A 217,858-nucleotide genomic window follows, 5' to 3' on the forward strand; every position below is an offset into this window, starting at 1 on the left:
AATTTGAGCTTTTGTCATTCTTTCATCGACTATTCTCCTTTGACTGGGGTCTCAGATGTTCCTTACAGAGCATATTTCAGCAGACCTTATGACAAAAGGGGGTTTGCAGGGATCAGAGTGTATTCCCACAATCTCTATACAAGCCTGGGCCACACTCACTGTGGACATTAGCATTTCAAGGAGTCTCCATTAGCAATGGCAAGAAAAGCTTCTCTCTGTGGGGGAGATTCATTTTGTCCTCTTTTCCAACATCTGTTCTAACCTTCAGAGCCAGAAGGGGAGCTAGATAATGCCAAAGAGGCTTTTGATTTACAGTAATGACACCACTGACCAAGTTTCTGCTAAAAGGAGGGGGCTCAACAAAACAGCAGACAAAAACAATTTTGTGCTATCTATAATGGGACAATTTTCAGTTCTCTCAGGAAAGCATCAGCAGTGCATTTCCCACCAAACCAACAAATATACAGACCACAAAAAAGTATTTAGACACTTAAGCCATACTTAAACATTTATGAATGTCTTTGCATTATAAAGACATATCAAAGCAAGCAGTATTTATTTTAAAGAAATATAGAAGGGAAGTTTGTTAGGTTTCAAATACTAAAACGATTAATATATTGTTAATACAAAATGTGTTTGGACACTTTCTGGTTGTCAAACGAAACTGGAGCATATCCATAGTTAATGTGCTGGACCTGTGGGTACAATTACAAATTAGCCTATTTTTAGGATTAACGTATTTTCATTTAATAAAAAATAAATCGAATTGAACTGTGTAATGTTTTATTTTAATAAAGATTATTTGATGGAGTTTTGTTATGAAATTGAAATGGTTTATCTTAAAAAAAAAGGCTAGAATAATTGTTTTTTTTAGCCTAGTGTAATACAATAAAATGTATTTGTTTTAAGTGTAACTTAAGTGTCCAAATATGTTATAGAGCTACTTCCCATATTCTGTGGTAAAAGACCTTTTTAAACTGTTTTTTTTATTATTATTTTTTGTTTGTTTTCATATTTGGACAGACAAAGCAGTCAACGTTAGAAATGCCAAGGCCAATACATTTGCAGCACCCTCAAGAACATTTAATGCCCGTTGCAATACATGTCCTGCATATTTGCTTTTTGAAGAGTAAATAAAAGATCAACTAGTTAGAATAGCCTATGCATCACATTGGATGCTCAAATAGATGTACAGTAAGGAAAGAGGCGAGACAATTGACAAGAGTGCAGGGCTTGATCCCCGTCCCATCTGCCTTCTCCTTGCAGTCTGCCTCTCAGGCTGGACTGAACTGTATGGCAGGAGGTCTGCTACCCTCACAGAAGCTTTGTGGAGCTAAACTCCTCATGCACATGGCTCAGGAGCTGAGCCATTATACACAGCCTGAACGGACCACTGTCAAAGCTCCACGTGCCACTGACCGGACTCTGAGAAAACAGGTGACAATTCAATCTGTGACAGTAGTGTAGTGGAGTGAGACATGCTAAACTCTCTCTCTCTCTCTCTCTCTCTCTCTCTCTCTCTCTCTCTCTCTCTCTCTCTCTCTCTCTCTCTCTCTCTTCACTCTCTTTATAGACATACATACACACATATATATATATATATATATATATATATATATATATATATATATATATATATATACAGTGCATCCGGAAAGTATTCACAGCGCTTCACTTTTTCCACATTTTGTTATGTTACAGCCTTATTCCAAAATGGATTAAATTCATTATTTTCCTCAAAATTCTACAAACAATATCTCATAATGACAACATGAAAGAAGTATCTTTGAAATATTTGCAAATTTATTAAAAATAAATAAAAAATCACATGTACATAAGTAGGCCATGGTTCTCAGCAGGAAACCGATGGAGTGCGTACTCCATGTAGGGAAGGAGGTATTGCCCCAAGTGAAGGAGTTCAAGTACCTCGGGGTCTTGTTCACGAGTGAGGGGACAATGGAGCGGGAGGTTGGCTGGAGAATCGGGGCAAAAAAGGCCGAAAGGCAAAGCTCTCGATCTACCGGTCAATTTTTGTCCCTACCCTCACCTATGGTCATGAAGGCTGGGTCATGACCGAAAGAACTAGGTCGCGAGTACAAGCGGCCGAAATGGGCTTCCTCAGAAGGGTGGCGGGCTTCTCCCTTAGAGATAGGGTGAGGAGCTCAGTCATCCGTGAGGAGCTCGGAGTAGAGCCGCTGCTCCTTTGCGTCGAAAGGAGTCAGTTGAGGTGGTTTGGGCATCTGGTAAGGATGCCCCCTGGCTGCCTCCCTAGGGAGGTGTTTCAGGCACGTCCAGCTGGGAGGAGGCCTCGGGGAAGACCCAGGATTAGGTGGAGAGATTACATCTCCAAACTGGCCTGGGAACGCCTCGGGGTCCCCCAGTCAGAGCTGGTTAATGTGGCTCGGGATAGGAAAATTTGGGGCCCCCTGCTGGAGCAGCTGCCCCCGCGACCCGACTTCGGATAAGCGGTTGAAGATGGATGGATGGATGGATGGATGTACATAAGCACTCACAGCCTTTGCTCAATACTTTGTTGAAGCACCTTTGGCACCAATTACAGCCTCAAAACTTTTAGTCTATAATGCAACAAGCTTGGCACACCTATTTTTGGGCAGTTTCTCCCATTCTTTTTTGCAGGACCTCTCAAGCTCCAGCAGGTTGGATGGGGAGTGTCTGTGCACAGCCATTTTCAGATCTCTCCAGAGATGTTCAATCGGGTTCAAGTCTGGGCTCTGGCTGGGCCACTCAAGGACATTCACTGAGTTGTCCCTTTGTTATCTTCAAGTCAAGTGTTTTTTATTGTCGTTCAACCATATACAGTTAGTACAATGTACACAGTGAAATGAGACAACGTTCCTCCAGGACCATGGTGCTATATAAATCAATATTTGCAAAAATTACGGGACAGTACAGTAAATTACTAAAAAATAACAGGACAATAGGCACACTGAGAGACAGTGCAGCGCCGACCAGTACACAGTAGTGCAAAAAGATGACAGTTTCTAAAAATGCCAAATGTAAAAATAACATACTATGAGATAGTGTTCTATGCACATAGCAGTTATTGAAGTAGCAGCCAGGTATAAAGTGATATCTTGGCTGTGTGCTTAGGGTTGTTGTCCTGTTGGAAGATTAACCTTCGCCCCAGTCTGAGGTCCAGAGCGCTCTGGAGCAGGTTTGCATCAAGGATGTTTCTGTACATTGCTGCATTCATCTTTCCGTCAATCCTGACTAGTCTCCCAATTCTTGCCACTGAAAAACATCCCCACAGCATGATGCTGCCACCACCATGCTTCACTGTAGGGATGGTATTGGCAAGGTGATGAGCGGTGCCTGGTTTCCTCCAGACATGACACTTGCCATTCAGGCCATCTTTGTTTCATCAGACCAGAGAATTTTGTTTCTCATGGTCTGAGAGTCCTTCAGGTGCCTTTTGGCAAACTCCAGGCAGGCTGTCATGTGCCTTTTACTGAGGAGTGGCTTCCGTCTGGCCACTCTACCATACAAGCCTGATTGGTGGAGTGCTGCATAGATGGTTGTTCTTCTGGAAGGTTCCCCTCTCTCCACAGAGAAATGCTGGAGCTCTGTCAAAGAGACCATCGGGTTCTTGGTCACCTCCCTGACTAAGGCCCTTCTCCCCCAATCACTCAGTTTGGCCGGGTGGCCAGCTCTAGGAAGAGTCCTGGTGGTTCCAAACTTCTTACTTTTACGGATGATGGAGGCCACTGTGCTCATTGGGACCTTCAATGCTGCAGATTCTTTCTGTACCCTTCCCCAGATCTGGGCATCGATACAACCCTGTCTCAGAGGTCTACAGACAATTCCTTGGACTTCATGGCTTGGTTTGTGCACTGACATGCACTATTAACTGTGGGACCTTATATAGACAGGTGTGTGCCTTTCCAAATCATGTCCAATGAACTGAATTTACTACAGGTGGACTCCAATCAAGTTGTAGAAACATCTCAAGGATGATCAGTACATCTCAAGATGCACCTGAGCTCAATTTTGAGTGTCATGGCAAAGGCTGTGAATACTTATGTACATGTGATTTCTTAGTTTTTTATTTTTAATAAATTTGCAAAGATTTCAAAGAAACTTGACATTATCGGGTATTATTTGTCGAATTTTTAGGAAAATAATGAATTTAATCAGTTTTGGAATAAGGCTGTAACATAACAAAATGTGGAAAAAGTGAAGCACTGTGAATACTTTCTGATACTTCTGGGTGTAATTATATATATAAATATAAAATTCTTGTATAACTGAGTACAGATTTTATGCCTTGAGTTTACAGACTACATTGATTATTTGTAATGTTACACTGCTCGACAAAAGTAAACTTTTATAAAGCTTAAAGTTGAAAAAGTGATCAGTCACAGAACCTACAGTAGGCTGTAAATTTTTTCAAATACAGAGGAGAGACTGGGACAAGTTGTCACAATTTTAACAAAATGCTAGCGATTCAATATAAGTGAAGCTCAACTGACAGCATTTGTAGCATAATGTTGATTACAACAAATATATATATATATATATATATATATATATATATATATATATATATATATATATATATATATATATATATATATATGACAGAATAACTTACTAACCATTTCTGTGTAAAGTTATATCCAAGATTATAACTGAGTTGTAATGATGACATACACTGGTAAACCATTCAATATGGTAAATGCTGTAAAGTAGTTAAATCAATTCTAGTGTAAAAGCCTTACTGTAAACCGTGATTTTTTTATTTTATTTTTTTTATTTTTTATATATAAACAAGGGACGACATAATCAACATTATGCCAAAATGCTTTCAAATGTGATTCACTTGTATTGGACAATTTAACTCTGAACATTTTGCAGGGAAGCTTTATTTTGAAAGTCCATTGATTCAAAAAACTACTTAAAGGGGTCATGACATGATGAATCAAATTTTCCTTCATCTTTTAACATATAAGATGTCATTGTGCTTTAAAAACTTACTGTATGTTTCAAAACTCAAAATGTGACATTGTGATGTCACAGTTCCAATTTACTGTCAGGTCATAATGGAGAAGCAGCACAAAAACCAAACGTTTCTGACAGAGGGTCAGAATGAGGTGTGGAAAATTATCATGTTTTACAAATATATGACTGTTTTAGGTGCAAAAAATCCTTACTAATATTGTAAGTGAACCTCAAGGAACATATTAAAATAATCATGACCCCTTTAACATTTCTGGCATTATTACCTAGGAAAAAAGGTAAAGTTCAATTCCGGTATGTTGGTTGTCACAGTGCGTCAAAATCAAACCTGTCATTAACGCACCTACTAAAACCTTAAAACCACTGAGCTGATACATTTTTTTTCCATGTGACAACTAGCCCTAAGTTTCCCCAAATTAAATTTTAACCTAAACTCTTGTTGCATAAAAAAGGTTTGTGTCCATATACTATTAGTCCTCTGCCCAGTAACACGCATTAGTGAAATTCAGAGCTGACAAAAGGTACTGTAAGATCAGAGCCTCTTCCCATTAGAATATATTGAATGGGCAATGGCTTAACAGCATGTCCTCTATTGTGGTTTTCCAGTACTGTCTTTATTTTAAATGTTTAATTTGTCACAATCTTCAACAGATTTTCACAAATGGCTTCAGTGTATCAGTGTAACTATTCTTAAGATTTTGAAATGACTTAATTAGAATAAAATTATTATTAAACATAAAACGATTTCTAGTATGAATATCTATTTCTAATGAATTATCATGTTCCATGGCTTTACCAAACAAGTTTTACAATGTGATGTAATCAAACTAAGCCTATTGAGTTAAAGGTTTGGGCCACCTGCACTGACCACCTGGCTGCTTTGTTTAGGGATTTCATTGTTGTGGGCTGTGGGCGTACAATTCATGCTCTCTTTTTTAGACAATGAACTCACTCTCTCACTCACTTGCATTTTTCATCTCTTGTGATTCTCAGAAAAACACATGTGACACGTCTATGCCAGGCCAGGTGCCATCTTATCTAACAGTGGCGCGGCACTGCGGCCAGACAGTTGGTGCAATTATGTTTCCCTGTGTGGTCCACACGCGGACCATCCTGATCTCCTGCAGTCTAGTGTTTACAGCTGGGCTCCAGAGAAAAACAGTACTTGGAATGACTATCTTAGGTACTATTCTGCAACCAGAACACATGTATGAGATTAAATTGAAAGATCAGAGCTAGGGAGTCTCAGTAGTGCCAAGCAGATAAGGGGGAAGAGTACTTCACAGCACCCATAGTCTACAACTCAAAAATGCTCATTCGCAATGGAACATGAGAACTTTAGTTTTAAAACAAACTATGTAAACTGCCTACTACACACACATATTTTAAATACGGCTGTCAAAATTTTCTTCAACACTATTAGCACATTTGCTAATTTTTACATTAGATTTAGACATTTTATTCATCTCTGGTTGTTGATTTCTGAACACTGGTTGGAATAGGGTGGAACATTTGTGATGTATCCGGGGTCAAATACACTGAATTATGCACTTAGCCATTGCAAAGTGAATAGCCACAGCCTGCCGAAAGATTAATATTGTGAAAGATGAGGGTTAAAGTTTTTAATAATATGTAACCTATAGGGATGAGTTCTTTCAATTAGTCAACCTCCCTCTTAGACTTTGGGAAATGTTAAATGTTACTTGAAATGGTGCTACTCCGTGATTCATTACACGTATCGGCACAGTTCCAAGGTGAAATGTCCACTGTGAGGCATTAAAAGTAAGTAAAATGTTCTCCCAAAAGATAAGGTTTTTAAGGTGAATGCTCTATGGAGTTTAAAAATCAACAAACCCTGCCTCCCTACCCTAAATGTAAACGACTGTGTCAGAAAAGCAAATGTGAGGTGAAATACGCAATTGCTGAAGCGACCACGTCATTTCATTGTGACTGATGACACTTTTAGATCATGTGTCCACTTGTGTGCTCTTCAGGACTTGTACCCCTCTCCTTTGCATCGCAAGTGCAACACTCTTGTCAGTTGAGCTATTGTGCAATTTGTTTTAGTAATTTTTTCCACATGCAAAATGCTAAAGTTTTACTACTAAATAAATGAACTGTAATTTTGAAACATGTATAAAATCATGACCACACACATGAGATGAGGACTCTAGTCATATCAGTAACCTTATTACCACATTGTTATTGGACACTTTCACTCTTGGATTAAATTAATCATGGTTGATTGTGAATTGTGAATTTCTACATTAGCATCTGTAACTGAAAACTATTGTTTTTTAATTATGCTGCATCCACACCACTAGGTGTCACTGTAAGTCCAAGATGACACAACAAAATGAGTGCACATTTAAGCAAGCTTGTAACTATAGTTGGTTGTTTATGTAAAGCAAATGTTAAATGTGTCGCCTAAAGTCATGCAGTATACTGCCCTACAAATCAAAAAGGCAGTAACTACGCAGAGTGCAGAATGGATGTTACTGTACTCATGCTTTGTTTCACTAGGGCTTTTTGCAGTTACTGTACAAACGACTACCATTTTTCTCCAAAACAACACACATTTGAGATAAGATGTTTCGTCACATAACAAAGGATGCCTTGAATGTCATGAAAATGATAATAACTCATTTTTGACCAAAAATGCAGTTACTGCCTTTTTGTTTTGTAAGGCAGTATAGTAAAAGTGTTTTTATATGTCATAAAAAAGCATTTTGTGATGAACACAGCAAAATATGTTTATGAACTGGTAATCTTTTGTTTTTGCTGTGAAAAATCATTGTGCAAACAAATATTTTGTTATAGCAATATGATTCTTTGAGACCAGGTTGGAAGGGCAGGTCATCCAGGTATCACACAATATTTGCATAATGTGCACAGTATATATAATATATGGTATGTTTATGTGCTATTATGAACATAGTCATGCATGTCTTGTCTAACATACAAACAGTCACAGCATGCAAACACGCACAGTCAAAGGCACATGCTTCAGTGTGCGCATACACCCAGACACACGCGCATACGCATGGCCAGATGGGCTTCAATACTAAGGCTTAGTTTAATGACAAAGAACCCTCAATCTGGACAACATGGGTGGATTTAGCTATCATTTTAAAGTCCATCTGTGAGATGTTTGAATTCCGATCACAATGCTTCCTTGTTAAACAGCCCAAGGATGTTCCCCTTCTAGTCTTGTTCATCTAGGGTCCTAGATGCATTTGCATCTAGTAATGAAAGTTTGATTAAAAAGATGTGCCTTTAGCCATGCAGCCGCATCGTAATATGTGATATGTCACCACGAACGCTGTACTTATTGAGTCTGATGCAGTCTGGGCCATCCAGGGAGCAGAGAAAGAGCGAAAGATAGACAGATTGACAGCGAGGAGATAGACTAGCTACCTATTTATAGCCCTGGCCATCTGCAAAAGCTCCCTCTTGTCTTTGGTCATCCTGTTCACAAAGGCTGGGAGGCAGATTCCAGCAGCAGCCGCTCCATTCACTATTCATTCCAGGACCCGGCAGCTCCATATGGATCCGGCCCACTGCTGGGCCCAGGCAGGCTCTGTTTTTTCCCTGGGATTGACATGGTAATGGAGCTGTGGAGGAACGAGCTGTTCTGAGATCAGGCAAGAGCACCAGCCCACTACCCTTCTGCTAACGCATGGCTTCTTCCTCCACAGCTCCCAGGTCAGGCTTTTCACCCCTTCTGGCCACCCAGCAGATCTGGGAGCACTATGGGCATCTGTGAAAGGCTAATGACAGGCTTTTATGTTTGGCCTGCTTTATTATAGCCCCACTAACCCTGGCCGTCCATCCAAGCAGTGTGCTTCACAGTGCAGCCGGGCGTCTGGAGCGTCCCTAAGAAATAATCTCATAGGCCCAGTGAATGTTTTATGTGCCATATAGAAAGAGAGAGGGGATCCGCTTTTACAAACAGAACAAGCATTCTGTACTCTAACAAATGTATGTAACTTCATACTACAGTACAACCAAAATATTTTCGTTGTGTTAAATATTTCCTCTTTTCCCAGTTTAATGTGTAGAGACAACAAGTAAGCCATTCATAGGTTGACTAATGAAGAGTGTAAACATTATGGCTCTATGGTGCTTTCAACATTGCTATGTTTTTTGAGCCGCCCAACTCAGCAACATAGACCTTTCTCGCAGGCTGTGATGATACTTTTCTGCCTTAAACTTTTTTATATTTTACTTTTTGTATTATTTAGTGTTAATTTATAAAGATCTATTAAACCACTGGTGTGATTTTGAGGTGGGACGATATATTTTGTTCAACCAATGGAAGCCGAATGGAAATCTGTTATAAACAGTAACACTGGAATATATGCAGTACACTCAAACATTACTTAATGTATTGATTAATATACTACTTTGGGGTTTTAGGTATTTTTAACTATTAATATAATCAGTGTATCACCATTAAACCACAGCTCCATATATACAGTATACAGGTGAAACTCGAAAAATTAGAATATCGTGCAAAAGTTCATTAATTTCAGTAATTCAACTTAAAAGGTGAAACTAATATATTATATAGACTCATTACAAGCAAAGTAAGATATTTCAAGCCTTTATTTGATATAATTATGATGATTATGGCTTACAGCTTATGAAAACCCCAAATTCAGAATCTCAGAAAACTAGAATATTACATGAAATCAATAAAAAAAAAGGATTTTAAATACAGAAATGTCGGCCCTCTGAAAAGTATAATCATGCATATGTACTCAGTACTTGGTTTGGGCCCTTTTGCATTAATTACTGCCTCAATGCGGCGTGGCATGGATGCTATCAGCCTGTGGCACTGCTGAGGTGTTATGGAAGACCAAGATGCTTCAATAGCGGCCTTCAGCTCTTCTGCATTGTTTGGTCTCATGTCTCTCATCTTTCTCTTGGCAATGCCCCATAGATTCTCTATGGGGTTCAGGTCAGGCGAGTTTGCTGGACAATAAAGCACAGTAATACCATGGTCATTGAACCAGGTTTTGGTACTTTTGGCAGTGTGGGCAGGTGCCAAGTCCTGCTGGAAAATGAAGTCAGCATCTCCATAAAGCTTGTCTGCTGAAGGAAGCATGAAGTGCTCTAAAATGTCCCGGTAGACGGCTGCGTTGACTCTGGACTTAATAAAGCACAGTGGACCAACACCAGCCGATGACATGGCTCCCCAAACCAACACAGACTGTGTAAACTTCACACTGGACTTCAAGCATCTTGGATTGTGTGCCTCTCCATTCTTCCTCCAGACTCTGGGACCTTGGTTTCCAAATGAGATGCAAAATTTGCTCTCATCAGAAAAGAGGACTTTGGACCACTGAGCAACAGACCAGTTCTTTTTTTCTTTAGCCCAGGTAAGACGTTTGACATTTGAAGCCCATGTCCAGGACCCGTCTGTGTGTGGTGGCTCTTGATGCAGTAACTCCAGCCTCAGTCCACTCCTTGTGAAGCTCCCCACACATTTGAATGGCCTTTTCCTGACAATCCTCTCCAGGCTACGGTCATCCCTGCTGCTTGTGATCCTTTTTCTTCCACACTTTTCCCTTCCACTTAACTTTCTATTAATGTGCTTTGATACAGCACTTTGAGAACATCCAACTTCTTTTGCAATTACCTTTTGAGGCTTTCCCTCCTTGTGGAGGGTGTCAATGATGGTTTTCTGCACAACTGTCAGGTCAGCAGTCTTCCCCATGCTTGTGAATTCAACTGAACCAGACTGAGAGACCATTTAAAGGCTCAGGAACCCTTTGCAGGTGTTTAGCTGATTAGAGTGTGACACTTTGAGCCTACAATACTGAACCTTTTCACAATATTCTAATTTTCTGAGATTCTGAATTTGGGGTTTTCATAAGCTGTAAGCCATAATCATCAAAATAATATCAAATAAAGGCTTGAAATATCTTACTTTGCTTGTAATGAGTCTATATAATATATTAGTTTCACCTTTTAAGTTGAATTAGTGAAATTAATGAACTTTTGCACGATATTCTAATTTTTCGAGTTTCACCTGTAGATAGATAGACAGACAGACAGACAGATAGATTGATATGGGGCTTTTCCACTGCACGGTACAACTCGACTCTGCTCGCTTTTTTGGGGTTTTCCACTGTGGATAGTACCTGATACCTGACACTTTTTTTAGTACCACCTCGGTCGAGGTTCCAAGCGAGCCGATCCGATACCCAATGTGACGTCAAAATCATGCAGATCACTGATTGGTCAGGAAGAATCGTCACTACCAGCGTCACTGGATTTCCGACACGCAACATCAACCCGCTAGTTTTAAAGTTAGCAACAGCTATAACAGTATAATTTGTTCACGCAACTTTCGAATTGTGAAAAAAGAAATGGCCGTGGTCAATAAACGAGGTGCAGGCGGTCCACTCGTTAGCAATGAACAAAACGATAAAGTCTCTCAGGAATTGTCTCAGCTGTTGTCCGCACACGGCTACCACTGGACCTACCAACAGTGTAGGACAAAGTAAAAAATTAAAAACACAAAAGTGACTATAGAACCATCAAGGAAAAGTGGAAGTGGTTCGACCAAATGGACGCTATCTAAACCGGCGAGCAATGGGAGGGAGAGTACCCTGGACTGGTGTTGATCCACGATGGAGGATGGTAAGTTTTGTTATGTTAACTTTATACTCTGCTTGAAAGCTTCACTTTATTTAGTTGACCAGCTGCTGGAAGCTTGCTTCTAAAACAACCAGGCCAATTTAACTGTTACACTGCACCATTCAACAACTGCTTGATGCAGCACAATGAGCTAGTAGCTAACAGCTAGCGGTCGTGTTATTGTTTATTGTTTTGTGACGTGTTTAAGATGATGTCATGGCAGTATAGGCAGTGCAACTATGACGATTAGCCTATAATCCCCCCCACATTTAGGTGGCACTCAACTGCAGTGGAAATGCAAGCTCAGAAAAGTAAACCGAGTAGAGTTGAGGCAAGTCGAATCATAACGTGCAGTGGAAAAGTGCCTATAGATAGATAGATAGATAGATAGATAGATAGATAGATAGATAGATAGATCGATCTGAGATATAACAATCCTTTTACTGTGTCAAAGTCACAGGCTTGGAGTGGCATGGAGCAACACATGTGTGACAGGTTTACATCCCCTTCTCTTTCTCAGATCCCCTTTCACACACTCACAAGTCAGAGTGGCAGAGCAGTATGGATCAGCTCACCAGACAGCCTTCGGGGAAGCGGCGTATCAGGGGCCCCATGCTAAGCACAGACTCAGCCAAGATCATTTCTGTCAGCTTGCTTTTGTCTCCTGATCTGGCCCCACTGCTACAACTGGACATTGAACAGCTATTAAGAGGCCCTTGAAATTCCTTAGAGGCTCATTAGCATTGCATGAATAATTCATAGGGACATTGGGTGGGTGGCGTGGGGGCTGGGGAAGGTGTTCAACCAATGATGAAGAACACCACCTCCATCAGTGTGTGCACAGCCCAGCTTATTCCCAAGAGTTGGCCCCTTGATAAAGCACACTGCAGAGGAATCAAAACACTGTGACATTAGCCTGCATTGATGCACTCCTGACCCCATATGTTATTTGTCGCAAATGTGGCAAGGATGAGTTGAGGCAGAGAATCTGCAGCCTGAAAATAATGTGTCAGAGTAAAGTCTAGTTAGTCAATATGAATTAATTGTCCTTGCCACTTTGGTGTTAGATTCCTAGTAAGATATTATTGTCATGTGGTAAAATGATTTTATTACACCAATTATTTGGTCTGCATTGCAAAAGTAATGCATAACAAAACAAACCATAAAACACAATAAATAAATAAAACATTGATATTGTGAAACATATAACCTATGATGTAAGTTTTATTTGAACAAAACAGTACAGTACAGTACAGTACAGTAAAAAGAAGGGGAAATAACATTGCTAATATGATGCATACAACTTATGGTGTAAGTTGTATTTTAACCAAAACATTGTGAATGTGATGCATATATCCTATGGTACAGCATAAGTTTTATTTGAACAAAACAAAACAAAAATATTGCTAATATGATGCATTATTAATGTATCATAAATTATTTTCATATTCAATTAAGAATTCAAAATCGGAAAACGACTTGTTATTTGATCATTTACAAAACCAATATTAAAAAAACTGATAATGGCTTGTTTTTCATACTTTGGATTTTCTGCTCAATTTAAAAATATGAAATTGGATAAATGGACACAGGACACTGTGCATTCTGCTGAGGAAAAGACAAACACACACACATATGACAGACATGTCCGTAAACAATCTCTCTCTCCCGCACGATCCTCTGCAGTCGACCTTTATCCCTCTCGCTTGATTAGCTTAATACGGGACCGGATGTGTAGAATCACGACCCGGCCCCGCCCTCCGCCCTGCCACATTCCTCCCTCGTTCTCTCAGGCTGGGGAGCCCCCAGCATGACGTACACCCCCCCCCCCTTTTCCTGGAGGAGGGCGTGCCCTAAGCCCCATCTGCTGGCAGGTCATCCCATCTACCTGGACGAGGGAGGGGACAAGGGGAGGGAAACAGAAATAATTAAAATGGGGGGTACTTCCTGTAACAGTGTAGTACCCCCCCAAAAAACACTATAAAATTTAAAAGAGAGGGAAAAGGCCAATGCAGAGTGGCAGTGAGAGAGAGAGAGGAGAGAGAGATAAAAAAAAACTCTTACTCGCCAGTTCTCCGATACGCCACAGCTTGTTCCACGGCCACTCCTCCACCCTCTATCGGATGACAGCTCCGGTGGATCAGAGGCAGTCCTCCAGCCCCTGGCGGACGGAACGCCCCGCTGCGTTCTCAGGGAATAGAAGGGGTCTCCCCCGCCCCTGGCAGCGGTTCTCCTGCTCCAGGCGAGCAGCAGCGAGCCCCTCCCCTCTCGCGGTCGGCGGTCTCAAACCCCGCCGCATTTCAGTGGCTGGTGGGGGACTCCTCCGCCCCTGGCAGCGGCCCTGACCGCTCCAGGCAGTCGGTTAGGAGCCCCTTCTCCCCTCGCGGTCGGCGGCCGTCGTCCGCTTCCAGGCGGCTGGGTTCCTCATCCCCCGGCAGATGGCCGCGGCTGCTCCACTGGGGTGGACGGTAGTGGCGAGAACTCTACTACGGCGTATCCCTCCTCCTTCCCAGATTTCGGCACCAGTGGAACGTAGTTCAAGGGAAAGGAGGAGGCGAGAACCGGCTTGTCAATATAAATAATATTTTAATTAACAACTTAAACAAAAGACAAACACACACATATGACGGACATGTCCGTAAACGATCTCTCTCTCCCACACGATCCTCTGCAGTCGACCTTTATCCCTCTTGGAGGCTTGATTAGCCTAATACGGGACAGGGTGTGTAGGATCACGACCCGGCCATGCCCTCCGCCCTGCAACAGTTACTCTCTACTGGCTTCTCATGTCAGAAAAATCATGATTCTGAGAAGCCAATTTAAAATGCTTACTTAAAGCAATCAAACTAGCAAAGAATAATTATCAGGACAAAAGGTGTCCTAACTTTAAGTCCATTGGGACGCAGTACATGGCTTGTAAAATTGGGACTGTTCCAATTTATCGGAATGTCTGGCCACCCTAATTGTGAATGCCATACCCAACTGCAGCCGATTCTCCAGAACTGATCATCTGCGATGCGTGGAACAACTTATTAATTTATAGAACATTTTTTGTGCCACCAGGAATGATACATGTAAAAAGACATTTGGCATAAAACGCGAGGGACTAATTTATAAACGTCTAAAAAATATATATAGGCCTAAATAGAGCATAGATATTCATCTCCCTCGATATTATCACTTGCTTCCCATGCCAATGATTGTCCTAATGCTGAGTCACATGCTTGAGCATGCTGGTGTTAGGGGTATAACAGTTATGACTCCGACCAGATATGGAGAAAGAAGACCAGGAGTCGAGAAGTTCAATTAAAGAATCAAAAATTTACTGAAGTATAGTCTGCAGTGAAATTGGTAGAGCCAGCGGCAAAGTCTCACGCGGAGATCGAAAGCCAACTCGTACCTTACACAAAATCTTACATCAATTATACCATTTGCAAGGACGTACATTCCATTATTTTACTCCTGACTGGCTAAAAGACCATAAAGTCACAACATATAGACAGCTATGCGGCCTATCAACATTAATCAGCGCACTTGTCGTCCGAGCCCGAGATTTACATCTGAAGTGACCTCGCAGATGGTCGCGGGGCGTCTTCGAGTCGGCCTGGTGTGCATCCCTGGGTTCAAAACCTGGGTAGAAGGTCAAACGCACACACAAAACACTGACGAACGACAGTTCTTCTCTGGGCACAAGAGAGCCAGAGCACAACGTTATCAGGCCATTTAAACCAAAACAGAGAGATAAAATATTCACTCCTCGGGCAGAGGAGAGGGGTAGAAATAACATACATTTCTTCCCTAAAGAAATAATAAGAGAAAATCACACTTCTACTATTCAGGTATTATTACATAGGACTTTAAACCATATAATTAGTCATGGAAAGGTAACAATCAAACACAGAATACATCTGGAACCTATGTTTAACGCATTCTCCCTGCCCCCCTCCCCCTGAAAGGCTGGAGAGCATCACAGATAAGCTTATCCCCAAAAGACCTTCAGCCGACGTGCAGGACAGAGAGAAAGACTCTGGAATGTTCCTAAAAGAGACTAGTTAACATTCAACACACATATGATTCAAAGTATATTTCAGTTATGCATAAGGAAATAGAATTGATTATGTGATCATGCATATAGTTAATTCATCACTGTATTAAAGAAGTTAAGCAACAGAATACAGATAGATATTGATATAAAAGGATATATATATATATATATATATATATATATATATATATATATATATATATATATATATATATATATATGTATATCTGAAGAGACAAGGGATTTTGACCCTCACCCTTCACTGGCATAAAGCAAAGCCCCTTCATCAGTGTGACTAAAGCTAGCACAGTTGCAATAAACATGGTGTGTTTTGGAGAATACATGATAAAGAATTGAATATTAATTGAGACTAATTCATCTGAAGAATTTAACAGCAGTGAACCCATGTGTTTATGTTGAGTTTCGTTAACTCACGGAGACGGGGAAATGAGCTGTATCATCCTAAGTTCCTGCCGCGGTTTTCCACCGGAACTCCTCACGGGACAAATGCTGTGCTCTGCACTCAGTTAAAAAGCATTCAAATCTGATGGCCTCAATAGGACGCATTTATTTAATAATATGGCGGCAATCCTAATAAGACATGTCAGTGTTGTATCTTTTAGTCACTGTCACTATGGTTACAGCTGGAATACGGTTGTGACTTCAGTTGTTTCATACAGACAGTTTTTGAGCTACTACTGGAAGCTGTTGTATGATCGGGACATAGACTCACCCCTGTAAGTAAATACATTTGTCTATCCCAAACACTGACTTTGTGAATGTAGCCATGGTGTAAGATTTATTTTAACCAAAACAAAACATTGCTAATGTGACCTAACCTAAAGTTTTATTTGAACATTGGAGCAGGGGCACAAAACAAAACACAAATAAAAGAAAAGAAAAGAAATGAAAAGAAAAGAAAAGAAACTAAAAAGAAAAAAATAATTTTTTCCAAATATTGGTGAATCTGCGCCTACATAACAAAAGCATTTGATACAAAACTCTAATCATTTACATAGAAGTCATGATATCCTGAGGATCTATATGAACCATGATCTCTACATGAGTCTAACAATCATTAATTTGATAAAGCACTTAAATATGTAGATAGGTTACCTGTTGATTGTAATCCACTACCCTCATGTACTGGCACACAAGACACTTCAGCCTGGGCGCATGCAGAGCCACGCCATTCTCCTACTGCTACCACAACACTCCAAGGAGAACAGAACTGCATGGGACTTCACTACAAAAACCTTTACCATGCCAATAACATGACATCTAATATTCATACAAAAATATTCTTACAACCAAATGTGCGTTGTTCGAAAAAGATCTGAGAGTTCACAGTACTGCATATGTCAAGATGACCATATAGCACCTGAAAAAATAAATCTTGAGTTCAGCCTGTATTTCTATTGTTTTAACCCCAGACGCTTTCTCAGAAAAACATCATAACAACACTAAAAGCCCATGTTCTGATTTTTTTCTTCCTTGATTAAGGCTATGTTTGTTCTCCACACAAAGCAAAGCCTTTAATGACCCTGACATTTCTGTCTGAAACCCTGTACCATAATTCCATTATCTTATTACGCCAATCAGTCACAATAATCTACAATCAAGAAAAATTGTGGGTTTCTCTGCCTAAACGACAGGTATTTATTCCCCAGACATAGGGCTGGGATAAACGATTAATCGAGTGATTTATTTTTTCGATGCATCGATTAATCTAACGATTAATTTTTTTCAGTCCGATTCGATTTCGATTCGATTAATCGACTTGTGACAACACCGGTAATACCGGTTTCATCGGGGGTGGGGGTGTATAAAATGTAAAAAAAAAAACATTTGCCGGGAGTTTGATTGACTGGCGATCTGATCAATCAATCATAATACGCCATTTTTGTCCGACAAAGTAGTCAGGAGAGAGAAGATTAACGTCGGTGGATTTGAATTTGAATAATGGATTGTAGGCTACTGTACTGACGTCTTTCCGCGGTTAAAACAACAGTCCTTCTGATGTAGGCTACATTCATGTTTAGCCTATTTGATGCTATAAATTAACCAAGGAAATGATGATCGGTTCACGAGCAGCTTTAACTGAGGCAATCTGTCACGACACATTAAAGAGCCACAAAATAGTAGGCCTATTTATGGTTTAATTTTCTTTGAATGACCAAATTTGAAAGTTGAGACTTTATTAAATGTTACCTGCTTGGTCTTGTCTGTCAGCGCATTGTCAGTGTCCTCTATGTATTTTTCACGACATTCATAGCTATAAGCGCATTATTAATAGCTATAAGCGATATAAACGTATTACAGCCTACTCCAACATCGAGTGCAAAGTGGGGAGTTGAAAAAAATCCATCTCCATTTTGCAAAGAAGACATACCACGGAATTGTTTCCTTTTAAATTAAAGAATTCCCATACTTTAGAGGAACGAGTGCATGCCGCCTTGCACTTCTAATAGTCTGAGGAGCCACTCGTGTTGCTACTACGCTCCGGCGCCGCCATCTTTGTTTTGGGTCCGACGAATCGACGCGCATATTTTGCGAGTCGTTGTCCCAGCCCTACCCAGACAGGTTTCCCGAACAATCCCCCTGTCTGCTATTGATCATGCAAAAAAGTTAGATGAGCAAGTGTTGTCCTGGTCTGGATGCTCAATTAAACAGAGCAATGTTTTGAATGAGCAACAAAGCAAAATAATTTTTTAATTTTGGGGAAATAATATCAAAGATTTATTCTTCTCTCTGAATATTGAGCTGGGATATGAGAAAGTATTTTAGCTTAGAACAAATTACACACTTCAGCTTTAGGCCACTGATGAACGTGAGAGAAAAGCCTTACACAGAAAACCCCAGACCCCTCACTTGTCTATGGTCTCCAGCTATTTAATAATAGTGAGAGTAACTAATTCCCCATAGACTCTCTCTTCCCTGTGAGCTATATAAAGAGATGAGATTGAGTAAGAGTCCAGTGACTGAGAGCAGAAGCCTGTAGGGAAGTGGCTCAGACAACAAAACGACAGTCTTCACAATCCAGACTCTAGTGGAGGGAGACAAAGAATACAACCAGAGCAGTTGGAGTGGCACAAGCTACCACAAAAACCAAAAACTTGCATGTCCATATGGTATCAGATCTCCCAAATACTCTCAATTCCCTTGTCATTAGGACTGAGAAAGGAGCCTTTTAGGATTTCTCTTCCTCAATAATGCACACCCCTTCTCTATACTGGTTTCTTTACACTGTTCTCTGCCCTATTACTGTATGGAAGGACAAATTCAGCTCTATTCTATTCTCTAAACTGTTTACGTAAAGAATAATTGAAGATGAACATGTTCGCGTGAAGCGATCGTCTGTGTTCCGCAACTACTTTCGGGTCTTTGAATAACATATATCGTGCGAGTAAGGGCAGCTGGTGGACTTTCTGGTGCCCTCCTAGGGTAAGATTGTGCCCCCCTAGGGAGTTGGTGCCCTACGCAGACTGCGTAGTATGCATATAGGGAGCGGCGGTACTGGGACGGAGTCAATTATTCCACTTATACCAAGGTTGCCACACCTTAAGACATCATTCAGGGTTTTATCTCAAGACATTTTCTGGTTTTCGTCCCTAAAACGCTCTTGTGAGAGGAACTACTTTCTTTCGCAACGGATTCAGCATCTTACTCTGATACAACTCAAGCCTTCGTTGCTAGTTCAAAAATATAACTTAAGAACTAGCAACGGAGGATTGTGAGGCTTGCGCTGCTTTACTGGAGCATTTAAAGCCAGTATCAGAGCTGCAGAGAGAGAGACACATTGAAACTGTGTGTGTTTTTTCCAATATGTTTTCAGTCTAATGTGGTTTTTGGATTAAATTTCGTTGAATGTGACCGAACAGAGGTCTTTTACACGGGTGCCAAAACCAGGGAAAGGAGGAAGAGCTCGCTGTGCGGGAGAACTCACCGCTACCATCTGCCAGGGGGCAGAGGAGCTCACTGCCATCCACCAATAGACAGAAGAGCTCGTTGCCATCCGCCAGGAGAAGGAGGAGCCGCTGCCGTCCGCCAGGGTTTGGAGGTGCGGGTGAGGAACGGGTGGATAGCGTGACCGTGGGAGCCGAAAAATTATGTTTTCTGTCTCTTCTCTTCTCTCTCCCTCTCTCTCCCACTCTTTCTTCCTCTCTCTCATCCTCTCTCGTTCTCTCGCTTCCCCGCCCTCTCCTTCCCCTAGATCTGTGCCTGAGTACCAGGGAAAACCATCAAGCACTGGGTCGACTGGAAGGACCACAGTTCCTCTCCAGATAGGTCCCCGGCCTGAATCAGGCGATGGGGGAGTGTGGCAGGCCAGGCGGGGCGGAGCGAGGATGGAGAATAGTGAGGCAGAGGTGTGCAACTGGGGCGAATGATCTCGCCCAGCTGTGAGTGATGAAGGCATGAGTAGGTCGGGGATAAAGCCGGGAGCAGAGCTGCAGTCGGGAGCGAGACACCAAGAGAGAGAGACAGATTGGAACAGTGTGTGTATTCGGCATGCTTTCAGTATAATGTGGTGTTTGGATTAAGGTTTGTTGAATGTGTGTCCTTTCCCGACAGAACAGAGGTCTTTCACAGTCCATCAACCAATCAGAATCATGCATTCAACAGACCCGTGGTATAAATTGGAAATTCGGCGACACTCGCAGCTGCTGAGAAGTACTTAAACTTACATCTTGGCGATTTTGAAGCGATGTTACTTCTGACGAGAGCTGCAACAAATAAAGGTAGTCCCACAGGCGATCTCTCTGTTTCTGAGCTTCTCTCTTTCAATTCCTCAAAACCTAACTCTCACACACACGCACAAACGCACTTAATAATAATAATATAATAATACATTTTATTTGGCCGACGCCTTTCTAAATACCCAAGGACATCTTACATGTTTCGGAGGACTTAAAAATACAAATACATTTAAATTCATATTATGCTAATACATGTTACAAATATGACAAATCAGCAAAATGCTAAGAACGCCCGAAGAAAGCACTATAAAGAGTGTCAGTAGGGTAACTATGGCAATAAAGAAAAAATGTTTTAAAGATTAAAAGCTTTCTTAAAAAGATAGGTCTTTAACAATTTTTTAAATGAATTGACTGTGTCTGCCTGTCGAATGTAGGAGGGAAGGGCATTCCAGAGTCTTGGAGCAGCGCAACTGAAGGCCCTGGCCCCCATGGTGGATAGACGGAATTTGGGGGTGACAAGTAGGCCAGTTGAGGAAGAGCGAAGGGAGCGTGTAGGAACATATCCTGATAGAAGGCCATAAATATAGCTGGGTGCAAGATTATGGAGTGCTTTGTAGGTGATGACGAGGATCTTAAAGTCAATACGGTAGTGCTTGACTTACTCATTACTCTTACTTGACTTACTCATTACTCCAGTAAGTGCTCCAGTAAAGCAGCGCAAGCCTCACAATCCTACTTTGCTTGTTCTGAAGTGACGTTTTCGAACTAGCAATGAAGGCTTGAGTTGTATCAGAGTAAGATGCTGAATCCGTTGCGAAAGAAAGTAGTTCCACTCACAAGAGCGTTTTAGGGACGGAAACCAGAAAATGTTTTGATAAAACCTTGAACGATGTCTTAAGGTGTGGTTTACTTGAAAAATAATTGCACACCTTCGAACGTCCATCTACCAATCAGAATCAAGCATTCAACAGACCCATAGTCTAACAGACAAATCCATCTTAATTCTTGAAAGTTTCAGCAGCTTACAATGATATTACTGTCTCTCACAGCACTGTAACAATAACTGCAAATATATATGATTCTTAATTCTGCATTCTTAGTTTTTATCCCTGATATCAACTTCAGCTTTAAGTACATTGAAATTCAGAAAGCACCTTTTCTGGTTTATTAAAATGAAGACATCCTTGAAGTACAGTTTATTTTCTGTAATGTAGGCTAATCCATCAGTTACACAGCTAGTCAAAGATATTTTTTGAAAACTTTAGGCAAAAAAAAAAAAATACTGGAGATGGCAAGTCAATTACTCCGAGTCATTTTTGGAGTTACTTCTACTTCTAAACCTTAACTCAGGTTCAAGCTGATAGCTTAACTTTTTTAACCCTCGTTGCAAGACATTTAATATTGCTTAATTGGAAGGACCCAAAAACACTTATGTTTAGACATGTTCAGGATGTGCTTTATTTTCTAAAATTAGAAAATAATCAGATACTCTACAAGTAGCATCTCTAAGAAATTAATCAAAGCGTGGGGTCCTATTATGGGCTACGTGAGGATCACATACATTATCCTGGACCTTGACTACTGGTCCCATTGACTTTCACCTAAGTCCATGTAGGACAGATAGTACATAAGACAACACATAGCAGGACAGCTGTATTTCTTTTACCAAATGTGTAAAACAATATGCACATGTTTAGACACCCTTTTACTTATTTATATATATATATATATATATATATATATATATATATATATATATAATTTTTCATTTTGTTTTGTCTTGTTTAAAATTGTAATGTGGTATGACAGACATTTGCCACTTCTCTCTGTATTTTTGTATTACCCTTACTGAAAATCAATAAACAGATTTAAACGTGTGTATATACATATACATATATATATACAGTATATATATACATTTGAATTGTCACACTTTTTACTCAAGTGAATATTTATCTGAACATGTTTATTTTTCCAAGTCAGTACCTGTATAGACACTAAAGAAATTTTATAAAAATTTACCTTAAAGTCATGACTACAAAAGCCATTTTGAAGCTGAAAAGCTGTTAAACTCCACTTCACTCCATACACACACACACACACACACACACACACACACACACACACACACACACACACACACACACACACACACAAAGATAATATAAAAAACACACACAGTGACCTTTTGAGGCAACATGCCCCAAAATCAAGGATCCTGCCATATAGCCTTGCTATTATATGGCTTTTCAGAAAACATTTTAACAGTTTGAAGCACAAAATAATTAATGAGACATCCAAGATCTAAGAAAAATATGCATATTTATAAACTGTAACTGTGTGTCTGTGTGTGTGTGTGTGTGTGTGTGTGTGTGTGTGTGTGTGTGGCAAGTTTATGTGGTTTGTGAGGACAATTTTTTAGGTTACAAACTGGTAATTACAAGGGAATTATGCTATAAATGTGGTTTATGAGGATATTTCTAGTAATAATTTAAATAGCTTAAAAAACATTAAACAATGTTTTATTGAAAATGTAAAAAATTCAGAATTTTTTGTGAGGGTTAGGTTTAGGGGATATAATCTATAGTTTTTTTACAGTATAAAAATCATTATGTCTATGGAAAATCCTCATAATGATAGGTAGACCAACATGTACATGTGTGTGTGTGTGTGTGTGTGTGTGTGTGTGTGTGTGTGTGTGTGTGTGTGTGTGTGTGTGTGTGTGTGTGTGTGTGTGTGTAAGTAGTTGGGCTTTTGACTCAAAACCTTAACTGAGATATATAGGCTATCCCTTGTTACAACTTCCCGTTTGACATCTAGCCCTGCTCTTCCCTTCCCCTTTGAAAAATGTTTCTTAGCGGTGCCCTGACAGCTTAAAGGAGAATGTTTCAGAGTAGTCTGTAGGCGCGCATGCAAGCAGCCCAACTACATTACGCAACCAAGAAAGACGCTGTTTCTGAATAACAACATTTCTCAGGACCCTCTTTTGGGAGGCGATCAATAGCTTAAGCCAAACATTAACGCCACGCCCCTGGGGTCGATGTTGCTACAAGAGTCGCGCGCCACACATTCATGCGTGTACTGCAGCACGCGACAGGCGCGTGGGAACCCGAGCGCAGAACTCACAGCTGAAGAGAGGCGAGAGCGAATGCGTTAAACTGATACGATTATACGCGTGCGGAAATCGAAAATCTATTCAGATATGCGTCGCGAAGTATTTTGACTCGAACTGAAATGATGTTATTGGGACAGGAATATTTTGTTTTAACCCACTGTTAGGAAGAGGTTTGACTTAATGCTTAAACACCGCACATTACTAAAGATGGTTTTAAACGACGCGTCGCGTTGTTCAGAATCTAAATTATTCAATGTTGCCAAGTTGCGTTTTGAAGTATCCGTGACTTACAGATAATTCGGGGAAATGTATTATTTTCAAAGTTTTCTCTCGGTTTCAGCCGTACTTAGACTTTGCCTATTCATGTAATACTGTAATATTTTTAACATTGTCTTCAAAGATCGTATACGTCAGTGAGTGTGTGGGTAAAATGTGACTCTTTGGGAGCTGTTTTGGTGTTTGTTGAGCTGGAGACGGGAGGATTGTGCAGCTGCAGTGAGCTGGAACAGCAGTGGAGGCGGTACAGACATCCTGACTCCATCCCGTGGAGAACTCATCAACTTTCTGCCAACTTTAGACTGTTTTGCCATTATCTTTGTTATCTTTGTGACAAGAGGAAAGCAAGCATAGAAGTTGCTGTAAAGTGCTGCACTGGGGATGTAGTTAGGTTCTTATCCATTGCTCAAAAATGCATAGGTAAAGATGTTCGTAATTAAACTGCTTTGACGAACTTAAAAGCTTTTGTTTTATTCTAAAAAAAAAAAAAATGTAAAAAAAGGGGGTCACTTGCATTGTTAATTCTTAATAGAACCAAGACGATTGCTCTTTTGTCATGCATAAAAACGCATGCATGACTAACACAGGCGTTCAACCTCGTGCACATTGTGATAAAGGTCGAGGTAACTTCAGGTTACTACACTTTCCACATTCGTTTCAAAACTCTGAAAGGGCGAGGAGTTCTCCAAAGGAATGCAAATCGATGCAGGTGTGCGGGCCTCGAGCGCAGGAGAGCTGAGGTGACGAACTGAACTCCGATCCCTCTGCGCCCGGGCCCCATTGATCAGCTGAGAAGCAGCGCTAACTAACAGCCCCGTCTCCATAGCAGCCGCCTGGACGGCGCCGCGAGGACTGGCTGGAGGGCCGCAGTGAATGGGTGACGTCACAGTGCTGGCGCCAGAGAGTCTGCGAGAGCGTGAGCTCGCAGCGCTGCTCTGTAGTGCTGCTTTGCTTGGTGCCAATTCATCACCTGTCAGGGATCAGTCAGGCTGTCATGCGAAATGTACACAGCTGTGAGAACAAAAAGGGACGAGGGGGGGAAATGGAAAAAGCCAGTTGCGGCAGATGCGGACAAGACCACGATGATCTTAATCTCATGTTTTTAAATGCGCGAGACCACGACGGTCTTTCTTCCGCTCGCGGAATGTAGTTTTTTTGCAGTGCGAAAAGCGCGAAATATTTCCTTTAAATTGCAGTACTGGAAAAAACATCTTTGGTGTAGTATATCTGAATGGAGCTGACATTCACTTCATTTTCTAAGGAGTGATAATGAGATAGCTCGAGGTGCATTCCTACACATCAACACGACTGCATTCCGACGCATCTCTCCAAACATCTGTTTAGTCGGATGTGCACAAGCAACCAGGACATTTGTCTCTATTGTTGCTTAGCATGTGTAAACAATTTTTTCTTCCCTTCATAAAAATATATTTTTCACTTCTATTTTACTATTCTCACTCTAGACTGCCAAAAGTTTTTTCTTTCTTTTTTTTTTTTTATATATATATATATATAAAGGAAATCTATTCCACAAATCATATCTGTGTCAGGATAAAAAAAAGATTGTTCCCTGAACAATCACCCGTTTGTGCAATTCCAAGTAAAAACTTAACCGTATCTCCGAGTTAGTAATTTCTACATTTGTGACAATCAAAATGCCACTCACATTCCTAGGTTGCACTTGAAAGCAGGAGGTGTTGACTGAGTGGATCTCCGTTAAGCCCGACCAACTGACTGCTCACAAAATCTTCATCTTTCATGAGGAATTCAAACCAACATAAACATTAAAAGACTGCAGCCAACTGCATATCATACAAACCTGTATGATTTTGAAAAGACTGTGTTAGTGATTGCCTGTGTACGCCAAGTTATGTGATGTTGGTACATCAATATCGTCACCAAACACTATAGATAAAGAACTGCAAATAAGGTTTGACTTGCTGTGTTATATATACATAATATAATTGCGCTGTGTTATATACACCTTACATGTGGCCAGCAATAGGCCTATAACATGTGAAACAAGCGCATTGGGCCACTCATAGCTTGTTGTAATAGACAGTAAAACACATGTGATTGCAGCATTAAAAAGAAAGCGATAAAAGCGTGAAAACAACCACTATACTTGCAAGTCACTAATTCTCTTGATCGGAAACAGGTACACTGATTTAAGAAATTATCCGTGGAAGCTGAAAACAGTCAGCACCACCCCAAACAGCCGCTTTCACTGGTTAAAAACGCGGAAGAAATGGGCGGGTCTTATTCCCTCATCCCAGCGACCAATGCCGTGCCTCGAAAGCGGTGATTGACGCGTCTCTTCGCACCAATCAACGCGATCCAAACCAGCGCGTGAACAACCCACCAGCTGGGTATATATACAGCGATGACAGCTCGCTAAGCCACTGCGTTTGCTTCAACAGTCCAGTGAAAGAGGAGACCTCGAACACAAAAGCGATTCTTTCAACGATACGACTTAGCGTTGCTCACAGACGTGTCAACATGAAGGCAATAAGTCCAGTCAGGTCTTTCCGGAAAAATAACACGAACGTGACGGAGCACAGTCTGGGAATCGCACGGAGCAAGACCCCCGTGGACGATCCTCTCAGCCTGCTGTACAACATGAACGACTGCTACTCCAAACTGAAGGAACTGGTGCCCAGTATCCCGCAGAACAAGAACGTGAGCAAAATGGAAATCCTGCAGCATGTCATTGATTATATCCTGGACCTGCAGATCGCACTTGACTCGAATTCGGCGATCACCAGTCTACATCACCCGCGAGCGGGGCAGGGGACGTCCAGAACCCCCCTCACAACTCTCAACACAGACATCAGCATCCTCTCATTACAGGTAAATCAGTTAGCATGTGCCAAGTATAAAGAACAGATACGATCTACAAACCTGCCCAAAATAATTCACCACAAAGACCATTCACTTTTAACCATTCTCTTTGCATAAAGGTGGCAGTGATGCAGTTTTATCAATTTGTTGACCGCTCCAATGACGATTGTTCTTGCATTTTTCTTTTTTAGACACCAGAGTTTCAATCAGACTTGATCACAGAGGACAGCAGGACACTTTACCGTTAATCAGGTAAATGCTTTAAAGCTGTTTTTATTATATGCACGCTCTTTTAAATGCGCAAGTTTGACAGTTGCGACGTAGCCTATAAGTGAGCAGCAGTCCTTGTTGAACATGGTCTAAAAATCAAAACTCTTTTTACTATCTATTAAATCGGTTAAGAATCATTGTCACGAAATGCATGGTAAAGTTGCAGAAAGGCTGCTTAAAGCGTCAGCAGAGGTTGCATAGAAATCCGCCCATTGAGAGAAGGCAGAAGTTGTGTTCGTGTACATCTGGAGCGCAGGGGTTTTGCTCAGTCTGAGTGTTTTGGTTAAATGTTCAAACTGCGGCTTCCTCTCTGGCGCCAGACTGTCCGGATCTCTGCCCTGTTTGCACTCTCTAAATGCGCCTCTTTCTCAATCTTTTGCAGGTGTTTGGTTAAGACGCAAGAACACACAGGACCTGGGAACTGACTTTTCCTCCCATTTCTTTTCTCGGTCTGGAGTTTTTCTTTTTCTTTCCTGTAATTTGAATCAAGAGACTTTTTGCTTCTCAATGGACAATCCATGTGATGTGTAAATACGTTTGGACATTGATTATTTATCTATAAAAAAAAGAAAAAAGACTTGTATAGTCCTTCAAGAGGAAGAAGCACTATATTCCCTGAAAATAGGAGGGAAACAAATGAAAAGGCTCGCAAGGAACATCTTCTCTGCAAGTAGAAGAAATCGACCCCCTTTTTGTGTGAAGACTGTGTGGATGGGAGAAGACGTGGTTAGTTACTGTACAAAGTTTAAGCCTGTTTTTGTCAATTCGTTTGGCACATGAAGGAATGGACGTTGAAAATGACATGATGAAACCTTGTGCAAACTCTCAGAGTTTGATCTTGTATAGTTGCAGAAATTGGACTGTCAGTATCTGCAAAGTGGTATGCTGTATGCTGAGACTTTTTATAAAAGTAATATTGTAAATCGTACCTTTTTTTTATATATATATACAAAATAAATCAAATGCTTTATTTGACACTGGTCTGTTATGGTTGTGTAAAATTACAGTCTAGTAATACTTCTGTATGCAAATCCACTCCACATTGCACAGTGTGTACATTAGGACCTTTTAGGATGTCATTGGCCCTTGACCCATCTGGCACATTTGCCCATTTAATGGCCTGAAATAATGCATGCATCTTCAACATATGGCGGCGTAAAAAGTCATACATTACAGTTCTTAATATAAAGAGAAGTGCTGCTGTTGTTCTTAATGTGTAACTGATTACAGACCATTTCCAAGCAATTGTGCTATACCGATTAACCTCTTGCGAAACATTGCTTAAAGATGTCTGGAAGTAGGACATTTAATCACATTTCACGGGCTCTTGTTCGTGTATCCACGCATAGACTTTCCCACATTTTTGAATGGTAGAATGGTGTTAAAGTAGTCATCTGTAGATCTATATAATCTGCGCCATTTATGAGGTCAAAGACTTCAAATCAGACAATTTTACCACCACATTCTGCGGTTGACAGCGCGTGAACTTCTCAGACTGACTGAAATAATATTTCTAAAGTAATTCCTCAAATGGGTGATAAACCAGACCTTATGGTAATATAGTAGACATCAAATGTAGAGTTCAAAAGCAGTTGTAATTCTTTAGAAAGCAGTGCATTTTGTGACTGCGTTAAATTACATTTAACGTAGATGTAATACAGGATGGGCTACTAATTGCCAACAGAAGCACAAACCATAAAGCTAAACAGAGAATGTTCTTTCTACAAAGTGTGAATTAAAATGAGGTCTACTTTTCAATAAAACGAGACATCAACACGTGTTACTGTTCTTGATATGAAGAGTGCGCCACCTGCCGGTGACTCCGATTCTAAAATAAATACAATGAGCGTTCCTTTGTCACTTCTATTTAAATAATCCTGCAGAAAATATCGATTCACACTTATTGGAAATCTCATTCGAATAATATAAATTCAAAATGTTTTAAATAAGTGTCCTGACCACATGCCCTCTCAGTTGATGCCATCAACACTAGTACATATCTGAGTCATAAAACTCTAATTTTGTGATGAGATTTCATACACATTTGATATATTTCACTATAATGACGATCAGACTGCAGTGTATTTAGAACAGACGTTTTATCAGCCTATTGCGAAAAAATCGGACAAACAGTTTGAGGAAATGTCACTTGACTTGGCATACACACAAAACATGCCTCGCAAAACCCTGTTATTTCTTATTCTTCACTTAAGTTACACTGATTTGCACACATGGATTAAAAAAAAGTTGAGCACACACTAGAGGGAAGACATGAATGAATGGGTAAATTCAAATCACAAATACAGTAAGTAACCGCTTTCACAATACCAATAACTGCAACCCTATGTGTGGTTAAATCCCCACCCTACTAAATTATGTTAATATGAACCAATCTAGACTTCACCTTTAAATGAACCTTTTAACCAAAAATACAAAAAATTCTCTCATTTACAGCCATCTCAGATGTGTATGACTTTTTTAGAAGAATTGCTCTGCTCTTTTGGTCTAGACAATGCAAGTGAATGGTGGCCAGAACTTTGAAGCTCCAAAAAGCACATAAAGGCAGCATAAATGTATCCGTACGACTCCAGTGGTTAAATCCATGTCTTTAGAAGCCATATGATAGGCGTGGGTGAGAAACAGATCAACTTAAGTGCCTTTTTACAATAAAATGTCCTCCCTGCCCAGTAGGGCATGATATGCATGAAGAATGTAAATCACCAAAAATGAAAAAACTCCTCTTAGAAGAGAAGAGTGCTTAGGAGAGCTGTTTGAAAGTGAAAAAGGACTTAAATATTGATCTGTTTCTCACCCACACTTATATCTATTCTGAAGATATGGATTAAACCACTGGAGTAGTATGGGTTACTTTTATGCTGCCTTTATGTGCTTTTTAGGAGCTTCAATGTTCTGCCCACCATTTTTCTAAAAATCTTCATTTGTATTCAGCAGATTAAAGTCAAACACATCTGGGATGGCATGATGAGTTAATGATGAGAGAATTTTCATTTTTGGGTGAACTTTTCCTTTAATGTTGGCAAAGCAGCATGAAATAACATTTGCACTAAACAAATCAGAAACTACGAACCGCTTCACAGACTGTTATTGCATTATATTTTAACACTACTCCAACAACAGCTACAGCATGTCTATTTTTTCCTAATCCAGACAATTTAGGAGCACATTTATGGGCCTTTTGTGTTTTATTACACATGAAAATGAAGGGTGAGGAGTGAGGGAAGTGGGTTCAGAAGGTGACACAGTCAGGACTCTAATGAGCTCTAATTTCCCAAGAACACACATGCTACTTCTGCACTACTGCTCTGACTAGGAGAACTTTTAACATGACTTTGAACTGATCTGTATAATCTTTTTCACTCTGTCAAGAATCTAAACAGTGATAACTTTTCTAAGTGAAAAAGTAAAATTTACAAGTTTTGTTTCACTATTGCCAGTTGTTACAAATTGTAGTTCACCCAACAATGAAAATTCTGTCATCGTTTACATATTTTAGAATGTCAGCCTCAGTCACTATTCACTTTCATTGTAATGAAAGATGCAAACAAAGTGAATGCTGACCGAGGCTAACATTCTGCCTAATGTCTCCATTTGTATTCCATTAGTGAAGAAAAAAGAAAGTCAAATGGGTTTGATGACATGAATTTGACTGAATTTTAATTTTTGGGTGAACTATCCCTTTTAGCTTGGTTCTTACAGAACACTCTCTCTTTCCTCAGCAGCATTGATTGCAGCCCCAGTTGATGCTGCCCTCTTCAGGTGGATTCCACGCAGGTTCTGGTTGGGCAGCAGTGTGGTTTCGATGGATCCAGGCCCTATAATGAGTGAAGGGGAATCAGTGGAGCTGGGTGTCTCCTGCTGCAGGATAGACTGCTGGCTGCTGTTGTTGAGGTTGTTGTTAATTGTTGCGTTATCGGGCGAGCAATTGAGATTGCTCACTGCTGAAGCAGGCCAGCTCTCCTCAGGGCTGCTTACCAGCAGGCTGCTCTCAGATGGAGCATCAGAACAGATGGACATCCGGGCCACAGCCTCGTCCTGCAGGTTACTCAACCTATGTGGTAGGACTCGCTTCTTTACTGGGCTTTCAAGAACTAGCTCAATCAGATGGGTCTCCTCGTCTTTCTTCTCAGTAGACTTCGCCTCTTTCTCCTGAGCTGGATCGTTCTCGTCATCTTGTAGAGAGTGATCAGATGAGCTCCTGCTGGATCTCACGCCAGAGTGAGATGATTTCTTGTCCAGCATAATGTCTGAAATAAAGCTTTTCCTCTTGGTTAAGAGATCTTGCTCAGTAGACCAGGCCTTCTCCCTCAGCAGTGGGGTGGCGTCCGTCTCCTCGCCCCCAGATTCCTCTTCATCTCTTGGAATACTGTGGTAACTCGGTCCCTGGCCTTTGGTCTTGCGTCTGAGTGGGACTTTACTGGCAGATCCAGGCTCTGACTTTTCATCCTCCTCTGTAATGGGATCTAGGAGGCTGCAGTCAGGGGCAGAGGAGAGGTCCGCCACACTGTCTTCAGGTTTGGAGCCTTTTTTTGTGAAAGGTTTGTGCCCTTCACGCTCTTTCTCCTTTGACTTGTCTTCAGATTTGGGCTGGAGGAACTGGCTGGTCAGGGCTTTAGTAGGACTCCCTCGTCCAGGAGCAGAGACTTCCAGCTGGGCCATATGAGTGATGTACTCCTGGTAGGCGTCACGGTACTCAGCCTGTTGTTTATCAGTCAGCTTACAGATGTCATTGGAAGATTCCTGAGAGTTTAGGCTGGACACACTGGACGTCCTGTGATTCTTGGCCTAAAGTAGAAAATTGGGTCAATGAATAAAGACAGCATTAATAACATCTAGGCATTTAAAGGGATAGTTCACCAAAAAAAACTGTCATAATTTACTCTCTAATGTCACTACAAACCCATATAACCTCTGTGAAACACAAAATTAGTTATTTAGCAGAATGTCCAGACTGCTCTTTTTACAGCAAAATTAGATGGTGACCAAAGCACCATAAAAGTGTGCTATATTCCAAATCTTTTGAAGCTATAATATAGCTCTATGCAAGGATGAGAATTACATTTAAGAGGATAGTTCACTCAAAAATGAAAATTCTCTCATCACTTACTCACCCTCATACCATCCCAGATGTGTATAATTTTCTTTCTTCAACAGAACACAAACAAAGATTTTTAGAAGAGCATCTTGGCTCTGTAGGTCCATACAAAGCAAGAGAATGGTGATCAGACTTTTGTAGCTCCAAAAATCACAAAGGAAACAGTGAAGTAATCTATAAGATTACAGTGTTTAAATCCATATCTTCTGAAGAAATATAATAACTGTGGGTGAGAAACAGATCAAAATAATATATTCTAAATCTCCACTTTCACTTTTATAACTGAAAGTTACGTGTGGTGCCTGTATAGTTTCTCTTTCCCATCTGAAAGTGAAAGTTAAAATGGAGATTTAGGGCAATAAAGGACTTACAAATTTGTCCGTTTCTCACCGACACCTATCATATCACTTCTGAAGATCTGGATTTAAATACTGGAGACTTATGGATACATTTTATGTTTCTTTTATTAGATTTTTGGAGCTACAAAGGTCTGATCACCATTCACTTGCATTGTATGGACCGACAGAGCTGAGATATTCTTCTAAAACTCATTTGTGTTTGCTGAAGAAAGAAAGTCAACCAGATCTGGGATGGCATGAGGCTGTAAATGATGAGAGAATTTTCATTTTTGGGTGAACTATCCCTTTGGGTGATTATTCACGTATAATCTGGCAAGTTTGCATATAGCTGGAAGTGCAGCACACTAGAAAAAGTGAATAACGATAATAAATCTCGGTCAGTTCAACAAATAAATGGATTGCATGCTTTCAGAAATATGACTTGGAATATGATTTACAAGTTGCATGGACCATGACACTTTTGGTGTTTTTAAAGTCTTTAGCTACTGTTATTGTATGGAAATCAGTGATCATGACATTCTATAAAATATCTCTCTTTTATTTCTGAAAAAGAAAGTAAGTATTTGGGCTTGGAACGACAGGAGGGTGAGTAAATAATGGCTTACTGCAACAGCTATTGTTGCTTTCTTTAAATAAAGGAGGGATGATTCGATACATTTTTGGGGTTAATCAACATTATGACACAAAGGCTGTAGATTGAGCTTCACTTGTAATGAACCCAGAACATTCTTTTAAGGTGCAATATGTAAAAATGTTAATGTAATATTCAAATTTATTTTTTGCCAATGTGTGAGTGGTTTGTAACGCAACTTATAAAATTAGCCCTTCCTGAACTTCGTAGGTTGCCTATTAAAGCTTGTAGACTGATTTTCATGTGAAGAGAGCTTTTGCCGGGAAAATCCAAATGATGTGACTTTATGCGCGCTCATGAGAGCCTTCTACTGAATACCGTCTGGCTAAGCGTGATCGTGGTCAAGCAAAAACTAGAGTGAACAGCGGCAGGGCCTTTGATTTCTGGAGGGACCTTCGTTCGGTTTAGCGGTTGAAAACTGTCCCTGAATTGGCGTTCTTCTTATTGGACAGGTAAGCTTACATAACTGCTAATCATGTGCCATAAGAATTGATCTGTGTAATTTTAGCTAACTTGATCTTGCCTGCTAACGATGACGAATATGCAAGCTACCTTGCTTCATAACTTATAAATCATTTCTTGTTTTCTTGATCGCAGTACAACATATGACATGCAAAACATACAATAGTGCAACATAACAGAGCAACAGTAAAGTGTCTGGTATAGTATATATATGTGTGTATCAGTATGCTATGTTAGCTGATAAGTAGTTTTAGTTTAGTCTCAAAGTTTGTAGTAAACCAGTCATAACTGTGTATTTATGCTACCTCATCTGCCAGCATGGTATCTTTGTACGTTACGTCATTTTATTGGCCGTTGCTCGCACGCTCATGTCCCAATGGAGTGTGTGCATGAGCGTGGGCACAAGCAACATGTAGCTGTCTGCAGTTCACTTAACGGCCACAGGTGTCATTAATAACATGGGTATCTGAATCTTACATACTGCACCTATAAATGGTGTTCACAAAAAAAATGAAAATTCCCTCATTTACTCGCAGTCATGCAATTCCAGATGTGTATGTCTTTCTTTCATCTGCTGAACACAAACAAAATTTTTAGAAGAATATTTCAGCTCTGTAGGCCCATGCAATGCAAGTGAATGGGTGCCAACATTTTGAAGCTCTAAACTCCACATAAGGCAATATAAAAATACTCTAGATGACTCTGGTTGTTAAATCCATATCATCAGAAGCGATATGATAGGTGTGGGTGAGAAACAGATCAACATTTTTTTTCTCTCTGAAAAAGAAGAATCAGAATCAGAATCAGTACACAAAGAATTTCTCCTTAAATCCACTATCATCTCCACTGTTTTGAGCGTGTTCAGCTCAAGGTTGTTGTGACTGCACCAGACAGCCAACAGATCAACCTCCCATCTGTATGTAGACTCTTCACCATTGCGGATGAGTCCGCTCAACTTCACTTTCACTTTCTGATACTACTCCTGTTATTGGTGATTCACATTGTTCATGCATATCTCCCCCTACTGGTCAGGGAGGAGAATTTATAACTTAATTTAAAAGACATAAAAATGTATCTGTTTCTTACCCACACCTATCATATCATGTCTGAAGATATGGATTAAAACACAAGTCATATGGATTACTTTTATGCTCCCTTTATGTGGATGTTTGAGCTTCAAATTTTGGCACCCATTCATTTGCATTGTTTGGACCTACAAAGCTTAAATATTATTCTATAAGTCTTCATTTCTGTTCTGCAGAAGAAAGTCATAGACATCGGGATGGTATAAGGGTGAGTAAATCAATAGAGAATTTTTAATTTTGGGGTGAACTATCCCTTTCAGAGACATGAAGGTAAGTACATGAAAGTAGAACTTTTATTTTTGAGAAACTATCCCTTTTAACTGACTCTTACAGTCAACACAAAATAATCTTCACCACCAGACATTCATGATGCAAATCTAAACGATTATAAGATCTCGCTTTGTGTAGCACTGTACAGTGACACCTTGCCAAGTGTTAACAACTGAGTGCAGAAATAGCCATCTCTGTGTGATAGAGAGCCAGTGTGTGTGTGTGGTCAGCTGCTCACTTCCTCTGCCCATCCAGGTCAGAAAACATTCTGTTTCTCACCCAGTAAACCACATGCTATTTTCATTTTGACGAGAGACTACTGAAAAGCAGAAGCTAGGACCAAAAACATTTAATGGCGAATAAAATGTTTGGTTACAAATAGCACATCAAAAACAACAAATAAAATATCTAGATAATTTTCTTTGATTCCATGCATGCATATGTTTGTGTTTGCCACTATGTACATAATTATGTTCTTTGCATTGTGTGCACCTGTGTTTATCTATACACTGTACTTCAGTGTTGTTGTGTCCAGCTGAAAGAATTTGTGTGCACAGCATTGGCACGCACCAACCAGTGGGCATTGTGTTGTCTGACAGGCTCCTCCAGCCCCAAACTGCTGAGCTCTTCAAAGCTCAGGTTAAGGCTGTATGTCAAATTTTCTGGGTTGATGGTCATGTCTTGTGCTACTTTGGAAGGTCTATGAAGTTCGGATTGAGTCACCACGCTGCTGCCCTGCTCACTGCATGCTCCTGATTCATCCTGCAACAGCTGGTTCTCCATTTGACGTTGCTCTAAAACCTATAACATATCACAAATATGTCAACGGTTAAACAGAACCAATATATACACTGTGTTCTAACCAGGTGTGACAACAAAGTGATCTCTTCCATGTAAATGTGAGGTTTTATTTTCTAACCAGCCATGACTGTGACAAGCGACAAGTTGATTTAAGTGCTTAGTACAGCAATAGTTGTTTGAAGGTTTTAATGACTTTATTCAGCAAAACCGTTAGGCAAGTTCCTGTACAAATTGTCAAATGTAGGCATTTTTGCAAAGAGTTACATTGTGAGGCTGTATGATATTCTGTATTAAATGCAAGATACATTCTTTTGACAGTATATTGATGGCATGCACAGAAAATGGTTTTGTCTTTTACCTCAATCTGTAAAAAACTAAGTTGACTTTTATGCACTTACAAGTGTACAATGGATGCCCCATATACTTCCATCGTAAGTGCATAAATGATGTTCTATTGACAGCATATTGATGGCATACTGTCAATTAGCACAAAGTAATTCTCACTCGTAAATCAGTTTGTTTAAATAAATAAAACATAGTTGACTGTTGTGCACTTACAATGGAAGTCAATGAGACAAGCATACAAAGACTTAATTGTAAGCGCATTTCTGTACACATATTTCTTTGTTTTTACTGCTGATAGAGCTTCATTTGTAGTTACCCTGAAATATCTCTCTAATAACAGATTTGAATTAACCATTTTAGGATCAAAAGAATAAGAAAAAAAAGTACTATGTGAAACCTTTAAGGCATGCCGTCACAACTAGCCCTAAGTTGTTCCATTTGGACTTGTTTTCAGCCTGAAGCATGCTACTTTCTTGCAAACATCAAGCTATTCAGATCTTCAAGTGGACACCGAGCTCCCACTGACAATAAGCCTCCTTCATCCAGAAAGCTGCCATCTTGGACCAGATGGCTGCCTGCTTGCTGGCAACACAACATTCGTTTGTATAAGTACAAATGGAAATCTGACCAACAGAGCTACATGTGTTCCTTATTTCAACCCCGTCTAGCCTCCTTGGCTATAGAGCTATTAGTCAATCTTTAAACAGCACAAACCACCAATAGATGACATAAGAAAACTGAATATGTAGGGACTAAGAACAATCTATTATGTCTAGTCGGCTGATGTCTTACCATTGCATTAAAGAGATGCCAATCTCCAAAGTTCATGTTAATTTCCTTCTTGAGCTCATCGATGTTGCATTGGGACAGAACCCGACCATTCACATTGGCCTAGATTTAAGGGACACAAACATACATAATTCAAAAGTTCAGTAATAAACTTTATATCAATCTTATCTGAGCATACGTAATCTACTGCTTCAACTGGAAGAACTAACTTACATTCTGGTTTGTTTGGGCTGAAATAAAGCTTACTTTAACAACAATAGAGATATTTAAGTATGCAGGCTGCTGCTGCACAGCTGGCAGGTTGACTAATGGATTCCTAATGGAGACATCAAGAATGTCATTGCATCCTTCAGATGTTGTCCATCGGAAAGAAAGCCCTTATTGTGAAACCTCTGTATGCACCACATGGAACTGATAATGCTAGTCTATTCAAATAGATGAATGGGTAGATACAGGGATGCAGAAGTTTACCACACCCTATGTCCTCAACAGAGCATAGATCTTTGTGTATTATACGGTATTCACAAGCCAACGTTTGAACATACAGCATGCTCTTTAAAAGGACTATTTGCCCTCAGTCACTTTATGTGAATGATCAGAGTGCTATTCCATTTCATATCCACATTCCATTTACACTGGCAGATAAATGTGTCTCCGCAAAACATATAAACTTGCTAAATACTGTTGTTGTGCTAAATGCAAATAGAAAAGTGTTCAATTATGTGAGGATGCTAATGCCTGTCAGCGAAATATTTCAGTCAGCTTAAATTGCCTGAGCATTGCGATACAAAACGCAACAGCTGTTCTGTGTTTCGTATTGTATTTGTCGTCTCTGGGCTTCCAAACCTCCATATGCAGACGCAGTTCCATTTTGTGAAGTGCAAATATTCCATAGAGTATGTGGCCTGAACAACCATATACATTTTCACTTGTTTGCGTCTTTTGAGGGTATTGAGTTGATCGCATGGTTATCCACCTCGAATGCATCTTGGAGGGTATTTACTTTTTTTTGTTCATGGTTAGATAACCGTAACTAAGAAACCAAGTGTAAATACCCTCCAATACACATTTTAGTACACTTCAAATACATACCTTTCTGATTGTGTTGATATACTGATCCAGCATGCTAGAGTCTAGGCCTTGGATCTGTTTGAGTTTCTCGCACACACCCTCAATGCTCAATGAACTGAGGAGGGCCTGAGGCCCACTAAAAACCCCAGGACCAGTGACCTATGAACACAAACAATAACTAGTTACTCATTCCATTAAAACATAATGTATTTTGGAATAGCAAGACATCAGCGCAGTAAAAGCCATGCCAAGGAAAAGCAGTGCAACTCAAGAAACTCCTCAACCAGCATGCTCTTAATGCAACCTAAATTCGACTTTGTCACAGAGTGAGCTATTTTGAGCAGCCATGGGTGATGAAAGAATGCTTTTCTGTTGATGTCAAGGATGTAGGCCATCATTAAAACCTTTGCAGAGTTACAAAGTGTGAAGCACATGTTTAATGTAAAATGTAAAACTGAAAGTTTCTCCTGCAATGTACATGAGCATTTAATCACAAGGTGAACATCTTTTTAAACTGCAACCTGTGACTGCTGCCAAACAAAGTATCTACACTGGAATTGACTAATGTTGAGTTGTAATGTTACGGGAACTTTCTTCAAACCTTAATCAGATGTTACTGTTAATTAACAAAAATGTTTCCTGGCTAATCAAAACAGAACGTTAGGGTGTCTTTCCTGGAAACGTTCTGAGAACCAAAACCTAGCATTTATTAAACGTATTGGAAATAAATGTTTTAGTTGGGTCTACCTCACCTCATAGTGATTACTAATAAAAGACCAAATACGTTTTAAGCTTCAGCAATGTAAAATGGGTGAATTTCAGTGTTTCCTACTATACATGCAATGGAAATAAATGTGTATAAACTGACTAGGATAGGCTATTTTAGAATAGTGAAACACTTTTATACATAATGTTATTGTATTTGAATTAGTAGGCCAGCGTCCAGAAACATCATGTGCTGGCTATTTATGATATTTGTAACAAAATCACTGTATTTCAATTGGATAAGAAAAATAAACATTTGGAGTAGTTTTGCGCTGTCACAAAAAAAAAAAAAAAAAAAAAAACACTTTTTAAACACTTAAGTGTCTCCTTTCAATCTACTTGGGCCTTGAGGTTAACTCCATAGGATTAGCATTATGTGAGATGGAAGTTCTTTGCACATTGAAGGCTGGCCTGTTTATCTGGGTCAGCTTGCTAGGGAAACATATGCAGTTACGTGTAGCCAAAGAGATGAGAGATGATGTTGATGTTCTTGATCACAAAATGAGTGATGGGGGATTCTTAACATAGCTTCTAACACCAATTGTGTTCACCTAAAATATTTACGTTTAAGTGATCCTATTCGTCATCAGAAGGCAAGTTTACTAAGAAGAAATACAAAAAAGAAGAAAAAAGGTGGTGAACTTCTCCTTGAGAGCTTGTGGAACACTGGAAAGAAACAGCCAATCAGGAGGAGCCTATTTAAGGAACAGTCCATTTAAATTCCAAAGTTACCCTCATGTCCTACCAAACCTGCTTTCTTTTGTCCATAGAACACAAAAAGGATAGCTCTCAAATCAAATATGATGCTGTTAGAGGTTTAATGTCAATGAGGTCTGGTCACGAGATTCAGGAGAATCAACGATGTTTGATGACAGATAGCAAGAGTACTGGTGAATAATGGCTTAAATTTTGGTATGTTCATCGAAAAAAGCTTACACACATGTCTTTTGGATTACTTTTATGATGCATTTTTGTAGTTTTTTGGAGCTCGATGTCATCCATCCACATGGAAGAAATTGGGAAGAAATTCTTCAAAAATTTGCCTCACAAAATTATGTTTTGTGAGTCAGCAACTCCCTAAATAAATACACCTTTCTGTAAAATAGTTGAGATTAAGGGGAAATTCAGCTCAGTAAACTTTTTTAACACATAAATTATACAAGTGAACATGTCAACATTTAGCTAAAAGGATTATAAAATGTTTTCAATCTTTCTCGCTAATTGAGGAATAATTTGAATATTATTCAATTTCTTCTTTTGTAATGACTCTCTATCAATTTTGCTCTCAAAATCTAAAGGAAGAGTACAGAGAGAGTGCACTTAAACTGAAATTTCATAATGATAAAAATAGTTGTTTATCTTGTTTAAATGGTTTAAGGGTTTAAATGTTCGTACCTGCTTCAGGTTGAAGGGTTGAGATTTGATCTGGGAGTCACAAAAGGAGAGAGGAGGAGAGGTAAGGAGGGCAAAGGAAAAGAGGGATTATGTCACCTGCTTAAATCATTATAAATCAATAAATCAAACTGACATAAATACAGTAAAAATGTATTATAGGTGCCAGCATCCAACCTGTAAAGATTCAAAATAAATGATTTCATCAAGTCAACCTACAGAGTAGAATATTGCAGAAAGGCACATTTCAGAGGACGGACAGACTGGCAAAGAGGTTGAATGTCAAAAAAAGACAGAATAGAGACAGAAAAGGAGAAACAGAGAGGACTCAACAGACTTATCGTGAAAGCGAGAAAAATAAGTTTTATTAAAAAAACGGCCGCACCCAGATGGGCGAGTGTTAGAACTGGGCGAGAGCGGGGCGATAAGAGTGTAATTAGCGCGAGGGGCCGGGGAGGAGGAAACAGACGTGCACCCTGAAGGAAGCGGCTCTCTATGCTGATAAGAGCGGCCACATTCAGTGCGACATCCCATCCCTGCTGATGCTCATCCAGCCGGTCTCTGATAGCAACAGTCATTCACACTCATAGCAATGGGAACAAACCAGAGACGGGATGTATGATGGTGAAGGGAAAGAGCAAAACAACAGGGCAGAAGGAGGGCAGAATATGAAGGAAGAGTGAAAGCAGTGGCAGGGCTTGATTCAAGCAATCATTGGGGAAGATGGACAGGGTAGAGGTGCAGTAATGAGAACATGCAGGAGAAGTTGACAGATAAATGTGTATTGTAGGGCTTTGGGGCAAGTAGAGATGCACAATACATCAGTGAGAATATCAGTGTGGAGTAGTGCCAGGTTTCATTTTTAATGGAAAAGAAAACGAGGTTGTGATGGAAAGAAGTATAGTTGTTTAAATTGGTGTTGATTTTTCAGGCGAAACATTGAAAATAGATCTTTCCCAAAACCTTTCAGAAGACAAAACACTCCAGAAAACAAGAGCTGTGAAAATCAGATGCGTTCATGGGCCTTTATTCAGTATCAGTGTAGGGAGTATTCTGATTACAAAGTAATTAATGTAATCTAATTACCCTTTAGTAAAAAAATGTATGTAATGTATTACATTTTAAATTCTATTCAGATTACAGTTACTGACTTTCAATTAAGGTAATTACTTTTAAGAACATTTCTTGGGTTACACATACTTCTAAAATAATTCAAATGTATAATACATTTAAAATATGAACTCAAAAGCTCATATGTCTGTTCAAGTTTCTGTGACAGCTGAAGGGTGTGCGACAATGAACAAGGAGAAAATATAGACAATAATTTGAATTTGAATAGTTTGAATGAGTGGAAAAACAAACCATTTTATCAAAAGAGTTTTAAAAAGTCAATTAAGGAACAAGTAATGTGATTACTTTTCAATCAAGTAATTAAAAAGTAATCTGATCAAAATATGTAACTTGCTCAACACTGTTCAGTACATGCCACTGTACAAACTGTAAATCTGTTCCTCACAGCCTCATTTTCATCCATGTAAAATTAATTTGAGAATCTACCCTACGGTTTATTGGTCAATATTGGTCATGTGTGATCATTTGTGATGTGGCCTATACAATCATTCTAATCTGATGTAATTGGTCTGATATAATAACAATATTTATCAGTCAATATTTGGCCTTTTAAAGATCAGCCATTAACTGTTCACCTCAAATATGGACATTAACCCACTTCAAGTTAGATACAAAATGTATGAATTTTGAGTATTATTGTGTTGGGTTTTGAGTATATTGTATAATATTGTGTAAAACAGGGTTTGTGTTCATTAAATGTAATTCAATTCTGCAATTTTGGGTGCATTTTATTTGCCTTTTTTAAATGAATGATATAATTCTGCGTTTTATCAGCCACGCTGCGGTCAAGATATTGGTATAAGCATTAGCCATTGAAAACCCACACCATTCGACCACTATTAATTATAATAAACAGTTATCCATCTTCCATTTTAATGTACTACTACCTGAATTCACTTCTATCATGTACAAAACTCTGGTTTTAGTGTGTTTTATCTGGCAAAATAGAATAGAGTTTATTAATTATATTGGACATTGTAACCGTTATCAGCCATCTTGTAATCTTTATCGTTCAGAAATTCTATATTCGGCGCATCCCAAGTTTACTTCCTGAGTCGAGATCATAGGAGTAATGATCAAGCAGCAGATTGTGTAAATGATTTCAGTTGTATGACAATATTTATTAAGTGGTCACTGTTTCAGGGCAATCAAGCTATAAGGACTTAAATGAATAATCTGGGTTCAATACAAGTTATAATCTTCACATTTCTGCATTTAAACCCTATCAAATAGTTTGCCCCACTGACTGTAAGGGCCTCAATGTAACCTCTATTTTTGCTTTTTTTTTAAAGAAAATGAGGGGCAAGCCAAAATACATTTTTGTGGTAATCAATATTATGCCACAAATGCTGTCGATTGAGTTTAACTTGTATTGAACTCTGAATATTCCTTTAAGGAGTAAGAAGTAATGCAGGCAGAGATAGGACAGCTACTAATGGGCCCTTTTGAGAATCAAGTGTCACATGCTTCTGGTGAGTGTGCATGCAGCTGAAGTCAGAAGTTCACATACACCTTAGCTAAATACATTTAAACAATTGACAATTCCAGACATTTAATAGTAGAAAACATTCCCTGTCTTCAGTCAGTTAGGATCACTACTTTATTTTTAGAATGTGAAATGTCAGAATAATAGTAGAGAGAATTATTTAGTTCAGCTTTTATGTCTTTCATAACATTCCCAGTGGGTCAGACATTTACATACACTTTGTTAGTATTTGGTAGCATTGCCTTTAGGGTCAAATATTTTGGGTAACCTTCCACAAGCTTCTCACAATAAGTTGCTGGAATTTTGGCCCATTCCTCCAGACAGAATTGGTGTAACTGAGTTAGATTTGTAGGCCTCCTTGCTCGCACACACTTTTTCAGTTCTGCCCACAAATTTTCTATCAGATTGAGGTTGGGCTTTGTGGTGACCACTCCAATACCTTGACTTTGTTGTCCTTAAGCCATTTTGCCATAACTTTGGAGGTATGCTTGTCTTGAGATGTTGCTTTGTCCTAATGTGCACTTGCAAACTGTAGTCTGGCTTTTTTATGGTGGTTTTGGAGCAGTGGATTCTTGAGCAGCCTTTCAGGTTTTGTCGATATAAGACTTGTTTTACTGTGGATATAGATACTTGTCTACCTGTTTCCTCAAGCCTCAAGGTCCTTTGCAGTTGTTTTGGGATTGATTTGCTCTTTTCACACCAAACTATGTTAATCTCTAGGAGACAGAATGTGTCTCCTTCCTGAGTGGTAGGATGTCTGCGTGGTCCCATGGTGTTTATACTTGCATACTATTGTTTGTACAGATGAACGTGGTACCTTTAGGCATTTGTAAATTGCTCCCTAGGATGAATCAGACTTGTGGAGGTACACACATTTGTTTTCTGAGGTCTGGGCTGATTTCTTTTGATTTTCTCATCATGTCAAGCAGAGACACTTTGTTTGAAGGTAGGCCTTAAAATACATCCAAAGGTACACCTCCAGTTGACTCCAATTAGCCAATCAGAAGCTAATTGTCTAAAGGCTTTACATAATTTTCTGGAATTTTCCAAGATGCTTAAAGGCACAGTTAACTTAGTGTATGTAAACATCTGACCCACTGAATTAATATAGTCAATTAAAAGTGAAACAATCTGTCTGTAAACCATTGTTGGATAAATTACTCATGTCAATGTAGATGTTCTAAACGACATGCCAAAACTAATGTTTGATAATATGAAATCTGTGGAGTGGTTAAAAAACTAGTTTTAATGACTTCAACATAAGTGTATGTAAACTTCTGACTTCAACTGTATGTGTGTGTCTGTGTATGTGTTTGCAGTCAACACAGCAACAAAAGGCTTTACTGCATCCCGTTTGCACATATATAAACACATACATACACACTGCTAAAGTTACCATAGAGGGGGATGTAGGAGAGGGAAGACCCTCACTGGATTCCTCTATGATTACACCCTGAAGAAGGGACACGGTATTAGTAAAAAAGGGGAAGAACCAGAGGACAAAAGACAGTTATAGAACACACAGCCACAAACCTTTAGAATGGACATTTAGTGTGAGCAAGGGAGATGATTGTGTCGAAAATTGTTATGGTTTGACTTATGGGGGTTGGTGTAATCTCTGCAATCTAGACATTCCAACAGGCCTTAAAAGTGACATATCATAGAAAAAAGGATTTTTCTAAATTATGACAAAAAAAACCTCAAAATTTTCTAACATTATAAACGGTGCTTCATGGTGAAAAATAAAAAGCTACAAAATTGAAGCTCAAGCCCTACATTGTTAAACTACATTGAAATTCACGGATTCCATAGAGACACTGAACCCAATATTTCACTCAGTGTGTAGCATGCAAATAAATAACATAATAGCCATCGGCTATTAAGAGATCACAAGGAACTAGAAGCATATGAAAAAAGAGAGATTAATATAGCACATCATGAGACATAAAAGACTGTATTGTGGTCACATACTGTACACTAACCATAAAAAAGTGTGTATCTGCCTACTGCCTACTCATTTGGCATACAGTTTACTTACTAGTCCCATGCTTGGGTCCTTATGGAGTTTAGTAGGTGGGCGTGAGGGGGCATGATGGGAGTTGCCTGGGTAATGTCTGGGCAGGTGATAAACATGATGAGGGAAATAAGGCTAAAAGGTGGAGAGAAGACATGGACATATACTCAGAGTCTGATGGATCAGGATCAGATCAGGGTTACAAACTATTAAACGAAAGGTATAAACACACATGAGAGCTTATAAATAGGTTGACTTCTTTTTAGGGCTGGGCTATGTATTGAATATTTACGATAAATTATGATAATATACAATAATATTATTTTGTTAGCAATATAAAATGAATGGCATAATGGGCTCTATTTTCATACTGCGCTTAGCACAGCGCAACGCCTAATCTAATTTTAGTGAGAGTGCAATTTTCTAAGTGCAATTTTCATACCACTGCAAAGAACAAGTGGGCAGGGGTGGGAGTGTTTATGCTATCTGTGCATGTATGCGAGCAAACTGTGGGTGTATTGTATGTTAAAGTGGCGCAAAATGCAATTTGCTGTTTTAATGAGAAATAGGTCATTGAGGCAAGATGTTTGAGAAGCTCCTCTATTTTCAGTGCAAAGTCTAAAATCAATTGCTGCATTTGCAGTTTGGAGATTCTACTAGCAGATAGTAATAAAGTTAATGTCCAAACTCTGAAAATCAAATGTATTTTGATTTTATTTTATTGCACTTTTTATTTGGCCATTTAATTTTTAGTTTAGCAACTTGTTAGTATGACAACGGTGACATTTTTATCTTATGATGGAGAGCGATACTTTGATTATAACTTCAGAGGCAAAAACGCAGACAGAGATGCAAAGTTAAAATAATTACCATATATTTTTATAAATATAAATATTTTTACAAACACTGATTCAATGACCTCATATACATGCAGAAAACCGTTTATTCCTGGGGTTTTGCAGAAAACAGCATTCAGAAAAGTCATGTCATAACGTAAGGGATTAAGAGAAAGCGGTTTAGCACCTAGATTTCTCTCGTAGATCATAGCTTAATGTGGTCATGGGAACACATAGGCGGCATTCTGATGGGTGTTTGAAGAGTGCGCATGCCAAGAACAGACCGGTATAACAAACGTTGTAGGACTGAGCTTAACAACAAATCAACACAGCGGAAAAAATTAAACATTTCTGGGAGTGCAGTGGGAAAATCACTTACACTACAAACACACCAATGTAAAATATGGATTGTCCCTCATATTCGCATATGCGTTTGTACATTGAAGGAATACCGGAGTTTTATATAAAAGGGAAACCCCACAATTGCAGTGCAATTCTGCTGCAGGTCCCGATAGAAAGTTAAGCAAACAAACACAGCAAGAACTCTGGAAACAAAGAGTTGAGTATAAAATAGCAAAGTCTTTCTCAGATCCCATGTTCATTATTTACACAAGCGTCATGGGTAAATTTCTTTCCTGAGGAGAAAGCTGCTATCTGACATACATGTATATGGGAGTAAAGAGTACGGCGCTTATACAGTGCACATAAGTAAACCGGAACGCTGTTCTCTCGAAACAACCCGCTTTCTCACAGAAAGTCGCTTTCTGGTGTCCATGAAAATTAAGTCAATGATTCCTGTGCGAAGCCCTCGTGTGGAAGTTTAAACATATCAATAAATTACAAAAAATCATGTACATAAATATATACCTGTTCATTGCTTTGCAGGGGCATAGAAATCCAACATATTATAAATATTATCAACTTGGCTAATAAATATTAATTTTGTGATGTATCGTTATGAAAATGGACGAACTTAAGAAATTTCTATCTTTAATCGTGATTTCAAAGAAAATACAAAAGTATCTAATTTTACTTCAAATGTATTGAATATTGTCAAAAGGCAGAAAAATTGGGTTATAACATTCAACGGCCAGTTATTACGCCCAGCCCTATTCCTTATTGGTGTTATTACTCTGTACAGAGTGCAAGTCAAATCTATGCTTTGAGGTGCACTGTTGTGTAAATGTCATTATGTCCTTATAATTCATAGCACTGAAACAGCACAGATGTGATTCAGTACCTTGTTAACCACAGGTGTGTTTTGCCTGGACACAATAACCAATGTCTCTGATTGACAGAGACTCTCTGAATCTCACCCGGTTGTAGAAGGGATGCTGAGGGCCGGTAAGCCCACTGAAGTAGCTGCTGTGCGGCTGGGCAGGCGGCAGCATTCCAGCAGGGGGAAAAGAACCAGGGAAAGAGCCTGTGGGAGAGCAGGCCAAAGAGTGATGTCCAAACGAAGACTGCGGCCGGGCCGAAGCATCTTGCAGGGGCAGTGTGGGATAGCTGACTCCTCCAAGGTGCATCTGCTCACGTGCATCTCGCACATCTGAGAGATAGAAGTAGGGAGGGAGAGAGACCGAACGAAAGAGTAGGAGAAAGTTAGATGCGAATCTTGGCCGGCACATTAAAGGCATTCAAAACCTCCCACTCACAGCTGACTTCAGCCAAATGAGGCATTTTTTCCAAGTTAAATGCAAGAAAAGAAAAGCATCTGTGGTTTGAAACACAAATAGTGTTTTCCCAACAGAAAAAAGGAATCAGAAGAAGAATAAACTTGGGAAATAGCTTCCAATGAAATCTATGCTACCTTTGACCTGAAATCACATCTCACACCGAAATAATTATATAATAATTTAGATATATTTGGTAGAAACATAATTTCTGAGTCACCCAAGCAGATCAAAAAAATGCTTCAACGATATTTAATTTCCAGAGGTGAACACAATGGAGACCATACTCATTTCTCTGAGCTTCACAAAGGAAGCTTTATTGCACAGTCCATTGTTGCATTGCACCAAGCAACGTCTGCTGTCTCAAAGCACAGCACAGTTGACCATTATCATGTGATCAGCGATAATATCAGTTCTGACGCCCACAATGATTTAGTGTGTGGGGGTTTGCTCAGCTATACTTTGGGGAACAATTGTCCAGAGTCAGAGTACCATTCCTTCACTTACTGCAGTTTGCTTGGTTTTAGGGCAGATTGTGAAGTTACTACAATTTTCGCTCTCCATTTTCTCTGATTCTGAGCAAAGTTGAGCCAAACCCGTCTGTCACAGGACCGATCACAGTCTAAAGGTCGAAACATACACTAGGCAAGTGAGTGAACTCAGACACTTCTAGCTACAGTGGATATAAAAAGTCTACTCGCCCCTGTTAAAATGCCAGGTTTTTGTGATGTAAAAGAATGAGACTTTTTTTGAGAACCTTTTCCACCTTTAATGTGACCTATAAAAATCTTTGAGAGAAAAAAAAAAACCTCACAATAACCTGGTTGCTTAAGTGTGCACACCCTTGTTGAAGCACCTTTTGATTTTATTACAGCACTCAGTCTTTTTGGGTAGGAGTCTATTAGCATGGCACATCTTGACGTGGCAATATTTGCCCACTCTTCTTTGCAAAAGTGCTCCAAATCTGTCAGATTGCAAGGACATTTACATTTATGCATTTGGACTTACAGTGCACTTATTAAAGGGACAATTCCCCAGGAGCAACCTGAAGTTAAGTGCCTTGCTCAAGGCACAATGGTGGTGGCTGTGGGGATAGAACCAGTGACCTTCTGATTAACAGTTATGTGCTTTAGCCCACTACGCCATCACTACTCTCCTGTGCACAGCCCTCTTCGGATCACCCCACAGTTGTTCAATTGGATTCAGGTCTGGGCTCTGGCTAGGCCATTCCAAAACGTTAATCTTCTTCTGGTGAAGCCATGCTTTTGTGGATTTGGATGTGTGCTTTGGGTCATTGTCGTACTGAAAGGTGAACTTCATCTTCATCTTCATCTTTCTAATGGGCGCCTGAAGGTTTTGTGCCAAAATTGCCTGGTATTTGGGATTGTTCATAATTCCTCCACCCTGACTAAGGCCCCGGTTCCAGCTGAAGAAAAACAGCCCCAAAGAATGATGCTGCCACCACCATGCTTCACTGTGGGTATGGTGTTCTTTGGGAGATGTGCAGTGTTGTTTTTGTGCCAAACATACCTTTTGGAATTATGGCCAAAAAGTTCAACCTTGGTTTCATCAGACCATAACACATTTTCTCACGTGCTTTTGGGAGACTTGATGGTTGTTTTTGCAAACTTCAGCCGGGCTTGGATGTTTTTCTTTGTAAGAAAAGGCTTCCGTCTTGCCACCTGTGGCAGGGCGGAGGGCAGGGCTGGGTTGTGATTATACACACCCGGTCCCTTATCAGGCCTCCGAGAGGGATAAAGGCCGATGACAGATAGTGGTGTGGGAGAGAGAGATCGTTAACGGACATGTCTGTCATGTGTGTGTTTGTTTTAAGTTTCTCATTAAAATATGATTTATATTATCAAGCCGGTTCTCGCCTCCTCCTTTCCATTGATCCCTTTACATCACCCTATCCCATAGCCCATTCAAATGAATGAGATTGTTGTCACATGTAGCACACAGCCAGTACTTGCCAGAAATTCCTGCAGTTCCTTTAATGTTGCTGTAGGCCTCTTGGAAGCCTCCCTGACCAGTTTTCTTCTCGTCATTTCATCAATTTTGGAGGGACGTCCAGTTCTTGGTAATGTCTCTGTTGTGCCATATTTTCTCCACTTGATGATGACTGTCTTCACTGTGCTCCATGATATACCTAATGCCTTGGAAATTCTTTTGTACCCTTAACCTGACTGATTTCTTTCAACAATGAGATCCCTCTGATGCTTTGGAAGCTCTCTGCAGACCATGGCTTTTGCTCTGAGATGCCACTAAGAAAATGTCAGGAAAATCCTACTAGAACAGCTGAACTTTATTTGTGATTAATCAGAGTCACTTTAAATGATGGCAGGTGTGTAATAACTTCTATTTAACATGAGTTTGAATGTGATTGGTTAATTCTGAACACAGCCACATCCCCAGTTATAAGAGGGTGTGCACACTTATGCAAACAGATAATTGTAAGGTTTTTAATTAAAATTTTTCCCCCACAAAGATTTCAGTTTGTTTTTCAATTGAATTGTTCACATTATAGGTCAAATTAAAAGTGGAAAATGTTCTGACATGATTTATCTTTGTCTCATTCTTTTACATCACAAAAACCTGGCATTTTAATAGGGGTGTGTAGACTTTTTATATCCACTGTATGTACACTCGATTTTGTGCTCTGTCACATCCGAAATGTGTCAGACACATTTCTTAACGAAAAAGTGGCCACTATAGAAACTGTGGCCACTATAGAAACTGGCCCCTGTGAACTATTGTGAGTTTTCTCTTTCAAGTCATCTACGGTCATGGCGGACCAAAAGTTTGAAGAGAATATTGCTGAATAAGTAAGTTAAAGTCAATATATTTATAGAAACTTCCTGAATGATAACACATCCAGTATAAATGGCACACACTTTTCAAGGTAACTCTATTGCCCTCTTGAGTATCAAGGTTTGTTACCACACATTAATGCAAGAACGCATGTTAGCATGTTCAACCAGACTGCACGTTAGCAATGCAATGGTACATAAAGTATATTTCTGGTCTAAGAGACTTGATTTCAATTTCAACTTAATTTTGACAAAGTTATAATGTTTTGTCGTTGCATGGCAGAATAGTGTGTCCTCATTTAGATAGATAGGTAAACATGTGGGTGTGTATTTACCTGCAATGATCTCCCTTAGTTTGGGATCCAGGTTGACAGTGCATGGCAAAAACATCTCCACATCACGAGTGGTGAGAACAGGGGTGTGAGAAGAGAGGAACACCTCAAAACTACGAATATCACCATCAATCTCCAGCAGGGGCTCCACGTCTTTAGTGGTGGGGATGTTTTTAGAGATCCTGCAATGTGATGGTGCACAGTTAACATTAAGATGGAATAAGAAGCAAACATACAACACCTTCAGAGTGTCAAAAAGAAGAAAAAAAAAACATGTCATAATAAAGGTAAAGATTACCCTGAAAATCAATTCCAGGGGGCAAATATGGCCTCTTGAAGGAATGTTCTGGGTTCAGTACAAGTTAAGCTCAATCAACAGCATGATGACCACAAAAATGTATTTTGACTTATCTCTCCTTTTCTTAAAAAAAAAAGCAAAAATCGGGGGCCTGGGAAGCGAGTATTGACACTGACTACCACCCCTGGAGTCACGAGTTTGAATCCAGGGCATGCTGAGTGACTCCAGCCAAGTCTCCTAAGCAACCAAAGCAAGTCACATGGGTAACCTCCTCATGGTCGTTATAATGTGGATCTCACTCTTGGTCGGGTGCGTGGTGAGTTGTGAGTGAATGCCACGGAGAATAGCGTGGGCCTCACAGTCTCACAGTAATGCGCTCAACAAGCCTCATGAAAAGATGCGCAGATTGACGGTCTCAAACGCGGAGGCAACTGAGATTCATCCTGCGTCACCTGGATTGAGGCGAGTTACTATGCCACCACAAGGTCTTAGAGTGCATTGGGAATTAGGCATGCGAAATTGGGGAGAAAAGGGGAGAAAAATAAGGCAAAAATCGAGGTTACAGTGAGGCACTTACAAAGGAAGTGAATGGGGCCAATTTTTGGAGGGTTTAAAGATATAATTTTATAAGAGCACTTACATTAATTATTCTGTTATAACTCATGTACTATTTGAGCTAGAAAGTTTTTTAAATTTGTTTGTAATTTTACAGTCATTTTAGGGTTTGTTGACATTACATCATCATGACAAATAAGTTGTAAAATTGGCTATAACTACACAGAAAAGGTTTGTAAGTGATTTTATCACACTAAAATCATGTTTACATGCCTATTGTTTATGTCTTGTGGCTATACATTTGAAACAACAGTGAGTATTTTAACATTCAAAAATTGGCCCCCATTCACTTCCATTGTAAATGCCTCACTGTAACCCAAATATTTGCTTTTTTTTTAAGATAAGGAGCGGCAAGTCAAAATGAATTTTGATGGTAATCAATATTATCCCAAAAATACTGTTGATTAACTTATACTGAACCCAAAATATTCCTTTAATTGCCCCTTCCACTAATAATTGACGACCAGAGAGTTTTCAAATAATTGTATCTTAATTTGAAACATAACATCTATTGTTTTATCAGTTGAAACCTAACAAACTTCTTTATTGTGGCCACTGTATATTGTGTATAATGTATGTATTACACTGTATAGCCAGCTCCCACAGGCACTGTATATTAATATACGATTAACGATTTATTTGTAAATGTGCACTAGGTTAACTGGCTTAAAAGTCACAAGCTCACAAGGTTAGCCCTTGATGTCTTTGACAGCACGCTGCAGACATAACTGCAGTAACCTCATATGCTCAGACACTTTCAGATAAATGGTTTCACATTGCAATTTATCCTATTGAGTGTGGGAATTCATATCAATTAAATCTGATGATTTGCTTCTGCTGAACGCACACATTTTGCGCACACTATATATCATCTCCTTATCTCCCCCAGCCCACGCCTCTGCCTCTGTGGTAGGAATGTTAGCGGTACCCATATTACCAAAGTGCTTATTGCTCAGCTATACTTTGGGGAAGAATTGCCCAGAGTCAGAGTGCCATTCCTTCACTTACTGCAGTTTGCTTGGTTTTAGGGCTGATTGTGAAGTTACTACAATTTTCGCTCTCCATTTTCTCTGACTCTGAGCAAAGTTGAGCCAAACCCGTCTGTCACAGGACCGATCACAGTCTAAAGGTCGAAACATACACTAGGCAAGTGTGTGAACGCAGACACTTCTAGCTATGTACATTCGATTTTGCGCGTTGTCACATCCATAATGTGTCAGACACATTTCTAATGGTTTTGTCTGCAGCATGATGTCAGACACTTTCAGATAAATGGTTTCACATTGCAATTTATCCTATTGAGTGTGGGAATTCATATCAATTAAATCTGATGATTTGCTTCTGCTGAATACACACATTTTGCGCACACTATATTTCATCTCCTTATCTCCCCTAGCCCATGCCTCTGCCTCTGTGGTAGGAACGTTGGCAGTACCCATATTACAAAAGTGCTTATTGGTTGATAAATGGACACAATAAGCCACTTTTTTACCATAACGATCAAGCCGGATTGCAACATGAATAGGGGGAACTCACTGCTTGGCCTAATCCCATAACACTCAATTAATCTGATTTTAGAGGCTAATATTTGGGCAGGAGAGACGTCACAATGATGCTCAGATGACCTATTGCCAAACTGTAGGTGCAGCATAAACAAACAGTTATGTCTAAAAGCAAGAAAAAAAAACGAAAAAAACGTTTGCTTTGATGCATGTACATCCACTGTTGGATATTGTTACAAGACAAATACTAAATAAAAAAATACATAAATTACCTAAATAATAATAATAAAACTAAATAATAATGAATAAATAATAATACTTAAATAATAAAAAAGTAAACTAGTGAGATTGTGAAAACAGGGACTTTTAGGGGACATTTTTCAACAGTCAACAGGGCCCAAAAAGTCAACAGGGCCCAATGAGCCCATAGTTGAAGAAACACCCAAACACTGATGGTCACCAAATAACTCACAAATTCAGTCTAGAAGTGTGTGTGTGTGTGTGTGTGTGTGTGTGTGTGTGTGTGTGTGTGTGTGTGTGTGTGTGTGTTTGTTTGTTTGAGGGCGAGTGAATGGCTGGGTGTGAGAGCAGATGTTGAAGTCATTGGACAAAGGCCCACACTGTGCTACAGAAGGCCCGGGTGTCAGCGGGTCAGAGCAGGATGCTGTGATCACAGTCAGCTGACCTTCCACATGATGGACATTAGGTAAAGTTCTCATACTTAGGAAGGATCTCAAGGACGTGGCAAACATAAAGATCGCACTTGCAAACATGAGCACACACAAGTGCATGCACAAACATCACTTTGAGAAAAGCTAAACAGGAGCGACGTGTTGCGTGTTGGTCAGAGGGTTTTGGTTCATTTCCCACACAAGGATTAAGCAGAACTGACCAGATTGTGTCTCTTCCGAAATCCAGCAGGGCTTGTTTATTTGTGAGCATACTCACAGACAAAAAGGAGCCAGTGACAAGGGCCTCTCTAGAGAACCAACTTACTCTGTCACAAGACTGTTATACACACAAACACTCTACATACAGCATACTACATGCTCACTGCTCAGTAACCTGCTTTGAGGGAGCCTGAACAACTGAGAAAGAGAATCTAAGTACAGTATGATGCAAAAATATCAAAGAATTCCTTACAGCCAGGCATGTTTCTGTGAGATGTAATTGGATAATGATTTTGACAAAGATATTTAATTTGTGTTGTTTGCATAGCCAGACTTTTGACTTACGGCATAAAGTCTGGTCCATATTGCAGCCTTTTCAGGACATCTTAGACTTTCCACTTAGTCAAGAACACAGCCTGACTGATATGTAACGCAACCTAACACTGTATTGTTTTGTATTTAAAAGCCTTTTAGTGGTGGATATGTCAGAAAAAGGTGATACCACAATAATGTAAAATAGAATACATACCTGAAATAGACCATACCACAAAGTTTGACTGGCGCGGGAAAAAACATTTAAACGTCAGTGATTTCTGAACAGAATTTCAACTATCTTTGATTCATAACTCAACACTCCATTTGTGTTACAGAAATAAGATGCAGCCTCTTAAGGAGAGGTGTGCTATGACTTTCTATGTGATTAGAATTATGATTTTTGTCTGGTGGACCATAAAACATGAGCAAAAATCCCATAGACTTACATTAAATGAAGGACCCCAGCCATATCTCTGGAACAGAATATCATAGATACTATGGTATTATCATAGTGCATGGGCTCTTCTGGCCAGTAAATAACCACTAACACTCAAAAGCACTCAGAACACCTTAAAATAGAAATATAGGAGATGATAATAGCACAAGACATCAGTTTACAAATGAACAGTCAAAATGCTGAGCTTATGTCTACTTGAAGCATAACTTTTTGCCATTTTCTAAGCCGTGTTGACAGCACAAGCATCCACCACAGCATTAGCTCATATGACCAATTTTGAATTGGAGGTCCATTATGAAGGGTTTGTCATTATGTCATTCTAAATGAATATGTTTGGCATTGACTTGTTTATGGAATACAGAAATAAACACACACATACTCAATACTGTATAGGGAGCAGTAGATGTAAAAACTGTTGTATTTAATCTGGCATGTTGCGCGACACCCTGACGCAGGTCTCATCCAAACACAACAGCCAGACTAAAACATCCCTGACGTCCATAAACACACCAGCATTATGAAGTAATTCCAATGACTTGCTAAAACAAGACTAACCAGACGAGGAGGATGAGGTACATCTGTAGGATTACAGGAGAATTTCACTCTTAGCCAGACAAGGCCAGCTGCTTACATGGCACAAATCAATGTGCTGGTCTCCTTCCCTTTATTTTAGCATTTGCTTTAGTCAGACTGGGTTGTTTTTTGGCCTTTCTGCCAACTTTTGGAGAGGTGTAGTTGGGGGATGGCAAAAACAAATCCAGTTCCAGTGAGGCATTTACAATGGAAGCAAATGGGGTCCAATGCTTGAACATTAAGATACTCACTGTTTCAAAAGTATAGCCAAAAGATATAAAGGATATGCATGTAAACGTGATTTAAGTGTGATCAAATCACTTACAGACCTTTATAGTGTAAATATATATCCGACTTTACAATTTCATTGCCATGATGATAGTCAACAAATCCTAAAACAACTGTAAACATGGCAATTTAAACAGCTCAAATAATACATGAGTTTTAACAGAAGAATTAATGCAAGTGCTTTTATAAAATTATCAGCTTCACATTTCTGCTTTTAAACCCTCCAAAAATTGCCGACATTCACTTTCATTGTACCCATTTTCTTCCAATGTAAGTGCCTCACTGTGACCTCGATTTTTGCTTTTTATAAAAAAAAAAAAAGGAGGAACGAGACAAAATGTAAACATTTTTGGTAATCAGCATTATGCCACAAATGCTGTTGAATGAGCTTAACTTGTAATGAACCTGGAAAATTCCTTTAAGCTTTCCCATTTTTACACACCATCCGCCTATGATCTTAGCCTTCGTTTTTTTGTTATGCAAAGAGTACTATTCATGATCAATTGAAGCTGATGTAACTCTTCTACCAGAGAAACCGCCACAGTTAAGTTGGCTTGAAAATCAAGTGTTTTGTACAGCAATTACTTCTGACATTCTTGCCTTTGCTACAAGAAAATTTGGCAAAATCATTCAATCTTTTGTGGAAGCAATGGGGTTGAGGAAAATTAAGCTCTGGTGTTGAAGATATTTGTAGTAATTGGCATTTTAAAATGTACATGTAAAGATAAAGGCACATCAAGAATGCATAAGATTTTAATACTTCTGATCGGGGCTATGTCGCACATTTTGGGCTAGCGGCACGGCTGCCTTAAATGCTAGGCACTTGAGAGGTTTCTTGTGGGGTTTATCCAAATGCTAATCGATCTCAAAGCTGGCTTAGCTCTTTTTTCATCCTCCTCGTCTTTTTCTTTTTTTTTTTTCAAAGACTCCCACACACGGCAGCTGACGGGAAAGAGTACAATTCACCCACTATTTCCCCTTTGGCTGGACACTGAATGTGGCACTTCACTTTGCTTACAGCCACCCTTGTGTGGACAGTTTAAGGATGCCCTCAATGAGGCCAGAACACCCTGCCCTGCCATAAGGGGCCCAGAGATGCAAAATGCCAAGATACATTTATTTTCTGAGCTCCATAAAGAGTCAATGTTGCCACCATGAAAAGAACAACAGTTGTCGTCACCAGCCCAAGCTGACAAGTTCCGTATGATGGGTGGGTGGTGGAGGCCGGTGGGGGGCTATGAGAGGCGGTACTGGTGGGTTGGCACGTGGAGTAATTGTATCCATCAGCATACCCTGGGCAAAGAGCTGCCAGGCACTCAATCAAGCAGGCAAAGCAAACATGTTTGCATCTGCTGTGCCATCTTGCACCTGAAATTCACAGATGTGCTTCTATATGATGGGATCTGATGGGGATTCTTTTCAGCTGTACAGAAGTGACCTTGGTAGATGTACACTCAAAGCCATTTGCATCGACATCTGATTGGCAACGTTCACACAGCAGTAGAATGTGGTTGATTGTCCTGTTTCAGAGTGCTAAATGTGGTTAAGTTCATAGTTAGGTTATAAACAAGTGACAACAGCATTCTAAGACCAAACTGACTTAATTTTCAGGACTCAATTTGGTAAAGCGTTCTCTGTGAATGGAAAAGGTACAACTCGACTCAATGCACGGTACAACTCGACTCTGCTCGCTTTTTTGGGGTTTTCCACTGTGGATAGTACCTGATACCTGCTACTTTTTTTAGTACCACCTTGGTTGAGGTTCCAAGCGAGCCGAGACGATAGTAAATGTGACAAAATCCAGCAGATCACTGATTGGTCTGGGAGAATCGTCACTACCAGCGTCACTGGATTTCCGATACGCAACATCAACCTGCTAGTTTTAAAGTTATAAACAGCGATAACAGTATCATTTGTTCACACGACTTGTGAATTGTGAAAAACGAAATGGCTGTGTGCAAAACCACACCGTGGTCAATAAACGAGATGCGTACGGTCCACTCGTTAGCGATGAGCGAAACAAAAATGCGCTCAGGAAGTGTATCAGCTGTTGGCCACACACGGCTACCAAAGGACCTACCAACAGTGTAGGGAAATTAAAAAAACTTAAAAGTGAATACAGAACCATCAAGGAAACGTGGAAGAGGTTCGACCATATGGATGCTATCTAAACCGGCGAGCAATGGGAGAGAGAGTGCCCTGGATTGGTGTTGATCCACGATGGAGGATGGTATGTTTCTTTATACTCTGCTTGAAAGCTTCACTTTATTTAGTTGACCAGCTACTGGAAGCTTGCTTCTAAAACAACCAGGCCAATTTAACTGTTACACTTGTGTAAAATCACCATGTAACAACTGCTTTATGCAGCATAATGAGCTAGTAGCTAACAGCTAGCGGTCGTGTTATTGTTTTGGTCAGTTTGTGTTGTGTTTAAGATAATGTCATGGCAGTAGAGGCAGTGCAACTATGACAATCAGCCTATAATCCCACCCACGTTGAGGTGGCTCTAAACTGCAATGGAAATGCAAACTCAGAAAAGTAAAGCAAGTAGAGTTGAGGCAAGTTGAACCGTAACGTGCAGTGGAAAAGTGACATATGAGAGCTATGTGTCACTATTGGTGACCCCAAGCCCAAGTCATTTTCTTTCCACCAAAATGGTTCGCACTACACTCAGTTGTAAATGAAAATGAATTCATGTGAAGCCACCGTTTGTTAATTCATTGGAAATTTTTGGACTTATTCATTATTATTCTACAGAATTATCTGCTTTCTTAACCAGGATGATGACGTTTTAATCAGACAAAAGAACCGGTTCATTTCTCCCTAAATGGATTCACGTCAGTATCTGGATTTACAGTGATTTGGACAATGTAGGGTCCTAAAACTGAACCGAACTCATGTTCATACCACACAAAATCACAGGAACCATCTAGAACCTACTGTTCTTGTTTAAGGCAAATATCAGTCTCAGTTGACCACACGATGACTAGTGAAAACAAGTGCGTTACTCATAAAATCCCAATCTAACCAAAGCTAATTTGGCAAAGCATCAGCCATAGTCCATGAGATTACTGGCAATTATATTTATCTCCTTATTCTATTTAAAAGGATAGTTCACCCAAACATTTTTATTCTCTCATCATTTACTCCCCCTCATGCTATCCCAGATTTGTATGATTTTCTTTCTTCTGCTGAACACAAACACAAATATTTCAGCATTGTAGGTTCAATGCAAATGAATGAGTTCCAACATTTTGAAGCTCCAAAATCAACATAAGGGGAACATAAAAGTACTCCAGAAGATGTGGATTTAACCACCAGAGTCATCTGAAGTGATATGATTGGCGTGGGTGAGAAATTGTTTTTACTTTTTCCTTCATTTCACTTTGTTCTTATTCTGTTTTTGGTGATTCACAGTCTTCATGCATATTGCCCCCTACTGAGCAGGGATAATTTATGATAAATAATTACTTAAATATTGATCTGTTTCTCACCCACACATATAATATCATGTCTGAACACATGGATGTTATCAGTGGACTCTTACAGATTACTTTTATGCTCCCTGTGTATGGATTTTGGAGCTTTGAAATTTTGGCACCCATTAAGAATTGTATGGACCTACAGAGCAGAAATATTCTTCTGTGGCTGTATGGCTGTGGCTCAGGTGGTAGAGTGGGTTGTCCACTCATCACAGGGTTGGTGGATCGATTCCTGGCCCACACAACTCCACATGCCAAAGTGTCCTTGGGCAAGACCCTGAACCCCAAGTTACTCCAAATAACAGGCTAGCACCTTGCATGGCAGCTCTGCCATCATTGGTGTGTGAATAGGTGAATGAGACACAGTGTAAAGCGCTTTGAATACTGCTAAGTTTAAAAAGGTGCTATATAAGTGCTGAAAATGTTTTTCTAAAAACCTTCATTTGTGTTCTGGAGAAGAAAGAAAGTCATACACATCTGTGATGACAAGAGGGTGAATAAATCACAAGAGCATTTTAGTTTTTGGGTGAACTATCCAATAAAGTGTCTTGCTTTCTTTTTCCTCCTCTATCTACTGTGGTAGATCATCCAAGAGATCTTACTGGTCCAGGATGGGTCTTTAGGCCTTTTGTCTTAATAAACAGGCTATTGTTGAACTTTCACTTCCATCAAAGCTCTTTATTGTACCTCCACCATTAATTCGTGACTTTCAGTCTTAACCACACCTTTGACAGGATATTTGTAATGTTTATATGTGTGTTCATGTATTTCATGTATTTTATTTTGAAAAGTTTAGTTCCTGTTCATGTCATGTGTTTCCCTTGTCATGTGATTTCATGTTTCCCTCCATGTTCATGTGTCTTGTTTTCATTGGTTTATTCTTTCATTAGGATGTTATCAGTTCTAGTTTGTCATTGGTTTTAGTTTATTAGTCTTGTTATCTTGTTTAAAATTCTGCTTGGTCATTGGTTAACTTATTATTGTTTTACCCAATGTCTATGTATTTAAGCCCTCATGTTTGCCATTGTATCTTGTCTAGTATTGTGAATGTAACATTGTTGTTTTGGTCAAGTCAAGTCAAGTCAAGTCAAGTCAAGTCAAGTCAAGTCAAGTCTAGTTCATGTTTAGAGTTTTTGGAATTCAAGTTTTGTTTAATAAACTACACTTGGGTTCGTCACTCCATCGTCAAAGTCTTCATCATTGTCTATGCCAGCATCGTTACAGAATACTAGACCTCATAATGAACCCAGCAGTTCGACTTCGTCCCCTGGAGGACTATGTGGAGGACTTTTGTGATTTGACAAGCCAGGTGGATTTTAATGAGGTTGCACTCAAGGACCGTTTCCGATTTAATGAGCTTAATGAGCCAATCTCCATGTCGATGCCAGGTGGTAAGAGTACCCTCACCCTCGCTCAATATATCGACCTCGCCCTGCAGATCATTGGTTCCATGTTCACTGTGGGGGAGGATGCTAAATCGGAGTTCCACGACATGGCTGCTGAATTGGAGTTCCACAACATGGCCGACGAGCCAATGCCCATGCCTACCATGGCTGACAAGCCAACGCCCAAACCTGCCACGGCCGACGAGCCGACGCCCAGGTCGTTTTCAAGTCTCTGCCCATGTACACGACCACGGAGGTCGTTTTCAAGTTTCTACCCATGTACACGACCAAGGAGGTCGTTCCCGAGTCTCTACCATGTACACAACCAAGGTGGTCGTTCCCGAGTCTCAGTCCATGCCCATGACCACAGAGGTCATTCCCGAGACTCAGTCCATACCCACGACCACAGAGGTCGCTTCTGAGACTCTGTTCATGTTCACGACCACTGAGTTCTTTTCCCAGTCATCCAGGACTCTTAGTTTCGAGGCTCCCACGGCTCCAACTTCCACAACTTTGCTCCAAGTCATGGCAGCCCCGGCAGAGTCAGCTCCAGGCCATGTCACAGCCCGGCAGAGTCAGCTCCAGGCCATATCACAGCCCTGGCAGAGTCAGCTCCAGGCCATGTCACAGCCCCGGCAGAGTCAGCTCCAGGCCATGTCACAGCCCCTGCAGAGTCAGCTCCATGCCATGTCACAGCCACGCCTCCGCCTGCTCCATGCCATGTCAAAACAAAGCTTCAGCCTGCTCCATGTCATGTCTTAGCCGAACCCCAGTCTGCTCCATGTCATGTCACAGCCAATCCCAAACTGCTCCATGCATTATCACAAGCAAGCTTCTGTTCCACGGTCCAGGCCAGCCTCTGCTCCACTGGGGACCTCCATCCCTACGGCTCCACCATGGTCCTCAGCACCATCGGCTCCACCCCCCATGGGCACTGCCCTGATTCCATGCTCCACGCCTCAAGACCCCCAGTTCCTTACAGAACTTTGGAATTTATGTCATGTTTAATGTTAGTGTTCATGTTTTTCGCCTAGTGGGGGGGTTATGTAATGTTTATATGTGTGTTCATTTATTGTGTGTTATCTTTTATTTTGAAAAGTTTAGTTCCTGTTCATGTCATGTGGTTCCCTTGTCACGTGATTTCATATTCCCTCCTTGTTCATGTGTCTTGTTTTCATTGGTTTATTTTTTCATTAGGTTGTTATCAGTTCTAGTTTGTCATTGGTTTTAGTTTATTTGTCTTGTTATCTTGTTTATATTTCTGTCTGGTCATTGGTTAACTTATTATTGTTTTACCCAATGTCTGTGTATTTAAGCCCTCATGTTTGCCATTGTCTCTTGTCTAGTATTGTGAATGTAATGTTGTTGTTTTGTTCTAGTCAAGTCCAGCCAAGCCAAGTTTAGTTCAAGTTTAGTTCTCATTTATTGTTAGGATTTTTGGAATTTCTGTTTTGTTTAATAAACTGCACTTGGGTTTGTCACTCCATCGTCAAAGTCTTCATCATTGTCTATGCCAGCATCGTTACAATATTGAGCAGAACATTCTTTTGTTTTGGCAACAACGTTGTCTCCACCCAAGCTTCGCACCTTGGATTTGCTGACATAACACCTTCGAGTTCCCAGTGTTAATGCTTTCAATCCCTTGGAGTGATTAAGGGAACATTAATGTGCTGTGACACTAGTGAGTTGGGGATGATGGCTTTTCCTTTATTCACCCTCTGGCTGAAAGCGAAGATTACTAATTAATAAAAGTTTTAAATATTGATCTTTTTCTCTCATACACCTATCATATTGCTTCAGAAGACATTGATTAAACGACTCAGATCATTTTCATTACTATTATACTGCCTTTATTTGCTTGTTGGACCTTCAAAGGACACTGATTACTTGCATTGAATGGACCTACAGAGCTTAGAAATCTTTTTCAAAATCTTTGTTTGTATTCTGCAGAAGAAGGAAATTCATACACATCAGGGATAACATAAGGGTGAATAAAGGATGAGACACTTTTAATTTTTGCGTGAACATCTCCTTTTTAGAATAAAGGAAAAGCCATCATCCCCAGCTCATTAGTGTCACAGTTCATTATGGTTCCATTAGCTTAAACCATCTCTTAAACAACGGACATTAAAATGGCCCACACAGACCATTACATGTAGCATGCTAAAAAGCATCAGAGCAACTTTAAACTCTTCTTTGCAGCCACAACCTCTTCCCTGCTCTCTCTCTCTCCATTCAAACTCATCTCCTTCATCTGTAAGTCACACTGAGCACCCAATAAATGCAATTTCTATCTCAGATAGGGCTCCCATCCTTCGGGAAACATATGGGTTTTTTCAACAACCTAATCATCTATAGGGCCTCTGGGCAAATAATGGCTGCACTTTTAAATTACTAAGTTCACCTCTTCCACCAAAGAGATTTTTAAAGAACAGTTTAATGGACAATAGCCTCCCTCGCAAGGTAGAAGAGAAAACATCTCTGGGTTGTTAGTAGCACATTATGATGCTAGAGACAAGACTACTGTGTTACAAAAATAAAAATCCTCAAAATAGGAAACCAAGAATTCCCATCTCAAAGGGAAAGTAGTTAAAAAGAGCAGAAGAAAGCAAGCCGTCTGCTTTTGAGAAGAATTATTTAAAGGCTTATTAGGCTTTTCACATAAAGGATAATGTGCATCAGACGGCGCTTTTATCTCCGAATGTAATTGCGAAGAAAATTACAAACAAATTGTACCAATTAAAGTAATCCTGAATTAACACTATGTCATCTTTGTTTCAGTACTTGGTAGAAGAGTCTGTCTCATTATCTCCAATAGCCTTCCACATATTCATTTTGAGTGTCATTAGTTAGAAAGTTTCAGTAAAATCGCTTTAAATCCTGGATTTGGAGCCCGGCACTGAGAGGCAATTGTTCCCACAATGAATAAGTCCAGCATTGTGACAGGAAGCATTGTGAGAGGGACAAGGCTTTAGAAAGTGGAAGGGCTTTCATGTTCTTTTTCTTTCTCTTTAACCTGTGAATGTCATACTGAGTTGGCACGGTGTTGCGCTGATGGAGCCGGTGAGAGAGGGACACGTAGGGAGAGGTGAGGGAAGTGTGGACAAAAGGTGAGGGGGCGAGTCCTCTTTCCTGTGCTTTCTCGTACGATCTCTCTTGTGATAGGTTGAGTTGGACAGTGCTACGCCAACTCTCCTGGTGGGTTAATTAACAAAGGCCCTGTTCAGAGTGGGAAGATATGGGACATATGTTACCGGGCCTGAGCCGGCTGATAAGGGGAAACTGGGCAAGGTAACCAGCCCACTCAGGTTCTGTCATACCATCCTGGCACATGCCACACACCAGATGTCAGAGCAGAACCAGCTCGGCGGGCCACACCTCGTAACAAGCAAAAACCGGAGCAAATTGCCATAAATATACTCCCAGTGGACCTGAGTCTTCTCAAAAAGTCCACTGGCCTCCAGAACCTCTCGCTCTCTCCCCATATGGACTTCCGCCTGTTTGCTTCTTAAGGTAATACGGCCAAAACACATCTCACTACAAGTAAGACATTCTTAGCGTAAAATTTTGGTCACCAAGACCAAAAAACAACCATGACCCTTGGTTCAGCAAACATACTGGGGAGAGACCATTACATCCAGACTGAAAAGCTAAAGAGAAGGACATCTGGGAAGACAGAAAAAAGGACAAAAGGAACAAAGAATAACAGAGAGCAAAACAGCCAAATTTAAAGTACAGCAAGGTACCTTGCTGAGCCTTTTCCTTTCAATTTGTCAAAGAGCACTGTTGGCTAGTCGGCCCAGTCAACTAGGAGTAATTTGTAGTTGTACATAAAGAATGTACACACCACTTTTCTTACAGAAATCTGTTTTTGCAGCTATTTTTTTTTTTAAATATTTTATTTCAATGAAATACCATAACAGCAAAATTATTTGAAGTCTATATGAATCGGACTATACAGTGCAACTACATTGGTTGTACTGTATGTTTGGTTTTGCATGCAGCCAATATGTGTTGTCTATTTATTGTCTTTGTATTATCAGGCTGCATGGTATCCAATCTTTGTTTTAATCTTATCGTTTTCGATTCAGCAAACGTGCAACTCAGGAAACACTGGTTCACACACTAACTCTTCTTTGGTCATGGGGGTTTATAGAACTGCAAATCAGGCAAGTGTTCCTTATAGGGATGGTTTACACAAAAATAAAAAAGTCTCATCATTTACTCACCCTCATGCCATCCCAGATGCGAATGACTTTCTTTCTTCTGCAGAAAACAAAAATTAAAATCTTAGCTCAGTATGTCCATACAATGTAAGTGAATGGTGATCAGACCTTTGTAGCTCCAAAAATCACATAAAGGAAACCAGTGTTTAAATCCATATCTTCTGAAGCAATATAATAGGTGCGGGTGAGAATAAGAACAATATTTAAGTCATTCTTTAATCTAAATCTCCACTTTATCTTCCACTTTCAGATGTGAAAGTAAAACTAAACAGGCACCACATGTGATTTTCCGATGTAAAAGTGAAAGTGGAGATTTAGAGTAAAAACGGACTTAAATTTTGATGTTTCTCACCCACACCTATTCTATTGCACTGGAGTCGTATGGATTAATTCTGTTCCTTTTATTTGATTTTTGGAGCTGTCAAGGTCTGCTCACCATTCACTTGCATTGTATGGATCTACAGATTTGAGATACTGTTCTAAAAATCTTTGTGTTCTGCAGAAGCAAGAAAGTCATACACACCTGATGGCATGTGGGTTAGTAAATGATGAGAGAATTTTCATTTTAAGGTTAACTATCCCTTTAAGGAAACTATAATCCTTTGTGTTATGCTTGCTCGAACGGATTAGTTTAGCCTGTAGAGTCTCAATGTTAATCATAAAATAAGATGACGTTATTAACAGATTATTCACATTCTGGTGCAGATTAGAGGACTGGGTTCCTTTGTGACTAGAGAGTTGTTTCCATGCTACAGGCAATAAAAGAGGTAACACTTATTTGTGTAGCCTTGAGCTAGAAACGAAACTCTAGACACGTACAGAAATGCAGAAACGAACGCTGGAACACACATAAAGTGCATTCTTATATTAGTGTGATGTAACAAGGTGACGATAGAGTTACCTTCAAATGTCTGAGTCATTTAACTGATTATTATTCATGTAGCTATAAATATATCAACACTAATGAACTTTAAATGAATGAACTTGCATTATGAATTGTGTTGACACATTTCGGAACATAACAATGTGTGAGCTTGTAGAAATGCTGTTAATGCAATGCATACCGGCCCTTGAATTGCATTATAAACTGTCTTTTGAATACTTTTGGAATAAGATGACAAAATAATTTTAGCTTGCAGTAAGACTGAGAATGCAATTGCGTTATGAATCACATTCTAAAATATTCCGGACACAAGGGTGCATAAAATTGAGCTTGTGTAGCTAGAGGTGTTTACCATGTTGTACTTAAACCCATACTTGCCCTTGTCTGTGGTGTTACAGTGAGGAAAAGCAACAAGCTCTGTCTATTGAACAGTTCTCTCTGGGTTGTAAAGGTAATGTTGTGCAAACTGCTCAAACAAAATGTGTAACAAATAAACATACACACACACACGCCAACAAACACATAAAAGTGCTGTGACCCCTCATAATGACCTACCATGGAGCAACGTTACAAAGAGGGGATTTCGCCACTTCTCTCTTCAAGGAATTTGTGTGTGTGTTGGAGAGAAAGATAGAAGAATGTAGAAAACCAAGCTAAAGCAGGCAACACACACACACACACACACACACACACACACACAGTCCTTTTCCTGAGCACTTATCATTTTATTGACCTTTTTCACAGACTGTGATGATGCGTTTCCACCTTATTTATCAGTGTAAATCTCACATTTTTTTTATAATATAATTTTTTTTTAATATTGAGTGTAAATTTATAACATTATGTTATATTACCCTGGAATTAGTTTAAAAAAAATGAAATACCAGATAGAGTGACAGTAAATTAGGTGTTTTCTCCCATTTTACTCTTAATCCACCACTCTCTATTTTTTTCCTCTTCTGGAATGTCATTCAAACATAATAATGGATTATTTATTTTGGTCTTGGAGCAAATGGTTAAGTTACAATAATATTTTCTGTGATCTCCCATTCACCACTGTCGAAGTATATCCTGCAAAAGTTTACTTCCATGTTCTAAAACGTCTCGGTTACGTACGTAACCTCGGTTCCCTGAGACGAAGGGAACGAGACATTGTGTTACTAATGCAAATGGGGAGTGCCTTCATACACGACCTATTTGAAACCTCTCTACAATAACGCCAATATTCTAATATTGGCTATGGTGTTTGAGCGAGCCTGTTTTGGCGCGAAACTGACCGCTCGTTTCGGCGCGAACTGACCGCTATAAAACAGGTGCACAGACACCATTTCCTCAGAATTTCTGACTGAGAACAAGGAGCGCATTGCTCGTGCCTCAAGAACTCTGAGTCTTGTGGTGCGGCTAGCGTTCGCAATGTCTCGTTCCCTTCGTCTCAGGGAACCGAGGTAACGTACGTAACCGAGACGTTCCCTTACGACTTCAGTTCACTTGACATTGCGTTACTAACGCATATGGGGAACAGAATCCCATCACGCCGCACTACACGACATAACTTCCTAGAGAGGAAACATGGTGGCGCAGTCTTATGGGATGGCGACCGACATGTGTATGCCACAGTGAGTGATCCTCATGATGGCCAGGAGGAGAGCACTCATAATGAGTATCATATAGTATGAATTACTCCTTATGAACCCGTCCGGGAAGGGAGTTTATTTATAATGAAGTGCTTGTGATTTATGGCATTATAACAGCCTGAATGCAGGTGGTTGTGTAAATGATGTGGAGCCCGTACTTAAAAGGGGGCATAAGTATATATATATATATGTATATGGCCAATGAATAGCAAGGACTTGTGAAGGAAGAGATGTTACTTCTAGGTTGTAAAACCTTGCGAACATGTTTTGCGAGGACCATCCTGCTGCAAAACATATGTCTTGTAAGGACACACCATTCACCCATGCCCATGAGGAGGCCATGCCTCTATTTGAGTGTGCTTAACACCAATTGGACAAGTCTGAACCTGCGATTCATAAGCCAGGGTAAGAAAGTCTTTGCTTGGAGAAGGACATCCCTTTTGCACATCCTCCATAGCATACAAAGATCTGATCAGACAGTCTGCACTGGCAAGTATGCTCAACTTATGTATGTAGCGCCCGCACAGGGCATAACAAATGCAATGATTTTTCCTCATCTGAATTAAATGGAGGAGGGGAGAAGGCCTGAAGATGAACCACCTGTGCTTTGAAGGGTGTGGTCAGGACCTTGGGTAAATAGCCTTTCCTGGGTTTGACAGTGGCCAAAGACCAGGCCAAACTCCAGGATTTATAAGGTCACCATATAAGGTCGCACGCCAGGACTTGAATAGTTTTCATTATGAACTTCGGGGAAGAAATGTGCGGGATGCTGCCGTTTAACGGCGCCCTCACTGCTGGAACCATTCATCGAGGCGAGACGGTTCCTCTGGGGGAGACCAGTCAGGGTGAAGCTCTTCGACTGCCCTTGTAAGGACGCGGAGCATCTCCCTGTCAGTGGCGCGTGCACGTTCCTCGCCCTCGCTAGGGGAGGGGCGGCAGCATTATCCACTGACCATTTGCCTGATGTGGCGAGAGACATGACATCGTCATCATCCCCAGTATCAGATCCACCAAACAAGACGAGGCTGCACGCTCATCAGAGGGCCGGAGCTCGTTTTGCACATAGCGTATGGGGATATATGCGCTTCGTGGAGATTGAGGGGCTCGTGGGGCGTGTGCCGGCACGAAATCCACCTCAAGTTCGTCCTGCTCGGCCTCGCGGCCCCGCCGTGCCTCCTCGTGTGAACCCTCGGGAATCACAGAAGAGGCTGGTAGGAGGGCGCGACAGGCTGAATCGTCCCTCAGAACGAGGGCGATTCGTGAGCGAAGCGAATTGAGACTCATGTCCTCACAGTGAGGACAGTCTGTCTCCATGAGAGCTGACTCTGCGTGGGCGCGGCCCAGACAGAAAACGCAGCTCTCATGCATGTCTGACGGCGGGATGTGTCTCTCGCACAAGGAACACTTACGGAACAACATCTTGAAAAAGACGTGAACACGTAAGTGGCTCTTCTAGATATATAAATATAAATATAGATTTATATTTATATAACTTATATAATTTACATTTATACACACAAGTACAATTTTGCTTTAAAAGGATACTCTACACCTGCCGACGCGCTGCGGAGAATCAGGATGCTGAGGTCTCCAGCGAAGCGTTCACCAGCGAAGCGTCAAGCGGCGAGGCGGAGTGATGTTCGCCGGAGCACTGCAGGGGAGCGGAGAGTCTTCTCGCTGCCGTGAAGATTCCGTCCGCTGACTATTGTGAATCGACTGCGAAGGTAGAGGGCTTCGAGACAAGAGGTAATCGCTGTCTTGAAGGAAGACATTTTGAGGAAATGGTGTCTGTGCACCTATTTCATAGCGGTCAGTTCGCGCCGAAACGAGCGGTCAGTTTCGCGCCAAAACAGGCTGGCTCAAACACCATAGCCAATATTAGAATATTGGCGTTATTGTAGAGAGGTTTCAAATAGGTCGTGTATGAAGGCACTCCCCATATGCGTTAGTAACGCAATGTCAAGTGGACTGAAGTCGTAAGGGAACCCAGAGTGTGAAAAAGGTCTGTTTGCCCTCACACACAATCTCAGTAGAAAGAACACAAGACTAGGCTTGTGACTGCGATTGAGAACGGCAGTTGAGCTATGAAACTGACTCACTCCACACACAAGCAGTACAGCTCTCCCTGATTGAGCGCTTACAACATCAGTGTGGACCACATACTGACCGACTGGTCCAGATCGGTGCAGTCATGGGACAAATGGCCGCATTGTTTTAATCCCATTCACAATGGAAAAGTGTAATTATAGATAACAATAACTACAAAATAAAACTTCATTAAAATATTTTCATTAACAAAAATAAACCCTAACATAGCTGGAAAACCTCAAAGTAAACAAATACACATTCATATAAAATAATGACCAAGAAGGTTGTAGAAATGAAGTATATTTAAAAATGTAAAACCTTCACAACCAGCTTTCATTAAGAATTAAAATAAACATATTTAATGTTGAAATAAACATAATTAAATGCATTTAACTAAATTGAAAGGACACATTGAAAATAATAATACAAATAAACCACCAAAACCAAAAAGTAAAATGAAAACTTTACATACTGAGCAAATAAAACAAAACTGAAACTAGAAAACTTACAATAAATCAAAACAAATAAAAGAGACAAAAATAATATAAAAAAACTAAATTGAAAGGACAATATATATATATATATATATATATATATATATATATATATATATATGATATATGACGAACAAACTGTTTGTGTGTATATATATATATACACACACAACAGTTTGTTCCGGTCCTCAAATCTGATTGGATGAGATACGTTCCATTAGCACTGATGGTCTGACACCATCAGCACTGCGACGCTTCACTGTGTGTATCACTCCGCTTGTGTTTGTGCCATTCTAAACTAAAGTATAAGAGCAGTGCAGATCTGTTAAGAGCTAATGTTGGCTATGTGTCTCTTTTTACACCTATTTTTTTTTTACATTACATATGTTAGCCAGCAGGTGGTGGCAAAAGATAATTTTTGTGTGTAATATGAGCCAGTTGGTGATGTGAAGTGAATCCTAGTCATTGTTTACATAGAACAGCGCTCCATGATCGCTCGTATTACTACTACACTACTAAAGCTAGGAAACTGCTTTAAATGGCATAAAACAAACAACTTCAACATTATGGCTCATCACAACTGAGAGACACAACAGACTAATTACAGAACTCAAGTTCTTACCTCATCCTGGAGTTTCCACATTGGATACATACTGTTTAAAATTGAGGAGGTTCTTTAGAGAATGAAACTTGCGCACCGGCTACCGCGAAATAGGGAGAAATACCCCCGCTTGGATGCTATTGTTCCACTGAGAAAGCTGACCTTCAGAAAGCTGACAGCATCTCTGCTTGGGAGGTGCAACAGGTGATGCACATGCTCCATCTCCCCCCTCTCTCTCTCACACACACACACACACACACACACACACACACACACACACACATCCATCCATCCAACCATCCATCCTTGTTTATCCAATAACTTGTTCAAAACAGCACAAGCCATGATACTATTTCTGAAGTGATATTTTTGAATTACTAACGAAGGCTTGAACACATCATTTGTTTTGAACCAGCAACTGCAGATTCTGATCCGTCATGTAATAAAGTAGTTCCAGTAGTTCACAACACCAGCGAAAGAGTATATAAACAGCTGCTTACATCCATGCTGCGACGATTCATCCAGCATTTGGCTCCACCCACTTTCCAACAACTACTGACACACTACTCTGCGCAAAGCTTTTGTCCTCATCAGATAAGTTCTTCCATAGCAATTGTTATGTTATTCACAGCAGCTGCCAAATTAACCATTGTTTTTGCACTGTCTATCTTTTATTCTCATTTTTCCTCACCGAAGCAGACCTGGCATCGAGGCTGCCTCCACAGCTGAATACCTGTCATACAGCCCACTACAGCTATACACATGTCCACTCATCCTATTTTTCTGCCCAGAGCGGTCCCTATAGCGTGTAGCAGTATCCGCAGTATCCCAATAGCGGTATCCGCTCTGACCACGCTACAGCTCACTACGGCTAAATGCTGCATTAAACATGACTTTCTCTGCTCTTGCCCAGGACAAACGTTTCACGCAGGTGAAATCAATCCATCATTTTAATTGTACAGACAAGTCTTCATCTACTTTCATTTCAATCATTGGATTACAAACTCTAAACAAGCTTGACCATAGAACCAAATTGCTGTATGACTTTAAAGTGTTTCAACAATCTCTCATAATCTTGCACTCAAGCTTAAAATAACAGGTTGAAATCAGAGCCAGATGATTCGGCTTCACATTTTGCTTCATCCTCACAATATTTCAGTTTTTCTGTAGAATTGATCACATGCAAACCTTACGCCAGTAGGATGCAGGATACATAGCAGAGAAAATCCTTTACGTGAATCAGATCAACAAAAGCAAAAAAACATTTTCAACTTGCCGACTTCCGTCTAGCTCTCCAAAGTTAAATCCCAATGCAACCTGCTCTTTGCAGATGACAAAAGATAAATAAATAAATAAATCCAACTTTTTAAAGGTCCCAGGGAGGGCTCACTCCAAACAGCCTAGTCCGTACACATGGAGGGCCCTCCCGTTCTGATGCTGCTAAGGGCCCCCCAGCAAGACTGGAAGCCCTCCCGTTCGTACCGTTGTGAAAGGCCCTCACACTTACATGTACTCAAGGGCTCTCCCATTCAAATCGGAGAGAGGGTTCTCCTGTGCAAATGCTGTGTGAGCCAGGTCACGTTTATTTGTATTGTGGGCTCCCCCATTCGCACCACTGTGAGGACTCCCCTGTTCGAATGCAGTGAGGGATCCCGTTCGATCGCAGGATGGGCTCGCCTGCACGATCGGTTAGCGCGTTCACTGCAATGACTTGTGTCTGGAAATGGCATAAGGTTGTGTCTGGCATGGGGCGGGCCCGCCTAAGGCGGCAGGGCAGACCTGCCCGGGCAGTGGGAGGTTTACCCCACTTCCTCCAGAGGGGCTGGAGAGGTGGCCTTCCAGCCACGGGCAACAGCAGCTCACGTGAGAGCTCATTTACATGCTGCAGCAGCAACCACCACTGTTTCCTTAGTATTTCCACCTATTTTCACTGTACTCATTATCTACCTATCCTGCAGCTTCCTATCCCCCAAGCAGACTCTAGTGTGAGGTTGCCTCCACAAGCAGCAACTGCTTGTTCTATCATCTGTGACCATTCTGCCCCTCTCACACACAGCAACACAAACCCCCCCCCCCGGCACGCCATTTCAGGTCTCATTTCTATTGGGGGGGGGCACCGTAGTGACTGTCATTCAGCATCTCAATATTCCTACCCAAACACATAGCTCTCCATGTTTCACGAGGCTCTAACAATAGCTACTGGCTGCCCAGTCTTGGCTTCTTTTGGGGGGTATTCGAGCTCGGGTCAAGTCTCGAGCCTCGAGCCCTCCTCCAGGGAAAGTGAGCCAAACACGTTTACACTATCATCATGGCAGGATTACATTAACCTGCGAACTACTGAAATGGAGTTTCATAAAGTTTGGGAGGAGCATGTTCATTTAATCTGAACAATCACATCGCCAGAGTAAGCGTATATAAACAACTGCTTATATCCATGCTTGAAGATCCCTCCACCGCCAACCCAACTCCTCCCATCTGAGTGCTGGGAAAGAGGAAATATAATAACCTTTTTTTTCTTAAATGGACATTTTCTTAAATTTATATGAAAAAGAATAAATTGCAGAAATTGCATTGTTATTTGAATCCAGTTCAAACTGAATATACTAATTAAAAATCCTGTGTTTCCTAATTAAAACTAAATATTCCCAAATTAAAAAATTATTGATATAGACCACAGATTTCATTAAAACAAAAATCTAATTATTTGTCATTTATATAAAGCAAACTCTTCTTTAGAACTAGTTTCTTATGTAAATGCCAGTTCAGGATACACTGAGCTTTCTCATTTTAGCTTAGTTTTTTCACATATTGCCACTTTTGCAACTCCCACTACACAATTAGCTTTCTCTAACATTTTCCCAACATTCTTCTACAATCTGAAACAAACCTTTCAGTCTAAAACAATAAAAAAAGCATGATCTATAGATTCTCGACAAATGTGGAGACAAGAAGATAAAGGGACAATCTCGGGTAATGAAAGAGGAGAAAAACGGGTGCGACAATGCGCTAAAGGCCATCATGGGGGCTGGGAAAAAGAGAGTGATAGAGAGGAAGAGAGAGAAAGATAGGCAGCAGATGCTGACACTGAGATGCTCTGACACTTCTACAGCCCCAGGAGTCACAGCATGTTAGTGCAGTGTGACAGAAAACAACCTTTAAAGGCCAAACACTGAGCATCAGCAACCTCACGGCCTCAACTTCCACCTTGCAACATACACACACACACACACACACACACACGCACATTAACGCATCCACATAAACTGCCGAACCCCTCTTCCATCCTGTGAGAATGCAGCAGATGCAACTGTAGAGAGTGTGTGTTGCTGGTTTGATGCCACTTGGTAAATAAGATAATTATTAAAGTGATCATCCATTACAGTCTGTTAATCAGGCAGGGATTGAGCATGCAGTCGTCATTCTCCAGCTTGTGTTGATGTTCATATATGAAAATCCAGCTGTCTTATTGTGCTCATGTAACTAACTGGCTAAATGGGAAGATCAATGCTTGAGATTTGAGATTTCATGGTACATCATACATAACAGACATCAAGTTTTATAGGAATCCTGTTGAGGAGCAAAAATAAACAGAGATTTCCTACTGCCACCTTCAGGTCACATGCATGAATAAACATTACAAATATGAGCTTTTCAGATGTTATAAAATGAGTGATGTGAGTAGTGGTGACGTAGTGGTCTAAAGCACATAACTGATAATCAGAAGGTCGCTGGTTCAATCCCCACAGCCACCACCATTGTGTCCTTGAGCAAGGTACTTAACTCCAGGTTGCTCCGGGGGGATTGTCCCTGTATTAAGTGCACTGTAAGTCGCTTTGGATAAAAGCATCTGCCAAATGCATAAATGTAAATGTAAATGTAAAATAAATCTTAGTTCAAATATATCTACATTAACAAAAAAAAAAATATATATATATATTTTTCTATATTTCCTATTCTGATAACCATTTTGCTTATGGATTATTATTTTAGTATTATTAATGTGCTTTAACCTCCCATTTCAATTTGTATCTTTATTAGTATCTTTGGAATCTCTTAGCCAAGACATTAAGACGTTAAATGTAAAAGGCAAGTGTTGTATGTTTTGTCTAAGATCCTTTAGTGCTCAACTGTAGTGTCCTGTATTTGTTACTGTATACAGGGGAATAAGCAGTTGATTAAAATAATAATATCCTCAGTCTCACAGTGCATTGCTGAAAATGCAGCATTATTTAAAAATTGGTGGGTGAATATCATGACATTTGAAACCAATACTTTTAATCTATCAAAAAAAATGTTTAGAGTGTTTTAAAGTCAAGCTGAGTCCTAAAATCTGAAGTTTGGATATGAAAGCTGACCTCTCATAGATTGTCCTCAGTGTGACCTGATCTGAGACTCCATCAGCCTCTTCCAGAAACAGGATGATCCAGGATGTGCGGTACGGCCACTCCTCCGTCAGGTTGATCCAGGATGCCAGCCGGTCCCAGTTAAAGATGATCTGATTGGCTCTGAGGAGACGACCTTTTAGACGATATTTGATTACTATTAAATATTTATAATTGCATAACACATATCTTTAACCTATCATATTAAAGGGATAGTTCACCCAACAATGAAAATTCTCTCATCATTTACTCACACTCGTGCCATCCCAGATGTGTATGACTTTCTTCTGCAGAACACAAATAAAGATTTTGAGAAGAATATCTCAGCTCAGCCCATTGTAGCTCCAAAAATCACTTAAAAAAAACCCCAGAAGTAATCCACAAGACTCCAGTGGTTAAATCCATATCTTCAGACGATATATGATGTGTGTAGGTGAGAAACATTTAGATTTTACTCTAAATCTCCACTTTCACTTTCACATCTGAAAGTGGAAGTTAAAGTGGAGATTTAGATAAAAGAATTACTTAAATATTGATCTGTTTATCACCCACACCTATTATATTGCTTCAGAAGATATGGATTTAAACACTGGACTCTTATGGATTACTTCTTTACTTTCCCCTTACTTTCCTTTACCTTTATGGATTACTACATTTCCTTCATGTGATTTTTGGAGCTCCAGAGTCTGATCACCATTCACTTGCATTGTTTGCACCTACAGATCTGAAATATTTTTCTAAAAATCTTAGTTTGTGTTCTTTAGAAGAAAGAAAGTCATACACATCTGGGATGGCATGAGGGTGAGTAAATGATGAGAGAATTTTCATTTTTAGATGAGCTATCCCTTTAACATGTACTGTAACCATCAATTAATATATTAAGCCATAATTAGGTTGCACTGACCTGTGACGGAGACAATGTTGAGCAGTCTCCTCATAGTCTGAGGGCTGATGTCACTGAACCAGTCCTCAGTGACCAGCAGCTTGGTCAGGTCAAAGGACATCTGCCGTGTGATGGTGCGCTGCATCTGTCTTCTGCGGTACGTGTCCTACAAACCAACATGCAGAGAAGTTATTCTCAAATTTCAGTCTGTGATCCCTACTGCACAGTTTTTCATATGCAAGTTTGTGATGCACCTGCAAAAGATCATTATGTCCTGTTTTACAAAAAGAACATTCTGTTTCCACAAGATTTAATCCTTTTCTTTACAGCTCTTTCTCATTCATCCTCATGCAGACAAACAAACAACGGGCTCAAGAGGCAACCGTTTTAAAATGAATGGTGTACAAAGGGAACATTTAGCTCTCTCTGCAAAAAGAATCACTGTGCTGCCATTCCAATCAATATGTACTGTATATTAAAACATATATACAATAGAGTGGCCCCCAAAAGTATTTGGACTCTTGCCACACGTAAAATTGTGTGTCAGTTTATCTCAAGTTGACACAGGTGTCCTGGCAGAGTAACCACAGGTATAGTTCATCACATTTAATATGGACGTTCCACTAACATTTGACAACTTGAATGTGTCCAAATAATTTTTACAGAATATCTATTGTTTTTATCAATTAACATTTTATCATTAAAAGGTTACGATTGATAAGGGTGCTTATGCTATGTTTCTTTAAAATAAATGCCACTTGGTTTAATATTTTGTTATCTAATGCAATACAACTAGTACATTTTTAAGTGTGGCTTTCCAAACATTCAAATCCTCTCATCATTTACTCACCCTCATGCCATCCCAGAGGTGTATGACTTTTTCTGCAGAACATAAATGAAGAATAGAAGAAATATGAGGTCCATTCAATGCAAGTGAATAGTGGCCAGAACTATGAAGGTCCAGAATGTGCATAAAGGCAGCATAAAAGTAATCCACATGACTCCAGTGGTTTAATCCATGTCTTCAGAAGTGATATGATAGGGGTGGGTGAGAAACAGATCATTATTGAAGTCCTTTTTTATTATAAATTCTCCTACCTGCCAACTAAGGGCTATTTTCAGACCTGTAGTTTGTTTGAATTGTTCCGAAACTGGGGCAAAATGTTGCATTTTCTTCTTGATTCGGTTCGCTTTCACAAGGCAACATTTCAAAACTAACCTAAACAGTGTCAATAAAAGTCACATGTCAGCAAGCTATCCCCTCACTGGTCACAATGTTTGTGCGCTGTTCCGAGATTTAGTTCATACACAAACATGTGAATTAAAATTATATACCTGTAATTTATTTTTTACAAATTTTCAAGTATTGTTTATGTCAAGCTTCTGCAAAGCATTAGCGCTTCGTACAGAATGTGCATTTTAGTCAGAGGTTGGACTGCAAATACACATAATCCATCACCTGGATGGATATGAGTTCCATCATGGTTATTTACACAAACACAAACAGCAGAATGAAGCCACATCCAACCCGTGTCCTGCCGCTATACAAAAGAGAGAAGCGATTGCACAAAAAATACCTCAGGAGTTATAAAACCTAGAATTTTAAACATGAAATTATATCTAATATAGTCGCCAAAAGGATAGATCCACATTTTGATTATGAATTACAATGACGTGCTGACCTACAGATGTCTCCTCCAAAGATCCATCAAGTATGTTCATGGTTTGTTATTTAGTTTATTAGTCCATTGGGTCGGATTGCATTCTTTCCACAAGCGAACCGCTTAAGGGTTTGTTTGCAATTGATTGTTTTGCTGCGGATCCGAGTGCAATTGCCGTGTTCATATATGCCTAAACAATCTGAACTAAGGGAGAATATGACCAGGTTCTGAAACAAATCATCCAAAAGGTGCAAAAAAGCCCCAAGTGATGGTATGCAGGAAGAATCTGAATAGCCAAAAACAAACAAGGAAGAATGTGGAAGTGAAAGTGGAGATTTATTTAAAAAAAGGACTTAAATATTCATCTGTTTCTCACCTACACCTATCATATCACTTCTGAAGACATGGATTTAACCACTGGATTATGCTGCCGCTATGTGCTTTTTGAAGCTTCAAACTTCTGCCCACCATTCTCTTACATTGTATGAGATGAAAGCTGAGATATGTTTCTAAAAGTCTTAGTATGTACACATCTGGGATGGCATGACTGTGAGAAAATGAGAGAATTTTTATTTTTGTGTGAACTATTTGGGTGTCTTTTTGGGGGGTCAATTACAAATAGAAGTCCATTTAAAATTATGTAAATTCCAAAGTTGCATATTTTGAATGTCTGAAAAGTTGGAAACAACCAACATTCATCAGAAAATGACAAAAGTAATAAAAACTTTAAGGCAAAACAAAGACGCCCATATTCAGTGAAAAGGCAATTGTAGTGCATTGTATCAGGAGCTGTGCTCCTGTGTTGATTCACTGTTGTGTAATTTGTTGTGCGTGACTGCTTGACTGTTGTCAGTGCTGACATCCTGAGGTCTGGCCAACTGAGATGTCTGTTTGTCTCTATGAGTGTTAACTGCTCCAGTTTGAGCACAATGCAAAGGGGGCCTTGTCATGAGCTCTGGTAGGCTTCAGCCTTAAACCCACTTTGATGTTTTTAATTCTGAACTTGTGACTTTACTGCTACTTGGAACACATGGCCATCAATAAGGTGGCCCCAATTTGATCCAAGTCAACTGGAGGGGCTTAGAAAGCCTAAACCTGTACTGTTCTTAAAGGTGTAGTGTAATTTTTATGTGAAAACAAGTTATCTTATTCTGGCTTAATATGCAGAGACAACTATAACTATTCAACTTTTGTAATGAGGGGAAAATTACTAAGTGCACCCTTTAAGGAAAAGTTCACACAAAAAGGAAAATTCTATCATAATTTACTGCCTCATGTTATTTCAAACCCGTATGCCATTCTTTCTTATGTGGAATACATAAGGACACCCCTGACCATCTTTTCAATACAATAAGTGGATATTGCCTCCCTTTAAAGATTAAAAAGGACACCAAAAGTATCATAAAAGCAGTCCATGCAGCTACTGCATCAAAGTCTTCTGAAGACATACTATACGTTTTGGTGAAAAATAACCCCGAAATGAAGTCATTTTTCAACAAACATCTTGACATCCTTTGTGCGTTCATGAGCTCTTTGAGAGAAGCTTCTTTAAAACGTCTCATTTTTGTGTTCTGCAGAAGAAATAAAGTCATACAGGTTTGGCACAACATGAGGGTGAATAAATTATGACATATTTTCCACTGTTGGGTGTTGTGCGACACCGCGTCCACATGTGTGGATTATGTACTTTAGCTTTGCTATACGCAATGCACACTGTAATTTAAACAAATTAAAACTGACTGAATCCTGTTTGCAAACTCTACACTGTCATTTAACGGTTAAACTTCTGGCGCACCGCGTCACTTGACACAACAGCATAACATTGATTTATAGGAAGAGCTGCTACTGGCGCAGTGCCAGAAAAAATGCCTCTGGTAAGAAACCTCTTCAAGTTGTTTTCATTGAAACCTATTTGGTTGTGAAGAGTAGCATCTCTAGTTTCGTTTGATATACCGCTTTAAAAAATCTATAATTTTTTTGCGCATCAGGGCGATGATAAACATGAAGTCCACATAAGTTGAAATTAGGGCCGCTTTCCCTCAAAAGCTGAAAAAAATGTATTTTGTATATTTTTCAACATGAACACATCTGTGGGTCAATTTGCTGCATTTTAATATAGATTTTATTGTTTTATTTTGTATCACCACACAATATGGTTCTATTCATTAACATTAGTGAAGTCATTCCTATATATTTACTATATATTTTCACATTGAGAACAAATGTATTCATGCAGAAGTTAAAAGATTTTGCTTTCAGAGGCTTTATATGGAGTTAGGATGAAAATAATGTACATTTCTAACTGTTCTGAGACCAGTGCAGACAGAGAGCAAACTGGAGGTTAAGTCATTCTCTAAATAGGGAGCAAGGGTACATTCTATATCTTTATATGCAGCCAAGTGCATCACTCCTAAAATTCGAATAAAAGTTCAGTTTCAGGCTGCACTCATCATGTTTGGCAGACATGGGACAATGATAATCAGTACATAGATTCATTTATAATGCTACATTTTATTTTAGCATGGTTGGCAGTGTTTGGATGATGCTAGCCATTACTTTTAATCAGAATTACTTATTCAGCTTTAAAGAAAATCAGCTGTAATGTCTATAACATCTCAAAAACACAAATCACCAACACTCCTGGACACATAATAAACTATTTGATGAAAAAAAATCTGACTCTCTATAGCTTGGTTGGTAATACTTAAAATGTCACAACTTAGTCCTGCTGTCCACATATGTGGACATACATTTTTAGGAAAACTGTTTGCACTAGAAATAGTTTTTTTGTTTTGTTTGTTTGTTTATTAGGTGTTACCAGTTACAAATCAAAAAGGGAAAAGGAAAATGCAATGCAAGTTAATAATAATGATGTACAAAATGTCACTGATGAAACCCAGTTCCCTACATCAGAGATCCTCTCTGCTCTTGTGTTCCATAAGAGACCTTGGAGGAACCTCGGTTTGACCTCAAAATGTAATGGGATCCAATTTCACATTAACCAGAAAGAGGGCAAGGCACTAAGACAGCCGGTCTTCTTTTCCTTCTTTAATGACTGGAGTCCTCTGCGAACTGCTCGTAAAACCTGTTAAACAACTTTCCATAACAAAATGTGCAGATCAGGGGTATGGCAAGCCAGATCCTTAGCCAAGAAACAGCAGAGGCAAAACAAGAGGAGCGTGCCCCTGAAATAAAGAGGGGCCAAATAAAGGAAGCAGATAAATCAGGCAAGCAAACAAACAGCCCTCACAGGGCGAGCAGAGGAGCCACTTAGCCTCCTGCCTCCGTGCCACAGTGCCAGTGCTTTGTCATCAAGACCCACTGCTGCCGCACCCCATCATTAGGCAATGGCATCTCAGCGGGAAGAGTAAACAGACATTTAATCAATTACAGAAGCAACCCCCCAAAAAAAAAAATAAAAACAAACACACACGCATACACACAAACTCTCCTTGCTATAGTCTCTAAAAGTCTGATCTGTAAATAAAGAAATCATTTGGGATGTACAGTATATCCCTGGATTTCTAAGACATTAAATGAGTAGTTCAAACAAAACTGAAAATTCTCCCATCAGTTAATCACTCTCATGCTTTGTTTTACTGGAACACAAAAACTTTTTTATAGCACAGAATATCCAAGCTGTTTTTTTCTTGTGGTCAACTATATTATAATTTTTATTTAGTTTTAATGCCATGTCAGCAACCAGGCTATTCACATGGCAAACATTAATATATATTTACAATATTACATAAGACACTTAAAATTTAAAGATAAAAACGGTCAAATCTGTTCAGATTTCAGATAAAGTCTACGGTTCATTAAAATGTGCTTGATAGGGGTTTTGCAATGTACAGTATGTTTTTATAGCACAATGACCTCTTATTTGTTAAAAGATCAAGGAAAATTTGATTCCTCATGTCATGACCCCTTAAAGTATTACTTCAAGGCCGCAAGGATTTACGAAGAATGCCATAGGGACCCAAGCTATCTCTAGAAACAAAAGTATCATAAAGACTTGCAGATAGGCTCTTTTGTCTTGATCCAGTAAGCAACCACCCAGAACAACCTAGCAACCGTGAACCAAGACCCTAGCAACAACCTCACAACCACCCACAATACCCTGGCATGTGTTAGTCTTGAATGGCCCAGTCAGCATCTTATAAACACTATTTGGTCATGCCATCCTGGGGTTTATTTTGTATAATGTATTGCTGTTGCACTCATAGCCACTTATCAGTGCTTTATGAGTTTATTAATAGCCTGAGGTCAGAGGGTGGTATCAGGCATTCCGAGATCTCCAAAGTCGAATGCCCCTTTTACAGCCATATCTGCTTTTTAATTTCCTGCCAGACCAATATGTCCCGGCACCCAACAGAGAATAATGTTGAAATCCTTCTTCTGTAATCAATGAATTTTTGTCAAAATGTTTATGATTATGGGATGATCGGTTTCCATGGATTCAAGTGCTTGAAGGCAAGATTTTGAGTCTGAAGCGATTAAAAAGTTTCGTCTTTGACCCTGCTCAATGTTTTCCAGTGCCAGTAGCAGCGCTCGGGCCTCAGCTGTGAAGATAGAGCTCTGTTCTGAAATACATATGCCATATTGTTGATCTCCAATCACTACAGCTGCTGATACACTGTTATCCGTTTTGGATCCATCCGTGAATACTGCACGGGAGTTTGGAGTGGGAAACTACATTTCAGTTCCAAGAATTCCTGATGATACATGTTGGGAAGAGTTTTGCCTTTTTCAGTTGTACCAATGCCATAATAGTTTTTTTTTTTTTTTCAAGGTCCAGCAGGAATCAGGCAAAAGATTATACTGTCTTATGTTGTCCAGTTTGATGTTCAAATTCTCCAAGTATGGTTTAATCCATATTCCAAAAGGTTTGATCGCTTTAGGTCTAGCTTCATACAGATAAGAACATTCTGGTTGGAATACTGGTGTAAAGGCCGGATACTTAGACTTGCTTTGACTTGAACTGCATATTGTAAAGCCAGTTTCAGACACCTATTCTGGAGGGGAGGTTCACTGGCTTCTGTATAAAGGCCTTGAATTGGACTTGTTCTGAAGGCTCCAAGAGCTATACATATTCCCTTATGGCTTGTATGACTTCCTTGTCTGACCATACACAATACTCCCGTAATCCAGTCGGGATCTAATTCATGTTCTGTAGCGATGTAAAAGAATGGTAGTGTCTGCACCCCATTTTGTATTGGCCAGCACTTAATGGTTTTGCAGAGACAGCTAGTCAGAGCAATTGCCCAGTAGTTGTTTAGGTTAGAATGATCCTTACTTGGTTTGGGGATGGGAATAATTATTGCTTCTTGCCATGAAGGTGGTATATTCCCTGTTTACCCAAACACAATTAAAAATATCCAGGAGGAGTAGTAGAGTTGTATATGGTAAGTGCTTCAGAAATTCGTAATGGATTCGGTCTGGTCCAACTGTGGTATTATGGGAACGTTTGATAGCTCTTGTAAGTTCCATTATAGTGAAGGGTTTGTGGTCAACCATATGGATTTCTTAATGGCCAATGCCAAAATCTAGAGAGCGGGGTGGCTGATTTAATACTGATATTTATAACTTATTATAAAATGTAATGAAAGCAAATTAAATGTACATAGAATTGCTGATATTAAATGAACACTTATTTTAACCAATATTTACAAAAAAAAAACAACAACAAAAACGTGTAAACTGAAATCGTTGGTAACACTTTACAATAAGTTTCCATTCACTTTTAAAGCATTTATTAATCTTTGTTAATGCTAGTTAATAAAAAAACAATTGTTCATTGTTAGTTCACGTTAGCTCATTGTGCATTAACTAATGTACATATCATATACATCTTTTGATTTAAAAAATGCTTTAGTTTAAGTGGAAATTAGCATTAACCAAGATCACTTTTCATTTTAGATCATGTTAACTAATATAGTTTATTAATGTTAACAAATGGCACCTTGTTGTAAAGTGTTACCAAATTCATTGACAAATATTGGCCAATATATCGGTCTATTACTACAAATTTTCATACAATAAATAGTGATCACGTCTGTCAAGCAAAATTTTAAGGCAAGATTTTCAGTGAGCAACAACTTAAATTTCAATGTGTTCCTCACAAAAAGCTGGCTTTGTATGTCTTCAGAAAACGTGGGATATTGTGTAGTATGAACTACTTTTATTATGTTTTTATGGTGTTTTGTTTTTTGGTCCTTTTTGGAGGCTGATAGCCCCTGCTCACCATTCACTTTCATTGTATGGAAGAGAGCAGTGTGAACATTTGTCAAAGCTTCTCTTTCTGTGTTCCACAGAAGAACAAAAAAAAGTAATAAGAGTTTGGAAAAACATGAAGGTGAGTAAATGATGACAGCATTTTCATTTTTGAAAATATCCCTTTACGATTGATTAAATAATACATTGCCAATGAGTTAATAACAGCCATATTGTCTTTGTCGAGCCACCCATCTCAAAGCATGTTGAAGGGAAGTAGTGGGAGTGTTGGGGCCGAATCTTACCCTGCGGATCAGTGCCGTTTTACTGCCCTGCTCTCCGAGACTGTTCTGAGACAACATCCTGTCCATGTCCTCTTGCCATGCTACAGATGGAGAGAGTCAGACATTTAGAGGAGGTATCAGAGAGGAAAAGCTGTGCCGTTAGTCTATATTAGACACAGTATAACTCAGATGATACAAACAAAAATGACAGCAAATATCTGCATGAGAAACCAAAGAAATCAGACCACAAGCTACAAAGGACAAAATGTTTTGAGCTTCTTGCAAAAAGTAAAGCCCGTATATTATATTTCGTCTGAATCCCAATTCGAATTCTATTCATCCATTCTAGTATGCCAGATTATGATAAGTGTACACCAAATCCCAATAAATCAGATATATCTGAATGAAGTATACATACATGCCTTTTGGGCCAATATTACCCATAAACACAGAAGGGTTTGAGGACGCATTATTAAGTATCAAGAAGCATTTTTTTCACGCTAATTTCGTGCCAAAAATGGTGGAATTCTGCAGAATAGATTTAAACGTACTAATGTTTTTAATGTAGCCTAGACTACCTCACTTATATTGGTAACTGAAAACATGTTAAAATAAGCCAAATATTAAATAAAGAAACACAAAGTGTCTGGAATGTGGCTGACATTCCAAACCCGCGGGAATCGTGTGCACAAATATTCCATGTGGGCCTGCTTGTTGATGTCATACTACATACACAAAAATAGGTAGTACGTACTTTCCAATCACCAGTACAGTATCCAATCTACACTGGAAGCGAGTGGCGCATCGCAACATGTCGAACTATATAACTCCCATTATAATCAACAAAGTTGCCTATATTGAAAGAAAAACAATAATGGCCGTTTGCAGTGTAGACAGCTTTGTCAATTTGATTAATCAAGTCTTGACCAACCGTCAGTGTTAAGTTGGTCTGCATTGGCTGGTGAGGTGATGCAGAGTCTCTTGGCAGTGCTGAGGCCGCGGCTGTTAAGGAACACAGGCAGGTGGATGATGTTTCGCATGTAGTCGTGGCCGTTGATGTTAGAGTCACGTAGCACACTGTTGAGGTTCTGGTTTATGGCTTTGATGATGATATGAGGGTCACTGGCAAAGATGGAAATGAAGGGACCTTTAGAGAAGAGCACTCGAACCTGCAAACAGAAGAGACATAGCAATGATTCATCTTTATTAATGGAGCAACATTTGGTTGAAGCTGTGGCCTTAAGTGGCATTTGGTGCACATGCTAGAGACAAGCCGTGGTTCTTATACGGGAAGCACAGGTTTGAATCTGGCCTGCATTGCATCTCATTCCCCTTCTATCTTCACAATAATACTGTATACTAATACTCACACTTAGGGTTAGAGATTTGAATAAACTTAAAAAAAAGGTGTTACACTGGGTGAATTTTACATTTATTACCGTTTCATTTTGCTCTCTAAAGACTAGTTGGAAATCATGACATCAACCATAATTATTTATTCTATCGACAGCTTTTTGTACATTTTTCATCGTAAGAAATAAAAATAAATCAACATATACTGTAGTCACAAATTAAGATTTTTGGAAGAATATTTCAGCTCTGTAGGTCCATACAATGCAAGTGAATGGGTGCCAACATTTTTATGCTCCAAAAAGCACAAAAACAGCATAAAAATAACCCATACAACTCCAGTGTTTTAATCAATATCTGTGGGTGAGAAACAGATCAATATTTCATCCCTTTTGTGTTATAAATTATTCTCCCTGCCCAGTAGGGGGAGGTATGCATGAAGAATATGAATCACCAAAAACACAAAAAGTAGAATGTGAAAATAAAAGTTAGAGACTGACTGAGCAGGGAGGAAATTTAAAAAAAAAAAAAAAAGACTTAAATATTGACCTGTTTCTCACCCACACCTATCATATAATTTCTTAAGTTATTGATTTAACCACTGGAGTCGTATGGATACTTTTATGCTGACTTGTGATTTTTTTGGAGCTTCAAAATTTTGGCACCCATTCACTTGCATTATATGGACCAAAAGAGTTGAGATATTCTTTTGAGTTCAGCAGATGAAAGAAAGTCATACACATCTGGGATTGCATAAGAGTGAGCAAATAATGAGAGAATTTTCATTTTTGGGTGAACTATTCCTTGAATTTTGTAGGAAGTGGGGCCCTCATAAAGGGAACATCATATTTTGGGGTCCTTGGCATCCAAAAGTATGAAACCCCCTGCCTTAATGCATGATGACATGCCTTTTTTGATTATTTTATTCCATTCCGTGATGTTCACTTATACTGTAATATTAGTCTTTCTCTCTGCTCTTGCCTGACCTGCTTCTCTCCTTGCCACATCACTGCTCACCTCTACTAGTCGGGGCTATGGAAGTAATGAGGTAAAATAGATGTTGATATGTTGTTGTGGAGGTGGTCAGATGCAAATGTCTACCACAGAGTGACATCACAATGTGGAGAAAGTAGAGAACGAGTCATTATGCAGAGCATTTTATAGCACAATGACCTCTTATTTGTTAAAAGATCAAGGAAAATTTGATTCCTCATGTCATGACCCCTTAAAGTATTACTTCAAGGCTGCAAGGATTTACGAAGAATGCCATAGGGACCCAAGCTATCTCTAGAAACAAAAGTATCATAAAGACTTTCAGATAGGCTCTTTTGACTTGAGACAGTAAGCAACCACCCAGAACAACCTAGCAACCATGAAGCAAGACCCTAGCAACAACCTCACAACCACCCACAATACCCTGGCATCAAGGAGGCAAGTTTTGCATAGTCAATCACACAAGTAATTTTATTATAGTCTCAGACCACTACAGAACAAATTCAATTACTTGAGGATAACTGTAATTCTATTAGACTAGCTATATAACACAGGCTTTAGCATATAGTCTAAATGATGTAATGCATCATGTGTATCTCCCTACACAGTTATGTGTACCTCCATAAACAAGCCACTATGTAAACATCTACACAAACACATCCACAGTACTAATGTGAACGTGATGGGGACTTCCCATAGTAATGAAGTGTCACAGGATACTGATTTGTGGACTGTTTAAAATATTATAAATGGCACGCATCCTTTGTTTAGTGACTGATGTGAAATGTTTGCTCACATTGCAGTTCTCTACGGAAACTCAATTGCCTCATGATGGTGCAAAATATGCCACCTCCATCAGCATTAGTCATTTATCTTATGGAACATCAGCCTTGGAACAATATTTAGCTAGAAGGAAAAATTCAATTTGGTAATTTCTATTAAAATCAGAGACAAAAAGTTCAGAATTTAAAAGAGAAGTGGCTAATTGTGCCACAAAGGAATCTTTGAGGGTTTTTGCCGGCTCTCTGGTAAATGGCAGATTTCATTAGCCGTGAACAAGCTGCCAACACAAGAGGATTATACCCAAATAATGACATTTAGCTGAAGGAAATTCCATTAGTCCAGCTGCGTGAGGAATCAGATCTTTCCGAGCCACACAAACTTGAACTCTGAGCATTGCTGTGCGTCCATGAGATGCTTGAGAGGTGAATGAGCGGACATGAAACACTTAATTTGTCTATTTAGTCAAGAGCAGGAAGTCAAAGAAATGTTTTGTGTGTGAAACAGAATAAGTCTTTCATTTTTTCAGCAGAGATGGATGGCTTTTGCCATCAACAGTTTCTTGGCATTGGTTGAATACATAAAACCAAATGGGAGCCTGACAGTAAATAAGATTTGTATACTTTCATTTCGTTCAAGGAGGTTTAACACTTTAGAATGAATGAAGTGGTTTGGACAATGACCTAACAACATGCACAAACAAACACCCATCCACTTGTAGTTACCCATCTAAATGAGAATATACAACAGACTTCTATTGTTTTTCTTTAAAGTGTATTGTAATTACTGTAGAATAACCCCAAGTCTACCTTTTAAAGAAATTTTTTTTTTAGATAATAAAACAAAAATTATTGATTAATTTATTTTGCCATTACGGACTCAGCAAATATAGGGTTCAACAGGGCCTTCTGCACACCTTAAGGAAAATGTGCTTTTTTCTGGTCACAAAACGCATCTAGATAGAATATATATTACATTAATTGAATTAATTACATGATGTCACAATTCATTAATCATTGAATCGCATATACAAATATTTGCTGAGAAAGCCCCTCATATAAATATAAATCAATATATAATGATGAAATAATTATACATAGTTATCTTTAAATATTTGAATATTATATATATATTCAGATAATTAAAATGCATTACATTGTTGTAGCAGAAGAGTTAATCATTAATAAGACAATACAAAAAGCGTCTTTAGGATACAATGTATTGTTTACTACCATATTATTGATCATAATTCAATCATTGGTAAACAGTTCACAGCAATCCATTTCACAAGTGAATTTGTCAATCAGTTTGAGATTTATTATGAGGGCTTGTTTAAGGACCCGTCAATGTACACCTGCGTCAGACATGCTTTTGTAGCATCTCGGTGCGTTGTGTAATAAACAATTTTTTAGGTCACTGTGTCAAGTTAAATATAGTTTAATACTTAGAATACATCTTGAGATCTCTTAGTTTGAATATGTGCTCCAAGTGTTTGAATGCAAGAACGTGACGCATGTTTGTGTTGTTCTGTCTGCTGGATGGTTGTTTTCTTCACTGTATAAACTGCAAGTTGCCCATACAGCTGAAGTTTCACTTACTGCCCCCTGGAGTAAACAGGTGGTACTACAAGCTTGCATTTCTCTGGAATCTTCCTTATTACAATCCGGTGGCATTGCGATTAATTGCGTTAATTTGACATATTAGTTGTATTTTACAAATACAATTAATCACACTGAATTAACATGTTAAATCGACAGCCCTAATAAATATATATATATATATATATATATTTTTTTTATTATTATTATTATTATTATTATTATTATTATTATTATGTTTAATTATGTATAAATATTTTTAATTATATATGTTTTAATTAGCTACATAAAATTTGCAACATTATAAAAGTTATTAAATATTAGATGAAATTGCTTCAAAATCAACCTCAATGATCTCGCGCAATGATCTCATGGGACAGGAACATTTTGCAGTGTATAGTGACAAAAGGTGTTTAGGAAAGTAGTTTTTGTTGCAATTTAGTGTTTTGGTAGAAAATCGAATCAATTGTGCCTTTTACCCGGGGTACTGCCCCATTGCTCTCTTTCCCCAAAGTCATGTTTTGTCAGATGTAGCTCACTTTTGGGGTCTGTTTCATCCCCAAACTGTAGCTAAGTACACATACACACCGTATCCAGCATCTGCAGCACTTTGTCCTGTTCACAGGAATCCAGGCCATCTATGATGACAGCCAGCCGGGTCTGATTCTGGGTGAAGCCATCAATGGTTTTGGCCATTTTAGCCATGAGCTCCACTTCACACTTCAGAACCTGAAATAGATTGATATATCTTCCTTCTATTTGCCCTTCTGAGGTTATGGTCAACAGCCGATAACTGGCTTGGCAAATTAACAGAATTAAGGACAGTGAATGTATATTGCCACAATTCTATGTTTCATTGGCTATCATTAAATTACATTATACATGTACAATTTGCAGTATATATCGGCCTTACATGGGACATCCTGCTGTATAGATATCAGTATCAACATAGGACACAGAATAAAACCCCTTATCAGTAAACCACCACTGACTATAGACTAAAGCACACTATTTAAGTGCACTACATATTATATTAGCACGATTGGCCCACCTTCATGAATCCCTCACTCTTCAGCTTGTGCATGCTGTTGGCAGCATTGAGCAATCTCCTCCTCTGAGAGTGCAGCAGAGAGTCAGCCACCTGCCACCAGGTCCGACAGTTCAGCAGCACAGCCAGTCCCACCACACTGGACATAGCGATCAGAACAGCATTCACGGTGAGATTCTCTACATCCACCTTGAAGATGGCCAGCAGGGTCATGCCCGTAATCAGACAGCCAGACGTCAGCACAAAGAGCACAAAGGAAGGGATGCAACATGTCTTCTTCCACTTCTTTCCTATGAAAGAAATATGAAGAGCAACAGAACCACAATAATGTACAAGTTTACGGGGGAGAAAGCTAAATTATATTTTAAAACAGTTCAAGCTGTAAAGTCTAAATGGATGAGCCATGTTTAAAGTTGTGAAATCGACAACATATCCACAACTGTGACCACATGCCAATTTATTTCTTCACTATTGTGATTTGAGTTGCTTGGGAACCATAAACGGCACATTTTGGAAAAGCAAAAATACATTTTTGTGAACTCACAATAATTAAAAATGGGGCACTGCATTGAATACTTTCCATTATCAATCATCTTTTTGTGTATTCAGAAACATACCTTGATTTTCATCATTTTTGAAGACTCTGAAGAGTCTGGTGGCTAAGAAGCCGAATTCTCTCTCACAGGCATCTGACAGTGTGGCTATCATTTCCGCCATGGACGTCTCCCCTCCCACACTCGACAGACGGTTATAGTCTGTGAAAAGAAACCTGGACAGATGGAGTACAAAAAAAGACTGACTGAAAGTGATCATCACACATGTGAGCATTTCAACAGAATGCACAGGTAATCTAAAAAGTGAAAAGAATAATCACAAGGCCTCTTTATCCTACCTCCAAAATGTTGAGGAAAGTTGGTCTCTTTATGGATAAATTAAATCTTTATGCATCAACAGAATTTCCAATTTACTGACTTTGTAAAGAACATTTTGCACACCTGAATACTGTAAAGCAAGTGTGTGGGACACAAACAGATGTCTATGCTACTTATACATGTATTGAGTTAAAGAAAATCTATTGAAAAAAGTTCAAACTAGGATGTGAATCAATAGGCAAGGACACTGTTGCAATGGATGAACGACTTTGATTAGCAGCTCTATTCAGAGAGCTCTACCTGATGGGCAGGGCTTTGGTGGTTTGTTCCGGAAGCTCAGGGGGATTGACGAACATGAGTTTGAGCAGCAGCTCCAGGTAACCGATGTGACGGGCCAGGCTGGTGCTGATGACCCAGGCCCAGCTCCAACTCTCCCCGCCTTTCCTTCCACCAAAGTACACCAAAACTGAAAGCACAAAACAAAGGCACACAAGACTGAGATGAGACAAGGTCACTTTTTTGACGTTAAACTAAGTGTTTCAGAAGACCTTCCTCAATCAATATATGAGATTCTAATGTACAATGCTGCACTCTGGTGGATGAATACAGTACTGTGCAAGAGTCTTTGGCACATAAGATGTTTCACAAAAGCATTTGTCTTAAAATGGTTATTTATATCTTCAGCTTTAGTGTGTCAATAGGACATATAAATGTTAGACTCCCAAACATTACTATTGCAAATAGAAAAGATTACAATAGAATAACAGGGAGCCCTGCAACAGATGTCATGGCCCCCACAAAGCCCCCCACTGAACATCTTGTCAGTCTGAGATTACAAGAATAGACAGTAGCAATTGAGACAGCCGAAATAGGTTTAAGAACTGTGGCGAATTCTCCAAGAAGGTTCGAACATCTTTGTGGAGCGGAGGGGGGCGGGGCCAGGCTAGAATGTCGTACGCACGGTCCCCAATCGGCCTGATGGGGGGCGCGCGAGGGATAAAGGCGGCAGGTGACGCCAGTTCGAGAGAGAGAGAATTACGGGCATGTCTGTCATGTGTGTGTTTATGTTTGTGCTTTTGTTTTGAGTTTAATTAAATAATTATTTATATTGACAAGCCAGTTCACGCCCCCTTACAATCTTATCTGCCAACAACCAAGAAAAACTGTGTCCAGGTGTACCTAGGAGAATTGGTGCTGTTTTAAAGGCAAAGGTGGTCACACCGAATATTGATTTAATCTTTTTTTATGTTAACTGAATTTGTATGATGTTAATTGATAAATGAAAACTATTTATGCCATTATTTTTGAAAACATCCTTACTATGCCACATTTTTCCCATGTGCCTAAAACTTTTGCACAGTACTGTATATCATATAGATGTCAATAAAGCTAATAGATATGGGCTGACCATAACAGAACTTTCATTTTGATTTCATGGGATCTTTAAGACCATGTCAACACTTAGCACGTTTTCGTTTGAAAATGCTTTGATTTTTCAACGTTTACGCATCTCATCCACACTAGAATGCCGTTTTCTTCCACCGAGAGGCAGAGGCTTTTAAAAATATTCTCCATTACCTCAAACTTTGGAAAACAATGATGTAAGAAAAATGAAAACAGAGTTTCCAAAAACTAGTCTCTGGATTCTTGCTACCTAATCCCCTGACTAAACTTATTTCTCTACCTCAACACAATTGGTTACTTTATAGGCACTAGACACTTTTGTAATATCATGTACCCACTTCCTGCATTATTTTTTACATTTATACAACACACAAGAGCCATCCACTATTGTCATTATTTGTTGTAGGTTTTATTTGGCTCCACCATGGTTTTCACATTTTGAGTGCCACGGTATTCTAGTTGTACGGAAAAATATTGAGGCACTATTACAATAGTTGGCTCAAGTGTTATAAAGGGCTTGCTTTCCTCATATGTAAGTTGCTTTGGATAAAAGTGTTTGCTAAATGATTATACATGCAAATGTAAAGTACCTTTGTGTACCACGTAAATACCATGGAACACGAATAAGGTAATCATTCAGAATCATGGTATCTAACGCTCTACCATGGTATTACCTTCTGATACCATCAGAAATAAATTTTTTAAAATCAAACATCTCTTAAAATGTCATGAATGAGGTCTCCATCTCACCAAAGAAGATGTACATTAGGGCGAGCAGGCTCAGGGCCACAGCGATGGCCAGCTTCGGATCAACAGTGAAACCCAGGACCAGAGTCACAGATCCACACAGCAGCAGAGTCAACACCACCACCACCCATGAGAACTGGAACAACGGCTCCACCTGCTGCCCCGCAAACGTCTTCATCTCATCTGGTGAAGAGAAGGAAATACAATAAGATCTAAGCTATTGTTATAATGGACTTCCAGATCTTGGATAGTCATTTCTAGCTCGTACCCTCTAGTTTCTTGAGCAGGAAGGACTTGCCGCTGCCCCACTGGGCGTAGAGCCCCACACAGATGGGGGGTTGCATGGTGGGCTCACTGAGGATGTCAGCCAAAGCGCTGCTGTACAGGTCATAACCCAGCATGTCCCCATCACACTCAGAGGGAGACAGGTGCTCTAGGGAAGAAGACAGAGATAAATAACTTCAAACTTACACAATGTATGTTTGCCACAAGGCAAAGTATGTTTTTGTTTTTCAGACAAAATGTACAGGAAATATTTGGAGAGCATCCATGTCCATGACGTACCCAAATATTTAATATGCAGGCCAGAGGAACCAAAGGTCAAATTTAAGAATTTGTCATTTAAAAACCCATTGACCGCTAATCTAAATATAAGGGGCATGCTCACAGGCGTCATTTATGGTGGGGAAGGGTGGGTCTACACCACTTTTTGCCATGGCACATTTTGTCCCCACCACTTTACAAAACAGCTCACACCAGGGGCATGTCTAATACAAAGGAAGCATCTCCAGTTTTTTGAGCAGGAGTTTAAATTTCAGTGGAGGAAAGCGACAGTGGTATATTTCTTTCCAGCAAACATGTCTTTTCAAATATACCCTCTACTCGCTCTTCTTTTCCACCACTCGTGAATCACCAAAAAATATGCGGTATCACTTTATATTAGGTATCTTCGATGACTATGTATTGTAATAATTTTCATTTTAGTACAATGTATTTATTGTGTAACTACATTACATTACAGTGTAATTACAGATGTAATTAAACACAGTTACTTTAAATGTAAGTACAAAGCAACAACACGTATGTACATAGTTAAAGACACATAATTAGTGGTTGACTGATATGGGATTTTAAATGGCCGGTGGTGATATTAAGAGAGTAGGGTGGGTGATAGACCCATATAATGCCAATTCATCATTCTCATATATATATATATATATATATATATATATATATATATATATATATATATATATATATATATATATCCGGAAAGTATTCACAGCGCTTCAGTTTTTCCACATTTTGTAATGTTACAGCCTTATTCCAAAATGGATTAAATTCATTATTTTCCTCCAAATACTACAAACAATATCTCATAATGACAACGTGAAAAAAGTTTGTTTGAAATCTTTGCAAATTTATAAAAAATTAAAAACGACATGTACATAACTATTCACAGCCTTTGCTCAATACTTTGTTGAAGCACCTTTGGCACCAATTACAGCCTCAAGTCTTTTTTGTGTATGATGCTACAAGCCTGGTACACCTATGTTTGGGTGGTTTCTCCCATTCTTCTTTGCAGGACCTCTCAAGCTCCATCAGGTTGGATGGGGAGCATCGGTGCACAGCCATTTTCAGATCTCTCCAGAGATGTTCAATCGGGTTCAAGTCTGGGCTCTGGCTGGGCCACTCAAGGACATTCATAGAGTTGTCCCGTAGCCACTCCTTTGTTATCTTGGCTGTGTGCTTAGGGTCGTTGTCCTGTTGGAAGATGAACCTTCGCCCCAGTCCAGAGGTCCAGAGCATTCTGGAGCAGGTTTTCATCAAGGATGTTTCTGTACATTGCTGCATTCATCTTTCCCTCAATCCTGACTAGTCTCCCAGTCCATGCCGCTGAAAAACATCCCCACAGCATGATACTGCCACCACCATGCTTCACTGTAGGGATGGTATTGGCCAGGTGATGAGCGGTGCCTGCTTTCCTCCAGACATGACACTTGCCATTCAGGCCATCTTTGTTTCATCAGACCAGAGAATTTTGTTTCTCATGGTCTGAGAGTCCTTCAGGTGCCTTTTGGCAAACTCCAGGCAGGCTGTCATGTGCCTTTTACTGAGGAGTGGCTTCCGTCTGGCCACTCTACCATACAGGCCTGATTGGTGGAGTGCTGCAGAGATGGTTGTTCTTCTGGAAGGTTCTCAACTCTCGACAGAGAAATGCTGGAGCTCTGTCAGAGTGACCATCGGGTTCTTGGTCACCTCCCTGACTAAGGCCCTTCTCCCCGATCGCTCAGTTTGGCCAGCTCTAGGAAGAGTCCTGGTGGTTCCAAACTTCTTCCTTCAATGCTGCAGAAATTTTTCTATCCAGATCTGTGCCTCGATACAATCCTGTCTCGGAGGTCTACAGACAATTCCTTGGACTTCATGTCTTGGTTTGTGCTCTGACATGCACTATTAACTGTGGGACCTTATATAGACAGGTGTGTGCCTTTCCAAATCATGTCCAATCAACTGAATTTACCACAGGTGGACTCCAAACAAGTTGTAGAAACAGCTCAAGGATGATCAGTGGAACACAGGATGCACCTGAGCTCAGTTTTGAGTGTCATGGCAAAGGCTGTGAATACTTATGTACATGTGATTTTTAAAATAATTTGCAAAGATTTCAAACAAACTTCTTTTACGTTGTCATTATGAGGTATTGTTTGTAGAATTTGGAGGAAAATAATGAATTTAATCCATTTTGGAATAAGGCTGTAACATAACAAAATGTGGAAAAAGTGAAGAGCTGTGAATACTTTCCAGATTCACTGTATATATTTATATATATTTACACACATATACAAACACACCCATAGTAAATAACATTTACATAAAATTGCAAAAAATAAATAAATAAATAAATAAATAAAAATTAATAGAAACCATATTGTACTTTAGCAAAGGTAGAGGATGTGGATCCAAGTGCAGATTTATAAAACAAAAGCAAAAATTCAAAACAGAGCAAAGAAAGGTAAGGTACAGACTAGGCAAAAACATGCACTGAAAACATGATACAAAACATCCAGTAAAAGACAAGAACTGACAAAGACAGAGAGAGCATGTGGGCAATGTATACACAGGGACTAACAAGGCTAACCAGACACACCTATGATAAATCATGGGGAGCACAGAGAACAGAGACAAGAATAGGAACTAAAACAATTTCAAAATAAGAGTTAATAAACAATACTATTCAAAAAATAAGAGTTCACATAAAAGACAGCATCTACGTTACACATACTGTATTTACTCAATTTCTAAAATTGTAAATACTGCATTTACTTTGTTAAAAAAAAAAAAAGAGAGAAAGTAGCAATTTCTTCTGATTTCTGTTTAGTCATCCAATTTTAGTCATTTATTTGCGCATAATTAAATTGTTAATATATTAGGAAGAATTAAATGATGTACACAGTATTACAGCAACCATGGATGGCATGTATGCATTAGTAAGTGCATTTTCTCCCAAAAGTCTGAATCAAACCAATTGTTTGGTTTTGCACAGCGCACAGTGAAATGCAGATGTTATATGATAGAAGTTTGATTGATTTTTGCTTTTATCATTAGACAGGAAACTTAAGTTACAGGGAACTGTTGAAAAGAGGCCGATGGAATACGTGCTTCAGAGGAAGATACACGAGTGCTCCACAGGACGTTGGATTTGCTCAAGTTTTGTGAGATTTCTGAATTACATCCATTTCAATTATCTATCTGCATATTTGCAGATGGTATACAATATTCATTTTATTGATTTTAGCCTTTTTATCATTAAACAGTTCAAAGTTACAGGGAACTGTTGAGAAGAGAAGGTAGAGTGAAACGTAAGCATTTTAACATTATGAGTTCCTGCGCTTATGTCACGGCTCTGCTATGCGGGCTGTTTAAATGAGACTGTGTTGTACACCGGAATATTATTATAGTAACCAGATGGCACGGAACAACAAAACAAAATGCGATTGGCCATTTACATGTTTCAAGCGGCTCTTTCACGTGCAAGCAGGTGATTCTCTGTGCCCTCGTGGCCTTAAGAAACAAATCAGCCAAACGGGAATATGTATCGTCCTTGCCGACAGTTAAAACATTCTGAATATCGGACGATTTATCGGCCTCTCCGATATATCGGTCGACCGCTAAACCTAATATAAAGTGAGTTCCAATATGCAAACAAACGTGGACACATGCACTATTAGTTTATTAAAATAAAAATATATCTTATTAAATATACTACAGTTAGTTACGGTCCTCAAATCTGATTGGACGAGAGACGATACATGAGCACTGATGGTCTGACACCATCAGCACTCCGACGCTTCACTGTGTGTGTATCACTCCGCTTGTGTTCCTGCTATTCTAAATGAAAGTTTAAGAGAGGTTCAGATCTGTTAAGAACTAATGTTTGTCTTTTTATTTTTTACATTACATATGTAGGTGCAGGTGCTAGCATATATGAGACAGTTAGGCGATGCAATTGTTCATTGAACTGTTGTAATATTTAAGCAATATCACACTTGCAATCGTGCTATATGGCACTAAATCAGCACTGCTGTGACTATCTGCGGCCGAATCACAGCAGTGCTGATGTAGGGCCACATCACACTCTTGCTCGTGTGATATTGCTTAAATATTACAACAGGAACCTCAAAAGGTAATACTTCACAACTTTTTGCTGATCCTTGCATTTATCAAATGCAAATGTAGGGATGAAGTTATCATATTGAGTATGTCAAATGTTCATCAGCGCACTTATGTTTAAAATATGTTTGGACGTTTCTAATCGTATTGTTATTGTTTACATTTAAATTTTGACCACACCCTACAACAGAACTGATTTCTGGATCTATAACATACACTCACCTAAAGGATTATTAGGAACACCATACTAATACTGTGTTTGACCCCCTTTCGCCTTCAGAACTGCCTTAATTCTACGTGGCATTGATTCAACAAGGTGCTGAAAGCATTCTTTAGAAATGTTGGTCCATATTGATAGGATAGCATCTTGCAGTTGATGGAGATTTGTGGGATGCACATCCAGGGCACGAAGCTCCCGTTCCACCACATCCCAAAGATGCTCTATTGGTTTGAGATCTGGTGACTGTGGGGGCCATTTTAGTACAGTGAACTCATTGTCATGTTCAAGAAACCAATTTGAAATGATTCGAGCTTTGTGACATGGTGCATTATCCTGCTGGAAGTAGCCATCAGAGGATGGGTACATGGTGGCCATAAAGGGATGGACATGGTCAGAAACAATGCTCAGGAAGGCCGTGGCATTTAAACGATGCCCAATTGGCACTAAGGGGCCTAAAGTGTGCCAAGAAAACATCCCCCACACCATTACACCACCACCACCAGCCTGCACAGTGGTAACAAGGCATGATGGATCCATGTTCTCATTCTGTTTACGCCAAATTCTGACTCTACCATCTGAATGTCTCAACAGAAATCGAGACTCATCAGACCAGGCAACATTTTTCCAGTCTTCAACTGTCCAATTTTGGTGAGCTCTTGCAAATTGTAGCCTCTTTTTTCCTATTTGTAGTGGAGATGAGTGGTACCCGGTGGGGTCTTCTGCTGTTGTAGCCCATCCGCCTCAAGGTTGTGCTGCGTTGTGGCTTCACAAATACTTTGCTGCATACCTTGGTTGTAACGAGTGGTTATTTCAGGCAAAGTTGCTCTTCTATCAGCTTGAATCAGTCGGCCCATTCTCCTCTGACCTCTAGCATCAACAAGGCATTTTCGCCCACAGGACTGCCGCGATACTGGATGTTTTTCCCTTTTCACACCATTCTTTGTAAACCCTAGAAATGGTTGTGCGTGAAAATCCCAGTAACTGAGCAGATTGTGAAATACTCAGACCAGCCCGTCTGGCACCAACAACCATGCCACGCTCAAAATTGCTTAAATCACCTTTCTTTCCCATTCTGACATTCAGTTTGGAGTTCAGGAGATTGTCTTGACCAGGACCACACCCCTAAATGCATTGAAGCAACTGCCATGTGATTGGTTGATTTGATAATTGCATTAATGATAAATTGAACAGGTGTTCCTAATAATCCTTTAGGTGAGTGTTTAAGAATACAATAAATAATTATCTATCAAAACAAAAGATTATTTGCTATTATTTATGCATAAACCTAATTAATGTTTATGATGGTTAAACCCTGGGTGAGTCACTGATATGTTCAAAGAAGAAACACTCACTGGCTCCAAATATCTGGGTGAGGATGCTCTTCTGGTGGGTGCAGTCAATGTTGTAAGGAGTCTCGCCCTCTTTGTTGGGCCGGTAGAGCAGGCGGCCATCTTTAGGGTTCCTTAAAAGCAGCTCAGCAAGCTTACGGCTTCTCCCGCGAATGGCAATATGCAGGGCTGTGTCTCCTTTCTGAGAGGACAATATTTTAACTTTACACACAGAATACCTGTAAATATTCTCTAAAGACTATTATGTACAAATCTGAACGAGACGAGTTAAGTGTTTTAGGACTCAAAATAGTTGGGGGGGAAAAGGTGTCATCATTTTACCCTATCCACTGCTGACACTTTGGCACCTTTGTCCAGAAGCAACTCCACAATCTCAATGTTTCTCATCTTAGTGGCTTTTATGAGAGGGGTTTCTGCATCCTGACATGTAAAGACAAAGCTCATGAACATAAATGGCTTTTATTACAGTAAAGCAATTATTAATGTCATATTTATATATTTATAGAGAATTATTCTTCATTATCTAGTGAAGGTCAGGTTTTTTTGTCTTTACCTTAGTGTAGGCCTCAGTATCAGGGTTGCATTGCAGAATGTCTCGTACCATGGTTGCATTGCCTTTTTCTACAGCCCAGTACAGGGCAGTCTTACCATCCTATATTGAAGATTCACAGGGAATTAAATGACTTGTGGTCATCGTGACATCATCTTCCTCAATCATATGAGGATTATTAATTTAATAAAAAACAATTGTTTTAATAAGAGGTGATAGGACATCAAAACAAAGAGTCTATTATCTATATATTAGTTCCAAGGACAGTGTGCTGATGGAGACAGGAAACTTAGAAATATGGGGCTTTTCCACTGCACGGTGCAACTCGACTCAACTCGACTCTGCTCGCTTTTTGGGGGTTTTCCACTGTGGACAGTACCTGGTACCTGACACTTTTTGTAGTACCACCTCGGTCGAGGTTCCAAGCGAGCTGAGCCGATACTAACTGTGACGTCAAAATCCTGCAGATCACTGATTGGATCGTCACTACCAGCATCACTGGATTTGCGACACAGGACATCAACCCGCTAGTTTTAAAGTTAGAAAAAGCTATAGCAGTATCATTTGTTCACTCGACTTTTGAATTGTAAAAAGAAATGGCTGTTGCAAAACCACGCCGTGGTCAATAAACGTTACTCTTGTTAGCAACAAACTAAAAAGTATTTCAGGAAGTGTCTCAGCTGTTGACCGTACACGGCTACCACCGGACCTACCAACAGTGTAGGGAAAAGTAAAAAAAAATGAATAAAAGTGACTATAGAACCATCAAGGAAAAGTGGAAGTGGTTCAACCAAATGGACGCTATCTTGACCAGCGAGCAATGGGAGGGAGAGTGCCCTGGACTCCGCCACAATGTTGTTGGAGTTCACGATGGAGGATGGTATGTTTTGTTACATTAACTCTATATTCTGCTTGAAAGCTTAACTTTATTTAGTTTACCAGCTACTGGAAAGCTTGCTTGTAAAACAACCAGGCCAATTTAACTGTTACACTTGTGTAAAATCACCATGTAACAACTGCTTGATGCAGCACAATGAGCTAGTAGCTAACAGCTAGCGTTAGTGTTATTGTTTATGGTCAGTAATGTATGTGTCGTGTTTAAGAAGATGTCATGGCAGTAGAAGCGGCGCAACTATGACGATCAGCCTATAATCCCACCCACGTTGAGGCAGCACTAAACTGCAGTGGAAAAGCAAACTAAGAGAAGTAAAGTGGAAACGTGCAGTGGAAAAGTGCCAATAGAGAGGACGTATGGTGGCAGTGGTGGTATGGGGTTATGAATATACCTGGCCTTTGACATCAATATCAGCATATTTGTTAAGCAGAGCTCGGACAATCTCCACATGGCTTCCTCTGACAGCAGCGATAAGTACAGTATCACCACTCTGAAACAGACAAAACACACATATGTTTACTGTATATACAGAACCATAAACTTTCTATACAGTAAATATAACAAAGTATCCAGAATAAATATACTGTGTATATATATATATATATATATATATATATATATATATATATATATATATATATATATATTTGTATTTTTTTTTTAAATTATAATTACTTTATACTAAACCCTAACCCACACCAAACAAAACACAGCATCTGAATCCTAACAGCTTCGTTTCAGGTTTACCCGATCAGGGATGTTGACATATGTGCCAGCGTCCAGTAAGTCCTGTACAATCTCAGTGTAGCCCTCTATGGCAGCGATCATCAGTGCTGTGTTGCCATCTTTATCAGTCATATTCAAGTTGGGATTTCTCTTCAGCAGATCTTTCACAACCTCTGTGAACCCACCACGTACGGCCACTATCAGAGCCGTCATTGAGTTCTGAGAAAGGTAGATTATATTAGGACATTGTTATGCATCCATGCTGCATTTCAATTCACTGCAAAATAATCGGCACACTTCATACAATTGAAAAAGGTCTGTTTTAACAAGCCCTTCAAAAGTCAAGAGGTCTGAAATCTAACAAGCGCATGTAAACTTCAACAAGTGGGTGTCTGTTACTCATTTCACCTATTTACACTGTATATGAGCAGGTGGAAACATGTTGAAAAGATAACCACACTCACAAAAGTACAAATGTTAGAGAAGCATTGAAGAATGTAGCCCAGGAGAATGACTAGGCCTAGGCTATTGCGGTCTAGCCCCAAATGGGTTTATATATAGCCCCGGATCCTATTTTCTGCTTTTTTAAGCTCAAGGCTTTTACCTTATTTCTTTCTAGCTATCCCACTCACTCACTCACAGCATTGAACATTTCCAGGCTATTGGGACTACAGACATTGACAGGAAAGTAAAAGCAGCATACATTTAGCTAACTAGGTAATGTTAGAGGAAAACAACAAATTGAAAAAAATCATTGGTATTATATATGTACAAAATAGTTCTTATTAAAATTGGTAACACTTTACAATATGTTTTTAATTGTCAACACCAATTAATTTGTAACATAAACTCACAATAAGCACCGCTTTTGCAGAATTTATTAACTCACTGTTAATTTTATAGGTCCAAAAATGCATTTTTCTACATTAAAAGTTACACAATAGTTAACAATATTTCTTTGTGAAACTTTTGTGGAAAGGTGTTCTCCTATAGCAACAGGCTGGTAAAGTCATTTTTGGCTCTAATTGGAAGGGAACCTTTTGGGACCTTTTAATTTGAAAGAGTGTAGCACAGCACTCAAATGTCAATACTCACCTCTGGCTGTGTGAAACTATGAAAAAAGTGCACATGTGAAACTATGAAAAAAGTGCACATATCCACTTATGTGATATGTGCATATGACAGTGGTTTGGTTATAACCACTTTGAATTGCACTTCAAAACACAACGTGCATACCGCTCCTTCCTGATCCACATTGGCCCCGTCCTCCAGCAGGTGCATCACACAGTCATAATGGCCTTTCCTGGCAGCCCAGATGAGGGGTGTGGTGCCATACTGACAAAGAGGGGAAAAAATATAATGAAATAGCTTCATAGGATCAATTGCACTTTGGGCAAAACTTGATAAAACTTGTCAAACTAAAGATCCAGTTTTATTTAATGAGCTTCATAGTGCATAGCAGTGGAGCAAACATTTTTAAAGTTCAACATCTAGCATTCTGAAGTTTTTGTAAACCGTGATTGCTCAAAGTATTTATGTAGAAGTTCAAATTGTGTGAACAATGCTGGCACAGGCTTTTTAGTTCACCATCAGTGTTTACGAATCTGGTGAAAGCTCAAGTCAGCGTTTGCTGAGATGGGAATGATAAGGCACCTTGTCAGAGCAGTTGACTTTGGCTCCGTGCTGAAGCAGCAGCTGAACTATCTCTGCATGACCTCTTCCTGCTGCCCAGATGATGGGGTAAACACTGTACTGCTGGGACACAAGCAAATCAAATAGACACAGCAGAAAGGAAAAAAACGAGACCTCCCAACTGAAATACCCTACAGTGACACATTTTTACCAACACCACTTAATGGTTTGTTGGGTTCCTGTGGCAAACTTCATATCTGACCATTTGTAAAGGTTAAATGTGTAATTCTTTCAATGTCAAAATTATTTCTTCAATCCCATTTTAATGTGGACCGATTAGGTTATCCGTTGGTAGGCTGCGTTATCGGAAAAGTAGACCCAGTGTGGCTAAGTGTTGCTTTCCAAACTGTTGGCTCAACCAATGGCATGAGCCTTTGTTTTTCTGACTAATGGCAGATGGGGGGAGTGAATGGGGAAACTGTTTGAATCCAATCAATATTTTGCAGTTCTGTTTGGTACCATTGGTACAAAAATAACACATTTCACCATTAACACTCTTAATGCACAATAAATGTTCAAAGCACAAAGGTGTTGTCAGAGAACAGAAAAAGTTCTGCAGACCTGTCCAGTGATGTTTGGGTTTGCTCCTTTCTCCAACAGTAGACGTGCCACCTCCACACAACCCTTATAAGCGGCCCACATGAGAGCGCTCCAGCCCCCCTAAACACAAACATGCCAAGGTCATTATATTTCCATGTGTCAGACCTTAAAAATCTCACAGTCACAGGATTGTGTGGATAAACACATTTTCCCTGAGTCAGTGAGTGACTCAAAGAGCCAGCTGTCTGCCGCCTTCCTTATACAGTATGTTATTTAAAACTCTGTCCTACTAACACCAGGGCAGCCAAAACATTTCCATAAATGTAGTTTATAAAAAAATACAAGCGCAGTCATTTCAGACACAGGGCAGTAACCAGGGTTTGAAAATTTGTGAGGTCTACGGTGAGGTGTCAAGACTATTACCAAAATTACACCTACAAACACAACATATTCTATACATCAAAATTAAATATAGAAATTAAAGGTCAGAAACCAATAATAATACTGAAATAATTTTTACGTTAACAATATTAATACTGAATCTTTGTCACATAGAAATGCACATTTGACAATAAAGCACTGATTTTGAGTTGGGCAGCAAAATTTACTCATTAACTACAGAAAAATCAGCAAAAGGGCCAGTGGTAGCTCAGCGGTTAAGGCTCTGGGTTACTGACCGAAAGGTCAGTGGTTCAAGCCCCAGCACTGTCAAGATACCACTGTTGGGCCCTTAAGCAGGGCCCTTGACCCTATCTGCTCCAGGGGCGCTGTTTCATGGCTGACCCTGCGCTCTGACCCCAGCTTAGTTGGGATATGTGAAAACAACTGCGTTTCATTGGCTTTGTACCTGTACTCTGCACAATGACAATAAAGTTTACCGGTGATCTTAATCTTAAAAGTTAATTAACAGCCAATTTTTCTAGGGCTATGTTATCTCTGTTATCAACTATATGTTATAACTATATAACATATTCATATAACATTCAATTGTTTTCCTTTTGCCTGACTCTTAATTATTTAAAGGTGCACTCAGTAAATTTTTTCCCCTTTAAAAAAGATGAGGACACCAGTCATATCAGTGACCTTATTGAAGCTGTTATTGTACATGGGGCAGGGGTGCCCTCATGGGGGCTGCCATTTTAGAACAACATGACCAGCTGAATACTTCTCGATTAAACTCAGTAACGGTTTTGTTCTTGGACACTTTCACTCTTGGATTAAATTAATTTCTACAACGGCTCTGTAACTGAAAACTATTGATTTTAAATTATGCTGCATCCACACCACTAGGTGGCACTGTAAGTCCAAGATAACACAAGCAAAAAGTTATTGAGTGCACCTTTAATTCACATTTTTCAATTAAAGTTCATTAGAACTGAACACTTTGGCAAAAGGAGAACAAGTTGTAACTTCATCCTTAAAAGTGTCCAGGATTTAAAGCTTTTTTGTTCAATTCTGCTTTGTAGTTGCCTTTATGACAATTTACCATTGTTCGTGCATAGTATCAAGAGTTTAACTATGGTATTAGTAATACCATGAAAATCACAAGGGGAAAAAATCACCATGGTTAGATGTAATTATGATTTGTAAAAAACACAAAAAAAACCCACACACAGTCTATGGAATTTGTAAAGAAAAACATTATCCTAAACACATGTAGAAATAATAAAATCAACCTCCGTAAAAGTGACTTTTATTGCCCTAATACAATATTTAATATAGGCTAATAATATTAACATTTATTATAAATACATGCATTATTTCTGGCAAAATAAAAAAGTTCTTCAGGTAGTGCCATTTCGTCACACTCTTATAGTATTTGCGGACACTAAAGAATCCAGCCAACTGTCTAAACTAAATTATATATGCGTGCAGACACTTAAAGGAGTCTTCAATTGCTTATTTCTTTATTCGGTTGAACATAGCATCAAAATGTATTTTTGAATATGAAAAATGTACAGAGGTCTGGACCTCATAGCTGGTTACAGCTATGTTCAGACACATAAGCTGTGTCTAGGCTGGTTTTGAGAGATCTAGGAAGTTCACAATGAGTAAAGACCACATGACTTCATATACACACATGACAATAATATGAGACAATACAATCTGGAACTACAAACAGCCAGATCTTAAAGGGGTCATGACATGAGGAATCAAATTATCTTTAAAATTTTCTTTTAACATATAAGAGGTCATTGTACTATAAAAACATACTGTAAGGCTGAAGAAACAGATTAAAAAGAGAGGGAGGACATTTTAAACAATTTTGGCACATTAGCACAAAAGTTAAACCGTTACAATTCACCACAGTAAATTTCCAAGAAGGTAAACATCAAGTAGGGGGAAATTCTAAATCATTTGAGATGAAAAAAAGAGAGAATTACCAGCAGTTAGGCAGATTAAATCAACTATTTGTGACTTACCATATCTCTGTGCTCCACATTAGCATTGTTCTCCAACAGTTCCTTCACCACCTCAACGTGTCCCTCCTTAGCAGCTGAAATCAACGCTGTCCAGCAGTCCTAAAGAAAAAGTGACAACACTGTTTGTTTGCATATTAAACAAATCTAATCCACAAAGAGCTAAAAGAGCTTCTTGTTTGTAGAAAATGTTTGTGGAGCTTTAGATCATACCAGCTGGTCATACCAGGTAGTCATAATGCAGATTCTCCAACTGAACGTAACCAGAAAGTTTATATAATATATTGTGCCCTGTCGGTGCGAGAAGCTCAAGGTGTGTGTGTGTGTGTGTGTGTGTGTGTGTAAACGTCATCATTTAGTCATTTACAAAATGACAGTACAGGGTGCCAATTATATAGATTCTGCGGTCCACCCACACCTATGAAATCATAAATGCTGGTTGAAGAACTATACCTCAGTCTACCAAAACAGACACTGATACCACACAAGCCTAAAGTAATCACAAAGATGTAGGCTAAATATAAAAAATATCAAAATAAATAAATATTTTCAAGAGTGCGTTAGGATTTGGGGGTGCATGCCTATCAATCACTAATTGATTGAATATTCACAGTTTTAGAGAGTTACTGATTGGCTGGCTTTACAAAATGTTTGGTCCTTGAGATGCACGTGTTTTTGTCATCAGTAGGTGTGACCTAGAGTTCCACCTAGGCCGACAGCTAATTCTGTTCACATTCTTCAGTCAGTCAAAGTCAGTCAGAACGAACACTCCAGCGTGTATGATATTTGATGAGGAGGAGGGCATGGCCGGGCCGAGAGGATTCAATCCCAGCACTGAGTTGCCCAAACAGTGGGAGAGAGATAAAAGGAGGAGCCGGGGATGCCGGAGAGAGAGAGAGAGAGAGAGAGAGAGAGAGAGTGAGAAAGAGATATGCAGCAGTGTTTATTGTGTGCGCTTTTGCTATGTTTCAGTTCAGTGTTTTATGTTGAATTAAAGTCTTTTTGACTGTTAATCCGGTTCCTGTTTCCTCCTTTCCCAATGAAAAAGAGGCTTGTCTGCCACACTGGTGCCGAAACCCGGGACTGGAGGAAGACGCACTGTCAGAGAGCCCTCACCACTGACAGAGGATTGTGGCACCGAGGAGAGTAGTGGTTTGATGGTACTGGAGCAGTCCGCCAGGAGACAGGGGAGTGGCTGCCATCCACCAGGATGCGGAGGAGCCGTTGCCATCTGCCAGGGAATGGAGAAGTTGCTGCGGTCCGCAGGGAGGTGGAGGAAACGGTGCTATCCAGCAGGAAGCGGGGGAGCTGTTGCCGTCTGCCAGGGGGCGGTGGAGGCCATCGCCCGGCATCGTGGAGGAGCGCTGGACAGATGGCAGAGGACTGAATGGTGACTTGGTCGGAAAACAGAGTTTTTTTTCTCTTTTATTTTCTCTCTCTCTCTGCCTCTCCCGCTATATTTCTCTCTCCAAATGTCCTAACCAGGAATCGGGGAAGTCCATCAGGTGACGGAATGGCCAAATGGGGTGTTGGTGTAAGTCAGAACAGAGGTTTCCCAGGCAATTCAGAATCTAAACATTACAAATAAAGCATTTCTACACATATATATACTAAAATCATCATCAAGTGGATAAACAGTTTCTTTTACATAAAGTCAATGATAACACATTCTATTGTCACATTAGTTAAGGTTTTACATGCCGTCTTGAGCGTCCTCGTATTTAAATGCTCCTCTAAACGTCTCCCACAGCGGTGTTACAGTCATCTGAATATTTTCAAACAGTATACCGTTGCTTGGTTGTTCAAAACCTCTATTTACCCCTGAAGAAAGAACGAGTAAGAACTTCTACGGAAGTATATAGAGGCCTTAAGCTGTGAAAATGGACCACATTTTATACCAAATAAATTCAAACATTTCAAATCAAACCAACCTGCTGCAAATATCAGTTACCCACTGTGTTTGTAACTAGGGCTAGTTTATCTTTTGCCCAATGATAATGTTAAAGACTATGATATCTCATGTTGTGTCCTTTCTACTGTGTGTGTGTCTGTGTGTGTGTGTGTGTGTGTGTGTGTGTGTGTGTGTGTGTGTGTGTGTGTGTGTGTGTGTGTGTGTGTGTGTGTGTGTATGTTTTGAGTTCAAATGTGAAACACTGCTCACAATATCATCCAAGTTGATGTTTGCTCCCCTCCTGATGAGCTCCTGCACGATCTCTAGACTGCCCTGCTCTGATGCCACCATCAGAGGAGTCTGGCCATTCTACAACAGAAGACATGCTTTAGTACACTTCAGAGATGGGGAAGCAATTTTAAAGGAATATTCCATATTTGTTTTTTAACTAATCTGTGTCCATTAGTACTTCATAGTTTTAACGTATCCCAGTGTAAACATGTGTACAGTTAATACAATGTTTGGAAAGTAAAACTGTAACACATAAGGGTGTTTCTTCAACTTCGAACACTTTTAGCACTGTGGATATCTAGAAAGTTAAAAGATTAGTTCACCCAAAAATAAAAACCCTCTCATCATTTACTCACCCTCATGCCATTCAAGATGTGCATGATTTTCTCTCTTTTGCTGAACACAAATTAAGATTTTTGGAAGAATATTTCAGCTCTGTAAGTCCATACAATGCAAGTGAATGGGTGCCAAAAAGCACATCTAGCCATCATAAAATGTATCTTTTTGATTCCAGTGGATTCATTAATGCATTCTGAAGCGAAACTCTATGGTTTGTGTATATAAATATTCAGAACATTTTACACAAAAAAATGTTTACTTCTGGCCAGCTGTTGTTTGCATGTTGACGAGGGTAGAATAGAATCCTTTATTTTGGTCACACAGATTTTTTTGCATATATACAGTGAAATTTATTAGTTTTCACATATTCCAGCTGGGATTAGAGTGCAGGGTCAGCAGATAGGGTTAAGGGCCTTGCTCAAGGGCCCAACAGTGGCATCTTGGTGGAGCTGGGGCTTGAACCCCTGACCTTCTGGTCAGTAACCCTGAGTCTCAACCGCTGAGCCAGCACTGCCCCAAAGAGTTGGAGCAGTGGTGGAAAGGTGGAGTTCAAACTGCCTATTGTGTGACACAAGCACGAAAGCCTAACGCCGGGTTCACACATCCTCCTTGAGCGCAGCGTTTTACGATATTCTTACAAAGATATCTCATTCGGCTGGTTTGGATATGTCAACTGCAGCACCAACTCTGAATGGTCAGCAAGGCATTTATTAAAAGAGGCATTTTTTAATGACAAATTGGTTGCGTGGATCTCATCTTCGGACACATTACACTGAACAACTTTTACTCTCAACACACTGTGAAAGGGTCTTGCTGCTGAACACTTCACGACTAAAGTACACAATTACTGGTGAGTGAAATGTAAACATTATTTTTACCCACTCCAAAGATCTACGTAACAATATCTATATTTCATGCATACGTCACGTGAGAGGTTTGAACTCCACCCTTGTGCATGAGCTGGCTGGAAGCTAACATTTTTTAGTAAAAATGGACTTCAATATTGATCTGTTTCTTACACACACCAAGTGTTTCGCTTCAAAAGACATTAATTAATCCATTGGAGTCATATGGATAAGTATTATGATGGCTTTACAGTGTGTGCTTTTGGAGCTTCATAAATTTGGCACCCTTTCACTTGCATTTTTTGGACCTATTGAGCTGAAATATTCCTCCAAAAATCTTTGTTTGTGTTCTGCTGACTCTGAGGAAAGGAAGTCATACACATCTGGGATGCAATAAGGGTGAGTAAATAATGAGAGAATTTTCATTTTTGGGTGAACTATTCCTTTAAGTCTCATAAAAACAAATGTCACACTCTCACTAGTTTATTTAATTTGTCTACTGACAATGTCCAACAGTGTATGTACAAACAATATCATTTATGTAATTTGTTCTGAAAGTCATGAAACTTTTCCACCACATCTCTGTTTTGTTTTTAATAGAATTCCACAGTTGAAATTAAATTTTTTATGTTTTTGGGATACACCTTGGTCTTGCTAAAGATAATTTAATAGCTAGCATTTTATGTATTCTAAATACACACAATTAAATAATATTTTCACATGTCTTTCCAAATTTGGCAAAATTACTGCTTGATTGGAAATTACGCCCAATAAAATATTCCACTCACAAATGACATTTACCTTGAATTTTAATTGTTTTCTACAAGCCTCCCTAGTCTCATATTTCTTCTCTTCACAGGCACTCTTTTGTTGACTTTGTTCCAAGTACATTCACTTTTGAAAAAAAACACACCATAGCCACAGTGGCTGGTGAATGCCCAAATTTACCAGTCACTTTGATTTTTAACAAGGCACTTTGATAAGGGCCCTATAACAGATGGTATACCCCCCACAGAGCCCGGATCTCAACATCACTCATCGTTCTGGGACCACGTGAAGAGACAGAAGCAATTGAGACAGCCTAAATAGATAACAGAACTGTGGCAATTTCTCAAAGAAGCTTGGAACATCATATATACCAACACAACCAAGAAAAACTGTGTCCAGGTGTATCTAGGGAATTTGTGCTGCTTTAAAGGCAAAGGTGGTCACACCGAATATTGATTTAGCCTTTTTTATGTTAACTGAACTTTTTATGATGTTAATTGATAAATGAAAACTATTTATGCCATTATTTTTGAAGACATCTTCACTATGCAACTTTTTCAGAATTGTATTATTATATATCATTTTAATATAATTTTATTTTCAATTATAATAATAATAATAATATTATAATAATATGAGAATTTTGTAACATATGAACGGCAGCTAAAGAGTAGACAAGCACAGAAGAGACACTTCTTGTTCAAGTACCATTTCTGAGGCTGTACTGAATTATGATGACACACATGACAATTTACCTAATGCCGTTGAATGTCATTTGCCATGTATGATAAGGTATATAGCCACATATATTTGGAATTGAGCAATGTGAAAATAAAGTGAACCTGCTGAGTTGCATTCAAAATAAAATGTAAACTACTCTGTGGAAATAAAGCGAACTAAGCTCAGAGCACCTCCTGAGATGGTCTAAGATCATTTGCAGTGTTCTCAGAGATGACACTATTCTTGCAAGCTATTTTCATATGACTGAAACAGAAAATAATGTTTGAGAACTCTATGCATGCACATGTCCAGTGAGAAGTGCTCGTGCAGCGCTCATGAGCGTCAGAGCATCACTGAACCTCTGAAGGACAGCGAATCAGACAAGTACGTCAACGGTTTTTCTTTTGTCTGTTCTTCAAAATATAATCAAGTGAGTTTCTTCAAACGCGCATCTAAGTGTCAAATAGCAATTCTTGTCATATGTTACTCTGAGATGTTTTACAGGTTGCCTGCCACAGTGGCAGGTAGATGACCAAAATTACCCACCACAGCACATGAAATACCCACATTTGGCAGGTTGGTGTTAATTTCAAACCCTGTTTAAATAGTTTGGTATGGTGGAAATGCCTTTTTGAAAAATTGATAAACAATTCATTTTATTGTGGGAAAATGATTTCTATGTTAATTTTACTCTGTGTTAAGATTAGAGTTTAAACATCTTTTTTTTTTTTTTCCTGTTTATAGATTTTCAAAGTTTAATATTGAAAGTCTAGGTTTGGGAGAAGGCTAAAACAATTAAATCTGTACATAAAAGGCATTAGCAAAGTGGCAAAATAAATGATGTAGGCATGGTAAAAACGTAGCTTAATGTGACCTTAATACAACAAAAATATATATATATTTTCAAATCTGTTTATTAAAAATCAACTAACCAACTAAGGGACAGTTGGGAAATAAGGGACTAAGAGAATAAGTAACTAACTCAATAAAGTAACTATCCATAAAGGACTGTTTACATGGAGCAAAATCAACCCATAGCAATAAAGTCAGTAAAGCAGACAACTTTACAGCTCAAGTAAAAGGCATTTTTACTGAATTCTACATGAAGTGCTTTAACCGAAACTCAAGCAAACACAATTTCTGCTTTTAAGCCCTCTGGCCCAATTGCCTACTGACTAGTGTTCGACCGATATGTGTTTTTTAATGGGCGATACCGATATCCAGAGAACGGTGTGGCCGATTGGCAGATACATATAATATTGTATTTAAATGGTAGATAGCATTTTCTTCAGATTTCTGTTTAGTCATAAAATTGTAGTCATTTATTGCACATAACATTTTTCATATATTAGGAAAAAGGAAATAACTGTACACACAGTAGTCCAGCAACCATGGATGGCATGTCCACATTAGCAGTCCCATTTACTCCAAAAATATAGAATCAAACCAATTGTACATGCAGCCGTGGCCAAAAGTATTGGCAGTGACATAAATTTTGTGTTTCACAAAGTTTTCTGCTTCAGTTGTTGTGGTGTTGATTCACATTGTTTCTAGATTATTGTGCAGAGTGATCAGATGCAATTTAAATAATTGCAAAAAGCTTCATTGGCCAAAAAAAACGAACTTTATCACAAAATGACCAGCTAACATAATTTCACTAATCATATCAGCAGCACCTGGGAAAGTGTGGACAAGTACTAGTCAGGTGAAATCACTAAACAAATATCATTCTGATTGGATTGTAAGAGCAGACTGATTGCTATAAAAGGAGGGAATAATTGCTTCCAATCATTGCATTCTTGTTAGCAATGGTTACCTCTAAAGAGTACGTGCAGCCTCACATGCAAGTAAATTGCTGCAAAGAACATTACACCTGAAAGAACCATTTACCAGATCAAGAACTTCAAGGAGAGAGGTTCAACTGCAGTGAAGAAGGCTTCAGGATGTCCCAGAGTGTCTAGCAAGCACCAGGACTGTCTCCTCCTGAGGAGTTGGCTACGGAATCGTGTCACCACCAGTGCAGAGCTTGCTCAATATTGGCAGCAGGTTGGTGGGAGTGCATCTGCATGCACAGTGAGGCGAAGACTTTTGGACAATAGCCTGGTGTCAAGAAGGGAAGCAAAGAAACCACTTCTCTCCAAGAAAAACATCAAGGACAGACTGAAATTCTGCATGAAGTACAAGGATTGGACAGTAAAAGACATCAAGTTATTTTCTCTGATGAAGCCCCCTTCCGACTGTTTGGGACATCTGGAAAATCGATAGTCCGGAGAAGAAAAGGTGAACGCTACCATGAGTCCTGTGTCGTGCCAACAGTGAAGCATCCTGAGACCATCCATGTGTGAGGTTGCTTTTCATCCAAGGGAGTGGGCTCTCTCACAATGCTGCCCAAAAACACTGCCATGAATAAAGAATGGTATCAAAATGTCCTGCAAGAGCAACTTCTCCCAACGATCCAGGAGCAATTTGGTGATGATCTATGCATTTCCAGCAGGATGGAGCACCATGTCACAAGGCAAGAGTGATAATGAAGTGGCTCAGTGGTATTTACATTGAAATTTTGGATCTGTGGCCAGGCAACTCCCCAGATCTTAATCCCATTGAGAACCTGTTGTCAATCCTCAAAAGGCGAGTGGACAAGCAGAAGCCCACAAATTGTGATCAACTCCGAGCACTAATAAGGTAAGAATGGATCGCCATCAGTCAGGATTTGGCCCAGAAGCTGATATCCAGCATGCCAGAGCGAATTGCAGAGGTTATGAAGAACAAGGGCCAACACTGTAAATATTGACTCTTTGCATATATTCAATGTTTTTGACAATAAAAGCCTATAAACTTGTCAAATACTTATCATAGTTTTCCAGTATACCGCAGAAACTACAATTATCTACAAATACTGAAGCAGCAAACTTTACAAAACACATCATTTTTGTCACTACCAATACTTTTGGCCACGCCTGCACTGTGCATAGTGTAAAAGATATTTATTATAGCACGCGTGACGCACTTGAACTTGCATCTGAAAACATAGCTGACTTGCTACCTTGCTGCCTAATCAGTTAATGGCTTACTGGCAGCCGTTTTGAATGAATGGGACTCTTAAGGAAACTGGTCTCAGAACAGTTTGAAAAGCACATTATTTATACCTCCGTATACAGGCAGCATTTTCCTGGTTTCGGACGCAGCCTTAAAGTTGCACTCGAGCGCAAGCCTCAATCTCCTGACAGTTTAAACGGCCTGGAACGCCAGCTTGGATTGTCATGGACTGATTTGTGAATGAGATGAACTATTACTGATCATGAAGTTTTTGATTCTGGCTGATAGATTACGGGCTTCAGAGGAAGATATTAGATGAGCCCTCGACAGGAAGAAAACACTGAATTTTCTTGAGGTTCTTGAATTACATCTGTTTAAATGAGATATCTGCATATTTGCAAATGGTATATAATAAAAGTTTTATTGATATTTGCCTTTTCTCATTAGACATGACAGTTAATGTCTTGAGAGAGAGAGAGAGAGAGAATGAAACAGGCGAGTACTTTAACATTATGAGCTCACACGTCTGCCGTGGCTCTGATATGCAGATCTTTAAATGAGACCGTGTTGCACACCGGTATTTATTGTAGTAACATGATGGCACATAACAACAAAACAAACCGTGACTGGTCATTTACATGTCTCAGTCGCTACACATGCAAGCAGGCGATTCTCGGCACCCTCGAGAAAATAAAAAATCTGCCAAATGGAAAAATTTATCGGCCAATGCCAATAAATAAAAAAAGTCAGAATATCGGCCAATTTATCAGCATCTGCGATATATCAGTCAACCACTATTACTAACTACGAACTAACTGTTTTCAGTATTCTTTCACAAACTGTAGGACAAGTCAGCTTTATTGTCTATGGAAATCGACAGCATGCAAGAGATGCAGTACATACAGAAGATATTTCATTGACAACAACCCTGAATATTCTTTTAAGCTAGAACAAAAAGTGAACACTTGCCAACTCACTTCACTTTTGGTGTCCACTTCTTTGTATTGATCCAGATGCGCTTTGATGGACGAAAGGTTTTCCTCCTTCACGTGGCTGAAGAGACTCTGCGTGGTAATGGAGCTCATCTTGAGGGACGTGGACATGTCCATGGCTGTAATAGAAACTCCACTAGAGAACATTGAAGAGAACAGTAGAGATACATCATGAAATGAAACTCTCCTTTGTGCATTCACTATAAAACCGTTAAAACTCTGTAGAGAACTCCAAAAACTGGGCTCTACTCCTGAAGCAGACCTACTTTCCACACAGATGTGGAATAACAAGACAGACAGTAACAAGCCCTGTCTTGCTGGAATGCACAAATCAGTCAAGTTAATGATAAACCGTAAGGGAACTGAACAGCCAGTAAGCGACCACCTTATTAATATTGATTATGACAATGGCTCCATGATTTGAGGTTAAATGTCTCTAATGCTGTCTGTGCAGTAAATGGGGGCTGCACTGATGTTCTTTCGGCTGATTATTAACGTACTGCAGACTACCTAGAGAAATCCAGTTTTTAATGATCTTTTTTTTTTATTTAAATGATCTGCTGCTGTAGTTTGCACTAAATTGTTGTTCTGAAGCACAGAGGAGTAGTTCAGTCCTCTTAATATGCCTTAGAACTGAAAGAGCATATACTGTATAGAAGACCACTTTGTTTGTCTCTGTCCACTATCTAGACAAGCAATGGAACCCCATTATAATCAATGATGTTGTCTACACGGAATCATCCATTGTGCCAATAAACGGCTGTCGCATTCCATTTTGTGCTGCACGCGCTGGCGCTCCTACTCAAAATAAACGGTTTAGAACGTTTGTGAGACTGAGCAGAATTATTATTTTTTAAATAGGTTTGCATAATTGCAGTAAGTTTTGCATTCTCTTAAAATAGTTTTGCGTTCCCTCTCAATATATTTACCATGGTTTTATTATAGTAACCATATTTTAACCTTGATATTTGTAGTAAAACAATAGTAATAATACAGAAAAATGAAAACAATGGAAATAAAAACCATAATGTTGTGGTTATTATGGTTTTACTATACAAATGCCATAGTTTAACTATGGTTTTACTATAGTAACATTGTAGACTGTAACCATAGTTTTTGGCGGACATCATTTTTCGATAGTAACAATGTAGTAACCATGACTGCAGGCTAACCATATTTTGCATTTTGACATTAACCATGCTTTTACTATATTGTAATAGTGTAGTCATTACGAAAAGTAATTTAAGCAACCATGTTTTTTTGGGTGGAAACCATGGTGTTAATACAGTATACTTATTTCATTTTCATTTATTTGTTTATTTATTATAACATCATCTTTTTTTAATGTCCAAAAAGGAATAGGATGAAGCCAAACCTTATTATGCCTACCTTTTTTACCTCTCTAGTTTTATTCTTTCTTTAAATATTTGCATTTACAGTCCTATTCACAACTCATAAGAAAATTTAAAGAAACAATAAGAGCAAAATGGCTATATAACATTTATACATTTAACTTCACCCTAACAAAGAAATTATTTTAATCAAACAAAACAAAATTTTGCGTTTGCTTTAACTGCTTAATTTCTACATGACAAATATACATTTACACACACACACACACACACACACATATATATATATAAATATGTATATATAGTATTTACTTAATAAAATGTTAATACATTTTTAATATTTTCTTAATTTTTTAACATACTTTTAATTAACAAATTTAATTAAGATATCAAAATTATGATTTTTATTGCCAATGTTTAACTTTTTCTGTATTATTACTGATTTTACTATGAATATCAAGGTTAAAATATGGTGTAGTAAAACCATGGTAAATGTATTGTGAGGGAACACAAAACTATTGCATGGGCATGCAAACTTTACTGCGAGAAAATATAAAACTATTGCGAGGGAAAAGGGCTAAACTATTGAAAGGGCATGCACGCAAAACTACTGTGAGGACACGCAAAACTATTTTAGAACAAAAGCCATGTGCTCTTAGGAGCTCCTTATCAAGTAGGATCCTGTTCAATCCATATCATTTTTCCTCGCACTTGTGAAAATGCATAGCTGAAGTGCAACTTTAAGTGCACTTCTTTGAGGAATCAAGTTTAATGTCTGACCTCAGTTATTACTTTCTTCAGAGCCAAGTAAATGAATTAGAAACTGTGTTATAAATGTTAATTTGAAACAATTAGTTGCTAAATCTATATCCGTGTGACATACATTTTTATGTAAATAAAGTTGCATAAACTGATCAATTTGTTTATATCTAGCAAAGGTTTCCTAGTTGTGCTGACATATAAATTAAATTTACTTAAAAAGTGTGATGCAAAAATGCTTCACGTATATTTATAGTAAGTCCACCACATTTGTAATTTTTTTTGTCCAGTGCTGGGTGTGATATTTTGTGATCTAGTAACGACATTCATAGATTTTGAAGTGCTGCTTCAATGTCTAAATTCAGGGTTATTCGTAAGCTCTCGGGTAATTTTGCCAACTCAGCAGCCCAATAGATCAGCTCAGTGTGCTGGTACAACCCATCCCAGATGAAAGCCAGCAAAAGCTGCTCCCAGCTGACAAGATGTGGGGCATCATAATGGATTAAAACAACATGGAGGGTCTCAATGCCCAAAATCCACTCCGTTAAGATAAACCACAGAAGATCCAAGTCCTACCAACAGACTTAAATGTGAAAGCAGAAGTAAAGGCGATGAATCCAGTATCTGAGACATTCACTTTCAACAGTCTTTGTTCATCTCTGAACTGCTGACATGCCCTTGAAAGCATCCCTGCTGCTCTTGAGTGATTGAATGGAGAGAGCCAATCACACAGAGCATCACAAGAGCCCCTCAGCAAAATATTGACTGAGCTAGGTTCACCCCCTCATCAGCCCCAATGCACAAAAACACAAAGCCCAGAGAAGCCTGTGAAGATAACCTATGGATAGCACCAAATAAACCTGTGTTTTTGTTTACAATAACTTTCTCACACACAAAAGTATCATAATATGCTGACTCACCTTAAGTTCCTTGTGAGTTGGGTTTTAAAAACCTGTCTATCTTTATGCACTGATCCTCCACTCACGCTGTCAGTCAGACAGTAACAAGCGGCTCTGTCTGTCAATCCAGGTAGTCATTAATAATACATGAGGAAGTGTAGAGCCACGCCTTCCTGTTAGAGTGGCGCCGGATGCGCACACGTGCAGATAAATTACTAATCATACCATTAAACAGACAACGAATATGAATTAAACGGTCGTTCAGACCAAACGCGTTTTTTGAAGTCTTCGGTGTTAACATCCTGACGTTGTTTTACTAATAATGAAGTGTCCAGTCTGTCGATAATATTTAACACGAGCCATGTGTTCCCCCACGGGAGCATATCAGCACAACGCCCCATTGCCTTCTGACAGAAACGGCAATTTATTTAATTTCAGTGTAAATTAATATTATTTATGTATTTATCTCTGTGTAGAGCGCACATATGGATTTCACATCACACAGACTGAAACAAATAGCGCCACGCCGATCCCTAAATAAGACTGACCTCTTATAATAGACATGATCCTCTGATGATCTGTATCCATGGTGTGACACAAGGCACAGAGGCAAACAGGTTTCAATTTAAATGAGTGGAACGCAAAGCACTTTAAAGAGGTTATCTACAACAGGCAGCTCTATTACTAGGAATTCAATTACTATATTCATTCAGTAAAACATTAAAAATGCGAGCTCTAAGAGTGTATAAAAACTATAATCTCATCCATGTATAAATGCAAATGTACCGACACTGTTATTGAACTAAGTGTAAAGCATGTTGCCTGACAGCTGCAGGAAACTGTAAATGCACTTTTTCCCCATTTTAACGACCTGTGTGTCTGGAAAAGCAACGTTAGACTACTATTATAAGCCGAATATGAAGTTACTTTGATTTGTTTATATGAACACACTTGACAGCTTGTTTACATCCAGTTTATAACAGGTAACTTACATCTCCCTCCTAGAGAAAAGTCAGGTCCAAAGTAATCCGATGTAATTCACACAACACCATTTTGCTTCCATAACCCTGAAGGCCTTCTTTGTGTGAACAGGGGTGTGGATGTTATTAAAATTGCCTTCGCGTAACCGCGCCCACTGCAAAAGACCACGCCCATCACCGGTCAGCGTGACGCCCATGTAGATTTTGACAGGCAGGATTTATAACTTACAGCTGTTGTACCCCTTGTCTTCCTTCTTGATTTTTTTATTTTGACTTCTTGGCGCCAATTATTATTTACTCAATATTATAAAAATACTTATAGATGTTGCCTCTTTATTGTTCTTGCTTCTTAATTTAGACCTTTTTTTTGTTAGACCTCTTTTTTAATAATAATATACAAATAATGTATTTTATTTTTTATTTTGCATTATAAAGTGACCACATAGGTTTGTGTGTATTTTGTTTTATCCCTTATTAATTACATTTTACAGAGCTATCACTTACTTAAGCAACTACTCTGAAAAAATAAAAAATAAATATTGGTTCATTTTACCATAATTCAAATGAACTTGAATTTAATTCAATAGTGGACACTGGGTTACACACAATGAAAATGACAGAAACTCCTCTAAATCCCAATATAACAGAACATTAAACTCTAACAAGTCTGTTACTTATTTCATTGTGTATAGAAATACTGTATAATAACACAGTAATTTCAAAAAGTATTCCCCCAAACCAGTCATGCAAACCATGCTGGAAAATGTGTGGTTTAAGCAAAACATTGATGCGACAAATTTTATTCACATAATAACAATACAACTAGAGCAAATATAGATGCACTGTAAACAATTAAATTAAGCTGATTGTGTTCATTGAGCAAGCAGTAAAAATCATGTTGAGTAAACGCCACCGTTAGAAGTCTGAATCCAACTGAACATTTCATAGCAATGAGATCATATCACTTTTTGATGACTGTTAAATTTAACTTGGACTTTACACAATATAATCATATTCTCATCTCAAACGTAAATGTATAAAGTTGATTTTAAGTGTACTGGTTTAGTATTTTCACTAAAGCTGCTTTCCCTTTTTTCAGCGTACAGTATTTTCTTTTTACAGAAACTAGTTACTATGGCACATTTTGACTTTTCTGTTGCATCCTTCAGTCTTCAGATTCAAGCACTGATATTTATCATCAGTGGATTTGAGAAACCCCGCGACCCTGTACACAGGATAAGCGGTTGACGATGGATGGATGGATGGATGGATGGTTGGATTTGAGAAATATTGCTTCATGTTGTGAAGTAGCTGTATGGTGCATTTGTATTAATTGTTATGCAAACTCAGTGTCATATCTCTGTGGAAAACATGAAAACAGGAAGAATCCAGATAAGGAAAATATGGTTTATTTGTTTTGTGACTTTCAACAAGGTAGTGGAATTAAATAATTGTCCCAAGTCCTGTTTTCAAAGGAGGATTGTTTGGCTTGGCAAAACTTCAGAGCACTCCTCAAACCAGTCAAATGTCAAGGGTAATTATCACATCTCAATTTATGGTTATTACACTGATTTAAAGAAGGAAAAAAAAAAAATCAGTGAGACAGTTTTGGTTCCCCTCCGAACAGTTCTCAATCCATGTTGCATGAGAGTAAAAAAGTTGTTTTGCACAAAAGAGGACTCATTATATTGAAACGGGTAACGCATTAGGTATTAATTTCCTGTTTATCTCAACAACCTTGAAACATTTAATACAAATCCTTAATGTTCCAGTACATTACAGGTTTATGCAATGCCAAGACCAGTCCGTAGGAATAATATTGTGAGAGTACATGATTCTGGGCAATAACTGGAAAGCTCAGAAATCAGTAAGGGGGTTTGCATGTTTATAAAGGGTCACAAATCATTAACATTTGAATGATCAAAAAACATGTCAACAAGACAATAAAAAAGGACAGAACCGTTTAGGGGGTTAGTGTAAAAGTTGTGCACTATAGAGAAATTACAGTAGTCACACAGTTTCACATATTCATGGCTGAATCAGTAGTTGGAAATAGTACAGAAATCAATGAATGACTTAACCCCACATAACTGAAATTTAACAGATAAATAATGCTGATCTATGCCTTCAATATTAATTACTTGGGCCTTGACAAACTAAAAACCTTTGGCTGTATGCAGCTGATATTTTTGAGCAAAGAGACAATGTATTTGAACAAAGGGACAATGTTTACACATAAACAACAATGAACACAGTCTAATGTCATTCTATGGATGCAACCTGTTTACATGTACGCCTATAACACTGGAATGCCATCATGGTTTATTTTGTTTAACAATAAAAGATGCTACACTGAATATAGTGTAACCATGTGGGGAAATTCAAGCATTTACGTTTTAGTAACCATCTATTCAAACCATTGAGTATCACAAAAGTCTCTTGCATTGCTCTGGCAGTTTTCTACATTAGCACAATCACGACTCATTCCTACCAAAAGTGCAAAAGGGAGAGTGAAAACTAAAACCTCTCCCATTCTCAGTGGGTAAAAATGTTTATTTAATATTTTTTTTAAGACCAAATAAATCACTCTTTTTTTTTTTTTTAGTACAAACTTCTCACCCTGTTGCAAACATTTTCAAATAAAGTGATCTTTTTGTTGCAGACGTACAGCTTGTGCACCTCATGTGATTTGGCACTTTTGTCACGAACCCCGCTCCTCTGCCCCATCCCCGCTTCGTCGCACACACACTCACTCCCTCGACCTCACTCCCTCGCTCCGCACCCTCGAGCTTTTCACGCTCTTTTTGCTCGCTCGAGCCCTCACGCCCACTTTGCTCCTACTCGCTCACATGCTCGTAGGTTATCTCCCTTCCTCGAGTTTCTCACGCGCTTCCAATCCTCCTGCACATTAGTTTCACCTGCACTCGTCTCATCACCTTTCATTGTTTACACCTGCACCTTCCCCTATAAATACCACAGCACATCCGTTTCACGGGGGTTGGTTATTGTGTTTAGTTTCCCGTATCTTTGCCCCCCGCTAGTCTCGTCTAGTTTTGACCTCCTCTTGCTTACCCCTTAGCTTGCCAGCTCCCCTTGTTCTCCTGTCTTTGATCCCGCTAGTCCCGTCTAGTTCTTCGCCCTAATTGTTAACTGTTTTCCCGGCTTCGACCTCCCGCTCTCGTTTACCACTCTCTCCCAGATTTGCCCCTTACGATACTTTGATTCCCCGGCTATTGACCCTACGCTTCCCTCGACAATTCTCCCTCTGGATTTACCCTGTTATGTACTTTTGCCTGCTTTCTATTAATAAAGCAGTTTCATCCGACATTGTGACTGTCTCATCTTGTGTGTGTGTTCGCTACAACTTTGGACGTTTGAAGCAAGTTTGCATTGAGGTGCTTGTTATGTGATTAGTACACTAGTTACAATTGGTAGCACTTTACAATAAGATCCCATTCATTAACATTAGTTAATGCAGTAGGTTTCATGAACCATGTGAAGGTGAGTAAAAATGACAATTTTCCATGATCAATGTATTATTTTACAGAATTTATTAACATTTGTTAATGTTAGTTAATAAAAATACAACTGTTCATTGTTCATTCCTAGTGCAATAACTAATGTTAACATACAACTTTTGATTTAAAAAATTAAAATATTAATATACAATATGTTGAAATTAACATTAACCAAGATAAATAAATCCTGTAAACTATTGTTCATTGTTAGTTCACGTTAACAAAATGGAACCTTATTGTAAAATGTTACCCCACAATTAATACATTAACAGGACAGCGCCCACAAAATTTTATACTCATCTACACATTGTTCAAAACCCATATGACTACTTTTTTTTTTTTTTTACCTCTGTGGACCTCTAAAGGACATGTTAAGCAGAATGTAAGCCTTAGTCACCATTCACTTTCATTGTATGTGAAAAAAGAAACACTGAAAGTGAAGGTGATTGAATCTAACATTCTCGTGAGCATCTCCCTTGTGTTCAATGGAGGACAGAAAGTCATTTTGGAAGAACATGAGTGTGATTAAAGAGGACAGAACTGCGGTCTGGTCTGACATCTGGCAGGACAAAGCAAAGAGGTAAGCCCCGGACTACCTTAATGCGGCCCTAGTTGCCACCCCTTATTCTACACTTGCCCCCCATGTATAAAATCCTGGACATGGCCCGGTTTTTGTATTTTGATGAACTATCACCTTAAGCTAAATCTTTAAGGAAAAATAAGCAAAAATATACAATTGATATATTAAAGGACTCGTGAGCAAAACTCTTCATTTTGTACTAAAAAGGTTTTGAACACTTATAATGCAATAATACCAACAAGAGCTGCAGACTTGGCATTCATCTTCTTATCGGATATGCAGTTGCTACAATTGTTCTTCAATTACAACTGTAATTAATCTGATTTTATGTGCCTGGTGTTCTGTGAATCCAAATACAATAAGACTTTAGAGAAGTGTGCTTACAATACCACAGGGATAGAAGGTTGGTCAAATTTACTCCCTGAAAAACACATTGTTTTTCATAAACTAGCTATGTATCCTGCTCATTATTTTTACTCAACTCGCCCCTTATACCCTTACATTTTGAGATATTTAAACAAGCTCCAAAGTCTTGATCAAAAAGTAAAAAAACAAAAAACAAATATGCAGTGAAACACACTTTGGTAAATGCTTTAGTCCCTTAAGCCCATAATTAACACATAAAGATCTATCCTTTGCTAACTTAACATGCAGAGAAGTCACTTTCACAAAGAGGTAAACGTGTGGAAGAAACCACACATTTGCTCTTATCTTAAAGGTGCACACAGTATTTTCTTTCTTCATTAAAAATGTTTTACTCCGAAATAAATGAATTGTAATTTTGAAACGTATGTATTAAGTCATGACCACTCACATGAGGAGATAATTCCAGTCATATTAGTAGCCTTATAAAAGCTATTTTATTCTATGTTGAGCGGGTCCCCTAATGGGGCTGCCATGTTACAAACACATGACCAGCCGAATACCACTTACTCAATCTTAGTAACCACCCTGTTATTGGAAACTTTCACTCTTGGACTAAATTAACAATGTCTGACAGTAAATAGTAAATTCTACAATGGCATCTGTTAAGGAAAACGTTTGATTTTAAATGATGCTGCATCCACACCACTAGGTGTCACTGCAAGTCCAAGATGACACAAAAAAAAAAAAGTTACTGTGTGCACCTATAAAATGTAGATTTCGGGGGACTAAGATCAAGTGATGTGAGCAACGCTTTCTGACATTGTTTTAAGGATAATTTTTTGAAGAAATTAAATGTTGTGACATTAGTAAATCTACTTTGTTAATCAAGATTGTTGCAGGTTTCTTTAGGGCCCAAAAACACAGATGGATGAACTGAAAAAACTCCAACATAATGAAGTAGTCAAGCACTGATCCTGAATAAATGTTGAAACTGCATGTATCCAAGTACTGTGTGTAGTATCTCATGTATCCAGGTAAAGTACTGAGTATTGCATGTATACATACTGAAGCACTACACAATTATGACTGTTGTGGAGGTTTGATAAGAGCACTAGCATTGTATTCAAAACTAAACACCATCTCTTCACTCAACATGCACTAATGAAAAAGATGAAAAAAGATAATGCACTTGGGTATGTCCGTGAAATAAAAATACCTTTGTATAAACAAGTTATGATATTGAGAAATACTGGGTGTCATTCACTAACCATGCATAAAATCGATGTGCAGACGTTTTCATGCAGAAATCATGATTCATCAACAATTGGTGCTTAAATTAATTCAAAATTGACATAAAATTTTCGACCCAACTGAAACCGCACAAACGCAAAAACCACGACTCTCATGACAAGTTATAATAATAGTGTGCGATATATGCGATAGATAGCGAAATCGCAAGAAATCGTACAAGTTGGCTAGGACAAAAACATACAACTTTAACTTCCATAGAGAAAAATGAACAAACCAACAAACAAATGTATTAAATGTTTTCCTATATTTAACCCCTAACCCAAACCTAACCATAAAGCCAGATCCCTTAACCAAACACTAAACCTAAATACAGTAGTGTTGGATAGAAGGCTAGCTAACATTTTATTATTGTATCGATTTGAAATTATGTTTGTTGTTTGTTGTGTCTCTATGGAAATAAAATGTATACCTTTGTGTATATGAATAACTAAAGGGCTGTTCAGACCGAACGATTTCTTACACTAAAAAAGCGAGATGCAGAACAACGAATAGAACAGAACACAGGTGTCTCTGGAGGCTTTTTTAAAAGTTAATGTTCTTTTTAATCTGACTCGCCATCTAAAAACGAGACACTTCAACACTTGGTGCGAACAGCCTTTAAATGACAGTACATTAAATTTGGACTATTACTGTGAAAAAAACTATTAGCCATTTCAACTGGTTTTGAGAATTGCACACTTTAGATCCTGCTGAACATTCTCTCAGACAAGTGCATCTTATGAGAGTGTTGTGCGGAAAGCCCTTATATGGAGATTGTCTGGGTGTGTATTATCCTAATTAGTAACAGCTGGCACGGACTCCCTAATTTAGGATCATCCAGATTTGTCACCATCAGAACGAGGGTAAGAACAAATGAATGTGCATACTCACTTGTTGTGTTCACATATCAGTGAATGAGACCCAATGAATGGTGTTTTCTGTTAATAGCTCCTGAGAAACATAGATCATAGAGAAACTATCTTGTCTAAAATGAGACCTGCAAGCCCTGAGGAAACCCACAATCCACAAATAATAAAATAAATACCACCCTTAAAGGTGCACTCTGTAATTTCATCCGCATTTAAGTTTAACTCCTTAAGACATGAATTGTAATTTTGCTATATAGGTAGGAAATCACGCCCACTCACATGGACCACTCAATGAAGACTTCAGTCATATCAGTAACCTTATAAAAGCTGTTTTATTCTACATGGAGAGGGTCCACACATGGGGGCTGCCATGTTAGAATCACATGACCAGCTGAACACTACGTACTCGCTTAATGTCAGTAAATGTCCTATTATTTGACATGTTAAAGTAATCAAGGCTAACTGTGAATGCTAAATATCTACAATGGCATCTCAAACTGAAAACTATTGATTTTAAATGATGCCGCATCCAAGCCGCTAGGTGTCAGTGTAAGTCCAAGATGACACAAAGACAAAAGTTACTGAGTGCACCTTTAATGAAATAGAAAGCCCCTAGCAAAAATCAACAAAACAAATCACTGAAATTATAGCAAAAAAAGAAGAAGAAGAAGAAAAAGAATTATTTAAAACGAAGGCCTCCTCCCTTTAAGCCTTTTTCCCAACAAAGCCAGATAAAGCAGCAGATATGAAACTACTAGAAAACCACAGAAATAGAGCTGTTCAGTTTGTAGTCCTAAAACCTTTGAATTAGCATTTCTGAGCCGTGAGTTCCCTCAGGAATATCCAAAGGGTTAAGAATAGAGTAAAATAAGGTTTAATTACTTGAAGAGACTTTTGCATTTTGTTCTACGCCATAAATCACACAGTCATACCTCAAACATGAATTTTTAAAATGTTGACAGTATGCTGCAACATAAGCACAGCTATGGTTTTCTGATGAATTATACGTCATTTATTGTATCAAGCAAGTATTCTTGTTGCCGAACAAAAACAGAAAGTTGCTTCCAGTAATGTTAGCCACAGAGCTTATTTTCCTCATAAATCAAACATCACTATTCTAAAAACCCATTTAAAATTCCTGAGGGAACCCATGGCGAATTAGTCTTTCGGGTTGGTCTACAAATTGATGTCATGACTGAAAAGCTCTATTAACAAACAATAAAGATCAATTGATGGCAAGAGATAAGAACCTAAGGCCTATGAGTTTGGCAACACACAAGTACTTGTTTTTTTTTAACATTACCACACACATTCTTTTGAGGAGATCTCAAACTGAGGTTACTTTGTTTAAATGAAAATGGCAGAATCCTTTACGTAGCATGGAAGCTGATTCCAGTGCTAGACTTCCTGCACTAATGTAGTGACACTATAAGCCAAGAATGACTGCCCATTCCTACGTGACACGATCCCAATACGTTGCTTCAGGCCCTAAATATATAGAGGCTTTAAGGCAACTTTAGATTTACTGACGTTTAAGTCAATTATTCTGCTTCCTATAATTATTCACCTAGATCCAAAAATACCCCCAATTTCATAAGATCCTATGAAAGTTTTTCCTATATAAAACCACAGCAAATGCATCTTCATCTGGGCGATAATGTTTTCGGCGTCTCTTCTCTCTGTTTTGTTGCTGGAGTTTGTGCCTTGTTAATGCCACCGTTGGATCTAAGGATAGAAATGGCCGCCCTTTGTCTCTCAGTATTGATATCAGAGTTCCTCACAGCAGCGTGTGCGAGCGAGCGGCCCTCCATGCCGCCCTCATGTGGCTTTCTGCTTCTCATTGCAGTTGTTGTCAGGAGAGGAGAGGCAGTTGTGTTCGCTGGTATGAATGCTGCTCTGGTGCTGCTGTTGTTTTGCATGTGAGCGTCTGGACTTCACGGGTAACACCAGCACCAGTAACAAGCAGATCAAGTGCATGCAGCAGTACCACGAGCTGAAGAGAGATAACAGAGTGCAAAAGATACATTTTAGTTGTTCTGTCATTGACATTTGCAATACTTTGGCATAGATACTGTGTGTGTAAGACTGATTGTACACTCTATGTTTTGTGTGTAGGACAGGCAGGTTTATATGTTAATACTCTATTTACATGAACCAAATTATTTATTTATTAACATATGACAGTGGAATTTGTTTTCAGAACAGAAACATACTCTGCGCAAAACTCAAATTCTACACAAGTATCCAAATACTGACGCACATGCTTGACCAACACATTGCAATTGCACAATATGTTGTACAAACTTCAAATTCTTGCAGTACTCTGGATGTAACAAACTTCAAGGGGCGTTACAGTTACTGCTAAATGTTTGTGTCATTAAACCAGATGTGATATAATTCAGGTTGTTTGCTATAAACATGTCAACGGTTTAACTAACATTAACTTGATCCACAAAATTATCTTCAAACGGCAGCACTAGGTGAACTAAAAGTGAAATCTGACAGAAGAAGAAGAGAATATCTGGGTGATTTTCATGAAACCTGTCAAGATAATATCCAATTTTACATAAATATATGTGCAAAAGTCTTAAGATGTTTCACAAAAGCTTTTGTCTTAAGATGGTTATTTATATCTTCAGCTTTAGAATGTCAATAAGAAATATAAATGTTAGACTCCCAAAAATTATTTTTGCAAATGGAAAAGATTAGAATAGAAGAACAGGGAGCCCTGCAAATGATGTCATTAGTTTTTTCTGAAATTACATTTTGTATAAAGAAAATGAAGTGTATTTTTAGTGTCATTCATATTTTTAAAATGTGCTTAATTGTCCATAAAATAATGTCAGTATAAAAAAAACTTAAAAAGTTAAAATGTAGATATATAATATAACAAATAATAACAAATATACTATATACTGTATAAATACAGTGTGTATACGTACATATATATATATATATAATTAAAAACGCAATTGCACAATTAATAACACGCAGTTTATCCCTGATAAAAGCGGAACGAGATGCTGTGCTGATGTAGCGCTTTGGGAACGTCTTTAGGATGACCAGCTGTGAATATGTGAGCAACACATCAATGAAATAGACTATAATTTATAGGCTCCGCCGGTGACAGGGGCTATAAATAGATGCACCACAGGTGCATCGTCAGGTATTTTGTCTGAAGAGCTGTCCTGGGGCATCCTCAGTGCGGCAATGAAGCGCAGCATCTCGTTCCCCTTTTATCAGGGAACAGGGGTTACAGTTAAGTAAACCGAGACGTTCCCTATCAAAAAGCTACACTTTGATGCTGTGCTGATTTAGCGCTTTGGGAACGAGAATACCCACGCAGCCGCACTGCGAGTGTCTGGACCACTTACGGTTGTGTAGTTGTGCTAACAAGAGCACGAGAGGTCTCAGACATGAGCTTGTGATGTTGATTCAAGGACATAAGAGCCCAGAGTGGCATGAATATCCAAACTATAGAATCTTATGAATGTGTGCGGAGGGACACCTCTGGCCAAAGCTTTAGAGGAGACGACCCCTCTGGTAGAGTGAGCCCTGATACCTACTGGCAAAGCTTGACCACGTACCTCATAGGCCAGGGCAATAGCATCCCTCACCCAATGTGACATTGTTTGCTTGGTGGCGGCCACGCCTTTGTTATGGCCCCCATGACAAACAAATAGTTGCCCTGACTTAAGCCACTGGCTAGTGCGGTGGACAAAAGTCTGAAGGGCAAGGACTGGACACAGTTCGTGAAGTCTTTCCTGCTCCGGCGTTGTAAACGGCGGGGAGCAGAAGGCTTCAAGATTGACCGGATGTACGGTCGAGAAAGGAACCTTAGTCAGGATGAGAGCAATATTGTTGGCCCTTGGATGAAATCCCCTGGCTTTGAGCCACAACTGAAATGGTCTCATGTGCAGAAGGCCCAAAGGGATCACCGAGGACGCAGATGCCATGAGACCTAGTATTCGTTGATACTGACGAACAGTGCAACCTTGGCCTAGCCTGACTGGCTCAGGGTGTTCTGAATGGACTCGATTCGAGCGGGAGACAATTGTGCCTGCATTGTGATCGCATTCCATATGATCCCCAGATAGGTAGTTTTCTGAGAGGAAGAGAGGACGCTTTTCTTGGCATTGAGCCTCAACCCCAGAGAAACCAGATGAGCTAAGACGATATCCCTGTGCTGAAATGCCAGTTGTTGTGACTGTGCTAGTATCAGCCAGTCGTCTATATAATTCAGAATGCCGATGCCCCGGAGTCACAAAGGAGCCAGTACTGCATCCATGCACTTCGTGAACGCCCATACTGAGAGATTTAAGCCTCGATGGCTACCCTCACAAGGCTGGGTGCAAAACCGTCAAGGCTTTCTCTTCTTGGAGATGATGGTCCTGAGGTCTTTCTTTGGGGGCTGCTGAGGGCGACGAGCCAGTTCCCAGTCTCTACGAGGGGGAGCGCTATTCGCCACGCTCTGTTTTTGAGCCTCCCTTCTAGAAGGACAGGGGTTGGGCTGGGTGGCCGGCGGCCCCTCCCCCTGAGTGCGGCGAGGAAGGAATTGCCCAAAGGCTTCCTCATGACATTTCGACCTCTTGAAACCTGGTGATGACCGTGTTCATAGAGTCACCAAATAAGCCAGAAGGTGAAATCGGGGCATCGAGGAGGAACACTTTGTCCTTGTCTCTGATGCCCGAAAGGTTTAGCCATAAGTGTCTCTCTGTGCAGACCAAAGCAGCCATAGACCGGCCAATAGCGTGAGCCGTCTGTTTGGTCGCCCGGAGAGACAGATCTGTGACACGATGAAGCTCTGCGAAAGCCTCTTCGTCAGCCGTACTGCCCACACTCAAGTTCTTTAACAGGTCAGCCTGGTACGCCTGCAACACTGCCATAGTGTGCAGGGAAGCACCTGCCTGACACTCTGTCTGATAAGCTTTCCCCACAAGTGTGGAGGTGGTCCTGCACAGCTTTTTGGGAAGAGTGGGTCTCTTTAGAGATGATGCCGAGCCAGGCGAGAGATAACCCGCAAGTGTCTCATCTACCGGCGGCATCATGGAATACCCCCGTGCCTCCGCACCCACGATAGTCGAATATGTCGACGTCGAGGGCACGAGGACACGGGAAGTATAAGGTGTCCTCCATGAACGAGAAAGCTCGTCATTGAGGTCATCAAAAAAGGAAGGGACTGATGTAGCGTTCCCTTCCTTTGGCTACAGACAGAAATCTGTCTTCCAGTTTGGAGCCCGAGTAACCACCTCGAGTAATTCCTCAGAGTGCTCAGAATGCTCAGAGGTGGGTAGCTCAAAGTCCGCACACTCAAGAGATTCAGCGTCCCCCTCATGAACCGAAGAGGTGCCGGAGCGCACAGATCTGGGGAGAGAGTGAGCGATAGGGACAGACCCGTCTCTCGCTCCTCAGCCAGATCCATACGAGAGCCCCACGTTGAAAGAGTGGGTGCTGGCTCTCAGAAGAAAGAGAGACTTTTGACTGAAAACAGATCTCAATGCTCGCACCTGCCCCGCCCCAACGCAAGAGCAGCATGCTCTTCCCCCAAACACACAAAACTGGTGTGTGTCCGTTTCAGCCATAGAACGTAAACACGGGAACACACACCGCTTGCTTTGTTTATCAGTCATTCTTGAAAGAGAAAGGTATTCTGTGAACTGCCTAACAAATTCTAACTCCTAACAGAGGAAAGTAGAAAGGTTTTGACAGGGTTGAGAAGCACAACACACACAGAGTGGTCTAAAGACAAAAGACCTGATGATGCACCTGTGGAGCATCTATTTATAGTCCCTGTACCGGCGCATCCTGATGATGTCACCAGTGGAGGCTATAAATTCTAGTTAATTTCACTGACGTGTTGCACACATATTCACAGCTGGTCACTCCTAAAGGCGTTCAAAAAGCGCTAAATCAGCGCAGCATCCAAGTGTAGCTTTTTGATAGGGAACAGATGATTTTGATTGGAAGTGAATGGAATGCAGATGGTATTGTGACGACACATTTATTGCAATGCCCTCTATAGCGCCCCCCATTTGGATGTCAAATAATGGTGTAGTAATGACATCTACCAGCAGGGACTAAATGCTCATGCTAACCAGACAAACCCTAACCACCTTGGTTGTCACTGAGACCTCCTTTCATTGGCTGGGCTCCCACATCCTTCAATCTAATCCACAACAGTTCCCTCCCAGCTTAATTCTGCCTCTTTAATGAAAATGCTTTATGTGTTGCTCAGGTGAACTCATATAACAGCGCTGCTCCGACAAATGACCATTATATATTTATTTGATTTCAGTAAAGGCTGTGAAATTAAATGCCCTCTCCCAACTTATAAAGTATCACCAGACTCTGGCCAGTAAAACCATCTAATGAATGGAGCCAACTTAATTTTATCTGTCAGCTTCACATCTCCCACTAATAACTTTCAGCAATAGCTCAGTGGCGCATATGGGTTAACGATGTGTTCTTAAACTGCTCACTAAAGCATTGCATTTTATTAATGGTTTAGCACCTGAACTCACTCATATATAAACTGGAAGAGCCTGCGGTGTATTGATTCTGAGTCAAACAAGGAGAAATGGGGGGAGGGGGGTCCAAGGGCCCTGGACAGACAGGGATCCAAGCAAAACCTCCAAGACTCCTTCGTGAGTTTGTTATAAATGGCCAGTTCGCACTAGTTAGCTGAAATGAAGACCGCTGTTAGTCTTACTTGATAATAAAAGATGATTTAGTGTGTGGAATCCCCATTTTGACTTCAGAGGTTTGTATCAAAAATGTTGTATGGGTTGTTATAAAATAGGGTGCCCAGAGTGCAAATTTGTCAGGGGCCCAAAAATCCTTAAGGTGCCCCTGATGTCACATATTGGTGTAAATGTTTTACTGACCTATAAAACTTTAGTGATGGCCCCACTGCCAGTAGTACAAATGGTACAACAGTGTAGCATATGGCGATCTGCGTGCTGGCCCACGTGATCACATCATAGATAAGCTTGAGTGTGGATGAGCCCAGGAAGTATTGTCTCACGTTGTGTCTGACCTGAAAAAGAGCAAATGGTGTATCTTTAAAAATTCAAAACATATTATGAATGCAAATCACAACCTTTACAAACATAAATGGGTGTTTCTGCAACTATATGCACTGTTGTCATGGTGGACTTTTAGAACATAACTCCCTTAAAACACATTTGTCAAAATCTCACTACATTAACAGCAGGTACAAAAACAATTCAAGGAACGAAAATGAACAACATTTTTTGCAGAATGTAACCGAAAACCAGAAGTATTTCTGTTACTGATGATTTCCAGGGATTTTCATGCACAACAGTCTAGAATTTACTCTGAATGGTGCCAAATCAAAAAACATCCAGTGAGCAGCAGTTCTGCAGATGAAAACACCTTGTTGAAGTGAGAGGTAAACAGAGAGAATAGCCAGACTGCTTTGAACTGACAAAGTCTATGGTAACTCAGAGAACCGCTCTGTACAATTGTGGTGAGAAGAATAGCATCTCATAATTTTTGGTGGCACAAGGGGGACCTACACAATAAGAGGGAGGTTTTAATGTTGTGGCTCATCAGTGTATTTTGCTAGATTCAATTTTCATTTAGCAGCTTGACAGCACCAGTCCCCAATAATATGGAAAGGTTTAGCCAGGATATTGTTAAAAAAAAATCAAATTTTATGTTCCACAGACTACAGAAAGTCAAATGGGTTTTGAACTACATGAGAGTGAGTAAATGATGGCAGAATTTTCATTTAAAAGGAATAGTTTATGATCACAAGACAAGCTCGATTACATTTCCTCATGCTTCATGCACAAGGACGAGCACGAGGAAGTGTAATCAAGCTTCTCTCATGATCAGGCTAAGAAGACTGCAGATGTCAAGATTTATAGTGAAAAAGGAGTTACATTTTGTAATGTATGGTGATGTGGTCGTGGCCGAGCGACGTTTGTGGAGAGCGAGGCTGCGAGAGGAAGAATGGTAAGGATTGACACATGTGGGAAATTATCTTTAACAGCTGTTCTGTGTTGCAGTGAGAGCGGGAGAGGGATAAAAGAGCCAATCCAGACCACTGGAGGGGAGAGACGCACAAAGTTGACTGTGTGTGTGTGTATGTGTGTGTAATTTTATGCTGAAAAGCAGATCTTTGCGTGTGTAAAATAAAAGACTACGTGGATTGTTACCTGGCTACCGCTTCCTCCTTCAAGAAGAGAGTTAAAGAAAAGTGTCATATTCACCCAAAACAGATCATATCGCTTCTGAAGACATGGATTAAACCACTTGAGTCATATGGATTACCTTTATGCTGCCTTTATGTTCATTTTGAATATTGAAAGTTTTGGGCCACACTGATTTATATTGTATTGACAAAAATATATCATAAAATCTATGTTTGTGTTCCATAGAAGAAAGAAAGTCTAATAAGCTTGACATAATGGTGAGTAAATAATGAGAGAATTATAATTTTTCAGTGAACTATTCTTTTGAGTGGGCTATGCCTTTTCTTGGTGAAGCAGCCAATGTCACTTAAAGAATACTCACTGCCCGTGCTGCCATTGTCATGCTGATGCCCGTGATGAAAGTCAGGTAATACCCCGGGTACACTCCGTGCCACATGGCGGAGAGGAGGAAAGTGGCTGCTGTCGGATTGTACGGGCAGCGCTCGTAACACACCCTGTAGGTAACAGAAACATAAAAAAATCATATTTCTTTCATCAGAAAGAAGACAAATGCTCAGTTAAGATTATTCTGTTTTGAAGCGCTCACCTTTTTAACCAAAGGGCTGTCTGAATATTCCAGTTATCCAAGAACATCTTAAAGCTGGTGGCAAACTGCAAGAACATAAGGAAACATATTATATATTTGATTATAAATCTATAAAGAAGGCAAACTGCTAGAAGTGGCTTAAATTGTTTGTATCCTACTGTACCTCAATGTCCATTATTTTCAAGTTTGATATTTTGTCCCATTTTGGTGTACCATCTGTGTTATAGCCATTAAAGCCAAAACCAGCTGCATTGTTGATGGCATCAGCTGTAAAAGAGGGAAAATAATACATTGATAACTCTGATGCAAAGTCACCAGGGGCCGGTTGCACCAGCCAAACGTAAGTCACAACTTAGCCTAGTTGAGGAGTAAATGGGCACTAAGTCACAATTTACGCACTTCTAAATATTTGAGTGTTGCACCATTAAACTTAGGTAGGACGTAACCCTACGTATAAACTAAATATTTATGAAACCCTCCAACCAGGATTAATGGTTGGAATAAAAAAGCTGACATCAGTGAGCTCATGTTCTGCATGACAGACTTCAATCCTTTAGACATACTGTATATGGTGAATTTGATATTTACAATCGTTTACATTTACGAGAGAGAAAATTGTGTAAAAAAAAAAAACAGCTTGCTTCTTAGAGGCTCTTCAGTATGAAACCGGTCTTATGGTGCACCTTCTGAGGTGCATCGCCCAGTGTCAAGTTTCATCACATACAAAAATATACAGGATATTAAAATGAAATAATTTCAATTATTTTTTTAGTTTTTATATTTATAGTTACATGCATTTATGTATTGCCCCTCTTAAATTTTAGACACAGTACCTGAATAATATTGTTTACATAGGTTAAATACTCATATTTAAATATATTTTTATTACATGTCATATTTCAATTGGAATATAATTTATTACAGCTGATAGTTATGTGAGCAAACAAGGTTTGAACATCAACTGTAACAAGATAAAACTAAAATGCATGGCTTTTTAACACTTCTGTATACAAATTTTAAAGCTGCTTATTGGATCAATACAGGTAAACGTTAAATTATGCAACTATGCATTACTTTATGGAGTGTGTACGACTTACTAGTTAAGTCTTGCTTAAGAATGTGTGGTGCAACCAAATTAAGCACTTACTTCATTACAAACTAACTAGTAATTACTAAGCCCTTAGTTTGAACTTTACGTCCCAACTTAAGTGAGACCTTACGGAAAGCTGGTGCAACCCTACCCAGATATCTAGTCAGCAGTATTTGGGAAACAACTGAGAGAAAACACTCAATGCCCTTTTTGAACACAAGAAGGCAGTATAATACACTACTTGATCATGGGCTCAGTTTGCAAAGGCATACTGCCATACTACTCTTACTAGTTCATTTAAAGATATGGCAAAAATAGTAATAGTTGTATGGTAGTATGCAATTCCAAATACAGTCATGGACTATGTTTGGAAAGGTATCCTAATGTAGTTGCACTTAAAATTGTAGCGTATGCACTGTATACTGCCTGCTATCAAAAAATAATAATAATAATAATATGTGAACATTATGCAATTATAACTATTTCAAACTTTAGTATGCTACATAGATGTCACATGACCTTATTAATATAGCTTTTAATTTAAATGAGCACAGTCCAGTTATTATGTTGCATGAAGTAAAAATGGCTATGTAGTTCAAAATTATGATGAATGCAGATACAGTAAGTAGATTGGAATCTCAAATATGGCCATGAATTCCGTCATGGACATTTTCGGAGCACAAAGATGTATGCATATTTTTCTTTTAAAACAAATTTAACATCAAAATATACAAATACACATATACAAATCAAAATAATGGAGCTTCCATTTAAATAGCTTGGTCATTTCATCCCATATACGTCTCAGCTATATGTATAATTTAATACAAGCTGAGCATATTGCCCATCTGTTCTACTCACCTAATGTCCATACAAAGTAGTACTTAGGACGTAAGGCCAGCATGGAGATGTAGAGGTACAGGACCTGGATGTAAAATGGGTTAGAGGCCATGAAGGAGTCATTGATGACACGGTCAGTGGGGCACGCGGTGTAGATCACCAAATACACCAGCAGGGAAACAGCACATGTGAAGACTTTCTGGATCACATCCCTCTATAACAGCAACACAAAACAATTCAGACAGTCAGACTACTGATGGTTAATAAAATCTCTAAACAAATGTGATCAAGATGTCAATAAATAGTAGCTGTGGTACAGTAATCAAAACTAAACTAGTATTTCATAATCAATCACAAACAAATTGCACAAAAAAGACAAATACATTAGTATTTTACATTTTGCAATCAATATCCTTGTCTTGTTTTTCAATAAAAATGTCTAATTTATGTCTAATTAATTTATTGTTTTGAGTGAAACAATCAATTACAAATTTTCCAGCAGTAAAAGTTTTGGTTAGGAACATCCAAATGATCTTCAAGCATAAGACATGATTCAGGAAATTTGTACAAATGGGTTAATTCATTAGAAACTTAAAAGATCATTGTGCATGATCAACTGATAGCATGAATGGTGCAATTTACACTTAAAAAAAAAAGCAGTATACATACAGTATGTTCAATTTGCTTATATGGCAAAAAAGGCCCTATTGAAACAAGCAAAACACACAAACATTTCCAGAAATCAAGCAAAATCTTTGCCAATGGCATAAGCCGAAATGACTCTTACAGAGTTCTTAAAACGAGCATAAATATCTATCCATTAACATATGAATGGATCTTAAAACTAAACAGAAATGTTTAAAATAAAGCAAATGTAACTTTTCATAAATATTAGAACCTTTTAAACTCTCCACCGAGTGCCATGTGGAGGCTCTATATGGCATGCCATTTTATCACTTAAAACTCTAAAGTCCCAGGATGCATATGTTTGGCATACGTGGTATAATTTAAATCACTAATGACAACTTGAAAGAAGTTTCTTTGAAATCTTTGCAAATTTATTACAAGTAAAAAACGAAGAAATCACAAGTACTTAAGTATTCACAGCCTTTGCCATGACACTCAAAATTGAGCTCAGGTGCATCCTGTTTCCACTGATCATCCTTGAGATGTTTCTACAACTTGATTGGAGTCCACCTGTGTTAAATTCAGTTGATTGGACATGATTTGCAATGGCACACACCTGTCTATATAAGGTCCCACAGTTAACAGACAGAGCACAAACCAAGCCATGAAGTCCAAGGAATTGTCTGTAGACCTCCGAGACAGGACTGTATCGATGCACAGATCTGGGGAAGGGTACAGAAAAATGTCTGCAGCATTGAAGGTCCCAATGAGCACAGTGGCCTCCATCGTCCGTAAATGGAAGTTTGGAACCACCAGGACTCATCCTAGAGCTGGCCGCCCGGCAAAACTGAGCGATTGGGGGAGAAGGGCCTTAGTCAGGGAGGTGACCAAGAACGCGATGGTCACTCTGACAGAGCTCCAGCATTTCTCTGTGGATAGAGGAGAACCTTCCAGAAGAACAACCATCTCTGCCGCACTCCACCAATCAGGCCTGTATGGTAGAGCGGCCAGACAGAAGCCACTCCTCAGTAAAAGGCACGTGAGTTTGCCAAAGACACTTGAAGGACTCTCAGACCATGAGAAACAAAATTCTCTGGTCTGATGAAACAAAGATTGAACTCTTTGGTCTGAATGGCAAGCGTCATGTGTGGAGGAAACCAGGCACCGCTCATCACCAGGCCAATACCATCCCTACAGTGAAGCATGGTGGTGGCAGTATCATGCTGTGGGGATGTTTTTCAGCGGCAGGAACTGGGAGACTAATCAGGATCGAGAGAAAGATGAATGCAGCAATGTACAGAGACATCCTTGATGAAAACCTGCTCCAGAGCACTCTGGACCTCAGACTGGGGAGAAGGTTAATCTTCCAACAGGACAACGACCCTAAGCACTCAGCCAAGATAACAAAGGAGTGGCTACGGGACAACTTTATATGGGAATGTCCTTGATTGGCCCAGCCAGAGCCCAGACTTGAACCTTGGAGAGATCTGAAAATGGCTGTGCACAGACGCTCCCCATCCAACCTGATGGAGCTTGAGAGGTCCTGCAAAGAAGAATGGGAGAAACCGCCCAAAAATAGGTGTGCCAAGCTTGTAGCATCATACACAAAAAGACTTGAGGCTGTAATTGGTGCCAAAGGTGCTTAAACAAAGTATTGAGCAAAGGCTGTGAATACTTATGTACATGTGATTTTTAATACATTTGCCAAGATTTCAAACAAACTTCTTTCATGTTGTCATTATGAGGTATTGTTTGTAGAATTTTGAATAATTAATTTAATCAATTTTGGAATAAGGCTGTAACATAACAAAATGTGGAAAAAGTGAAGCTCTGTGAATAATTTCCAGATGCACTGTAAGTACATTATTAAAGAAATTACATTTTTGGGTGAACTATTACTTTAAATGTGCATAATAAAAGCATATTTTGTTTTGGTATCATTAAATACCCTTCTGGGAAGTGACGTTTACCATTGTGCAATAGGAAATTCATTTTCAAAAGTCACCTTCCTCAAGCTCTTATGGAGTTTGCTACAGAGCTGATTCAACAAAAGTTTTGTTGTTGTTTGTCTATTGAGGATGAAGCCCATGAATCACTGACAAAGTTTAACAAGGTCTGAGGCAAGCAAAGACATGGCTAAAACTGTTGCTGGAGTCCATTAAATTGAGAGGACTATTAAAAAGCTCTTGAGAAGGAAATGCTGATAAGAGTGTGTTTATCACTATAGCTATACTCAAAACAAACTCTCTACACAGCAAGCTTAGAAATCCCAAGAGCTTTTATGGTCTACAAAGGTTTTCATTAATCCAGGTCTTTCTAAAGTGGCGTTAGTCAAAAGCAACTGGATATTACTGTATTTAAAATTTTTCGATCAAGTGGTTCGAAAGAGGTTTGAAAAAAAATCCAGTTACTTTTAACTGGAGCATAGATCATTTTGGTGAGATCATCCTTGTTGGCCTCAGTTTCTTCATCATCCTACACATGAGTAACCTCATTCACCCCATTCATAACACTTCCACAAAAGGATTATAAAACTGGTTCTGTCACTATTTTCTATTTGTCCAGCAAAACCTGTCCTAAAGGGGTCGTTAAATTCCTGTTTAACCACATTCAAATGTCCTTTGCTTTCATTTATGATGGCTGTCTCCATGTACTAGAGGCCTGCTGACACAAGCCTGGTGAGACCCAACAAACATTCGCGTTTCAGGCCGGGTTCGAGTCAGTTTTTCCAGATATAACTTGCACCAGAAACATTGCACAGATTTACATCGGTTTTGGGTTTTTAATTATAGCAATAGTTCACCCAAAAATTTGAATTCTCTCATAATTTACTCACCCTCATGCCATCCCAGATGTGTATGTCTTTCTTTATACTGCTGAACACAAATAAAGATTTTTAGAAGAATATCTCAGCTCTTTTGGTCCATACAATTTAAGTGATTTGGTACCAAAGTCATTTCTATTGACATTTATACAAGTCCTACATTATATAGGTCCCATTTTTACTATTTTTGTATAAATCTCCACTTTCACACACTTCTTTTGTTTTTGGCGATTCGCGTTCTTCATGCATATCGCCACCTATTGGGCAGGGAAGAAATGTCAAAGTAAAAAAGGACTTCAGTGTTGATCTTTTTCTCACCCACACTTATCAAATCGTTTTCGAAGACATTGATTTAACCACTGGAGTCGTATGGATTGCTATTATATTGCCTTAATGTGCTTTTTGGATGTTCAAATTTTAGGTACCCATTCACTTTCATTGTATGGACCAAAAGAGCTGAAACATTCTTCTAAAAATCTTAATTTGTGTTCTGCAGAAGAAAGGAAGTCACATCCACATGAGGGTGAATAAATGATGAGTGAACATTCATTTTTGGGTAAACTATCACTTTAAGGAAAAAACATCTAAAATCTTGTGTTTAAAATCTAGATTGGACTTTTGTGGCTTTTTATGTGTAAGTGTACAAAAGTTGACAATTTACTTCAAACTGAAGCACACATTCACAATTTATTTCTCTTTCGGAAAAACAGACGGCAAATGGATGACTCATATTGCACTAAATTTAACATGTTATGTGGGGTGTATACACATTTCTGTTTATGAAACTACTATGTATGTACAGTATGTGCATATGAATACTCATTCATCAAGCCTTTTCATGGAGTCTACTGTTCCTCTGTGCAAATAATAACAGATTGAGCATTTTGGGGTATGGATCAGGTTGGGTCACAGGGTCTCATTTATGGACCAGGTTTGGGATTCAACTAAATGCCCATGCAGACCATTATTTACTGTTTTTTACACTTTTGAAGCGAAGCCTGACTACTGAAATAAATTTTTATTATACAGCACTCTGCTCTAATTTGAACTGCATTTGGTCACCAGAGAGAGCTAGAGAGCAAAAGGCATCACACTACCTTAGGTGAAGGGTCACTCTGCTTGAATTTGCAGTTCTCTGTGCCATTTGACACCACATGTCTGAGCTCGTAGCATCTGCCCTCTATAAAGGCAATGTAATCATTGTAAGAGCAAGTCGGGCCTGCCAGGATCCCCATGAAGTTACAGTTATAACTCAGATACGCCAGCAGACTGGGCATTTTTCTGCACAGGAAACACAAGAGCAACAGTAACTCATCTAATATTCATAATTAAGTCACAAAGCACATCCAATGTTAATTGTAGATAATAATGAAAAATGGAAGAATATTTAAGTGTTTAAAAATATCAGCATTAAGGAATGTTAGTTGTTAAACTACAGCCAAACAAACCTTTTGATAAAGCAGTTTGCTACAATACAAACTACTAACAAAAAGTACATTGAATCAATTAAAGGGGCAATCTCCTCAACCACCACCAGTGTGCAGCATCCACCTGGATGATGCGACGGCTGACATAGAACGCCTACCAGACACTAGCTACTGGTGGAGAGGAGAGTAGAGTGATGTAGCCAATTCAGGGATGGAGATTATCCAAGAGCCACAAGCATAAAGTGACATTTTAAATAAACATATACAAAATTACAAAGAATTTATGAATGTGCAGCCAATAGTTCTAATGTGTACACCCTATGAATGAAAATGCGCATGTTGTGATTTTAGATCTGATGAGCGCGGTCTCGACTCCGGTTGCTGTCTCTGTTAATTGTGCGCGTCTGGAGCTTGTCAAGTGTAACATTAAGATACAACATCATATACACTTTCAACTTCTTGAAATGTCTTTGTTAATGTATCACACAACTCACACGTAGATATGATAGATATGACTATATTCAGAAAAAAAAGTTAAAATAGTTCATAAAGGTTTAAATGCTCCACAAAGTATTCATCTATTCAGAATAATCCTCCTTATATAAAATGAAGAAACTGAAACATGCGCCATCTTTTTGTCTTCTTTAACCCGTGCTACCTCTGGTAAGGTGCTATATACATTTTACATTATTATTATTACTATTATTATTAATAATATTTAACTAAATAATAGTGTCTTATCGTAAAAATTTCTGATAGATTTACAGGAATGTTCACCTGTTTGTAGGCTATACTGATTTTATTTAAATGTATTTTAATGTTTGAATTTGTATTTATTATTCACTGCAGATTGTGTTCTTGACATTTCACATTTTGCTTGACACCTCCTGCCTTCAGAATAATGTTACATGCACAGACAAATGAAAATTCTGTTTCATGCAGATATTAATATCAGAAATACCAGGAGAAACCAAAGTTAACAACATTACCCACAGTTAATGTAGCCTACAAATTCAGCTACATCTGGTAAAAAAAACTATAAAATAATATTTTTAAATAATAATAATAATATTTATTATTATCATTAGGCTATTATTATGAAAAGGCATCTACAAGGCATATATGCCTCTTATTAATAGAAACTATAAATCTAACAGTAGAGTTTAAAAATGGGCATTTCATTTCGTTTTGAAGCACTTCCAGTTTAAGCCCCGCCCACACTCGGTTCTATCCGGATACAGAGACAGATCATTTTGTCATATAATGGCTTCGCAGCACACCCCTAATTATGAATATTAAAAAAATCATATAATTACTGTGTTTATGATACCATTATTGTGGCAGACCAGTAAAGCATTGATAACACAGCACAAACAGTTACTTTAGAAGCCAATATAATGATTATTTCCATATTATTAAACATAAACCTATCATTGGACTGCAGTTCACGGCAATCCATTAAGCAATTGTATTCATCAATATGACAAGGATAGATTTGTTAAAAGGGCTTATCTAAGGACACATCAATGTACACATGCGTCGGATGGATACTTTTGGAGAGTCTTGCTTTGGTTGTGTCGTGTTATAAACACCGGGTTTCTAGGTCACGGAGTCAAGTTAAACATAGTTTGAAAAACATTTCTTGAGACCCCTGGCATCTGAATTGTGCCTCCTCACTCCTGACAACTTCCTGTGAGGATGCTGGCTCACATGGTGTGACGAGAATTTTCAGTTGCTTGGCAACAGCTTTTGTAAACCTGACTTGCTACTTTTAAGCCTGCAAGCTAGTGTTTGCCAGTTTTGGAATCTGCAAGGTGGTCAAAACTGTTGTTATTAAAGAACGCTTTATACTTTCTGTAGGGGAATAACACACATTTGATCATCAGTGAAAGGGACTTTTCTATGTCCGAAGAGACAGTGTATATACATTTTGGGATGCTAAAACACTTCCTCCTTTTCTAGTTTAACGTGAAATGATAACTGTAAGTAAGCTATTTGTGGGTTGATTTCCTAAAAAAATTTAAGAACTTGCTTGGTGCTGCTATCACAACATTGCTCTGACATTAGCCTGACAATGGTCGCCTTCTGGTGCTATACCTCAAGGACACTGTGTATACAGTATATACAGTACATGCTTCAAGTGCAATTTGTTGACTGCTGTTACAGTGCATACAAAATGTATTTTGTTCTTAAAATAAGACAGAGTAAATGTGTGATCACATCTCAGACACAAACATACAGTACCTTTCACACATACCTGACAGCAAGATACTTTTGACTTGGTTTCAGATGCTCCTCCCTCTTCATCAGACCTGTGGGGAAACACACATCCAACACACCCATAAAGTATTTGTTTGAGAAGCTGAGATACACAGATGAGATTTTATGTTTGGTTTGATTATGAAGCAGTAACAGTACTGCAAGTGTATTGGGTGGGTCTATTTTGGTCTCCTGTGGTTCACACTAATCTGAAGAAACAGCATCTACACTCTGATACAATGTGTGAATGGAGCTCACATGATGATGCACATTCACATACATACATCAAGTACAAATATAAAGTATAATCATAAATCTGTGCTAATAGTAACACAGAGCTTTCAAAGTTAAAGGGACAGTTCACTCATAAATGAAAATGTGGTCAACATTTACTCACACTCATGTTGCTCCGAACCACATGACATTTTGTGTAGAATGCAAAAGCACTAAAAACAACAGGTTTTCACTGTGAACTAGCTTCTTTAAGGCACTCAAGAAAGCACAACGGATGTCAAGATTTTCATAAAAAATTTTATAATTATATACATTTTGTGTTGTTTATCACCAAAACTGCCCTATGCCTTTGTAATAGGATTTAAAAGTCACATTGACTGCTTTTATGATACTTTTGGATCTTTGGGCCTTTTTTACACTTTAAAGTGAGAAAAATCTAAAGTTGCCGCAAACTTGCAGCAAATTCACCACTCATTAATTTTCACATGCAAAATTGCGGCATATTGTTGAAAACTTGCCATATATTCGCCACTCATTAATTTTCACTTGCAAATTTCAATTTGTGGCAAGTTTTATACAATTTTGAGGCAACTCTTGATTTTTTGTAAGAGTATCCTGTCTACTACAACTGTATTGAAAAGATAGACAGAGATATTCATTAAAACATTAAATCTCCTTTTGGTCAAAGGTGTGGTCACATTTAAGTTTGCATGGCAAAATTCCATGGCCTTACAAAACATTTTGAGTTCTGACAAACTTGCAGCAAACTACCAACTCATTATTTCATTTGCAGATGAGCTTAGAGCCGGTAGTGGTGAACATGCAGCAAGCCTTTGGTGATAATGAAGAGTTTGCTCCAAAGCTCATTTGAATGTGAAATTTGCTGAAAATTTTCAACAAGTTTGCAGCAAGTTTCCCAGAACTGTAGGCGGACGTTGAGCGCATGTGAAACCAGCAAAAAAACAAATTGCCCAGCAGCCTCTATTTAATGCTAAACTTTATACTGTGAGGGTTAAAAAGAAACTCACCGCTAAAAATATATACTTTTCCATTGTGAATATTCAAGTGTTGCTGTGTATGAAGCACCGCCCACACAGAGACAACTGCCAAACCAAGCAACTTCCTATTGGTCAATGCAGAGAATTCAGGTATCAAAAGTTCTTCACACTTGAACTCTACAGGAAGTCCATGAGCAAAAATTATTTGCCACCTGAAATCCATTGCATAAAATTCTCGATTAAGCAGATTTCCATTGAGATGATTGTATTTCGCTCACAGAACTTCAACGTGTGGGGGTAAATGTGACCGCCACTTAAATAAGAAAGCCAAATAGGTTTGAAATGACACAAGGGTGAGTAAATGATGCCAGAATATTTGGGTTATATATTCCTTTAAAATTACAACTACTAGAGAGGTAATACAGGTCTATAAACATTTCCCACAATTTTGTTGGTGTAAAACCATTTGCGGAGACATACGCATCATTATTTGAATGTAATTTTTCAACACCAGTTTATTATTGTGCTATAATCTATTTTAGATAAGATGGCCAGAGTAAGCTTCAACGAGGAAAGTCTGGATACACAAGACTATGAGCAACGCATATGACCACATCTTATTTGTAGTGCAGTTGCTTATGCGTCTATTCCGGCCAACATCTAGGGATCTTCTATTCACAAAATATGTAATCACTGCACCAAAACAAGGTTTTTAATCTTTGATAACTAGGTACTGATTTAAATAAGAAGAAGAAAATAGAAAAGAATACACACAGTACACACATTCATATACACATACACTAATGTTGTGTTCTGTACACTGAACTTCTCAACTCCATTCTGCAGCATAAAGTGTGAGAGGTTACTAAAGAGAACGGTTCATAACTTTATTCATCACAGTCAATGTACTGACAACTAGATTAGTCACCCTATCAACTCCTGCAGCCTTAATGGCTGCTGGGAAATTGTGTGCATACCACAGCGGAGTGAACACATATGCATAATCCATCTCTTTCACTCTTTTAGCAAATGTGACACCATCACACAACATCTAATAGTATTTGTATACTGGGAAGCCCTCTCAAGTACTACATGGGCCCACAGAACCCTGCGTTTGCACACAAACATACAGTGGCCCCAAAAATATTTCTGAATACCATAACATAATGAAATATTACACCAAGTGGAATTTGTTAGCAAATTATGGTAGACATTTTGTCGAAACTCTTTCATTTTTGCAATTAATTTTAACATACTGATGTCAAGGTGTTTGTATGTTAGAGATTTGTTTTCTAATGTAATGGCATTCATTGATTTTTAGGTGCAGTGTTTTCTGTACTACTTTCTGTAATTACATACTGCAATGCTATTACTTTCATCATTCATCAAAATTTGTCTGGCACTGGTCAAAGGTCATTCTCTACAGTGATGCAGAGCCATGCTCCACTGCTTTGTGTTCAGTTCTACATAAACTGTTAGAGGGAGGAGTCCATTGCATAATTTCATTAATACACATGGACTAAAATATCACGTGTTGTCTGCAGAACAGAGGGGCCTGCAGAACTAATGGTGAGTCAACCAGAGGCAGCTCAGAAGTGCTGTGTTGCAGTTTTACCCAGATGTTCAGTGAGCTAACACAGGTCATGCTCATATGGGTTCCAAACCCATATGACTTTTCCATGCAACTACATTGAATGGGGACCAGGGTTGGGTATTGATAGATTTCCCGATTCGATTCCGTTTCACAAACTTTTTATTCTATTCAGTTCTGACTCATTTGGGTGTATTTCAGTTATGATGTCCATTATTATTACTAATGAAAGAAATTCTCTCTCAGATTATGATGTTACTTAAAGGGGGACCTTTTGGAACATTATAAAAATACAAATTTTACCAATTGTATTTTATTATTAGTTTCTCTTCATTTTGGTCATAATTTAGCTTAAAATTGTTTACAAATTCCATGTATTCCATCAATAAATATGATGTCTTGAAATTGCATTTATTATATTGCACTTACAGTAAACAGTATATATATATATGGCTGATGGGTAACAATTCTTATAGTGAAGGCTCATTTATACATGACTGCACTATGCATATTTTTTAACAAAATTACAATACAAATCTTAAGAGCCTCTTTTATGCACATTGTATAAAAACATAAATAATAATGAAAGTAAAAAAAGTTCAATTATAATAATTGCTACAAAATTATGACATTAGCAGTGCATTTTTTTTTTTGTTTCAGGAAAACCAGAATATCCACATTATCAGAGGAGAGGGCGGATCTGTTAGCACTGACAATGTCCCCTGCTGTTGAAATATTACTCCTATTGTGTTCATTATCGCTTTAGCTCTGTCTGAGCTTGCAGCGAAATGCTGCTTGAATGCCGTGGCGATACTAAATTGCACAGGCTGCTTATGCTTTGCTCCCATAAGCTCAAAAGACACATGTGGATGATGTCACCGCAAATGAGTCATCATGTTAGAAGTGCTTCCTGAGACATACCCAACTTTAGTGAAACAGAACCGACACACAGCCTTCGTCCTGTTCACTACTTGTTGCCCAATATTACTGTAGTTTACTGCAAAACCATAATGCTCCCAAATATCAGACTGCGGTGGGTCTTTAATCTCTGGCTTATTTAAGTCAGACATAATTATATTTTGTTTAGTTCCAGCACAGTTGGGAAAAATAGCAAGCTAGCTAGTATAAACTTTACATACATTTATCTGATCTGCAGTTTCTAGTGTACTGTGTGGCACTCTGTTCCCATTCTGTTACTCACTCGACGTTGTGTCGATGTAGTGACACTAGGGGTCTCTCTTGAGAGCCTCGCTTACCTCTATCTTTGAGAAAAGGCCAATGAGAATTGGTGAACAGAATTTGCATGCCCCTCCCCCAGAAATACGGGTATAAAAGGAGGGAGGTGTGCATCTGTTCAGACAGATTTTTTCTTCGGTTGTGTTTCAGCGAGCTGTAAAAATCCACTGCTTTTCCACTCACCTCTAACAAGAGCGCATGCTGTTGGAGATATGGCACAAATCAGTAGCTTTTCTCTTCAATGCACCCCAGTGCAGACTACGCCCCTGGGCGCTTTGACAGCCACCCAAAAGAGTTTTATTTCTCTAAAAGAGTATATTTCTCTAAAAGAGTAACACATTGATGTTGAACGTCTTTTTAAAGACGCATCTTTTTCAAGATGCCCATCCGTCTTTGTGTCACTCCTGGATGCGGTTGTTACCTCAAGGCCACCCCGGGCCGGGTACGCGAAGCAAAGTTAGTGCTACAAGCATCTCCTCAGCACAACAACCTTGGGACGAAGCAATGCTCACCAACGTAACGTTGCCTGTTCCCCCCACCACCGTAAGGCCGCACCTCCAGGTACGTCACTCGTAATCGTGCACTTAGTGCCCCTCGCCCGGCGCTTGGACGCATGGCTTATGCTTTCCAACCTGTCGCGGTGGCTGGCCAGGACAATCCGACTTGGCTACGTGATTCAGTTTGCTTACTCCATCATACTGCAAGTTCTGAACCGGGCCTTACACAAACTCCTGTTCAAGATGCTGACACAGAAATTTATTCTGACATTCATCCGGCATCAAGATTGGTTCGCGGCGGTAGACCTAAAGGATCCGTACTTTCACGTCTCACCCAGTCACAGACCCTTTCTACAGTTCGCTTTCGATGGCCAGGTATATTAGTACAAGGTCCTCCCCTTCAGTCTGTCCCTGTACCCTCGCATCACAGAGGAATTCACAGAGGCAGATCTTGCCCTGTTAAGGGAAGTGGGCATTCGCATACTCAACTGCCTCGACAACTTGCTAATCTTAGCGCATTCTCGACAGTTGCTCTGTGTACACAGGGACCTGGTGCTCATGCACCTCAGCAGTTTATGGCTTCGGGTCAACTGGGAAAAGAGCAAGCTCTTACAAGCGAGCATTTGCAGTCGGTGCTGAACTGCCTGAGTTCGCTCATCCCTTCCTGCCATCACTTATTCAGCCCTTGGAGAGACCTCGGTTTTCCCCTACAGCAGGTGTCCTGATGCGTTGTAGTTACTACAGGCGCCTCCCAGTTGAACTGGGGCACCGTGTGCAATGGGCACACAGCCGCTGGCTCCTGAATGGGGCCCCGGCTGGGTTGGTACATCAACTGCCTAGACCTGCTGGCTGTATTTCTTGCCCTGCGCATATTCCTACCATTGATCAGCGGCAAGCATGTGTTGATTCGCTCAGACAACACAGCGAAAGTAGCACCAACTGAGCTCGCTGCACACCACTCATATCCCGGGCAACCTAAACGCCACAGTGGACGCTCTGTCACAACTCCACCCTCAGGTGGTCCAGCTGATTTGGGCTTGGTTCGGCACAGCACAGGTAGACCTATTAGTCTCCCAAGATTCCACCAAATACCCACTCTGGTAATCTCTGACGGAAGCTATGCTTATTCACAAATGGGTGTTCTCCTGATCTGAAGACCCGCAAAGGTGCGCAGTCAGTCAGTGCTCCCTTTCCTGCAGGAGAGGCTGAAGGGGCGGTTGTCCCCCTCCACCTTGAAGGTCTATATAGCCGCCGTAGCGGCTAAATAGCTCACCATGATGCAGTGGATGGTAAGTAATTTGTGTAGCACAATCTGATCATCAGGTTCCTTAGAGGTGCCTTGAGGCTGAACCCTCCTAAGCCATGCCTGTTCCCCTCATGGGATCTCTCTGTTGTCCTCTTGAGCCTTCGGGTTCCTGCCACTCATCCTTCCCCTACTAATCACTGTTTTACCCTTTATACACTCACAGAATGTCTGTTTATCCTGATCCACCCAATCTTCAGACATCTATATCACCAAGAACTTCCAGGATAATGTGGAGAGATGCAGCACAACTGGCATCCAAGTATACAGATCTCACTAAGTTGCATAAGAAGCAATGTAGTGAGTTGAATGAGTTAAGTGTGGTCTATGAAGTGCATCCAGCTGGCAACCCAAACAACTTATGCCCACACTGGAGTGCAGAGCCAATAGAGTATGAGAGCACTGCGGCTGGAAGGTTCAATTGATTGTGTAATTCACTGAGCCTGGACTGGAGATCTACAGTATAAGGATTTAGGGTTACAGTGTAAGGATTATATTTGTTTAACTGATCATTGACTATAAAAGCATTTTCTCAATGACAGATGCACAACAAGACAACAAGAAACAGAAAATCAGTTTGAAATGGGGAGAAAGAATTCTCTGAAATTGTTCCATACCGTCATGAATCTCAAATGCCAAGCTTGTGATCTTCTGAGTGATAACCATCATGGGCCTTGAGAGAGAAAGAGAGAAAGTATGTGAGAGAGATAGAGACAGAGAGAGAGATGTATTGATGACACTGATCTCCCTGATCCTTGACTCCCAATTGAATTTAACTGAATATTGTATCTTCAGTGGAGGGTGGACGGTAGCCAATATGATGCTGATATATTATGAACAATTCATTATTATTATAGAAAGAAACACACTTATTCCACACAATGTAAAAAAAAAAAAATTATAATTATTAGAGTGTTGATTAAATATTTTAAAAAAATGTATTTTGGGGTTGTAGCAAACAGTGAGCTGCCTCCATGCCTCCTGCCTACATAGGCACATGCAGCGCACTGGAAATACAACTTTAAGCAGTTATTTTCAGAATAGGTGACGCAAGAGAAATAATGCAATACTTTAATAAGCATAATCATACATGCACTGATCAGCCACAACATTAAAACCACCTGCCTAACACTGGTTCCCCTTGTGCCGCCAAAACAGCGCCAACCCGCATCTCAGAATAGCATTCTGAGATGAAATACTTCTCACCACAATTGTACAGAGCAGTTATCTGAGTTAACGTAGACTTTGTCAGTTTTAACCAGTCTGGCCATTCTCTGTTGACCTCTCTCATCAACAAGGCATTTCCATCTGCAGAACTGCCCCTCACTGGATGCTTTTTTGCTTTTGGGACATTCAGATTAAATTCTAGAGACTGTTGTGTGTGAAAATTCCAGGAGATCAGCAGTTACAGAAATACTCAAAGGAGAACTGGAACAAGGACAAAAAGAGATGTGGAAGGCCCAGATGTACAACTAAATAAGAGGATAAGTACATATATAATCTGATGCCTCACATGTCCTCAGCTGACAGCTTCATTGAATTCTACCTGCTCAACACCAGATTCATGTACAGCAGTAAAGAGAAGATTCAGGGGTGCAGCCTTATGGGAAAAATTGCAAAGAAAAAGCCACTTTTGAAACAAGACTAGACTGTAAGGTTCGTGAGAAGTGCCCGACAAGACAGCCACATCTATGGCAAGTGCTACAGGAAGTGTGGGGTGAAATGTCACCTGAGTATCTGGACAAACTGACAACTAGAATACCAAGGATCTGCAATTTTGCTGCACGTGGAGGATTATTTTGATGAGAACACTTAGACGTAGTTTAATATTTTATTTCAAATTGTAACATTAATTAATTAATTAATGTCCTGACTATTGTGATCAGTTGAATGTCACTTTGGTGAATGAAAGTACCCATTTCTTTCCATAGGAGCAAAATCTGTATATTATTCATAAATTCTGGCCACCTGTGTATATTTATAATCGAAGTTTCTCTGTTCGTCCACTGCAGATTTCTTTTTCAAATGAATGCATTTTGGGATTGTCTTTGAAGGACACATTCAATGATACCTCAGAAATGGACCAAAATGAGGTATCATTGCTTATTTAATAAAAATTTTACTCAAATTTTTTTTAAAAACAACAACTTGTAAACAAAAATGTGCATTTGAATGGCTATTAAATATGTTTTAAAATGTTAATTATGTTGACAAGGCTGTTGTTAGATTTTGGAAATACAGTACACTACTGTTAAGCCAAATTCACAGCACCAGTGACTCGCAGCGAAAAGCAACCTGATCTCATTTACTTTCCGACTTCCGTTGACAGCAATCATTGGCCACACAATAAAGTTGAGAAAAGCTTAACTTTATGCAAATGATGAATGATAAGCAGCGACTACCAATAGGAGTGAAGTCAGTAGAGCTCACGTCTCCTTTAAGATTCTGGAGTCGAGTGCAAGCAAGACGGATATTTCAATGTTATATATCATTTATCTGTAACCACAAACATGGATATAATTAAAACCCGTCAGAAAATGTCCACATTTTACATGGATAGATTGTTCATTTTTAACGACAGTATATCAATTATCGATTTTCAAAAGCTATGGCCAGTTGTACAGTACATCAATAACGTTAGCGACAGCTGTAGGATTGACCATTATCAACATACAGTACAGGGACTAGCGACATCAAGCGACAAATTTGCTGGCAGTTTGAAAAGCACCTTATTCACAGTAGCATTCGATTTTGGGAGTGAAAATGAGGCTGTGAGGGATAGACTTACCTTTTTTACAGTAACCTGCACTGTCTAAAACTATCCTTTATTATTAATAAAGCCACACTGACCACATCTCCACACAGCTTCTCTATGGTTGAGTTCATGGTGCAGCTCTTTTCTCCATTATCAAAACTGATTCAAGGTTGAACTGCTATTATGATCAGCTTTGATCTTAAGGATAAAACTATTACAGATACAGTATGCTTGCTCAAGACTTCAGTTAACATGTTGGCAGAAAGCTGGAGTTTCACTGGATTGTGGCATAAAGCTGAATGGTAGGCATATAAGCATATGTAAACCAAGTTTTGGAAGTTATTGAATAGCAGAACATACACAGTCTCTATCTGCATAATTTATGAATGGTGAGATATTATAAGACACTTAAATAGGGCTTTATGAGATATGTTATGACAAAGCAAAAAATGACAACTTAATCCAATGTAAAACAACTTACCCAGTGAAGTCCGCAGAGTACATGCCATAGTCAAACACGTACACTCTGGTGATTTGGCAGAAACTGAGGTATCCCAGCGTAACCACAAAGCAGTATCTATGAAGAGGAAGGCAAAAGAAGTGCAAACATGAAAAACATGGAAGCAAAGCACTGGCTTTATTTAGAATAACATACATCATACTACAAATGCTATTTCTGCAGTGTACATTATGCACCGTTTCGGTAAGCATAGACTTGATCTTCCATTTCTAGAGAGACAACTGAACCTGAAGTAAGTAATATCTGATACCATGGGAATGGGATATCCCCATTCATATTTTCCAAAAGAGTTCTATGCCATGAACCAAGCCAACTAGTGACGAGGTGAATCACAACTTTACAAACTTTGATTTGAAGCAAAAAAACAAGACAAAGGTACTGATAGACTTTGTATTTTAACGTCTTTCATGAGGGAATGATCTACAATCCTATGAAGCTTTGTAGATGATGTAATCAAATAAAAAAGATAGAAAAATATTAAATATTACATTTGAAATATATTTTACATTTAGTGCAAATATTAATATACATAATAGTTTGAGGGAGATTATGTCATCCACAGTGCATCATGGGAAGGGTGGTCACAGCAGAGATCTTTTGCTGTGATTTGTTTGTGCCGATTTTCTGATTGGTAGATTTCTCTTTAGGATCATGGGTAGTGTAGTTTATCACCAGGAATTACACTATTACACACTTATTATTATTTTTTTTTTCAAATAAAATTGAAAAAACTCAAATTGATGGCTTCAATATAAGCATTTTACATTCAATTAACAACCTCAGAGCTCATTGTAGGTCTGTCTTTAATGATTTATAAGTTATCATTAAAAATCAATCAATTATGGAGTAAATTAATGTGATTTTTTACTTCTGGAACCCGAAAGTATATCTCCTTCTCAACTCATTAATTGTTTGGACTGCCAAAGTTATGTATATACTGCATAGCATGCAGTATGCAAGAATTACATTCTGAAAATTGGCAAACTGGCAAAGCAGCAAATTCACTACACCAAAATAACCAAACAACCACTTACAATACCAAACAATAGTGAACATTAAAATATATGGCTCCATAATTACTATATTCTGAAAATGATTAATTTATATATTATTTATACCCACAAATATCCTTAGTAAGTGTATTTACTATTACTACTTACTTACTATTACATTCTTAGGAATCTAAAAATAGCCCAAGAACTCATTCTGCTGCAAAACCTCACGTCTGATAAATGATTACAGATGCAAGCTATTTGCATACTATAAAAAGTAATTAGTGAGTGAGAGTGATAAAAGCTGTTCTGCCTAAAGTGTGATGTCAGAACAACATTATCAAACTTGAGCCATAATTTCAACTCGGCTTATTAACTTTCTCCCACAATTTGATTACAATCCCTCTTTTATTCACCATATTAATCATCAAAGGGAGATAACAGGCATGAAAGTTATCAAAGACTTCAAATTATGTTACCTATGGCCTCAGTTTGAGGCAAAAGCCTTTGAAATTCCTCCCACTAGCAGCCGTACCCAGCTGCAGAACATTTGGCATGTCACACTTTCAACCCAGAGACAAATTCATCTATCCTGCAATTCTGAGAGTACCTGTGTTTAAAGGCATAATTCACCCAAAAATGGTCATACTGGTTTGGAACAACATAAGTGTGAGTAAATGATGGCATTGTATATAACCAAAATATTAAAATTTTTAGGTGAACTGTGCCTTTAAGCACCCCTAGATTCTTTAATAGGCAACAGAGGGCAAATTCTTGGTATTCTAGTCTCTGTCTTTGCCTCTGACAAAGACGGTTTTACATCCTCAGTCCCACTCACTGTGTTCAGAGGTTGTGCCTGCTCAGCTTTAACACTAAGGCCCTTTATCAAAGCTCTGAGCAGCACTGTATGAATTATCAAAGACCTTCTGATAAGAGTTTTCTGTAGGAAGATTGTGCAGAGGTTGTCGTCTTGTTGCACAGATAACGCAGTGTGATAGTGCAGTTACAGGGCTGGATTGTGATTTTCACTGTGCAATATTAGCAAGTCAATGAGTTCACTGAAAATTCTGTCATCATTTATTCACTCTTACATCGCTCCAAACCCACATGATTTCTTTCCATCTGTAACACAGTGGTCATTTATTTATTTTGTAGTTCTGCACGTTTATTTCCTATTTAGCTCTATACAGTCTATATTTGTACTTTGAATCTTCAAGTAAATCTTCAAGTAACCAGTACATGATAAAAGTTATTGTACAAGTGATCATAACATTTTGGTTACTGTCGTAACCTCCGTTCCCTAATGTAGTGGCACTAGGGATCTCTCTTGAGAGCCTCGGTTACATCTTATCTTTGAGAAAGGGCCAATGAGAATTGGTGAACAGAATTTACATGGCCCTCCCCCGGACATACAGGTATAAAAGGAGGGAAGCATGCATTTGTTCAGACAGGTTTTGAGCTAAGGTCCTGGCCATTTCAGCGGCTAGTACAGACTGCACGTAACCTTACCCAACGCCCCAAAAGACATCATGTAGTTGCCCAGCCCGCCACTCTGCAGATATCTGCTAGAGCAGTGGTTCTCAACCGGTGGGGCGCGCCCCCCCCGGGGGGGCGTGGACACTCTCCCGGGGGGGCGCGAGTAGGCTACGATAGAAGGGAAAAAAAACTGGGAAAAAAACATTTTGGGGCACATTTTTTTTTAGCACTAAACTACTGTCATAAAAAGTTATAGTTTTGTATATACATAACTCCTGAATAAAAATGTAAATGTGTTTGGACATCAAAAGTTTTGATTGGTTTGTCGATAGTGAGCGCAAATGCAGGTGATAAGCGGTTTCATTAAGCGAGTCATTGAGTCGTTCATTCAAACGATTCGTTCAAACGGCCGATTCATCAAGAATGAGACAGATGTTTGTGAATGGGTCATTGAATCTTTGACTCAACCGATTCATTCACAACACTGAATCATTCCAAACACGATTGAGTATTGCTGTGAGATGCGCTATGGCTATGCTGTGATCTTTGTTTGGATTCATCGGATCTATTTTCGCTGCAAAAATAGACCAAAACAGTCATTATTTCGTCTAAAATGTAAGTGACTTAATATTATTAACTTGTTTGTTGAACTGTCATATGAAATCAGTGTCACATTTGTGAGGTGATGGTAAATTAAGTGATGTCAATTGTCAGCTCTCTTGGTCGTCAGGTCGTGTGATGTATGTTGCTGAACTGTATTCAAATGTTCTAAATATAAAAACACCACATTTTGAAATTTAACTGCAGTATGTCAATTTAGTATATTTGTGTGTGCTGCGCTCATAAACTTTAGAAAACGGCGCTCATTTGTTTGATTTCAACCTGTCTTTGCAAGGCCGCGAAACTCATATTTTGCTCCTTGCAGACAAAGTGCATGCCTTCACACAAAAACTAGACCTCTGGCATGGCCGCATCAGTCGAGGGAACTGCGACATGTTCCCCAGCCTTGCAGACTTTATCACTGATGCAGGCACGTCACACGATTTCTCCTCCCTATTTCAATCAGCGTCTGAGCACCTGTCAGCAATGAGAAAACAATTTGCGACGTACTTTAAAGAGGATTATCGCTCTCTTGCGTGGGTTCGAGATCCGTTTGTGTGCACAGCAAACGAGCTATCAATTGATATGCAGGAACAGCTTATTGAGCTGAAGAGTGACAGTAGACTGAAGGAACTCTTAGCTCCTGCCCTCTTTCGTCATTTCGTCTGTGACGTCGCCTTGAAGATTCTCCTTCCTTTCGCGTCGACATATTTGTGTGAGGCGGGATTCTCAAAAATGACTGCACTCAAAACTAAATACCGCAATCGTGCACAAATCGAGGATGATTTGAGGCTATGTTTATCAAACATTGAGCCAAGAATTGAGGATCTTTGCAATGCAAAGCAGGCTCAGGTCTCACATTAACATCACCTACCAGCAAGCTTCTGTAAAAAATGCAGATGATGCCTACTATTAGGCCTAGTAATAATAACAATAATAAAGCATAAATTAATATCAGAGGTCTGGTGCCAATTCCCAATTATAGCAATAGCCTAGTAATGATAATAGGCCTACTACTACTCATAATAATAATAATAATAATGCCTGCAAGCTCACATTAGAAGTCTGGTGCTACTGCCAATTATAATAATAATAATAATAATAACAATAAAGCACGGGCGGGGGGCACTGGGGCCCCAACTGACATGAACCAGCTTTGAGGGGCCCAGCTTGCAAAAGGTTGAGAACCCCTGTGCTAGAGAGATGCCAATGGTGCCCACGAGGATGCCACACTCCTCGTAGAGTGTGCTCGAACCAGTAAGGGGGCGGGCACGACCTGGGTCTGATAGACCAACGCAATGGCGTCCACGAACCAGTGGGCAAGCCTCTGTTTGGAGACAACGTTAAGGCTGGGTCTGCCTTCGCCTGGGGCAACTCTTGCAGGTGCACTACTTGAACCCTGAAAGAGGTCGTAGGAACCTTGGGCACGTAGCCCGGTCGGGGTCTCAGGATGATGTGAGAATCTGCCGGACCAAATTCCAGGCAAGTGTAGCTGACAGAGAATACTTGCAGGTCCCCAACCCTCTTGATGGAAGTGAACGCAATCAGAAGGGCTGTTTTCAAGGAGAGGGCCTTTTGTTCGACTGACTCTAGTGGCTCAAACGTGGCTCTCAGAAGGCCCGAGAGGACCATGGAGAGAACCCATGAGGGGAACAGGCATGGCTTAGGAGGGTTCAGCCTTCAGCACCTCTAAGGAGCCTGATGATCAGGTTGTGCTTCCCTAACGACTTACCGTCCACTACGTTGTGCTGAGCCGCTATGGCAACTACATAAACCTTCAAGGTATAGGAGGACAGCCGCCCCTCCAGCCTCTCCTGCAGAAATGAGAACATTGACCTGACTGCGTACCTCTGTGGGTCTTCAGATCGGGAAGAACACCAATTTGCGAAAAAGCACCACTTTATGGCAAAAAGCTGTCTGGTAGAAGGAACTCTGTCTTGAGTGATCGTATCTACGATGGCTGGTGGTAGACCGCTTAGATCTTATGCATCCCGTCCAAGGGCCAGACATGGAGGTTCCAGAGCTCTGGCCGTGGATGCCAGAGGGTGCCCCATCCCTGAGAAAGCAGTTCCAAGGAGATGCCGTGGCAAGGAGCGGGAGATCCGAGAACCAAGTATGGGTGGGCCAGTAAGGGGCCACGAGAGTAACTTGTTCCTCGTCCTCCCTGACCTTGCACAGGACTTGTGCAAGTAGGCTCACTGTGGGAAATGCGTACTTGCGCAGCCCCAGGGGCCAGTTGTGTTCCAGCGTGTCTGTGCCGAGTGGGGCTTCTGTCAGAGAGTATCAGAAAGGGCAGTGGGTGGATTCTCAGGAGGCAAACAGATCTACCTGTGCTCTGCCGAATCTACCCCAATTCAGCTGGACCACCTGAGGGTTGAGTCTCCACTCTCCGCTGAGCGTTACCTGCCATAAAAGCGCATCCGCTGTGGTGTTGAGGTTGCCTGGGACATGAGTGGCACGCAGCGACCTCAGACTCCAAACACAAATTATTTTTTTAAATATTCACACGTCATTTTGCCATAATATGACATATGGCCAAAATCAAATATGGCAACACATCAATACCATCAAACCTCATTGGTTCTTGTTTCACAAAGTCATGATGTTTGTTACGAAGGCAGACGAGGGCAGATGAGGAGTGGGGATCAAGATGCGGTTTATTGAAAATAATGAAGACAAACAAGACTGGAACAAACAAAACATCCACGATGGGAAACTGAAATCTTAACAAGAGCAAACATGAACAGAGCAAACATGAACACGGATGAGGCACAGGGTCAAAAACACATACATGACATTTACATTTAATGACCGACTACGAATGGAGAAACAACAGGGTTTAAATACACAAGGATAATGATGATCAGACGAGACACAGGTGAGAACAATGAATGACTGGCAATGATGAGGGCAGGGAATCATGGGAAGTGTAGTTTATGACAGGTGACAAGTGAAACACGGGGCAGACAACCGGGGATAGTGACAATCTTTTGTGCAGAGGAAGAACCAATGAGATTTCATGTTATTGATGTAATGGCCATATTTGACTTGGGCACTGTATACATGTTGATAAATGTTTTGATTTGATTTGCGTGCATATTGACATAAATTTCGTTCTGTTCTGTTTGGTTTGCATTCGACATTTGGTTTGTGAGACGAAAGTGTTGATAATTGCATTTTTCAAATCACATTTGCTTTTTATGACACTATCAGTTGGGTTTGAAGGTTTAGAGAAGGAAGGTCGTTTTTGTTGAATTAAAACTTGATCGCCATGTAGGGCTGGGCGATATGTAAAAAATATTTTATTGAGTTACGCCATGAACTATGTTTTGATGCAGTCCAAATACAGTAAATTGATAAGAGCTTTAAAGGTGCATTCACACTGAAAGAGAAGTAATTACTGCATGTTGGCAAGTTGCAGTTTGATTGGTCACTAGTATGGACTACACTAGACTCCAATATCCAACTGTATCAGAAATATGATCACATCAGTGCAGGTGTCTGCACTCTCATTGGTCTTCTCCACATTGCTTCACAATCCATTACATAAAGGTAAAAAAAAATGTCTATAATAGTTCTAAAAGTCTATTAGTTGCGTCATCAACAGTCTCTGGTGTCACCTCAAATCGCCATTGAGGATGAATGACTTCTGGTCATTTTCATTGACCATATTAACTTTGTTGATACCCATTACTTGTCTTACTGTGCATGATTCAGTGCACATTATAACAGGGAAAAACATTGTTCATAATCTTTCATCAAACTTAATTTTTTGGTTTACATTACCAAGGCTGTACAGGCTATTCTTTATTAATACAAAACAAATAAGTAACGTTTCAAGTCATTCAGCTCTGATAGGTTCGAAACATTATTAAATGAGTTCAATTGTTGAGGCAAAGTCACATTACTTTTTTGATCCGCATCTGTGTTCCTATATAAAATCTCTAGGAAAATCTGGGCTGTCAGTAAAGGGTTAGAATTTTGACACACAGAGTCATGTGACTTAACAACATGGTGCCAATCTCAGTGAAGTTTTTCTTTGTGAGAAATGCCAACAAAACTATATCTGATAAGAAACCTCATTTTTACACTGAAACCTGTTTGAGTCAAGATTAATATGATATTAGAGTATTTAGTATAATTTGTTATGCCATTTAAATAATTTGAGCAATTTATCGCGAAAAGGCATGCTGTCAAACTCAATGACCACTATATTGGACAACAGTGCTATTTTCCCCTTAGAAATCCTATATTCACTGTGCATTATGGTAAATAAATGGTAAATGGTATGCACTTATATAGCGCATTTTGTTAAATTTAGAGGTTACCAAAGCGCTTTACACTGTGTCATTCACACTCACATTCACACACCAATTATCACATTGAGAATTTATGAGTTCATCCAAAAGCTGAACAATGTTGCTTTCAGAGACTTTGTATGGATGAAAATAAGGTTCATTTCAAACTGTTCTGAGACCAGTGCACACAGACAGCACACTGGATGTTAAGTCATTCACTAAATAGGGAGCAAGGGAGCATCTTATTGCATCTTATACTCTATACAGCCAAGTGCATTCACTCCTAACATCCGACCAAAAGTTCAATTTCAGTCTGCAGATGATGTTTGCTACACTCAACATGGTTGGCAGACATGGGACAATGGTAATCAGTACTTTGATTCAGAATTTATAATGTATAATTTTATTTGAACATGGTTGGCAGTGATTGGACGATGCTGGCCATTACTTGTATTAGAATAAATTGTGCTAATTTCTGAATGGTAAAATTCTTCAACAATGGCTATCACTTTTTGTTGCCAAAGTAGAAAAGGATAACATTGTCACATAAAAGTAAAATCAAGTAAAATCATTTTTATTTGTATAGATTTTTATTAGTGCTTTTCCCAATACACATTGTTCCAAAGCAGCTTTACAGAAAAACAGCTGTATTGTCTGTAACGTCTTAAAAATACAAATAACCAACACACCTGAAATTTTTTTTTTTACTTTCTAGAGCTGAGTATTATTTAAAATGTCACAACTTAGTCCCGCTGTCCCCATATGAGGACATACAATTTTAGAAAAACTATTAGCTTTTTATTTATTTATTATAATTTTTTTGCATGTTTATTAAGTGCTTCTAGTTACAAATCAAAAAGGGAAATGGAAGTCATGCTCGGGTCTCAGGAGGTTAGGCCATATGCAAAGATTTGCGTAAAAACACATGGATGGAAACCCAGCTAGTGTTAACAAACATTTAAATAGCCATTTAGGCATTGTTTTAGGCTACTGTTGAAGGTTATGTAGCCTTTCAAAAACTTACCAACAGTTAATGCAGTAGTTTAATGTCAGCTAACATTAATATGACAAAGGTTACAACAATAGTAATAATAGCAAGTAAGTCTAGTCCTACATTTTCTGTGCTCTGAATATCTTGTTTCACTCTTGAATATTCATGTTGATAGTTTTTGTCTGTGCCAGTTTTATAGTAGTCTGACTTAAATATACTCCAGATATTTTAAGCAACCTGAGACGTTCATAGAAATATTCAAATGATCTCCTCTCTAAACCACTGTACACATCACGTTACAAGCTATCTTAATGGGGCAAATCATAGACATCTATTTGTAAGATTATATATGCTGAAGAATTGAAACAACATATATCTGGATCTAGGAAAAACCCAGCCTTTCAGTTTGGATTGTTTCCACGTCATAAATTACCGGCCTCCCAACAAGAACCCCCACCCAGTTAAAGCAGACTTTTCTTCTGTGCAAGGTTACCATCAGATTTGCACAACTCTTAAGACATTTCATCTTAATCTAGCCTAGCTAGATGATGCTAAAAATCACTTTGAACTGTGGTAACGTTTGTACCTGACAAATTAATGATTATAGCCTGATGTAACTCTTTAAAATGTGTGTAGCGATGTGCAATCACCTATAATTGATAAATATAATCTTTAATTTTGTATGATTTATCTCATTTTATGAAGAATGGTAACTATAAGGTTTAACTTGATAAAATGCAATGGAATGATCAGGAAAATCTGATGACAATGAATGAACTCGACGTCCCGAGAAGGAGTGAGAAGCCCTCGCTTCACAATTAACCTAATTCATACAGACAATAAACTTCGACCATACAGAAGCCAAAACATCGATGGAACGAACTTTCGACCAAGAACCGAGCAACATAAAGGATGCAGGACACGCAAGTAACACCTCCAATATTGTGATCAAAGTGCTGGTGTATTTATTAAACATGTTGGGTAATCCGATAGCAAATCAATGTAGACTCAAATAAGGTTAAATTGTTCTTAAGGCATTGTCAACAGACTCCATAAAGTTCATTTTCACTGTATTGATCATTTATTTCATATTCTATCACTTTTCAACAACCTGTCTCATGTATATACGTGTTAGATTAGATTTATGCTTATAATAGTAATAAAGTTTGTCTGTATTCAAAGATGATTGACTGTGGTATATTTTGATAAATTATCTCATCCCTGTTTCTAAACGATTTCGCTTCAAAGCTGTACCTAAATACGTGTGATATTATTTTCAATAAGCCGTGAGAATAATATCACTCCAATAAGTGAATTAATCATAATTCACTTATTAAAGCTAATTCCTTCCAGTAGAAATTGTGAGTGGATACAACGAGACGTTGTATTAAATGGTAAATGGTCTGCACTTATATAGCGCCTTTTTAAGCCTTAACAGTATTCAAAGCGCTGCGTCTCATTCACCCATACACACACATTCATAGCCTGCCATTGGGAGCAACTTTGGGGTTCAGTGTCTTGCCCAAAGACACTTCGGAGCATGTGGAGTGGAGATAAGGACAGTTTAATCTAGTCCATTGCTCACATTTTTCAAAACCCTAAATTCCCTCCTAAATTTAGCATGCATGCAAAATACCCATTTTAACTGATTGAGTCCACATCTCTAAATTATATATGTAAAACCCTACAATTATTTTTATAGAATTAGAATAACTATAGACAAACCCTAACCCTAATAGAAATGTAAAAACATTTGCTTCATGTGTAAATTGCTTTTCCAAATGAGGATGTCCCGGATGTCTCTAAAGGGAGATATTTGTCATATTAATCTAACTTGGTAGGACTATAGCTATGTACAGTACAAACACATAGATATACACATATCTGCCCTTCTTTATCTGTTTTTCAATTTCCGATTATACTTGATCTGTCCCTCTCATCTCCCATGAGCAGTGGAGCATGACATCACTCTATTACAGGGAGATCTCCTCCTGGAGTTTCAAGAGGACGGTTTCCTCACACTGCATCTCTCTGCTCACTGCTGGGACAGGGACAGATTACATATCTATTATCCCTACAGGACAAGTTCTTTTCATCAAATGTCTTTTCCAGTTTGGCATTAGAATTTAGTGCTTTTCCCTTTTCTTAGACAAAAAAAAAAAAACATAAACAAAACAAGAAACAGCATAGATCCATCAGATAAGAGTAAAATCAATCTTGTTTCATCATCACTGCAAGTTACTGTGTGATCTGGCATGTTATCTCATACTAAATATACACAGTGTGACTTTATATGTGAAGAAGCACAACATTTACATAAAGCCTGTCTGGTTATGCAATGCAGCAAAGTACTGTAGTTAAATTACACATTTCAACATTACAGTTCAAGGTTCTAGATTGCCTAGTCCAGAACTTTTTAGTAGGTTAAAGGAATGTTCTGGGTTCAACACAAGTTCAGCTCTACTCTCAGTATATGTGGCATGCTGTCGATTACCAAAGAAAATAATTTCAACTCATCTCTCAGTTTGTAAAAACACACAACAATTGTGTTTGCAGTAATGCCCTTACAATGAATGCCTATTGGGCAAGATGAAGGGTTTGACAGCAGAAATATGAAGCATGTATTTTTGTTAAAGCACTTACAGGTTGTGCTGGCTAGTAACATATTACAGGTAATCTGGATTAATTAATCAGATTACAAAATGATGTACTAGTAATTGGATTCAATTACATTTTAATATACTTGCAATTGGATTACAGTTACTTTTTCATAGATTACATGATTACATATTAACAAGACAATGGCAGTAAATTGTTAATAATTATTGATCATCCTAATCATTCAATTGTTTTTTTTTTTTCAATTCTAAATCACCACATCGTTGATATTTGTTCGGTCAGTCTTCTAGTGTTTTCGGAAGACAGGGGAAGGGTTGTGTGTATTGCACTTAGAACTGATACTCGCTACTGGCCAGCTAGGTGAAGATGGAGCGGTCTCAGCATTTAAACACCGGATCATGTGAGATAATTACATTTTTAAAAATGAAATTACACCAATGGTGTGCAGCTCACACATTGAATATAATTGATTCAAAGGATCTAGTTGTTGCCATCTCTAAGGGTCCTGCCCGCAGGGTACACAATATTTCAACTGCAAAATCTGCAGCAATATGAAACAAAGCCCATTGCGATACTGTTGCTGCTGATGCAGTGGAGTCCACGCCAATATTCTTGCTGTTCAAAAGAGAATATCTTGCACCTCAGCTTTGGAATATGTGAACCATCAGTAAGCAGCAAGTGTTAAAAGTGTTTCAGAGATTTTAGATGAAAACTTTTACCTAGCAACGTCATTGCTGTTGATTTTATGGTCATTAATGTTCATAATGTTGCTATTGTTTTATGCACTTCAAATGAACTTGATGTCTCAGAGTTTTGAATTGTACATTTTGGCCATGCACTAAATGCACTTTTTAAAAATGTCATAAAGAGCCCTTTTTGTTAGTAATAAAGAATGGATTACATTTTCTTCCTCTTTGTACTTTTATGTGATTATCCAACTAAAATGCATGTGACAAAATAAAATAGAATTAGGTTGAAAGTAATCCAAAAGTAATCAGATTATATTACCCCAAAAGTAATCAGATTATATTACCCCAAAAGTGTAATCTACGACATTATGTTACTGATTGCATTTTTTGCCATGTAATTTGTAATCAGTACCGGATTATAATTCAAAAGTAATCTGCCCAGACTGTTTACAGGTATATTAATGCTTCCACACAAAATGTGTTATTTAACCTGTTAAATTGTCTAAATCGTCCTTTTAGGAGTGAGTCTACCATTCTAGATGGATGAATTTCTGGTTATGTGTGACCAACCACATTGTATAAGTAGTTTTATTTTACATTTAATTATGTAAATATTCTGAATGTTTACTTGAAAACTGAAAACTTACTTAATAAGTATCTTTTGCTGGCAATTTGTTTATTTGTTAATTTAATTGCTTGTCTTTATATACAAATAATGACTTAAAACTTAAAATTAAACAGTTGTGCATGAATACATTTAAGACTACATTCCACTTTTTTAATATATTAATTATAAATTCTGAAAAAATATTATTTACATTATAAATAGTCTATATATTTATAATGTAAATATGAATATACATATTTAAATACATATTTAATAATTAAATAGCAAGCAAGGAGTGTGTTCAACATGCATTACTTAATGAACTATACCTGTTATGCATTCTTAGCACATGCACTTATTGTCTGACAATTATCAGTTATGCAAACAATAGAGGATCAACGGTCAACGGTCATAAATAATTCTGGCATGACTTCTGGCTGGATATTCTGGTATAAGTGCCAATGTCAGGTGACCTGGGACAGACGTTCCTTCAGTGATCGAAATATTTAAAAAGAAAACCAACCTAGTCTCACAGAATGTACATTACAATACAGTAACTACATTTTTGAAAACTTAGTTTTACTAAGTGCATATACTAGAGGCACTAAAACAACTGTACACTTTATTCACTTTCACACAAATCATAACTACAACAGCTGATTATGACTTTATAAAGACATATTTTTCACTCTATTACTCTCACACTGCCATGTTATAATATCGAAACACTTTTACTCTAGCACATAATTAAAAAAATTATACATTTTAACGCTTGTATTACAGACCCACCTATATTTACACACTTATTCCAAACTGATTAGCTTGTGTGTTAGCTCACCTCATAGAGCAGGGGTTGGTAACGTATGGCATACGAAGGGGTAATCGCTGGCACACCAGCAACGGCAAAAGAGAAGTAGACTTTTTTTATTTATATAAATACCGCACCTGCATTCCAATCTACATCTTGATGTAATCCTTCCTCATGATCACGCAGAATGTTTTCATTAGCAGAATGGGAGGCTAAACAAAAAGTAAAAATGTGACGAGGGGGACTGAGTAGCTCAGTGGTAAAGACACTGTCAACCAACCCTGGAGTTTGCTAGTTTGAATCCCAGGGCGTGCTGAGTGACTCCAGTCAGATCTCATAAGCAACCAAATTGGCCTGGTTGCTAGGGAGGGTAGAGTCACATGGGTAAATCTCCTCGTGGTTGCTATAATGTGGTTCAATCTTGGTGGGGCGCGTGGTGAGTTGAGCGTGGATTCTATGTCTCCGTGGCAACGCGCTCAACAAGCCACGTGATAAGATGCACTGGTTGATAAAGATGTCTGTTTGTTTGCCAGTCATTTGCTTTTAGGACACTATCGGTTACGTTTAAGTTTTAGGTTAGAGAGGTATGTTTTACTCATTAAACCTCTATCCAACATTCACCTTTAAAACCTCGTCTGATTAAACACCATTTCACTCCTTTATGGCACCCCCTGCTGAACATTTCACTGAGAAACTGCAGCAAAACAAGTAATGAAGCACGTAATTTTGTTTTGCAAAAAAGTTGCCATGGTAACATAATTTTCATGAGATCAGGCTGAAGAAAACACACCTTCAGTGTGATCTGATCTTCCCTAGACAATCCAATTCACATTTTTTCATAGATTTATATGGCCTTGCTCTGTGGCCAGTGCTATTTACAACCAGTCTGTTTCTAGTAGTATACTTTGCTGTTGACATGACCTAGGCCTTAGTTTGCTTTAGTGTTGTTTGAATAATAATCAGTATTCAGCAGCACTGGTTATTTTTAGAGCCTGCAGCAGTAGAGAACACAGCATGGTCCAGTACATCCATTCTGACCCCAGATCAAAGGAGCAGTAGTCACTCAGCCGGCAACTTAATGGATGCTCACTTATTCCCCCTGGACTTGTTTACTCATAAGAATGGCATGGATGGGGGAGGGCAGTATGGATTAATCTTCACAAGCCAATGGCAGGGCTAAATTAATACTGCCATGCAAAGGCAAAATGCATTGCATTTTCTCAAAATTGAGTTAGGACCGAATTCTGGTCTCTTAGACTATGATCTATACTGTGACAGATGGGTTTGGCTAAACTATGCTCTTATATTGTGAAAGTGCCATATACACCAAATCCACACTAAAACTAAGTAACTTGGGAGCCATTTTTCTCAACTTCAGTGTAGGACCAGAATAACTCGGCATATTGCTTTTAAAACCTCATGATGAACTGGATGGCATTAGCTTTACACTGCAGAGAAAGCTGGAACATGTCACAGTGTAATTTGGTGCATTTGTTGTTCCTGTTGTTAGTAGCAGGGCTTATTTGTTGTTACAGTGGATGTGGGAGCTTACTGAATTCTGTACTCACTTGTGCATGTGTTCCACGCCTGTGAAAATCATTACGCCATAGGCAAGACCACTCTGTACAAGAAAGTGTAAAGCATACCTGAAATGAAGCACAGGGGAGAAGAGGATTCCAGTGAGGAAGAGTCTAAAGTCATTTCTTTCTGCAACAAAAACTTAAATCCAATCACTTTATTCATATACATTTTTATTAGTATAATGAAATACTGTAAAACGAGGTAGCCTGCAATTGTTACCTTAAAGGAATATTCTAAATTCAGTACAAGTTATGCTCATTAGACAGTAATTATGACAATGTTAATTGCCAAAAATATATATTTTTAACTCGATCCTCCTTTTCGTTTAAAAAAGGCAAAAATCGAGGTTCCATTGAAGCACTTACATTAAAAGTGAATTTTTGGAGGGTTTAAAGGCAGAAATGTGAAGTTCATAATGTCAGGTTTTGTGGAGGATATGGCAGGACTCAAACGCAGAGGAGCGATATGGGCTTTTATTAATAAAATACATAACAAAAACAAACATAATATAACAAATGCACAAGGAAATGAGAAAATACAAACCCAAGTGCATTCACACAGCATGAGATAAAACACAAGTGCCTGGATTCAACCACAGAGTAAATAAATCAAAGCAACCGAAGTGGCTGAATCCAGACACAAGACATAAAACAGACATAGTACACGTACATGTCAGGGATCTGCCACAAAGGGGAAAAAACACAGAACTAAGGGTTTTGACACAAAAATTTATAAAAGCACTTACATTCATTCTTCTAATGTAAAAACGAATGTATTATTTGAGCTAAAACATTATTTAAATAGTTGTTTTTACAGTCATTTAGGTTTTCTGCATTGTGTCGTCATGGCAACAGTTACAAATTGGGTACAACTTTACACAGAAAAGGATAGTACATTATTTTATCACTCCAAAATCATGTTTACACCCATACTGTTTATGCCTTTTGGCTGTACTTTTGAAACAGTGAGTAGTTTAATGTTAACACATTGGCCCCATTCACTTCCATTGTGGAACCCAGTTTTTTTATCTTTATAAAGAAAATTAGGAACGAGTCGAAATTAAGTTTTGTGGTAATCAACTTCATAACACAAAATGCTGTTGATTGAGCTTATCTTGTATTGAGCCTGGAATATTCCCCTAAGGAGCTTTTTCTACCTGACCCAAACCATAAAAAATGTCAAATAATGAATGAGTAATGAATAAAATTAGGACATACTGTATTAACAAATCTTATGCAACTTCATTGTTTAAAGGCTTTCTCACTTTCTGTCATGTTCATTGCGTAATGACTTCCTGTGAGGTCGGGATATGGGTGTGTTGACCTCTGCACAGGGAGCTGTACGGAGTCTACTCGGAATCATTTGATGTGTTTGAGTGTCAGTTTACTCATAACTGATGCAAATTACTCATACATACAATTGTGATCACAATGTGACCTTTTGCTAAAAACATCTTGTGATGTGGATATAAAGGGAACTTGGTTTGTGTTTATAACCAATTTTGGTTTATGTGGGCAGGACCTAAATTAAGGTCCAACAGATATACACACATCTTTAAACTAAGAACAGAAGAATCAAAATAATAATTTTTCCACAAATGGACATTTCCTGGTTTGGAACGTGCAAGTAAACCTTAGCAGGGTAAACTTCAACAGCAGTGAATAGGAGACAATGCAAAGAATAATATTATGTTTCCACTACTTACCAAAATAAGGAAGAAAATAGAGAGAGATGGATTGGAGTCAAAAGAGAGAAAAATGCTAAATGTACTGTCACTTCCACGGCAACTGTACTTGAAACCCCATCACAGCAGTGTTGACTAGTTTCTTTTTTTTTTTTTTTTAGTTAAGTTAATGACAGGAAATTATAACAATATAAAAAAGTTTTTAAGCTGAATTAAGTAGGAAACGCATCATCAAAGTCTGTGAAAAAGGTTCATTTTAAGAAGAATCAAACTTTTGAAAAGCTTTGGTCATCAAAAGTGCACTCAGTAATTGTTTCCCCAATAAAAAAGTGTTACTCCTAAAGAAACAAATTGTAATTTTGAAACATACAGTATGCAGAAAATCATGACCGCTCACATGAGATGAGGACTCCAGTCATATCAGTGACCTTATTGAAGCTGTTATAGTACATGGGGCAGGGGTGCCCTCATGGGGGCTGCCATTTTAGAATCACATGACCAGCTGAATACTACTCGATTAAACTCAGTAACCGTCTTGTTCTTGGACACTTTCTCTCTTGGATTAAATGAATCATGGTTGAATGTGAATAGTGAATTTCTACAAATGGTATCTGTAACTGAAAACTATTGATTTTAAATGATGTTGCATCCACACCACTAGGTGTCACTGTAAGTCCAAGATGACATGAGCAAAAAGTTACGGAGTGTACCTATAAGCCAACATGCCTTTCTTTCCCCTCTAGCTCCTACATGGCATAAACTAACTGCTAGTATGGTGTAGGTGGTGGCGGGTTTGGATTTTCAATTTTGCAGTGTAATGGTATTGGGCCTATTTAAATAGGTAACAATATCACTTAAAGGAACAGTTCACCCAAAAATGAAAATTCTCTCATCATTTACTCACCCTCATGCCATCCCAGATGTGTATGACTTTCTTTTTTCTGCTGAACACAAACAATGATTTTTAGTAGAATATATCAGCTCTGTAGGTCCACACCATGCAAGCTTTGAAATGCACATAAAGGCAGCATAAAAGTAATCCATTCAACTCCAGTGGTTTAATCCATGTCTTCTGAAGTGGTAAGAACAGACTCCTTTTTCACTGTACATCTTGCCATTGAAGTCTCTAGGCGCGATCATGATTTTAAGATGGATTACACTTCCTAATGCAGAGCGCTAGATAGCACTAGGAAGTGTAATCCATCTTGAAATCATGATCACTAAGGAGACTGCTGATGTCAAGGTTTAGAGTGAAAAATGAGTTATATTTCATGCTGTTCTCACCCAAAACCAATTAGATCACTTCAGAATAAGTATTCCACTGCATTCATATGTAATGCTTTTATGCTGCCTTTATGTGCTTTTTGGACCTTCATAGCTTTGTCCACCATTCACTTGTATTGAATTGACATACAGAGCAGAGATATTCTTCTAAAAATCTTTGTTTGTGTTCAGCAGAAAAAAAGAAAGTCAGGGATGGCATGAGGGTGAACATTTTTGGATGAACTGCTTCTTTAAGTTTTGCTTAAAAAAAAGGATCAAAATCCACTTACACCTAACACAGTCTGACTTGACTTAGCAGCTGAACAGAGAAAATAGCTCATTACCAGCAGACTGCTGCCTGATGGGGCAAGAGTAAGTGTGCATCATCATGGACTTACATCAACCTTTAGAGTAATGTACCTTTACCAAGGTCATGCAGAAACTATCATCGAAAGGGAAATTAAAGCGTCTGGCAGGGAACTATATGAATTTTGAAGACCAATTGAAATCGCTTTGAAACGAGCGCAGTTCTCTCACTCCACACAGAATTATGTTGAGGTGCTCTTATTTAACAAGGGTACAGATTGCTGTTGCTACAGTAACAGCTGTCAAAATCATTTGGCACAAGTGTGAAGCATTTAAACCCCAGATTATTTATCCTTTTCAGATTAAAGACCTTAGAGTGCTTTCAAAAGTCCAAAAGATCTAGCTAGGGCTTTGGAAATACCATTAAATCGATGTGGAAGAAAGCAGACATTTGCTGCTTAATGAGTCTGTGCAAACATCCTTCCATGTCAATAGACTGTACTAATCATTGATCTTTCTATAACAATACAAATTATGTAGAGAGATAAATGAATAATCATGGATTGGGTTTGACGTCTGTATTTAAATATTTGTATAACGTGTGTGTGTGTGTGTGTGTGTGTGTGTGTGTGTGTGTGTGTGTGTGTGGGCAGGTTTAAGTGGTTTACAAGGACTTTTTTTTAGGTTACAAACTGATAATTACAAGGTATTATGCTATAAATGTGGTTTATGAGGACATTCCTAGAGTCCCCATAATTCAAATAATTTAAAAAGCATACTAAATTATGTTGGGGTTTTTTTGACAATGTAAAAATGCAATTTTTGTGAGGGGTAGGTTTAGGGTTAGGGGATAGAATCTATAGTTTTTACAGTATAAAAATCATTATGTCTATGGAAAGTCCTCATAATGATAGGTAGACCAACATGTGTGTGTGTGTGTGTGTGTGTGTGTGTGTGTGTGTGTGTGTGTGTGTGCATATATATATATATATATATATATATATATATATATATAATACTATGCACACACACACACACACACATATGATTATTCATTTATATATATATATATATTAGGGCTGAAAAATTTCACGCGTTAATTTCTGTGATTAATATTATTTGCTCAGTTAGGGTGGGGGTGGGGTTATGGAATTTGCTGCCTTACAGGAACAAACCTAGGCACTTTTGTACAATGAGCAAAACTTCAGCAATGTTTTCCCCATTTTCTGTGAGTGACATTAGCTATGTTTCCATCAACATTTTTTTTTTATCCACATTTTGGGATATCGCGTAAAAACCTCTGGATGGAAATCAAATAAAAATGTGAATAAAAAAAACGTATACGCTCATTTGAGGTGGATACATTTTTTTATTCGATAAGAAGAAATGCGTATAATCTATGATGGAAACACATTTACCGAATAAAGTCCTATTGAATTTGTTAGGAATAAAAGATGCGCATCAAAACGTCATGTGACTGAACAACTCGTTCATTACTGGAACATTAACCAGCGGGCCAATCATCGCATCTGAAATGTTGCTCTGGTCATTCTGATAATGGTGTCTAGAAAATCCTCCAAAAGCCTTCAAAGAGTCTGCAGGGCAAATAAGTCGAAAACAAACTTGACCTGTGGCATATATACATTTTCAGGAGGTACTCAACTGCACATCCTCACACAGAAACTAATAGTATGAAGCAGAGCACACTTATTCATTGTACGCAGCGCATGTCCCGGGCATAATAAACATGGGAGCGGATTTACTGTACAGAGAATGAAGATATCACCAGCAAATGGGCGAGTCATATGGGCAAGCTGCTGTATCTCTTCGCATCGCAAGAAAACACTCGGTGAATTTCATCTGAATCCATTTCAAAAGCTAAACCGCAGTGGCGGAGCTAGGGAGCCTGTGGCCACCATGGACCAAAGCCTGGCCACCCCACTCGCAATTGCTGTTTTATAAATTTTTTTTTTTTGTAAATTTTTTTTACACAACTTTAGAGTTGAAATCATCTCTGTACAAATGGACTAACTTAACACTTGCGCACTCCAAGGTCACCAAACCTCTCCGTCCCGGGGGTCATTGCATCCACTCACCCCCACCACAGACTGATCGCTTGCCCCTGCCTGGCCACACTTTTGAAAAACTCCTGACTCCGCCCTTGCTAAACCGCCCAAGACAGACATCGCGTGTTCGCGATAGAGACTGAGAAGGATGTGGCCGTTCACCAAACTGCAGCCAGGTATACTTGTAGAGACTGAACAGCAGCCCAACCAAATAATAGTTTTGAGATTTTAAAGTTCAGCAAATTAAATTGAAACATTACGTTTGTTTATATCTGTATATATAGTGTTTAATAATATATTGGCAATGTACACTTAAGTTTCTCTTGCCAATAAAGTTAGAAATCAATTGAATCTGCCCATTTGATTCCATTATTTAAAAAGTTCCCTGGAAAACGGCAGAAGATTTTGCCCAAAATTTAATTACAACATGTCCACTGATTTAATGGCATGTATTCATAAACTTGTGTCAACGATTACTACCTGTAAATATGTGTCCAATTAAAAAAAAGTGAATTGAGACAAAGTATAAAGTAAATATAGTTATGATCATTTTTTTATGTTTGCCGAAATGTATCAGATTAATTGCGATTAATCACAGAAAACGTAAGATTAATTTGTTTTTTTGTATCAATTCACAGCCCTATCGATTCACACACACACACACACACACACACACACACACACACACACACACACACACACACACACACACACACACACACACATGTTGTGTTTCCATGTTTTATGGGGACTTTCCATAGACATAATGGTTTTTATACTGTACAAACTTTATATTCTATCCCCTAAACCTAACCCAACCCCTAAACCTAACCCTCACAGAAAACTTTCTGCATTTTTACCTTTTCAAAAAACATAATTTAGTATGATTTATAAGCTGTTTTCCTCATGGGGACTGACAAAATGTCCCCACAAGGTCAAAAATTTCGGGTTTTACTATCCTTATGGGGACATTTGGTCCCCACAAAGTGATAAATACATGCTCACGTGCGCGCGCACGCACGCGCACACACACACACAAACACACATATAGAGTACTGTGCAAGATTCTTTGGCACATAAGATGTTTCACAAAAGCATTTGTCTTAAAATGGTTATTTATATCTTCAGCTTTAGTGTGTCAATAGGAAATATGAATGTTAGACTCACAAACATTACTATTGCAACTAGAAAAGATTACAATAGAATAACAGGGAGCCCTGCAACAGATGTCATGGCCCCCACAAAGCCCCTCACTGAACATCGTGTCAGTCTGAGATTACAAGAATAGACAGTAGCAATTGAGACAGCCGAAATAAACTGAAGAACTGTGGTGAATTCTCCAAGAAGCTTGGAACATCCTATCTGCCAACAACCAAGAAAAACTGTGTCCAGGTGTACCTGGGAAAATTGGTGCTGTTTTAAAGGCAAAGGTGATCACACCGAATATTGATTTAATCTTTTTTATGTTTACTGGACTTTGTATGATGTTAACTAATAAATGAAAACTATTTATGCCATTATTTTTTCACTATGCAACTTTTTCCACAAGTGCCTAAAACTTTTGCACAGTACTGTATATATATATATTACAAAATGTATGCAAGTCATCCTTTTTAAATAGCAAAATATAATAAAATAGCAAAATCAATCATTCTGTTTTTAAATGAGATTTTTTTTTATTTTCACATTTCATAATAGTAACATTCTATGATGACAAATGTAAAAAAATAGTTCAGGTCAAAATAGGAGATTATTTAAAAACATACTATGCACTTGATGACCCAAGTTAGAAAAACCACCAATAAACAATCAATATGTTCTATGCATTGTATTTTGAAGTGTACAATATGTCCCCTGGACAGAAAAGTGGCAACACTTATATTCTGTTGTTGTAAACATGTACAGATCAATAAAGACGTCTGCAAACAGCATCTCTCAGGTTCCACAAACAAATAGAACATAGAGCAGACTGCTAATGAGACTATGCTCTTCTGCCAGCACACCACAGGCTCTTTACAAATTGAATGGCCCACTAACCGACTATCAATGACCCTGCCCTGGATCAATGTGGGAAGACCTAATATATATGAGGGATGAAATACACTCACCAGCCAAAGCAGAAGAGAGCCAGATAGAAGCCCAGCAGGGTGGCAACTACATGCCGGATGAAGGGACTGGTCTTACTGGGATGCAGGTAGAGCCTGAACCAGAAGGCCATTACCAGGGCAAAGAGCTGGCACACCACAAAGTTCACCTAAAGAGATATAGACATAGACATTTACATTTACATTTACTATACATTAGTCACATGTAACCAAACTTTTCACTACGCCATATAGTCTGGTCCACTTTGCAGCTTAATGTGGCCAATAATGTTGGCTTAGCACATTACATGTTTTTAATGCATGTTTTTAAATCTCCAACTTTGACAAGCCTTGACCAGTAGGTGGTGATAGGCAAGAATGTGGAAGTGAAAGTGAAGATTTATAGTAAAAAGGGACATATTGATCTGTTTCTCACCCACACCTATCCTATCACTTCAGAAAACATGGATTAAACCACTTGAGTCTCAAGGATTCCTTTTATGCTGCCTTTTTGTGTTTTCTGGAGATTCAAAGTTCTGGCCACCATTCAGTTGCCTTGTATGGACCTACAGAGCTGAGATATTCTTCTAAAAATCTTCATTTGTGTTCTGCAGAAGAAAGAAATTCGTACACATCTGGGATGGCATGAATGTAGGAATGAGGAGAGAATTTTCTTTTTTGGGTGAACTATTCCTTTAATACACTTTCCTTTCTTTAAAATTCAGCCCAATGAATGTCAATAAGATTGTGTGCCTTTGCATGGTAAAGAAACCCACATAGGCCTTACAATACCCCTTATATAAGCACGTAGATCATTTTTGTTCTGTTCTGTTCAGACATGAGGGCACCAGACATGCTGATCTGAATTCAGAGAGCTACTGTACGATACAGTGTCAAGTCTGGACCTGAAATTATCTTACTCATAAAGGATCTACAATCAGTCGCTAGCCCTTCCTTTACTTCAAGAACATTTCACTTATGTAAAATCAAATGTTTCAACTTTACATGCCACTATAAAAGCAACAGAACTATTTGAACTCATAAGTCCCAGTTTGGTGCCAGCTTACACTCTTATTATTGAGGTAATCAAGCCAAATAGGCATTTTAAATCCAAACCCTTCCGAAACAATGGCCTGTATTAACCATTGTAATAGTGGTGTAATAAAAAATACGCCTCTTTCCATTAGCTAATGGAGGTCTTATATTAGTGCCAAAGCTGCTTTTCTGCCATCATGCAGGCTGGTGAGATGGTGGCTATGTTCAGAATGGAATTCTGATGTACTGATAGCTGCATACTGCACAGTATCCTCTATACTGAATAGTATTTATTTAAAAAAAAATTATACAATGATACATTTTAAATATGGTATATATTTTTTTCAAATGACCTCGCTATGTTGCAATTTGGTGAGTGCTGTCAAGTTATCATGTTAGAAATAACTACAGTTATTTGGCTATTTCATTTAATTTCATATAAAAATGGCAAACTTCTGGCAGCCTAATCAAATATGGAGTCAAGAAATATTGCTTCCTTTTCATTTATTTAGTCACTTCTGATAAGGAAGAATGCCAGTCCAACACATAGCATTGTGGAATTCAGCACAAGTACCGGTAGTAGGTTTGCATAGAGAAAATATACATACTCTATGCATGTAGTATGCATACTGCATACCACAGAAATAATATGTGTAGTATGGTATGTCAGTAATGGTCTGAGGAACCACATGGACACATTCAAATTCTCACTGCTGTTCAGTGGCATTTTATCTGATTCTATGTGTATGTGTGTGTGTGTGCGCATGTATGATAAAATGAGAGTGAGGTCATTCTCATGTGCCAGCTGCCATGCAAATGAGCTCCAGCTCAACAAAGCAACAATCCGTCTTGAGCCCAGAATAACTCCACCTTCAGTCCTGCTTTCTTTATGTCTCACTCTCTATTCATTTTACTCAAGTTCAGTTAACTCAGTAGATTCTATTGACAGGGACAAAGCATGTCTTTTATATTAAGTGCAGCCCATCCTCTCTCTGCCTAAATAAACTGTGCCGTTATGACGTCAATGATAACCCCCCCCCCCTCCGCCCCAATAATCAAAACAAGCAAGTACAAACCCCCATTATACCACGATCACTGGAAACATATAAATGCTTCACGCTGCAACAAGTATAGAACATTGATTATTAGACAATACAAAGCTGCCTTACAAAGTCAATATATTGTTTGTTTAATCCCCTTTTCATTGAACAAAAGCCTATCGCTGGCCTACAGTCCACAGCAATCCAGTTTTCAACTGAGTTCATTGATCTGTTTAAGGTAGACTTGAGAGATGCTCTCAAAGGATGCATTCTTGCATTTCGTCTGTACACATGTGACTTATGGACGCTTTTGGTGCATCAGTATCTCTAGCCTGTGCCGAGTTAAATGTAGTTTATACTTAAAAAATGCTTCTTGAGACTATTGCATTCTGCTCTGTCCATCTGTCTTTGATCAGCTGTCAGATTGTTGTCTGTACAGCTGCACACAAGACTTGCAGAAACAGGTGGCATATCAAGCTTGAATTGGTAGGAAAACTCCTTATTACGGTTGCAAGAATTATTTCTCCTAAACTCCTAAAAAAAATTATTTTTATTTTGCATTATATGTAGGAAATCATGACCGCTCACATTAAAATGAAGACTCCAGTCATATCAGTATCCTTATTAAGTTATATTGTACATGGAGAGGGTCCGCACATGGGGGCCGCCATGCAAGAATCACATGACCAGCCGAATACTACTAGCTTAATCTCAGTAACCGTCCTATTATTTGACACGTTAAAGTAATCATGGCTGACTGTGAATGACTCTGGAGTGGTGGTGTAGTGGGCTAAAGCACATAACTGTTAATCAGAAGGTCACTGGTTCGATCCCCACAGCCACGGCCATTGTGTCCTTGAGCAAGGCACTTAACTCCAGGTTGCTCCGGGGGGATTGTCCCTGTAATAAGTGCACTGTAAGTCGCTTTGGATAAAAGCGTCTGCCAAATGCATAAATGTAAATGTAAATGAATACTAAATATCTACAATGGCATCTGAAACTGAAAACTATTGATTTTAAATGATGCTGCATCCAAGCCACTAGGTGTCAGTGTAAGTCTAAGATGACACAAAAACAAAAGTTACTGAGTGCATCTTTAAATTAAAATGCTTTGTAGGAATGACCCAACAATAGTTTCTCACCCCATGCTCACTTTGTAATACAAGAAAACTAACTGAAATTATTTCCATCTTTAAAGAATTTGAGATTAATTCAATAAATGAAGACAAATATGATAGAAACATGAAAATGTCCTGCATAGTAGGGATGGCAAAACAATAGTTTTCCATCAAAGCATCAAAACTCAGAGAATGCTATTGACATATCAATAGGAAGGTGCTTGGTTTGTTTTCACTGGTCTATTTCTGTCACTCTAAGTTAAACTGTACAGAGACAGCCATTGTTTTCCAGTCTGCATAAACAGGTCACAGCAGAGGGCCACAAACAATAGCTCATTGGCTGCTTCCTTGTATCCCCCACGCTTTCTCTATTATCATAAGAAGCATTGTCATTGGCTGGATAGATCTGTCTCTCTCTCACACACACACAACTGTAAGTAATTGTGGTAAGACAGATTTATGAAGATGATGGGCCTCTGCCATTTCTCCATTGTTTCGTCTCTGAGAGCTCTTTCACGAATGACCAGTTTTCGACCGCCATTTGTGGTCGCTTAAGAGCCATTAAATAGAACCATATAATTAAACCGAATTAATCTGGGACAATTAAACCCCGATTAAAGATAACCTACTCTTGCTCTAGGACTGACACGGTCTGAAAACAGACGAGGGCTTTGGAGTACAGTGTTTTACAGGTTATACTAATGTTAAATAGGTAAAGGAAAAATGAGCACAAGCTATCTGCTTACAAACGAAACACTTAGCTATAGCATTTACATTTACATTTACATTTATGCATTTGGCAGACGCTTTTATCCAAAGCGACTTACAGTGCACTTATTACAGGGACAATCCCCCGGAGCAACCTGGAGTTAAGTGCCTTGCTCAAGGGCCCAACAGTGGCATCTTGGTGGTGCTGGGTCTTGAACCCCCGACCTTCTGGTCAGTAACCCTGAGCCTCAACCACTGAGCCACCACTGCCCCCCATAGCATTATATTAGCTGACACAAACAGGACCCTGTTTGCTCGACTAAGCACATGTGCATATACACATGACCTCAAGAGAATACCTCATGTTTACCATATTTGTATTAGTCCTATTAGTCCCTACTACATAGGAAATAATAATATGTTATATACATTTTTGAGGCTTTCAGTCAATGTATGTTTGTGATGAAACGTCATGACCAGGGCCATTGTGGCACCCAAGGTGAGATCACTATTGAAGAGCCCCGGGTGGAAAAGTGTTTGGTGGGTGGGTTAGTATCGGATGTGTTTGGCGATCTCATAAAAGATGACTCCGTCTGCACTTCCTCATTGGCACAACATTAAGTGGTAAATGGTATTGGCAACCCTTTAATATAGGCCGGCGCTTGAGTGTATTCAGCAGCAATTGATTGGATTGTGAAAAGTGGACGTTCCATACCACAATGGAGCCACACCTGAATGCAAGTTGCCAGTCAATTATGGAGGACTACTCTGCTCCTGAAATACGGCCAGTCACCCTTCTTAAACGAGATGTGAAGGCTGAAGATCAGGTTCAACTTCAAGAGCAAGTCCCAATGTTTCCCAATAATAATGCTACTTTGAAAAATCCGTCATTATCGTTTACATGCACGATTGTACACCTATTAGGCTTATTATGACAATATGTAAGGTTGGCTGTCCTTTATGGGGTAAGGTTATAATATATTTATAAACTGATTGGTACATCTCGATTTCTCCACCGAATTCTCGATTTCTCATGTAAATTATAGTGCCGTTTTTACTGGCTAACCCGTAAAATAAGTGTTCTTATGTATTGCGCACAAATGCCTGATTACAAATTGATGTCAAAAGCAGAGAACAACCCAATGATGATTTCAAATCTCATGTATCCAAGGGTTTCTTACCATCTTCATATCAAGGGTTTGATCATTATCAGCGTATTGCTGCGCATGCAAATGTGGTCATTATTGTCATAATGTTTATTAAGTTTAATGGCATTAAATTACTAGGTTAACTACTGGCAAGAGTTAAAGATTGCACTGCGTAAATGTGTGCTCTCTAGCGACACCTGTGTTTAAAATTAAAATTGCAAGCAATTTGCAGAAGAACACTTTACGTCCGTTGTGTTTCGACACTGCTCCTCTGGCAGATAAATCTCATGATTTCAGGTTACCTGCACATCGCCTGATCTGATCATGACTGGGTGAATTTCACAGCCATAACATGCTATTTTCATGTCGATATTATTTAGTTATACAATTAAACAGTAAAAATGAAATATTACTTGCTTTGATGAAGATAAACAACACTCTTATTTAGGCTACATATTTTGAATGAATTGGACCTACTTTATATTAGGTGGCCTTAACTACTATGTACTTAATAATTTGATACAATGCACTTATTATGTACATCCATGTTGATGCATTGCAATTACATTTAAAGTACTTGCATTTAATTACATATGTAGTTATACTGTTAACTTTATCCCTAACCCAACCCTTACCCCAAAACCTAACTCTAATTCTAACCCCTAATCCTAACCCTAAATCAACCCTTACTCCTAAACATGAAGCAATTTGCAGAACAATATGTAGTTACACAGTAAATATATAGTCTTGTATGTATTCAATGTTAGTACATAGTAGTAAATAGAATTTATGAATCCATATCTAATATCTTCTTCTATTTACAGACTTTAAAGATGTTTCTTCTTCTGTTTATATATTGCACTGTTAATATCTTGCAGTATAATTTTTATCGTCATATTTTCATCAACAATATGCTTTAATAAAATCATTGAATTATTATCATGATATGCACATTTTTCGTCTTGTCTTCGTTATCGCTGACAAAAAAAAAACGTGGTCAACTAAAGTTTTCGTCAGTGATTACTTTGACGAGATTGACAATGTAAAATAATAAAGTCTTGAATTCGAATCAGCAGTATCACAAGTTTCACCTCTTAAATTGACCAGTATAATACAATACAAACATTAACAGTCGATAAAACACTTGAAGAATCATATTAAAATATATTGTAATGTATGTAAAAGTGATCTGAGTGTAGTTTCAACTCAGGTTTGACCAAATGTATGAACTTCCCTCTCAAATTATACATTTTTAACACAAATTCATCTGTTAACATTCTCCTGCATGACTTTGAAATGTGTGAGCAGGCAAATCTCTTCAAACAAACCTGTTAGATATTAGGTCATGCAAATACCACTGTTATGAGAGCACTTATAATGACTAGTCAGAAAACTGTGTAATGACACAAAAAAGAGAGACTGATGACAGATTTTGTCCCCCTGTGGCTCTAAAGTGTCTCCGTGTAACCAGCCACCTGGCTCTCTCTCCTCTGACATCTCTTGCCTTTTCAGCTGAGTGCGAAATAAATGAGGAGAGGGACATATGGGGACAAATAGAAAGAGGGAATGACTAATTAAAGGTCAACATTAGAGAGTCTGGCCACTGTGTGCTTTGCAAATATCTCTGTGAAATGTAAACCTATAGCTTTTGTATTTGAGGAGAAATATGTGTACTATTGTGGAGACGAAGTACTACGGTTACATGCAAATATACCGTAGACACAGGAAAACACCAGTGGATAATAGGTAAACACAGACATAGTTCTCAAGAATATATGTCATTTGTTAAAATAGTCCACAATATAAAAGGAATCAAATCTACTCAAATAATCTGAAGTGCCCATTCACGTTTGATATGCTGCTTTAGTCATGTGCCGTCTGTAGCCGAAAGCCACTCACACATCTGCCCAAAGTAAGATATGTCTATCATCATTCTTTTGTCTGTATAATGCCTATTAATACTCTTTCATTTACTATCTTTGCAGAAGTATCAGTGTTACTAGAAATTACAATGAGTGTGTAATCAGCACAAATAATGGTTGATTATAGCGTGTTAGAGCATTAGCGCTATGAATGTAAACATGAAAAATTATGCATTTTCTACTGCATTTATTGTATATTGCTTTTAATAATCATTGTGTTGTTTAAAACATTTTTTACTGATCTTGTGTGAATTCTATTTTTCACAAAATGTATCTTTAATGTCCCATTAGTTGACGTCCTCTTTTTAAATGTCCATCTAAACACCTCCCCCAGCAGTGTTGGGTGTCTGAATGCTAAGCTGTTTTGAACTTCTTTTTGGTTCTGAGCAAACAACGAGAAGAACTTCTCTGTGAGTGTGCTGGGGCCTTAATTGTGCTCTGGACAAATAATCATGCTGGTGGAACGGTTTTAGTGACATGGTGACTCACCATTGGTCAACTGTCAGATATTTTCATACTAATACAGATTTTGCAGCTCCACAATTAAAAACTAAACTAGAACCATGCAAATGAGCCAATAACTGCACTAAATGGCACAATTTAGCAACGGTAACATTTGACTTGATGATGGAAATGCACCTATTGTTTACCATCTCAAAACAAGACATCTTGTAACTGGTAGTCCAGTCGAATAACCACTTCAACCAGTCCAGACTGGATCGGAGAATGACCACAAATGAGCATCTTTATCCAGCTAGAAACCATGTAGAAGAAGCAAGTTTTTGCTGATTTTCTAGCAGAGAATATTTTCATTCTGACTAAAGGCCGATATCTTTGTCAACTAACACCTCTCCAAAAATGTAATAAGGTGTGAGTCCACGCAGACCACAACAGCTATGATCGATCCATTTTGTAACCGAAGACAGTCTCCATATCTGAGGTAGTATTGCAGTTTCTCCAAGATTATTTTAAGATCTATGCATCATATTCACCATTAATGATCGTGTCATAGCTAGACGATCATTAATAGTTATATTCTATTGTGTTTCACAAAGTTAGTGAAAAGTGAAAATGCTAAAAAGAGGGTTTTTTCCTCAGGACTTTTACTCGATATATATTTGGCATGTGAATGAAACAATATTTGTGGAATTCTACTCGACACCTATGCAATCTCTATGTTTTGACCATAAGTTTGCCAATATTGTGTGCAGTATATAATCATATTACAAGAGTTAATATCAAAACAGAACACTTCTAATTTGCAGCTAATTGCCTAAATGTATTGTAAAGTCCTGCTTCTAAGTGTCATGTTCTCTGTTGTCTTTTGTTTTTGTGCTGTTATTTTGAAGTTTAGTTTAGTTCCTGTTTCCTGTTGGGTTTTTGTAGTCCTTTGTAGTTTCATTTTATGATTGGTTTTCCCCTGATTAGTTCTCCTTCCCTGATTATTTCCCCAGGTGTTCCTTATTCCCTTGTTTGTTCCTTTTTGTATATAAGCCCTTTTAGTTTCCTTGTTTCCTTGTTAGTTCTTGCATGTGTTATGCTCTGTACTAGGTTGCCTTGTTTTTTTCCCTTTGTCCTGAGTTTTCCCGTTTTGTTAATAAAGCTGCACATAGATCCACAACCTCTGCCTGCCTACGTCACACTAAGCTTGAAAAGGACACCAATTTTGTGTTGGTCAAGCGAAAGTTATTTATTCGTCAAAGCATGCCTAAATATTTATTCATTATTATTTAAATGACTCAAAAGCAAGGACAGAGTATATAGCAAACTGATTTTTCAAGTTTCATTTCTTCAAGTATTTGATGTACACTTTGAGAGCAAAAGAGGCTTATCATCCTTAATATCCTGTAGACTTTGGACAGAGTAGGCATCATATTTAATTTTGATGCTAGGCGAAAATGATGCTATAAGGGAAAGAGTACAAATATTAAATGGACTCTACTTCTATCCCAAACCAGGGGTTATGCAACAATTTTCCAGTGACAAGTAATGATGGGTAAAAATATATATTTTTCATGAATGGAAATCTTCATTTTAATTTGAATGATTCTTAAATTCCATGGCAGATCTTTCACTTTATGTCTACTTTCAGTGGCTGCATTAAAATGTATTTGTAAAGCGCCTCCCATGAACAAATTATTCAAATATAACAAATTAAAGAATGAGGGGGCCTGGATAGCTCAGCAAGTAAAGACGCTGACTACCACACCTGGAGTCGCAAGTTTGAATCCAGGGCGAGCTAAGTGACTCCAGTCAGGCTTCTTTAGCAACTAATAGGCCTGGTTGCTAGGGTGGGTAGAATCAAGTTGGGTTAACCTCCGCATGGTCACCATAATGTGGTTCTCACTCACGATGGGGCACGTGGGGAGTTGTGCATGGATGAAAAGTGTGAAGCCTCCACACACGCTAGGTCTCCACAGTAACTCACTCAACAAACCATGTGATAAGATGGGGATGTTGATTGACAGTCTCAGACACAGAGGCAACTGAAATTCGTCATCCATCACCCAGATTGAGGTGAGCGACTATGACGCCACAAGGACTTAAAGTGCATAGGAAATTGGGCATTCCATATAGGGGAGAAAAGGGAATTTAAGTTCTTTAATATGTAGGGAAAATGGACATTATAAATGAAATATACCCAAAAGCATCAGGATTGAATCGATAGCTTATTATTAGAATCTAACATATTGGGAAATCTGTATGGACCAATGACAAATTAGGACAAAATCTCAGCTTCACATGGAAGAGATTTCTTTGCTTGCCACTTTATCATGTCAGACCTGGTTGGGACAGTGTGTAACAGCTAAAGGTTGACAGATATATTGGTTTAAACGAAACTATCAGTAGTTGGCAAAAAACAATTATTAGGGCCCAAGCACTGAAAGTGCGAGGACCTATTGTTCTTCTAAATATTCATATTATTATTATTCCGCTTTTCAAGGTTTTCGGTACTTTTGGGGTACAAAACGTGTGAAAACTCTTGAAATTTTGCACACACATCAGAGTCATTGGCCATTAGGGCTTGGCAAAGATGCAGGGGGGCTCTCTAGCACCACCTAGAACATGGGCATGTTCGGGGGGCTCTGTAGCATATCTGTTTTAAGCTATAGTCACCAAACTTTGTACACATTTAGATCTCATCATGCCGAACATCTTTCATGCTGACAAGTCATAAACTCTGCCCAACAGGAAGTTGTCCATTTTGGATTGTTTGAAAAATGCATGCTCAGGAATTCGAAATACTCCTCCCAGGGATTTCATGTTACTGGTAACAAATGTGGGCGAGATCATGCCAAGACATTGGCGATGCTAAATTGTGAAAATATATAAATTTTTGATATATTGAACATGCCATGCGACGCGATAAAATAACGTCAAAAAAATTGGAATAAGGAAATGTCTCATTTTTTCTGCGTGCTTTGTGAGATTTACATCAAAATATAGCCAAATGTTTGTCCTTAAAGGCTGATCACATTGATGTGGCTATTGTGGGTCTCAACCAATATGGTTGAACTAGTAACAGCCACACATTTGTTTGTCAACTTAAATATGACGCCTGCTCTGACTAAAGTTTTATTCCCATTTATCTGAGTAAATGGCAAAGAACTGAACAGTAGGATTAACAAGGATAATTCTTATTGGTGAAACAGGGACATTCCTACAGGTAGCTCTCCACTGTACTGAAAGCCAGATCCCCCTTGAGCCTCATTCAAAAGTTATCCAAGTTTTGTTTATAAATTACTACATCGTAGTAGTTAGTTCAAAAGATTTATGAATAATAACTGAACTCCAAATATAAAGGAAAGGAGTTCTTTAAAAATTATTCTGAGGAAGTGAGTCTCTGGAATGGGTACCAGCTCAGAAAGAAAAATTGTCAGTCAACTCTTAAAGAGATAGTTCACCCAAAAATGAAAATTCTGTCTGTTTATAAAGTCATAATCAACCATTGCACTCGTGACTTGTGTGAAAGTGAATAGCACAGTTGTTGTAATGCCTCTAGTGTTTATTTCACCAGAAAACTGTGGCAAAACATAGAACATGCATGGCACATAAAACTCAGTTTGCAAAACGTTTGTCATAGTAACGTCCATTCTATGAGACTAGGTTGACTTCTGCAGAGTGGTACGACTAAACAAATGTGACTTTTTTTGCCAAACTTGTCTTTTATCATTTGCAGACTTTACATTTTTTTTTACATAACAGTAGACAGAAAGTCCCAAGGACTCCAAGCCCAGTATGATCATACTGTAAAACAAATGTCTTTTATTTGCTGATGTAATGTATTCTAAATTATTAGATGCAGCACACTATGGCCTAACACTAAGTTTTTGGCCACAAGCTTGTGTTTTATGATACAGCAGCTGCTCCATTAACAAAGCAGGGTGTAAACAAGGCTTGTACCTTTTGACTACACTTCACCACCCTGCTTGTGAGTATACCAAACACCTCACATTTGGTATCCAGTAGGGGTGTAACAGTTCTCTGTAAAAAAAACGAACCATATGGTTTGCCACCCATGGTTCGGTAAGCATTCACCTCACTGCGGTTCACCTCAAGTTTAATGACGCTTCTAGAACACATGGTTTGATGAAGAAAACAAAGCGTCAAACAGTTACAACCTCTACTAATGCACCTGTATGGCTTTGTAGATGGACACTTTGCTTGTGTTTCACGTTTCACTGTTTCAAATTGATGACATCACAGTTCTGTACGAGTTGTGTGTAGTTGAAAATGGTAAGCGGAGAAATCGAGCACTGACAGAGAAGCCCCCTGCATTTCTCCTTTCTGGGAACATTATCTTTTTTAAGTCAATTACAATAGCGATGGTCAAAAAACATTTACCAAACAGGCGCTGTTTGCATACATTCCTCAGCGAGAGTGCCATTTACTGGTAATATATGTCAATAATGCGCATGAGGGTTTAAAACGCACAAGTTCTTTTTGTTTCCTCGTGCGGCTGTAATCTATCGCGAGCATCAATAATGCACTTAATGGTATTAAGATTCCGTTATAGTAATAAATACACGATTAATCATTTACGCTGACATCACCCAGGGAAAGAGAGGTCAGGCTAACCTCCACTTGGAAAACATGGTCAAGCTAGCCCCCACGTTGTTTTTCAGTACGCGTATATATTATGCATTATGGTAAGAGTGTGTAAGAACTGATTTCAAAATAAAAGCGACCTTCGAGTAAACGTCATTTCACATTCAGCCAGTCTGTCTGTCAATAATGAATTAATGAAAAAATAAATAAATGAATAAATAAATAAAAATACATAAATAGCTACATAAAAAAAAAATATATATATATATATATATATATATATATATATATATATATATATATATATATATATATAATTATAAAGAATACATTTACAAAGAACATCTGACTTTTAAGGACCGAAATGACTTGTCATTGAGAAACTTCCTGTTTCCACAGACTAATTTCACTTCAGAATGAGAAGACAGCTTTTTATTATACTCAAACTGTGAACTTTTTTGTGACTAGTGAACATTTGCACATTCTATGGTTAATATTTTGCTGCACATATTTTGCACAACTGTACAGCTCCAGTTTACTTTTTATATATTGTATCTTAAATATAGTTTATTATTTATCTTACTATGTTTATGGTTTTTTGTTACTGTATGCATCAAACACCAAAGCAAATTCCTTGTATGTGAAAACTTACTTGGCAATAAAGTAAATTCTGATTCTGATTCTGATGTTGAATTTCGAAATTAAATCCCTGTAAAATGTCATATACATGCTGTGTTTTCTACAAATTCAGATAATTTTCAGGAACTTACTGAATTTGAAATGACATTCGTCGGAAGGTAGCTTTTATTTTGAAATCAGTTCTCGCACACTCTTACCGTAATGCATAGTATATGCGTACCGCTAAACAGCGTGGGCGCTAGCATGATCATGTTTATCCAAATTGAGGCTGGACTGACTGCAGTGTAAAGAGCCGCAGGTGAGCAGAAACTGCACACACTCCCTTACATTTTGAAGCAGGCACAAAGTGCTAATTCGGACAGACATGAAACAATAACTAAAGTGCTTGGGGTGTTCTTGTGGGATCTCCACGTATAATTAAAATACTCTAGCAGCATTATCACAACATCCCTTCTCGTATCCATTTTAATAGCAATGTTATTCCTTTTATAGTGATGTACAGTTTCCGAATACTGAATATACTGTATGTCGAGATGAGTTTGAACTGCACTTTATGTTGACGCATGTAGCGAAACAGTGCAGGTATTATGTTAAAATGTTGATTTAGTAATTAGAGAAAAAACATTTTTAGTTAAGGACCCTGACGAAAATTAACCCTGGTTTCACTATAGTAATATTTTAGTAGCATGACTGCTGTCACCATGGTTTTCTGAGCAAAAATCCTGGTTTTTATACAATTAACCATGGTTTTATTACTGTAACACTTAAGTTTCCATATAGTAACCATGATTTTACTTTATATTGTAACCATGACAGTAACCATGTTTATATTGTGGTTAATATGATTTTACTACAAATACCATGATTAAACTTAAGTTACTGTTGTAAAACCATGATTTTAATTAAGGGCAAACCTGCTGAAGTGTTTACCAAATAGAGTATTCTTTCAGCAGTAATATTTTTTTACTGAACAAAGTAAATATCGAACTGTACCGAAATCATGAGCCTAAAACCGTGACACAAACTGAACCGTGAGAAATTCAAACCATTACACTCTTATTGTCCAGGCAACCAACTGCTAGCGAAACTTCACCAAAGGGAGACAGATCGGCTTTGTTCTGAGACCTGAACAAGCTCAGGAGGGATTTAAAGTCTTCCGACAGCCCCTGCGGCACTTTGGAAGGTTGTTCTTTTCAGACGATGCGCAACAGTGTTGACAAACTCCTCTATACAGGAGTTATTACTATATTGATGCCATAAACTGGTGTTTATCATCACATAAAGCAGAACCTGAAGGCCAATAACACCATCTTTTAAGCATTTCTGCATCCACAACAATACACTGACAACTCTCAAAAATCTGATATTTCTAAAAACCCAACCACAAAAGACAACCATGTTTACGTGAGATTTGAAATGAAATATTTTCCCCCATGTTTTTCTGTCAAAGCGTGAACAGAGATGCATGTTAAATGGACATATTGTAATGGGCTGGGTGCTAATACAGATTTCCTGATTTGATAAGATTTCAATTTACAACCTCTTGATTGGATTCTAATTTAAATTTGATTTCAATTCATTTGAGACTTTTTCAGTTATTCATTTTCATATGTTTCATACATATGAAATAAATTATCTTTCAGCCAGTGCTGTTAAATATACAGGGTTTTTTACTTAACACATTACAGATATATTATTGTTTTTTTTTTTCTTCTCCCCTTTTCTCCCCACTTTCGCATACCCACTTTCCAATGCATTCTAGGTCCTCATGGTGGCGTACTGACTCGCCTCAATCCGGGTGGCGGAGGACAAATCTCAGTTGCCTCCGTGTTTGAGACCATCAATCCGTGCATCTTATCATGTGGCTTGTTGAGCACGTTACCGTGGAGACATAGCACGTGTGGAGGCTTCAAGCTATTCTCTGCGGCATCCCCGCACAACTCACCACACGCCCCAATGAGTGCGACAACCAAACATTATAGCAACCATGAGGAGGTTAACCCAATGTGACTCTATCCACCCTAGCAACCGGGCCAACTGGTTGCTTAGTAAGCCTGATGGATTCGAACTTGCGACTCCAGGTGTGGTAGTCAGCGTCTTTACTTGCTACGCTACCCAGGCGTAAATTTTTTTTTATACAAATTTAACTTATACCATCAATAAAAATGTTGTCTTGAAATTGCATATATATATGTATATATATATACTGTATATACACTGTAATGTGTTACATATTTACTGTTAAAATGCGTAATTTGTACAGTTTGCAAGTATTAAAATGAATATGTAGAACAAGTGCTAACGGTAGGGCTGGGATCTGATACAGATTTCACGTTTTTATTCAATTCGATATCAATTAAAGGGTAATAATAAAAATTATTTTAAAAAAGCTGAAATATTATTAATTTGTGTTCTGCAGAAGAAAACATCTGGGACGCCAGGAGGGTGAGTAAATCATGAGAGAATTTTCATTTTTGGGTGAACTGTCCCTTTAATTTCATTGTGTTGTGGCTTATTTTCATTTAGTTTTTAGCTTTTATTTGCTTTGTTAATTTGGTTGTGTTGTGCACCCCTAGGCCACCACAGCTTTGGCATCATTGACGTCATTCCTGGTGCAGCGCATCGACAAACAGTACGTTTGAATATGTGCAGATGTGAATGAGATTTGACAGCTGTGACATAGATTTTCGACATTAACAGAACGCCATGAGGGTGAATTATTGACGGCAAAATTGTTATTACAAAATTGCATATTTGGGTCGACAAAATTGCCACTGTAGTGCAGTTTTCCTTAAATGATGAACCATATCAGAACAGAAAATTCAGGCAAATCACCCACAAACAAGCACACACACAGAAATAGTATATGTAATAAACTGTACACTTAGTATATATAATAATATAAAAACAGTACCCAACAATATAAATTCGAGAAAAGTTTTTAAAAAGTTCCCCATTTGAGTTGAGTCTATAAAGTAAGCAGAATGCAGAAGTGTGCTTATTAGAGGACAGGAATAAGCCTGTCAAGTCGTGCCTGCTGAACATGCATGTGGCACCTGTTGTTTCCCATGGGAATCAAGTGCTTTCTTTAGTTCACAGCCTGCCAGCAAACATCTCATCTCTTCTCTAGGGCTCAATGCATTTTTGCATATTTACTGATTGACTTGGCCTAGCAAGGTAGCGAATCCAACTTTACATGCAGGCAAAGATAAAATACTGCTGCAAAAATGTAAGTATATTAGCAACGCTTCTTCCAAAACTTTGCTCTAGTTAGCCACCAAAAGGAAAGTTCTATCAACTTTTCAATTAGTGTTTTCATATTTTTCAGTCCATGTCTATTTCAAGGTATAATATAGCCTATATTCATTTAGATTTGCAATCCATAAATTTACAATTTCCAGGCAGTCATGATAACTTTGCTTCACAAAACCGTACAGGACACAACAGACCATTGCCAATAAATGAGCTCTCCTGGTTCTATTTTAATAAGAAATAAGGCAAGAATTTAACATGAATGACCTCATACAATAAAACTCTTTCAAGCTCCACTCTGTTTTCTCTAGGGTAAACACAGGAAGGTGCACAAAACCATCAGGCCTCCACTCGCACAATATTGGCTTAGCAAGCACCAATAATGTATTAAGGTGAGCCCAGGGACCCCCAATAAATAAAGATACTCTTTACAAACAAACGCTCGGTGGAACACTTCAAGATGCAACCGCTGTGACAAATATGAGGACAAATATATTAAATATTTATTGGCCAATTATTAACCAGAAAAAAAATCTGCTTATCGATTATAAGCATGAAAATGCAGATATGAAAAAACGATGGTTAATTCATAATTAATTTGTAAAACACTTTATAAAAACTGTGAATTTAAATGCACAATCCAGAAATAATAATAGCCACGATATGTAGAAGGGTTCGCACTCCTTGTGCATGTAATATTTAATTTTTATTCTTTCTCGTTCCCATGTTAATGTGGAAAAACTAGCTATAGGCTACATGATGAGGGAAACCATCCAAAACTAGCAGACTTTGACTGCTGAGACATCGGTGTGATCTCCATAAATGCAGCATGATCGATTGAATTAAGATTGAAATCACAATATGGCTTTGCATGATTACTAAACATTAAAAGACTGTTTCAAAATATAGTCTGCATTCATCGCTTCAGTCAACGCTGATGTGTGAACAAGTGATGCCCTCTAGCGTTCCGGACAGCATTATATATTATTTCAATAATACAGAATTTAAAAGGGGGTTCTGTTTCTTTTTACATAATGTAGTTTACATTTCCGTGGATTTACCCAACATATGCATATGAATGTATCATTTTTTATCATATACAGTATGTAAAATAAATTGTATGAAAATTGTATCAGTTCTGTTGCTTTGAACTGCAAAACCAGAAGTGCAAACATTTTTTAGAAGTACAACATAACATTTTTTTCTTATCAATCATCATGTTATCATACTTTTATGTATGTTTTTTTTTTTTTTATCTTTTTTGTGGCTCTCTTTAACATTTTGGCCTGTCACGTGTTCAATAGATCCAATCCATGTACAATAGAAATTATTTATTGTTAGAACAGTAAAACAATAGATTTTGTACTTCTTTGTACATTTTTAAACATAATTCTTAAGTGATCTGATGACAAAATAAGATGAGTGACAAAATATCGGTTTTCATAGTTTTTTATATCGGTGCATCCCTAGATCTAACGCAGGGGTCGGCAATGTATGGAGCTCGTGCCAGCATTGGCACTTGGAGGGGTAATCACTGGCACGCCAGCAACGGCGAGAGAGCAGTAGACTATTTTATTTAGATAAATTCTGCAACTGCTTTCCAATCTACATCTTGCTATAATCCTTCCTCATGATCACACAGCGTGTTTTCATCAGCTGAATGGGAGGCTAAACACTATTAAGACTCACGCTGCACTTGCAAGCCATTCACGCATCACAAGCAGCAGCGCTTCACTTTCAGTTAATCACGTGAGTAAAGTCAGGCTTCGCGGATGACAGCCTATATTCCGTGTTTCATTTGTTTCTTATTGATTTCAGAACAGCACATTATGTAATAAGTAAAAAAACACTATTACTCCTTAAGATTTCCAACCCAGCATACAGGTACACCCTCCTTAAACCATGGCCACATTCAAAATAATATTTTGAATGTTTTACATTAAAAGATTAAAACGTAAACTCACATCGTGTGGTTCAATCCTATTCAAAATATAAATGAAACCTGGAAATAAAGTTTCAGTATTTTGGAGGTGTGTCGGCACAGCTATTGACCAGGAAAAAACAAATGGCACTCCATGTCAAAAAGGTTGCCGACCCCTGATCTAATGGGACAAACTGGACACCGTCTTCACCACCGCAGCGTTAACAGGCTGTTTGTGAAAGAACATGTGAATAAACATCTTGTAATACTTCGAAAATATGTTTCATCATTTATTTTAAATGCAGTAACTTGTTCAATAGAAACCGGATGTTAGTAAGTAAGTTTGAATATTGTATGTGATGATATTGAAGTATTAATATTTACTGTATGTGGACCAATAATTTAAGCAATAAAGATGCATATTGAATGTCTGATGGTGGTTTATTATTTTTGCATGCCACATTTCTCATGCTTAAAGGTGCTGTAAGTGATGTTAGCGTTCTGAAGCTTTCACATGACTGAGCTGTTGAATTAGCCATGCCCCCTTATTCCAAATCTCTACCCTCCAAAGATAATTTTGAGACCAAAACTGAGCAAAAGGGCAGCATTGTTTGTTCCTGTGGCTGTCAAATTCAACAGTTAACAAACTTTATGAATCATAGCCTCAATGATCCGCTTCACATGAGAACAAACAAAATGATTGGCAAGTGAAAAGCAGGTCAACCCATTAGGCGACATAGGTAAACGCCTAGGGCAGCATCGCTTCGGGGGCGACGATCTACCAAGCCAATTTTAGCATCTGTCTAATCTGTGTTGAACAAAATGTGCCCTGTGCTTTCAGATAAAGTGTTGTGGTGCTCCCCAAGGAACATATAGGCAGAGTACTAAAACCCTTTCCATTCTACTCTTACTGATTCTGTTATATCTGTGTGTGGCAGAAGCAGTGAGAGAAGTATGGAAAGTATGCCACTGAGAACATGGCCATAGAATCACAAGCTGCTTTCAAACACTTCACCCCACATAAGAGACTCCAGTCACAGGCAGCTGGCTTCAGCAGCGTCCCTTTATGTTGATCCAACAATCATGGCTTCCTCAGTCAGCTATAAATAGTCCACCATTCAAGCCTCCCTGCATGACAGATCACTGCTACTCACTCTACCTCATACAGTATACAATGCTTGCCAATGCCTGAACGTCCCCTTACCCACCAACTCCATTTGTTTTTTGAATGCTTATGCAAATGAGGCTAAAAAATCAGTTTGTAGCCTGCTAGCTTTAACAAACAAGTAGATTGTCTGCACTTAAACAAACATTGTAAGTTGGCTTTCAATTACAACACTCGGTCCGTTGAGGGTAAAAAGGTCAGGGAAAGTCACAGACAACAAACATTTGCCAGTGTCTTCATGTGGCATGTTGCCATATGTCCATATTAACAGTGTGACATAATGCCCTGTTTTTTGGACCATGTCTGACAGCAATACACTGTCGCTTATGATTCATATCTATTGCCTTTCTCACTCCTGTCCGGTCTAGCTTGAATACCAAAAATTGCTCAATAAAGCCGTTCATGAAGAAAAATGGGGCACACACAGGAGGGTGGCCAGGAGGGTGTTGTAATTTATGAGTATTTTCCCCTCTATCCATTTACTGGCTTTCATAATGTGTTTATTCATTGAAAGAGAGTGCTGGAGTGTTTTTATTTTAGAAGGCAAATCCTTGGAGTGCCACACAGCAGTGCGTATTTTACAAGCAGGTAGAAATTTGCTTTGAAATTGCTTAATCCCAATAGTAAACATCACATAGATGCTTTGTCTTACTGTATTTTTTTCTGTACTCTGATCTCAGCATTCCTTTTAAAATGATGACCATTAATGCCTCTGTTTACCAGTATTCTTCAATGCTGCCTGCAATTCTACTCTACACCTGGGACTTGAGCGAATCTGTTGGAGACCACCAACAGACACGCTGATTCAGACACAATTATCCATGTGAGCACTCTCTTCTATCGGTAAGCAAACATTAAGCTTTTGTAAGACTTGAATTGAGCTTAAACATAGTAATGAGCCTGCAAAAGAAAAAGTGATAAACATTGTCAATGCAATAAGTCAATAGAACTGCAAAAATAAAGCATCCAGAAGTGATGGCATGCAGAATATCAAATGACTCACAATTAGCCTCAAAATGTTCTAGTTGCTAGGATACATCACTGTCACAGAGCAACAGGGGCTGCAAATGAGACTGACAACAAGTCATGGAAGAAGAATAGAGGTTGAAACAGTATCAATTTACTTTTAATATTAGCCCATGAGTCACGACACATGAAAGTCCAAAATAACCTCACACCTGAGCATTGTTGGGAACAGACACCATCTGGGTTTCTACTTACACTTTAAAAGACAGGAAATTGCTTTATGATGGTATGTTAGCATCACTTTACACTTGCTGTATTTGGTTTAGAACAACTGCTATTTACACCTGCCATGGTTAAAAGGTGCTGTAAGCTATTTTAACAGTTCTAGAACATCCACCAGACTTTGCCACTGGATAAGACATGCCCTCTCTTTCCAAAAAAAAAGACATGCATATAGGGCTTGGTGATAGCAAAAAATATTATCACTTTTTTTTTCCATATCATTCAATATCAATATTTAGCACGATATCCATTTTATACTATTAATTGTGAATGAAATGCATTCCACATGTTTGTTAGACCTCAAGAATGAATTAAACATAACTTGTTTCAGAACCTGAAATTCTGAAGAAATTCCTGAAAGGATTGTGTGTAGAGTGCATAACTTTAATAATTCCCGCAAGTTCCGCGTTCATAGTGCGGTATATTTCTGAACACTTTTATTCACTTTACAGTGCAGCTGCAAATTATTAAACCAATAGATACAGATGAACAAATCAAATCAATAAACTTGTATTTGTATCAAACTGTAACTTCAGAAGATGCACAAGTAAATCTGCTCGGTCCCTCCCTCTCTCTCACATGCAGTTGTCAGCAGCGCGTTGAGCGCTTGTTGAGTTTAGTGTGAGCGTGCAGTGAGGGAGCACTTTGTCGGATAGTTACTGAATTTAAGATGTTACAGATGTATAAACCTTTCTAAACCTGTTAATTCGACATGCTAGTGACGTTATACTCCATCTCCTTTAGCGAGTGACGTGATAAAATTAACGTGCCTGTTCATAATCAACAAAGGTTGATGGTGGTTGTGCCCAAGACAAAAAAAGTCCAAAACAGCAATTACGAGTGCTCCGCCCCTGCCACTCAGCGGCCATTTTTGGAACGCTCTTGGGCAGGCTAGGCAGCAATTAAGTAATTAAGTAAACAAGCGGCATAGAGTACAGCTCCTACTTGAATGGGGAAAGACCAAAATCTCCAAAATGGTTTGTCAAGATAATGATCAAAGAACATATTTCAAATCAGGAGTAAAATATGACAGCACTGGTTTCATAAATTGTGCTTCTTTACCTCAGATTATGCAAAAAACAAATTCTGTATTGTATAGCTAACGTGCATGGCGTTTGAAGAGTTGATTGACTGGTGAACACTGTATCTAAAAGGTGACTGGCTCTTTTACCTGAAAGGTGGGGCTTTCTTTTCTAAATCCGTTGACCGTTCCAATTTCTCCCATTAATTTTAATAGAAGTGGCCTGTCTCTGCTAAATAGTCTCTGATATCGATAGCGTTTTGCTACCCAGCCCTACACGCATACACTCAGAGAACATTGGAGACCACTATTGTCAGAGATGGAGCAGGAGAGCGTTTTAATGTAACAGATAAGGAACATAAACATGCAATTTGATGTCTGCGAACTTAAACAGTTAAACTGACCTTGTACATGTTTTGTGAGGTCATTTGTGAAAAGCATTGATTGACTGATTATGTATCTACATACAATGAGAAACAAGATCATAGAAACCTGAGAACGCTAAACACCATCTAACCGACTTCCCTATTGGCCACAAGAAGATATTTAGGATAGCCATTCCTTTAAGCAAAGTGTGGCATGGGGGCATGGTCATGTTTCAGTCTGCGGGAGAGGGAGAGCGGTAAGACTCATCACCTGGGTTGTAATTATCTCTATACTACCCACTGATATTTGAACTGGGCCAATTCAACCTAACCAATTAATGTACTAATTTGCCATTTAGTTGATGCTTTTTAAATGTATAGTACAATTATTGCAGGAACAGTTCCCCCTGATGCAATATGTGGTTAAGTGACTTGCTCAAGCACTAAATAGTGAAAATTCCTTGATTGCCTCTTACAGGATTTAAACCTATGGCCTTTTGATTACCAGCCAATATATTCAGCTGCACCAACCAGTTTGGCTGCACCACCTACCTGTTAATGCTGTAGCTTTCAAAATGATGGAGCATGTTACAAATGTTCAACAATAAGGGGTGACTAAATGTAAAAATATAAGAATCTGCTTTTGAAAAACACACATCGATCAATCACTGATTTGAATATCAGTAGGGTTGTGCCCCCCTCAGTACCTACGTTAGTGTAAGGCCCTGACAGTAATGCCTTAGTATTATGCCTTGAGTCAGCTATCTTTTGTCAGTCAAAATTCCAAGAGCTGAACTGTGCCACACAGAAATCATAAGAAATAGAAAGTTACAGCAAAGTGCAAGAGTCATAATTATCTAGCTCTTACGTAACACAGCATATGTGCTTGATAAAATCATCAGCCTTGACAGTCAAAAATATGGCTCCTCTGTCTCTTAATGGCTGATTTCACATATAGTCACATAGTGCTGCGGATAAATTTCCCGTAAATTAACCCGAAAGGGATTACCAGCAACTACTGCAAGTGCAAGACTTGATACTGGGTCCATATTGTTCCAACATCCTCACCAGCATCAGAGAAAAGACAGCGGACACTTGCTGGAGATTTCAAACAGCTAATGAGATTCATCAATCCGTGTCACTGTGGAAACAGACAGTGAGTGATCTTGAAAGGCAAGGCAGCTGATTGTCCTTTCTCTGAACATTTAGACAACCTTCCATTGAGTCATTAGTCTAATTATCCCTGAAGTCTGTAACTTGAATGTGCAAGAGGTGGAAATCGAAAACCAGTCTTAACACAATTAAACAAGTCAAACAAACATAGTACATTGTCCCATTTGTTAATACAGGGTCCACATATAACTTATTGCATCTGACAATGGTGGTAAATTGAGAAACTGGCCATAAATGGGTTTTTATACCAGCAATGGAAAAAAAATTGCATCCAAGTATCAATGTTATAATAAGAAGGCATATTAAACAAAAATATGTGTTCATAACCTTTAACAGTTGAGGCTGCTGCCATATTTGTTCTTTTTATATGATGTCACAACTGTCAAGTCGGAGCATTCATAGAATTTCAAATTTATTTCTTGTAATTACGAGATGAAGAATTACAACATCAAGTGAACGCACCACAAGACTGTTGTTTTTACACTTAAGATTTGAACAATGCACAATGATGGTAGTAATGGACTACTGTATATGTAATCTGCATTACAATATCAGATTACAAAAATAATGTTCAAAATCTGATTACAGTTGCAAAGTGTTTGATTTCATATATGAAATCAAACACTTTGCAACTGTAAAAAAAATAATAAAATAAAATAAAAAGTGTTTAATAAAAGTTTTGTCGCATATAGCACTTGGGCAGTGTTAGTTCTCGGTTAAATGGTTAGGGTACATTATGAATAATGAAAATAGAAGCTGGATTGTTCAAAGAAAAATCAAACACCATTAAGACCAATATGAAGTTGAGCACATTAAGGGAAAATAAAATAAAATAACACCACTGTTCAACGCCCATAAGCAGAACTCAACCAGATGTAAGTGACCCCAGGAGAGTCCCCATTTAAAGAGAGAGAGAGAGAGAGAGAGAGAGAGAGGGAGAGAGAGAGAGACTGTGGCTGTACCTCATGCCCTGCTGTGCTCACTGGGGTGAGAGACAAGAGACCTGTGGTGCTTCCTTATTACATGCCCCTACAGACACATAAACTCTCAATCTGCCTTTCAACAGGTGGCACAGGGAGAAACCAATTAAATTTAGAGCCTGTGCTTCAACTAGTGAATGTATTAAAGGCTCTGATTTGAGTTATTAAAGAAAGTAAAAGGGCTGTTCTCATCTGGCTCATTTCAAGTATGTACTAGGTTCAATTAAAACAAACTCTGGCGCAATTGCTCTGTTAGTGCGGTTCATATGAACAAGTGTGAAAGCTGCCATCCGAACCTTGGTGTGCACCAAACAAGCGGATGGAGACTGCCTGAATAGTTCGCTTCCAAACGAACTCTGGTGCGGTTTGATTGATATATGAACGCAGCATGGACCAAAGACGTCTAAACAGATCAATAACAGAAAGTAATTTGCCTTTAATACTGACATCAAGCATACCTGGTTCTTCTCATCATAGGAGCTGTTGCCCATCACAGTTCGGTACAGGTGTCGTAACCGCCGCCATCTGTCCTTGTAGCATATCTTATATACTAGTGCTGTTTTGACTCCTTTACACATTTTATTAGCTCTTCGTTTGTTCTCAGCTGGTAAAAATACCACCATATACACTCACCTAAAGGATTATTAGGAACACCTGTTCAATTTCTCATTAATGCAATTATCTAATCAACCAATCACATGGCAGTTGATTCAATGCATTTAGGGGTGTGGTCCTGGTCAAGACAATCTCCTGAACTCCAAACTGAATGTCAGAATGGGAAAGAAAGGTGATTTAAGCAATTTTGAGCGTGGCGTGGTTGTTGGTGCCAGACGGGCCGGTCTGAGTATTTGACAATCTGCTCAGTTACTGGGATTTTCATGCACAACCATTTCTAGGGTTTACAAAGAATGGTGTGAAAAGGGAAAAACATCCAGTATGCGGCAGTCCTGTGGGCAAAAATGCCTTGTTGATGCTAGAGGTCAGAGGAGAATGGGCCGACTGATTCAAGCTGATAGAAGAGCAACTTTGCCTGAAATAACCACTCGTTACAACCGGGGTATGCAGCAAAGCATTTGTGAAGCCACAACACGCACAACCTTGAGGCGGATGGGCTACAACAGCAGAAGACCCCACCGGGTACCACTCATCTCCACTACAAATAGGAAAAAGAGGCTACAATTTGCCAGTTGAAGACTGGAAAAATGTTGCCTGGTCTGATGAGTCTCGATTTCTGTTGAGCCATTCAGATGGTAGAGTCAGAATTTGGCGTAAACAGAATAAGAACATGGATCCATCATGCCTTGTTACCACTGTGCAGGCTGGTGGTGGTGGTGTAATGGTGTGGGGGATGTTTTCTTGGCACACTTTAGGCCCCTTAGTGCCATTTGGGCATCGTTTAAATGCCACGGCCTTCCTGAGCATTGTTTCTGACCATGTCCATCCCTTTATGGCCACCATGTACCCATACTCTGATGGCTACTTCCAGCAGGATATTGCACCATGTCACAAAGCTCGAATCATTTCAAATTGGTTTCTTGAACATGACAATGACTTCACTGTACTAAAATGGCCCCCACAGTCACCAGATCTCAACCCAATAGAGCATCTTTGGGATGTGGTGGAATGGGAGCTTCGTGCCCTGGATGTGCATCCCACAAATCTCCATCAACTGCAAGATGCTATCCTATCAATATGGGCCAACATTTCTAAAGAATGCTTTCAGCACCTTGTTGAATCAATGCCACGTAGAATTAAGGCAGTTCTGAAGGCGAAATGGGGTCAAACACAGTATTAGTATGGTGTTCCTAATAATCCTTTAGGTGAGTGTATATATATATATATATATATATATATATATATATACATAAATCCATCGAGCACATTTATCCCAGCAGGCAGCATTGTTTTGGATGTTCGGCAAGTACAATTGGAAAATATACGTCATAAAAGCTGTCCAATCAAGTTGTGACCTTATCCTTATGCCTTTTGTTTTTAATCTTTAGGTTTGGTGTTAAAAATGCCAGTGTGAACGCTAAGCGAACCAGGACTAAATGTATCCTTTTCATTTTTGTTCCAGACCAAGAGAACCGAACTACAAGTGTGAACACACCCTAAGTGAGGAAGTCTGTTTGAAGTCTGTGGTCATAGATTGTATGTCTTGAGTCCTTAAACTGGCAATTATCAACTTTTAAGGGGTCAAACAAAAGATTTATACACTCAAAAAAGGTATTGCTTTGAAACAAAGTGAATTTCATCTGATTTCTGTCACATCATTCGTCTGTTTTAAGACCAGTTGGGCCAATCATATCCTTGGAACTGTTCTATGGCTGATAGCCATTTCTTTTTCCAAGAGTTAAACTCCTTCAACCGCTATCGTCATTTGTTTTGAACTGTGTCATATCTGCACCGTCACTAAACGGAATTGCAATATAATGATTGTTTTCAAACAGGCTTACTAAATCACGCCATTGGTTGAGCCAATGTTGCTGTGTGGGATTGGTTGGAACACACAAACAAACAGAGCAAATGTTCAGATGACGCACAACACTATATGAGGGAATCCACTTAAAAATGGCTTATTTATAGTTGATGCATATTAAAGGTATAGTTCACGTAAAAATTACATTCTCTCATTAATTACTCCCCCTAATGCAGTGTCAAACTCATATGGCTGGAACACAAACAAATATATTTTGAACGATAAATTATTTGTCAATACGTTGCAGATCAATGGGGTCCAAAACTTTCAAGCTCCAAACAGGACATAAAAAGGCAGCATACGATCAGCACACAATTACTTTAGGTGAGAAACAGATTCAAATGTAAGTCCTTATTCACTATAAATCCTGACATGCGGACCGATTGCAACACGGTGCTTTCAAAACGGAGATGCTTTGACGATGCACGCGAATGCCAGGTACTCAATATTTGATGTATATTATACATCAATAAGACAATGCAGTTTTATAGTGTTAATCATCAATCTTTTGATGATTGTGGTACATTTTAAAAGTATCCCAAAAAACCTCAACCCACAAATCTATTATTTTAACTCTAGTCTCAGTCACAGTTTTAAAATAGCTTGACTGGGCATGAAAACCACGAATCTGGCAACACTGTGTCTGATTTGTGTACAGCGATCTGCGCAATCGTCGATTTTAATAAGACCTTTGTATAGGTGTGCCTATTATGCTGTCTAGGTAGGCAGCTCACTATGTTTTGAACACAGTTAACATGTACAGTCACAAGCAAGCATGCCACCTGGAATCTTGGTATGATGTTGTAAGGCGGGTGCCAGTGAGTCTGGGCTACTCCTCGAGAAAACAAAAGGCTCTCATGAGAATTAACATCTGAACTCTCTCTTGCATATGTAACAGCAACATCCGAGATGCAACATACCGTGCAGCTAACACCTCCCTTCTAAAGTATCTTCATCTTACTCCTCCTCCTCACTTAAAGCTCACTAAAAACCTATGCAATGTGAAGTGTGTACAAAAAGTAACTATAACATGTTTGGTATCATTTAAAGTCTCTCAGTGTGCCTGGTAAACTGGTCTCATCCTACCAGCCATAATGAAAAGCAAAAAGAAGTAATAAAATATGAGAACTGTGGTGTGCCCCTTAAAGGTGTGCCCTCCCCCAGATCCTCCATACAAACTACCTCCTGTATGTAAATCTACAGGAACCCCCTCAATAGGGGACCAAAATCTAATTATAATGACAGACACCACCATTTGGTAAGCATATTGAATTATCTGGGTATTTAAGGAGATGTGACGCATTGCTCATGGTTCTCTGTAGTCAGACGATCTCACACAGTTTACTGTGTGTAATTTATATCAGGTTATTGCAATTCGAATTCCTTATGTTTTGATAAAATGTCTAACTTTGACTTATCACTGTCTAATTGGAATTGATTAATTGATTATGTTACCTGGTCAATAAACTGTCAGCATTTGATTTGATTCTGACTGACTCTGACATTGTGTTTCCCAAACAGATTAAACGATTAGTATGTTACCGCAAGTCTGTGTCAGATTAGTGATGACTAATATTTGGCATCAATTCAAGTGTACTTGGTTTGCAAAGACAAAAAGGGAATTTCCGTTTAGAACAGCAAATGCTGCTTGACCAATCTAAATTTGGGTGTGTCTTACCTCTGTTTTGATTTGATGTTTCTCCAGATAAGTGTACGTGGGGAACCACGCATGGCCAATCCAAAGCTATTACAAGAGAAGTTATGTTGGTCAACTTACATCTGTAATAGTGGCCGTGACCTTTACTGAAGAAAACGTTAAGTTACATTCAAGTGTATGCAATTCCATGGGGCTATACTGTAGTATCTTTGATTGTGTAAGCGTGAATGTGACCGATCTCAGGTATATAGCAATTACCTCTGTTTGATGATCCAATACTGGCCGCTTGTGATCGTGAGACACGCGGTGTAGAGAAAAACACGCGAGGACCTCAAAGCGACATAGTTTCTTAATCTAAACGGGTAAAATATAATTAAAGGAGTTAAAAGAATAATCAAACATTCGCTCACTTTTAACTCTTTCCCTGCCAAACACAGAATTTTCCGGGTTTTATGAAAAAACGCTTCCCCGCCAAACACGGAATTTTCCGGGTATCCGTGTTTTAGGTGGTATACGGTAAGGAAGACCCGCGCGCATGTTTTGAAAGAGTACGCAACTCTTTGATCAAAGAAACAGACTGCGATCGTCTCAAACGTGAAGTGGAACACCATACTAATACTAAAGCACTTGTTTGATAAAAATGCCTTTTTCTCAGCTTTTTGTCCGAAATGTTGTTTTTGACAGAACCTACCTCTGTTCAAGTGGCCTAAAAGCATTTTTTTTTTGCCTAAAAGCAGAGGCTCAGATCTTTATTGTGATATATAGCATCTTCATATATTCATGGAAGAAAATATTCTGCGGGCCATTAAAATTTAGCGAAAATCGTCAAAAACCCTGGCGGTGGCTGGCAACTTTTTTTAAAAACGCTGGCGGGGAAAGAGTTAATGATGCTAAGATATCATTAAAAACCTTTTTCATTTATGGAGTCAGATGAAATAACGAGGTAATACATAAGAGAAAATGTATTTCATTTAATCTTGTTGTGTTGCGTAACAAGAAAGACTGTAACGCGCAGAGACCTTCACCCGTATTATTGGAGACCGCCATTGGACCGATAAACGGGCTTACAATGTTCTGTCCTAATGGATTTTAACCACTTTGTTGTAACAATCATGACAGAAATCCAATGATTTTGGAGGATTTGCAGCTGACTACGAAGTGCACTCATTGACAAGGCTATATTAACCATCAAAGTCTCAAATTATACACTTTCATCCTATGGAGACTCTGGCGAGTCTAAATAGATATAATAGGCCCAGTCTAGCCTCCCACATCTTTTGTAATCACATACCTATATGGCCGTCCTCAGCTGTGGGTATACTACTGTACGTTTGCTAAAGCTCAGGATGTACAGTAGTAACTCTGACAGCCTGTTTCATGATGTGCCAGGCTGAGATATTGATTTCTGTCACATTAACTGGAGTCTGGGAGGGAAATCTTCTGTTTGTGGGCTTACACCTGCCAAAGTCTCATTCAAAAAGACTGGTTAAGAACCATGCCAATGACAGAACAAAGGGTACTACAGCTGTGGATATAACCAAATGCACTTACAGACCAAAAACCACCTCCTTTGCTTGGTTTCCATTCATAATTTATCTAGCAGAGTAAAGGCTAATGTTTTAAGAAATGTTGCCTTTAAAACTCTATTTAATGTAGCTGCTGGCTCCCAAACCCACCCATATAATAAAAAGTTCAAAAAGGTAGGCATATCAAAAGAAATGTGAGAATGTCCCCACTCTAGAGCATCTGCATTTGCAGGACGAGATGTGCAGCACCAGCTAAAGGGGTTAAGAGAACTGTAAAGGATGTTTGCATCTACACAGAGAATGATGTAATATCACAGTCACAGTGACTGGCAGAGCCAGCCATGATAAAGGTCATACTGTCTGGTGTATTTGTTTTATGATAGGTCACTCCATTGGTCAATAAACAGATTAAATAATAAACTGCGTGATCAGTGATGCCAATATGTTTAACTGGCCTTTAACACCACACTGATAAATATGGACCTGCAAACAGATTTTAAAGACACCATGAAATTGCTTGACAACTGCATTTATTTGTTTGTTTTTTTCCTGTGTTCATGTACACTATTTCCTATTGAAACAGGAAGTTTGGACGTGACAAATACACTCAAAAAATGAATTAATTAACTTTACTTAATTTAATTTAAGAATGTTTTTACAAGCAATTTAATTGTTACTTCTAATTAATTCAGTTTCATCAAACCAACATAATTTAGTTGGATTAGTTCAAATCAATTTACTATAGTTGGTTTAACTAAACTTTATTAGGTTAATCAAACTTCATTTTTATGTTGCTCTAATGTAATGTTAAGAATTTACTAAGGTTTATTACATTTATTGTCTTAAGTCAGTTCAAATTAAAAAACAATTTTAATCGTTCGTATATGCCAGGTGAGCAACTGTAAGGACAGCGAGAATCTTGCACTGTCAGTTTGATGGCAACTGCTTAGAGCTTAACAGCATTCAAATCAAAGATCATTTGAAAGTGCAATTTCATCCTCATTCAAAGCACAAGCACCAGTCTTCAACACAAAGGTAACACCCCTCCCCCCACCCTGTTCTTATCTTGCTCAAAAATGCATAAAATAACACTTAGTTTCAACATTTGTTCACAAAATCCAGTCCCCTGCAAAGCATGTTGGGAAATGAAAATCCCCTGGCCAGTTTCATCAATGCTACAAATAATATTCATGTAGACCTTCCTCAAATGGATTAAATTAAGACAACATGTTCTAGAATTGTGTTGCTTTAGTTAAGTTTTATTAAGTAAAGTGAACAAACAGCAAAAATCCTTTTGTGTGTGTGTGTGTGTGTGTGTGTGTGTGTGTGTGTGTGTGTGTGTAAAAGAGCTCTTTTTATTTAACCTAGTGCGCCCTGCGTTCACATGTGTGGAGATTGTATTTTGGCTTTGCTAAATGCAACGCATCATTTAAATTAATTTAAACCATATGAATACTGTTTGCAAGACTCTACACGGTCATTTAAGGGTTAAACTTCTGGTGCACTGAGTCAGGTAACACAACAGCAAGGTGTCAATGTCTGTGAAGCTCTTCTACGTGCACAAAGCCAACAAAAGTGCCTCTGGTAAGAAACCTCCAGGTTTTTTCATTGAAACCTCTTTGATTGTAAAGTTTTTTTATTGTAGTTTCGTTTGATATGCCGCTTTAAAAAAGTCATACAATTTTCACGCTTCAGTGCACTGATAAACATGACGTCCACATATGTTAGTTATTTTGAATAACTTTCAACATGAACACATTTGTGGGTCATTTTGCTTTAATTTAATATCATTTTTGTTGTTTGTTGTTTTCACTGTACAATACAGTTCTATTCATTAACATTAGTAAAGGCATTCCTATATATTTACTATGCATTTTCACACTGAGAATCATTGGGTTCATCCAAAAGCTGAAAAATGTTGCTTTCAGAGGCTTTATATGGAGTTAGGATGAAAATAATTTGCATTTTGAACTGTTCTGAGACCAGTACAGACAGACAGCACACTGGAGGTTAAATCATTCACTAAATAGGGAGCAAGGGAGCATTCTATAGCTTTATATGCAGCCAAGTGCATCACTCCTACAATCCGAATAAAATGTAATTCAATTCAATTCAATTTTATATATATAGCACAATTTAAAAACAAGAACAGTTGACCAATGTGCTGTACAGTACAATGTGTTTGCAAGAGCTTTTTAAATACAATGAAACCCACAAAAAATACATAACAATATATATACCCAAAAGACATAAAATAACAAACAAAAGAGAACATCACAAGTTGTAGGCTAGAGAAAAATTATGCATTTTTTACTTAATTTAAAAATATGTATTGTTGGAGCAGTTTTGATAGAAGTCGGTAAGCTGTTCCAAAGTTTAGGTGCAGCTATGGCGAATGCTCGAACACCCCTGTATTTTAGCTTCGACTTAGGAACAGTTAATAAACTCTGGTTGGCGGACCTAAGAGCTCTTCCTGGACGGTGTTCACACAAACGGTCGGAGAGGTTGGCAGGGTCTCGGCCATTTAAGGATTTAAATACAAGCAAGAGCACTTTAAAATCTATTCTAGAACGGACAGGAAGCCAATATAAAGACACTAATACAGAAGTAATGTGCTCACGTTTACGGACACCCGTTAAAATTCTCGCAGCTGCATTTTGAACCATCTGTAATCTAGATATGGATTTAAAAGGGAATTACAATAGTCCAGTCTAGAGGTGATAAAAGCATGTATCGCTGTTTTGAAGTGCTTGATGGACAGAAAGGACTTCACTTTAGCAAGTACTCTTAGTTGATAAAGAGTTAATTTGCTTGTCAAATTTAAGGGCACTATCAAAAAAGACCCCATATTATTCACACAAGTTATAGCTGAAGACAATAAGACACCAACATTTAAATTAGAAGTTTTAGGGGCTTTTGAAGAGCCAAACACAATGATTTCAATTTTATTTTCATTTAAATTTAAGAAACTTAAAGACATCCAGGCATTAACATCAGACAGACAAGAGAGTCTAAGCCAAATCATCCGCATAGTAGTGATATCTCAAGCCGTGTTTTAAAAAAATTTAGCCTAAGGGACGCATATAAAGAGAAAACAGTATGGGGGCCAAAATAGAGCCTTGGGGGACCCCACAAGTCAGGGGAACTACACTCGAGTGGAATTTTCCTATGTTTACAGTAAAACTTCTATTTTTAAGATATGATTGGAACTAACTATCTAGAAAGAACAAATTATGTTGTTGTTGTTGTTTTGTTTTTTTGCTGGCTAGTTTATAAGGTTGAACTAGTTACAAATCAAAAAGAGAAATGGAAAATGCACACAGCAGTCACACTCGGGTCTCAGGAGGTAAGCCAACAGCCTTTAGTTTACATCACAGTGAAGAACCATGATTTGCTACTTGCTACTTATGGAAGATGGCATAAGAGGTAGGGACATTCTCTTAGGCTAGAAAGCATGAGCATGAGTCATTCATATTTTGGTCTGTTTTCCTAGAAGAGAAATACTGTTAATGTTAAATCTGTATCTGCTAACGGACATGGACTAAAAGCCAAAAAACTCAAATGCATAAAAATTGCAATGCATAACCTTGATATACATTGATCATGAGCATGGAATTGTATTTTCATACACAGCAGCCAGAATTTTAACTGAATCAAATCATCAATAAATTATTACACAGAATAATTTATTACACAAAAGTCTCCTTGACGATCATGATTTCAAGCTCGATTACACTTCCTATAGCCATCTAGTGCTCTGTACATGCGTCAAGCAGGTAATCAAGTTTGATCACCAAGGAGACTTCTGATGTCAGGAATTACAGTGAAAAGTAGTTATTTTTTGGTCTGTTGTCACCCAACATTCAGTAGGTCGCTTCAAAAGGCATGGATTAAACCAGGTTTATGGATTGCTTTTATTCTGCATTTATGTGCTTTTTTAAGTTAAAAAGGTTGGTCACCATTCACTTGCATTGTGTGGACCTACAGAGCTGAGATATTCTTCTAAAAATCTTTGTGTTCAGCAGAGGAAAGAAAGTCATGCACATTTGGGATGGCATTAGGGTGAGAGAATGTCATTTTTGGGTGAACTATTCCATTAATAGTTGATAAGGTTTCTGACTATTTTTGAAGATACAAAACAAGAGATCTTATTGTCATGTGCCATTCACAAAACTGTAGGTAGGTACACGACTTGAGATGTCAATTGAGACCAACTATGATGTTGCATCTGGTTTTGGACGTAGTACCAAAGATGAAATCGAAAGTCTTTTTAGGATTTTTTTGTGCAATCAGATTTGCAGATTAAAAACTAAATATCAATATGGCATTGTCTTAAATTGTATGATACCTTGTATAGCAAACAAGCAGACGACCCGATTAAAAATAACAGCGTAAAAAGGAATAAGGAAATGAAAGTGTTGTTTCCGTTCATAATCATTCGTGTTGCACATAGTTTCTCAGATATGTGTGGCAGACCTTTGTAAATATACTCGGCTTCTTGCTTCAAATGTCTCTCCAGCGGAAGCGAAATAGCGACTATAGGAGCGTCTCAAAATCTAACAAACTGCCCACCGAGGGTCGTTCACACCAAACACGTTTTGAGTCTTTCTGCGCTATTTTCTATCGATTTCTATGTAAAAATGCTCAACGCGAGGCTAGACTGTTTTAGACCTCATGCCAGGTTAAAAAAATAGAACGTCAGCTTTTAAAGCGCGTCTCGAGACACATGCGTTCCGTCACGTGCGTTGCGCTTTTTATCGCAAGAACGTATTTTGCCTGAACGCCCCCCTTGACAACCTATTTTTTTTGTGCCCCGATCCCGAAATCCTGCCTATATATCCAACACACTAGGTTTTGCAACACAGTTTTCATCGGCCAATATCTTAGAGAAAAAACACAAGAAGGGAGGAATGCAAGACAGACAATGGAATATCACATAATGAACTGCAGGCTTCTTGTGTGATATTTCACAAGCTCGTAAATAGCTCTTCATAGCAAGCAATCGATGTCTGAAATACAGTGATTTAGGGGGAGTTCGTGAGCATCAGATGTGCTGGATTTATAGCAAACGACTCCGAGCGATCTTTGCGAGAGAAACCGACAAACGCAAAACCATAAATCGCTGTTAAAGAGACAGTTACCTGGTCCAGCGGTAGGTCGATAATGTCACTAATTGGCTGCAGCAATGTGCAACCAGTGCAAGACGTAGATGTGGCCATGGTTTAGTCCAGCTCTCCACTCCCTTCCAGTCAAATCCTCCCGAAACTCAGTCTGTCCTCTTTCTTTCCCTCTTTTCAATAGTCGGGTGTATAATGTTGTTCTCTGGTGCTCCTCTGGTGGCGGACTGTCAGCGCTGTTGCGCCGCCTGAACATCAACACAAAGCCCGTGTAGGCGGACTGACTCGCCCAGTCCCTCTATTACATCAAACTACTGCTGCTCAATTGCACACACACACACACACACACACACACACACACACACACACACACACACATCTCACAGCTCAGAGAACTTCGTTATCCCTCTCATTCATCCCACTCAATTACTATGAACTTAATATCTATCAATGCATAGCATAAAACATGTCAGACACAGTACTTAGATCTGATCTACACTAGCACCATTATTACAATTTGTATTATGCAATAAGAATATTGACAAAGCCAAGTCCTCCAAGTTAATGGAATAGTTCACACAAAAATGTAATTTCTCTCATCATTTACACATCCTCATGACATCCCAGATGAGCATGACTTTATTTCTTGTCCTGAACACAAATAAAGATTTTTTTTAAGACCTTTATAGGTCCATACATACAACGCAAGTGAAGGGTGGCCAGAACTTTGAAGCTCCAAAAAGCACATAAAGGCAGCATAAAAGTAATCCATGAGACTCCAGTGGTTTAATCCATTTCATTTTAAGCAATCCCATTGGGATTTGGTTGAGAACAGAACAAAATGTAACTTTGTTTTCCAGAACATCTTGCCATTGCAGTCTCTAGGCCACATCATGATTTTAAACTCGATTGCAAGTTATCTAGAGCTCTGCGCATGGATAAGGCAGGAAGTGTAATCGAGCTTGAAATCATGATCATACCTGGAGACTGCAATGACAAGATGTACAGTGAAAAAAGTGTTACATTTTGGTCTGTTTTCATCCTAAACCGATTGGATTTAACCTTTGGAGTCTCCATTCACTTGCATTATTTGGACTTACAGAGCTGAGATGTTTTTCTAAAAATATATATTTGAGTTCAGCAGAAGAAAAAAAGTTGTACACATCTCGGGGGGCATGAGGGGCAGTAAATGATGAGAACATTTAAATTTTTGGGTGAACTTTTCCTTTTTAAAGGGTAACTAAACCCTAAACCAACTTTTTTTAGTTAATGATCTGTAAGCATGGGGCTTTATTAGTACTGGTCATTGATTCAAGTAATTTTTTTGACATTTGTGTATAAAGTGTTTTAATTCTACAATATATGGTGTAAAAACGTTTGAGTGCTGCCCTCTTCAGGTTGAATGGTGGCTACTGCAGTTGAATTTTCCTATTGGTTGTTGCGGTACTTCGTGACGTAAGCGGTGACAGCTGACGTAAGCAGGTTCCAGCTCACCACGCCAGATTCATGTACATGTCGTCTTGCGACCGTGTGAGGAATAATAATAACATAGAGTCTGACAGCAGCTGTCAATTAATCCGTCACTACGAGTCTCAGGTGCCCCCACTACAGTAAATGTGTATTGTAGCACTTTACAATAAATGTGTATTTGTTACATTAGTAAATGCATAATACAACTTCTAATTAAAAAATGTATTAGTATACAGTATGTTGAAATTAACATTAACCAGTAAGTGCTGAAAAAATATTGTTAATTGTTAGTTTGTATTAACTAATGGAGTTAACTAATGTTAACAAATACAATCTTTTTGTAAAGAGGTACAATATACAATACTCGTTCTTCATGATTTCTTATGTCATCTTTGAATTTACTGGAGTGGTCGACATGAAAATGCTGTAGACGCATTGAGTTGTTCATCCAAGATACTGTTCAGTTCAAACTCCCAAAATCCTCATGCATCTTGCTTTGTACCAGCTACAGTTTAATCATATTTCAAACACTGTTTCTGGCCCAAAGAGGCCTGACCCCTGCGGTCTTCCAAGAGCATTGATACAAGTGAGCAGAATTTTTTTTAATTATTTTTATTTTATTTTTTATTTTAATATTTAGTCATTTATTTGCATGGTGTCATGTTGTCAACTTTAGGTTAATGTTGCCAGACTTTTCTGAGATATGTTTCTATCTATTGCATTCAGATCACAAAGGTAAATCTGTCTTTCAAGTTTGTTTTCTGTATTCTATAAATTGAACTGGAATGAACTTGTGTTAGATTTGGAGAACCATCCCTGTGCAATGCAGTAAGAGAGTGCCATCTACTGGCCATGTTGGAATGCACAACTTACAATTATCACTATAATTATTAGAACTAAACTCTTCGGTGTGTATTGTAAATACATTTAGATACATGATCAGAACATCTGTGCATTCTCTGCTTTGTTCCAAAATGTTTCTGGCAAACTAAAATAACAAGACTGTTTTGGTGAACTTTTATGTCAACATTGAAAAGTAAACTACAATTATGGTAACCATAAATTATCTATAATCGCCAATGGTCCATTAATGTCCTGTTTTCTCATTTGCATAACCTATCAGTTTGCTTTTATCCTTACAGTAACAACTTCTTTACCATTTCTCAGATCTAGAAGGTGCTGTGCTCCTACACTATAATAAAGGCTATTTAATTTCCAATGACTAGTGTGCACCAGCAGCAGGGACCAGTAGCTTTTGATTTCAGCTACAAAAAGTTATACTAACCATCAAATGCAAATATCACAATCCACTGCAGGACCATTACAGAGTGTTTTCAGGATGTCCACCAACTTGTTCTAAATCACATCACCAAGGACATTTCATAACAACAAACACCTTCTGTTCTGCTTTTTCCCTTAACCCAGTGGACTACATGTTCACAAACATAATTAAGTACTTTCAAGGGTAGGTCAGCACATAATGTTGGTACAGGACTCTGTTGCTAGGGGTCTCTGCTGAACACCTGTTAACACAAAAGCACAATGGCAAGAGAGTCACAGCAGGAGCAGCTCAATGACTCAGCTCCTCTGAGAGTCTTCATGGCTGAGTGGGTGGTAGGGAAAGACTGACTTATTTTTGTATTGTGAGTAAACAATTCTCTTGTTCTTATGTATGAAGATGTCATTTATACTACAATAAAGAAGTAGTTTAAAAAAATCCATATCCTCATACAATGTTCACAGATTAACCCTGTAGTGAAGTTGCACTGACCCCCTAGGGGCCTGGATGAAGCATCATTCAAACACATTCAGAAGAATAAAATGAATTTAATAAGCTTACTGATCTGAGTCTTCATCTCTTGTGAGTGGTCATGATTTAACATTAAACTTTTTTAATGAGGGAAAAATGACTCTTAAAAAAAACCTTTAAAATTGAGAACTTCATTCATTGTTCCCAAATAAACATGCTCAACAGATACATTTATCATTGGGTTTAGATAGATAGATAGATAGATAGATAGATAGATAGATAGATAGATAGATAGATAGATAGATAGATAGATAGATAGATAGATAGATAGATAGATAGATAGATAGATAGATAGATAGATAGATAGATAGATAGCGCATGTTACACTCACCGCTCTAAACCTCACTTCCATCTGGGTCACGGCACCAATGTAACCAGTCCAGCTCGACCCACTCCATGCTCCAGCATGGGAGGCGGCCATGCTAACGAGGAGACAATAGCCTTTACCATCAGTCACTAGTGCGCCTCTTGAGGCCAGGGGTGAGGTTTACCCATACTGCACAGCTATCATATACCAGCTGGCTTCTGTTACATATACACTCTGTTTTATAGGTGTTTTAGCAAGATGCGACAGGAAGTCTTTAAGCACTTGAATCTCAGCCAGAGTTTATGAAGTGAATGCAAGATTGAAATTGCCAGTGATAAAAGTCCGGCACTTGTGAATTGCTGTTTGTTTTATGTATGGAGTGAAGTGATTTATTTCACTCATTCTCTTACACTGTATTATTCTGTCACTCAGCCAATAAATCATACTCTGTGAGAGCCAGTGGGATGAGAGATGCCATGTGATTTTGCTAGGTAAAACAAACGTTAACTTCTAGCTTCGGCCACTGGGGACAGTGATATGAAATACAGAGTGATTTCAGCTGAATAACTTTCAACCATCTGTCGATTTTAGGGTAAGATTGCAGTTAAGGATAGTGTTAGGGCACTGATTGTTTGATTGATTGGCTAACTCACTATATGCTAGGGGTTTGTGGTCAATATTATGTCTTCAATCGAAGACAGAGGAAAGTCATACTGTTGTTCCCTATCAAAAAGCTACACTTTGATGCTGCGCTGGTAGAAGAGACACTTGCGGGTTATCTCTCGCCTGGCTTGGCATCATTTCTTAAGAGACCCACTCTCCCCACAAAGCCGTGCAGGACCACATCCACGCTTGTGGGAAAAGCTTATCAGACAGCAGGTCAGGCTGGTGCCGCCCTGCACACTATGGCAGTGTTGCAGGCGTACCAAGATGACCTGTTAAAGGACTTGAGTGTGAGCAGTACGGCTGACGAAGAGGCTTTCGTAGAGCTTCGTCGTGCCACAGATCTGTCTCTTCGGGCGACCAAACAGACAGCTCACGCCATTGGCCGGTCTATGTCTGCTTTGGTCAGCACAGAAAGACGCTAATGGCTAAACCTTTCGAGCATCAAAGACAGGGACAGAGTGTTCTTCCTCGATTCCCCGGTTTCGCCTTCTGACCTATTTGGTGACACCATGAACACGGTTATCAACAGGTTCCAGGAGGCGAAAAAAGCCATGAGGAAGCCTTCGGGCAATTCCAACCTCGCCGCACTCAGGTGGAGGGGCCGCCGGCCACCCAGCCCCGCCCTGGTCCTTCTAGAAGGGAGGCTCAAAAACAGAGCTTTGCGAATTGCGTTCCCCCTCGCAGAGACTGGAGACTGGCTTGTTGCCCTCAGCACTCCCCAAAGCAAGACCTCAGGACCATCATCTCAAAGAAGAGAAAGCCCTGACAGTCTTGTGCCCAGAGCCCCCCTTTGGGACGGGTTGTGTAAAACTTCCACCTATACCCTCCCAATACCCCTACGAAACCGCTCTATTCCCGCCGCCTCTGGCGTTTCAGGACTTAGCGGTTTCCAGCGAAATGTTGGGTGTTCCGTTGCTTCCTGCCATAGTCCAGGACGCGGGACACTCGACATCCCCTCAACAGGAAGTGTCAGAATAAAAAGAAAAGGGCAAAACCCATCTCAGAGTACCTGGCAGCGTGGAAACTACTGCCAGGTGTTTCTATGTGGGCCCTAAGAACAGTAGAAAAAGGCTACAGAATTCAATTCAACCGCCGTCAACCGCCACTACTGTGAAAGCGGAACAAGCATGTCTACTATGGGAAGAACTGCAACTCTCTTGGTCAAAGGGGCCATAGAACATGTTCCCCTTCCAGAGAGAGAGTTAAGTTACTACAGTGATACTTCCTTGTTCCCAAGAAGGGTGGGGGGTTGCGTCCGATTTTAGACCTTCGAGGCTTGAATCGCTCAATCAGGGCGTTCAAGTTCAAGATGCTAACTGTCAAGACGGTCGTGTCTCAAATCCAACATCGCGATTGGTTGGTCACAATCGATCTCATGGATGTGCACTTTCATATAGAAAGTCTGCCACAACACAGGAAGTTCCTGAGGTTCGCTTTCGGGGGGTGAAGCTTTCCAATATCGGGTTCTTCCATTCGGTCTAGCCTTATCACCCCGCACATTCACAGAATGCACGGATACAGCACTGGCTCCTTTGCGACTCTGGGGCATCGGCATTCTGAATTATATAGACGACTGGCTGATACTAGCACAGTCACAAGAACTGGCATTACAGCACAGGGATATCATCCTAGCTCATCTGGTTTCTCTGGGGTTGAGGCTCAACGCCAAGAAAAGCGTCCTCTCTCCCACTCAGAAAACGACCTATCTGGAGATCGTATGGGATTCGATCACGATGCGGGCACAACTGTCTCCCGCTCGAATCGAGTCCATTCAGAACACCCTGAGCAAAGTCAGGCTAGGCCAATGTTGCACTGTTCGTGGTTTCATGGCATCTGCGTCCTCGGTGATCCCTTTGGGCTTTCTGCACATGAGATTTTCCATATTAATCCATTTTTCCTCCTGCTAGTATGGAGAGGAAAAGAGTGTGTGTACACAAACTGCTTTAAACTTGTCATATAGGCTCTTATTAGTTAGTAGCCTAAGTTGGATGGCTTTGCTGCCAAAGTGCCACCACTGCTGAGGCAGACATAAAGTCCCCACATTTGGGTACAGCTCCATTTTTGCCAGTGGTGCCTTTGGCTGCCGTGGTGGTGGTGATAATTTCCAGCTTATTGAAAAGATACTCCATGATTTTCTTGACCCCCTGTTTGTGATCCTTGATGCAGATCTTAAAGGAAAGGAAGAAGATGACACAGAATTAAATCATGAAATACAGTACCAGCATCTATGTTTGCTACATGTTCAGAATTACTTAAGCCTTTTCAAAAACTTGCTCCACGACCCTTGGAAGTTGTCACAATGATACTATAATGTAAGTCACTATAAGCTTTTGAGTCAAAATGCCAATTACAATAGAAACTATGGAATAATTCTCATATCATCCTATTTTTGCAAAACATGTTCGTAAATGTCAATCCATGGCTGAATATCCGAAATATTTAGGTCTTTTTGTGTATATGTTGTTCATTTTTATTTATTTATTTAAAATTGATTAATTAAAATGTCTGCTAGTCAAAGCAATGGTTTGATATTTTTTGTATATTACCATAACATTTTGTTTTGTGAATTGTTTTGTGTTTCAGAATTGCTTAACAGTTGAAATTGTGCTGGAATCTTAAAAATGCTGTAAGCTATTACTGTAATAAATATTTTAATCTGTGATCAAAGCCTTTTCAATTCATAGACACATCATGTTAAAAAAGGTAGAAGCAGTATGTCTTTAAATTGACTCCAAGAAGCTTCCATTAATGTTAGATGATTATGTCTGCTCTCTCAGCAGCGAAAGGAAGCACTGTACAAACAACCTGGATGCAAAGTCAGGACATTATTGACTTGCGTCTGGTGAGTTGTGTGTTTTAATGTGTGTTTCCAATTGTGAAGGTGTGTGGAACTCAAGGGAATAAGTCATCACTGGGTTCATTGTTTTGTTCTCCTCTTCTGCACAAATGGGTGTCTCGTCCAGCATATCTGAGTCCAAAAACAATCAACCAGAGAAACGTAGAAAAAGAACGTAGAGAAAGAAACGTAGATAGACTTCTAGAAGGCCGCTGCTTATTGGAAGCATCAAACATGAAATAAGAGAGTAGCAACAGCAAGACTGGATAGACCAGATAACAGCAGTGGATAAAAAATTGTGTGTGAGAGAAAACAGGTGCTCGAAAAGTTTTTCAAACTGAACATGTATGTATTTATTTATTCATCAAGGACATTACACATTAACTTAAAAAAACACTGTTATATAATTGTGCCTGTTTTATGCCACACCAGCATTTTCATCTACTATCTCTTGGCAGACTGATGTTTCAGTAAAAATGCAAACCCTGAAATAAACCTAAGAAAAACATTCTGTACATTCTAATACATAATTTAAAAAAATATCACAAATCCCAAAGTATATAAAATTAAACACAAGTAGTACCTAATGCAATTTTATAGCAAAGTTACCTATAAAATGCCCTTGTAAATGTTGCTGTGTTTTTACAATGTACTCTTTAAAATGGACAGGGCAAGAATGACTATTAGGAATTCTCAGTAAAGACAAACACTGCATCATACTTTGCTGAAATACCATAATGATAAAACTAGTGTTTAGGGTATGCACATTAATATTTGACAAATCCTCTTCGGCGAAACATGCAGTGAGATTCTGAAATGCGTATTCATTCCCAGATTCCTCTACTTGTTCATGAGTTGCCCTGGAAACTCAAATTTACAAGGCAAGATGAACTCCAAGATGAATTTGAAACATATGCCGAAATGGCCTAAACACTGACCCACTATCATTTTGCTATTTACAGCTCTCTGAAATGGCCTACTTTGCAGGATAAGAAGATTGGAAACCACATTTTGAGTATCAATATCATTGTAATGTCCCATACACTTTTAGCTCATAATATTCCTGATCTTTTCTGCACCTCTTCTGAATTAATTAAACACATTATCTCACTTTTTCAAATCAATGGGAACTACTCTGAATCAAAATACACTCCCCCCATAACCACCTTTCATCACTTTAATGGAAGTATACAGTTGTGAATTCTAATGAGCAACTCCAGCATGCAGGTGACTGTGGCCTGTGAGAGCTTTATTCAATCACAGGCCACTAACTCATTCTGTGTCTGTTGTGATTAAATCTGTTGTGTTCTATTCTATAAAACAGCACTGGAATATATAGTGTGAGATAGTTGTCTTTTTACATTCGTATTTGAGGTATTTACAAAGGTGTCAGAAAGAATTCATCCATTTACTTATTACAAACAATCAAATAAACAGGAATTGATTGGGTTTCTCTTTGTGGTAAAATATTTAATTATTATGGCTTCAGTGTTGTCAGCTACTCAGAAACATAATTAATGGTGCAAACATAAGTGCAACATTTTTAGAATAAAAAATGAATATGAATTGTATATCAGTAAATATGGAACAGATATAAGGTAAAACACAATTCAGATGTACTGTTGCATTCAAAGAGGGTTTATATATTTACTGAATTATAAGGCATTGCATTGAAGAAATTGGGTTATATAAAGACACAGCAGAGGTCATGTGAATAAACCTCTGCTTTCACTATTCATTGTGACTTCTAAGTTGAGAGCATTAAAGTGCTTTAATAATGGCATTCAGAAGAGAGCCTGTTGACCATAATGCAAACAGAGATAAGACTATTCATAAATGTATTAAAATAATTATATCTGAAATAAGCTGTTTATTTTCACAAACTAAGGTCTCAAGGACATCAGGGTGATCAAAGAAGATGCTCATTGTTATAATAGGGAACACAGACAACAAAACAAAAGCACTGTAACAAATCGTGCTTCCACAAAAAAGCCTGTACATAAAGAGAACTAAACTGTATGTGGCATGAATATTTTTAAGTGGATTTCCTTATTTCACACAAGTAGCCTAAAGCGACTACTGTGTTATGAGAATAAAAATACACTATGCTACAAGTATTTGGTTTGTATTTGGCTCTGGTTAGTACATTAAGGTTCCAGTTCCAGTTTCATAAACATGTAATTGAGACTGTTAAGATCAGTGTTTTTTGTGTGTAAATTGTCATTTTAGGTTTATACTGTTTGTGTATTTGTACTGTATTATTTTTTGGGAGTATTTATGGTATTATACACTGTGTGTAGTATTTAATGTATATTGTATAATTACATTCTGATGTCCTGTAATTATTGTATAATACGTGGTACTGTTGTGGATTGTTCCTTTTTTATTTAGATCGTAATCTTTACAGATTGATTTGGAGATTTCGGTCTTTCCCCGT

At 38.8% G+C, this 217,858-nt stretch overlaps 3 protein-coding genes across 5 annotated transcripts; 1 reads left to right on the forward strand and 2 right to left on the reverse strand.

Annotated features, from left to right (window-relative positions):
- The first annotated feature begins 26,083 nt into the window (after window positions 1-26,083).
- Window positions 26,084-27,552, forward strand: LOC127662540 (DNA-binding protein inhibitor ID-2-like). Its single transcript, XM_052153761.1, has 3 exons — window positions 26,084-26,608; window positions 26,791-26,851; window positions 27,252-27,552. Exons 1-2 carry the CDS (start codon window positions 26,258-26,260, stop codon window positions 26,845-26,847), a joined length of 408 nt encoding a protein of 135 aa, XP_052009721.1. The 5' UTR covers window positions 26,084-26,257; the 3' UTR covers window positions 26,848-26,851; window positions 27,252-27,552.
- Window positions 27,553-29,748: 2,196 nt separating this feature from the next.
- LOC127662496 (kinase D-interacting substrate of 220 kDa B-like) lies at window positions 29,749-118,208 on the reverse strand. 3 transcript variants are annotated; one of them, XM_052153696.1, is made up of 30 exons: window positions 118,128-118,208; window positions 114,111-114,261; window positions 107,405-107,503; window positions 105,247-105,345; window positions 102,845-102,943; window positions 102,245-102,343; window positions 101,828-101,926; window positions 100,613-100,810; window positions 100,257-100,355; window positions 98,974-99,072; window positions 98,742-98,840; window positions 98,424-98,601; window positions 92,449-92,613; window positions 92,184-92,363; window positions 90,330-90,495; window positions 89,775-89,926; window positions 89,161-89,447; window positions 88,698-88,838; window positions 84,320-84,557; window positions 83,410-83,489; window positions 75,252-75,396; window positions 74,321-74,483; window positions 50,238-50,416; window positions 46,736-46,968; window positions 44,608-44,718; window positions 39,956-39,985; window positions 37,817-37,954; window positions 36,728-36,826; window positions 35,360-35,590; window positions 29,749-31,672 (listed from the first exon to the last, which is right to left on the reverse strand). In XM_052153696.1, the coding sequence occupies exons 2-30, from the start codon at window positions 114,240-114,242 to the stop codon at window positions 30,581-30,583; spliced, it is 5,130 nt and encodes a 1,709-aa protein (XP_052009656.1). In that variant the 5' UTR covers window positions 114,243-114,261; window positions 118,128-118,208; the 3' UTR covers window positions 29,749-30,580. The 3 variants fall into 3 exon arrangements, with proteins under 3 accessions (XP_052009656.1, XP_052009654.1, XP_052009655.1); XM_052153694.1 differs by having other exon boundaries at window positions 102,245-102,346; XM_052153695.1 differs by having other exon boundaries at window positions 102,245-102,346; window positions 114,111-114,244; window positions 118,128-118,159.
- Window positions 118,209-119,526: 1,318 nt separating this feature from the next.
- On the reverse strand, window positions 119,527-208,544 carry LOC127662724 (lysophospholipid acyltransferase 2-like). The gene is made up of 13 exons (XM_052154014.1): window positions 208,357-208,544; window positions 173,794-173,939; window positions 166,354-166,431; window positions 151,667-151,762; window positions 149,048-149,103; window positions 142,570-142,624; window positions 139,983-140,166; window positions 135,456-135,648; window positions 133,668-133,771; window positions 133,505-133,569; window positions 133,280-133,412; window positions 131,623-131,774; window positions 119,527-126,731 (listed from the first exon to the last, which is right to left on the reverse strand). The coding sequence occupies exons 1-13, from the start codon at window positions 208,432-208,434 to the stop codon at window positions 126,557-126,559; spliced, it is 1,515 nt and encodes a 504-aa protein (XP_052009974.1). The 5' UTR covers window positions 208,435-208,544; the 3' UTR covers window positions 119,527-126,556.
- Window positions 208,545-217,858: the final 9,314 nt, after the last annotated feature.

Source organism: Xyrauchen texanus, chromosome 22 (assembly GCF_025860055.1).
Source record: "Xyrauchen texanus isolate HMW12.3.18 chromosome 22, RBS_HiC_50CHRs, whole genome shotgun sequence".
NCBI lineage: Eukaryota > Metazoa > Chordata > Actinopteri > Cypriniformes > Catostomidae > Xyrauchen > Xyrauchen texanus.

Coding starts and splice junctions, on each gene's coding strand:
- LOC127662540 (XM_052153761.1), top strand. CDS start 26,258: ATGAAGGCAATAAGTCCAGTCAGGTCTTTCCGGAAAAATAACACGAAC. Junction 26,609..26,790: donor TCAGCATCCTCTCATTACAG/GTAAATCAGTTA, acceptor TTTCTTTTTTAG/ACACCAGAGTTTCAATCAGA.
- LOC127662496 (XM_052153694.1), bottom strand. CDS start 114,242: ATGGACATGTCCACGTCCCTCAAGATGAGCTCCATTACCACGCAGAGT. Junction 100,356..100,612: donor ATGTCAACATCCCTGATCGG/GTAAACCTGAAA, acceptor TGTCTGTTTCAG/AGTGGTGATACTGTACTTAT. Junction 74,484..75,251: donor CAACATTGTCTCCGTCACAG/GTCAGTGCAACC, acceptor ATCGTCTAAAAG/GTCGTCTCCTCAGAGCCAAT.
- LOC127662724 (XM_052154014.1), bottom strand. CDS start 208,434: ATGGCCACATCTACGTCTTGCACTGGTTGCACATTGCTGCAGCCAATT. Junction 135,649..139,982: donor AGAGTGACCCTTCACCTAAG/GTAGTGTGATGC, acceptor TTGCTGTTATAG/AGGGATGTGATCCAGAAAGT. Junction 131,775..133,279: donor TGACAATGGCAGCACGGGCA/GTGAGTATTCTT, acceptor GCTCTTTTTCAG/GTCAGACACAACGTGAGACA.